At 47.6% G+C, this 223,086-nt stretch overlaps 7 protein-coding genes and 1 pseudogene across 23 annotated transcripts; 4 read left to right on the top strand and 4 right to left on the bottom strand.

Moving 5' to 3' along the window:
* Positions 1 to 12,437: 12,437 nt before the first annotated feature.
* On the bottom strand, positions 12,438 to 42,482 carry PTPA (protein phosphatase 2 phosphatase activator). 6 transcript variants are annotated; one of them, XM_004463118.5, is made up of 11 exons: positions 42,164 to 42,476; positions 37,095 to 37,192; positions 35,650 to 35,736; positions 32,614 to 32,667; positions 29,306 to 29,431; positions 27,187 to 27,304; positions 25,141 to 25,240; positions 24,043 to 24,167; positions 22,832 to 22,932; positions 18,160 to 18,267; positions 12,438 to 14,064 (listed from the first exon to the last, which is right to left on the bottom strand). In XM_004463118.5, the coding sequence occupies exons 1-11, from the start codon at positions 42,192 to 42,194 to the stop codon at positions 13,987 to 13,989; spliced, it is 1,026 nt and encodes a 341-aa protein (XP_004463175.1). In that variant the 5' UTR covers positions 42,195 to 42,476; the 3' UTR covers positions 12,438 to 13,986. The 6 variants fall into 6 exon arrangements, with proteins under 6 accessions (XP_004463175.1, XP_004463177.1, XP_071073019.1 ...); XM_004463120.5 differs by having other exon boundaries at positions 42,353 to 42,462; XM_071216918.1 differs by lacking the exons at positions 32,614 to 32,667; positions 42,164 to 42,476 and adding exons at positions 37,307 to 37,393; positions 41,016 to 42,074.
* Positions 42,483 to 42,679: 197 nt separating this feature from the next.
* CRAT (carnitine O-acetyltransferase) lies at positions 42,680 to 59,075 on the top strand. Of its 3 annotated transcripts, XM_012527021.4 has the most exons (15): positions 42,916 to 43,134; positions 44,684 to 44,815; positions 45,507 to 45,770; positions 48,652 to 48,770; positions 49,925 to 49,978; positions 50,596 to 50,761; positions 51,116 to 51,290; positions 51,970 to 52,148; positions 53,270 to 53,370; positions 53,585 to 53,704; positions 53,884 to 54,006; positions 54,108 to 54,243; positions 54,627 to 54,689; positions 55,281 to 55,418; positions 56,145 to 59,075. In XM_012527021.4, exons 2-15 carry the CDS (start codon positions 44,789 to 44,791, stop codon positions 56,358 to 56,360), a joined length of 1,881 nt encoding a protein of 626 aa, XP_012382475.1. In that variant the 5' UTR covers positions 42,916 to 43,134; positions 44,684 to 44,788; the 3' UTR covers positions 56,361 to 59,075. The 3 variants fall into 3 exon arrangements, with proteins under 3 accessions (XP_004463174.1, XP_012382476.1, XP_012382475.1); XM_004463117.5 differs by lacking the exon at positions 44,684 to 44,815 and having other exon boundaries at positions 42,680 to 43,134; XM_012527022.4 differs by lacking the exon at positions 44,684 to 44,815 and having other exon boundaries at positions 42,875 to 43,134; positions 57,761 to 58,605.
* Positions 59,076 to 62,184: 3,109 nt separating this feature from the next.
* Positions 62,185 to 71,493, bottom strand: DOLPP1 (dolichyldiphosphatase 1). Its single transcript, XM_004463109.4, has 8 exons — positions 71,374 to 71,493; positions 67,684 to 67,784; positions 67,322 to 67,406; positions 67,127 to 67,226; positions 66,821 to 66,919; positions 66,124 to 66,252; positions 65,501 to 65,590; positions 62,185 to 63,655 (listed from the first exon to the last, which is right to left on the bottom strand). The coding sequence occupies exons 1-8, from the start codon at positions 71,447 to 71,449 to the stop codon at positions 63,619 to 63,621; spliced, it is 717 nt and encodes a 238-aa protein (XP_004463166.1). The 5' UTR covers positions 71,450 to 71,493; the 3' UTR covers positions 62,185 to 63,618.
* Positions 71,494 to 79,937: 8,444 nt separating this feature from the next.
* Positions 79,938 to 85,922, top strand: LOC101413222 (proteasome subunit alpha type-1-like; annotated as a pseudogene).
* A 2,279-nt stretch (positions 85,923 to 88,201) lies between these two features.
* On the bottom strand, positions 88,202 to 122,832 carry MIGA2 (mitoguardin 2). Its single transcript, XM_058302269.2, has 16 exons — positions 122,654 to 122,832; positions 119,583 to 119,821; positions 118,296 to 118,506; positions 116,816 to 116,928; positions 115,899 to 116,016; positions 115,392 to 115,528; positions 105,120 to 105,237; positions 103,762 to 103,862; positions 103,005 to 103,120; positions 99,007 to 99,079; positions 98,690 to 98,776; positions 92,942 to 93,040; positions 92,427 to 92,561; positions 91,556 to 91,609; positions 90,636 to 90,752; positions 88,202 to 90,297 (listed from the first exon to the last, which is right to left on the bottom strand). Exons 2-16 carry the CDS (start codon positions 119,676 to 119,678, stop codon positions 90,091 to 90,093), a joined length of 1,782 nt encoding a protein of 593 aa, XP_058158252.1. The 5' UTR covers positions 119,679 to 119,821; positions 122,654 to 122,832; the 3' UTR covers positions 88,202 to 90,090.
* A 3,356-nt stretch (positions 122,833 to 126,188) lies between these two features.
* Positions 126,189 to 145,216, top strand: SH3GLB2 (SH3 domain containing GRB2 like, endophilin B2). Of its 10 annotated transcripts, XM_012527011.4 has the most exons (13): positions 126,189 to 126,329; positions 130,669 to 130,810; positions 131,546 to 131,674; positions 137,586 to 137,719; positions 137,988 to 138,080; positions 140,308 to 140,370; positions 141,526 to 141,672; positions 142,150 to 142,173; positions 142,762 to 142,851; positions 143,249 to 143,349; positions 143,710 to 143,724; positions 143,877 to 144,117; positions 144,401 to 145,216. In XM_012527011.4, the coding sequence occupies exons 1-13, from the start codon at positions 126,267 to 126,269 to the stop codon at positions 144,506 to 144,508; spliced, it is 1,350 nt and encodes a 449-aa protein (XP_012382465.2). In that variant the 5' UTR covers positions 126,189 to 126,266; the 3' UTR covers positions 144,509 to 145,216. The 10 variants fall into 10 exon arrangements, with proteins under 10 accessions (XP_012382465.2, XP_058158256.1, XP_058158257.1 ...); XM_058302273.2 differs by lacking the exon at positions 143,249 to 143,349; XM_058302271.2 differs by lacking the exon at positions 143,710 to 143,724 and having other exon boundaries at positions 126,191 to 126,329.
* Positions 145,217 to 146,107: 891 nt separating this feature from the next.
* Positions 146,108 to 220,135, bottom strand: NUP188 (nucleoporin 188). Its single transcript, XM_058302270.1, has 44 exons — positions 220,039 to 220,135; positions 208,552 to 208,606; positions 206,639 to 206,712; positions 199,105 to 199,189; positions 198,511 to 198,591; positions 198,016 to 198,060; positions 196,670 to 196,762; positions 196,426 to 196,545; positions 192,059 to 192,270; positions 191,267 to 191,381; positions 185,585 to 185,785; positions 183,957 to 184,046; positions 170,595 to 170,660; positions 169,495 to 169,614; positions 168,185 to 168,311; positions 165,528 to 165,680; positions 165,212 to 165,338; positions 164,849 to 164,936; positions 164,674 to 164,750; positions 163,654 to 163,768; positions 161,481 to 161,601; positions 161,288 to 161,354; positions 160,390 to 160,518; positions 159,957 to 160,096; positions 159,008 to 159,114; positions 157,829 to 158,035; positions 157,540 to 157,709; positions 156,363 to 156,432; positions 155,893 to 155,960; positions 155,285 to 155,480; positions 153,518 to 153,595; positions 153,106 to 153,191; positions 152,674 to 152,819; positions 152,192 to 152,373; positions 150,622 to 150,822; positions 150,339 to 150,431; positions 149,319 to 149,477; positions 148,842 to 148,979; positions 148,077 to 148,151; positions 147,729 to 147,989; positions 147,467 to 147,598; positions 147,139 to 147,212; positions 146,868 to 146,997; positions 146,108 to 146,713 (listed from the first exon to the last, which is right to left on the bottom strand). Exons 1-44 carry the CDS (start codon positions 220,068 to 220,070, stop codon positions 146,537 to 146,539), a joined length of 5,283 nt encoding a protein of 1,760 aa, XP_058158253.1. The 5' UTR covers positions 220,071 to 220,135; the 3' UTR covers positions 146,108 to 146,536.
* Positions 220,136 to 220,176: 41 nt separating this feature from the next.
* Positions 220,177 to 222,254, top strand: DOLK (dolichol kinase). The gene has a single exon (XM_004463094.4). The coding sequence runs from the start codon at positions 220,484 to 220,486 to the stop codon at positions 222,095 to 222,097; it is 1,614 nt and encodes a 537-aa protein (XP_004463151.1). The 5' UTR covers positions 220,177 to 220,483; the 3' UTR covers positions 222,098 to 222,254.
* Positions 222,255 to 223,086: the final 832 nt, after the last annotated feature.

Genomic DNA, 223,086 nt, shown 5'->3' on the forward strand with positions numbered 1-223,086 from the left:
TACTATATATTTATTTTTTCCTTTGTCTTTCTTCCTCACCAGAATGTAAACTCCACAAGAGAATTAATCAGTTCACCAATCTGTCCCCAGCACCTGCAGAGAACAGCGCTTGGTACATAGTCGGTGCTCAGTACAGTGTTTGTTGGCTAAATGGCGCTGCACTGGGAAGATGGCGTGGATGAGCCTGGCCCCATCAGTGAAGTTCCTCTGGCCAATGTTGCAGAGAAGATAGATGTGGGAGTCAGAAGACTGGAGTCCAATATGAAAAATGTCCCTGAAACAACAGGGTGCAGAGGCAGCTTCTCAGAAGAAGTGGACCTCAATGGATGAGAGGAGTGTGAGGTGGGACAGTGGGGAGCAAGGCTCCAGAGCCTCGAGTGTCATGATGAGTGAGCACTTGGACCTTTCCTGCAATGGCAGGTGGTATCTGAAGGTTATCAATAGCAAGCGTGGCGGGTGGCGGACTTGGCCCAGTGGTTAGGGCATCCATCTACCACACGGGAGGTCCGCGGTTCAAAACCCGGGCTTCCTTGACCTGTGTGGAGCTGGCCCATGCACAGTGCTGATGCGCACAAGGAATGCCCTGCCACGCAGGGGTGTCCCCCACATAGGGGAGCCCCATGTGCAAGGAGTGCGCCCCGTAAGGAGAGCCGCCCAGTGCAAAAGAAAGTGCAGCCTGCCCAGGATGGTGCCGCACACACGGAGAGCTGACACAGCAAGATGACGCAACAAAGAGAAACACAGATTCCCGTGCCGCTGACAACAACAGAAGCGGACAAAGAAGACGCAGCAAATAGACACAGAGAACAGACAACCGGGGTGGGGGGGAGAAGGGGAGAGAAATAAACAAACAAATAAATAAATAAATCTTTTTAAAAAAAGCAAGCGTGGGGGGCAAAAGAGACAGCAAAAAGTCAAGGTCAAGAGGAAGGGGCTCATTGATATAAAAAATAAAATAAACTTAAATAATAATAATAAATTGCTCAAGTGACAGATCAGGAAATAAAAAACAGGAAGGGGCTTTTGGAGGTCTTTATTATTACCTGTTTAGAATTTTCCCTGCCAACTTCCTTCTCAGATTCTCCTGCCTCCAAGGCAGGCCTTCTGGGGTGGCTAGGGAAGGTGGCCTGGAGGATAGGTGGTGGGAGCAGACACACCTCAGGTGGGATAAGGGAAGGTCCTCTCCTGCTTTCTCGGTCATAGAGACCAGAGCCCGGGCTGGGGGGCCTGAAGTGACACAGGCCAGCTGGACTGACCCCATACACTGTGGGAACTGGCCTGTCCTCAGACGCCACCTCAGCACACTGGCAGAGGAGAGGGGCCACTCCCCCCGAGCTCCCACTTGGTCTCGCTCTTTGCTGCTCTGCCTCTCCGTCCTCGGGAACACCCTTCAGACTCAACCTGCCCAAAGCCAAGTCCATGCAGTCTGCCTGTCTCCATCGAGGGTGCTGTCTAAGCTTGGGAGTGAACCACAACACCTTGGAGCTTCAGACACTGGGAAGTCATCCCTGCCAGGGGAACCCTCCATGTGGTGCCTGAGCTCCTGTATTGGGTGGGGAGGATCAACTAGGTGCTCCAGGCTCCAACCAGCACCTGTTATCCAGCCTATTCTAAGATAACTCCAGGGACAGTGAACTCATTCATTCATTTTCATTCATTCATTCATTCATTCATTCATTCATTCATTCATTCATTCATTCAACCTATCTACTCCCAGCCAGCCACTGTTTCATGCATGAGGGGCACAATGGTGACCACTACAGACCTGTTTCCTCACCTAACAGAGCTCACATGTTAGCGAGAGGGACAGATGATAACCAAGTAGACAAATCAATAGATAGTAAAATTTCAGGTCATAAGTGCCATGAAGGCAACTAGCAGAGAGGGTGGGATAGAGAATGGCTGGTATGGGGGAGTTTCTCAGCAACAACTCAGAGAACTCAAGCAGGGCCTCTTGGAGGAGGCAGCATCTGAACAACTTGAGCAACCACAGGAACCAGCTGCTTGGTCTGAGGCCCAAGCCACGTCAGTCAGCAGGAACAAAGGGTGCAAAGGCCCTGGGGTAGACATAAGCTTGACATCTTGGAGGATCATGGAGAGGGCAAAGTGACTGGAGTGCAGGGAGTGAGGGGAGAGTGGGAGGAGTTCTAGGGCCCAGATCACATTGTGGAGTTCTGTTTGCAGTGAGAAGCCACTTGATGGATATGATGGGACTCACCCTGGAGCAGATCAGGTATTGTCCCAGGTAGAGGTGGAAGACCAGAGAGAAGGCTGTCATAGTTGTCCAGTGAGCGCTGGCAGTGGCTGGGACTAGGGTGGCCACAGTACAGGTAGAGAGAAGTGGACAGGTTTGGTTCAGAATTCAGAGGGAGGATCAATAGGACCTGCTAACAGCTTGGCTTTGGGGGATAGGTGGAGAAAGAGAGGAATTAAGATTAATGCCTGGATTTGGGGCCATGTGACTGCTATTCACTGACATGGGCGGGGGACCAGGGAGTGAATCAGGAGCCCGTTTTGGCCATGATCAACTGGCAATACTGCAGAGAAGTCTTCCTCCTGCCCAGCAGAAGGTGCCTCACCCAATGACACACGCAGGACCTGGTGTCAGACAAGTCCAGTTCCAATCTTGATGCTGCCAGTATGAGCTGGAAACCTGGGCAATCACTAGAGTCCTCTGAGCCCCAGTCTCCTCATCCCTAAAATGAGAATGGTGATGCCCACTGTCTCAGCATGAGGAGATGTGTAAAGCCTTTCTTGCACACTGACACATAGTGACACAAGCTTTCAGCCAGGATTCTAACAACTGACATCACTGTCTCTTCTCAGCTTTGTGTGAATTGGCCCTGCCTCCCTGAAAGGGCAGTGGGAGAAGGTGCCCCTTAGGCAAAAACAGGGTCTGGGGCCAGTCCAGGGGAGATGAGGGGCTCTTGGGCCAGCAGGACCAGCACAGGGCAGCCGGGGTCCACACCCAGGCCTCAGGTCAAGCCCCAGAGAAGCTGCGTGAGTGTGTGAGCTTTGGGAGAAAGAGACCCAGTGCCTCCACTGGCTGGCCGTGATCTGACACAGCTGAACTTCATTTTCTTCCTCTGTGAAATGGAGACAATATCTGTGAGGGTGAGGGGTGCCATGCTTTCAAGCACTTAGCCCAGGGCCAGACATAGAGGCTGGGCTCAAGAGCCACCGGCTCAGAACATCTGGGGAAACCTCCAGGGGTCAGGGTGCGGGCAGCTTCTGTAGCCTGGAGCCGCAGTGGCACATGACTGTATGGAGGAGTCCAAGAATTGAATGGAGGGAGGCAGGAGCAGCTCCTAAAGGGGTTCGTTCAGCCAGGAGGACCCAAGAGGCCAGCATGGTTCAAGCTGGAACTGAGCCTGGGGTCAGCAGTCAGCAATGGGATGACTCCCCCACCAGCTCTAGATGCCCCTCTGTAAAGCAGAGCCTTCCTAAGGGAGTCCTTGCTGCTGGAGGCCCCTGTCCTAGCCATAGGGAAGCCGCCAACGCCCTATCCCATTTGCCCCTAGCCCCCTGCACCAGCCCCCATTCCTCACTTCCCAGCTCTGACTTGTTAGTCCCATGTCCTCTTAAAACCTACACAAGGGAAGGAGCTGCATTTACCTTCTCTCCACTGTCCTTAACACTCAGGGCCTGGTACAGAGTAAGTGCTCAGGAAGTATTCATTAGATGAGTGAATGGCCATTATTTAACTCAGTGGTTAGAAAGCCCACTTTTGGGGCCAACAGCATGGGTTTGAATACCACTTACCAATGAAGTCCTTACCCCTCTGTGCCTTGGACATTGTACACCCACCTCATGGGGTGGCTGATGAAAAGTGAATGAGATAGTACAGGCAAAGCTCTGCGCTAAGTTTTCCCACTTAATGCATAATACAACAACCCCCGTAAGGCAGTTTTCCCTATTTATTACATGATGAAACTGAGACACAGAAGGGTTAAGTAACTGGCTGAAAGTCACACAGCAGGTAGAAGAAGAGGGATTACCTCCTAAGTATTCTATGAGAACAGCATTGTCCTAATAGTAAAGCCAGATAAATATATTACAAGAAAATTATAGACCAATATTCCTTATGAATATTGATGCAAAAACTTTCAACAAAATGCTGGCAAATTGAATCCAACAGTATAGTAAAAGGATTATACACCATGACCAAGTGGTATTTATTGCAGGAATACAAGGATGGTTCAAAATGAGAAAATCAATCAATGTAATGAACATGGACCCCTACCTCTCATTGTATTCAAAAAATTAATTAAAAATGGATCATTGACTTAAGTATAAGAGCTATTACCGTAAACTTCTTACAAGAAAACATAGAGATTTATCTTTAGAATCTTCTAGTAGGCAGTGGATTTTTAGGTTTTATAACAAAAGCACCAAGCAGCAAAAGAAAAAAATAAATAAAATGGACTTCATCAAAATTATTTTTTAGGAGGTTCTGGGGATTGACCCTGGGACCTGATACATGTGAAGCAGGCACTCAACCACTGAGCTACGCCCACTCTACTAAATTTAAATTTTTTGTGCATCAAAGAGCATCATCAAGAAAGTAAAAAGGCAACCTACATTTTTGTGTAGGACATATTTGGAAACCATATATCTGGTAAGGATTTAATATCCAGAATATAAAAAGAGCTCCTACAACTCAACAACAAAAAGACAAACAACCCAATTAATATATGGGTCAAGGATTTGATAGACATTTCTCCAAAGAAGATTTTCAAGTGGCAAATAAGTATATGAGAGGATGCTCTACATGATTAGCTATTAGAGAAATGTAAATTAAAACTACAATGAGATTCCACTTCATACCCAGTAGGATAGCTTTTTTTTTTTTTTTAACTGAAAAGAAGCTTTGGAGATGATATAGAAAAGTAGGAGCCCTCATATATTTTTGGGAGAATGTAAAACTTCACAGCCACTGTGGCAACATTTTGGCAGTTTCTCAGAAAGTAAAACATGGAATTATCATATGACCCAGAATTTCCTCTCCTAGGTATACCCAAAAGCATTAAAGCATTAGATATTTGTACCTCAATGTTCATCACAGCATTAATCACAATAGCCAAAAGGTGGAAGCAACCCAAGTATCCATCAACAGATGAATGGATAAACAAAATGTAATGGAATATGGTATATCCATGCAATGGATTTTTATTCAGCCATAAAAATGAAAAAGTGAAGTGCTGGTACAGGCTACAATATGGATGAACCTTAAAGACAACATCTGAGTGAAATAAGGCAGACACAAAAGGACAGATATTGTGTAGTTTCTCTTCTATGAAATCCTTAGAATAAGCAAATTCATGGAGACAAAGCAGGACAGTTGTTACTGGCAGAAGAGAAGAAATGGGGAATTATCTCTAAATGAATGTGAGTTTGGGTTTGGGATGATGAAAAAAACAGTCTGGAAATGAATAGTGGCAAAGGTACACCATATTGTCAATATACTTAACATCAAAGAATTGTCTGCTTACAATAGTTAAAATGATTTTTTATTATGCATATTTTGCTAAAACTAAAATAAATAATTATTTTTTACGTCACACAGCAGGAAGTGCAGGAGCTGGCTCCAGAGCCAACACACATCTTGACCACGGCACTGACCATTCCTTGCAGAGGTCAGGGAGTCAGCTCTAGGAAGTTCTGTCGAGCCCAGAAGCCTAATTGACAGGAAACCAGAATCCTCCTCAAGCAGAGATCTGAGTAGTCTGTTCTCCTGGGACCACCCAACCAGCTCACCCCCCCCTGTGGTTGGACTCTGTGGTTAGCTAAGGATAAGGTGCCTGTGCTTTGTCTGCCTTTGCAGTGTCCCTTTTGAAAAGTTCCAATCTAGTCTTCAGCAAATAAGGAAGGAAAGGGAATGTGTCCACACCTAGACTAAGAGATCAATCTAGAGGTCATCAAAGGTCCAGCTGAAGACCCAGAGCAGTGGCAGCAGAGAGAGGAAAATCACCAACACCAGAAGCTGGCTTACTGCACTTCCGGAAGGGATGCCATCTCCCACTTCTTTCAGCAGGTGAGTTCCGACTTGAGCTAGGAACTGTGGACAGTGTTGCATCATTGCAAGTCTGGATTTTCACACTCATTCACAGATAAGTCAACTGAGGCTTAGCGAGTGAAGATGCCTGCCCAAGGACGCACAGGTCTGACTCCTGAGTCCTTTCCACTATCACATTCTGAAGACATCTGTAGCAGTTTGATATGGTTATGAATTCAAAAAATAGATACTGGATTATGTGTGTAATCTGCTCTGTACCTGGGCATGATTAGGGCTTTGATTGGGCTACATTGTTAGGGCGTAGATAAAAGGCATGGCAAAGGACAGAGTTGAGGGTTTCTGATGTTGGAGTTTTGATGTTGGAGTGTGATGCTGAAGTCTTAAGCTGGAGCCCCAGGAAGTCAGCACACAGAAGAAAGAGAAGCAAGACCCAGGAAGAGAGGACCTGAGCCAGGAGAAGAACACAGAGGACTAGAGGTAGCTCCTTACACATGGCAGAAACCAGGGAGAGAGACAGAGCTGTTCACCTGAGAGTCTACAGCTGACCTTGTGGAGAGAGGCAGAGTCTAGAGAGCCTCATAGTCTACAGCTGACCTTGTAGAGAAAGCAGAGGAGCTGAGCCCAGAGAACCCAGGAAACCTGAACCTTCACAGATGTCGGCAGCCATCTTGCTCCAACACGTGAAAATAGACTTTGGTGATGGAAGTAACTTACGCTTTATGGCTTGGTATCTGTAAGCTCCTACCCCAAATAAATACCCTTTATAAAAAACAACCAATTTCTGGTATTTTGCATCAGCACCCCTTTGGCTAATACAACATCTTTTGTTTTTCTGGGTGTCCCTGGTGCTGGGCACAGTACCCTCAACACATGTGCTCACGGGAGGATGATGGAAGAAACTGGACCAACCAGGGCTCTGCCCCTTTGCTAGGACTCAGGAAAATGCCTCTGACCACACCCAAAACAATGGGAAAATTTGGAACCGTTTGTTGACTGGCTTATAAACCCCACCAATCCTGGCCACAGTCAGGAGAAAGTGCTGCTCAATTCTAGGCTCAAATTCTGGACCTAAGCCATGTCTGTGGGATCCCAGGAGCAGAGCCTGGGTCCCAGAGATCACAGCCAGGCCAGGCAACTGCGGGCTCATCTCAGCTCTTCACAGTCTAAAGGCTCCATGAGGAATGCCTGCTGCCTTCCCTCACTGGGTCCAGCACGGCTGGACTCCTTATCACTGTCCTCCCAACAGCTGCTCTCCTGTCTGAAGCCCCCAGCCCCACTTGCCTGCATCCCATGTGGCAGTCTCGGGGAGAACCCAGCTCCCCACTCTTAACCTTGATACATCTGAGCTACTTCCCACTTATCCCTTTTTCCCCTCCTACCCAGAGGGACAAATCCACTCCCCTTGCCAGAGGGGAGCCATGCCCCAGTGTTGTTTGGGAGAGAAAAATTTAATCAGTTTCCTTTCAATTTTTTCTTATAACAAAAGTAATATATGGACATTGTAGAGAGAGTTAAAAATCAAATATGAAAAATGAGAAGCATCACTAAAACTTACCCACAATCACTTTTTCTTTCTTTTGTAGTTGAGTAATGTTTATAATTTTCATAATCGTCATATATCTTTTGGAAACAGGAAAAGCAATAAAGATTTTCCAAAAACACTCACATCCCCACCACCCAGAGGTAAGCATGTTAATACCTGAAGAAACAACCTTCCAGTCCTTGGATATGTAGATGGACAAACAGAAAGACGGGCAAGATCCATAATGAAGATTTTTGCGTTTTTACAAAAAGGGGCCATTGTAGCCTGCTTTCCTCACTTAACGACACATCATAAATATCATTCCATAAGAATAAGTGGGTAAAAAAAGTGTCTCATGGTTGCACAGTGCAGTCGATTGTGTAATAGCTCTATCCATTCTCTAAGAATCCCCATGTCTTAGACACTTAGGGTATTTCCAATGTTTTATTAGGATTAGCCATGCTAGAATCTGTTCCAGGATCTGTCTTGTTCACTGTGATATTCCAGTGCCTGGTAAAGGGCTGGGAGCAAAGAGGGCCCCACTTAATGTTTGCTGAATGAGTGAAGGCAGGCAAACCACAGTGTTGGCACCTCTGACCTATGACCCTATCTGTCCTCAGCCTGCAGTCACACTCAGGTTTTAGCCTGCCTTGGACTCTGCTTTTTCCTCTCTCCCTGCTTTTCTCTGCCTCCCTAACTTCACCCTCATTTCTCCCTAGTAGCCCTCAGAACTGCTCTCTCTGAGGTTCCCCCGCACATGCCATCTCCAGCCTGGTCCACATGGCCTCAGTTCCCTTCTCCATAGCCTCAGGGCAGCAGAGGACACACTGAGCAAATCCCCCACACACCCTCCCACTGCTCTTCCCCGCCCCCCCCCAGGCCCCTCCAGCCACTCCCGCTGTCTCCTAGCACCTCCAGTCATCCCTCCATGGGTAAGGCTCCTAACTATCACAGCCATTCAATAGGTATTTCCCCAGCACCTGGGGAGTGCAGGCACCCTCCTAGGGAGAGCAGGAAATAGGGGCAGCAATGGTGCGGAAAGGTGGCTGAGTGTGTGAGGAGCCGGCTTTATCCCTCTCACACACACAAATCTCCATCAGACCGCCCACCAAGAAACACCAACTAAAGAGAAGCTGTGTCAGCAAACAGTCCCCTTCCAACCAGGTGGCTGCCCCTCCACACGCCCCTCCCAGTAAAGATCCTGGAGATGGAGCAGCCGCTGTAAGCAGACAAATGCAGCCACCATTACAGGGGCACACTGTGTGCTCTGGTGGTGGCTCTGGGAGCACGTCCAGGACACCTCCCTGGTCTAGGGAGCCAGGTGAGAGTTCTCAGGAGGAAGTGAGGCCTTAGCTGAGCCCCGAAGAATGACCTGAGGGTCCCCAGTGGGGAAAAAGGTTCTGGGAAGAGGGCCAAACCATTCATGGGAGATTGAAGAACAGAGAGGAGGCTGGAACCCAGAGAACAAGAAGGACAAGGAACCTGAGGCTGGAGCACTAGCAGGGTCCAGGGGGAGGATACTGGGAGTCCCCTTGGTCGAGGCTCTCCCACCCCACCTGGGGTTGGGGCTCGGCAGCCCTGCCACCCTCCTAACCACTGCTGTGATCTGCTGTGTCCACCTGATGGAGCACTTCATGCTCAGCACCCCCAGTCAAGTTCAGCATCTTCCCCCATGGCCTGCTCCTCTTCCTGGGCTCCTCCCAGGCAGAAGGGGAGTCCCTAAAGTCATCAAGAACTCCTCCCTCTTTCTCAGCCCAAAATCCTACCTGCCTTCCCATCCCCCGACCTCTCTCTGCCCTGCCCCAGACCTTCAACATCTCTTACATGGGTGAGGCCCTAGCCCCATTCCCAGCATCCAGCTTCTAGTCTGGCACCCAGAGAGCTGCCCATGAGTTTTCAAAATCCCAATCTGGCTCCATCTTTCTCACACCCTCACTCACACAGAGACACCAGTTAAAGGTCTTCTCTGATCCTCATGGCTCCCCATGAAGAGTCCATCGGGCTCGCATTGCCATCTGCCTCCCTCCATGGCTGGCTCGCCATTCGTTTCCCCCATGAATTTGGACGTTTCTTTAAGACAAGATTCTCACCCTTTTTCATCTCTGTATCCCCCAAAATGCCTTGTACATGGTATGAGCTTATTTTATTTGTCAGATTCAAGATAACAAGTCACCCTACTTGAGCCCAGGTCTCGAGAACACCAAGCCCCCACCTTTGTTCTCCTTTCATCCCCAACTCCTGCACAGGATTTTCCTCCTAGGAAAGGCCACTTTCCTCTCACCAGTGACTCCTCCAAGCATGGCAGAGCCTCAACTCCTGAAAGCCAGGAAAGAACACAAGTTGCAGAGTTCAATTTGTTCCCTGGGATGTCTTCTGGCCCAAGATGATGAGAAGCTGACACCTCTACTGTCCAGCTCTGGGGCCAGCTCCCCATTCTCAGAGGGGCTCTATCAGACCCCACTGGCCCTCTGGAGAGGACAACAGTGAAGCCATCTTTCACCAAGCAGCAACAGTGGGCAGGAGATACAAACCCTTCCCATGGCCCATCTCCCAGGTACCAAGTGGGCTTACCAGCCTGCTGAGAAGCCCTCACCCATGTCCCAGAGAACTTCCCCACCCTGGACTATAACAACCTCCTTTTCTCTAATCTTCTCTTCCCCCTCCTTCCCTGCCTGGCAGCTGATGGCCTTGCCTCACAATTCCTTGTAAAAGTAAATCCAGTATAATCTGCCAAATTGGTATTCTGAGGGTCTGTCTTCCCTCCCGTAAGAATGGCCAAGCATCTCTCCGGAGCCGCATGCTGAGGGCCACCCTCTCTACCTTCTCCAGGACTCACTTCCTTCAGTTCTGCCCTCTTTTGCTGCATCATCCATCACCTTCTTTCTCCCCCTCAGCTGGCTCATTCCCAGCGTGCAGTAGGAAAGAAGCCCCCCACAAACCGCCTTAAAATCACCCACCTTAAAAAAGACTTCCTTGACCTCAAGTCCCATCCCCTGCCCCCCTCCCATGCCTTTGCTTCCCCATGAACCAGACTCCACAGCTCCACACACCTACTTGCAGGTTGGGTAGGCTGAGATACTTCTGTGCTTCAGTAATTGCCCCCGTCAGGGAGGTCTTTGGGAGGGCACATAACACCCTCATGATAGCATCCGGCAGAAGCAAGTGTTCAGGCCCAATAGCTCTTGCTCACCATGCCCTCCTCCTCTTTTCCCTCCCCACCTCAGCTGATCATTCCCAGGAAGCAGCTCTTAGGAAAGGCACTCAGACTGGGCCGGTTCAGCACTGCTCCCAGGCCTCTGACCACTTCCTAACCTATTTGACCAGCCCCACCCCACCCTGGCTGGAGGCTCTGGATCAGCATAGCCAACCGCCTACCAGACATCTCCCCTGAGAAGTTAACAGGCACCCCCTTCCCTTCCCCAATAGCAAATCCCCTCCCTCAGTCTTCCCCACCTCAGTAAATGGCATCAAGTCACACAAGCCAACAAGGTTGTTCTTGACTGCTCTTTTCCCTCATGCCTCCCTTCCTGTCAGAGATACCTCCAAATACAGCCTAAATCTGAACACTTCTCACCACCTGCACTCCGAATCCTAATCCAAGCCACCACCCTCTTGCCCAGCCACAGCACTCCTTCCCCCTACCCCAGGCATGGTAAACCCTCTAGCATGCCCCGCCCATGAATATTCTCCTGAGACTAAACTCAGGTAAGCCCTCCTACCCCACCCCCAGCTCCCAGCCTGTTCCATGCTGCTCCCCGTACCTGCAGCTCTATCCCCTGGCTGCTCCTCCTCATCAGGGCCCCAGCTCACATGTCCCTCTTCCAAGGTGGCTTTTCTGACCCTTCTAATTCAAGTAACACCCACTCCACACACATACCCCTTCTCTAATTGCTATTATGGTCTTTATGCTACACTGCACTACTAATATTACATTATTTATGGATTTACTGCTGTCACCCACACTAGAATGAGGAAAATGCACACACTATCCAAGCAATGAATGAATTCTCATGATCCATGATATAAGCATTATTATGCCCATTTTCCAGATCAGGGGGCTGAGGCTCAGAGAGATGAAATGAACTGTCAGGGTCTCCTAGCTAGGGAGTGGCAGGTCGGGGGTCTGCACTCAGCTCTGCCTGACTCCAGAGGCAGGGCTCTCGGCCATCAGGTTACCCCTGAGGAGGTGTGAGTTGCCCTGAAGTAGAAGCTCTCCTGTCCCTCTGCAGGGCCTCCAGGGCCAGGAGAAAGACCAAGCAAGGGTGCTTGTTCTCTGGGGAGGAGATGCATCCTGCAACAGAGGTCTAAAAACAGCAGCGTCTAAGTAAGTGAGGAAGTCCCAGGGCTCGGCAGCAGCCCCAAGTGGAGGTGGCAGGAGTGTGGAAGGGAGACCCCTTAAAAACTGCAGGGGTACATTTCACAGCTAAGAGCAGTCCAAAGGCTCCCCCAGGCTGCTCCACACCGACCTAAGAATCCAAAGGGGCTGCCTTTGCAAGAACAGCTATAGAGACCAGGGGGCATTTGCTTTGTACCAGTACCTGGGCTGAGGACTTCACATGCTTTCATCACTGCAGGTCCACAGGTACCATCCACTTTACAGATGAGGAAGCTGAGGTTGAGAGAGAGTCATTACCTTACCCAAGACCTTGCAATGGGGGTGGGGGTGGGGAGAGTTAGGATTCAAACGCAGGTCTCTGCTTCAGTGCCTGCTTGGGCAACCATCACGCACTGATTCTGGTGCCTTTCTGCTGCCCAGGAAAGGCTCAACCCAGACCCCGATTAGAACACCTCAAGCCCCAGGCCCTGTGGCCTGAGGGAAGGGGACCTGAAGGTGGACAAACAGTCATCCAGAGATAGAGCAAGCATGTGGCATGGACTGACAGACTCAACCAAGGTGACTGGTGTGAAACAGAGGCTTTAATCTGAACAGCAATGGAGGCGCAAGGGGCTGGGGGTGGGGACGGGAAAGAGGGGCGCTGACACAGGGAAGGGAGGAGCCAAGAAGACAGTGGTCTGGACCATGGGAAGAAGGCAACACCAAGCCTCTCCTGGGGAAACTTTTATTTCTCTGACTCCTGTGACTGTGCCCCAGCCTCTGCCCAAACCATTGGCCTGGATCTGAGGGCCAAACCCCTGTATTGTGCTTCTCAAATGCTCTCCCATCCCAAAGGGTATGTGGGCCCCAGATATGGGGAGGGAGTAGTAGAGAAGGGAAGGTCTGGGCTTTGGCAGGGGAGAACCAGGCCTGGGAACAGCCCCAGAAGAAAACTCAGGAACTGATGTGCTGCTGCCAGCACCTCTCACCCCCAGGAGTGGACCTGTCCAGTGCCAGTGCCTTGCCCAACCTCAGAACTAATGCCCAGGCTTGGAGATCCACCGCTTACCTCATCCCAGGGAGGTGGGAAGACAAGGCAGTGTGAGCTGCTGCTTTCTAAGCCTCCCACTGCCCAGTTACCACCAAGGGACCAGAGAAGCAGGGCCACAGGGTCCTGGGAGGAGAAGCAAGCAGCAGTGAGGAGGCAGCAGAAGATGGCTGAGAGGAATCCAGGTTCTCCACAAACACAAGGCCCTCCCTGAATCTGTGCCACCCCCTCCCAGCCAGGGAAAGCTTTACAAAGAGAGGCCTCACTCATTCAGCTGGTGAGGGCGGGTGGGCAAGCCCTGCCCAAGCCCTCCCAGGAGCCCAGTGCCTTCTCAAAGGGTAGCTTCCATAGCTAGGCTACCCCTTGGGGAGGAGGACAAGTGTGGATATGGCCAGGAAACCCAGCCAAAGAACAGAAAAGCCAGGATGAGGCTCTGGACACAGGTTCCCTCAGGTCTAGGAAGCAGGTGAGAAGAGAGGAGCTGAGGGTCACCAGCCAGAACAGCCACGGCTTCTCCCTGTCCCACCCCACCTCACTCTACCCCACCTCTGCCCTGGCTGACCATGGGCCTCAACCTCCAGCCCTCGGAGCATCCAGACACCCACCCAAACATTGGAAACCAGGGGCTCAGGAAACTGACTCATCCTGCAGGGAGCAACTGTTCCAACCCTCAGAAAGGCAACGGGATACAGGAGGGGAAAATCACAGCAAAATACGTCTCTACCCCACAGTGGCACAGAACAACCCCAGGTCTCAAAATGGGACTGGACAGGACAGAATGGAGGAGATGGAGGGACAAATTAGGAGGAGGCCCAGGGACCCTGTCCCAGCACCCCTCTTCTTGCCCCTCCACCACAGGGGATGTCAGGAAACTGGCCACACTTTGGTCACTTCTCCCGACTTGGCTCCTTCAGCTTTAGGTCTGAGCCTCCCTCAACCCCGTACTTACCACCCCACCCCAGTAAACAACTTCTCATCAAACAGAAAGAACAGAGGGGAGCAGGGTGGGGAGGGGGCCAAAGCTGGGGTGGGGGAGGGCAGGCACAGGAAGAGCAGCCCGGGTGGCTCTGGTTGCTCAGCCCCTCCTAGCACGATGTGACAGGCTGGATGGGCAGCAGGCTCCCGAACTTGAAGTGCTGGATCACAGGGAACTTCTCTAGGCACTGCGAGGAAGGAGGGGGGAAGAATAGAGAGGTGAGGGCTGTGCTGCAGGGAGGCCCCACCAGTAGCTTCCTTGAGCAACCCCACCAAGGCCTGAGCAACCCCACCATGGAGGCTGGGACTAGTGTGGCAGAGCAGTTCCCAGAAGGGTCCAACCAGGCCCAGGAAGCGGCCGCATCTCAGAGCAGACCCCAGGTCTTTTGGGAAGGCAAGGCTTCCTACTTACTATGTGCCTTTTCCTACTCCCAACATGCCCCTCCCATTCAAAGACCCCCCACTCCACAACAATCAGACCCACCAAATAATGGGAGAGAAAGAGAATCGGGGGGGGCGGGGGGGGAGAGAGAGAGAAGCCACTAAGGGAGACAGCCCAGTGACATTACTTGGCCCTGAAGGAGAACCTGAGGGCAGGCTTGAAAGAACCCTCCCAGATCCTATAGGGACTCCCAAGTCCAGGTCCCAGGTCCTAGACAAGCAGCTTAGGGATATTTATTCACAAGCCTGAGAAGGGGCCATTTTCTCAGATTCTCAGTTTTCTGGACTAAAAAAAAGCATCTTGGCACTTCAGAATAAGACAATAAAAACCAGCTGACATCCCCCCCACTCCCAGAGCAATTCCCAACAGCCCTGTGCATGGGACAGGAAAAAAAGAGTTGTGAGCAGAGGACTGAGCAGGGGGGTGGGGGCCCCAGGCTCTGACAGGGGGGAGTTGGAAAGATCAGGAGGGCCCACCACAGCAGCTGGCCGACTCCACAGCCAGCCTGACCTCCAGGCACGCACCCCTCCAGCCTGGGTGCTGCTTCAGCACAGCACAGGACAGGGAGTGACTGGGGTCCCAGCTCCTGGCCTGCCTACACCTGCCCCAGCTGTGCCTATCACTACACAGGCCCTGGGCCCTAGTTAGTGTCAAGTTCCAGGCATGTGGGAAGCTGCCAGCCTGGTCCAGGGCCTCCTCCCACACCTCTGGCCACAGAAACAATCAGGCACCTCCTGACAGGGACGGGGGCTGCGGGACACGACACACAAGACTTAAGAGCTCCAGAGGAAGTGAGGACTACATTATGCCAATGTGGTCTCCACCTCCAACTAACTTAGAAGGACAAAGGAGCACCACAGACTGGGCCCACATTCCTTCACCTCAATAATCAGCTGCAGAATTGAGGAGGGAGAGATACAAGGCTTGAGGAGGTCTCAGTCAGTTCTGTGTGTATCAGGGTGGGGGTTGGTCAACAAGGCCAAAATGGGGGTTGGGGAAAGTGGGCAAGGGAAATCTTTTTTTTGTGCAGTTAAAGAGCAGGGGGCTAAGTTACAGTGTGGGAGGAACAGGGCTCCTGACCACAGCCAGGCTTCTGGTCCTCGGGCAGAAAAAGTGGGGAGCAAGCTGGGGATGGACCCTGGGGGAAGGGGGAGCACAGCCAAGCTGGGCCAGCAGCAAATGCAGCTGCCATTGTGCTTATGTCATTGCTGAAGTGGTGGGAGTTTGGAAAAGGGGGCCCCCCTCTGGCCCTGGAATTCCAACAGGGGTCAAAGGTCAGCCTACTTCTAACTCTCATTCAAGAGAGGCTATAAAGGCAAGAAAGCCTTAGGGGGAGGGGGCAGAGACAGATGTCCTCCCCTGAGATGATGCCAAGGGGCCCCAGAACAAGCTTCCCCCAGGGCCAGAAGAGAGGCCAGGAGCTGGGCTAAAGTCAAGAGGCTGTTTGGGGCAAAGGAAGTCTAAGGCTCCAGGGCAAAGGCAGAAGGGAACCTCGGTTCAAGACTATATTCCAGCAAGGCCCAGCCCTGATAAACTGCCCTGAAGGGTCCACCCTGAATATCTGGGCAGCTTCAGCCCATCTACTTATGGATCTTCTAGCGAGAGGCCCAGACCAGAGGCTGGGACCAGAGGCCCTTTCAGGTGACTGAAGGGGGAGGGGTTTCTCCAGTCCCTGACAAGGCCCTTCTGAAGGTAGGAGTAGTAGAGGTGACCCTCAGGAAAGACAGGCCCCGCTGCCACGCAGGCCCCGGAAAGCATTTGGTTCTTCAATTCAAAAAGACCAGGCTATCTCGAAGGTACACACAATCCTGTATCTCTCAGTTGCCTGAGCAAAGATGCCTGATGCCAGGGCCTGATCAGAGGCCAATTCCTCTCCACCAGCCAACTGTGGCTGGTGGGTCCTGGCCTTGCTAATCCCTTCTAGACTTCAAGACTAGTGGGCCTCTCAGTCCCGCCATGAACTGAGAACTGATCTGAAAACACCAGGCCTTTCCTTGGCGCTTCTGAACAGGAAACATACAATTAATTCCACGGATTCTCATGGACCAAAGACTAAGGGCTATTTATTATAACTTATAAACAAGTATTGAACATTACAAAGATTCGGCGTTCATAAAATAGTTGGTGAGTTATAGCATTACCCTAAAGAGACGTCTGGCTGCCACACAATGTTTGGCAAGGCTGCAAGCTCCCACTGCACATGCATGCATCAGAGCTGGAATTTCCCCTATTTTCAGGAAGGATGCTTTGTTATGTACTAGAGCACCGCACCCCCCCCCTCACCCCGCTGTCCTGAGTGATGGCAGTGTACGATCACCATCCTGGTGTTCAACATCCATAAAAATACTGACTTTTATACTGTGGACTATTTTGTTCTTATATTCTTGCTGCACCATCACCATTTTGAATCATAATTTCCCTCTCCCTCCTCTATCAGCCTGGAGTTCTTCTGCCTCTAGAACGTGGGGGCAGCTAGGGGAAAGAGGAGGCCTGGGTCAAGATAGGTTCAGAGTCACTCAACTAAGAGACCTGTGGAAAGAAGAGCATCTAAGATCCCAAGCAAGCAAAGGCAGTCACAGGGTCCCACCTTTGAAGTTTCACGAGGTAAGGGGTGTAGTGTTCTGGACTGGGAGCCAGGTATCCCTCACATGCTGCAGGACAGCCCCCTAGCAGTGGGGAGGGCTAAGCAGGGTGATGTTGTCCCCATCCACACTCACTGTGGCAGGGGTGGGGATGTCAGGAACAAGAGGACACCGGGAGGGCAGTGACCCGGGTGCTACCCAGGCAAGGGAGAACTGGAGTGGAGGGCTAGGCCGGGTTGCCGGAAGGAGACTGTACAGCCTCAACACACAAGAAGCCACTCAGATTAGAGAGGTATGTGGTTGGAACCTAAACACAGGATGTGAAGTCCAGAGGAAAGGGAGGGGGAGGGGGAGGAGCGGATGGAAGGCCAGGCCAGGTCAGTTCCAGCACTGTTAACCCCTTCAGGACCATGCAGAGGGGGCCAGCCCAAACGGAAGTATTTGTGCAATCACCTCACCCAGCTCCTCTAATACCCCTTCCTCCCCTTTCTTCCTCTGTTGAAAAGCTCTAGGCCTAAAGAAGCACACCAGCAACTGCCTCCCAGTAAGGAGTGGGATGGCCAAAGGTCAAGAGATGGGCACCCTAGGAACACAAATGAGACATGAGGGTCAGCCTAAGTGGGAAGCAAGGGGACTTTGAGAGCCCATCTACCTGCCCAGCTCTAGGTGAGGGACTTCACACCCTGGCCCTTCCCCAGCCAAGGGCAAACAGTTCTAGAACTGCTCTGCCTAAGATGTGGGAGGAGCTAGTGGAAGAGAAAGGGTGAAACGAAAATGTCTCCTCCCTACTTGCAAGAGAAAAAGCCACCACCTCGCTGGGAAGAGGAGATTGCATGAAACACCCTCGGAGCCAAGAGGCAGCCGCCTCCCAGCAGGGGGAGCTCCAGGAAACCACAGCCTCTCCCTGCCCTCCTACATCTGGATTCAGATTTAAGGGTAGCATGGTGAAATGTTAAAATTGGGAGATCTGGGTATCTGCGGGGAAGTGGGGGTATGTTAAGAGTTCTCCACATGGGGTTTGTATTATTTTTGCAACTGTCCTGTAAATTTGAAATTATTTTTCAGAATAAATTTCCTAAAAAATCACCTGAAGAACTCATTACTAATACCAATTCCCATCCTCTGTCCAGATTGCCCCACCCAAAGTGCAACAGTTTGGGGTTGGGGGGTGGGGTGGCAGCATTCCCAGGACCCACATCTTCTGTTTTGTCCTCAGCGTAGCTGCAGGGGCAGCTAAAAGCCCACCAGCCCCCACTCACCTCAGCCTTATACATGCGGATGAGGCCCTGGTTCACTTTGGACCAGGAAGGGACAGCACTGATGTTCCACAGCTGGTTGGAGTGTTCTGCAAAGGGGCCCGTCTTCATCTGGAAATGACAAACCACAAGCTGGCGAAGTAGGGGCAGCCCGGAAACCCATCCCCACTCCCCTGAAGCACGGTCAAGCCCACACACACACGCTTGGGGACTAGGCTGCAGCACCCGCCTGTGTGCACACATTCCAACAGGCACACTTTGTGCCAGATACAAGGTTCCTCTTGGACTGTAAGGTCTCAATAGACCTTATCTCAGTAGAAAACCTAACCTTCCTTTCCCACCCGACCTCAGTCACCTCTGTTTCTCCCATGGCCAAAAGAAAAGGCCTAATTACCACCTCCCAGTAAATCCAGCAGCCATAGGAAAATAAAATCTCCATTCAAACTTCATTCAAGCTTCCACCAACTCCCCGGAGCCACAGAGGGTCTCTATGTCACTGTGGTTCAGATAAACAGCAGCAGTGGCATGGACCCCAGTCCTTTCTGGCCCAGCCCTTTCCCTGCCTTGCCCTCATACAAGGGACAGGCTGTGCCACCGGCACCTGGTTTGCACCTGCTGCCGACAGGGCTGGAAGAGCAGAGGGAGGTGACAGTTTGGGGGAGGACCAGAGTAAGTGAGATTCAAATGCAGGTATCTAACTGCCCTCCATGTGGCAGGTAGAGGGAGGACAAAAAACAGGGAGCCAGACTTGTGACAGGGGTGCCCACAGTAGGTTCTTGGGAGCAAGGTCTGCTTAGAAACCAGCCTGGCCAAGCCAGGAGGCGGGGAAGGGATGGCAACCACAGCAGCATACAGCAGGCAGGCACAGGGCAGCTCCCTTCCTGGTCCCTCCTCTTGCAGAAAGTCTGACCCTCCGGGAAGAGAAGGAAAAATTCTGCAGCAAGCCCAGCAAAGTTCCCATGACATCAGCAAACACAGCAATAAGACAGGGAGGCTGTGCACCCTTGGACACCATGAGGCCAGTATGTTTGTATTTATTATCCAAGCAATTCCTAATCCCCTCAAGCCACCCTCCTGCACTCAGGTCTTGTCAGCAACACTTATGTGGGAGGGACACCCTGAGGACACCCTAGGCTCCAGAGGACTGAAAACATAGGGACTGAGCCTGGCAAGGAAGCAGTGACTTGGACCCTGAGTGGCTGGAAGGTTCCAGAAGAGGCAGTGCAGGGAAATGCGGAGGTTGGAGGAGAGCTGTTTCAGGGAGAAAGAATAAGCCCAAGGCTCGATTTCCATGTTGGGAAATCATAATTGTAAGGGCCCTCAGTGGCACGTAACCCCAATACCTACTCTTCAGCTGTGGTTTGCTGTCTGGCTAACCCACTCCTGCAGGCCTCTCACCTTCTCCAATAAGACAAGTCTTGGGAAACTTTAAGATTTAAGCCCCCAAAGCCACCATTTTATCCCTATAGTCTCCCACCCCCTGGTCCAAGTGTCCAAAGAGCCTGTCTTGCCTCCTGTCCTCTGTGGCCAAGAACCTTCCCTCCTCCTCCAGGCTCCCCAGCAGCGAGGCCACTGCATAAGGCCTTAGACAGAAACCCAAAAGGTCCTGGTCCCACCAAGGCTTAATTCTTGGGCCAGTCCCTTCACCCAGAATGCTTTCTCTTCCTGTTTCTATCCAAGGTTCCCTCCTCCAGGAGGGCTGCCTAGCACCCCTAGATTACAAGGGCCTTGCCTTTGTGGAGTTTTGTTCAGAGCTTTGTTCCAACCATCCCACTCAATCAGTCTCCACCCCACCCTCCCCACCCCCTTCCTCACTAGCCCCTCCTTGCCCCGCCCCTTCCGTAGGCTCTGCTCCATGGGGAAGGCCAGGCTCCAGGCCTCGGCTGCACATTTCCAGGCTTAGGGATAATTTGAACTGTGTAATCAGCTTCACTCTTTGGGCAAGGCCCTGTGGGCAAGCCACCCGGGAGGCACCCTGCTGGCTTTGTCCAACTGCAGCAGCTACGGGGCCTGTTTATCAAAGGCTCAGAACGGCAGGCAGATGGACATTGCGAAACCAGAGGCTAAGCTTCCTGGACCAGCCTCACCAACAAGGACACAGGGAGGAGTCCCCAAAAAGGCTTCTCTAGGCTCCTGGAAGAGCTAGGGTGAGGCCTGTGCTTCAGCGCTCCATTGGCCCTGGAAAGTGGAAAGGCCAGAGATGCTGTTTCTCAAGAGGGCCTGCCCCTCTTGAGGACTTCTGTGTCCTAAAGTCTCCCTTAATCCATCACAGGAGACTGCAACTATGGGAAAGGAAAACAGATGAGGGGAATAAAAGGAATCGGGGGCGAGAAGACAGAAAAAAAAAAAAAATAGCTCATTCTAGCCACAAAGGGAGAGGAGAAAGGAGCGAGAACGAGCAAGCAAGCTGCAGTCCCGCAGTGACCCCAGGGGAATCGTGTGAGTCAGAGCAGCCATATTGAGCAGGAAATTACTCACAGACGCTGCGTTCCTGCCTCTCTACTCCCCAGAGAATCGGCCTTTTGTAAATGGTTCCTCTGTCAGTAACTAAGGGGGGGATGGGGCGGGGGATGGGGGGAGGCTCTGCACAGCGCCTTCCTGTCAGCTCCTTCCCTTCCAGCTGAAATCTGATCCCTCCCTTCCCAAAACTCCAAATTTAGAAGCCAGATTGAAACTGAAATTCTTTTCCTGCCTGCCCTGGACTCTTAAAGGCGCCAGGGCTGCAAATCCTAAAGCAGCAGAACCCCTGGAGTGGGGGGAGGCAGGGGGAGGGTTCCCCTCATCTGGGATGCCCAGGGCTATCAGGCCAGGCCCCTGGTGAAGCCCAGGAGGGAAATCTCAATTCTATTTTCAACTTTTATTCTGTTTATTGCTTCAGTTGCACTAGCCCTACTGATTTCCAGGTCTCCAGAGGCGAAACCACCTCCTTCCAGACCAAAATGCACAGACCCCTAATCAGGCTTTCAAGTCCTGCATCCCAGTGTCCAGCTTTGGGCCTTCTCTTTGCCAGGGTGAGCCAGGCCAGGTCACTCACTTGCTACAGACAAGGGGCTGCAAAAAGCTAGCCCCAAGCTCTGAAGAACCAACACATGGTGTGCTGCAACCAACACCAACACCAGCTTGGGTCAAGGGGTAAAAGGGGGCCTTTGTTACAGTCACCTCAGCTTATGGGGTACACCTCTCCTAACACCCAATTTTTAACACCATACCTAAGAGCCTAGACCCAGTGTGAAAATGTGGCCTTGCTGAGGGAATGCAGAACTGCCCAAAACTCTAAGGCCTACTCTCCCCTCCCTGTTCATACCTCTCCTCAATTAAATGTCCCTAAAACCTTCCCCAAGTTCAATGTGCCTTTAGCGCCACCTAGTGGCCACTTTAAGCTTTCCTATGGCAGAGAAACTGGGTCTCAAACCTTGGGAAAACTTTGTTGTTGCTATTGTTGTTGTTGTTTACCAGCATACCCAATCAACCAAACAAGAATACAAAATTTTAACATGAAATCAGTCTCGGTGTTCCCTGAGGTCCGGCCTGGCCTGCCCCCCAGTTAGTGTTACTGACAGGGACCCAGGGTTTGGCTAGCCACCAGGGGGAGCCAAAACAGCTTAGCTTTATCTCCCAAGTAAGTGATGTCCTCCAGCTCAGCATAGAAACTGCTTCTTCCCACCCTCCTCCTCCAGTTCATCCTGGGGTTTCCCAGGGCTCCGCAGACCCTAGTATTCTACTCCAGGGGCAAGCAGCACATGACTGGCTCTCAAGGCAGTGAGCCAGGCTGCCCCCAAGTCCTTCTGACCTTGGGCCTGCTACACTACTGAAGGCAGCAGATCTCTGAGAATGAAGCAGTGACCACCCAGCCACCAGTCCAGTTTTATTTGCTGACTTGAAAAAATGCTTCATTCCCCTCTGGCCTCTGAAGTTTGGCAGAGGCCTGAGCTGAATGCAGACCATGAGGCACTCTGGAGCCACGACTGCTTAACCAGGCCTCTTGTACTTCAAGGAGCTCAGATTGGGCAGCCAAGAGAACAGTTCTCGTGGGTAGGAGTCTGTGAGTGTAACAGAGGTGTCACTGGGACAAATGGGCATTTGTGGGGCACCAGAAAAGAGAACAGGGACAAGAACCCTCTCTAGACATCAGAGCCAAGATACCCTTTGGACATGTAGGGCAGGGGATAGGGGGCTACAAGGCAAGAAGAATGAAAAGCCCTGACCTCTCCCAGAAGAGAGACCCAGGAACAGTAGTTCCTCCAAGACTGGTTCAGAAACCTAGGGTGGCGCCCAAGAACATGCAATTTTAATAAGAGCTCCAGGTGATCTGGCACATACACACACACTTGGCACTACAGACCTTATGTGCTCCATTGGAAAGACAACGAACCCCTCCCAACAATATCGCCCAGCCTCGTCACACTTCAGACCAACTCTAGCTAGTAACAACCCCATGGAGTTCAGTACCCCAGGCCACTGATTTGGGGGAATAGATCCTGGTAGGTCAGAAGTTGGCTATACCTTTTAGGAGAGGCCTTGTGGGGCTTCCTTTTCAGCAACCTGCTCTCTGGTGCCAGCTCTGCCATCTTTGGGCAGCAGCTCTGGATCCTCTGTCCCACTCCCAAGCTACAAGCCTCATTTCCTTTAAGCCTGGAGGCTGCCATGGACCTCTCCCTTATCCCCTCCTCCTTACCTCAGTAATGAACAGGATACATTCCAGGAACATGTAGTCCTTGTGGTTCTCATTCACAGCCTTCTCATCTACAAAGTGCCTGGGCTCTAAATATGGGTGGTCTGGGAAGAGCAAAGAGGCCAGGGGTTAAGGAGCAGTCACTCACCTCACCTGTGTACTTCAGCCCAGCCACAGTCAATATCAAGGCCAGGGCCACAGGCCTGCCCACAGTGTGCTCAATGCTTGACCTCATAGGAGCAATAAATGGCCTTCTGTGTGTGTGTTCTAATATAATAGACTCTGGCTCTGCCTCTGACTAGCTGTGTGACCTTAGACGAGTGACTTCAGCTCTCTGAGGTTCAGTTTCCTCATCTGTGACGTGAGGATAAGAAGTGCACCTCCCTCATTGGGTTGTTGAGTATGACATGACAATAATTCCCACGTGTAAAGCACTTAGCACAGTGTCTGAGGGTAAGTGCTTTCAATGGTGGCTGGTCTTATGCTGACCAAGGCCCTTCTTCATGGTGTCATTGAGAAGATTCAGGGAAATAATCTATCTGAAGCACTCAGAGCAGTGTCTGGCACAGAGCAAGTATTCAACAAATGGCTGTTTATTAATATCACCTTGTAAGCAATTAATTCTATGTCAAAATCGACATTATTAACCCATCTCCCACTCACCAGTAGATCCTGATGATCTGATCAAGTCTGGAAAAACAGTTTTGAGTGGGGAAGAACCATGGGAGCAGGCCCATCTCTGAGCCCCACGGGAAGCGGGCACAGAGTCCAACCCTTGGCAGCAGCTTCCTGGTGGGCGCCCTCGTACCCAGCTCAACAATAACAGCAGATGACGTTGGTCACCAAGTCAAAAGAGCCCTCATTTTCAACATAAAACCCCGCAGCTGCTGCCAGGAGTTGGAGCGTATTTCACACCAGTCCATTATGCAGCAAGCTAGCAGCGCCCTTGCTCCAACCCACGTCACTTTCCATTATCTCTGTGGTGCTCTGCCTCCGCCTCCCCCAGCCCGCCAAGCCAGCTCGCAGCAGAAGGTCGACAGCAAACAGCCTCCGTCAATAGCCATTCTAATGCCCTGCTTTACAAGCTGTCACTGTCTGCCCTGGGTAGGAGAAGAAGGGAAGGAGAGAAGAGAAGAGGGGCAGAAGGAGGGACAGAGAATGCACTCTTGGGGCAGGGGGGTGGGACAGGCTGGAGGATAGGTACCCTTTAGTACCTATCAGTTGTGAACTGCCCCAAATGAAGGGCAAAAACTGGAAATCATCCAGGCCCCATACTCCCTGACTGCCAGCTGGCTCCATTCTGTACGTCTTCTGGAGTTTCCGCATAACCTCAAGGTATCTGTACAGGATGGTGGGGGAAGAAAGGTAAAGAAGCAAAAATAAAAAGACAGTTTCAATCCTTTTGCCATTGGGAGTACAAAGGGCCTGAGAACAACCACTTAAGAGTATAACTAGTCTCAATTTCAATTTAATACCTGCATAAAGTTTGTACATCAGTCAGTATTCTCAAAATAATGTACCTTTTTTTTTCCCTTTATATACTCAGCTTTCTTTGGGCCAGAAAAGGGGTAAAACACCAACTGGATTAAGTGCTGTAAGTGCTCTCAACTCCCTCTGGAGAATGTGTAAAACCTTGGGTAGGAACCTCAACTTCTCTTCCTCGGTTTATCTATCTTAAAGTAACTGGGAGTCAAATTAGATCTCCCAGGTCCTTTCTGTTCCAATCTTTAAGTTTATCAGCAGCTGTGCATCAGAGTCACCTGTGGAGCTTTGAAATACACTATTCCCTCGGCTCTACCACAGACCTATTGAATCAGGAACACCAGAGTGGGATGGGAGAATCATTATTTGTAAAGCTCTCTGGGTGACTCTGATACACACCTTTGCTGCCTGGCAGCTGGTTTGGGTGGCATAGGGCAGTAGGTCACAGCCTGACTGCCTGGGTTCAGGTCTGATGAATATGAACTCCATCAACAGAGAGTTGATTTCTCTGTGCCTCATTTTCCTCAACTGTAAAATAAAAATAATAGTTGCTAATTTATTGGGCTGTTGTGAGGCTTCAATTGAGTTTATATATGTAAAGCACTTAGAACAGTGCCTGTATATGATAAATGCCATGTATGCATTAGCAGTCATTATTTTACATTTCCTTCATTTCTTTTTACTCGGAAGTAAAATTTAACCTAATAGAAGGAAGAGTCTTGGACCCATCCACAAGCCAGAGCTTGATGAGGACAGCTGCTCAGGACACCTCTAAAGCACCCTGCTCCCCCCACCCCAGCAACCACCCCTCCTGCCCTTCTCTCCCTCACCGATTGAACACCTTGAAGACAATAGCTATTTGGTCATCCACCCGGAGCACCCCAATCTTGCAGAGACAGCAGAGGAAAGCAGCAAAAGCTGCTTCATGGCCTGCGGGGAGAAAAAACAGCCGAGGTTGACAATCTTCCAGAAGAATGAGTGGGATTGCTTCTTGGCTTCACCAGAATCCAAATTATTGATAACTGTCCCTCGGAGGAGGGAGGTCAATATGGAGATAATAGGGCCTTTTAGGAAAATTGAGGCTCTTTCAAAAACTACTGGTGCTCTAATTCTACATCCCTAAAAGCTCAGGCTGTTGACTTTTTAAAAAGGTATTTACACATTTTGTAGATTTAACTTCTCATCAATTCCATCCTATTTATGTGTGCAATCTGTCAATGCCACACTCTAAAGAAACAGTGGCAAAAGTGGCAAACAAGTCCCTGTCCTCAGAGAGTTTATGTTCTATTAGGCAGAACAGACATTAAATATATACTGTGATTCTGACTCTGAAGGAGAAGGGCAGGGTGATAATTGGAGGATATCACAGGGGAACATAACAGTTCAGGGAAGGTGTCCCTAAGGAAGGGACATTTATTCTGAAATCTGAAAAATGAATGGCAATTGGCAAGGTAGAAAGCATGGGGGAAGTAAGAATAGTGTTCTTGCTAGAATAGTACGTGCAAAGGCCCTGAGGCAAGAAAAAGCTCGATCTATTTGAAGAACCGTAAGAAGGCTAGTATGGCTAAAGCAGAGAGAGCAAGGAGAAAATGGAATAAGATGAGACAAGAAGGCAGATGGGCTTTAATAGCCATAGTGAGGAGTTCAAGTTCTATCCTACAGCAGTGGGGAGCCACTGAAGGCTTACTAAGCAGGGAATGCATGGTCCAATTACAAGGTCAAAAGACACCCCTCTTTCTTTCCCAGTCATATCAAATAGGAATGATCAGCCCTAAAGAAACTATTGACTGGACTTTGGGTTGAATCCCATGGTTCATGATGTCTAAATATGTTTGGAGGGAGGAGTGGGGAGACTATTTGATTGGCTTCCTGTCCTGTTTCTGCAGAATGAAGCCCCCTCCAGAGCCTGAAATGTTTACTTACTTTCACCTGTAATAGTTTCCAATTATGACCAGCCAGAGTCCTAGCAACCATCACAGTCTTAAGGAAAAAAACCCACTAATTCAGTTAGGCTTCCCTCTGGGATCTTTCCCTGAAGGTCTTGGTCAAAATTCCACCCCTTCAGATCTCAAAATCCTTGATAAATCTGTTTCCCCACAGCAGAGCAGCAGAAGACAAAACTTACCTAGGATTCAGGTCCAAGAGGGACCTTCTTCAGTGCCAACCTCTGTGGCCTGGGATTCCTCTTCGAGGCCCACAATCCCCAAGCAAAGTGACAGCCCTAAGAGAGCTCTTGCATTTGCCCACTTACAGGGCAGAAAGGAAAGGTAAGCTCTTACCAAAGCAGCAGTCCTCCTTGGTTGAGGCCACCCCCTAACTGAGAGAACACTTCTCCTTTAAGGTGCCCACACACACTCTCTCCTCAGCTTGGCTGACTGACTCGGACAATTGATCCAAAGAGTTCAACAGTGTAGAGAAGCTGGCTAAGAGACAAGGGCCTTGGGGAGAGTATGTTCCACCATGTTACCAGAGGCAAACCAAGCTCTTTAATTTCTCAAGGCTTCTGTAAACAGTTGCCTTGAGATAAAGTAAGCGCTCCACAGATTATTTTGGCAATGGTATGATGATGATAAACTCACAGAGAGACCATCTTTACCAAGAACTGAGAAATCAGCCGGGCACACACAGGCATCATGCATATGACAACTGCTCCCCCTAGTGGACCAGGCTGGAGCCACAGGAGCAACATCAGGCCACCCAGGGCCCAGCTACAGCACCCCAAGCTGGCTCCTAGAGGCTGCAGGTGCTTGGCAAACTCTTGCTTGCTCAGAGAGCCCAAGACAATCCAGAGCAAATAGGAAGCAGCCCAAGAAAAGAAAGAAGTGAAGCCAAATAAGAGCCAGAGCCCCCACTGGGCCCTGGGAGTGGGCAGGTACCTGTGCCATAGTCGATGCGTGTGGAGTTCCCCACTGACTCCTTTAGGTAAACAGCCACCTCAGGCACAGCAGCTGCCAGATGGGTGGGGACCACTGTGGCCACCAAGTTTTCTGCTTCCTGATAATACAAGAGACACAAAGTGGTGGCAGGAGATTAGGCAGCATCCTGGTGGGGAAGCATCTGGCTGGGGGCCCAGGCTGCCATGCCAGGCCATCCTGGCTCCCTGCTCTGACTGGCCCACAGAAGCAAGGGGCAAGGTCTCTGGGGCAGAAGGGGGATAGCATTTATGCATTTATTCTTACACAACAGAGAGACTACCATGGGGAGTTTTCATCCGCTGACCCCTCTTCCAGAGGGTAAGGGTCTGAAGGACAGACAGGAGGATTTGGAAAAGATGCCATTCATTTCTCCCATCCGGAAACTCATTGGATCCCCATGGAGACTCTGGGAGGTCAGTAATATTATCCCCAGACTATTTTCTTCATGCCCCCAGAGTAGCAAGAGTTTGCATCATACGTCCACCAAAAGACCTATCAAGAATTTTCATAGCAGCACTGTTCAAAATGGCCAAAAATGGAAACAACCAACAACTGAAATGTCTACCAGTAGTAAAATGGAAAATAAATTGTGGTATACTAATACAATGGAATACTATGCAGCAGTGAGAAGAGCTGCTACGCACAACATGGATGAATCTCACAGACATAATATTGAGCAAAAGAAGCCAAGCATCTATATAAAATACAAAAACAGGCAAAATGGATATCAACTGGGAGGGGGCACAAGGGCCTTCTGCAGTACTAGAATGTTCTACAGCTTCATAGGAGTGGTGGGTGCATAGGTAAAAGCATATGTAAAAAGTCATCAAGTTGTACAGCTATGATTTTTCTGCTTTCTTGTACATAAATTATAACTCAATAAAAATCTTTAAAAAGAAAGAGAAAAGGGAGGGAGGGCTATCTTAGAGTCTACAGGCAATCCCAGGCAGCTCTTAAACAGGGATAGCCCTTCCTTTGCTGGCTCCTTGGTACTCCCCTCTTCTCCATGTGAAGATGCTATACCAGAGGAAAATTAGGACCTAAGTTTCACTATGTTCAACCTATGGGCAACTGGCATCAGCATCTCCTGGAGCAGGTTAAAATCTGGATTCTTTAAGGATGAGGCTTGAGATTCTGCACTTTATTTTTTTGTTTTGAACAGCTAACATTTTCACATGATTCAAAAATAAAAACATTATAGAAGGTATGCATTGATATATCTCATTCCTATCTGTCTCCATCTACTCTATTCTCCCTTGTCCTCAAAAAGAAACCGCAGTTTCATTAGTCCCTTATATATCCTTCCAGTGATATTTCTTTATGAAATACGAGCAACACAAACATACATTTTTATTTTTCCTTTTTCTTACCAAAAGTTAGTTTACCATGTACATCATTAAGCCTGTTTTTTTTTAAATCATAACAATAAATCCTGGAGCCCTTCCTATCTGAGTTCCAAAGACAGCTTCCTTGTTCTTTTTCACAGCTGCACAGCACTCCATGGTATGGATGTACTAACATGAGTTTTTTATGTATTTTTTTTGGTCAACACATTTTTTTTTAATTAAAGAATTTGTAAGTTTATAGGAAAATTATGCATAAAATATAGAGTTCCCATATTCCACCCTATTATTACCACTTTGCATTAGTGTGATACATTTGTTACAACTGATGGAAGAACATTTTTATAATTGTACTATTGACTACACAAAATGAGTTTGAACCAGTCCCCCACTACTGGACACTCAGGATGCTTCCAATCTGTTGCTAATACAAACAATGAGTGACTCTACAGCCTGTGCCATGGACACTGTGTATATACTCAGAGAAGTATCTATAAAAGTAATTCCCAGAAGACAGCTGTGGTAAAGGGTAAATCCATTTATAATTTTAGTAAATAGAATTACTGTTCTAACAGATTCCCCAGTGATCTCAAAACCCCTGAAAGGCTGGAAATCCCTGTTCAAAACAATGCAGGTTCTTCCCATCCTACTCTTAACACAGCCTCACTGGTCTCCACCAGTTCCAGAACCACCCTCCTCCCAGCCAAGCCCCCAAGCCTGTCTGATGGCAGTCTCACCTCATCAAGTTTGGCATACCAAGTCCTGTAGGCCTTGTTCCCAAATCGAGAGGGCTGGTCCTCTGGAGGGGTCTCATCAATCCACCTGTCCAGTGTATTAAGAAGAGCAACCAATTTCTCAATGGCCTGTGAAGACAAAATAAAGGGTCCAAGCCACAGTGACTAGTGGCCCCAAGCTAGAGCCACAGAGGGAAGTCCCATTAGCTGCTGGACAGTGACCCTTAGGAAAGGCACTAACTGGTTGCTTTCCTTGCAGCCCCCCACTACCACCCTTTTCTTCCCAACCACCCTGAATGTGAAAGTAGGACAGGGGAGCACAGCAAGCTTTACAGAGTGGAAGCTGTCATAGGCTGGAGGAACAGGTGTGTGTGGCTTTAGCACCTGGTCTCTACAGCCAACCTACCATGGAGGAGCTGCTGGACAGTATGAACTCCAGTCCTGACTTTTCCAAAAATTATTTTACTGGGGTCTTGTGTTTAGTACACAATTAATACCTATTCACCACAAAAAGTAGAAACATAAAGGAAAGCAAACTAAAATCACCAGAAATCCTGCCACCCAGAAATAAACACAACTTTTTTTTTTTTTTTTTAAAGATTTATTTTTATTTATTTAATTCCCCTCCCCTCCCCTGGTTGTCTGTTTTCTGTGTCTTTTTGCTGCGTCTTGTTTCTTGTTTCTTTGTCCGCTTCTGTTGTCGTCAGCGGCACGGGAAGTGTGGGCGGCGCCATTCCTGGGCAGGCTGCTCCCTCCTTCGCGCTGGGCGGCTCTCCTTACAGGTGCACTCCTTGCGAGTGGGGCTCCCCTATGCGGGGGACACCCCTGCGTGGTGCGGCACTCCTTGCGCGCATCAGCACTGCGCATGGGCCAGCTCCACACGGGTCAAGGAGGCCCGGGGCTTGAACCGCGGACCTCCCATGTGGTAGACGGACGCCCTAACCACTGGGCCAAAGTCCGTTTCCCACAACTTATTTTTTAACATACTCTTCTATTTTGCTTTTTGTACAGTGTTTTCTATTGTTTTTTTTTAATATTTATTTATTATTTTTAATTACATTAAAAAAAATATATGAGGTCCCATTCAACCCCACCGCCCCCGCCCCCCACTCCCCCCACAGCAACACTCTCTCCCATCATCGTGATACATCCATTGCACCTGGTAAGTTCATCTCTGAGCATCACTGCACCCCATAGTCAATGGTCCACATCATAGCCCAGACTCTCTCACGTTCCATCCAGTGGGCCCTGGGGGGATCTACAGTGTCCCGTAATTGTCCGTGAAGCACTATCCAGGACAACTCCACGTCCCGAAAACGCCTCCACATCTCATCTCTTCCTCCCGTTCCCCACACCCAGCAGCCCCCATGGCTACCGTTCCCACACCCATTCCACATTTTCTCTGTGGACATTGGATTGGTTGTGTCCATTGCACACCTATGTCAAGTGAGGGCTTAGATTGCACATGGGTACTGGATGCACTCTTCCCGCTTCTAGTTGTAGACACTCTAGGCTCCATTCTATTGTTTATCACAGTAAAAATTTTGAATTCAGATAGTTCTGGATTCAAATCCCAGATAAAACATTGTTTACAGTTGTTATGAGACCTTGAACAAATGACCTTAACTCTCTGAGCTCTGGTTTCTTCATCTTGAAAATGAAAATAATAACCCTGCCTCATAAGGCTGTGCTGAGGACTACATAAGATTCCATGAAAAATACTTAGCACAGTGCTTAATTCAGGGTAACTGGATATATTTATACACATACAGACTCTAAAAAACGGATCACAGGGCACATAGTTTTGTAGCCTTCTCATTTTCCTCAATATATCAGAAACCTCATTTTGCATCAACATGTAAACATAATTTTATGATACTGTACATAATTTTATGTACAATAAATACCAATTCATCATACCAATTTACCATAATTTATTTAGCAAATCCCTCACTGTTAAATATTTGGGTCATTTCCAATTGTTCACTACTACAAACATGACTGTGATAAATAATCTTGCAACTGGGAAACGGACTTTGGCCCAGTGGTTAGGGCGTCCGTCTACCACATGGGAGGTCCGCGGTTCAAACTCCGGGCCTCCTTGACCCGTGTGGAGCTGGCCATGCGCAGTGCTGATGCGCGCAAGGGTGTCACGCAAGGGTGTCCCCCGCGTGGGGCAGCCCCACGCGCAAGGAGTGCGCCTGTGAGGAAAGCCGCCCAGCATGAAAAGAAAGAGCAGCCTGCCCAGGAATGGCGCCGCCCACACTTCCCGTGCCGCTGACGACAACAGGAGCGGACAAAGAAACAAGACGCAGCAAATAGACACCAAGAACAGACAACCAAGGGAGGGGGGGAAATTAAATAAATAAATCTTTTTAAAAAAATAAATAAATAATCTTGCAACTAAATATTCGTGGAAATGCTGGGCCAAGGTCTGACCATGCATAATGCTTTGGATGGCCAGCAGTGCTGGAGAACCCATCTCCTTGTACCTTTCCAACAGAAAAGGCTGGAAGGTTGAACTAAGGAGTGGAATCGGTGTCACAGGGCAGGGAAAAGTTCCAGTCTCTGCAAGCAGCATGAGTACATAAAGGATCTTTCACTTGATGTAGAAATCAGGTGGGGTGATCTATCGAAACCAAAGGTCGTTGAGGGTGGCTAGAAAGTGTGTCTTCCAGGTAAGGCTTATAGAAATGGACCAGAACAAATGGCAAAGGAACAGAAAATGCAGAGGATGTTTAGAGCCAGGCAGCCCTGGGAAGAGGGTTCCCTTCCAGGAAGCAGATCCTGCCTGGGTGAGAGCTAGCAGGGTGGATGCAACTATGAAAAGTTGTAACTGGGAGAGCAAGGCATACTCAGGGCTGCTGATGCAGAGACTTGGCAGAGGAGCAGAGACCCCTAAGAGCTGTGCATATATTTGGAGGGGTGGGGAGGGTATAGGGAAGAGGGAAGGCTTGAGTTAATGCAACACATGTCAGCCAATACACCCATCTGCATAGCTCAAGGAGGTACAAATCACATTGCAGCCCATGTAAACAGTGTCCCTGCTTGTGCAAAGCAACAGTGGTCCTGAGTGTTTCTCTCCCATACATCCCACTGACCAACGCTTGAGGAGAGGAGAGGATAAGTTAAGTGTCAGAGGAGGAATTTCCCTTTAACCTGGAAGAGGCAGAGGGCCAGGGTGACAGAGAGCTGCCTTGTTGGGATGTGTCAAAAGGTGCTACCAGGGCCTGGTTTTGTGAAGAACCAGATTACCAAGAATGGCTGATGAGGATAGATGAAACCTGGCCCCCTGCATCAACATGACTTACAAGGGATGGTGTAATAATCTTGGCTCCAGGATGCACCAGCAGGCTCTGGACTCCCTGGAGGCAGTGAAGGGGATAAAGGTCACTCCAGAGGCCAGCAGGAAACTGGCCCCAGCTGCTAGCTTAGCTGGGCCAATGAATAATTAAAAGGCCCCTAGTTCCCCTTTCTGGAGAAGACTTTTTTAATGCAGGGGGCTGTCTCTTTTGTTGGAAGGGTTAAAAAGGAAGGGAGCTAGGGAAATGGACTTGGCCCAGTGGTTAGGGCGTCCGTCTACCACATGCGAGGTCCATGGTTCAAACCCCGGGCCTCCTTGACCGGTGTGGAGCTGGCCCATGCGCAGTGCTGATGCGCGCAAGCAGTGCCCTGCCACGCAGGGGTGTCCCCCGCGTAGGGGAGCCCCACGCACAAGGAGTGCACCCCGTAAGGAGAGCCGCCCAGCGTGAAAGAAAGTGCAGCCTGCCCAGGAATGGCGCCGCCCACACTTCCCGTGCCGCTGACGACAACAGAAGCGGACAAAGAAACAAGACGCAGCAAATAGACACAGAGAACAGACAACTGGGAGAAGGGGGGGAATAAAATAAAATAAAAATAAAAAATCTTAAAAAAAAAAAAAAGAAGAACAAAAGTGAAATAAAGCAGATAACACAAACAAAACATGGAAACTATTAAAAAAAAATTTAAAAAATAAAGAAAAAAAAGGAAGGGAGCTGTGGGCTGGGACCCCCTTGAGGCTCAAGGAATAATTTGAGCCTTCTTACATCTCCCTAGACCAATGCCTCCCTTTTGGACTTCATGAGCCATTTCCCCAAAAATTTCACTTGTCAACTTTTTAATTTTGTCCCCTTAGTACATTAGAAAATAAAACAGAACAACAAAAATAAATCCCCTGTCTACTATCGCCTTCAGTTTGCAAAAAAATGAAAAATGTATACCCAAACAGTAGGACAGGCACAAAATCAAAATAAAAGGCAGCCCCCTAAACATCAGTCTATGACACATGTACTATATCACCCTTCCTGGCTCTCTTTGCTGTGAGTGATCTGGAGACCACTACCCTAGGCCACTCTGTCCTCTGCCAAGCAGCAGCTGCCATATCCGCAGTAGGAGACACAAGTGAGAGGAAGCAGAGTCTCCCCAAGCAGCTGTGCAGGCCTGAGGCAAACCCCCATCTGTGCCCCCCAGCCATGTGCTGCATGCTGCGCCTTCTGCTGTCCCTGACAGCTGTGGGCAGAAGCTCGGAGACCTTTGGAGACCAAGCTGGTCATCTTTGCCCACCAAGTGAGGCGCAACCCACTGCCCTGGCTATGGGATGAATTCTGTCTCAGGAAGAACCCAAATTAAACAACAATGCTACTGAAAATTAAATGGAATAATAATTATAGCGATAGCTAATAAGAACAATAATAATGGTACTTTGTATGTGCCAGACACTGTGCTAAAAACCTACTTGCGGGACTTTAATGAATCGTCCCCATGGGACTGTGAGTAGATCTGATTACTCTTCCCACTTTACCGAATAGGAAACAGAGGGTCAGAGGGAACAAGGCCACTCAGCCCTCAGGTGGCAGAGTACCAAAACCCAGCCAACCTGACTCCAGAACCCAAGCTCTTAATCACACTGCAATCCTGCCAAATGAACACCTCTTCCGCTAAGATAACACATGGTTGGTGTGGGTGTCTACCTCAAAAGCCTCACGGGTAATTAAGGAACCAGAAAGGGATCTGGCAGCTCAGAATTTGCCTTTAATTAAGGGCCCTTTAATTAGCCTTTCCCTCACCCACTGAGCCTACATCTGAGCACCCCTCACCACTGACCCAAGGAAGAGCCACCTCTCTTCCCTAGCATCCTGCACCCAGAACCACAGTTCTAGAGTTCTGGTTGGGCCCAAGAGGAACCCACGAAGCCATTGGTGGGCTGGCTCCCAAGGGAAGGCTGTCTATCCCCAGCCACTGGCCTGCTTCCCTCAGGTGGACCAGCAGCCAGTCTGGGCCCAGGAAGAGGCAATTTCACTAGGCACATGGCATGAGGGCAAAAAGGCAATGTTAGCCTTGGGATAGAGAGAGAAACTGGGCCAGGACAGGGCCTTACTCAACATGGTCCAAGGCTGTGGACAGAGTGATGGATAAGACAAGGCAGAGAGAGAGGTGCTCAGGGACAAGCCTCTCAGGGTGGCTCTAGGTCAACTGGTGCAAGAACCCAAGAGGCTGCTGCACACCTGGGACCCAGCCCTGGGAAAGAACACCCACCAACAGCAAACAACCTGTACAACCACACCTTATGATAGGAATCTGTCTCTACACAGCCTGTACCCTCGTTACACAAAAAAGCCTGTTATTGCAACAGTGTGAAATAAGCACCCACCTGGCAGTGTGAACCCAAAGTCAAAAACAGGCGTTCCCCAAGATCCAGCAAATCCTTCGGAAACAGTGCCCACAGATCTATGTTCAGAACAGGATGTTCAGAACAGTAATGTTTAGGGGATACAATCTAAAAGTCTAAAATTAGGAGGCTGTTTAATAAATGAGGGCAGAACTCAATGAGGCAGCCATTTATACTGTGGAAGAGGCATATTTCACAATATCCTACGATACGAACAGAAGAAGGTCTGGGCAATACATCCCAAACTGTTAGCAGGGGCTGCCCCCAGGAACTGGGTATGAAGGGGAAAGGAAGGATTAATACTATACACATTTCTACTAGTGATGTCGTCAGTGAGCACATTTACTTATTTTGTAATGTTTATAAATGTATAAAGCTATGTAAAACACTATAAATGTATAAAGCTAGGTAAAACACTATAAAGCTATGTAAGCAAAAATGCTGATTAGGAAACAACATATTAACTTCAGTCCCAATTTTATAAAAATACATCTATTCACAGATTTTAAAAAGAGGATCAGAATTTTAGACACCAAAATGCACGCACCTTTCGGGGATCTTATTTTTGCTTTGTTCCAGTTGTGGGCAATAAGTACGAGTGCCTTTTTTGAGCTATTTTTGGAAAGGCAGTGGCAGCAGGATCCCTGCCTATGCCTACCTCAGAGACTTTGTACTCGAAGGTCAGCTTCTTCCCCTTCACGCCTTCATTGAGGGTGAGGATGAATCCGATGTAATCTGCATATGCCTACCAAACAGAGTGGGGAGTGGGGGTGTGGAAAAGGGTGCATATCCCAACGAGCCCCCCAGCACCATCTGGAGTACCAGTTAGCATTTACTGAGTGCTCACTATTGCTGCCTTTATGCAAAAACCCCACAATGCAGACCCCATTTTATAGATGAGAAGTGACTTGTTCAAGGTGTCCTAAGGCCAAGATCTCTAGGAACCAGCCAATTAACTCCAAAGCTAAGCGAGTACTTGTCCATTATACCAAACTGCCAGGAGTTCAAAGACTATTAGCCCAGGATCCTTTGCCCCTTTCTTTCAGCCTGCTGACTCCCCCCAGTAATCTTCCAGGTGTTTCCCTCACCACAGACTGTCTGGCTGCAGGGCAGATGCCCTGGTCCCAGGAGAAGGCACCATTTTCTGCCCACAGGCATCCTTTGAGACCCAGCACACACATCCCCAGCTTCCAACTGGGCATTATTTTCCCTGATTGGGCTGCAGATTATACCTATCACACAGATAAGAAAGCACTGAGGTACAGGCCCCTGGTGAGGCAGTTTCTGGTAGCAGTGACTCCTGTTCAAGTCACAACTAGGTCAAGGCATGGAAGGTATAGGGTTTGCGCAGAATGGAAGCATAGCTGACTCCTTATAGAGAATCTGCCAGGCTTGTGAGGACTCTGTGCCTGCCCTTCTGTAAAAGCAATACTCCCCACCCGAGCAGGAGGACGTGCCTGAACAGAGCTGAGCCAGAAGTCTACCCTGAGAATTTGAAATTGGTTTTCTTTTTCTTTTACTCAGACCTTCCACATGCCTGTACCATAGCAAACTGTTATCTTCTGCCCACCATTTGAACTGAGCAGCAGAGAAATCCAGTTGGCTGAGAAGGGGACTTTTTACCACCCCATCCTACCCTCAGTGCTCTCAGTCCTCTTTCCTGTTTTTTGTTTGTTTTGTTCTGTTTGTTTTTTGAGGCTTAAACACATCCCCGGCTTAGGCCATGAGATAAACTCCTCTCCCTTTGAAAACCAGGCTCCCAGATTTGCTGTACTTGCAACCAATAATCAAGTGACCCACGCTGTCATTTAGGACACTCATGTTTGGCCAATCCAATAATACCCAAGGATCAATGGTTTATGAGACCTAGGAATGGAACTCTCCAGGGTTACCCTGTCCCAACCCCCAGAGACCTTCACGCAGATAGTCTCTATTACCTTTCTCTCTAGCTTCCAATAGCTCAGGCTTTAAGAGCAAGAAGGGCCAGGAGCTCACAGCCCTGGTTATAACTAGAAAACTATCACCTCTGAAAAAGCCTAAGTTTCTCAGAGAATTGTAGCCTCACCCAAGTTCTGACCCCACAGTGCAGACAACTATTGGTACCTGAGAACGCTTCCATTTGCCCATGTCTGGAACTGTGTGGATCTCCTTTTTTGGAATGATGAAGTTCTGTGTGGCTGGAGGAGTCTCCTCTGCAGAATCTTGACAAAGAAAATGAAAATACAAACAGGTAAATAGTATCCTCCCATCCAAAACATATATACTCACTCTTTGTTTGTTTTTATAAAGGGGATTTATTTAGGGTAAACGCTTACAATTCTGAGACTGCAAAAATGTCCAAATCAAGACATCATCAGAGATGCTTTCTCACCAAAGGTCAGCTGCTAGCAGATCCTGGGGTCCTGCCACATGGTGTACATGCACACTTTTAAAGCAAGACTCCAACACCCAAGCCCTAGAATAAACCAGATGCCTATGCCCAGGACAGAGTAATGACTTGTTAAGCCAAACCAGCTGGCCTCCTGCCTTTCCTTCTCTACAAGGAACAAGGCGATACTAGCAGTGCCCTCACGAACTGATATATTCTGTGGTTCTGCCATGCCCTCACCTCCTACTCCCCACCTGGGCAGAAATGGTAAGAAATAAAAATAAAACCAAGTTGGCTCTTTACACACAAACAGGAAATTTAAAGAAGAAGAAAATGCAAATGGCCAAGAAACATTTGGAAAAATGACCAGCCTCCTAAATAAGCAAAGATACGTACAGTAAATGATCTCTTTTCCTTGTCAGGTTCACAGAAACATCCAGCATTGATCTGGGTAAGGGGAAACAATAACTCTCCTTCACTGTTGGTGGGAGAGTTAGTTGGCTCAACCAGCACTATCTTTTGAAGTGAAAAAAGAAAAAACATAGGGAAGCAGATGTGGCTCAGGGGACTAAGCTCTCGCCTACCACACGGGAAGTCCAGGTTTGGTTCCCAGTGCCTCCTAAAGAAGACAGGCTGGCACAATGGGAGGGTATAGCAAGTTGACACAGCAAGATGACACAGTGAGATGACATGACCAAGAGACACAGCGAGGAAACACAATGAGAGATGCAACAAAGCAGGGAGGGGAGGTGGCTCAGGTGATTAGGTGTCTCCCTCGCACAGGGGAGGTCCCCAGGTTCAGCTCCTAGTGCTTCCTAAAAAGAGACTAACAGCACACAACAAACAGATACAGCACATGCAAACAACAAGGGGGTGGGAAGAAATAAATAAATAAAATAAATCTTTAAAAAAAAAAAAAGTTATACCAAACAGTTCTACTTATAGGCATCTACCCTACAGGTATACTCACAAAAGTACACAAGGATGTTCACAAGGGTACTTATTACAGGGGAAAAAATTAAAAACAACCCAAACAGCAACCAATAAGGTAGATAATAATACACCCATATAATATAAATCTCTGTAGTTTTTTAAACTAAAAAAATCTATATTACTGAAATGTAAAGACAGTCTAAATAGTAATAAGTGAGGAAAGCAATTAGACTATAGTACATATAGTAAAATCCCATTTTGTTAAAAAATAACTATCCATATTAATATAACATATATACATATTAGTATGTGCATTGGAAAATCTAAAGGATTAAACACAAAAGTTAATGGTTGTCTCTCAGAGGTGAGATTTAAAGGAGAATTTGATTTCTTAAAGTTATATATTACTTTTAAAAACAAGCATATAGGGAGTGGAGGTGGCTCAAGCCATTGGGTGCCTGCCTCCCACATGGGAGGTCCGGTTTCAGTTCCCAGTGCCTCCTGAAAAAAGAAGAAGACAAGCACACACAAGCTTACAGAGAGCAGACAGCAAGTACAAACAACAAGGAGGGGGTGGGGAGAAATTAATTAATTAAATATTTAAAAAAAAAACAAGCATACAGGAAGCAGATGTGGCTCAAGCGATTGTGCTCCCAATATATGGGAGGAATGTGGTTCAGTTCCTGCTGCCGCCTAAAGAAGAGAGCGAGCTGGCATGACAGGCAGGCACAGCAAGCTGACACAACAATATGGCACAAGAAAAAAAAACATAATGAGAGACACAATAAAACAGGGAATGGAGGTGGCTCAAGAGATTAAGTACCTCCCTCCCACATCAGAAGTCCCAGATTCAGTTCCAGATACCTCCTAAAGAAACAAGGAAGACAAACAGACACAGCAAGAACAAACAATGAGGGGGTGGGGAGAAATAAATAATAAATCTTTTTTTAAAAAGCGTACAGTACTTTGTAATCAGAAAAAAAAAACTATTTTAAATGGAGTTTCTATATTTTCAGATGTTGAGAGAAAGGAATACACAGGGCAGTTCAATATGCTGACCTAGAGGTAAACTTTACACCAAAGAAGACTGCTACTATGAGTATCCTCACTAGCCAAAATTATCTTCCCCATACTGGGAAATATAAATTCACCATCTCTAGCCCATAATTCCAAAATCCAAAAGGCTCTGAAAAAAACAAAGTTTACTCTTAAGTTAGGCAGCAAGAACCTGAATTAACATGAGGATATTTATAGGCTTTATGTAGCCCACTTACTGAGAGTATTTATATGCTCTGCTGCAGAAATATTTTTGCGTTTGATTATGATGCACTGCTTTCTAAAATCTGAAAATCTCTGAACTCCAGGACACACATGGCCCCAAGAGTTTTTGGTTATGGAGTTGTGGACCTAAATCACAGATTCCTTCGATTTGTCAGCATTTTCCTCTAAAAAGGAGAGGAAAGGACAGTCAGTCATTCATAAAGTAATACATATTTGTGCCATTGCCTTCCTCCTAAAACCTAGCAGGTATCAGCTGTGCAGAGAAACAGGGACCAGGACTTAGAAGGTTCTAAAACATGTGCCATTTGGGGGAACAGAGTCTACCCTGAGAGGCACTGAGGAAAAGGTACTAGGAGACCTAGAGACCTAAGGAAAAAGATAGAGAATCAGGCAAAAGAGCATCGCAAACCTCTGCCTAATTCAAAATTTAAACCAGGGCCCAAGAAAGAGACCAGAAACTCTCTTCCTCCTCCCACCTGTTCCTAGAACCCAGAATTGAGGACCCAGCTATTATCAAATTGCTGCTTTTAGCAAGATGCTAAATAAAAAGCTTCATAGGTCAGGCTGGTAACCTAACCACATTATTTTTACAGGAAAATGTATTCTACATCTCAAATAACAAACTTGTAAATGATCTTTGGAAACAAAGCTCTTTGCTAAGTTTAAGAATACATTTCCTGAAATTATTCGACAGGGAGAAAAACCTCCAGCCTGTTCCCAAGAGAAAGCTACCTTGTAAAAATCATTGCTACGAAGCACTGATGCAACACACACACGTTGCCAGAACACACAATCAAAGACACAAGTCTCAAACACAGGACCATAATAAATGAGGTCAGACCCACAGTCTCTCTGGCTCAAATTCTGTCTCTGCGAAAAGTACCAAAGAGTAAAATGTATCATCACCTACTATTTGGGTCTAAATGATCAATCTGTACCACCTTTGAAAAGGAAAACAGTAGCCAACATTTACTGAATGCTCAGCATATCCCTGGGCTTTGACCACATCATTTTATTGCACACATACTACTACTACTACGTGAAAGAGGTACAAGTTACCCTAATTTAAGGGAGCAGAAAACTGAGGCTTATGTCAGGCAGAGCCGATCTGTGTAACTCAAAAGCCCTTTCCACCACTACACTAAGTTAAGCAGGCTTTTCCCCACTTGTTCCAAAACGTTCTGTTTTCCATCTTCAAAGAAGGACAGGGCTCTGGACTTCCAGGGCTCTGGACCTTTCCAGCCATAGACAACTTCCCCGAGCGTTCATCTCTTTCAGTGCACAAGTTCCTTCCCTACCCTACTCTCCATCCATCATTAGAGGCTCACTAATCTCACTGATAATTCTGGTTGCCTTCTATTTCCTGATGTCGTTATCAGAATTTCTAAGTGCAGATGCACAGAAGTTTTGCACAAGAGGAAATAAATTCTGGTTTTGCTTACCCTAACAGACCACATCCAGCTCTTTATTCACCTTGTGCGGAATGCCTCTTTTTCTATTATTCAAAATTTCTTCCTCCTGAGACCCTCCCAGGGATCACAAAATGTGAGACAGGGTAGAAGGAATATCATAATGCTTTCAAAACACTGACTGTGCGATTTATTGCTTAATGAGTGCAGTTTCTGTTTGAAAAAGCTAAGGAAACGGATATTGGAGATGGTAGCACAGTATTGTGTATATAATTAATACTATTGAATTGTACAATTGAAAGTGGTTAAAATGGGGAGTTTTGAGCTGTGTATTTGTTACTAAAATTAAAAGTAAACAAAACAAAACAAACAAAAAACATTAGCTGTGTTTGGCCTAATCTATTTCCTCCTCCATCAGAAGTTTAAAAGTTATCAGCAATCAGTTTAAGGGGGTCAGCAAATAACCTTCCTCTTCTCTAGCACCCCCACCCTGGATTTCCAGTTATTTGAGATGAACTAAAAAGAGGCCACAGTGTAAATAAAAGTTACAATAATGCCAAAGAGAGACTCATCTCCTTGCACAACCAGTCTTTTAAAAATTAGTGATTTAGATACCAAGGGCAGTTTCTGTCAATAAACTCTCAGCCACTGAAATTCCAAAGCCGGCCCTCCAAGAGGGCGCGGAAGAGGCTGGTAGGTGGGTGGGCGCGGGACGCGGCGAGGCAGGCCCCCTGAGCACCACCCCCACCCCAGGAGCCGGCGTCTAATAAAGCAAGCAGCCCCCTGAACCACCTTCGCCGCCATCCCCGGCAGCCTCCCCACCAAGCCAAGGGCTAAGCACGCAGAGCCCAGATGTGGAAAAGGCCTCCTCTTCTGGCCATGGCGCTGCCCACCGAGCCCTCTGGCAGTCCGGGCTTCCCAAGTACCTTGTTGCGCCCCCAAACACCCCCTTCCTTCGCAGCCCTGTGCCCTCTCTCCCGTAGTCCTCCCGCCACCTCTTCCTCAGCGCGCCTCAACTCTCAAACCCTCCCTCCTAGGGGCCCATCCGCTTTTGCCCATCGAGCTCTCGCATCTCCTGACCCTCCCCATCCTGGGCCCCCCACACAACCACACCCCTTCCCCGCCCCCACGCCTGGCACCGCCTCCGCGCCCCCAGCCCACCGGAGTCCAGCCTCTCCTACCTGGCGGCGGCTGCCGCTCACCCTCAGCCATCTTCCTCCCGCCAAGAGCTAGTCCGGATGCCTCCAGTCTCCTCTCACCTTTCACCCTGCACCCACCCTTCCTCTCCCCGGCTCAAGCCCGGACCCAGAGTTTTCTGAAAAGAAATGGGTACCAGCCAGCTATAACCGAAAACCGAGAATTAAAGTCACCCCAGCGGAGACGGCCGCCATGTTCGTGCGGGGCACTCAGGGAGCATGCCCACCAACGGCCAGCTCGCGGCTAGCGCGCGGAGTCAGAGGCAGCAGCCATGTTAGTGAGGGGCACCTGCGGAGCATGCGCAGCAGTGGCTGGCTCGCCAGCCCACCCGCTAACAGGGCCCCGGCAATGAGAAATGGTGGCAGCCATGCTTTTGCGGGGCTGTCCAATTTCATTGGTGCGGTAGACATGTTTTTGCGCGGCAGGCGTCTCCTGTCATCTTTGTGCGTGGCACTGACCTATCCGGAGGAACATTAGAGGACAATTCCCTCAGCGGGGTTAGTGTTTTCCTGACACTGTGGGAGTAACGCTCAAGGACACCAAATGGACTGGGAGAAGTGCTCGCCACTGCTTCCAACAGCTTAGTCTAGAAGAGGGCAGCCTCTTCACCCCTCCTCCCGGGTTCCAAAGGGACTCCCAATCGGTAACTGCCCCCATTGTCCCCACCGCTGGGGCCGGGCTGGGCCCGGCGCTGTGGCCCCGCCCCCGGGCTCGCGGCTAGCCGCCCCGGGTCCGCAGCCGCCCGCAGGCCCCGCCCTGGAGTCCCTGCGCCTCCAGCCGGCCGGCTCGACCGGGTGGGTGGGCGCGGGGCTACCTGCCCTGGCCGGCGGCGGTGGCTCGGCGACCTTGTCCCTGAGGCTCTAGCGGGCGCGGACTGTGCCCAGCGCAGGGGCGGAGCGGCCTGTGTGTCCGCCGACGGGCAGCAAAGATGTTGGCCTTCGCGGCCAGAACCATGGTGAGTGCGGCCGGGAGCCCGGCCTGGCGGGCCCTGGAAGGGGCGGGCGGGCCACGCAGCTGCGCCCGAATGTGGAAATGGACCGGCGAGGCGACGCGGCCACTCTCCTGCCCAGCCTCCCACGGCGGAAGTGGGGTCGGCATGTGGGCTTCCCCAGTTGGCAGAGGAGGAGACTGAGGCGCAATGTCAGAGGCGGGATCGAACCCACATCCTCTAGCCCTAAATTCCAACGACCCGGACAAGACAGTGGGACACTGGCTTCCGATCGTACCCCCACCCTTAGACCCGAAGCCAAGTGGGAAGAGATATACCAAGACTGTCAAGCTGGGCACACACCATCTCAGTTACAGCACGCATCCACGTGCTCAGGCTGACCGTCCCTGCCCAGACCAGTACCACTTCTCCCACCTCATTCCAGCTGGTCAGCCTTTTTTGGGTTTATCAAGTAGTCCCTGGGGAGATGTGTGTGACCAGAGAAAAACTGACTGGAAGACATCAAACTATGCTGCTCAGAAAGCCTTCAGAACTGGCAGGAGGCAGCAGGAGGCAGCAGGTGGCGGTACCTTGCTTTCTCCCCCATTCCCCCTAACCATGCTGATTCCCCAGTTGTCCCCAGAGGGCAACCTGAAGTAAACACTCCCGCTTACCTGATTTGGAATCCTTTCCTCTCCAGTTCAGACATACCTGTTTGTATCTCCTCCTGCCTGTGCCAAGAACAGTGTTTAAACAGACACCACCAGCCCCAGAGGGCTGAGAGCACCTGTCTGTGGGCTGAGAGGCTCAGGCTTAGAGGCTTTGTGGGGTCTTCCAGGACCCTGAGCCTCCTCCTCACCCTTATCCTTGCCACCTAGACTGTACCCCTATTGCCCAGTGTTCTTGGTCATCCTCCAGGACCACCAAGCTGGCCTGAGGAAACTGAGGCAAAGAACGCCTTGGCCAGAGTTCCTTGGGTCTGATTACTCAAATCTAGCCCAACCCCCAAACCAGCATCTTTTTGGTTTATATTTAATGCCAAAAGTCCTCAGATCTTGGCCCACAGCTGCATGAGCTACAACTGAAGAAAAGCCAGGCTTTGGTAGAAGGGTGGCCCAAAGGACCCCAAGAGTCCTGGAGGGAAACAGGGCTTGGGCATGGTTCTTGGCAGCCATCATTCCTTCCCTGACCATCCAGTCTGCTCTCTTGCATCAACCCCAATTTCAAGGCCAATTTTAGGGCTGTGGTGCAACTTCAGCAGCCCGGTAGTTTCTGCCCTCTAGCCAAGTCTTCCCTCATCAAACAGACCGACTCAGATTTCAAAGGGTGAATTTTTGAATTGGCCTGCCTCCCTGGAGCTGAGCCCAACCAGAGAAGAAACAAGAACATCTTACAGGTTTCCTCCTACTCCATCTGCTCCCCATTCTTCCACTTCTGAAAGCTCAGGAGGGTGGAAAGCTCAGGAGGGTGGAACATCTGGAGTCCAGCAGCTTCCCCTGCCACCACCACAGCTACCTCCTCTGCCACCAATGCCTCCCCCACCCCCTGAATCTTGGCTCTTGTCTTTTCTTTCCAGCCCGGGCAGCCTCTTGCTAGGTTCTGCTCACCCACTCGGTAGCACAGTTAGGCTTAGCGATCCAGCCCAAGGCAGACAGACAGGGCTCAGAACCTCAGTCCTGCCATGGAGGACGGGCAGCAGGGAGAGAAGGTATGGAACATAGCCTCTGCTGCTTGCCTGCACACTGCTGCCAGCAGCCTCGGACCTTCTCCTCTCTCTTTCCACCCACTCCAGAGTCTCCTGGACTCACTTTCTCTCTCTCTGCCACCTCTTGCCCTCTGTGTCAGGCAGCTCAGCTCTTTCATGCCCTGGTATTGCCCTCATGCTTCCCTCCCCCTGCCCCCAGGTAGGGAAAGGCCTGAGGCCTTGCCCTCACCTAAGGGCGCTCTCATCCTCGGGCTCTCTCTAACTTTCTCTTCCCTCCTATTTTTCAACCTGGAAAGGGTGGGAACAAGAGGCTGGGGCCTCAGGGAGGGAGCAGTCACCTCACTGCTGCTGGCTCATCTCCCGAGGGTGAGAGGTGGGGCCCTGTGCATCAAGGCAGGTGGAAGGTCTCCCTTGCCACTGGTACCTCTGACTCAGTGCCCCAGAGCTCTGCCAAGATCAGCAGCCACACCCCACACTCCCCCATCCCTCCCTTCATCTCCAGGCCCCTGATACAGGGACACCCACAGCCTGAGGGCTGGGAGGGCTGGGAGGCCTGGGTGGCACAGCACCTCCCAAGAAGCTATCTCTGACCCAGAGTCGGGCACATAAGTGCCCAGAACTGTGGCTTTGGGGTTGTCAGGGCTTCCTTCCCAGCGCCAGAGAGAGAATGAGCAGGATATTCTGCTGCCGGCAGGTGAAGCCCCTGGGCCTCCTCAAGCCCACCTCCTTGACGAAGGTCTCCGGACGCTTCAAGGCTCACCAGGACGCGCTGCCCCGCCTTCCTGTGCCCCCACTCCAGCAGACCCTGGACCATTACCTCATGGCACTGCAGCCCATCGTGAGTGAGGAGGAGTGGGCCCAAACCAAACAGCTGGTGGATGAGTTTCGGACGGCGGGGGGCGTCGGGGACCGCCTACAGAAGGGGCTGGAGCGCAGGGCCAGGAAGACGGAGAACTGGGTGAGTGAGACGACAGGGGAGCACGTCATCCCACCCCATCTTTCATGGGGGTGGGAGGCCAAGGGCCCTTCCAAGACTTCAGATCCTTCTGAGCATCCCTCCCTGTGGCCTGTGGTTGGCTGCACACACAGAACTTTGACATAGCAGGCTGTTCCGGCGTATTCATCCACAGAGTTTCTTGAGCATTTACTGTGTGCCTGGCACAGGCGGGGTGCTGAGTGTACAAGAAGGACACAGTTGCTGGCCTCTTCTTGTCGCTTACATTCAAATAGCAGGGAGAAAGGAGTGATAAACAGATAAGACACAATGAACAAATGAGGTTATTGCAGCAAGCCAAGTTCTACAAAAATAAAAAAGGGTAAGAGGAAAGCATGGGCGGTCGGAGTGAGGAATGGCAGCTTCTTTATTTCGAGTGGACTGGGAGGGTGGGGAGGAGGTGGCGAGGAGACCTGAGAGTCCGAGACAGAGGGAACAGCGCGGGCCAGCAGAGAACAGCCCAGTATGTTCAGGGGCCAGAGAGAGAGGGCCAACAGCGCCGGGGTGAAGTGCAAGAGCTGGGGGAGGCCAAAGTATAAGCAGTGTGGACTTGTGCCTCAGCAGGATGGGGAGCCAGGGGTACTTTAAGCAAGGGTGCGTGCTGTTAGGTGAGCTCCCTGGTTCTGCCCCTTGATTTGGTTCCTCCGGTGTGGTCGACTTGTAAATACGTGTCTGCACTTATGCTGCATGTGCTTCTCTGTACATGTCGTATCCTGCAACCTGAAGTTCAAAAGCGATCACCCAGCTCCTGAGAGTGAAGCAAGAGTGAGAGCCCAAGGCCTGTGGAGAGACCGGCACCATACCCTGAGGGAGATGCCAGCAGTATGGGCCTAGGGTTTTGGCAGGGGAAGGATAGAAAGTCATTAGATCCAAGATGGGTGCTGGAGGCCATGCCAGTAGCACTTGCTGATGGGACAGGAAATCCTGACCTAGCACAACTGCGTGGAAATGGTAGGGGAGGACTTGCTGAGATGGAAAGGACTGAGGGAGAAGCAGAAGTGTGGGAGAAAATCAGAGTTGTGTTTTGGTCCTGTAAAGTGTGAGGTGAAGTGCCTATGGGACTTCCAAGTGGAGACATAGGGTGGGGAAGTGGATATCTGACCCCGGAGCTCAGTGGAAGTTTGGGGGCTGTACCTCGGTGTGGGGGGAGTCATTGGCTCATGTGCAGCATTTCTTCAGCTAGGGCAGGTTAGGGCCTTGGACTCCAGAATCAAGATGCTGGCCCTGGAAGGATCTTAAAGAGGCTGGAGCATGGCAGTTTTCCAACTTTGTCTAGCCTGGTACCACTTCTTTATACAGAAGCTTCTGGCTAAAGGGTGGGGGTACCCTCTCTCCACCCACAGGGCCCCTTAAGGGGCTCTTTGAATACCCAGTGCAGTGATTCTCACTGGGGGAATACCTGTCTCTCCGCATTGCTGCAGCCTCCGGGCTGGTGGCTCTGCAATCCCCTGGTGGAGTGGGGGACCCTGGCTGAAGGGCAGCCTGGCTCTGTCTCCAAGAGGAGGGAGCTCTTGTCTGGCCCACCCAGCTCCCAGCATGACCCCCAGGGTGTCACAGCATCCCTGAGCCAGAAGAAACCAAGAGAGCTATAGTGCAAACTCTCCCCTCCTTGATCAATAGATGAGGAAACTGAGGCCTAGAAAGATAAACCAAAAGCCCAGAGCCACAGAGGAGCTCTCAAGGGTGCCCTAAGCTACATGGAAGGGCCTGGCTAACTCAGGGGCCCAGTCCTCAGGTCTCAAATCAGCAGACAGCAGTCTTGCACTGATGTGCTGTCTAGTCGGAGGCAAGCCACCCACCCCCTTGCCCCTTGCCAAGGGCCATAGGCCAGTAGCCTGGTCCCATAGGCTAGCACTTCCCCAAAGGGAATCTGTGTGGTAAACAGGCACATCCCACAGCCCTGCTGTTTGAGATGGGGTGAAAAAGTGCAGTGGGGTCCTGGGTCTCCAAGCGTGAGGGACCTGCCCTAGAAAATGTATTGGGTGTATGCTCAGAGGTGGTATGTGGGATGTGGGGTGTGGGGTGTTGTGGTCATCACGTAAGGCTTGTTGTTGGCATTTACCTGGGAGTAGGGGTTACATGTACTCCAAGAGGGGAGCCTTTAACAACGTGCCATGGGTGGCCTGCAGAGAGGCACTATACTATACGCCCAGGTGGAAATAACCTAAGCCAGGGGACAGAATATCAGAGTGGAGACCCAGGCTGTGTCGCTGTCCATATTGTATCACCAGGGCAATGATTTCCCCTCACAGTGAGCTTCCCCACAAGAGCCCCGTGACAACGAGATCATGCTCCAGATCAAAGCGGGTGTCCACTGACCATCCAACACCAAGAAAGCCTAGGCCACCAAGAAGAACCAGGGTCCGGCAGGCTGCTCTGAAACCGGCTTCCTGTCCCATTCCCTCCAGGAATGGTCAAAATCCCACTTATTTGAGCTGCTTCTTATATATCTTTCCCTTTTTCCCTTTTCATCTATCTAGGCAAGCAGTTTTATTTATAAGAGTATAAACATTAACAGAAAATGTATAAGATAAAGAAAAAACATTCATATTCCTCCACACTTTCTTCCCCAAGTCTCTTTTCTCTCGTACCTTTTTATTGGCAGTGCTGATTTCTCTTGCTAATGCTGATTGGCCCAGGCTGAGGGAAAGATGACAGAAGCACTGCTGGTGGGTTTAAGATGGGAAGTGCATTAACCACGAGAATGTCCAATGAGGCACCCACCGTCTGTGGTTGGCAAAGGGAGCCAAGGGTGCTGGGACCCAGCCAGGTCCCCTGGCCCTGGGTGGGGGAGGGAAACCAGGTCCCTGCCTGCCCATCCTGACAGGCTCTGGTTCTTCCCCAGTTGTCCGAATGGTGGCTCAAGACGGCCTACCTCCAGTTCCGCCAGCCTGTGGTCATCTGCTCCAGCCCCGGCCTAGTGCTGCCCAAGCAGGACTTTGTTGATCTGCAGGGTCAACTCCGGTGAGTGGCTGACATAGAGGACAGGGTGTTGGGAAGGAGAGGCAGCTAGGAGGCAGGGCTCCAGGCATTTCCAGGGCTCTGAAGTCCACCTCCCCCAGGAGATAGAAGGGATCCCTGCCCTGTTCATTCTCTCTCATCCCCACAAACAGCCTTGGGAGGTAGGAGCATCATTCCTGTTTTACAGGTAGGACAACTGAGGCTCAGAGCCATGAAGGGACCTGCCCGAGTTCACAGCTCAGGACTGGCTATGCTGAGATAGGAGGAGAGATCTCTCCAGCTCCAAAGCTCCGGATTGTTAACCATCAAACCTGACTCCTTCCCACTGCCCCAGTCTTGGCCCTTCACCACTCCTTCCCTGTCTCCTGGGCTGGCCTCAGAAGTGACCTTTGTACACAGTCCGCTTTTCCACATCACTTGCCTGGACTCTGTTACAGTCCTACCAGAGATAAAAATACCAGCAACAGGGATCTCCTGCCCAATGACCAGCCCCTCACAGCTGCCACCTGCTTCTCTTAAAGGGACCAGGGCACCCTGGAGAAGGGCTGGTAGGTTCAGGCTCAGGAACTCTTTCTAGCGGCCCCTGTGTTGGGGGCCAGGGGTATCCCCAGGCATCAGGGTATGGTTGGTGTGGCCCAGAAAGCCTTCATAAGCCCAGATAATCTAGGGAGGAAGACCAGGTTGAGGAAGGGGGCCTGGGGAACACAGGCCCAGAGAAGCCATGGCCCAGCAGTGGGCATGTCTCAAGAATGCTGCCCTTTCACACACTCCACTGGCCCAGGTCCCTCCATGAGTGCTTCTCAGACCAGGGCCAGGGCCAGTGCCCACTGGACAGGTCTGCCATTCAGGGCCACAGGCCCTCTGTGGGTGATATGAAGTGGCACTGTGGCACTTATGTTGTGCTAGACTCTTGGTGAACACCATCTCCTTGAGCCTTAAAAGCCCTGCCTCAGAAAGGAGGACTGGAACTTGAACACAGGTCCATCATTTGAGCACTTCAGGCTTTCTGCAAGCAATAAACAGCCACCTGAAGCACTATTCTTGCTCTCATGTCACTTGACTAGGCCTCTCCCCTCACCCAGCAGGTGTCTTCAACCTGGGGGCCACCCTGCCAGTCTCCACACACTTTTGATCTCTTCTCTGATTGGTCCCTCCAGGTTTGCTGCCAAACTTATCGAGGGCGTGTTGGATTTCAAGGCCATGATTGACAAGTAAGCAGCCCCAGCACCATCCTGTCCTGCCCCCTTCCAGGGCTGAGGGGACCAGTGTGGGTATTCTTGGCCTCCCATCCCTGCCTCAGCTGCCTAAATACCACAGCGATTTGGCCTAGCCCAACTTGGCCCACTGCTACCCTTCGCCCAAGCCCCAGGTCCAGAACTCAGTCGGTTTCTCTTCCTGTTTGCCCAGCCAGCCTCTGTCAGGGTTGGGGTTGTCCAGGTCCTCTGCTCCTCCTGCTGTGACCTCTTCCTGGTGACTCCGTCCTAGAGTACCTGGAATTATGGCATCCCAGCCAAGAGTAACCCAGAGGTTATCCATTGCCTCATCTCCCCAGTGACAAACTGAAACCCAGAGATGAGGAGATAGTTCTAGAGTGACTCAGTAAGCAGGGCCCATCTAGAGTGGAATGCAATGCAGGCCTCCTGACCTCTGGTCCAGTGTTGTTGGGACCCCCTGCTTACCCTCAGGGGACACCAGGGGGCTGCACTGTGGGAGCCCCACTTGGCCCCATCCAGCCCTCCACTGTACTCAGCAGGTCCCTGTCAGTGTTGCCCTCCTCTCTCCCTTTAGTCAGCTAGTGGCCCCCTCCCTGAACCTTCTGTCCCCACAGTGAGACCCTGCCCGTGGAGCACCTGGGGGGAAAGCCGCTGTGCATGAACCAATATTATCAGATCCTGTCCTCCTGCCGCGTGCCAGGCCCCAAGCAGGACTCTGTCATCAACTTCAGCAAGACCAAGAAGCCGCCCATGCACATTACTGTGGTGCACAACTACCAGGTGTGTTGACCCACCACCCACGGCTGCAGACCCCCCACCTTATTTCAGGGGAGTAGGAGGGACAGGGCCAAAGGTCAGAGCCCTCCCCCAACACACAAGCCCATGTGCCCCTGGGAACAGGTGTACTCTGGGCCTCTCTACTGGATGCCCAGGTAGCCACAGGCCTGAGAGAGGGCTAGAGGAGGCCGCGGGCCTGCCCAGCCTGGCGAGGGCAATCTTCCTCCCTCTCTTTCCATTGACCTGACTCACCGTCCTCTCAGCTCGACCAGGGGCAGGAGGAGGCTGGTGTGAGGCAGCAGCTGCTGAGATCCCCCTACCAGCCCTCCTCTCTCTGTTCACCTGTGCTCTGGACAGTTTTTTGAGCTGGATGTGTACCACAGCGATGGGACACCCCTCACCTCGGATCAGATCTTCATTCAGCTGGAGAAGATTTGGAACTCATCATTGCAGACCAATAAGGAACCTGTGGGCATCCTCACCTCCAACCACCGCAACTCCTGGGCGAAGGCATACAACACACTTATTAAAGGTGCCTCCTGGGCCTGTGACTGGGGGCAGTCAGGGTTCCCCATGCTGAGACTCACACATCCAGGGCTCCTCCCACACCAGGGTGGTCCCAGGACCCAACCCTTGGCAGCCGTGTTTCTTCCTGAATTCCCTCCACTCTGCGTCCCTACCATGGTCCCCACTTTGCAGGTGAGCAAAAACCCAAGCTCAGTTTGGCCAAGGTAGTTTCCCTTTATTACGAAGCAAGCTGGGATTAGAGTCCAAGTCCTCTGGCTGAGAAGCCCACCTCAGCCTGCACACTCACCCTCTCCCCCAAACCTTCCAAACCTCCAAACCCTGTATTGATTAGGGCCTTGTCTCTGGAGTCTGGCCACCTGAGTTAAAGCCCCGACTGCCACACTGGCTCCCTGGGTGACCTTGGGCTTCTGTGTCCTTGTGTCTGAAGTGAGTTCAGCTGTGAATCCTACCTCCCAGGGAGCTGTAAGGAAACAGGGCCCTGGTGAGCATGATACTCATACCCCATGCCCAGTGCATGGTGGGTGCTGGAGATGTCAGCACCGTCAGGAGCCGAGGCCTCCACAGCAGTGCTTCCCACCCCCAGTCAGATGCAAACAGCCTGAAAAGGCCTGGGCAGGGAGGCCAGAGAGGGGCCAAACCACCTCCCCAGGCCCTGACACACACTCTCTTTGTGCTGTGTGCAGACAAGGTGAACCGGGAGTCAGTGCGCTCCATCCAGAAGAGCATCTTCACCGTGTGCCTGGATGCACCCATGCCACGCGTCTCTGAGGATGTATACCGCAGCCATGTGGCCAGCCAGATGCTGCACGGTGGTGGCAGCAAGCTCAACAGCGGTAACCGCTGGTTTGATAAGACATTGCAGGTGGGCCGCAGCCTGGGGCCCCGCCAGGGCTGGGTCTTCCACTCCAAAGACATACTCAGATTTGGTCCACCTTGGCCCTCGGGACTTCCTTTCCTTCCCCTGGGCCCCACGTCCCCAGCCTCCCAGCTTATAAAACAAACAGGTGGGAAGCCAGCATACTGGATGCCACTGTAATTACTGGGCAGTCAGCCTGTCATTGTAGGGCCTGGTACACTGGCCCAGAAGCTACTGTTACCCCTCCCAGCATCCCCAGCCTCCCAGCTTATAAAACAAGCAGGTGGGAAGCCAGCAGGCTGAACACCACTGTAATTACTGGGCAGTCAGCCTGTCATTGTATGGCCTGGTGCACTGGCCCAGAAGCTACTGTTACCCCCAGATCACCCCTTCAGTACATTGGTACCTAGCCTGGGGTCAGGCAGAGCTGTGCAGTCTTGGCTGTGCCTTTCCCTCTCTGTACCTGTAAGATGGGGTGGTAGTAGAACTCTCCAGTAGGGTCATTGCAAGGACTCAGTGAGATGTACTGAGCATGGGATATTCTTAATATGGGCCTGCCTGGGCATCCCAAGGCACTCAGGAATATTAGCTGTTATCAAGAACAGTAACAGGGAAACGGACTTTGGCCCAGTGGTTGGGGCATCTGTCTACCACATGGGAGGCCCGCGGTTCAAACCCCGGGCCTCCTTGACCCGTGTGCAGCTGGCCCATGCGCGGTGCTGATGCGCGCAAGGAGTGCTGTGCCACACAGGGGTGTCCCCCGTGAAGGGGAGCCCCACGCGCAAGGAGTGTACCCGTAAGGAGAGCCGCCCAGCGCGAAAGAAAGTGCAGCCTGCCCAGGAATGGCGCCGCCCACACTTCCCGTGCTGCTGACGGACAACAGAAGCGGACAAAGAAACAAGACGCAGCAAAGAGACACAGAGAACAGACAACCGGGGGAGGGGAGGGGAATTAAATAAAAATAAAAAAATAAATCTTTAAAAAAAAAAGAACAGTAACAGATCAACAGACCCCTTGGCATGGCTTCAGGGAAAGCCCTTCCATGAGACATGACAAGGCAGTGGCTATGCCAGGAGCTACCTTCCATGGACCTGGGGTTGATAAGGATCCCTCATTTCCCTCTGTAGTTCATTGTGGCAGAAGATGGCTCCTGTGGGCTTGTTTATGAGCATGCAACAGCAGAGGGGCCCCCCATCGTCGCTCTCCTGGACCACGTCATTGAGTACACGTGAGCAGTTATCCCTCACCCCGTCCCTTCCCCTCTCCAGGTCTCAGTTTGGCCACCTAAGGCAATTTTCAGAAGAGCAAACTCAAGACTCCCTGGACTGGATCCCCTCCCCACCCCCCAACCTCAGAGAAGACATCCTCCCCACCCTGATCGCAGGGATGGACCCAGGCTCCAGAGGCACCCAGCATGAGTCTGAGCCCCCTGTCCCGTGCAGGAAGAAGCCTGAGCTTGTGAGGTCTCCCATGGTGCCCCTGCCCATGCCCAAGAAGCTGCGGTTCAACATCACCCCCGAGATCAAGAATGACATCGAGAAGGCCAAGCAGAACCTCAGCATGTAAGCACCTACCCCCACTACTCTGGGTGCTCTGGGTGGGCATGACTGGATCCCCCAAGCATGAGAGGCTTCTGTTCCAGATCTACCTTTGTACCAGGTTCTGTTTCTGAAAATGTGGTCTCAGGCTTCCCTGGGGTTAGCAGCTGACTCTGGCCCTCACCCACCTTGACCCCTTGCAGCATGATCCAGGACCTGGATATCTCAGTGATAGTGTTCCACCACTTTGGAAAGGACTTCCCCAAGTCTGAGAAACTGAGCCCAGATGCCTTCATCCAGATGGCCCTACAGCTGGCCTACTACAGGTACGCTCTGCCCCACCCACCCACGAAGGAGGGATGAGAAGTGGGGGTGGGGAGCAGGGGGCAGCCTGGAAGGGGCGTGCTCAGCCCCTTCTCCCACTCAGGATCTATGGGCAGGCGTGTGCCACATACGAAAGTGCCTCCCTCCGCATGTTTCACCTTGGCCGCACAGACACCATCCGCTCAGCCTCCATGGACTCACTCACCTTCGTCAAGGCCATGGATGACTCCAAAGTGTCGGTGAGAGATCCAGGGCAAGGATGAGTGAGCTGGGTTTGAGCCATCCCTCTTCCTATTCATTCTGTCAATGCACACTGATTGAGCACCTACAGTATCCCGCCCCTGTGGTGGGGCATTGAAAATCTAACAAAAGATGGAGCCATGAATTTAGCTCTAAGCTTCCCAGCAGCCAAAAAGGAAAGGGAATTATTCATTCATTCACTCACTCACTCATCAGCTGTCAGGCACTGGCTAAGGACTGGAAAGATGACAATTCTAATTTCTGCTCTCAGAATGCTCAGAATCTAGTACTAATGCGGGAGGGAGAGGGGGATGCTATTAAGGTGGGTGGCAGGAATAGGGAAAGGACAGCACTTCAGCTCCCTTCACCCTCAAACCTCTAGGAGCTCCAGAAGGTGGAACTACTGCAGAAGGCTGTGCAGGCACATCGAGCCTACACTAACCGGGTGAGTCAATCCTACCTGTCCTTGTTTGCTTGTCCCTTGGCATCTCCCACCTGCCTGTCCATCCCTGCAGCAAATGGCTGCTAACCCTCCTCTGAACCTCAGAGCACCTGGAGCAGAGCTGTTCATCCCTCATTTTAAAGTTGGAGAAACTAAGGCTGCCTTCTGAGCCTGGCTCTGCCTCTGAGTGGCTACTGTGTGCAAGGCTCTAGCCAGCCTTATAACATGCAGGCATCCATTTTGGTCCACTGCCATTCTGCGGGGGAAACTCAGTGATTAGCTCCATTTCACAAGTGATGACACTGAGGCTCGATAGCAGTGATCTGCTCAAGGTCCCACAGCCAGAATGTGGCCAGGCACCCAGCTCCAGGGCTTGTGCTCTTAGGTCCTGTACTGTCCTGCTTCCCTGGGCAGGTCTCTGCCCCTCCCTGGGCCTCAATTTCCCTATCTGTCAAATGAGGGCTCCTCTGCCAGATGCTTAGGTCTCAGTTTCAAGAGGCCAGTGAGTAGCAGAGGCAGTGGCCAGGCTTGCGAGGAGGGCAGGAACACTCTGTGGGCCCACAGTCCCTGCTCCTGACAGCACCCCCTTCCCAGGCCATCCACGGGGAGGCCTTCGACCGACACCTGCTGGGCCTTAAGCTGCAGGCCATCGAGGACCTTGTGAGCATGCCTGACATCTTCATGGACACCTCCTATGCCATCGCCATGCACTTCAATCTCTCCACCAGCCAGGTGGGCCACTGCCCCAGGGCTCCTAGGGCTCCCTACTCTCCAGGCCCTTGTCACTGCCCTAAGTAACCTGGGGTGGGTTGAAAGAGAGTCCGCCTGCTGGGAGCTAGAGCTTAACAAAGGCTGCACTGAGCAGAGCCAAGGGCCAGAATATGGTTGGACAAGACTGGCTTGGGCTGTGGGAGTTGGGGGTGATGTGGCCCACGGAGGCCACCATACGTCCCCTGCAGAAGCAGCGGAGTTCTGGAGGGGAAGCTGTGGTTGGGGGCCTTCACTGCCAGCCCATGCAGGTTAGGGAGGAGCAATCACCCACACAACATGATTCTTTCACTTGTCAGACACAAACCAAGGCCTGACTTGTGCCAGCTTGTACTGGACATGGGATATAGCAGGGAATAGGCCACACTGTCCAGGTGGGGCACACACAGAATGTGAAGCGATGACGGTGCCTTGGGAAGTTCTAGGAGGTTAGGGAACCCCAAAAAGGGAGCGTTTAAAACCACCCTAGAGATTGTCAAGGAAGGCTCCATAGAGGAGATTACAACAGAAACCCAGCCTGAAGGATGAGAGGGAGTAAGCTATCTGCTGGAGAGGAGAAGAGGGTGTCTTGGGCAGAGTGCAGTGTGAAAAAAGGCCTGGAGATGGAAATGAAGGCTTGTGCTGCCACAGGGCTAGAGAAGAGCATGCAGGTATAGGGGATAAGAACTTCCATGCCATGCTGTTCTTTAGGTCCCTGCCAAGACAGACTGTGTCATGTTCTTTGGGCCCGTGGTCCCAGATGGCTATGGAGTCTGCTATAACCCTATGGAGGCCCACATCAACTTCTCTGTGACAGCCTACAACAGCTGCGCCGAGACCAACGCTGCCCGCCTGGTGCATTACCTGGAGAAGGCACTCCTAGACATGCGCGCCCTACTGCAGAACCACCCCCGGGCCAAGCTCTGAGCCCTTTGTGCTCAGGCCTGCCAACACCACGGCCAAGCTCACCTTGGTGTGGGGCCACCCACCAGGGCTGGACTCCTTTTCTCCCCTCTTCCCTTGGTTCTGCCAGATCTGACTGAGCCTGGAGCAGCATCCCTTAGTGGGGGCTGCAGACCCGAGTCAAGTGCCTTCCCTGGGTCACCTGCTGTAGCCCGCATCCTGTGGCTAAGCTAAGAGGCTGAGCAGGATGTGGGGCCCAGGCCCCTGGCATATCCCCCCATGTCCTCCTCCAGGGAAGGGAACCAGCCTAGCCCACTCCATGCCAGAGCAAGAGGCTGAGGAGACATCCCTTTCCTCACCTGCTCAGCTCTGGTCAGTCCCTGCCAGCTCAGTGGCCGGGCTGGGCTCTTACTCCGTTGCCCAAATTCCCAAAAATCGGGATAGGATTATATAGAGCCAAGGGGCTCTGGGCTTCCCTGAGGGTGTGAAATTACTGGTGAGGCTGCTGCCCGTGGCCTTGCCCTCCACCCCCACCCCTATCAAGGGTACCATTCTTATGTGGCTGCCACACACTTTTGAATAATGTGGCTCATGAGCCCCAGCCCACTTGCTTCCCCTCAGCTTGATTCCTGAACCATGTTCATGATTGTACAATATTAACATACAAGGCAATTAATAAAGGGAAAATCTGATGGTAAAATGTGCTTCAGCCAGGGAGGCAGGCAGGGTGGGCACAGACACCTGGCCTTGCCCTCTGCTTCTGGAAGTGGGCATCCAAGTCACCAGTGGGTCCACAGGCTCCTCAGAGGAGCCTGTCTTGGGTCAGGGAACTTTGGGCCAGCTCCTCCCTCAGGGTGTGAGCCAGGAATGGTTCCAGACCCAGGATGGTGTTCTTCCTCCTCTGACTTGGGCTTTCCCCAGGCCAGTGGGCTGCAGGTGGGGACAGCCTTCCAAGAGCCCCGCTGGGCCCTGTGGTCCTGAGGTAGGTAGGCAGACAAGGCAGGTCGAGTGTGGCTGATGGACTGGGTCCCAAGGCCTCGTCCTCCTGCCCCCCCACCTGAGCCTAGCAGGAATGGTGGCAGAGCAGGTACCCTCACTCCCAGCTCCAGCTGGCACCTGGGAAGACACCTGCTAGGAGTGGGCTACAGAAGGCCACCTAATGAGAACCCTACACACCCTGTCCCCACACACCTGGCAGAGGCAGCATGTCCTGCCCAAGTCAAGTGGGCTGTGCTTGTGGAGAAGGGTGCGCCTCCCCCTCTGAGGGACACTCTGGCTGTCATAGAAGATACCTGAAACCCCAAAGGCAGATGTTGACAGGGAAGGAGTGGGTTATTCAGCCTGCAGTGAAGTGCTTCATGGCCCGGTAGATTTTTTGTGGCAGTCACATGAGAGCAAGATCTGTTATTTTCTTCAATTTTCAGATGAGGAAACAGGCTCAGAGAGGATAAGGTCACTGGGCAACCAAATGGAAAGGCAGAGAACCGCAGAGGCCACCCTGTCTCCTCCGGGCCAGGGTCTGAGGGACCATCTAGCCAAGCCCCTGGGAGAGCATATGGACATGAAGCCATGGCCTGACCTCCTCCTATCACTCTGGAAGGATGGAGGCCCGGAGAGGTGCTGCCAGCCTGGCAGTTCTTCTGGACCCAGAAACACTGGCAGGGTGGGGTCACCAGCCAGAGAAAGAACACTGTTTAGGGGCCTAAAGCAGGCAGGCCTGGAAGAAGATTCCACCCGGGTGAGTGTACAGGCCCCTGCTAACCTCTGTTGCTGGAGAGCTTAGAGCTCTTCATCTTCCCCAGCTGGGTTTCCTCATCTGTTCAGAGGTGGCGATGCTGTTCCATTGGGGATTACTGAGAGTCTGGGGAAGCACAGGCCGCAGCAGGAGTCAAGTGCATGCTGTGTAAGTGGTGCCTGAATGAGGGCGCACCCAATGCAGCTTACGGCAACCACAAACAAGAGTGACCCGAGCATCAGGAACGGCAAGTACAGACACCCAGGGGCCCAAGATCACAGGCTTTGGGAACTGCAAGTCCTAAGAAACATATAGTTCTGAACAGAAGGCAGTACTGTTTCCCCCCACCTTAGCCCTCAGAAGTGAGGGCATTTGAGTTGTTACAGGTGTAACCTCATGGGGACCTGCTCAATTAGTTAAAGCCATAAAGAAGTACTGTTTGGGGAAGATGCATTCACATTGAAAACAACCCAATCTCTGTTAGGTGGAAGCTCAGAGGTCCCTTGGTAGAACTGGTGAAAAAAAAAAAAAAAAGAGGACAAAGAAACAAAATTCAGTGATGATTCTGGGGGTGCCACCTGTGACCTCACAATTTACAAATGGTGGATGCTGGGATAAGCAGTGAGGTAAGTAGTTGGCAGTGGAGCTCACACAGATAGTCCTCCAGGATAGATTTTTCAAAATCCAACTGTCAGAATGTTACATCCTTGGTGGCACTTGTGGCTTGGGATAAAACTTCCAGTGACAGCATCATGCATGGAATTCAGAAGCTACTGTTATATCTCAAATTGCTTAGCTGTAGTAAAGACAGTGGCTCTGGGAGAACTTGACTAGTTACCCAGAGGTGGCCTCAGGGGATACCAGACCCAAACTCCAAAGATGCAGGGGAAAAACATGATTTTTTTTTTTTTGAAAAATAAGTGGAAAAGAACTGTCCTAAATTATGTATTTTATGTAATTTATCATTTGAAATTTGAAACATAATAAAAATGAATTAAAGATAAGTAGACATTTGGCTTTCATCTAGATCCCCTAAAGTTTACAAATCCAAGTTAATGAGAACATTGTTTTGGACCGCCTCACTGGGAATATGCAGGGGCTGCAGCAAGCCTGAGATGGGAGCCAGATAGCCCAGGGCCTCATACAAAGGCCATGTTAAGGAGTTGGGCTTTACCCAAGTCACTGAATCTGAGAGAAGGGTGATATGGCTGGGTTTTAGGAAGATGCTGTGCCTGTTTTAGGGTGAGAATGGATTGAGAGGAGCTAGGCTGGGGGTGGGGATGAGGGGACCTTATGGGGAAGCTTTGTTTCCTCCAGGAAAAGACTAGTGGTGGCCAGGACCAACCCAATGGCCCTGGAGATACAGTAGCCTCGACAGATTTCAATGATGCTTACGAGTGGAGAAGACAGGACTGGGTAATCAACCGAACAGGTGGAGGAGGAGTTGGGCTTATCACCCAAAGCTGCACTTTAGATGCCCAAAGTGAGGGTGGGGTTGGTGTGTCAAATGGGGTGAAAGTGACAAGTTTAGCTTGGGACATGTGAGCCTGAGGTGACCACTGAACACACAAGGGCTCAGCTCAACGGACAGCCCTTTTCCTCTTCTATGCTGCATTTTAATTATGTCTTCAACTTTGCCTGCTGCAGTCTGACATTAAACCTATATATTGAGTTCTTATTTTTTAGCTATTCTATTTTTCAGTTTTGATTCATTTTTAATCTTCCACGGCCCACTTTCTAGTTTTCTGCTCTTTGCAGATCTTTTCAAATTTGTCTTTTATTTCTTTAAAATAGTAAAACATTTTCAGTCTGTACCTGAGAATTCTAATATCTGGAAGATCTGTGAGTCTATTTCTATTGTCTGTTTCTGAATCATGGTGTCTTGTTTCCTTTTATACTTGGATATCTTTGTCTATATGTTGGTCACTGTGATTTAAAAATCATTTTAAAATAATTTTGATGTCAGGATAAATAAGTGCTTTAAGATCCCTGGAGAGGGAAACGGACTTTGGCCCAGTGGTTAGGGCGTCCGTCTACCATATGGGAGGTCCGCGGTTCAAACCCCGGGCCTCCTTGACCCGTGTGGAGCTGGCCATGCGCAGTGCTGATGCGCGCAAGGAGTGCCGTGCCACGCAAGGGTGTCCCCCGCGTGAGGGAGTCCCGCGCGCAGGAATTGCGCCCGTGAGGAAAGCCGCCCAGCGTGAAGGGAGAGGGTAGCCTGCCCAGGAATGGCGCCACCCACACTTCCCATGCCGCTGACGACAACAGAAGCAGACAAAGAAACAAGACGCAGCGAATAGACACCAAGAACAGACAACCAGGGGAGGGGTGGGGGGGGAGGAATTAAATAAATAAATCTTTAAAAAAAAAAAAAAAAAAAAGATCCCTGGAGAAGCAGTAAGGTGAGGTAAATGATTGTCGGTAGAGCTCACAAAAACACTCCTCCAGGATAGATTTTTTTTTTTTTTTTTTTTTTTTTTTTTTTTTAAAGATTTATTTATTTATTTAATTCCCCCCCTCCCCTGGTTGTCTGTTCTTGGTGTCTATTTGCTGCGTCTTGTTTCTTTGTCCGCTTCTGTTGTCGTCAGCGGCACGGGAAGTGTGGGCGGCGCCATTCCTGGGCAGGCTGCTCTTTCTTTTCACGCTGGGCGGCTCTCCTCACTGGTGCACTCCTTGTGCGTGGGGCTCCCCCACGCGGGGGACACCCCTGTGTGGCACGGCACTCCTTGCGCGCATCAGCACTGCGCATGGGCCAGCTCCACACGGGTCAAGGAGGCCCGGGGTTTGAACCGCGGACCTCCCATATGGTAGACGGACGCCCTAACCACTGGGCCAAAGTCCGTTTCCCAGGATAGATTTTTCAAAATCCAATTCTCTGAATGGATGAAAGTTCCTTCCCCCAGAGACGATGTGTTTGCCTCTACCATGTCCCTAAGACCACTAACCAGTCTGGAGGCACCTTAACTGAATTTCTATGGACCGCTGGAAGGACTGAAACTCAATCTTCAAGGCCATGTGAGGATGGGATTTCTTCTGATTCACCCTCACATGATGGTGTAGCTTAAAAAGAAAAAAGATTTATTTATCCCCCACCCCCATCGTCTGCTCTGTGTCCATTTGCTGTGTGTTCTTCTGTGTCTGCTTGTCTTCTCTTTAGGCAGCACCAGAAACTGATCCTGGGACCTTCCAGAGTGGAAGAGAGGCATCCAATCTTTTGTGCCACCTCAGCTCCCTGGTCTGCAGCATCTCTCCTCTATCTCTTTTTGCTGTGTTATCTTGCTGCACCAGCTCTTCATGCAGAACAGCATTCCTCCATGGGCTGGCACTCCTGTGCCAACCAGCATTCCACATGGGCCAGCTCTCCGTTCAGGCCAGCTCACAGTGCGGGTCAGCTTGTCTTCATCGGGAGGCCCTGGGACTCGAACCGTGGACCTCCTATATGGTAGACAGGAGCCCAATTGCTTGAGCCACATCTGCTTCCCAGACTGTAGCCTTTTTGCATCTCAGATTGATGTACCCAAGGAAGGATAAGCCTCTCCACCTTGGGCCAACCGTTGGCTTTGACTTATATTTGTTCCCCTTTTGTTTACAAGGCCTCCAAAACTCCAGCTGGGTTGCATAAGTTATTTCTTCTAAAATGAGATATACTTACTCCTCCATGTACTCAACAAATACTGAATTAAGCAAAGAAAGTGGAGATTTTCCCCCAGAGGCAGTGTAGGAAGGGAAAGCAGGCTGTCCCCAGTCCCGAAGGGCTGTCAAATGGAAGACGAATTGGGTTTATTGAGGGCAGAGCCAGAGCTGGCAAGGACCACACAGAGAGGGAGACTGGGTCTGAAAAGAAGGGAAGACTTCCTAACACTGGTCACGGGATGATGGATCTCAATGTACTGAGGTCTCACTGGAGAGGGAGAATCAGAGACTGGACAAACCCTGGTGGAAATGTCACAAAGGCAATTCAAACTCCTCTTTTGGCACTAGGGGGGCCTAGATGTCTTGGAGATGCTTGAGATGCTATGGTCTTATTCATACCCTGGCCCTTCAGGGTCATGTGTCCCCATAGCTACCCCCAGCCTTATCCCACAAGCTCAAGTCAATATGTGCTCAAGCTGCCAGAGTTTAAGATTTTATTTTAAAACAATAGTAAACAATTTCATCGATTTTCTTAAATCAAACCACCTCACACTTGGCTTGTCTCAGGCAAAAGGTAAAAAATAAAAACAACAAGGGAAGGGGAAGGAAATGTGGGGACTGACCTACCTTCCCAAGAAATAAGCCCCTGGTCCTAGCATCTGGAATGGCTTTTGGACACTGTCTTTAATAAATGAGAGAAAAGAAAGCACCAAAATATTGTGCTTCAGCAGCAGATTAGGAATCTCCACAAAGAAAGGGGGGGGGGCAGGATTTGAACACAGGTCCTGAGCAGCCTGGTTCAGTTCTAGAAACTCCCAAGTCTGGAAGCATCTTCTCTTCACGACTCCATTTCAGAGTGACTTAGAGAGCAGTTCCCTTTAGGAGGAGCCGTCCTGAGCTGGGCCCACGGGGGCTCTGTGAGCCTAGACCCCCAGACCCAGGCACAAGGGTGAACTTGAGAGGGTTCCCAGATTATCGGAGGTGAGTCAGGACGGACAAGGACATATTCAGAGCACGAGAGGGAAGGGAGACATCAGGCACCCACTGCCGTACTCTTCCTACCAGTTCCTGGTTCTTCTGCATTTTGTTCGAGTGGAAACAAAGACTAACTGCTACTGAATGGCAGGACAAAAAAGAGCTGTAAACAGCTTGGGTTTGCTCACCCACAATGTGCAGGCTCTTTGTCAGAAAGGGACCACTGTCTTGGGGACAGGAGACCAGAGAAAGCCCTTGTGGTATAGGGTCAATACAGGGTAAAACACAATGATAGCAGCCACCGGACGTGTGCTCTCTCTGGGCCCTCACCCCCAGACAAGGAAACACTGAATGAGGTTCTGGAATGGCAATGGTGGCACAGAGGGGACAGGGGTGGCCCCCTTCCTCCCGGCCCCCCAGGCCATCCCTCAGGCCCAGGGAGGAACAATCTGACCCCTGGACTCAGAACAAAGGGCCTGGGAAGCTGACCTGGGCAACTCTGCAGCCACTGCAGAACAGGCTCTGCTGGCCCCATTTCCAAAATCCAATCTGCCTTTGACAAAAACCAAAAAATAAATAGTATGTATTTTTCACACCACCTGGATTTCCTGGCCCCGAGAACAGAGGCACAAGCCCTCCGCTACCCCACACCCAGGTGCCCATGCCAAGGACACTTTGCGCCCGACCAGGCAGCAGCACAGCGAGGGTCTCTGGCCATGTGGCCCCTTGGCAGCAGGCCCTCCAGGGTCCTGGTTGAGGGGCTGGTTCAACCCTTTGGTCCACCTTGTTCATCAAAATTAAAATAAGAAAAAAAAAGGCTCCACTTGGTGACTTGGGTCTGTAGAGGTCTCTGCTTCATCCCTCTATCCGTCATTCCATTCATTCAACAAGGCATTGTGTAGGCCAGACCTGGAGGCTGGACCTAGCCACACCCACCAGTCACTGCAGTTTCGTCCCCAGCTTGCGTTGTCTGTTCCTGCAAAAGGGGAATGAGGCAGGTTTGAGGATGCCTAGTGCCCAGTGACCTACCCCCTTAGCTGTCCCCTCCCCACCCACAGTCTCAACAAAATGGGCAACTGCCAATCCCTGATGGTCCCAATCAGACCTCCTGCCCTGGGAATTGGGACCTGAGACCTAGAGAAGGTTGAGCTCTTTGGCTGGGCTGGTATCAAGGATGCCTCAGCTCTGGAGCTCTGAAGCCCAGGAAATGAAGTCAGATCAGGGTGGGGGCATGGGGTGCCAGCATGAAAGAACAGAGGCAAGAGGGACCTGACTAATTATAGGAAGTTCCCTTTTACATAGAAGCCAGCACAGACTGTTACTACAATGAAAACAGAATTACAAAAGGTGATGAGTTCTCCCTTCAGGAAGCACGTAAACTAAGGTAGAACTACTGATGGAGATTATGGAGAGGAATTTGAGCACCTGGCTTGGGGGTGTAGCCCAGGAAATTTGAGAAAAGTAGGGATAATCACTAGTTTTCTGGAAGTGCTGAGCTGAGGCTCAGAAAGGAGAAGCAGGATTGTCTAGGGTCCCACAGTTTAAAACCCCTGCCTCCAGTGCCACCCCACACCTCTTCCCCCTTGCTTCTTGGGTTCCAGCCCCACCAGTCTCTGTCTGTCCAGCAGACTTACCAAACTTCGTCCTGCCTTGGGAGCTTTGCACATGTTCTTCCCTCTGTGGAGAACATTCTTCCTGCCAGCCCCTAACTTCAACAGGCCAGCTCCTCCTCAGTTAATTGCCCCCGCCCCACCCCACATTGGGCTCCTGTCACAGCTCTCCAAGCCTCTGGGCTTTAGCCCATGGCACTGATCACAGAGGTAAACACGGCTTTCCTGAGCCTCCATCTGGTCACATCTGCCTCCCCTGTCAGCTATGAGCATCTTGAGGGTGGGGCCATTACTGCGCTTATCCCCAGCCCAAAGCCTGGCACAGAGTGTGTGTATGCTGAGGTTGGATAACTGAAGACAGGCCGCGGCAAGATGGGCAGGGCAGGCTGGGCAGACAGGGGAGGCCACGCTGAAAACCAGGTGGAGAGCCCAGCCAGGGGCCAGCGGAGGCCTTTCAGCCACTACTAGGATTGCCTTGCCCTAATGCCGCAAATCCCCTTTCCTCCTCAAACTGGGGCTTTATCCTTAGGTTTGTTAGGATAATTTGGACCACGAAGCACTAAACACATTTCTGGCTGCTACACTGGCCCCCACCTCAACCCATGGCTCCTCTCACCAGTCCTCCAAAAACCTCCCGGGCTTCCTCTTCTATCGCTGAAGCCCGACCCTCCCACTGAACCACCCCACTCCTCACTTCCTCAGGTACCCCACCCATGATCTGGGGTGAAGGGAGGAAACCATAAGTCAGGAGACTGCAAAGCCCAGCTTTGCCCCAAATTGCTGGGCAGCCACAACCAGTCCCCTAGCTCACTGTACCTCGGTTTACCCATCAATAAAAGGAGGCATCTGGACTAAACAATCTCAAGGGATGTCCACACACAGGTGCCCCAAGAAACTCAGCTGCCCAGGTTTCTGGTTCTGGGCCATAGTGCTTAAAAGCATGGGCTCTGGGTCAGACAGCCCGGGTTCAAGACCCAGCACCCCCACTCACAAGCTGCAAGACCTTGGACAAGTGACTTCCCTTCTCCTGTCTGAGACTCAGTTTTCTTATCTATAAAATGGGAACCATAAGAGGATTCAATAGGCAGCGCAATAAAAGTACTTAAGCAAGTGCCTGGCTCTTGGGGAGCCCTCCAAAACAGGGGCAGTGGCTGCTCTCAGGCCAGGCCCCACTGAGCCAAAACCTAGTGCTTGCAGTCCCCGTGACTCACCTGGCTTCTGACCGGGTTACTGTGTACTCAAACCAGAGTACATTGGGAATGAGGCTCGTGTCTCGGATTAGGAAGAACTCAGAGATAGGCCTGGAAAGACAGACACCCAGAAAGCCAGGGCCACATCAAGGCATGAGCCTGTCACCAAGCCAGATGGTCCCACCAGTGCCTGGGGCTGGCATGGTACCCTCCTCCCATTGCCCAGAAAGTCTTTTTGCCTAGATTGAGATCCCAGAGCCATTGGAGACCCAAATGTGTCACCTGTGTTACCCCAGGCAGGGGCACCACCACCACTCCACGGTGCACACAGCCCTGCAGGACTCAGGCTGCTTTCTGAGTCCGAGAGCCCAGGGGAAGAGAGAGGACAACACCCGGGCTTCTGGGTCTAGGACATGCCCCATGTCCCTGCAGCAACGCCCCTGGTGCAGGTGGAAGCCAGGCAATGGGGCCTGCAGTCTTATGCCCCCAGAGGCCTGGGCAGTGGACCCTCCCAGGGAGAGAGGGCTGGCTCAGGATGCCGGGGACTCCTCCCACTGATGGTGTCACCCATAGAGGGAGGCAGGGGCCACAGTCCAGTCCCCAGGAAGGTAGGAGGGGCAGCAACAGAGGCAGGAGGCAGTTACCAGGCTGCTATTCTGGGGAACAGCGGGGTGAGGACCTCCTGGGTGAAGACGAACCAGGCAACGGCCATGAGGCTCCCAGCGATGCCCCCATAGAGCACCTGGCTCCAGGTGTGGTACAGCAGGTAGACCCTGGGCCAAGGCCAGAAGGGAAGCTCATGAGAGCCAGCCAGAGACAGGCCTGCACAATCCCCCACGCCCAAATGCCAGCTTCCCAGGGCCCTGTGCATGCACATGTGGCGGCACACACAGACAGACAGACAGGAGCAGACTGCCGTGAACACACAGCCTCAGATCAAATTGCCAAAGGAGGTAGGGGCTTGGACCGTAACAGCTGCTCCCGTCTCCAGAAGGGGTGGGGGAAGGGTCACTCAGCTGGGATCAGCCTCCTTCCATCCAGCCCTTGAGCTCTGAGTTCATCTGCAAGGGGATCCTCCAGGACATTGGAAACAATGGCTGATGTGACATGGAGGCCTCCCCAGACACCTGGGCTCAGCCAGGAAGAGAAGCAAGGCTGGGCTGGAAGAGGCAGCTGGAGCCCTATCCCTTTAAAACCAGAGGCCTGGAACCCCTCTCCCAATCCTGACCTATAAGCTGCAGGACCAGGGCCTACACTAGAGACTCTAACAGGGATCAAGATGCAAAATGACCCCAAGCAGGTGGGCGGGGGGCGGGGACAGTGATTTCCCTCTCTCTGTACCTGCTGTAGGAGACTAGAAAGGCCATGGTGAGGAGACCCAGGGAGAGCACGTGCCTCCACAGCAAGTCCAGGAACCTGGCATTATTCGTCTGGTGCATTCTGGGAAAACAGGGCTTCTCAGCAGACAGCCTAGAGCCCTGAACTCCCAAACAGCCCCATTCAAATGCTCCCTTGGCACCGCCCGCTTTGGCTCCAGCTCCTCCCACCCTTAGTGGAAGCCCCAAAGGCCATCCTAAGGGCTAACAGTGAGCCTCTGGCAAAGCCCAGCCTGGGCCACAACAACCACCCCAACTGACAGAAGCTCACCTTAAATACAGGAAAAGGAAGGAATAGACGGAGAAGAACCACATAAACTGGGAATGGCTGGAGGGCATCCCGTACTTGGTGCCCACAGCCATGTGGGGGCCTGAGAGAGAGAAGAACAGGGTGTCATGGAAAAAGACTGGTCTCCCAGTCATGCCCTGGCCCAGGGGTGCCAGGCCCCCACAATCCATGCCCTACCTCCGCAGGGCCGAGGCTCCCGGATGAGGTGTTTGATCAGCCAGTTGACCCCCTCGTTCAGTGCCAGGCCCCCGAGGAATGAGATCTGTCAGGTAAGATGTGTGATCAGGTGGGCCTCTGTGCACCTGCCAGCTACAACCCAGTCCCAAATGTGGCCTCTGACTGAACCTCCCAGCCCAACTCATGAATAAACCTGGAACTAGCCAGGAAGTTCCACACACCTCAAAAGAAGGTGGAAGCATGGAAAGGAGAAGAAAGCACCTGGGATGATGGGTAAACAGGGCTGCCTAGTGGTCACAGCCTCTCTCCCTGGGGTAGAAGTACTGGGGAGCAAGGAGAGCGGCAGATAGGGTTAGACTCACCGTGTGCAGCTCCCGCTTGAATATGACAAGGGTCACAAAACCGACAATGATGAACACAGGGCTGAGGCTCAGGTAGGCAAGGAGGTGGCCAGAGAGATCACCTGGGGAAGACACAGAGAATGGGATGAGGACAGAGCCCAGACATCTGAGACATAGGCCAGGAGAGGCCCAGCTCCCAGCAAGTCCTGAAGTTGTCCAAATAGGACCTGAGTCAGAAAGGAAGTCCCTGGCAGGTCTGGAGCATGGGGCCAGGCAGCTGTAGATGCCTCAGTCTATCTGCCGGCCATACCAACTCAAATCATAGGCATGACATGACAGTCTGTTTACTGAGCACTTAAGTTCAGACATCATGACTTCGAAGCAGGTGCCTTTACTGTTCCCACCATACAGATGAAGAACCTGAGTCCCAGAGAGGTTGACAAGTTTACATGACTTACACAAAGTAGAGCCAGAAAGAGGTAGGACCTGGAGTAGAAGACTTGATCCAGGGTTCTTTACCCATCACCCCCACCAAGCAGAAACTTGAACCCAGCTGGGTCTGACTCCAGAGGCTAGGCCCTATACCAGGCAGGCAGCCCAGAGGGCATGGAGCTGCCCTAGCCAAGTCCTGGACCTCTAGGGAAGCCTGGAATTCTCTGGACACTGCACAGACTTGGGTTCAACCTGAAGACCCAGACCGGGATCAAGGCCAGGGGAGGAGGCTGAGCTGCCCAATATGGTGGCCTGTCACCATAAAAGCTTCTTGCCCCCTCTCCACTAGCGAGAAATTGGTCTAGTTCATTGCTGTTTACCCTCCTAAAAGGCCTAGGATAGAGGCAGTATGAAAGCCACTGGCTCATTTTGAGAGATGTGGACACTGAGATAAGTGCCACTTTCCTCCTTGCTTATGGGCAGGGCAGAGCTTGAATCTAAAGGCCATCTTTATCATTTGAGACAGGGCAGCTATGTGGCTACTCTGGGGTCAGAAGGCATGGCTCAGTTTCTGTGCTAACACTTGCTGGCTACATGACCTCAGGCAAAGAGTTTACTTCCCTGAGCCTCAACTTTCTCTCTGTGAAATGGAGATATTAGTACCTACCTCCCACGGTTGTGTGAGCATTTATGAGATGGGACTTGTGAGATGCCAGCTCAGTGCCTGGCACATCCATGTTGGGAGGACCCAGCACAGGCAATGGCCCACACTGCCAGCCTGGCCTGAGGCAGGCATCAAAGAAGGTGCCCACATGGGGGCTAAGGCCAGAGCCCAGGTCTGAAGAGAAAGGTGGAACTGCCTGGCCTCAGCCCCACCTACCCAGGGTAGGGCTGGCTTGGAGTTGGCCTGGGAGAATTGAGCATCAACCTGCGTTCAAGTACCAGTGTTGCCATAGCCTTGCCAGTTGACACCTGACAAGGCCCTTCCCTTTTCTGGGCCTCTGTCTCCCCATGCACACAATGGCCTGGCCCATTCCAGCCCTGAGATTCTGGGTCTCTCACTCATCCAACTGACCCACAGGTCACTGGGCTGAGGACAGGGAGTGGCTCGTGCCCCCAAACCTATGGTCATTTGATGGCCTGTCTCATAGCCAGAGCTAACCCAGGATCTTTCTGCAGATGCCGTCAGCATCTCCAGCCTCACCAGTCTCTGATGCAAGCCCTCTGTGGCTCCCACTGCCCTTGGGATAAGCCCAACCTCAGGCCAGCTCATCGAGGCCTGCACAGTCCTGGCCTTGCCTCCCTCCCACCCTCTGCTCCAGTTCCAGGGAGCTGACTCTAGTTCCCAAGATGCACTGTGCTCTGTCCTACTTCTGGACCTGTGCACACACTGCTTCCCCCACTTGGGATGGTGTCTGGGTTAACTTAACCAGTGCCCACCACAGGGGAAAAAAAATAAACACACAGATATGGATCCCACCATTGTCGAGATCTAGCCTAGCAGGGGGATCTGTAATTGTTCATTATCCAGTAGTCCACTCACTAGTGTAGATACTGGACCCATGTCTGTCTCTTCTCCTATACTGTAGACTCTGTGAGAGCAAGACAGGGTCTTTTTACACTCCACCCTCTCCTCCGAGCCCAATATAGTGCCTGACACTTAACTGGGGCTCAAAAGATATATATGTTAAGTAAATGGATGGGTGCAGCAACTACCAATGTGATGAGGGGTACCAAGGAGGAGTGCAGGGGATCATAGAAGAGTTTACAGGGGACCGGACCTGGTTGCATGCACCCATCAACCAGGTTCTTCCTCTGGGCAACCACCGTTCCTGCAAAGGGTCCCTCATCACAGCCTGCATCATGCTGCTCACAACCGCCAGGTTCTTTCTTATCTCGCTTGTTGGATTGTGAGGGTTCTAAGACCAGGGAGGGAGGTCATGACAGTGTCAAGTCGCTCCCCCTTTCCAGGCCTTGGTTTCCCTCCTATAAAGTGGGGGTTTTTCATAGTCCAGAAGGGCAGGGATATATCAGGCCTGTTTACTATATTAAACCCAGTGCCAGCCTGGGCCCTGGCATGCAGAAGGCCCTCAGTGGATGCTGGCTGAGTGAATGAATGGGCGAATGGTGGGCCGGCAGACCAGGAGGGCTCAGCACCTGGCAGGGCAGCACCCCCAGTATAACCCAGAACACCCAGGGTGAAAGGCCCCTGGCTTCTAGCCCTGGGGCTCTCAAGAAGGTTCAGATTCTCACATCCCTGGCCAGGACAGCAACATGATTAGAACATTCCTGAGGGAACCAGGGCTCCACGGGGAGCCGCCAGCCTCACTCTGCACCCAACCATTCTACCCAGGAGAGAGGGGTGCAGTTTGGAAGATGGGATAATATTAATTGTAGAATTTATTAAATGCTTATTGTGTGCCAGACATTGAGCTCAGCACTCCTCAAGCCTAGTGTTATTTGTTTCTCACACCAAAGCGAGGAGGGAGGCACTGTCATTAGTCCCATTTTAGGGATGAAGTTACTTAGGGACAAAGAGATGAAGTCACTGCACACGGCCTCACCCTGAACTTGAACCCATATTCCACTGAACCCATGAGCCAAGCTAAGCACCACTCTACGAGACTACCTCCTGCACGGTTGCTAATGGACCTTTCAACTGGAAAACGAGCACTTCTAGAGATGTGTCTAATTGATTGCAAGCCCCAGAAGTCAAGATCCCTAAGGCTGCCTGCCCCCTCACCAGGTCCCCTGTGCTGTGGAGCCATGCCCTGGTCAGGGTGTGGCACCCAGACGCTACTCAAAGAGCTACCTGGTCCCGGCTGCACACTTACAGCAACGGGGAGCTCTTTCTTTTACAGGATGCCCCAAAGCACTGTTTGATGGAAAGAGACATTCCCCTGCACGCCGAGAAGGGAGTTCGGCCTCTTTGGCTCTGGGGAGGGCGGAGAAGAAGGGGCAAGGGCCACACCAGTGACCCTTTCCCACTCGCAGCAGCTCGCCACCCCATTACAGCCCACCAGCGCCCCAGAATCTCGGGGAGCGCCCGAACGCGCAAGCGCAGAGTGCGCGAGCGAGAGGCTCACAATTTCGCCCATCTCATCGCCACATCACTGCGCCTGCGCGGCGCGCGCCGGCGGAGCCCCTCCAAGGCTCACTATTTGACAGTTCCCACCCCAGTCCCGCGGTACCCCTTTCTCAGGCTCGCGCAGGTCGAAACGCCCGGAGCTGAGAGGGCGGCCCCGGGAACACGTACTCGGCCCTGGAGACGCCTTTTACCTGCAGGATATTCGACGTGGGTGAGGGTCACCGGCCGCCATGAAGCGGGGAGCGAGCACTGTCCGTCCGCTGCCATCTTACCCGGAGACCGGGCTTCGCCGAGCAACCAATGGGGAGTCAGGGGGGCGGTGGTTCTGACCTATCACGCCGGGGAGGCGCTGCGCACCCAATCGGAGGCTGATACAGGTAGCGGCGCAGCCATTCAGTGTGCAGGCCGTGAGGGTGGCCCGAGCAACGAATCAGAGAGCGGGCCCCCTAGGAGCCAGCGAGTCGACCAAGTTAACGCCCAATCCGAGGCCACCGCAGGTAGGTTTCTGGCCAATCAGGAAAGGGGAGGGCTATAGGGCCGCACAGAGAGCAGACCAGCCATTCAGAAGATGAGGTAGGACCGAGAGGGGGTAAGGCGGGCCAATCAGGCACTAGCTTGGGGGGCGTGTTGGACTTTGGTGGGAGCTTTGGTTTCGTTGGCACCTGCGCGGGGAGCGAAGGCTTCCTGTTACCCAGAGCCCGCACCGATGTGTGAGGGCTGGGGCAAACAGTCGGCGCCCTAAACGAGTTTACCGAATGGAAGCTTCTTTGAGGTGAAGGACTCTTTCCATCTTTCATCCTTTCAACAAAATTTTTTGTTTGGTCACATTTGTGCCACTTAATGAGCATCTTGGGAGCATTTTAAGCCAGAAGTTAGTTTCCCACCCACACCTCAGTTTCCCCCAAACATTCCTTTCAGTGGTCTATGAGGCCCTTTGTAAACAGCCCCACCTTCCCACCCACCTTTTCTACCCCCACCAGTTTGAATTACTCGCAGTTCAGGTAAAATGCCTGCCTCCCTCTTGTTTCCTAGCCTTCACACAGGTTGTTCCCCAGCCTGGAATGCACCACCTCTCCTGCCCCACTGCCCATGTCCTGCTCAAAGGTCTTTCTCACCTAGAGGTTTCCTCTGCCAGAGGAGGGGCCTCCACTAGGCTCCAGCACTTGCATCCCCTCCTTCCTCACCACTGACCACACTGGACTGTAATGGGGTTCCTGTCTGTCCTTCCTACTAAACAGTGGCGCATGCTCTGTCTTCATGCAGCACCTGGATCAGCTTGTAGAGAATGCAGATTCCTGGAACCCTCTGGGGCCCTGGCTTATCCAGTAAGTTAGGAGCCTGCATTCTTACGTGCTCTGAGTGTTCTGTTGCAAATGGTTCCAGCCACACCTGGAGAAGCCCGGGGCAGCAAGAGGACAGGGCTCATGCCAGGCCTAGAACAGGTGCCTGGTAAATGATATAAGTGTTTGTGATGTGAAGTGTAGAATAAACCAGGGACTCCTTCTGACCAGAGGCAAGACTGTGGGCTGGGCTGGGCTGGTGGGCTGGGGGTGGTAGTGGTGGTGATGGGGACTCAGAACCCACCATTGAGCCAGGCAGGGCCTCCTGGCCCCAGCTCAGCAGTGCTCAGCTCTCCACCCACCCCAGCCTGGGCCTGCCTGGGTCAGTCAGCCCCACTTCCCTGTCATCTGTCCTCAGCTACCTCAGACTCTGCCATTATTAGCCTTTGAGAGGCAGGAGGTGTGAGGAGCAGGCTGTGAGCTTCCCAGAATAGCTCCCTGGTTCAGGGCAGCCATTCCAGGTCGGGGCTATATTGCCCCACCCTAGTTAGTGGCCATTTTACTGATGAGCAAATGGGCCTCCGGGGGCAACATCCCTGAACCGCAGGCTTCTCTGACTCCACAGGCCTCTTGCCTCAGGGAGCACATTCCCCAGAAGAAATTACAAAATAAGAGGAAGTTATCCCAGCCGAGGGGATAGGGCGTTCCAGGCAGAGGGAAGAGCAGAGCCAAGTGTCTGGAGGCAGGGGAGTGACTGGATGAAATGGGCAGGAGGGAAAGAGGGGGATAAAGTGCTCTGTGAGGAGGCAAGCTTGACAACAGCCTGGCCTTGCAAAACTTTGTGGGCCACTGTTTGTGGTGAGGACAGAGTGGAGCTCTGAAGGATGGGTTGGTGGGTTGGTTTGGTTTTGCTTTTTTAAGAAAAAAAATTCAGATATAATTTACATTCATACAGTAAATTCCAGAAATCATATGTGTACAGCTTGATGAATTTTCACAAACTAAGCACACCCATATAAGCAACCTCTATATCAAGAAGCAGATCATCACCAGCACCCCAGGAGCCTCCTGATGCCCCTTCTAGTCCCCCCACCATCCCAGCTTGTAACACCATACATTGTTTGTTTGTTTTTGCGCTCTCTATAAATAGGCTCCTTCAATATGCCTTTTTTCCATGTGGACCCTTTCACTTTGAACTTTGTGAGATTTAGCCAAGCTGTGGCCTCTAGTTGTAGTTGGTTCATTCTCCTTGATATATGGTATTCCATGTTATAAACATAACTGCAGTTTATTTCTCATTCTGTTGATGGGCACCTGGTTGTTTCCAGGTTTGTGCTGCTGTAAACATTCTTGGGCACACCTGGAGGCATTTGTGATGGCTGTGTGCCTAGTAGCCATTGGAGGGTGTCACGAGGAGATGAAATTGATGACATGGTCAGACCCGCCGTGTAGGCGAGGGGCTGGATAGGGCAGCAAGGATGCTGCGAGGGATCCACGGGAGGCTTCAGAACCACCTGCCTCCTCCCTCCAAGCTCAGGGTTAGACCGGTGCCATTTGTGATGTCCCTTTGAGCGTCCGAGGAGGTGCTCCAGCCCTACTCCTTCATACTGTCTTCACAACAACCAGCAAGGCTTTTTAAGAACTGTACCAGTTTGTAGCTGAGGACAGTGAGGCTCAGAACATCAAACCACCTGACATGGTCACCTGGCTAGTATGTGGCAGAGCCAGTATTCAAAGCCAGGTGTGCCTGATGGGCAGGCCCAACTTCTGAACCATCCTGCATCCCATGAACCAAACTACTGGTTACTTCTCTCACTGCCCAAACAGGTCCTCAGACGAAGTCTGAGACCCAGGCTTTTCCACATCCTCTGTCCTAGGGCAGGGTCTGGCCTTTCACTTCTGGCCTCTCACCTGATAAGTTTATAGCCAGGGTAGGTAGCCCTGACATTAGAGGGGCAAAGTCTAACTCCACGCACTGTACCCCAGCCACACTGGTTTGGGCTTAAAGTTCTGGCAAGCCGTCAGGAAATGCTCTTCCCCTCTCTGGGCCTGTTTCTCAGACACGTAGTAGGGGCTTCCCTCTAGCTTAGAGTTCACTCAGTAACTTCAGGAAATAGTTGAGCTCCTAGGAAATGCCAGGCCATGCCTGGGCACCAGGGAAGACGAGAGAACAAGACCAGTAAGGAAGCTACCCTTACAAACTCTCATTCCAGTGGAGGGTGGAGAACTCCTGGGTCCTAAAGGTGCCAGTTAGAAAGACAAATGATCTTGAACTAGAAATTAAAGGTTTAGGGAAGCAGACTTGGCCCGATGGATAGGGCGTCCGCCTACCACTTGGGAGGTCTGCGGTTCAAACCCCCGGCCTCCTTGACCCGTGTGGAGCAGGCCCACGTGCGGTGCTGATGCGTGCAAGGAGTGCCCTGCCACGCAGGGGTGTCCCCTGCATAGGGGAGCCCCACGCGCAAGGAGTGCGCCCCGTAAGGAGAGCCGCCCAGCCCAAAAGAAGGTGCAGCCTGCCCAAGAATGATACCGCACACACGGAGAGCTGACGCAACAAAAAGAAACACAGATTCCCAGTGCCACTGATAAGGATCCAAACGCACAGCAAATGGACACAGAGAGCAGATAACGGGGGCGGGGGGGGAATAAAAAAATGAATCTTTAAAAAAAAAAAGAAATGAAAGGTTTGATTGCCAAAACCTCTGAGAGAAGAAAAGAACAAAAGGGTGGGGATTGTGGGAAGATAATGGAGTAGGGAGCTCCAGGATTCAATCCTCCCACCAGAACAACTATTAAACAGGCAGGAACTATCTGAAACAAATATTTTCAAACTCCAGATGCCAGAACACATACAGCATCCAGAGAAGAGTGGGAGAAAGAGGCTAGTAAAGACCAGTAAATTGCACCCTCCCCAGTGATTACCAGCACCCTTCCCCTACTCTAGTGGCAGGCCACTTTGGGGTCCAGCCCCTGGCTACCTTGCTGATGACAGAAAGGGACATAAAAAAACTTCCTCAGGTCCGCGGTTCAAACCCAGGCCTCCTTGACCCGTGTGGAGCTGGCCCATGCGCAGTGCTAATGCGCGCAAGGAGTGCCGCACCACGCAGGGGTGTCCCCCGCGTAGGGGAGCCCCACACGCAAGGAGTGCCCCCCGTAAGGAGAGCCGCCCAGCGCAAAAGAAAGTGCAGCCTGCCCAGGAATGGTGCCGCACACACGGAGAGCTGACACAGCAAGATGACGCAACAAAAAGAAAGACAGATTCCCATGCCTCTGACAACAACAGAAGCAGACAAAGAACACACAGCAAATAGACACACAGAATAGACAACTGGGGTGGGGGGGGAGGGGAGATAAATAAATAAATAAATCTTTAAAACAAAACAAAACAAAACAAAACCTCCTCCCAAGACTAGGGGTGGGGACAGCTGATCACTGATCACAGCTTTTTATTTTATTAAATTTATTGAAGTATATCACTCATACATAAACATTCATAAACAATAAATGTATAGTAATAGTTGTAAACTTACAAAACAAACATGTATAACATCATACAGAACTCTCATACCTCACCCTAGCACCAATACCTTGCATTGTTGCTAAACATTTTAAACTAATGAGAGAAGAGCATCATAAAATATTACTACTACCCAAAGTATTTTTCCCCCAACCCATCCTATTACTATTATTATCTTTGTATCATTTGTATATGAACATACACAATAAGTGCATAGTAAAAGTTGTGAACTTACAAAGCAAACATACGTAACATCATACGGAGCCCCATACATCAACCCTCCACCAACACCTTACATTGTGTTGAGACGTTTGTTACAAATTATGAAAGAATATTGTGAAAATCTTACTACTAATTATAGTCCTCATCTTACATTTGGTGTATTTTTCCCCCAACCCACCCTATTATTATTTTTTAAATATACTTTATGATAGTTGTAAATTTACAAAATAATCATGCTCATGTGCAGAATTCCCAAACAACACCCCTCCATCAACACACCACACTGTGGTGGAACATTGGCTACAGATTATAAAATAATATCATCTGATTGTTATCATGTCCATAGTGTACATTTGGAACACATTCTCCTACTCCTTCATTATCAACACAGTACATCTTGTGCACTGATGCAAGAATATTACGTTACTGCTAACCACAGCCCATAGGTCACTCCAGTTTATTTTTCCCATGCTTCTCCACATTCCCACCACCCCTGCAATAGTGATGTGCGTTTGCTCTAGCTCACAAAGGACACTCTTGCATCTGTATTATCAACCACAATTCTCATCCACCTCTGGGTTTACTGTGCTATTCAGTTCCTAGATTATTCTCTAGCATTCTGTCAATTGACATTTACATCCCTAGACTACCATTTTCAGCCACATCCCCATTTATAAACTAGCTGTTATTCACTGTGTGTTACTATCCACTCTATACATTTCCACACTTTCACAGTAAAGCTAATTAAAACTTCTGCGTACATTAAACATCAGTAGTCCATCTCAGTTTTCCTCTTATCTCCTTTAAGAATCTACCACCTACCACCAGGTCCTGAAGATATTTTCCTATACTTTCTTGTAGAAACTTTATGGTTCTTTTTTTTTATATTTAGGTTTTTGATCCATTTTGAGTTAATTTTTTGATAAGGTGTGAGATAGGGATCCTCTTTCCTTCTTTTGGCTATAGATATTCAGTTCTCTCAGCACCATTTGTTGAATGGACTGTTCTGCCCAAGCTGGGTGGATTTACAGGCTAGTCAAAAATCACTTGATCATACATGTAAGGGTCCATTTCTGAACCGTCAATTTGGTTCCAATGGTCTGTGTGTCTGTCTTTATGCCAGTACCATGCTGTTTTTACCACTGTAGCTAGGTAATATGATTAAAGTATGGTGATGAGAGTCCTCCAACTTCACTTTTCCTTTTTAAGATATTTCTGCTATTGCGTTGAATCTGTATATCAATTTGAGTAGAATTGACATCTTAATGATATTTAGTCTTCCAATCCATGAGCATGGAATGTTCTACCAGTTATTTAGGACTTTTTAAATTTCCTTTAACATTAAGTTGCAGTTTTCTGAATACAAGTGCCTTACGTCATTGGTTAAGTTTATTCCCGACTACTTGAGTTTTATCTGTCATATTTTATTTTCCCCACTCTTTTGAAATGTTTAGTTACTTTTATTGATATAATTTTCATTTCTAGATTCTCTTCCAAGCCTCTCTCTCCTGTCTTTTCTTTTCAGGCTCTAGCATACCCTTTAGTATTTCCTAAAAATCTGGTCTCTTGCTTAGAAATTCTCTCAGTTTCTGTTTATCTGTGAATATTCTAATCTTGCCCTCATTTTTGAAAGACAGTCTTGTTGGATATACAATTCTTGACTGGAAGTTTTTTCCTCATAGTATCTTAACTATATCAGGCCACTGTCTTTTTGCCTCCATGGTTTCTGGTGAGAAATCAGCACTTAATCTTATTGGGTATCTTTATATGTTATGCATTGCTTTTCTCTTGCTGTTCTCAGAATTCTCTCTTTGTCTTTGGCATTTGGTATTCTGATGAATATGTGTCTTGGGGTTGGTCTATTCAGATTTTTTCGGATGGGAGTACATTGTGCTTCTTGGACATGGATATCTATGTCCTTCAATAGGATTGGGAAATTTTCTACCATTATTTCTTCAAATATTCCTTCTGCCCCTTTTCCCTTCTCTTCTCCTTCTACGACACCCATGACACATATGTGTGCATCTCTGGCTGTCATTTGGTTTCCTGAGACCTTGTTCAATTTTTTTCATTCTTTTCTTCATCTGTTCTTTTGTATGTTCACTTTCAGAGGCCATTTTTTCAAGCTCACCAATCCTTTCTTCTGCCTCCTCAAATCTGCTGTTATATGATTCCAGTGTTTTTTAAATTTCATTTATTGCACCTTTCATTCCCATAAGATCTGCTATTTTTCTATACATGCTTTCAAATTCTTCTTTGTGCTTGTCCAGTGTCTTCTTAATAATCTTGGGAAGTGGATATGGCTCAACTGATAGAGTGTCTGTCTAACATATGGGAGGGCCAGGGTTGGATACCCAGGGCCTCCTGACCTGTGTGGTGTGCTGGCCCACATACAGTGCTGATGTGCGCAAGGAGTGCTGTGCCACGCAGGGGTGTCCTCCACATAGGGGAGCTCCACGTGCAAGGAATGCACCCCATAAGGAGAGCCGCCCGGCACGAGAAAAGCGCAGCCTGCCCAGGAGTGGTGCCACACACACACAGAGCTGACACAGCAAGATGACACAACCAAAAAAAAAAAAAAAAAAGACAGAGATTCCTGGTGCCGCCAAGAATACAACTGGACACAGAAGAGCACAAAACAATGGTGGGGGGAGGGTGCCAAGAGAAATAAAAATAAAATCTTTAAATATATATATGTACATCCTTAATCTCTTTAACCATCGCATTGAATTTATTAAGGAGATTTATTTGAACATCTATGATTAGTTGTCTCAACTCCTGTATGTCATCTGGAGGCATATCTTGTTCCTTTTACTGGGCCACAGCTTCCTGTTTCTTGGTGTGGATTGTAATTTTTGGTTGGTGTCTTGGCATCTGGATTACTAGAGTATTTATTCAGGTTGCAGTTTTTCCTCTTTAGTTTAGGGTTTTCTTGCCATTTCTTTCTTGCTGGTTGTGCAGTAGGAGCCAAGGATGTAATTCGTGCTATAAGTGTGGAGGCTCAAGCTGCCCTCATTGCCCCAGGGAGCAGTGAAGCTTCTCCCAACTTTCTCCTTTGCCAGGGGTAGGGACAGAGCCACAGCTGTGTGGAATAATTGAAGTTGTACAGGCCTATGCTGTAGTTGCCCAGAGAGACTGATGAAGCTTCACACCCCTTTCTCCCTGCCTGGGGTGGGGATGGAGCTGCAGGTGTTGGCAGCAATCTATGCAGTGCAGGTCCAAGATGACCACAGTTGCCCCAGTAGACTTCTGATTATTCAGTCTGTGTCAGCCAAATGTACCTGCAGTTACCTGGATAGGCTGGTGCAGGGCCCAACAGCCTCCTTCCTGCCAGAAGTGGGGCTGAAGCCTAGGCTAGGGCTGCAGGCCAAGCTGGGTGAAAGAAACCAGTCTCTGCCATCACTGTGATTTTCTGTCAGCCCGGCTTCCCCTCATGCTGGGGGTGGAGTAAAAATGGTGGCTACTGAGCTCTTTCCAACATGAACAGGTTGAAACTTTTGCTGCTTTTAGGGTTATACTTTAGTCAGCTGAATTTACTAATCAGTTGCTGAAATTAGTGGCCAACCATCTCTTCTCCCCTGTTTTTGGGAAATGGAGCTTCCAATTACAGCCACAGAATAGCTCCTGGGGTGGCTTGCGCTGCCAAAGTAGGATGATCACTGACCTCCGCGTGGCCTGTAATTTCCTGGGGAGGCTGGCGCAGGTCCTCTCAGCTTCCTCCTTGCTGGAAGTGGAGATGGGGCTTATGCTAGACCTGCAATCTGACCTGGATGAAAAGAAGCTGGTCCCTACCAGCACTGTGATTTTCAGTCAGCCCTGTTTCCCTTCGTTCCAGGTGTGGAGTTAAGATGGTGGCTACTGGCCTCTTTCTGACTTGGACAGATTATACTTTAGCCAGCCGAATTTACTCATGAGTAGCTGAAGTTGGTGCCCAACTGTCTCTTCCTCTCCCATTTTTGGGACGTGCCACAGAATAGCTCCTGAGGTGGCTTGTGCCTCAAGTGGAGGATGGGCATCAGCCTCTGTGGTGTCAAACGCTCTACTTAAGAATCTTCCCTGCAGATGGGCAGTCTCCTCCTTCCATTCCTTCAAGGATGTTGCAGGATGCTCTTTTGGTCTCCTGGAGCCCCCAGACGGGTGCTTCAGAGAGCTCTGGGTGATTAGTAACTGCCCTGTAGCAGGAATTGACTCCAGGAGCTCCTTACTCCGCCACCATCTTGCTGGTTGTCTGATCACAGCTTTTCGTTTTTAAGATTTATTTTTATTTATGTCTCTCCCCTCCCCTGCCCCACCGTGTCCATTTGCTGTGTGTTCTTCTGTGTCCGCTTGCATTCTCATCAGGCAGCACGGGAATCTGTGTCTCTTTTTTTTTTGTTGCGTCATCTTGCTGTGTTAGCTCTCCCTGTGTGCAGCACCACTCCTGGGCGGGCTGCGCTTTTTGTGCGGGGTGGCTCTCCTTGCAGGGCGCACTCCTTGCATGTGGGGCTCCCCTACACAGGGGACACCCCTACGTGGCATGGCACTTCTTGCATGGCAGCAGCCTGCATGTGGGCCAGCTCATCACACAGGCCAGAAGGCCCTGGGTTTGTACCTTGAACCTTTTTTATGGTAGGTGGACACTCTATCAGTTGAACTGCATCTGCTTCCCTGATCACAACTTTTGATTAGCAACTTTGGATCTCTGAGGGCGGCCATTGTTCCAAACTGTCCAGGGCAAAGTTGGCAGCAGCAGAGAATTATAGATGGTATACTTCCTTAGGGCTGTGGGGAACAAGTTCAAGGGCTGCATTTGTTGAGCAGGTCAAGAAAGCTCAACTCTGGCGGTAGACTTGTCCCAGTGGTTAGGGCATCCGTCTACCACATGGGAGGTCCACGGTTCACACCCTGGGCCTCCTTGACCAGTGTGCAGCTGGCCCATGCACAGTGCTGATGCGCGCAAGGAGTGCCCTGCCACGCAGGGGTGTCCCCCGCATAGGGGAGCACCACGTGCAAGGAATGTACCCCGAAAGGAGAGCCGCCCAGCGCGAAAGAAAGTGCAGCCTGCCCAGGAATGGCACCACACACATGGAGAGCTGATGCAACAAGATGACGCAACAAAAAGAAACACAGATTCCCGTGCCGCTGACAACAACAGGAGCGGACAAAGAAGAAGACACAGCAAATAGACACAGAGGACAGACACCTGGGGTGGGTGGGTGGGGAGGAAGGGGAGAGAAATAAATAAATAAATAAATCTAAATCTAAAAAAAAAAAAAGAAAGCTCAACTCTGAGTTACTGTGGAAGGGACTCCTGGTGTCCTTCCTGATCCCTTCCCCAGGGCACTCGGGAGCAGATCTGCGCCCCCTTGGCAAGTCCCTGCCCTGCCCTGTCTTGGTTGGGAAAGACTGTCTTGGAAAACTCCCTTCTGGTGTACCCTCCTTCCAGCATTTGTCCTCCAGGCAAAGGCAGCTTGAGACAAGGAAGGAAGCTATAGAGGCTAACAACTGGGGCAAAGGCTCAAATAACCTGGGAGTGGGAGGTCTAGCTCCTAGGAAATAGAGGGGGTATTCAAACTCCTGTAAAATGGGCAACTCCAAAATAACTAACAAGCACAAGTTCAGGGCTCAGAAAAGACAGTGCGGACCCTGCACGCTGCATTCACTCTGTGCAGACCTTCCCAGTCGGAGGGCTGAAACTCAAGAAAATCTCTGTCCTATCACCAGCTGGTCATAAAATCAAGAAACAGATATCTTAGGGAATAAATCCCAGAGTCAACATTGTAAAATATTAAAATATATATACAGTGTGTAACAAAAGATTACAAGTAAACAAAGGAACAGGAAATGATGGCCCATTCAAAGGAAGAGAGTACAAATCCAAAAAATACCAATGAAGAAGACCAGAATGTGGACATACCAAACAAAGACGTTTGAAAAAATGACCTTAAAAATGCTCTAAGAGACGAAGGAGAATACAGAGAAAGAACTAAAGGATATTAGGAAAACAGTGAATGAGCAATATGAGAATCTTAGTAAAGAGATAAAAGTTTTAATAAGGAATCAAGCGAAATGGATGTGGCTCAAGCAGTTGGGTACCCTCCTACCACATAGGAGGTCACAGTTTGGTTCCTGGTGCCTCCTAAAGAAGGCTAGCAAGTCAGGGAGCTGACACAATGAGATGACACAACGAGATGATGCAACAAAGATACACAACAAGGAAACACAATAAGAACAACAAGCAGGGAGCTGAGGTGGCTCAAGACATTGGGTGCCTCCCTCCCACATGGAAGGTCCCGGGTTCAGTTCCAGGTGCCTCCTAAAAAAGAAGACAAGCACACAATGAACAGACACAGAGAACAGAAAGTAATTGCAAATAACTGGACAGAGAATAAATAAAATAAATCTTTTTAAAAAAGGAAAAAAGAATCAAACACAATGGACGGTGGTGATGGTAGCACAACATTGTGAATGTAATTATATATTGAAGGTGATTAAAAGGGGGAATGTTAGATTTTGTGTATGGTAACAGAAAAAAAATTTTTTTAATCCATGGCAATACATTACATAAACAGTGAGCCCTAAGTTAAAACATGGACTATAGTTAATAGTATAATTATATGCTGTCATCAATTGTAACAAATGTTCCATACCAATGCAAGGTGTTGGTGCTGTGGTGGTATATAGGAATCCTGTATTTTATGCATAATTGTTCTGTAAACCCACAACTTCTCTAATTAAAAAATAAAAGTAAATTTCAAAGGAACGGGTGTAGCTCAGTGGTTGAAGCCATGATTCACATATATGCAGTCCCAGATTCAATCCCCAGTACCTTCTAAAAAATAAAAAAAAAATTTTTTAAACTTAGAGGAGCCATTGTCTCCTAGAATAGAAGCTTCTAGAGGGCAGGTCATGGGGTTCCACACAACATGGGACTGAGTCCCTGAGACAGAAATTGTCAGGCTCTTCACCTGGGCTGCAGGCTCATTGAGGGCAAAGATTGCGTTTTATTCATTCTTTACCAGTGGTATGCTGGTAAATCGGATGGTTTGGGGGAGCCCTTGTTTGTAGCATTTGCTCATTTCTGTGGTGTAAATACTTTCTTTTCGCTGTGGCTGATTTCAAGCTACCAGATAACATTACTCAACAGGTAGTTGTGAAGACTTGCATAGAGTCAGCTCCCACAAGCTGATGTAGTGTGAGCCAGCTCTAGCACACTCCACCACTGCCTGTGCCATGCCTAGAGTAGGATTCGGCATGCAGTAGGTACACAGTAAATGTTTGGTGAACAAGTGAATGATAATTCTTCAACTGTCCTGTCACATTTCTATGCACGTCCTAGAAACCATTTATATTGTCATTCAAACCACTGTTTACAGAGTGCTTGGTGGGAACCACATTGTGGGCCAAGACTCAGGGCTACCTGATCTTACCCACCATAACCCTCCTTACGACTACAGGAGTGGTCATTACTGCTGGGCTTGGCTGGGGTCCTTCATGCAACTGCAGCCATCTGATGACCCAATTGGGCTTATGTGGTCCAAAGGGCCTTCCTCAGGGTAGGCAGTCGACTGTTGACCCGATTTCTTATATGGCCACAGCTGCTTTCCAAGAGGGCAAGGTCCAGTGCACCCAGTGCTTATCCAGCTTCTGCTTGTATCACATCTGCTCTTGTCCCATTGGCCAAAGCAAGTCAATGCCAAGCCCAGAGTGGATATGGGAGAGGACTATACAAGGATATAGATTCTGAGAGGCATGATTCATTGGCAGCCATGATTGTAGAATAGCCTACCACAGAAATGGGCCAGAGGTCCCCTTAGGCCCTTCCCAGCTCTGGTCTCTGGGATTCTGAACTGCCTGGAACATCCTGTTGTGCCAGAAAGGAAGTGTTCAAAGACTGGGATGAGAGTGGGGGTATCTAAAGGACAGCAGAACCAGCTTGAAGGGTCTCCCACTGGCCAAATTTGTGACAATTTGAGCATCAAAAGAATAATTGTAACTGACTACAAAATACCGAATAAATAAAAACCATGAGTCCACAGTGATATTCAAGAAATAAGGGGAAAAACTCATTGCAGAATACTATTTAGTAATAAAACAAAATACTGATCCATGCTACAACATGGATGAACCTTCAAAACCTTATTCTAAGTGAAAGAAGCCAAGTGCATATTGTATGATTCCATTTGCAGAAAGTAGATGAGAGGCTGTCTGAGGCTGGAGGTTGGTGCAGGGATTGACATAAAGGGTCTTTTTGGGGTCATTGAGATGTTCTAAAATTGAATTGTGGAGATCATTATGCAACTCTGCAAATTTACTAAATATCATTGAATTGTACACTTAAAAGGAGTGCGCTTTATGTAATATAAATTATACCTTAATAAAATTGTTTCAAAGAAAAACCCTATTTGCCAGCCTTAGAGGTGACTATCTCATTTATAAAATGTCTGAAAACATCTCTCAATAGCACTTCTTTTTTTTAAAGATTTTATTTATTTATTTAATCCCCCCCCCCCCCCCCCCCCCGGTTGTCTGTTCTCTGTGTCTATTTGCTGCGTCTCGTTTCTTTGTTGTTGTCGTCAGCGGCACGGAAAGTGTGGGCGGCGCCATTCCTGGGCAGGCTGCTCTTTCTTTCACGCTGGGCGGCTCTCCTTACGGGGCGCACTCCTTGCACGTGGGGCTCCCCTACGCGGGGGTCACCCCTGCGTGGCAGGGCGCTCCTTGCGCACATCAGCACTGTACATGGGCCAGCTCCACACGGGTCAGGAGGCCTGGGGTTTGAACCGCGGGCCTCCCATGTGGTAGACGGACGCCCTAACCACGGGGCCAAGTCTGTTTCCCTCTCAATAGCACTTCGATCTGCAGCTTTGCAGGAGGCCACGGCCAGGCCCATGCCAGTATGACAATGATGTCGATGCTTGGAGCTCTCGGTGGGATTCATCAAACTAAATATGCAATGGAAACTGTTAAATAAGTTTCAGACACATTAGATCTGAAATTGAAAACCCATGCAGTGTTGGTTGCATTGAAGAAGGCACAGCCAGAGCTTGCAGACCATTGAAAAAAAAAGAAAAAAAAAATCTTGCTGATAACCATCTTGGTATCTCAGTTGTGGGCTTACTGCTGATGCCAGACTGTTAACATAATCTCATGCGGCAGGAGTGTTTGGATTAGATTTGTATTTGACAGACCTCTTGCTGTGTCTCGTGTTATATCTCTAATTGGAAGCAAGACCCAGATCCCAGCACAACTGGAGACCACATGGGGTGGGGCTGCTCGTTGCTGGTTATGATAATACAGGCACTCACATTCTCCAAGCCTGTCCATCTGCTAACTATTTTGACTGCAGAGCTATGTCCATTGGAGCCCATTCTCAATCAGCTCAGTCTTTTGGAGTGACATGGGTCTGAGTTCAGAGTGCAGTTTGAACAAACTGGGTTAAACGTGGTCTGCGTGCTTTAAGGGAGACACTTCCTGCAGAGCAAGACCTTGATGCAATGAATGTTTGCATTGTAATTGTTGATAAAATTTGGAGTTTATGCTCTATGATGGTGATGGCGGTGTGTCTCCATTCCCGGAAGTTCTTGAGAAAAGACCACAGAGAAAGGCACAGTGCTGAACCTTCTGATGGACCTGTAGAAAAGGCTGATGAATCAATGGAACATTAGTGATAAATTGCTGCTGTGTGTGTTATCAGATATGGAACATTGCAGGAACACATGAATGGCAATAATCTATACTCTGAAGCAAGAGATGCAGTGGTGGAACAGTATGTTTTAGGAAATCAGTCCAGATAGGAGTTTTTTTCCAAGGAACCTAACTGAAATCCTAATGGGGGTGCTTTTTTTCTTCGCAAGGGTCTACATAGTCATTTTCTAGAAAGTATTGGGTATCTGTACACTGTTTTTACATTAACATAGTGTCTCTGTAGTTTTAAAGACAACTGTGAGGAAAGCAGACCTATGGGTCAGGTGACTGAGCTCCCACCTACCATGTGGGAGGTCTGGGTTTGGTTCCTGGTGCCTCCTAAAGAAGACAGGCTCGCACAGCGAGCTGACACAGCAAGATGACACAACCAAGAGACACAGCGAGGAAACACAATGAGACGCAACAACGCTGGGAGTGGAGTGGCTCAGGCGATTAGGCGCCTCCCAGGTTTGGTTCCCGTGCTTCCTTAAAAAAAAAAAAAGACCAACAAACAAACACAGCACATGCAAAACAATGAGAGGGTGGGGAGAAATAAATAAATCTTTAAAAAAGATAAAGACAACTTTGCTGGTGGGAAGAGAAATCTCTTTAAAATATCTCTAAAAATTGGTAAAGGGAAAGATTAAAGCACTTTTTCTCCTTTTTATGGGGAATGACTCCACCCCCAATTGACAGGGAAAAGCTCTTCTCAGAATCCCAGTAAAAATATTAGTATTATTGATAATTTTTTAAGGTATGCTTATATTGGAGAACTACCTTATTTGTAAGATATGCATGTTATAGCATTTAGGGGTGAAGTACATGCCTGAAACTTACTATGAAAATGCTTTAGAAAAGATATACATAAATGAAATAAATACGGCCAAATATTAATTACTGAATCTAGGTGGCACTTTTATGGGTGTTCCTTGTTTTTTCAACTTTTGTGTATGTACGTGAAGACACTGCTGCTGCAAATTTTCATAATAAAAGGTTTTTATAAAGGTATCTTGCAAACAAACTTGCAATTTCCAACTACTGATGGAAAAAATCTGACGGTCTTGCAGGCTTGGATCTGTCCCATTCCCACACCTACCCCTCACCCTGGGTCCCATCCAGTTCAGGCATTTACAGGCGCTGAGCCAGTGAGCCTGAGTCTCTAGCCCCTGGCCTGCTCCAGCACCTGCCCCTTACAGATGTGGAAACTGAGGCGTGGGGAAGTGACTGCCTCAAGATGGTCACACCCAGACTGGCTGTTTTAGGGCTCTCCAGGCAAAGAGAACCAAAGTGTATGTGTATATGTAGGTATATGTAAGTATGATATATATTTACTGTAGTAATTGGCTCATGCAATCATGGGGATTGGCAAGTCTGATTTCCAAAGGGTAGGCCTAAGTTGTGAACTCTGATGAAGGGTTCCAGGAATGTCCCAGAAGTTGGCTGGCTGAAGTAGAGGCAGAAATTCTTCCTTCTGACTGCTAAAATCATTGGTTCTCCCTCTAAGGCCTTTAGCAGATTGGACGAGACTTCTCTCAATGCTGGGGCAATCTCCTTTGTTGACTGTAGAAGTCATTACCCGTTGACGCAGTCACCAGACTGATTTTTTTTTTTTTTAAAGATTTATTTATTTAATTTCCCCCCCTCCCCTGGTTGTCTGTTCTTGGTGTCTATTTGCTGCGTCTTGTTTCTTTGTCCGCTTCTGTTGTCGTCAGCGGCACGGGAAGTGTGGGCGGCGCCATTCCTGGGCAGGCTGCTCTTTCTTTTCACGCTGGGCGGCTCTCCTTATGGGCGCACTCCTTGCGCGTGGGGCTCCCCTACGCGGGGGACACCCTTGCGTGGCACGGCACTCCTTGCGCGCATCAGCGCTGCGCATGGCCAGCTCCACACAGGTCAAGGAGGCCCGGGGTTTGAACCGCGGACCTCCCATGTGGTAGACGGACGCCCTACCCACTGGGCCAAAGTCCGTTTCCCCAGACTGATTTTAATCCACTAAATAACCTCATGGGAACAATCAGGCCAGTACCTGCTTGACCATGCACCATAACTTAGCCAAGTTGACACATGAAATTAAGCATCGTACAGCCCACCCCCATGCCACGCCTATACCCTTAATCACTGCACTGGCCACGGGCCATCATCGCCAGTCCCCAACCCCACCCTGGGGGCTCTCCCTGTCAGAAGGACAGAAGGATCTTGTCAGGCTGCCAGGTAGCCTTGGGTGGCATCACAGCCCCCAACCTTTGTCCTCCTGAAACCCGCAAGAACACCCCAAAGAGTAGGGCCCAGGCTCTGGACCATGAAATGAACATCTACACGCATACCCAGCAGCACAGCAAAGTGGAAGGAAACTTTATTTGACTCACAGTGCACACGCTCTACCATACAAAAGTTGGAAGCTACAAGTTGAGTGCCAGAGGCAGTGTGTGGATGTGTAAACAAAGAAAATGAAAATGCCACTTCTTTGTGATTTGGGAACAAATCAGAGTGGGCCGGGTTTAGGCCCAAGATTACATTCACAGCGTGGGGGTAAGTGCAAATAAACGGAATGTTGGGAGCGGAGGGAGGGCCGCCCTGGTTCCTTCCTGCCCCGGCGCCTCCCTTCTGGACATCGGCCTCGGAGGTGGGTTTGGAGCTGGGGCCATGGCGAGGGCACTGCGGCCCTCCAATGGCGGGGGAGGGAAGCAGTCCCAGAGGTGACCTGCCACGACTAATGACGCCTCTCCCTGGCGCACCCTCCCACCTGTGGGCACGATCACCTGCTCTTGGGCCCCTTCTGCATTCAGGAGGGGCCCAGGTCAGAGAACCCAGCCCTAAAACTCCAGAGGATGGGAAACTAGGAGTCCATTTCTCTCGCTTGTCTCTCAAGCTGGAAAGGGGCAGATCCTCAAAATAAAGTGTTAAGGCAATAAATAAAACATCCACCTCAAGTGAAAATACTGTGAGAGAAATGAGCTTGCAAGGCTGACAGAAACCTCTGGCGTGGGGACACCACTGCTGGGACAAGTGCTGACAGAACTTCATCTGCAGGGCCGGCGGGACAGTGCCAACCCGAAGGGGGGCTCTTCGCGGGCTACTCGGCTTTGAGAGCACGTGTGCGTCAAACTGAGGGCAGGGCGAGCAATGCTGTCACAGTTTCTTTTCCTAGTGAGGGCGGGAAAGCTGCTCCAGCCATGTCCATTCTCTGACAAACACCCCCCAATCCCGTGGTCCCAGGCCTCATTCCTGGGGCCACCACCAATGGCAACACAGATGGCAGGGGCCTGAGAGTGACCCCTGGACTGAGCCCCCAGCTCAGAGCCTAGCACCACCCAGGGAGTTCTGGGCTCACAGAGGGAGGAGGGTGGGGCAGGAGTGCCCAGCCCCACCTCTCCCATCTTTGGAGGTGGGAGCAGAAATGACCCAACCTTTGGCAGGGTGAGGGAATGTTTGAACAAATAGTCCTGGGCTGGGGCTTGGGTTTGCCAAGGGCCAAGTCCCTGTCTGCATGTGAGCATGAAGAAAGAAAGCCTGCCGTTCCTGTCCCACCTCGGGATAGCCAGGCCTGCCGCCCAGCGAGGTGCCACCCGCCCTCACCTGGCGGCTCCCGCCCGCCCTCTCTGGGGTGGTGATAGAGGGGAGAGGGGCTGGCAGGGCAGGGCAGCCAGTTCCCGGGTTCTGAGACCATCCAGCCCCAGCTTCACTCTAGCTTAGGGCACCTGTGGCCTCCACCACAGCCCTGCCCTTCCCCATCTTTCACCTCCATCCTCCCAGCCCCACTCTCAAGGACTCTTGTCAGCAGCCACGGGGTGGGGAGATTTTGGAGTCCCACGCCCAGAGTGTCCCGGCACTGCCAATTATACTCCTCCACAAAAAACAACTTCTCTTTCTCCTTTCTCTCCCCCTCTCTTGCCACCTTCTTCTTCCTCAGGCCTTACCATCCACTGATCCCAGCCTCTGCTTCCCCCAGTGACAAGGGGCACCGCAGGTGTAACTCCATTCCAGGCCTCATCCCTGTCCAAGGACGTTTGTCCCCAGCCCTTAGGAGTTCTCAGATGATGGAGAGGGGCAAGTGCCCTTGGCCACCACGGCCTGGGCTCTGCTGCTGCTGGCCACGGACGCTCATGCGGGCAGCTCCTGGGAGACCAGGCCCTTTGATGCCAACCCCAAGGAGGAAAGCAGCCTTTTCCCTGCCATCACCCATGACAATGAGGCCCAGGCAGCCACCCCCCCCCATCCCGGGCCCGCCTCTACTGCAGCTCCTCCAGGGGCCCATTCTCCCGGGGCAGCGCCCCATTCAGGCCGATGCTGCTGGCCACTGGTGCCCCCAGGAAGCCGAGCAGGATCTCACTGCGGCGCCGAGACAGCTGCAGGATGTCGTCCGCCAGTGCCGGCACCGATGTGTAGCGCATGTTGTCCAGGTCAAACATGTCCCTCAGATACTGCACAATCTGGTGCTGGGGGCACAGGGCTGGTGTTAGGTCTGGGCTGAGGCCCCTGACGTACCCCAGCGTTCTCCAGGCAACCCAGACCCCATCCTCAAGAGCCCGACCCGGTCTCCCCTATCCTTGGGCCCCTCTTCTCCTGATGTTTGCCCTGCACCCACCTGGGCCAAGCTCCCAGTGGAAAGGGCAGCAGAGCTGCTCTCTAGGCCCCTCTGCACCTCCCCTCTTCTGGGAGCAGGCCAGGCCTTCACTCCACTCCACTTCACTCCTCTCAGGTTCCCTGTCCCTAGTGATCCAGGCAGGAAGCAACACAAACAGCCTTAGTTTACCTTGTCAAACCCTCAGTTTACCTTGAAGAAACCACAGACTTCAGAGAGCTGGGGCTTGGGTCCAAGGAAGCCAAAGGCTAGGACAGGGCTAACGTGCTCCGATACGGAGTAGAAATGAGAGATGAAGCCATCGGGCACCTGTGGTGGGTGGGCAAGGTGGGAAGGGTCAGGCTGAGGCCCAGGGAAGGTGAGGGTGGCTGGCCCTGGGGGTCATATAAAGAGCTGGGCCTCAGAGGCAGACTCGGCTCATCCGTGTCCTTGCGGGATGACCCTGGACAAGTGCCTTTCAGAGCCTCAGTTATCACCTCTACAGAGAGCTGCTGTGAGAACTGCATAAGGTGCGACCCAGAGTGAGCTCAGCACGGGAAGTGCCCCGAGCATGTGGCAACAACGGCAGCTAGTATCGTGGGGCAGCAGAGCTGGGCTGCAGGACAGAACAGTGACAGCCCAGACTGTACCTGCTTGTACAGAGAGCAGCAGCCCCAGGGCAGAAAGGACAACCAGTTCTGCTGGCCCTTGGGGCATCTTGCCCCACACCCAGATGCCTCTACCAGGCCAACTGCCCTTCTTCCCTTCTAGAAGGCCCTTTCCCCTGGTTCTAGTCCTTCAGGGTTTCCTTAAGGCCTACTCTATGCTGGGCCCTGGCGGTATGATGAATCATATCTACAGGTGCCTCTGGGGAGCTCCGGGTCAAGGGAGCGGTAATGACAAGATGGGGTAACCAGGCCCTGAGAGAAGGCGAACAGGTTCAGCAGCACCTGGGGGCTCAGCGAGACCTGCTGACACCAGCCCCATTCCTCCACCCACCTCACCACTCCCCAAGCCAGGGACCAGCACATGCCGAATGGAGTCAGCTGAGCTGGGTGCCAGGCAAAGGGCATCCTGGGCACCCAGGGCCCCCAGGGCGGTGCTCCCCCGGGGGGACTGACAGGGTCACTCACCATCAGGAGCCTCCTCTTGGCTTTCAGGACCGACCAGCAAGCAGTGGCCAAGGCCTAAATCAAAGATGGGCCCCCGACCTGGGTGTCAGAGACACCGGCCTGGCCGCGGCCCCTTCCCCAGCTGGAACCCTGCCCTTATTCCCACCCACCTTGCCCCAGGCAGAAAGATGGGGCTGGGTGTCTTGGCACAGACACTGCTCTCTGAGCTCTGCTGTTTCCCTCCCCCCAGCTTGGAGTCAGTGACAAGCGAACTCGAATCTTGACTCTAACCCACAGTACTGCTGGTCCCCACTCCAGCCACTGAACTTCTCTGAGCCTCAGTTTCCTCTTCTGTAAAAGGGCCACCACAAAGCACACCCACTTTGCTCAGTGGCCCTGGGTTACTGCCTGGAAACTGCCTGGCACCCAGTAAGAGCCCCTTCCTGTGCCACCCAGGCACAGCTGCCTGAGTCTCACCACCTGCCTGCCCAGGTGGCCCTGCACTAGGCTCTCTCCTGGTGTTCGTATTTGTTTTGTTTTTCCATATTTTAACTTGATTTAATAGGATGCATTGATAGAACCAAAACTGCCACAAATGAATGGATCTAACCAAGTGAAACCAAAACACAGAAAACACACACCTTGCTGGTTCTAAACTGGTGTGGAGGGCAAGCGACGACTCTCCAGGAAGCTTTTCCAGGGTACTGAGGCCTGGCCTGCGGGACCGTGGCAGCTCCAAATCCCAGAGGGAAGCAGGGGCCAGGCCCATGGGGTGACTATGGCCTGACCAGGTAGGGAGCCTCTCCAGGAATTGAGGGACGTGGGGGCCAGGCACACACATAGGTTCTGCGAGTGTAAGTGTGTGTGCTTGAAAGTGGGGGTGGTAACGTACCGTCTCCTTGAAGCTGTCAGACAGCCAGCGGTTCCTCAGGACGGCGAGGACCGAGGACGGGGGATTCTCCAGGTCCTCGAAGGCATCCATGAGGATGAAGTCAAGCACAATGTCAAAGAAGCTCAGGCGCACCACCTGCAAGAGGGCAGGATGCACGGAGTACTGGGTGCCCGAGCTGAAGACCTCTGTCCAGCTGGGAAGACTGAGGCCAGGGGGAGCAACCACCTGTCCAGGAGTGAGTGAGGAGCAGAGGGGGTCAGGGCACGTGGGGACCTGGGTACAAGCACATGTGTGAGGGGGCACATCTCTGTTCTGCCAGGTAATCAGGGACTGGGCAAGCTCCCACCCACCTCCCAGCTGGTGCTGTCTCCCCCACAGCCTGGGCCTGGGCCGGGGGCAGGGCAGGAAACAGAGGCTTGCAGCAGCTGTGGAGCCAAAGGCAAGCCCTCCCTGCTGAAAAGGATTTGGGGTGCAACGGATTGCAGGCGACAGGGGCCCAGCATGGGCCAACTCACCCCGCGGCCCTCCAGCTCCAGCCGTGTGGTGGCCCAGGTCTCAGGCCTCAGAGCATAGCTTAACATTTCCTCATAGCTCTCCAGGAAGCCTTTGGGACTCTAGGGAGAAGCAGAGGCTGTTCTGTTTCCAAGAGAGGCCCCAACACCTGGCTGAGCCCCAGGCAGTGGCCAGAGCAAACAAGGCAGGGAAGAGGCACCTGCTCACCATAAGTGGTTCTCCAGAGGCCCAGGGCATGTCTGGGGGAGCTGATACCACAGCACCCAGCGTTGTCCTGGGTTGCTCGTTTACTAAGCACCTACTGCCTTTTGGGAAAAGCACCTACTGCCTTTTGGGAAATGTGCACAAACATGATCTCACTTTGGAGGGACAGGTCAGCAAGTGAGGCTTAGTGCAGTCACAGCGTCAAATCTCGATGACCTTGGGCCTCACCAGTTTTCCTTACTGGTGAAATGGGAGAAGCTACAGCCCTTCACTCATCTAGGGGATGTGATGACCTCATGCATCAAATACAATCAGCCCAGTGCTTGGTACTAAAGCAATAAAAAAATAGTGCATAAAATTGTTGCTGCAAGTACTAAGAATATAAGCACATATTATGCATTCTCATTCTCTGGGACCTGAGGTTTAGCTAGGGTTTAAGACATAATCTGCAGATGCATATCTACATTTATGGACGTGGAAAGAAAATAATACGTGCCAGGATCTGTTCTAAGCAGGGATTAATTCACTTACTTCTTACAGTCCTAGGAGGTAGGTTCCATTATTATCTCCATTTTACAGATAGAAAAACTGAGGCTTCAGGAAATCAAGGTTGTGCCCAAGGTCCCATAGCTAAGCAGGGTGGGGCTGACACAGACCAGCACAGGTAGGTTGATGCCAATTATACAGCACCATGGGCAGAAGAGATGGTGGAAGGATGTTTATCAAAATGTGAAGGGGGCAGGTTTGGGGACAATTTTCCCTTCTTCCTTTTTGCTTTTTTGTATTGTCAAGTTTTTTCCTACAATGAACATGTATTATTTTTATGATCATTCAAGAAAAAAATAAAACCTTTCTCATTAAGTTTCAAAGAGAATTTGCTGGGATGACCTTGGGCCACCCCCTAAGTTCTCTGAGCCTCAGCTCCCTCCTCTGTAAAATGACCGGATGAAGACAAGAGTAGAGCCAACCCTACTGAGAACTTCTGAGGCCCAGGTGAGCATGCCTGAGGTCATCTCACGACACCCCGGGGCACATCCATTTTCACACGCTGGGAGAGGCTTGGCCTGGGCACGTGGGCACGGGGTGAGGACGTGGTCTTGTTCCCTAACCCCAGAGCCCAGGTGCATCCCCAGGACCAGCACCCGGTCCCAGCTGCACCTGCCTGGAAAGACCTGGAGGGGCACACTGGTCACTGCTCTAGTCCCAGGCTCTGGTGCTCGGGAGCTCCTTCTGTTTCATAACAACAACAAAACCTGCACTGGGGTGGAGGTCAGGGAGAGGAGAGCCAGGCCTCCAGGCCCCTCTGGGAGCAGCCACAGGGAGCAGCGCTTGCTTGTGAAGCTCTGGTGCCCATCTTAGCCCACAGAGGAGAGGCTAAGGGCACAGACCTGGGCTCAAATCCCAGCTCCACCTTTTCTTTTCTTTGCTCAGTGATCTGAGACAAGCCCCTTTACCTCTCCAGACTCAGTTTCCTCATCTGCCATGGGGGGACTATCATGAGGATCAAATGAGCTATCAAACATAGCTACTTGGTAAATGGCAGCTGCTGGGAGAATAATTTTCAAACAAATGTTTATGGAGTACCTGTCCGGGGTCAGGCCCTGGGCTGGGCACACAGGGTGGCTATGGTTTTTGGCCTCATGGAGCTCACCAAAAAATGGAGACAGGGACAGGGCAACCAATGAGCAAGGTGCAGGATGACGTGGCCTTGCCAGGGTGAGCCCAAGAGGCTCTGGGGCTTCAGGGAAGGCTTCCTGGGAAAGGAGAAGGCCAGCAGAGACTCAAAAACCAAGTGACCAAGGAAGAAGGGGAGAAATGCCACTGGGCAGGGGAAATGGGGAGGCTTCCAGATACTGGTATATGTTCCACCTCTTAATTGCTTGCTAGGTACACGGATGAAAATTTGTCTTTTCATACACTAAGCCCTTTAGATTCATTTTCACACTCATGTGTATTTTACAATAAAACTCCTAAAAAGAAAGAATTGTGGAACAGTGGGAGCAGCATAAGCAAAGGCCCAGATGAGAGAAAGTCTGGGGTACACTAGAAACCCTAAGCCTTTCAGTCAGGACGCAGCAAAGTGCGTGAAGCAGCAGGCTCCTGACAAAGCTTGGTCCTCTACACCAGGGGCAGTGGGAGCATGGGAGGGTTTTAAGCAGAAGGATCATGAGGTCAGATGTGTCTTTTAGACCCGCTATTCCAGTGTAGAAGCAGAATGATTTCAGAGGGGCAGGGCATGTTCAGAGGCTTTGCTCAAACTCTTCAAAAAGAAGAAACACAAGTAGCTAATAAACATGAAAAATTAAACACTTTCACTAACAAAGCTACATAAAACAATGGATAAAATAATATAGATTTTAAAAAGATTACTGGGGGAGCATATGTGGCTCAAGCAGTTGGGCACCTGCCTCCCACCCGAGAGGTCCCAGGTTCAGTTCCCAGTACCTCCTAAAGATGAGCTAATGCAATGAGATGATACAACGAGCAGACACAACAAACAGGGAGTGGATGTGGTTTAAATGGTTGGGCACCCACCTCCCACATGGGATGTACCAGGTTCAATTCCCAGTACCTCTTAAAGATGATGAGTGGACACAACAAGTGGACAACGAGCAGACAAGAGGAAACAATGAGAGAACAGACAAAGGAACTATCTCGGGGCGGGGGGGGGGAACCAAATAAAAATGTAAAACTTAAAAAAAAAAAGATTACTAATATCCAATATTGGCCAAGAGGTGAAGGAAAAGATACTTTCACACCGCTGGCAAGGACACATGTATACATAATTTGGAGTGCGAATTGGCACAATCTACTACCTTTCTAAATGTTTGTACTCTAGACCCTTTATTTTCAAATAGAAAACCTACATATACCTGAAGACAACAGTATGAGAATGACTATAGCAGTGGTGTTTATAATAATGAAAAATCAGAAATATCCCAAATCTCCATCTACAGGGGATCTGGGTAAATCACAGCCAACCCACATGATGGAACACCGATCAATCATTAAAAAGAACCACTCACTTGATAGGAAGGATGATACACTTACTATTACAGAACAAAATAAAGCTGCAGATGAGTCCAGAGGGAATATCCTGTCCCATTCCCCTCCACTTCCTGAACCCAGTTCCTCTCCTTGCCATCTGTACTAACACTTCTGTCATCCTCTGAGGCCTTCACAGGTACCACCTCCCCTGGGAAGCCAGGCCACTTGTGTCTGGCCTTCTTCTTCTCCAGGGTCCCCCTGCCTAAAGTCAGCCCAGCACAGCCCCTACCCAACTCAGAGCTGCTTGGATCCAGGACGGCACCTCACTGCCCTGTGGGTCTCCCCAGCACCTCCTCCACTACCCACCGGCTGGAGGTGCTGAGCCACGTGGCTCCATCTAGGAGCAAGCAGAGCTCCTTACCAGGCGCAGCGCCGACACGGTCCCGGGCCTGGGACTCCAGGAATGAGGCGCATCTAGGCCCTGGGACCTGTTGTTTTTCCTGCTGAGATGGGGTCCTGGTGGGGAGGCAGGGAGTCCATGAGGAGCCCAGGAAAACGGAAGGCAACAGACACGTTTCAAGCTTAAAACTCAGCTCCCTACCACACGCAGGCCATTTTTTGGGGAAAGAACTCCATAAACACACAGACAGACACATGTGTGGCATCACGGTTTGATGAGCAAAGCTCGGCTCGGTCCACGGGTGGGACCTTGAGGTTCTGCTCATCGTCACTGTCACTACAAGCTGACCTTTCCTGAGCCCTTAGTGAGGGCGAGGCCCTGTGCTAAAGATGTTCCAAGCATTATTTAATTTCTTCTTCGTAACTGTCTGAGGTAAGTGGTATTACAATATCCTTTCTTCAGTGCAGAAACTGCGGCTCAGAGAGGTGAATTTCACAGCGGGAAGACACGACGGAGTCACACCTAGATTCACACGGCCCCAGAGTGATCTGTGTCACAGCAATGCTAACTGCTACAAGCACATGTGAATGAATGAACAGGTTGTACTCATGTAAGAACCACCAATGGCAGCTATTATTTATCAAGTATTTTCTCTCACTTAATTCTCAGAATGGCCTATGAAGTAGGTGCAATTATTATTGTCCCCAGAATTCAAACTGGAAGAATCAGACTAGAGAGCTGCACCGTTCAACATAGGAGGCACAAGCCACACGCAGCCACAGGGCACGTGCAACATGCTCAGTGTGAAGTGAGATGCACTCAAGTGTAAGACATGTACCAGATTTCGAGACTTGGTACCCAAAAGAGAATATAAACTCTCTCTTGAATTTTTAAAATATTGGTTACATATTGGAATGATAATATTAATATTTGGGATATACTGGGTTAAATAAACTATATTATTACAATTAAATTTCACCTGTTTCTACCTTTTTTAAATGTAGCTATTTAAAAAAATTTTTTTATTAAAAAAATAAATGTGGCTACTAGAAAATTTAAAATTAACTATGTGGCTTACATTAAATTTCTAAAGGATATGCTTTCCCAGTACTATATTCTTTTTTCTTATAGTTTCTTTTTTTTTAATCTGTTTTGTTCCCCCCCCCGCCCCCCCTTGCTGTTTTGCTGTCTGTGTCCATTCGCTGTGTGATCTTCTTTTTGTATTCTCTCCTCATCTTTCTCCTTCAGGATTCACCAGGATTCGATCCAGGGGACCTCTCATGTGGAAAGGTTCCTTGTCAATTGCACCACCTCACTTTCTGGTCTCTGCTAGCTTCACCTTCACTCTCTCCCCTTCATCTCTTTTTTTTTGGTTGCGTCATCATCTTGCTGCATGACTCACTTGCGTGGGCACTGGCTCACCAAGGGGCACTCAGCTCTCTATGCGGGTACTCGCATGAGCACTTGGCTCGCTGCACGGGGACTCGCACAGGCACTCGGCTTGCCGTGCGGACTCTGGCTCACCACACAGGCACGCCTTCTCTTCTTTTTCATCAGGATGACCCAGGGATCGAACCCAGGTCCTCCCATATGGTAGGTGGAGACCCTAGCACTTGAGCCACATCTGCTTACCCAGAACTATGTTCTTAACCATCATGATAAGCTGCTTGTTTGTAGACTGGGGTGTGTGTGTGTGTGTGTGTGTGTGTGTGTTAAAAGAACTAAAGAAGGGAAGTGAACTTGGCCCAATGGATGGGGCGTCCGCCTGCCACATGGGAGGTCCGCGGTTCAGACCCCGGGCCTCCTTGACCCGTGTGGAGCTGGCCATGCAGTGCTGATGCGCACAGAGAGTGCCCTGCCATGCAGAGGGTGCGCCCTGTAGGGAGGGCCGCCCAGCGTGAAGTAAGGTGCAGCCTGCCCAGGAGTGGCGCTGCACACACGGAGAGCTGACGCAGCAGGATAACACAACAAGTAGGAAATGCAGACTACCGGTGCCACTGATAAGGATAGAAGCGGTCACAGAGCAGACAACTGGGCGGGGGGAAGGGGAGAGAAATAAATTAAAAAAAAAAAAAAAAAGAACTAAAGAAAAGTTAAAAAAGCAAAAGTTGAGTTAAAGGAAAATAATATGCTGGGAAAAACGCCCCCACCCCAATACCTTCTCAGCCTTGGTCATCAAGCCCGCCACCATCTGCCGGCCAACCTCCCCGAAGAAAAGCTGGTTACTCTTGTCTTCCAGAAGACCCTAAAGAAGGAGGCAGGGAGGGGAGTGAGCTGTCGGGCAAAGCAGTCCCCTAAGCCTATGGAGAGGGTGGTGCGATGGGCAGGGCAAGCAACCCCATCCGCCAGAGAAGCCAGGCGTGGGTGCAGGCCCCGCAGGAGCCAGGTGAGGCCTCGCAGTCATGGCTAAACCCGAATGCCCTCACCTCTGGCTCTGTTCACCCAAGGTACACCCTGCCCCAGGCCCACACCCACCTCAAAGGCTTGCCGAACACAATGCAGCTTGGCCAGGAAGTCCTGGTCACTGTAGCAGCCCAACAGCTCTGTCCTGAGGGGAAGAACAAACAGCCTCACACCACCTGGTCCTCACACAGCAATGCCTCATGGGGTCAGGGTGGAGCCCTAAGCGGGAAGGTGGGGGGTCTGGGGTCCCAAAAGAAAGAGGCTCACGGTTACTCCCTGAGAATGTGCCACCTTACTGACACTGGGTACCGAGGGCAGGCCTGGTCACTGGGGTGCTGGGCTGACCTCAGCCTCCTTTAGTGCACAACCAGCTCCAAACTCCCACTGGCAAAGGATCACAGTGGCTGAGCTGCTGGCAGGCGGCAGAACAACAAGTCAGGGAGCTACTGGCCACTGTGAACCAGGCCCCCGGGGCGGCCAGAGGTATCCTGCCTAGCTCCCAGCTTCCACCAGGGCTTTCCACCATTTCAGTCAGTCAACTTTTCAACTCACACCTTCGATCTGGGAGCCACGACTGAGACCATTTACTTTCAGTTTCCAAACAAAACTGTGCTTGGTCACAAGCCCATTGCTGTTGGGTGAACTAAGCAAGAGTACCACATGAGACAGCAAGAACAGAACTTTCTTGGTTCAACCAGAACAAAGGATAATTTTTACAGGTTACCTAGTCTCTCTTTTAAAAACTTGTACAAGCCAGGAGCTGAACACACCGAGGCAGGAGAACACATCCAAGACTGGAGAGCAGAGAAGGGGTCTGCCCAGCTTGTGCGCTCTGCCCTTCCCCTCCCCCAAGCCACGACCATTCCTGCCAACATTCCCACATGCCACCAGTGAGGTGAGCTGACCTCCAGTCCCCGTTCACCCCTCACAGCAGCAAAGACAAACCCTCAGCTACAGCAGTGTGGAACAGTGCACATTGCCGCAGGAGTGGAGGCTGTACAGTCGTTACCAGGGCCAGGCTGCCTATATCTGTTTTTTTTCCTTGATGTCTGCTAGTTTTGTTTTTTTTTGCTTGTTGTCTGTCTGTTGTTTGTTTGCCTTCTTTAGGAAGCACCAGAAACCACACTCGTGACCTCCCATGTGGAAGGGAGGCACTCAACTGCTTGAGCCACATCCACTCCCCAATGATAAATTTTAAATATGAATTTGACTCAGCAGTCTCACTTCTAGAACTCTACCTTACAGAAACTTGAGCAAAGATATATGAATAAAGATGTCTGTAATGGCAAAAAGTGAAGCCATCAAAATACCCATCCACAGGGGCCAGTTAGCTGCACGATGGTCCCTCCACAGTGGTGGGGCATGTGGCTGAGAACAACGAGGAGATGAGATGAGGCATGGACAGACACCGGGGTGTTAAGAGACAAGGGAGTGTTACATGACTTCAACGGTGTGAAAACAGAATTCCTGTTTTAAATCAGGAAAAATAGACAGTTATTAATACCAGATAGTCTTTTTGGGACTTGGATTATGAGGAAGTTCCATTTTCCAAATATTTGTATAATGTTTGAATTTACTTTTGTGATCAGAGGGAAAAAATTAAAGATTCACATTGGCAAATGTTCCACTGAACAATTAGAAAATGAAATTTTTAAAAAAATTTATAATAACATCAAAGTCATGAGAACTGTGTAAGTCCTCTACAATGAAAATTACAGAGCACAGTTGAGAGAAGTTAAAGACAACTTATATGGAGAGACAGACCATCTTCATGAGTTAGAAGACTCAATATTGTTAAAATGTTGCCACCAAGATTTCTTGGATTGTGTGTGTGTGTACAAATTTACAAGCTGCCTCTACAATTTACATGGAAATACAAAGGACCTAGAACAGCCAAAACAATCTTGAAGAAAGTGAAGCTGAAGAACCATTTCAAGACTTTCTATAAAGTATGGTCATCAAAATGTACAATATTGGCTCAATAACAGTCATCCAGAACAATGGAACAGAGCAGTGTACAAAGAGTCATTTAATTTTTGATGTAGACACCAATACAAAGTGACAGGGAAAGAAAAATCTTCTCAACAAATAGTGCTGGAATAACTGATAATCCCTATGGAAAAAAAATGAATCTTGACCTCTATCTTACACCATACAGAAAAATTGATTTAAGATGGTTAAGAGCCCTTGATACTGATGACTATGCTTAGGAGCCTGTGTGCCTGAAATATGACCTAGGCCTAGAGCTGTAGGGTGGCTAAGAGTTACCTCCTGAGAGCCTTCATGTTGCTCAAATGTGGCCACTCTCTAAGCCAAACTCAGTATATAAATGCATTACCTTCCCCCCAACATGGGACATGACTCCTGGGAATGAGCCTCCCTGTCGCTGAGGGATTACTACCAATCACTAACTGGAGAAGCAACTAGAAAGAGACCTCAAATAAAAGGGTCAACTCAGACAAGCAGACTATCTCAGTCTACATGTTGGATCAAGTATTAAAAACTGCTTTTTGACCTTGAATAAAAGGGGGAAATGGCAAAGACAAATGAGTTGATATGGCTAAGAGTCTTCCAAAAAGAGTTGGGAGGTCATCAGAGGGGTTGAGCTTATGCACACCTCAGCAGGACTTCAGGAAAAGCCAAAGTAGATACAACCCTAGGTACTGGTTCTCCTGAAGGCTACAGAGATCCACAGGGTATTATGGTCATGGCAGATGGATTTGGAGTTCTATGCCATGTTAGAGGGTCCTACTTTGGAATTTGTGCTCCTGAATGTGATGGAGCTGGACTCAGATGTGACTTTTCTACACATGCCTCTTTTGTCACTTTTACTGAACCTGTGGTTGGCATTAGGGATGGTCCATGCTTAGGAGACTTGAATCTCTGGACTGTCCATGTGCCAACTGGGCCCTGAGCCTCAGCAGAGTGGCGACTCCTACTCTCTGGTTTGTTGGTCTTACCCAGGTCAGCTAACAGGGAGGTGAAGATGGTCAACCACCACACCAGGGAATCAAGAGCTCCTACAACTGCAAGCAGAGGAACTGCATCGGTCATCCATGTGGAATCAAAGCCCCCTCTTGATCTAGAGGTGGAGAGGACATCACCATCCCAGGGTCCACAGAATGGAGTAAATAATTATGGACTAGAGTGGACTTACTGATATTCTACTATAAAACTACTGTAACAAGTAATAGAAAAAATTTTAGCATCAGGGTGGAGAAAGTGGCCACAGTAGTTGCTGAGGGCAGGGAGAGGGAAGAAGAGATGTGATGTGGGACATTTTTGGGATTCTGAGTTGTCCTAAATGATATGGCAGGGTCAGATGCTGGACTTTATACATCCTGCCATAACCCACTGAATGTACTGGGGGAGAGTACGAACTACAGGGTAAACTATTATCTATGTAGTGCAGCAGTGCCCCAAAATGTGTTCACCGAGTGCGACGAGTGTGCCACAATGCTGGGGGAGGTTGTTGGTGTGGGAGGAGTGGGGTGGAGGGGTGAGGGGTATACGGGAACCTATTATATTTTTTAATGTAACATTTTTTATGTGATGTATATATCATCAAAAATATATAATTTACAAAAATGATGTGGTGGAGGGGTGGGGAATGGGTTATATGGGAAAAAAGAAAGAAAGAACAAAAAAAAAAAAAGATGGCTAAGAAACCTAAATGTAACTATAAATGAGAAAACTGAGACTAATAGACCGAGGCCTACAAACTGGCAGAACTGAGAGAGAATCCAGGTCTTTCTGTCCCAAAGGCTGGGTTCTTACCCTCTGTTATAAAGCAGTCGGGCCAGGACACTAGGCTTGGGAACAATGCCCATTGTATTTCTGGGACCACACCACTTTGAGAATGTAAAGCAAGTATTAACAATGGTTATGCTATTAATCAATAATATTAGTCTACAATTGTTATGGCTAATTATTAAGCCAGCATTCGGATGGCAGGAGCTGTTGCCAGCCACCCTGGCCCTCAGCCAGCCCGGCCAGTGTCTGAGAAGGCCAAGAAGAGGGCTCAGTACACCTCCTCCCCCTGCTCCCTCCCTCCTTCCACACACACTCACCTGAGGGTGCGGCATGGCACCTTCCCCTCCTTCACCAGCTGCAGGGCCTCCTCATAGGCAGCAGCGGGCCTGGAGAGTGGCATCGGGTCATCTCTGATCTGCAAGGACTCAAAGAGCTAGGGTGGGAGGAGAGTGCAGAGGTAGAGGGAGGAGGGGCAGTCAAAGCCTTGTAAAGCTGCACTGCTCTGCCAGCAGGCGCTGCCCTAGGGGGCTTCCCCCTCTGCACTGCCTACGTCTCAGAATGTATCAGAAGGAACACTGGCCAGGCAGAGGCAGGAGACACAGGTTCAAGTCCTGTGCTGCCAGCATCTGAGTAACCTGGAGCAGGTCCCTTCCTGGCCCTCAACATCCCCTTCTCCAGGGGCCCTTCCTGAAAGAACCATCTACTGAACACAGCCACAGCCCCATCCCAGGCAGAAGAGAGATGTGCCTGACACACCCAGCAAATAAGCCTAGGAAGGAAGTCCGTGTGGGCTGGAGCAATTGGGGGCGGGTGGCCTCTGCCCTCATCCTCAGTACCTAAGACCCCTGGCTTCTGAGGCCTCCCCTTCCCCAGAAACTGTTTGGTCCCTGGAGAGCAGCATTTGGTGACCACCAAATCCTGCTCCCATCAGAGGAAGTGCCTTCACTTTCCCACAACCCAGTGCTCTCCCTGCTGACCTCCACAGGAGTCCCAGCCTGCACCCCTTCCCTGGCTAGGGGAGGCCTGAGGAGAGAACACCCCTACTTGGGTACCCACTGCCTTGCCCCACGTCACCTCGGTAGCAGAGAAAAAGGAATCCTCCGAGGTCAGGCTGTCCTCGTCGTCTGCCTGTAGACACAGCGAGCCCTCGGTCAGGGGCAGCATGAGGGTCCTCTCTGGAGGAATGCAGCAAGGGAAGGCCTTAGCCAAGATTTCCTGGTAGGAAGCCAGGTACACAAAGGCTACCAGCACCAGGGAGGGTGGACGTTCTGTCTGAGGCGGTATCGAGCACTGAGCTCACCGCCTCACATGAACTGTCTCCTTCAACCCTCGCAACACCCTTGGGGTGGACACAAGATTACCCCCACCTTCACAGGTGAGGAAATGGGGATAGCTTCCCCTGGTGGGGGGCCTGGTCCACATTCACACTGCTGGCCCTTGAGTCCTGGAGGCTCCTGAGCTCTGTGGGGAAGGCCTCGGCAAGGCACTTCCCCCGACAAGCAGAAACGCAGGCATGACACCAAAGGGCACAAAGGTGTCAGTGGGCCGCTCACTCAGAGTTCCCATCCCCTCCCGCTCCGGGGGCTGAGGGGGTATGAACTTGCACAGGTACTGGAATCATCTGCTGAGCACACAAGCAAATGCCGCAGACGCACGGTGGGCCACCCTGAATCCCCCACCAGTCCAGGGAAGAGCCTTCTCTGCCACGAGGGGAGGCCAGGGGGAGCAGGATTTCCCCGAGAGGCAAAGCCATGCTGAAGCCAGGTGGGCAAAAACCACGGAAGGACGTGTGCAGCCAACGAGCTCCCTCTCGGGTCCCTGTCCCCACCAGAGAAGCCAGGGAGGCCAAAAGGCAGGAGGCTAATCATCTCCTCTGTGGGGTGAGAGCCCCCGAGGTAGAGCCATGGGGGCCACTTTCACTGCACAGGGTCTGGCACACGTGGGCACTAGGAGAACGGAGGCTGTGTGGCTGAACGACCATTCTTTCTCCATGATGCTGCCCATTTTACTTCAATGGACCAACAATGGGGCCTGTTACTTGGCCCTGTGGCCTGCTTGGGGCTAATCTCCAAGTGAGCCATCCCCTCTGCGCACCCAGTGCCTGCTCAGAAACCAGCCGGTGAGCAGAAAAGAGCTCAAACCAAGGACTTGGAAACACTTGATAACACACAAGCCCTGAGGCCTGCTCCCAAGGGAATGGGACTCCCAAGGGGATGGTGGAGAAGCACTGTCCAGGGCCTCATCCTGCCTCTGCTCCTCCCTGCCACATGTAAGGACATGCCTCAGTTTCCCCCTCTGTGCAATAAAGCACTGGAGCAGATAAGGTTCAAGGGCCATGAGGATTCTGATTTGTCTGACCCATTGAGTCACACCCTGGCTCTCTCACCACCCCCACCCCCCGAGGCCCCAGCCTGTGCCTGGGCCCAGCTCACCAAGGTCCAGCAGCATGCTGTCCGATGGAAAGGTAGAACCAAACTCTTCCTGCAGATGGTAGGCGCGGTGCAGTAGGGACTCCAGCTTCTCTGCAAACTCCCTGCGCTGTGATTCTGGCTTTGGTAACAACAATGGCCGTCAACCCAGAACCTCCAAACTCCCCATGGTGACAGTCCCTCCCACGCCTCGGACATGGACCCCTGGGGAGAGGGGAGCAGGTGCAGAGGCCCTGCAGCCAAGAGCGCAAGCTTTAGACCTGCTTTAGCCAATAGGGGAGCTGCCAGCCACGGGTGGTGACTGAGCACTTGAACGTGGCAAGTCCGAATTGATACGTGCCATTAGTGTAAAATACACATCTGCTTTTGAAGACAGTATAAAAAAAACAATGTAAAGTATCTCATCAGTAACTTGGTTATTCATTACATGTTGAAGTAATAGTTTAGTTGTACTAGGTTATATAAAATATATTATTAACATTAATTTAATTAAGTCCCAACCCAATCAAGATGGCAGAGTGAGACTTTTCAGGGCTCCATCTGCCAACAGAAGCTTTGGAAAACCAGCAAGAGTTGGCAGAAACATCCTTCTCAGGGCTCCAGCCAATAGTTAAACGACTGCAGTAATAGGACAAGTGCTGAATCAAGAAAAAGGCTTCTTAAAAGCAGAGGATCTCCTGGCTCCCTAGAAGCCCTCCCCACCATACCTCACAGGCTAGCACCAGCCCATGCTCCCAGGGCAAATCCCTGGACTTGGTTGCAGAGGGAGCAGGGTGGCCCTCGTGCACATGCTGGGCGCATGTATGTCTGACCCAATCTGTCTGGTGGGGCCTGGGGGACTCCCCGTCCCAGAACTTGCCCTCTGCATAGAAGGACGCTCACAGGGCTCTCCTACGGAATACTGGGGAAGAAGTCAAGTTGTGCTGCCTGGGGAAAGGGATTGCTGGCTGCAGGACATACAGCGCAGAGCCCAGAACCCTGAGGAAATGATTTCCTAGGGCAGAGGGGACAGTTGTAACCATGTATATGGGGGAATTACTAGGGCTCTAAGTGCATCCCTAGATAAGATGCAAGCTCAGAAAAGCTCAGGGAGGCCCCTGGGCTTTGGCCTGGAGCAATTCCATACAATCCATTAGTGGATAAACCCTAAAGAAGAATACATGCACAGGTCAATCTGCAAACACTGGGAAAGGTGTTCTCTTTTTTTTTTTTCCCACTGCCTGGCATCCAAGGACAAGGTGGTTATAAATTTAGCTAGATTAAAGCTTAAGGAACAGGTGCTGAAGAGTCTAAATTTCTGTAACATCCCATTAAAATAGCAAAATGTCCAGGTTTCAATCGACTTCCAGGAAGACAGAGAATTAGAGAGACAAATGACGCACTTCTCTCCCAGAAAAATAGCTAGAAAGCAGGCAGGAATGGCTTGAAAAAAATTCTAGGGTTTAGGGCACCAGGGGAAGGCCAGACACTACCCAATCTCGACAGGAAAACTCTGAGTAAAAGCTGCAGTGGCAGCAGCTGGCACCCATGCCCCCCACCTTGGAGCAGAGAGCTCTAAATTCTCTGGCTCTGGGATACAGCTGGAGGGAGCCGCAGGGGCCCATGACCCCAGGAAAGGAGAGAGAGAGGAATGCATTCTTAGGCTGAGCCAGCTGTTGGTCGACAAATTTGGTCACCCGCGTCCTGGCCAGGTAGGGCTGCATGCACCGTTGTTTGCCCCGGGAGCAGGTAGGGGACTAACTCTCACCCTCCCTGCTGACAGTGACTGGTGGTCTAGGACAAGAGGGAAGTGGAATTATTTCCTCCTGGGAAAAGGGAGGAGGTCACCAGCAAGGGTTGGAAAACAGTCTCTGAGAAAGTTTGATTTGCGAGGCTCTGAACCGCGGTGAGGCAGGATCCTCCATCACACTGTTGCCTCAGGTGTTGCAGTGAACACATTCCCACCAGGCTTTGAACTTAAAGGCCACCCAAAGACCACCTTTGGCTAGCCAACCAAGGAAGTACATGTGAGGAAATTAAAAGTGACTAAGTAGGGTCACAACCAGCAAGATGGCAGCAGAGTAAGGAGCTCCCAGAGTCAGCTCCTGCTACAGGGCAGTTAATAAACACCCAGAGCTCTCTAAAGCACCTGTTTGGGAGCTCCAGGAGACCAGAAGAGCATCCTGCAACATCCTTGAAGAAATGGAAGGAGGATTCTGTTCATCTGCAGAAAAGATTTGTAAGTAGAGCACTCCACGCCACGGAGGACAGTGCCCATCCTCCACTGGAGGCATAAGCTGCAGCTGGAACTGGAAACTCCATTTCCCAAAAACAGGGGAGTAAGAGACAGTTGGCCACCGATTTCAGTTACTGATTAGTAAATTCACTGAATAAAGTATAACTGTAAGAACAGGTAAAATTTGAACCCATTCAAGTCAGAAAGAAGCCGGTAGCCGCCGTTGTTACTCTGCCACCAGCATGAAGGGAAGACGGGCTGACTGAAAATCACAGTGATGGTAGAGACCAGTTTCTTTCACCCAGATTGGTATGTAGCCCTAGCCTAGGCTTCAGCCCCACCTCTGGCAGGGAGGAAGCTATCCAAGTAACTGCAGGTACATCTGGCTGGCAAAGACTGAATAATCAGAAGTCTACTGGGGCAAATGCAATCATCTTGGACCTGCACTGCCTATGTTGCTGTCCTCACCTGCAGCTCCATCCCTGCCCTAAGGCAGGGAGAAAAGGGTGTGAAGCTTCATCAGTCTCTCCGGGCAACTACAGCCTAGGCCTGCAGGACTTCAATTATTCCACACAGCTGTGGCTCTGTCCCTACCCCTGGTAAAGGAGCAAGTTGGGAGAAGCATCATTGGTCCCTAGGGCAATGAGAGCAGCTTGAGCCTCCAAAGCTTATAGCTCCAAATACATCTTTGGCTCCTACTATACAACCAGCAAGGGAGAAATGGCAAGAAGCTATAAACTAAAAAGAAAAACTGCACCCAGAATAAATATTCTAGTTAAGCCAGATGGCAAGACACCAACAAAAAACTACAACCCACACCAAGAAACAGGAAGATATGGCCCTGTTAAAGAACAAGATAAGCTTCCAGATGACATAAAGGAGTTGGGACAATTAATCATAGATGTTCAAACAAAATCTCCTTAATAAATTCCATGAGATGGCTAAAAAGATTAAGGATATTAACAAGACATTGGAACACACAGCAAATGGACACAAAGAGCAGACAACAGGGGAGGGGGATGGGGAGAGAAATAAATAATAAATCTTTAAAAAAAGAAAAACAAAAAAACCCCAAGACATTGGGTGAACACAAAGAATTTGAAAGCATACAAAGAAAAGAGTGGATCTTATGGGAATAAAAGGCACAATAAATGAAATTAAAAATACAATGGAATCATATAAGAACAGATTTGAGGAGGCAGAAGAAAGGATTGGTGAGCTTGAAGAAATGGCCTCTGAGAAAATGAACATACAAAAAAATAGATGAAGAATGGAAAAAATTGAACAAGGTCTCAGAGAGCTAAACAACAGCAAGAGACATGCAAATATATGTGTCATGGGTGTCCCAGAAGGAGAAGAGAAGGGAAAAGGGACAGAAGGAATATCTGAAGAAATAATGGTAGAAAATTTCCCAACGCTATTGAAGGACACAGATAGCCATGTCCAAGAAGCACAATGTACTCCCATTCGAAAAAATCTGAATAGACCAACTCTGAGACACATAGTAATCAGACTGTCAAATGCCAAAGACAAAGAGAGAATTCTGAGAGCAAGCAGAGAAAAGCAATGCATAACATACAAGGGATACCCGAAAAGATTAAGTGCTGATTTCTCACCAGAAACCATGAAGGCAAGGAGACAGTGGTATGACATATTTAAGATACTGCAAGGGGAAGACTTCCAGCCCAGAATCTTATATCCGGCAAGATTGTCTTTCAAAAATGAGGGCAAATTTAGAATATTCACAGACAAACAGAAACTGAGAGAGTCTGTAACCAAGAGACCGGATTTCCAGGAAATACTAAAGGGTGTGCTGCAAGTTGAAAAGAAAAGACAGTAGAGCAAGGCCTGGAAGAGAGTCTAGAAATGAAGATTAAATCAATAAAAGTAACAAAAAGTGTCAAAAGAGTGGTGAAAATAAAATATGGCAGATAAAACCCAAAAAATATTCAGGAACAAACTTAACCAATGATGTAAAGCACTTGTATTCAGAAAACTACAACTCAGTGTTAAAAGAAATCAAAAAAAGGTCTAAATAATTGGAAGGACATTCCATGCTCATGGATTGGAAGATTAAATATCCAGATGTCAATTCTACTCAAATTGAGTAGAAACAGACTCTCACCATGTATGGACAAGTGATTTTTGACTAGCCTGTCAAACCCACCCAGCTATGGCAGAAAAGTCCATTCAACAAATGTAGAAATTTTAATTAGCTTTACTGTAAAAGTGTGGAAATGTATAGAGTTGATGGTAACACATTATAGTGAGTAACAACTCCTATATTAAAAAAGAAGAGCTAAAATCAAAGACCTAACTGGGTACCTGGAGGGATCAGAAAAAGAACAGCAAAAACTAATCCCAAAGCAAGCAGAAGGAATGAAATAATAAAGGATAGAGCAGAAATGAATGAAATTAAGAACAAAAAAACAATAGAGAAAAATCAACAAGACCAAAGCAGGTTCTTTGAGAAGCTCAATAAAACTGATAAGCCCCTAGCTAGACTAACAAATTTAAAAAAGAAAAAAAAAAAAGAAAGGGGAGCCAATGTAGCTCAATGGTTGAGTGCTGGCTTCTCACAAACAAGGTCCTAGATTCAATCTCTGGTCCTGGTACCTCAAAAAAAAGGGAGAAGATACAAATAGATAAAGTAAGAAATGGTGACATTTGACTGACCCCAGAGAAATAAAAAGGATCATTAAAAGGATATTATGAGAAACTGTACGCCAATAAATTCGACAACCTAGATGAAATGGACAAATTCCTAGAAGGGGACTGAAGAACTAAAGAAAAACAACGTATATTGACTCTACAAGAAATACAAGAACTCAAGAAACCAATCGCATTTAAAGAAATTTAATTAGTCATAAAAAAATCCCAACAAAGAAGTCTAGAGCCAGAAAGCTTCAAAGGTGAAATCTATCAATCATTTCAAGAAGAATTAACACCAATCCTGTTTAAACTCTATCAGAAAATTCAAGAGGAGGGAAAACTACCCAACACATTTTGTGAAGCCAGCATCACCTTAATACCAAAGCCAGATAAAGATACTATAAAAAAAGAAAGAGGGATTGAGAGGTGACTGCTAAGGGGAGTAGAGTTTTTCTTTCTGGAGTAATGAAATTGGTCTAATATTTTTTTGTGGTGATGAATGCACAACATTGTGATTATACTAAAAAAACCATTGATTATACAGTTCTGATGGATCATATGGTGTGTGAATACATCTCAAGAAAACCACTTAATACATAAGTAAATGTCACGAGTATAGCCAGAGACAAGAGCTATGGATAGCAGGGGAAACAGAGATTGAGAGGTGATGAATTTTCTTCTGTTTTTTTTTTATTATTATTGAAATAATGAAAATACTCTAATAATGACTGATGTGATGAATGCATAACTATGTGATTATGCCAAATACCGCTGACTGTATACTTTGGATGAATTGTTAATATGTACCAGTAAAATTGATCTGTTCAAGAAAATAAATTTAAAATTAAATTTAAAAAGAAAATGAGGGAGAGATAAAGACATTGCCAAATAAATAAAAAGTGAAGGACTTCATCACCACCAGATTGGCCAAACAAGAGATGCTAAAGAGATTTCTGCAGATTGAAAGGAAAGAGCAGACAATAAATTAAATCTGCATGAAGAAACAATGCTCTCAGGCGAGGGCAAGAACATGCGTAAATATAAATGCTGGTACTATTCAATTTTTGGCTTGTGACTCCACTTCTTACATTTTAGAGGCTCTAAAAGACAAATAGATAAAACGTAAGAATAAAACGGTGGTTTTGGACTCATAATGTATAAATGTCATCTGTGACAAGAACTACATAAAGGTGGGGAGGACAGAAAAGTAGAGGAATACAGTTTGTGGAAGTCACCTTTGAGCAGAAACTCGAGTGTGGCAGTTTGATATTATTGATGAATTCCAAAAAGAAATACTGACTGTGCTTTTAAACTGCTCTGTTCCTCTGGGCGGATTAGATTGTATTAAACTCATTTTTTGTTTTTTAAACTTACTTTTATGTTATTAGATCAAGATTAGGGCTTTTATTTGACCACATCACTAGGGTGATTTGGTTTGAGTTCCCACCTACACCTGTGGGCTATATAAATGGATATTCAGTCAAGGAGAGGGGGGAAGTGGACTTGGCCCAATGGAGAGGGCGTCTGCCTACCACATGGGAGGTCCACGGTTCAAACCCCGGGCCTCCTTGATCCGTGTGGAGCTGGCCCATCCACAGTACTGATGCGTGCAGGGAATGCCCTGCCACACAGGGGTGTCCCCCGAGTAGGGGAGCCCCACGCACAAGAAGGGCACCCCATAAGGACAGCCACCCAGCGTGAAAGAAAGTGCAGCCTGTCCAGGAGTGGTGCTGCACACATGGAAAGCTGACACAGCAATATGACGCAACAAAAAGAAACACAGATTCCTGGTCTCGCTGATAAGGATAAACGCGGTTACAGAAAAACACACAGTGAATGGACACAGACAGCAGACAACTAGGGGTGCGGGGAGTGGAGAGAAATAAATATAAAATAAATCTTAAAAAAAAAATCAAGGAGAGGAGAGTAAATACATGGAGAACACAGAAGCAGATACAAAGGAAGAGAGAGTGCTCCATAAACACAGCCCCTGGAAGAGAGAGGAGTCTGACAATCTACAACTGACCTTTTGGAGAGACCAGAGCCGCTGAGCCCAGAAAGAAACAAGTCCCAGGAGAGTGACGACGAGCCTTAGGCCTGCCTACAGCTGAGACAGGAAGAAGCTGGGACTACAGAGCCTTAAGAGGAAGAAGGAAAGCTGAACCGTCACAGACATTGCCTGCCATCTTGCATCAACATGTGGCAAGAGACCTCGGATGACAAAGCACCCCTTATGATACCTTGAGTTGAACTCTGTAGGGCCTGGTAACTATAATCTTCTACCCCAAACAAATACCCTTTATTAAAAGCCCACAGAATTCTGGTACTTTGCATCAAGACCCCTTTGGCTGGCTAATACAGTATTGAAGTTAAGTTGGTATCAAACCAAACAAGATTGTGATAGATTTAGGAGGCTAAATTTAAGCCCATGGTTAACTGCAAATATTAGTAAAAGAGAATGGGACAGTTAATGCACGATGGGTGGAGAGTTTCTGTTTGGGAAGATGTGAAAGTTTTAGCAATGGAAGGTGGTGAGGATACTGAAATACTGTGAATGTGATTAATCCCACTGAATATTATGCTTGGGAGAGGTTGAGACAGGAATAAATTATATTGTACAAATGTTCCCACAATTAAAAAAACGGGGGGGGGGCAACTGAAGAGACAATGACAATCAAATGTAATACATGATCCTGGATGGGCTCTGTCAAGGGAGGAGAAAAGGCTCAGAGGAACATTTCTGGGACACGAAAAAAAACTGAAATACAGACTATAATGCTTTATATTAGTGTAAAATTTCTTGAACTTGATAACTGAACTTATGATAGTTATATAAGTGATTATCTTTGTTCTTCAGAAATGTATACAACAGTATTAAGTATTCAAGGAGCATGACGTATACAACCTACACTCAAGCGTTCAGAGAACGGATTGAAGATAGATGGATAAATAGATAAAATACGTCCAATGTGGTAAAGTGTTAAAAATTGGTGGATCTGGGTATCGGGGGCCATAGGAATATGTTGCAGGGCTTGGGTGGCGGACTTGGCCCAGTGGTTAGGGCATCCATCTACCACATGGGTGGTCCACGGTTCACACCCTGGGCCTCCTTGGCCCATGCGCAGTGCTGATGCGAGCAAGAAGTGCCATGCCACGCAGGGGTGTACCCTGCATAGGGGAGCCCCACGCGCAAGGAGTGCACCCCATAAGGAGAGCCGCCCAGCGCGAAAGAAAGTGCAGCCTGCCCAGGAATGGTGCCGCACACACGGAAAGCTGACACAACAAGATGACGCAACAAAAAGAACATAGATTCCCGTGCTGCTGACAACAACAGAAGCGGACAAAGAAGAACACACAGCAAATAGACACAGAGAACAGACAACTGGGGGGGGGGGGGGGAGGAGAGAGAAATAAGAAAATAAGAAAATAAAAAAATAAATTACATTGAGGGGAGCAGATATAGCTCAAGTGGCTGAGCACCTGCTTCCTATGTACAAATTCAGGGTTTGATCCCTGGTACCTCCTAAAAAAAAAAAAAAAAAAACTACAATGAGATACCAATTCTTACCCAATAGGATGGCTATCATCAAAAGACAGATAACAAATGGCAAGCATGTGGAAAAATCAGAACCCTCATACACTGCTCGTGGGAATGTAAAAAAAATGCAATTCCTCAAAAAGTTAAACATAAACTTACCATCACATCACCCAGTAATCCCACTCCTAGTTAAATACCCAAGAGAACTGAAAACCTATGTTCACAGAAAAACTTGTACGTGTACAACAGCATTATTTTGTAACAACCCAAATGCCCATCAACTGGCAAATGGATAAATAAAAGGTTACATCAGTACAACAGGATATTATGCGGCAATATAAAGAAATAAGTAACGATACATACTATGACATGGATGAACCTTGAAAACACAATGCTAAGAGAAAGAAGTCAGTCACAAAAGGTCATGTGCTACATGATTCCATTTGTATGAAATGTCCAGAATCAGCAAATCCATAGAGACAGAAAGTAGAGTAGTGGATACCTAGGGCTGGGGACGATGAGAGAGTGGGGTGATGACTGCTAAAGGGTATAACGAAAATGCTCTAAAATTGATTGTGATGATGGAAGCACAACTGTATGACTATATTAAAAGCCACTGAATTGCACACTTCAAATGGGTGAGTTTTACGGTTGTGAATTATATTTCAATAAAAATTTCAGCACAGAAAAATGCCTGAAAGGATACGAAGTAGCTGTGGAAGGATACAAAGTAGCTGTCTGGACAAAGGGTTACAGGTATCAACAATACAGATGGCGAGGACCTTCTACTGAGCTCCTCCTATCGAGCCAGGCTATGCAGCTGGGGTTTCCACCGTGAGCCCCGCCACCCAGGAAGGCTGGGGCTTCTGCCCCCCGCCACACGACCATGATTCCTCTGATCTGAGCCTGAGCTTTTTGCTGTGTTCTCTTTTCTATTTCCATATTTTCACACTTCTATAAAGAAAGCTTAATATTTGTTTTCCCAATAAGAAAAACTATTGAAAGAGCTATTATTTTAAGATGTAGAATGAGCAATATAGGCAATTTTGTAAATAAAGCTATCTCCCTTCATCCCCCTGCCCTAACACATCCTGTAGGTGCCCCTCGTCTGCCCACAAATGGATACAACTTAGAGCAGCTACAACCAGTGTGCTAAAGAGTTTGCAGCGTGTGGGTTCCTCCACTTTGCCCTACGTGTTTTCCCAGCCCTACATGTCCCCACAACTACAGCTGTCACATCTGCAAGACAGACCTGTGAGCTACTGCCCCGAGCTGGGGTATAGAGCACGTACATTTTCAACTTGCCACCAACCGTGCCAGACACACCCCCATCCTTCTCAGGAAACTGTGATCTTCTCTGCTCCCCTGCCAACTGGCCCCCGGCCCACAGGAGGCACGGGTGGAAGAAGGAAGACACAAGTGGGGGAAGCAGGCAGAGAAATTCGCCCCTCCTCATTCTGCCTTAGGCTGCACACATCCCCGCTCCATAGTGGGGACATCCCCTGCTGGATATCCTCCACTGAGGTTCTAGCTCCCCAAGAGATGGCCCTGGCTTCTGGGCTTTGGGCACACCAACCCCTGTCCATGCCCTTCCGGCACTGGCAAGGGTGCTGTGGGGTGTCAGGGGAGGTGAGGAGATGGGCTCATCTTCCTATTAAATTTGGGCAACATCCTTGTTAAGGGGAAACCTACAGTCTCAAGAGCTGTAAGTCACAAGTCCCAGCTCCAATGACTTGACCACGTTACGCAGCTGATAAAAGGCAAGGCTGCTAGCCTGGCTCCCAAGGTTTGGCTGCCCCCTCGCCCATGCCGCCAACCTTCTGCCGTGGCCAGGGTGGGGTAGGAGGGGGTGCAGGGGAAGAACACCTACCTCAGACTGCACCTCCGGAGCAGCCCCTGGATTCCGAAGGCTGTCCCCTGGTGTGGGGGTGCTGCCCCCATCCCCCCTCTGCCCCACACTCAGCGCCTGCTCCCACTTCTGCAGAGCCTCCTCGAACAGCTCCATGCCTGAGCACCGGGGGGAAGAGAAGGGAGGGTCAGGCCCCCAGCGGAGAGGGAACAGCTCAGTCCCACACAGCCCCCTCAAGAGGGGGCTGGGATCAGCGATGGCAGGAGAGCCCCACAGGACAAGACTCTGGCAGGACGGAGTGGGCGGGTCCGGATCACTTTTTCAGGGTTTGTTGGTTTACTGGCCCTCATTCAGATTTGCTCCTAGGGACTGTCCAGAAATGGCTGGAAACCACTGGCCGGGGGTCTGGGGCAGGGGGACCAGTGGCACTGGAAAAGTGTCCTGAACCGGGCCAGGGCACCTGGAAGGAGGCCGTTCCTCCCACACGCCCAGCCCCAGGAAAGCCCAGGCCCCCCTCCCGGCCTGTACCTTGCATGTAGAGGCTCTCAGCGTTGCCGTCGCTGGCCGGCACAGACTCCTCCACCCCTCTGGCATCCCATGGCCCTGAGCACGTGGCCGTGGGGCTGGATGAGTTCACTGCCACCATCTGGGTGCCAAGGAGCACAAGGTCTCAAGGGCACGGAGGGAGGCCTTCCCAGACCCTTTGCAGGGCCCCTCTGAGACTGCCCCTACTGCGTGGCCTTACAGCACACGCCCTCTCCAACACCGTCCCTGAACCTAGCCCCCGGCCCTAGTGCCCATGCCCTCAGCATGACCTGAGGAGTTCGGACTCCAAGGGCCTGATGATGCCTCAAGACACTGCCAGGGTGGGAGGAAACATGGCAGCTAACACCTAGCCCAGGAGCCAGGAGCCTCCTATGAAACCTGCCCTGAGCCCAGCTCCTGTTCAGAGAGAGCACCATTACAGGCGGGGGCTGGGTGGGGTACAAGGGCCACGGCTATCACCATTTGCCTCTTTGCAACGTGAGTGGCCCCTTTCCCTACCAGGCAGTGGGCTCCTCTAGGACAGAACCATCTCTCGCTCACCCATGCGTCCCCAAGGCAGTGCTTGGCTCAGAGCTGGAGATGTACTAGCTGAATTAATTAGTAACTGGACAGATAAGTGAATTAAAAGCCACTCCCCAAGAGAAAATAAATTTCTGTCTTATTTATCTCCATATCCCCAGTGCCTGGCAGAGTCCCTGGCATAAAGCAGGTGCTTGCTCACTGTCTGCTGAATGAATGAATGAGAGAATGAATGACGAAAGCTCTCCTCTCCTCTCACTTCTGGTCAACAAGATTCCTGCAGGCTGAGACTGACGTCTACTTGGTACCCAGGACTGAGCTCCAAGGTCATGGCAGGCACCCTGGCTGCCCCGCCCGGCCCTGCACACCCAGGAGCTCACCGAGGCCAAGCTGTGGGAGGAGCCCGAGTGCTTGCTGGGCTCGAGGGAGGAAATGCCGCTGAGAGTGTCGTTGCTCTTGCTGCTGGGGCTCTGTACCCTCCGGCTGGAGTAGCCTGTGAGGAACAGGAGGGAGGGGTCACAGCAGGCTTCCCACTCGGCCTCTGCACACACCATTCCCACACCCAGACCACCCTCCCCTTCTTCCTTATCTGGGAACCGTCCTGACCTTATAAGTCAGGGTAAGATCAGAGCACTCCAACTGCACGCGCTTAGCAGAAGACGGCTGGGCCTGCGTGTTGTCCTGCTCACCACTGTATCAATGTCACCCAGCTCAGGGCCTGGTCCAGAGGAAGGGCCCACATCTGCCAGGATAAGCCTGAGAGTGAGAGTCGGCTACTTCCCAGGCCCCTCCTTACTCAGCTCCCCTGAGCTGACTGTGTGACATTTAGATTCTTCCTCATTCCAAAAGGGATTTGAGGCAACAACTTTCTAAAACACACAAAAGATTTTTTTTTAAAGTAAGTGAGAAAAGTAGGGAAGGAAAAATAAGGTGAAACTAGTGATAGTGGTGGTGGTACAGTGTACATGAGCCAGAGATTCAGGCAGATACAGCTCCAGTGCAAAAAAGGAAACCCAGTCAGCTCTGTGAGCACTTCTGAGTTCCATCTCATACTTCCAATCTAGTCTAAAAACTTAGTTTTTCAATTGTAAAGATAAAGCTTCCCTTTCGCAATGATAGTTTACAATTAAAATTCATTTTCATAGGAGCCTTTTGCTTCTTGAAACAGAGTTCGACCCAAGACAAGGACTATGAAAACTCCTTGCTTTGGAAAGGGATCTATAACTGCATTCAGGTAGGACAAACATTGGGTTTCTGGGATATAAGATTAACAAAACCCATGAGAGTTTTTAAAAAATCACACCAGCAGACACGAAGATCAGGGCTACCAGGGACTGGAAGTGGATGAGAGACACTGACTACAAAGGGACATGGGTGATGGCATCAGCTCTTGGTATAGCGGTGACTACATAATTACACGTGTTTGTCAAAACGCTTAGAACTGTATATTTTAATGAAGCCTTTTTTTTTTTTTAAAAAAAAAGGAAGTGGTAGAGGGAATACATGGCAGAAGCTCAGAACTGCAGGATTGCCCTTCCTGCTCCTGAGCCTGACGGGACATCCCTCCCTGGACCGAGAAGTCATGCTCCCTCTGAGCCTAGGTGCTCCGAAAGAGGGCTAAAATAACGAGAGCAACCAGAACAACCTCCTCTGATGGGGCACGTGCATCCAACCGCATCACCCAGAAAATCCTCGCAAGGAGGACCAACTCAGGGAGGGAGGTGCCACTGTCATCCCCGCTTCACGGGCAAGGCAAGCTCAGCTTAAAGACGACCGTCGCTTGTCCAAGACCCCCCATTAAGAGTGGCCAAGCCAGGGCTTGAAACCAGGTCAGGCTGGGTCCCACCACCTCATACCCACCTTTCTTCACCGATGGAACCTTCCTGGCCATGAGGATGGGGAGGGGCACTGTGCCCAGCTGCTCGCCTCCCATCTCGGGGCCGACCTGCTTCTTCCTCCGCCGTCGCCTCTTCAGCTGGTGAGCAGCCAGAGCCAAGGCCACGGTCCCCAGGGCCGTGGCAAAGAGGACCTTCCGCAGGCCTGGTGTCAATCGTAGCTGAGAGAATGCAGACTATGAGAAAAGAGGGTGGCAGCCGGTTACATTCTCCCTAGGAAAGCCCTAAGGCAGGCAGAGCTGCCCTTGAGAGCACCTAAGGTTTAGGAAAACACACAATGCGCTCAGTGTATACAGTTGGCCAAGGTGAATGAACGAGAGTCAGCTGCGGGACTTGAAATGGAGACCATAGTGGTATAAGGAGGGAGGACCAGACAGCAAAACGACAATGCCAAGGGATCATGTCTGGGGCTCAACGGGCGTCCCTAACACATCTGTCAAGATTTTAACAGTGGCATGGGATGAGTATGCTGGGCACCATGCTAGGGCTTTATCTGCATTACCTGTTCAACTTCCCCCTTTTGCCAAATGAGGAAGCTAAGGCTTACACAGGTGAACACACATGCCCAAGGTGAGAGTGAGAGACAGAAGCCAAATCCAGGTCTGCCAGATTATGTTTCTCAACGATTCTGCCATGATGACGACATCCATTCCATCCTGCAACCCGGCTGTACACTTGCCACTGCTCCATCCTCGCCCTCTGCCTGCTGCACTGGGAGCACCTCAGGCAGGGCTGTGCCTGATTCCTCTTGCCCTAGTGCCTAGCACAGAGCACAGTCTTGGGAAGGGCTGGGAGCCTGGTCAGCCACAGAATTGATCCAGGGGGCATTACTGTTATCCCCCACCTCCTTTTAGGAGGTACTGGGGATTGAACCCAGGACCTCAATCATGGGAAACAGGTGCTCAACCACTGAGTGACATCTGCTCCCCAATGAGTTGTTTTTATCGTTTGTTTTTGTTTTTAGGAGTTACCAGGGATCGAACCTTGGACCTCATACATGGCAAACAGGCACTCAACCACTTGAGCGACATCTGTTCCCCATGACCCCTTTGAAAGAAGAGGAAAACTGAGACTCCTACCCCTGACTCCTAACCCAGACCTTCTTACCCTGCTCAAAGAGGAGACACCAGATGCCGGGGCAGCATAACAAAGGCTCAGCTTTCCTGGGTGCTGAGCGGCCCAGGCTGAGTGGCTCAGTGTTTCATGGACCAGACAGGAAAAGGGCAGGCCCACAACCCACCCCAATCCTTACCTGCCCAAACGTTGTGTACAGGAACACAGGGATCTCAGCCACCGTCATGGCCAGGGCCTGGATCATAGACATGCCCTCGGCCCTCCGGAACGCCATGGCAGGGCCAGCACTCCAGCAAGAGCCCTCGGGCCAGTGGCTTCCAAAAAGGACAGTCTTCAACTGGCTGCTGGCTGGGTCCTGAGCACTGTCCACGCCCCAGAAGGACAAGGATACACAGACCACAGGGTCCCTCCACAGAGCTAGGGGACAGATGGCCAAGTCAGACACGAGGACATGCACACATGGGCACACACAAATAAACACAAGAGTGCTGGGGGGGCAGGCAGGAGTGGGGCCTCCATGTGGCAAGTCAGGCCTGGAGTCAAGCCGCAGCCCTGTTGTCACCGCCAGCAGGAAGGTAGTCAAACACCCCACAGACCCTCTGCCCACCAAGAGCGCTGGGAGAAGACAGCACCTCTGGGGTGCTGACCCAAGGGAGAACCCAGGCCCTGGGAGATGGTAAGTTACTCTCAAACTTGTTTTACTCCCTGTGGACAGCATTATGAAAACAGCAGGGTATTTCCCCCAAATATAAATAACTACTACACTTTACATTATATATTGAGTTCTTTAGACACATTATTTCACTGAATCATTATAATTCTGTGAAACAGATGCTATTCACTCCTCCCTCTTTTTGCCATGAGAAAACTGAGGCTCAAAAGGGACAGGTACAGAGCGCAAGGTCACAGAGCTGGCATGTGGTGGGGACAGAATTTGAACTCATGTCTATCAGACTCCAGACTCTGTGCTTTGCTAAACTTGACATTGATCAGGAATGGGCAAGTCCCAGCAGAACCACAGACCACAAGGGCAATTTCCCCTGGGGCCTTCTGAGACCTCCCAGGACACCCCATTGTTGTCCATCTCAAGGCCAGGGACTAGGTGCCTTGGTCACATATAGCCCAGTCCCCAAGACCCTGCAGGGTACTCCCAACACCACCACCTAGCCCCACGATATCGTCAAGGGCTCCTGGGACCTCAGGCAGAAACGATGTACAGGCCAAGCCAGACCCTGTCTACCTAGGATGTCAGCCAAAGTCACAGGGCCAGCACAAGAAATGGCTCACCCCAGCGAATGGAAGGAAGGACGATTTTTTTTTTTTAAGATTTATTTATTTATTTCTCTCCCCTACACCCTCAGCCAGGTTGTCTGTTCTCTATGTCTATTTGCTGCGTCTTCTTTGTCCACTTCTGTTGTTGTCAGTGGCACGGGAATCTGTGTTTCTTTTTGTTGCGTTATATTGTTGTGTCAGTTCTCCGTGTGTGCGGCACCATTCCTGGGCAGGCTGTACTTTCTTTCGCACTGGGCGGCTCTCCTTACAGAGTGCACTCCTTGCGCGTGGGGCTCCCCTACGCCGGGACAACCCTGCGTGGCAGGGCACTCCTTGCGAACATCAGTCCTGCGCATGGGCCAGCTGCACACGGGTCAAGGAGGCCGGGGGTTTGAACTGCGGACCTCCCATGTGGTAGACGGGCGCCCTAACCACTGGGCCAAGTCCACCGCCGGAAGGACGATTTTATCAGTCTAGCTCTAGAGCTGGGGAGTGGATGGGACAATGTTTTAGGGCTCAGGAAAATGCCATGTTGTCAAGGGTAGGAGACCGTCTGCCAAGCAGGAGGCTGTGGGTTGAGTTATGTGACCTCCAGTGGTCACGGCCTGCTAACACTGGCAGCCACCCCACCCCCTACCCCACCAACTGGTCCAGGCCTCACAATGGAGGGAAGGACTTCCGAGGGTCAGCAGCTATTATTTCTCAAGCACTTACTACAGGCCAGGCTTGGAACAGCTTCTCTACATGAGCTTTTAATAGTCACTCACAGAAGCCACAGGTAACTACTGTTCGTCTCGATAATGGGGAACCTGAGGCCCTGGGAGGAGAGTATCCTGACTGAGGTCACTGGGGTGTAACCCAAGCTCAGAGGATTCCAAGGCTGCAATGGTGTTTCCCCTGACCTTTCCTCAACCAAACAATGTAAGAGGGAGCTACAAAGACGAGCCTGAGTACATGCTCCAGGTCTGGGAGGCTGGGTGTTTGTCTGCAGGAAAAGCCAAGAGCAGAAGACTGCTAGGTAACAACACTGGCTCCCCAAGCCTGCTTCAGTCCTGGGATAGATCCAGCCTATCTGAGCCCTGTCTGTCCCTCTGAAAGGGCCACAGGCCAAAGAGGAGACTCCACCACCTCCTCTCTGTGATCATCAGTCCAGGGCAATGTCCCCCACCACGTGGACGCTTGTAACCCTGTGCAGAGCCTGGCCCCATCTGGGCAGCCACCTGTCCCGCCAGAGAACCTCGGGCAGGCACCACCTCATTCCACCCCCACGATGGCACATACAACACCCTCAGCCTGGACACCGTATTTTCTATCCGTGACACCTCTTCCCCTGCCCTGGATCACAGGAATGCCTCCTCAATCCACCTTGGTCCCAGCAATGGCCCCAGCCCAGGCACTCCCTCGAGCCAACCTCTTCCCAGTCTCCTGTTCGTTCTACCTTGAACACCTCGCCAGTTCATCGGGCAGAACACTGGACGCCTCCAATCCTTGCCCCAGCCCTAGACCTCAGCAATAACCCCGTCTTCAAAACCTGCTCACCCGGTCCTGGACATCTTCTTGCGAACCCCCCGCCAGGCCTCCTCCCTTGCCCAGGCCTCCGGAATATCGCTGAGGGTTGTCCAGGCACCCTCTGGCGCCGAACTCGGTCGGGACACCTGCTCCTCCCACCCCACGTACTTTCTCAACCCAGGGCCGGGTACCTGAGCCCCTGCTCCGACACTCTCTCAGCGTTCCAGGTCTGGGCATCTCACTGACCCAGGTGCCTTCTCGTTCCACCCCCAACTAGGGCACCCTCTCGCGCCGTCCTCGTCCCGGGTACCTGCTCATTCCAACGCAGGCACCTTCCCCGTTCGGCCGGGCCCGGACACCAACGCCCCCGCCTCGTCTCCCGCGAAGGCCTGGCCCTCGCCTGCCGCAGTCCCGCCCCTGCCCCGCGCCACTCGCCAGCCCGAAGGGCAGAACCGGGGCCACACTCACCCAGGCTCCCATCGCTGCGGAAGGGCAGCGTCTCCTTCCCCGGCGGCTGCGCAACCTACCCCGCGGCCGCCGGGGGGCGTGGCCTCGCGCCCGACCGCCTCTTCTCTGGCCAATGAGCCTCGCGGAGCCCCTCCGCGCCGCTCCGGCCTGGTGGGGGGGGGCCCCCACAGGGCTAGACCACGTGTCCAGATTGGTCGCGCCTTCGCTCGTCCTCCGTCCCGCCCCCTAAGTGCGGTTGAGGCGCGGAAGTGCTCTCTTTTCTCCTACGATTGGTCATCAGGATTAGATTGACACGGGTGGCTGAGGAGGGCGGGCCACCCTTAAAGGGGTTGAGGCGGAGCTCTTAGTACTCTCAAGGGGAGACTTACGGGTTTTCTGGGAGGATACCGCGACGGTGTGTGCCCTTGGCTTTGGCTCCTCTACCCCTGCCTGCCCCCACACGGACAAATCCTTTCTACCTTTCAAGCTCCCATTTTTAAATGCCACCACCTCTGACCTCCCACAGCATCCTCTTAAACACTTGCCACTTTCCACCTTGTTCTGGAGTTGTTAGCAGAAGTGCCAGGTTTCTCCTCCAAGACAGTGTCTCCCTGAGAATCGGTGTCAAGTGTGATTTAATTAGAACCACCAACTGTGTTTTGCTTCAAACACTGCGTCTGGAGTCAGGCAGACCTGAGTTGCAATCAAGTTCTGCCATTTCGATTCTCTGAGGTTTAGTTTCTGCTGCTGTAAAATGGGGATGTAAGTATTTGCCTGGGTCCGAGGGCTTTTCCCTCTGCAAAGAGAATGGTGTAGCAGTCCTTTCCTAACTGAAGAGTCTGGTCACTTCTAAGTTTTTAAATTATAGTTATCAGTAAAGTCATTCACATTCCTTCGTTCATTTAATAATATTTTGGCCGCAACAGCCCCTCCTCAGCTGGACATGGGGAAATAGCAGTGGACAAGTTATGTGGTGGCTCTGAGGAGCTCATAGTCTGTCAAGGGATGCAGACACTTAATTCCAATCTAGTGACAGGTGCTCTACTGGGTGGGATCCCAAGAGTCTGGTGGTACTGAGGAGACCCCTGGGTGGGATGGGGAGATGTGAGGTCAGGGAAGGCTCTTGAAAGGAAGAGACGTCTAAACAGAGAACTGAAGGACGAGTAGGAATTAGCTGGGCAGAGAGGAGAGAAATAAATATTTCAGGAACAGCATGGGCTGTGACGCAGAGGCAAGAGAGAAATTAGCATCTTTGACTCAGGGTGGCAAGAACCTGAGAGTGGAGAATGGCAGCCCAGAAGACCAAGGAAGAAGGAGACTGATGTGGAGGGCTGTGTCCACAGCTGAGCTGCTTGGATGGGCTAGATCTTCCTTCCTCCCCTGTGACCTTGGGCAAGTCCTTAACTTCTCTAAACCTCAGCTTCCTCACCCCTAAAATGCCCAGTGCTTAGCCTGGAATGGGCTCGGGATACTTTGGCTGTTGCTATTAGAAAAACTGCAATAGCCAAATAGAGAGCTAGATAAACAGATAAAAGATATAGACAGGTACAACTATCAACCAGTGATAACTAGTCCCTACTATCACTCTCTCCTTTACTTTTTTAGTTTTCTTTTCAAGACTCATCACCTGACATTTTTTATAATTGTTTGCTCATGAGGGTAGGGACCTTGTTTTGTTCACTGCTGTATCTCCAACATCTAAAACAGTGCCTGACTCAAAGTAGGTTCTCAGTATGAGTTATTGAATGAAAGAACATCTAGCTCTGTTGATATGTGGCTGTTGCAAGATGATATGGCTGGCTGTTGGCTAAATGAAAGATAAGGACAGATACTGATAGGTAAATCGATCAATACAGACGAACAGAAACACACACACAGATGATGGATTGCAGGTGTGTGGGTCACATGAGCATCAACGATGGCTCCATTAGCTAAAATGTAGAGGTAAGTGGTTCTGAACCTGGGATGCATATTAACTCATCTGGAAGCTTTTCGAAACTCCATCTTATCGTGGCCGATTAGCTCAGTTGGTTAGAGCATGGTGCTAAAAATCCATCTACCTGGGCTCCACTGCACTGGGTCCCATCCCCAGGTCACTCAAGGCACACTCAGGCTGGTAGGTGTTGGGAAGCTGAGGTACGTATAGGAAGATGCCTAAAGGTGGGCATCCAGGGGACAGATCCAGGGAGGAGAAGTACCAGTTGAGGTACTGAGCTCTCCAGGCGATTAACTAATGAAGCCCAGAAGCTGAGGGCCCGGGGAGGTGGTGAGAGTGGAATATCTGCCGACCATGCCCCTGCCAGTCTGCGGCTGTGAGGAACTGGTTCAAGGTCAATACGTGTCCATTCCTCTAAGGTAGCTCAGTTGTTCCGCTTCTGCAGAGACCGGACCTTTGACCACCCAACCGAAGCCTCCCCTGCTCTCCTCTCTTGCACGGTTCCTGCCCCAGGATCCCCTCCCCGAAGTAACTCTTCTGCACACACACCTCCACTTCTGGGGACAGAGGGCCTCCAGGGAACAAAGAGCAGTCCCAGAGGTGAAGGACGGGCCTCCCGCTGGCCTGCCCCCGGCTCAGTTGTCCGCTGGGTCACCAAGGTCAGGCGAAGAAGAGGAGAGGCAGCTGGAGAGGGCGAGGAGTGGGAGCAGAGAGACACCCAAGGCAGAAGAGGCGGAGAAATGGGGGTCGGGGGGAGAGGGCATCACAGGCGGGAGGGGGGGTGTGAACAGACAAAGGGAGAGGAAGGGGAAGAAGCACCGAGGAGAGAGACCGAGGGAAAAGATGGACGAATGAGGAGCAACCAAGCGAGGCGGGCCCAGGCGGCGAGCAGGCGGGCAGGCAAGCAGGGGAAGGCCGGGAGGCGGCTGCGGCAGCGGCCCGCGGGCGGGCGCACGCAGGGGGCAGCAGCGAGCGCCCGGGCCGCCCCCGGGCCGCCCTCCGCGCGGCTCCTCCCCCGGGCCGCCCTGCGCGCGGCTCCTCCCCCGGGCCGCCCTGCGCGCGGCTCCTCCCCCGGGCCGCCCTGCGCGCGGCTCCTCCCCCGGGCCGCCCTGCGCGCGGCTCCTCCCCCGGCGGCCGCCCTCCGCGCGGCTCCTCCCCCGGCGGCCGCCCTCCGCGCGGCTCCTCCCCCGGGCCGCCCTCCGCGCGGCTCCTCCCCCGGGCCGCCCTCCGCGCGGCTCCTCCCCCGGGCCGCCCTGCGCGCGGCTCCTCCCCCGGGCCGCCCTCCGCGCGGCTCCTCCCCCGGCGGCCGCCCTGCGCGCGGCTCCTCCCCCGGGCCGCCCTGCGCGCGGCTCCTCCCCCGGGCCGCCCTGCGCGCGGCTCCTCCCCCGGCGGCCGCCCTCCGCGCGGCTCCTCCCCCGGCGGCCGCCCTCCGCGCGGCTCCTCCCCCGGGCCGCCCTCCGCGCGGCTCCTCCCCCGGGCCGCCCTCCGCGCGGCTCCTCCCCCGGGCCGCCCTCCGCGCGGCTCCTCCCCCGGCGGCCGCCGCGCCCCGCCCTGCGCGCTCGGGCTCGTCGGCGGCTGCGGGGCGCGCTGAGGGCGGCCCCACCGGCAGCAGGTGGGCGGGGGTGCGCGGCGGGCGGCGGCGGCGGGGGGCTGCCAGGCCGTGCTCGGGCCGGGCGTGGCCGGCCGTGCGGACGCGCCATGGACTTCAACATGAAGAAGCTGGCGTCCGACGCGGGCATCTTCTTCACCCGGGCGGTGCAGGTGAGGCCCTGCGCCCTGGGCCCTGCGCGGCCGGGGCCCGGATGTGGGGCGGGCGCGGCGCGGAAGCCCCTCCTCTGCTGAGGCTACCTTTCTGGCTGCGGGGACATCCTGACTCCCCGCCGGGGTCCCCCCCTACCCCCGCTTCTTCTGTGCTGCCTAGAAGAGAGCGCGAGCCCGAGGCCTCTGGCCACCCCGGCCGCACCCTCAGCGTGTCACTGGCCGGGGACTGAGCGCGGCCTCTATTTTGCTGCCTGCGGGAGAGGTGGCAGTGTCCACCCACCATTTGGACCATCTGGATTACCACGCTGCGCTGGTGCCTGGGTAGCCTGGATAAGGAGAGGAGAGGACAGCCGGCGCCTCCTTCCTTCCTTCCAGTTCTTCCTTGCCCAGCCTTGACTGTGGCCCACGGCGGGGGCCTTTGGAAGCCTGGGGCTTGGGCCCAGCGATGCATGGACCTGTAACAGCCCTTTCTCTGATCCTGAGTCTCCACACCTGTGATCCCTCAGGGCCCTTTTACAGGCTTAGAGAATCAGGCCAGAAGCCAGAAGGGGGTCTTTGCTTTCTGCTCCCTGGGAGGCCTGTTTCCTCCTATTCCCCAGGCCTAGCGAAGGGGAGAAGGCCGAGGGCTGGGGGCTTCCTGGGCCCCTTCTTTGGGAAGCCGTCCAGACCCGTGTTCTGGGATGGGAACAAGTTCTATCCACATTACTGCCTGGGCGAATAACGGAGGAAGCTTAATGTCATGGCGAAGACCTGGAGTCAGATACGGTGCGAATGGGTCCTCCTGTGACCTTGGGGAAGTGACTTCACCTCTCTGAGAAATGGGGTTACTAGTGCCTACCTGCAGGAGGGATGGGATGATTCTGCGAGACTGGGCCTGTACTTGTCCAGTAAAGCCAGCTCGTGATTGGTATGAATCTGGTTAACAGTGCACCTGTGCACCATGCGCAAGTTGCTTCCCCTCTCTGAGCCTCAAGTCTCCCCACCTGCAAATCAGGTGTCACACCGTGTCTGCCTCCAGGGGTGGTTGTGGGGATCGATTGAGATCCTGCAGACGTGGAGGCTTGGCCCGTCACAGTGCATTGTGAACAAATCTTGTTGTCTTGTCCTTATTGATGTTTTCAGCACTATGGAGTTCAACCCTCACTCTGTAGAGGAGCCCAGTCCCAGCCAGGCCTCCCTCTCTGAAGCCCATGTGACGATGTTTACTAGAAAGCATAGTGTCCCGGTGAGGATTTGTGTCCCAGTGAGGATTTGCTGCTCTGTGCTCCAAGCCTGGTGGGGATCCAGGACCTCGGATCCCCTCAGACAGCCCCAGTCTATCTGGGAGGTGGGGAAGCCTCCCCAAGGTTGGCATGGCAACTGCACTATCTCCCGCATCAGGGGAAGAACCTGATCTGCAGGTTTCCTTCTGCTGCCGAGGCCCTGGCACCTGACCTGGCTCTCGGGAGTGAGGAGCCTGGGTCTGTGGCCTTGACTCCTAGGTAGGGGCAGGCCCACAGGACCACCGTAGTGGAGTGGGAGCCAACAGCGCCCAGGCCCCAGCCTCCCGGGGTAGAGGCGGGAGCTGGCAGCTTTATAAATAGAGGCTTTCTCTGGCTCTGCACACCCACCCCCTGCTGCTGCCATCTTGCAGGGAGCAGCCTCAGACTCTGCAGGCATCGGCCTCTGAGGCACTGAGCCCCCTTTCCTTGGCAGGGACAAGACAGGTGGCAGGCCAGGGGAGAGAGGGGCCTGAAATGTGCCTCAGGCAGGAGAGGCTGCACAGGGGACCTGGGGATAGAGGTCAGGCCAGGAGGGGGCAGCTCCTCTGTTACCATGCCACCTTGACAGCACTAGGGCTTCCCGGGTGAGTGCTCAGCACCCCCACACCCCCAGGGACAACTTTAAGAGCCTTACCCCCACCCTCATCCTGCGGGAAAAAGGCCTTGGCTCCGGGACAGGAACCCAGAGGACAAGATCGTGTTTGCATGGGTAATTCTGGGATGGCTTCCTGGATGGAGGACCCCTGAGCTGTGTCTTGAAAGTAGGGAGGGTTTTATGAAGTTGGCATAGGGAGGGCATTGCAGGTGGGCAGACACAACCCAGATAAGGGCACTGAGGCAGGAAAACCTTAGACGTATTAGGGAATGGGTAGGATGCCATGGAGGGATAGGGGAGCAGCAGAAGTGATAGCACCAATACTCTTAGTAGTAATCGCAGTAACAGTAGCAGTAGAGTAGAAGAGTAGTAAAGCCAGGAAGGCGGCAGCGCAGGCCTCCTCTAAGGCAGGCAGCAGGGTGCATGTGGAGGGACGCCCACAAGATAGGGAAAGCCTGTCTTGGCACTAGGGTGGACATGGGGCGTGGGCAGGCGGCCAGGTGGGCGGGGAGTGCTCCATAAGGAGGGGCGGTGCTCGGGTGTGCATTGAGGGCAGACATGGACTGGGTTTGGACATGTTACCTGTGAAGAACTACTGGTCACATCAGGTCAGGGAGGGCCCAGGTGGCTTTATTAACCATAAATAATAATAACATTTATCAGACCTATACTGCCTTCCAGCCACAGAGCGAAGCACCTTCCAGATATTGTGTGAAATAAATTCTGCTCTCCCCATTCTCCAAGGGGGAAACTGAGGCCCAGAGAGGTGACTTTGGTTTCCTGGTCTGGAAAATGGGGCTGATGCCACCCTTCTGCCCCCTCATTCCCTGCCTCTGAGGAGGACTGGACATGGTGAGGCCTGCTCGGCACCTGGTTCCCCGCAAGTGCTGGAGCCACAGGGGATGTAGTACTGGGGAAAGGGCAGGCCCAGGGCTCACTCCATGGAGGCCACAGTGGGGGACGGTGAAGAGGAAGAAGAGGCAGAGCCGGCAAGGGCGGGGGAAGCTAGGAGGAGCAGAGCTGGAGGCCCGCCTGCTCAGTCCTGTAGGGAGAAACCCAAGCCCTGCTACATAATTGATGGCTGCCCAGCAACCTGACTCTGTCGTGGAGTCTGCCCCCGCTCCCTGTAGCTGGAGTGGCCCTGCAGCTTCTGGATTATCACTGCCATATAGCTCCAGGCAGGGCCTCCGGACCCCCAGACCGTGATGACCCTTGACTCCAACACAGTCCAGCCCCTTCCTCAGCTTCACTGGCATCATCATGTGATGCTTAACCTGTCAGAGGAGTCAGTGAGGTCATCAGTGTCAGGCACTTAGCCTGGGCCAGGCTGCAGTTAAGGTCACCGTTATTCCTACAGATTAACCTTTTGCTCTTCGGCTGTGATCTTGGGCAGGCCTCTTGCTCTGCCTGCAGAGGACCTTGGCATCTCTGTTTGGAAAATGGAGATATTGTTCCAGGGGCCCTTTTAAATCTGAGGGGCCAGGATTTTGGGCCAGGTTTTTTCTAAGTGGCCCACATGGCTTCTGCCAGTTCTGAGTGGGGACCTGTGTGGCATCCTGTTCCCTGCCTGGCCTTGGGGTGGGGCTGCTATGCCTTCTGGGTTCTGGGTATACCTAGACGTTGGCTCCAGTGGGCTGGTGGTGATCTGATCCCCGTCCACCACACCAGGTGGCAGAGGGCCAGCCATTTGGCCATCCTTGTCCCCACGCACTCCCCTTCCTTCCCAGACTTCTCTCCGCCCATCATCTCTTAGCAGCAGCACCCCCTTACGTTGAACACTGACTTACTGTCTTACCCACCCTTTTCTTATTTTATCCTCACAACCATCCTGTAAGGGAGACTCTATTACTTATTCCCATTTTCCAGCTCAGGAAACTGATGCTCAGAGAGGTGAAGCCTCTTGCTCGGTGTCACACTACTCGTCAGTGGTTGAACTGAGACTCGAAGCCTCCTCTCTGATTACAGAACCTCGGTTCTTCCTGCTCCCTTTCCTGGCTGCCTCTGCACCAGCAGCTTCCTTGCTCTCTGCAGAGCCTCCGATAATCCCAGGCCTCATTTTGTACCCCATTTGTTCCATGAGCACTTTCTACCGTGTCTTCTACAGAATGAGGCTAGAAGGACGTCCAAAGATGGGCTCCCAAGACTTCCTTACTCCTGTAAATTGTATGCTAGATATTGTGTCAATGTTCATTTTTGTGGGGAGAGAATCTATAGCTTTTGTCAAATATCCAAAAGAAGCCCCACCTCTAGTCCAGTCACCTCATTTCACAGAGGTACAAATCGAGGTCCAGAGCAGGCCTGTGACTTGATTGAGGAGCAGAGCAATCTTTTGACCTTGAGGCCTGGGTTCCAGCAGGGGGCAGGGGGTAGGTAGGTGGGGGTAAGGTGAGCCCTCAGCCAGCCTGTGTCCACCGCCCCTCCCTCTCCCCTACTCCCCACCTCCTTTCTGAGCTCTCCCTGCCCCTTGGCCCTCCCCTGACAGTTCACAGAGGAGAAATTTGGCCAGGCCGAGAAAACCGAGCTCGATGCCCACTTTGAAAATCTCCTGGTCCGGGCGGACAGCACGAAGAACTGGACAGAGAAGATCCTGAGGCAGACAGAGGTGCTGCTGCAGCCCAACCCTAGTGAGTGGACGTGGGGCTGCCCTCGGGGGTGAGGGGCAGGGACGCAGCCCGCAGGTGCTGGCTCTTGGGATTTAAGGCTGTTGTGGGGAGTTCCAGGGAAAAGAAAACCAGGACTCAGTGTTGGGCTCCAAGATGCTCCGTGTGGGTCAGCAGAAGTGCTAAGCTTTGCATCAAAGGAGTTGAAGAAATGCCCGGAGGCTAAAACACACTTGGAAGAAGAGGCAGGAAAAGCACAGGGTCAGTGCTCCAGCCCCGTCATTTTAGAGAGGCCAGCAAGGCCCAGGGGCAGAAAAGGGCTTGCCCTCAGTTACACTGCGAGCAAGAAGCAAGCAGACCCAAACTGCAGGAGCACCAGCGGGGACAGGATGATTGGTGTCCTGGCACTTGTCTGTCTGTGATTCTGACAGGTGGCTAATTGAGTGACCAGAGATCTTTTGGGGGCCATGGTGAGGAATCGTTTATGTTCTGAAAATCCATGTTGTGATAAGGGCGGCAGTGGACAGGCTTTGATTTTAGCCCTGTCACTTATGTTCCCGAGCCTTTGCTGCCTCTTCTGTCAAGTAAGGGGTTAATGGTGCCAGTCTCCCAGGGGCGTAAGAAAGAGAGCATTCTGGAGGTCGCCAGGCTGGGCATTCCCGTGGGCAGTGCCTGGTCTGGGTCTGTTTCCTTCCACATGGCTTTCATCCTTGGGCTTAGACCAATGAGCCCTGTGGCTTTGGCGCTATTTCCCCGCAGGTGCCCGAGTAGAGGAGTTCCTGTATGAGAAGCTGGACAGGAAGGTCCCGTCACGGGTCACCAATGGAGAGCTGCTGGCTCAGTACATGGCAGAGGCAGCCAGCGAGCTGGGGCCCACCACTCCATATGGTGAGCTAGGCCCCACACCGGGGTTGGGGTTGTGTTCTATCATCCTGCCTCTTCCTCCTCTTTCCTTCCTTTGTTTTTTCATTATCAGCTAATACCTAATTCATTTTAACTGTAAAGACCTCATTCAATGCAGGAAAAAAAAGAGTAAACAAAACGGAAGTCTCCCTTAACTGGTCCTGGTCTGTATATTTTTAACAGGGTCATACTATGTGGCCTTTTCTGCAACTTGATTTTATAACTTGGCATTGCATTACATGTACCTGTTTTCAGCTGCACTTATTTGATATACCTCAATCTTTTTTCTTTTTTTTTTCATTTTAAGTCTTATTGAGGTATACTTTCATGCCGTAAAATATGCCTGATGTAAGTGTATAATTCAGTGAATTTTAGTAAATTTGCAGGATTCGTGAAACATCCCCACACTAATTTAAAGATTTCCATTACCCCCAAAAGAATCTACTCATTTATTTACAGTGAATTCCACTCCCACCCTCAGCCCCATACAGCCATTAACATGCCTACTGACTCTATCAGTTCCTCTTTTCTGAACATTTCATTTAATGGAATCACACCATATGTATGTAGTCTTTTGCATTTCGCTTCTTTCACTTAGCATAATTGAGGTTCATCCCTGTTATAGCAGGTTATCAGAATTTTTGTTCCTTTTTATCCTGAATAGCCATTCATTGAATGGATATATCACATTTTCTTTATCCACTTACCAACTGATGGACATTTGGGTTGTTTCCAGTTTTGGACCATTATAAACAATACTGCTATGAACATTTGCGTACAATATTTGCATTTTGGGGACATATGTTTTCATTTCTCTTGGGTATATACCTGAATAGAATTGCTGGGTCATATGATGAGTTTAACTTTTTAAGAAACTACCAAATTGGATTATAAAGTGACTGTGCGATTTTTACATTCCCCCCAGTGGTGTGTGGTTTAATTCCCAGGTATTTGTGGATTTTCCAAGTTTTCTTCCATTGTCGATTTCTAATTTAATTTCACTTTTGTTAGAGGACATACTTTGTATAACTTCAATCTTTTTAAGTTTATTGAGCTCATTTTATGGCCTAGTATATGGTCTGTCCTGGAGAATGTTCCATATGTGCTTGAAAAAAATGTATATTCTGTGATAATAGAGTGGAGTGTTCTATAGATGTCTGTTAGGTCAAGTTAGTTCATAGTGTTGTTCAGGTCCTCTGTCTCCTTACTGATTTTCTGTCTTGTTATCCATTATTCAGAGTAGGATATTGAAGTCTCCAACTATTACTGCTGAATTGTCTATTCCTCTTTTCAATTCTCTCAGTGTTGCTTCATGTAATTTGGAGCTTTGTTGTTAGATATGTATCCTTATAGTTTTATATCTTCCTGATGAATTGATCCTTTTATAAGATGTTCTCTTTGTCTCTAATAACATTTTTTGTCTGATAGTTGTACATCCAGTCCAGCTCTATGATTTGTGTTTGCATGCTATATCTATTTCCATCCCTTTCTTTTTATCTTATTTATGCCTTTGAATCTAAAGTGTATCTCTTATAGACAGCATATATTTGAGTCTTTTTAAAAATGCAGTCTGACAACCTGTGCCTTTTGATTAGAATAGTTAATATATTTACATTACTACATTTACTTTTTTTTTTTTTTTTTTTAGGAGGTACTGGGAATTGAACCTGGGACCTCATGCATGGGATGCAACCACTGAGCTACATCTGCTTCCCCTACATTTAAATTTAATGTAATAATTGATATGATGGAATTATTTATGCTATTTTGCTATTTGTTTTCTTAATTCTTTTTGTTGTTCTTTTCCTCCTTTATTGCCTGTTCTTGTGTTAAATAGATACTTTCTGGTTACCATTTTCATTCCTTTGTTTTTATTTTAAATTTTTTAGTTGTTTTCTTACCGGTTGTTTTAGGGATTATAATATGTGTCTTAATTTTATTGCAGTCTACTTCAAAGTAATACTAATTTAATTCTGATAAAATACAGACACTTTGCTGCAATGGAGCAATGGACAATATGTTAATATTGTCATATGTATTGTATCTTATGTTATAAGCCCAATAATACAGCTTTATAAGTATTGTTGTGTGCAATTGTTTTTTAAATCAATCTTTATCTATGTAATCACCTTTACTGGTGCTGCTTATTTCATGGATTTGAGTTACTATCTGGTGGCATTTCCTTTCAACTTGAAATGTTCTTGTGGGCAGGTCTGTTAGCAAAAAAATTCTCTCAGTCTTTGTTTATATGAGAATGTTTATATTTTACCTTCATTTTTTTTTAATTCCTTTTTTCCCCCGAGTTTGCTCCCTCATCTCCTTGCTTGTATTTTTTTTTGCTCGATGTCTGCTCGTTGTTTTTCTCTTGTTGTCTGCTTGTTTTTGCTTGTTTGCTAGGTTTTTTTCTTGTTGTTTTGCTACTTGTTTTTGCTCATTGTTTGTTTGTCTCCTTTAGGAGACACTGGGAACCAAACCCAGGACCTCCCTGGAAGCAGGTTCTCAACTGCTTGAGTCACATCCACTCCCTCACCTTCACTTTTTTTTAAAGATTTATTTATTTACTTATCCCCCCCCCTTCCCCTCCTCCTGCCCTGCTGCTTTTGCTGTCTGTGTTGTCTTCTCATTTTCTCTCCTCTAGGATTCACCAGGATTCGATCCTGGAGACCTCTGATGGAGAGAGAGGTTCCCTGTCAATTGCACCACCTCAGTTCCTGGTCTCTGCTGCGCTTCACCTCTCCTCTCCCCTTATCTCTCTCTCTCTTTTTTTCTTTTCAATTCTCTAACCCCACCCCCTGCCCCGAGTTGTCTGCTCTCTGTGTCCATTCGCTTTCTGTTCTTCAGTGTCCACCTGTATTCTTGTCAGTGGCACTGGGAATGTCTCTTTTTGTTGCGTCAGCCTTCTGCATCTGCTCTCTGTGTGTGTGGCCCCACTCCTAGGCAGGCTGCACTTTTTTTTGCACTGGGCAGCTCTCCTTACAGGGCGCACTCCTTGCGCATGGGGCTCCCCTATGCAGGGGACACCCCTGTATGGCACAGCACTCCTTGCGAGCATCAGCACTGAGCATGGGCCCACTCACCACACAGGTCAGGAGTCCCTGGGTTTGAACCTTGGACTTCCCATGTGGTAGGCGGATGCTCTATCTATCGAGCCAAATCCGCTTCCCTTGTCTCTCTTTTGATGCATCATCGTCTTGCTGCATGACTCACTTGCTTGGGGCACTGGCTAACCACGCAGGCACTCACGTAGGCACTGGATCACCACATGGGCACTTGTGCAGGCACTGGTTTGCCACACGGGCATGCTTTTCTCTTCTTCTTTTTCACCAGCAGGCCCCAGGGATCTAACCCAGTTCCTCCTGTATGGTAGGTGGAAGCCCTGTCTCTTGAGCCACATCTGCTTCCCCCTCACCTTTACTTTTGAAGGTTGCTTTGCTGGATATAGAATTCTTGGCTGAGTTTTTTTTCTTTTAGCACTTTGAATATATCATCCTATCGTCATCTGGTCTCCATTGTTTCTGATGAGAAGTCAGCTAATCTTATTGTGACTCCCTTGTGCATGATGAGTTTTTTTTCTCTCACTACTTTAAAGACTTTTTTTTGTCTTTGTCATTCTACAGTTTGACCATGTTGTGCTAGGTGTTGATCCTTTTGTATTTATCCTACTGGAGTTTGTTGAGCTTCTTGGGTATATAAATTTGTTTTTATTCAATTTAGGAAGTTTTCAGCCATTATTTCTTCAAACTTTTTTTTTTTTTTTTTTGCCTCTTTCTCTCTCTTCTCTTCTTCTGGGACTCCCATTACATAAATGTTGCTTTGTCTGAGGTGGTTCCCCAGGTCTCTGAGGTTATGTTTATTTTTCTTCACTCTTTTTACATTATTTTCTTCAGATTGGATAATCTCCGTTGATCTAATCTTCAGAAGTTCCTGATTATTTCTTCTTTTAGCTCATATGTGCTGTTGAGCCTCTCTAGTGAATTTTTCATTTCAGTTATTATGTTTTCAATTCCAAATTTTCTACTCTTTTATAATTTTTCTCCCTTTACTGATACTTTCTATTTGTTGAATCCTTGTAATTAATACTTTCTTTTCATTCTTTATAGTTTCTGTTTTTTAAAAAGCATATTTGTAATAGCTGCTTACAAGTTTCTATCTGCCAAATCCAACATCTAGATCCACTTGGAGATATTTTCTATTGAGTGCTTTTTTCCCTGTGTATTGACCATACTTTCCTGTTTCTTTGTATTTCTCCTAATTTTTGTTGAAATCTGGACGTTTTAGGTAATATTTTATAGTAGCTCTTTGGGGACGTTTGTTTTTTTGGTTAGCTTGTTTGGCTGAACACATTCTGTAGAGTCTGTCTCCCCTACAGTGTGCAGCTACTGATTTCTCTGATTTTTTTTAATTTTCGAGGCTGGCTTCCTAGGAATTGGTTTTGGGTCAGCATATCTTAGTGGTCAGTCAAAAATTGATCAGCAGTTGGACTGAAACATCTTGCACAATTAAGGTTTCCACCCTTCATTGATTTATAAGTGGGTTGGGGAACATGTTCAAAGTTAACATGTCTGCTCCAGCTTTTACTTTGTGAGTACGCAAGGCTGCCTGCTCAGTGAGATGAGTAGAGAACTTGGGTTCTCTCCAGTCTCTTCTGAGCGTTCTATACACTTGCACAGCTTTGCAGACCACAGGAGATATTTGGGAGCATGTCAAGGCCCACTATGACTGTCTCATTTCCCAGAGCTCTCTGTTAAATTCCTGGCAGGTCTGTTCCTTGTCCCAACCAGTATTGCAAATTCAGATTGGCTGGGATGTTGGTCTTTCCTGATTATTTGCCACTGAGATTGCTATTGTTTTTATAGCATCTCATGGGTTTTTCCATGCTCCAGCTCCAAGTCAAACCAGCCCTCCTGCATCAGAGTTGCCAGCCTCACGGCTTGCCTTGCCCTGGTAGAGCTGGGAGATGGGAGCAGCCCCAGGCTAAAATGCCACAGACTCCTGCTGTTCTTACCAAGTTCCAGTAGTCTCTCTGAATAAATGCTTCTCAATTTGTATTTTGCACCCAGCAATCCCACTTCTAGATACATGCCCAAAAGAATTTAAAGCAGGGAATTAGACAGATACCTGTACAGCAACTTTCATAGCAGCATTATTCACAATAGCGACAAGACCAAAGCAACCCAATGTGTTGTACACATACAATGAATATTATTCAGCCATGAATAGGAGTGAACCTCAAAGACATCATGTTGAGTTAAATAAGGCAGACACAATAAGACAATAACAAATATATGCAAATTCATAAAGACAGAAGATTATGGGGTACTAGGAGTTGAAGTGGGGTCAGGGAATTGGGAATTAATGTTTAATTGGTACAGAGTTTCTGGTTAGGGTGATGGAAAAGTTTTGGTAAGGGATAGGGTAACAGCAAATGTTGATGTGACTAATACCACGGAATTGTACACTTGAAAGTGGTTAAAGTAAGAATTATTATATATATGCTACCATATTTAAAAATTTTTTAAAATTGTAGTTTGCCTTTGGTCAGTTTACAGAGTCTTGAAATGGTTTTCTTTTTGACAGTTTTGTCCAGTTTTATTATTGCTTTTTGGAAAGAGGATTTGTCGAGCTCCTTTCTCTGACATTCTGGAAGTCCTACCCCCAACTTCAATCTTTTTAATGGCTCTATGGTATTCCATTTTTCCTTTGCCCCTATTTATTTGTCAGTCCCCAGTTGATGGATATGCAGATTGCTTCCACTTTTTGCCAGCAGACCGCTCTGTGTTTCATATCCTTGCTCATGCCTCTTCAGCATGTCTCCTTCTAAGTTCTCCCTTACTTACTGGGGGGTCAGAGCAGCCTGAGCCTGACCCTTTTCCTCACTTTTCACCCTGTTTCTCAGGGAAGACGCTGATCAAGGTGGCAGAAGCTGAAAAGCGCCTGGGAGCTGCAGAGAGGGACTTTATCCATACGGCCTCCATCAACTTCCTCACACCCTTGCGTAACTTCCTGGAAGGGGACTGGAAGACGATTTCGGTGAGGGATCTGGGACCGTTCTACTTTCTGGTAACCATGGCAACCTCCTCCTTAGAGCCTCTGAGCACAGGCTGTCCTCCCCTTGCTGGGAATCCAGAACTCCTGGGGCCTCCCTAAACTTGGCTCCTGTGGATTTAGTGTCCTGGAGTGGATGCCACCCACCCCCTCAAACCTCTCTGGGCCTCAGTTTTCCTGTCTTGACCAAGTGGCCAGTCTTGCTAGCCAGGGTTCTCCCAAGGCTCACCCTTCCCCATTTTCCACTGTGTAGAAGGAAAGACGACTCCTCCAAAACCGGCGTCTGGACTTGGATGCCTCCAAAGCACGACTGAAGAAGGCCAAGGCAGCAGAAGCCAAAGCCACGGTAGGTGTCCCTGCTGGCCTCCTGGCCCCTCCAGGCTCTGGCTGCAGCCACAGGGAGTGTGAAGGGACCTGGTATCTGGCATGACCTCTCTCCCCCTCCCTGCCTTGAGTGGCCTGGCTTGAGGGCACTGGGCTGGCCACTTCAGGTCATGCCTCTCTGCCTCCCACCCCAAGGGAATCCTGGCTGCCCCAGAGTTCTGGGACCCAGGGCAGTAATTTATGGGGTGGGCAGACTATCTGGGCCCAGGGCATCCAACATCCTCCCCAGACAGCCAGTTGGAGTTTCTTGCATGCCCCTTCCCTGCCTTCCCTGGATGCTCTGCTCTTTGTCCCCGGCTCTGCCCGGACATGGCTCTCCTTACTAACTTCCCCACCTGCTGCAAGAATGCTAGGCCCAGGGTGCCCTGTGCTCAGGCTCCCCTGCAGTGTGGTATGGAGACCCTCAGAGTTGGACTTACATTGGTCAGGGTGTGTCTAAAGCACCCTTTCAAGCAGCCCTGTGAAACTGGGGAGCAGCTGGGCCATCTCATTTCTCCATTTCCCCCCTCACTCCCAGCTCTTTGAGGCCTTTTCAGCCTGACTGGGCCAATGGGACACAGAACACAGGTGATTCACCAGGGTTAGAGCCAGGGTTGGAAAGAGCTGAACCTGAGGATGTGGAATCTGTGGGTTCAGGGCATGCTAGGGAAACTGCCACCTGTGCCTGCCCAACCTCTTGACCAAGAAAGGTCTACCCCAGCCCAGGCCCACAGCAGCCCATGAGAGTCCCAGTCCCAGACCTTCCATGTATTCCCCTTCCACGGGGTAGTCATGGGGCCCTGGGCCTTTCCTGGGTCTGCATTTTCCTCTGACAAGAGCCATGGCAGGGTCTTGGCATATCTAGGTACGTTAAGTCCAGATTGGAGGCAGGGGCTTAGCTAGTGGAGTCTTGTTGGAGTTGGCCAGGGTGATCCTATGGCTGTTGCAATGACCTCTTCTAAGTCATCTGGATAGGACAAGCTCCCTGTCACATAGTCATCTATAGTCACCTGGACTGGACAGCCTCTCTCCAATAACTTGGCTAGAACAAACCTTTTCTCCATCAGTCAGGGTAGACAGCCTTTGCTTAGTTACTGGAGTGGCACAACCTCTTCTCTAGTTGGTCGGCTTAGGTAGTCTAACACCTTTTGGTTAGACCAGGACAACCTCTCCAGAGCTAGTACTTAGGCAGCCCCAGGTCCAGTGTCTCAGAGGATGCAAGCCCAGCAGTTCTATCCTTTGTACCTACCCTTCTAAACATACAAGCGTGCGTGCACACACACACACATCAGGACTCCTTCCAGAGGGTGAAATTGTGTGCGTCCGTCTGTCCATCTGCCTAGTGTCCCCTTCTGCTGGGTCCTGGGGCCTGCTCCCGCCTGCACTGTGGGCTCACTAACTCTTTGTTTTTGTTCTTTTCTGTTCTGCTTTGGGTAACTTGGCTCAGTGTGAGGGAGATGTGAGTATACCTGTCCCACGTGCTGTGCTGCTTCTTGGTTTGCCCATCTTGCCCTCTGGCCCACAGTGCCAGCCCAGGGGATGTCCTTGGGGCATTTTGCAAGTAGCTGGTCTCCCCACCAGAGCCTCTATGCCTAGCCTCTGGTTTGGGGGTATATGCTTGGCATTGGAGCCTGTGGGTCAGCTTTTTGCAAATGTTGGAAGCCTGTCACTCTGTCCATCCATGCATCCGTCTGTCTACTCTCGTTGTGGGGGAGGGGCCTGGGCCTTGATGGAGGAGTGAGAGATGCAGTGTGTGGTGATTCTGGGTTGGAGAAAGCTGGGAGGGGGGAGTGGGATTTGGTTTGGGAATTTGGGGTTTAACTGGGGTATTTGAGTGAGATGGGCCTGGGGAGGGGGCATGACCCATGGGCCAGCCGGCGGGGCTCAGCCTGTGGTTTTCCCAGAGGCAAGGGAGCTGACGGCAGCCACAAGCTGTCTCTTTGCTACATGTGCTATCATTGGCTCTCGGTCAATGGCCACCCACCCACTTGGCCTTTATTTCTGGACTCTGAGTCTCTAAGCCTGCCTCATCCCCAGGCAGTCGGAATGGGAAGGGTTTCTGTGTTGTATTTGTCTGTAGCCTCCTGTCCCTGGGGCCAGAGGCTCCTGGTATCTCCTCGTGGGAGACTCTAGGGTGGCCTCCTGGCCTTGGCCCTGGCCCAGTGTGACCATCCCCCCCTCCCCCACCATTGAACTCTGTTCTCCGCCAGACGGTGCCTGACTTTCAGGAGACTAGACCTCGTAATTACATTCTCTCGGCCAGCGCCTCCGCGGTAAGCGCCCCTCACCCCACCCTTGGCCTCCTCTCCCCCTACATCCTGCTCCCACGCCACTGGCCCTGATTGCACAGGAAACAGGAGCCAGAGGGTAAGGCAGGGGGCACTAATTGGGCAAGTCCCAAGAGGCTGGAAAGGCACTAAGGGCGAAGGGAAAAGCAGCCGCCCCCACTCTGCCTGCCTGCCCGCCCCATGTACTCATTGTTGCTGGATTTTTTTTCCCTGCAAAATGTAGAAGATGGAGGCTCAGCCAGCTGAACTGAACAGTGTGATGAGCTTAGGGCAGCAGCTGTCCCACCTCCAGGGGACCTGAGGTCTCCGCGCCCCCATCCACAACCCTGACCACCTCCCACCAGCAAGCACCATTCCCTACCCCTAACTTCCCACCTACTGTGCAGGCCCTGGGCTAAGAATGATGGGGATGGCTGCAAGGCTCTCCAGCTGCCTTTGCAGGGCATGTGCTAGTTGTCACAGGGACCCTGAGAAGGCCTTGAGAATGAGCATTGGAGGTCGAAGGAACATCTTGTGCAAAGGCCCATAGGTTTGAGAACAGGGTGTGTCCTGAGAATGATGGGAGCTGAGAGTTTATTTGGGGGGAAAGGGTGAGTGGGGCAGATGCAGTGGTGGGAGTTTTGGATACAGGAAGTGGATCATAAAGGGCTTTGAATGTCTTGTTTTTTTTTTTTTCTTTACAGCTTTGTTGAGGTATTTGGTATTTATTTATAGAGTTTGGGAGATAGACAAATCTCGCCTATTACAACCACTGCTGTGCTTTTCCTTTTTTTCTGTTCTTCCATTTCCCCCATGGTTGAGATCCTCACGTCCATGCCCTTTGGCTTTTCTTCACGGTGTCCTAAGCATGTGTTATCCGTGCAATCATCCAGTGACTGGGAATTGGCCCCCAGGGAATGTTCACTGTCGTTTACTCTGCCAGGTTCCAGTTGCTGGCCATTACAGTGCTGCACATGTGGAGGCTGCATCCCATGTTTTGATTTTATAAACAGCACTGTGAGGACATCTCTGTCCATGTAGGCTGGTCTTATTTTGCTTTCTGTATTTCAGGTTATTGTTTTAGGACAGATATCCAGAAGTGGGCAGGAGAAATGGGTCTCCTAAGTCATGGGGTGGGGAGGGGGGATTTTTCTTCTTTAGACTCTGGATGACACTTCCTGCCCTCCTTCCTGGTCCGAGTGGGAGAAATACCCTGGAGGGTGGAGACTGCCCTGTTTTTTTCTTTTGCCATTGAACCCCAGTGTGACTCAGGCACGAGGCTGCCTTTCTCTGCTGAAGAACAGAAAGGTTCAGTGACTGGCCCAGGGTCACACGGTCCTGCCTCCCAGCCCACCAGACTTAGCTAAGTGTCAGGGTGGGGCGGGAGGGACACTTGGTCTCAAGGGAGACCAGTCAGAGACTGGGGGCTTGTACTGTAGGAGACACTCAGGAAAAACACAAACAGAACTTCCCAGCTGGCTGTCCCCCTTCCCTGCATGCAGCATGTTAAGACTGGACTGTGATAGTCGGTCCTGCCCTCACACCAAGCCTCAAACCAGCCTCAGCTCCTGGTTGGGAGGGGGATGATGTAGGGGGTAGGCAGAGATGGGAGGAGGGTCAGAAGAGGTTGGGGTCTCCGGGAGCTGGGGCAGAGCACAAAGCTCTGGGGTTGAGCTGTCCCTCCTCCCCTCCCCTCCCTTGCTGACCAGTGCCTACCTCCCCTTCCTTGCTGACCGGTACCCACCTCCCCTTCCCTGCTAACTGGTCCTGTTGTGGTCTCCGCAGCTTTGGAGTGATGAGGTGGACAAGGTGAGTGGGTACTTGGGGGAGGTTGGGGGAAGAGGGCTAGAAGGGGCTGGGGAATGAGAGTCCTGCTGCTATCGGAGTTGGGTTCTAGGCCCTGCTCCACATCCACTTGAGCCACTCTGTCTCTGGGCCTCATTTTCCACTGTGGGGCAAGTTTCACTCCACAGTGCCCCACAGCAGAGTAGACCATCAGGAGGCATTTGCTAATTGGGTTTTCCCCTGATAGGTGGTGGTACTGGATGAGCAGATGGACAGATATGAAAGTCAGTGGCACAGCACAAGAGAGTCTGTCACTCTGGCTAATAGTCACAGGAACCCTCTGACCCAAGAGAGGGTGCAGTTACCAGGTGGGGCTGTAGCTTTTCCAGAGGACAGGGATCCTAAGCTTCTGATCTGGGCTCCAGGTATGAGGTTAGGAGTGGAAAGCACATCTGACTGCAACCTTAGGGGGAAGTGCCATCTCTGCACATGGATGGGAAGAGGAAGCTGCTCCTGGGGTGGGCCTTAGGGGCACTGGAGAAGGATGAAGGGAGGGAAGCAAGGGGAGGCAATAAACAGACATACTCTCCTCCTCTGCCCTTTCCTTCCCAGGCTGAACAGGAGCTCCGAGTGGCCCAGACAGAGTTTGACCGGCAGGCTGAAGTGACCCGTCTCCTGCTGGAGGGAATCAGTAGCACTCATGTGAGTCCTACCCTCAATTTCTCTTTCACTCCCCACTGTCTTGTCATGCCCCCACTAATGCCCGCCCAGAGTTTATGAAGTAGTGGAATGAAATTGAATCTTAAGAGAAGGTGGAAAAGAAAAAAAAAAGTAGAAAAAGGCAGTGCTTGACCCCACGGTCTCTTAAGGGTGGGATGCTTAACCCCGAGATACCTTTTGGGCTGGGAGTGCCTGCCTTCAGCAGAGCAAGTCCCAAAGGGTAGGAATCTCGGTCCTCCTCTAAGGGAACAGGAGGCTTGGGACAGAAGAGATTTGAATGCAGGACCCAGGTCTGGCAGAGGATGGGGGCGGGGAATGGAATTTTTGCCCCTAAGACGCGTTCCATCCCGTAAGCAGCAACCAGACCTCTTCCCCACAGGTGAACCACCTTCGCTGCCTCCATGAGTTCGTCGAGTCTCAGACAACTTACTATGCGCAATGCTACCGTCACATGCTGGACTTACAGAAACAGCTGGGCAGGTGTGGGACCCAGGGCCAGGCCAGGGCACCACTGAAACCACTGGGGGACCCTCAGTTTCCAGACCCAGTGAGCAATCCAACCCTTTTTAGGCTTTCTGCCAGCGGAGCTCAGAAAGCCCATCACACACAGAGCCAGATTATAGGGCTCTGCCTGGGACATGGCTGGGAGCCATCACCCTCTGGGCCTGGGCACCTCATGAATATGTGGGGCAGTGAGGTGGTAGACTTGGTGACTTCTGAGTACCTTGGGGCTCTGAAAGAAGTTTCAGGAGAAGACTTGGGCTGGGTAGGATGGCAGAGACAAGGGGTCAGGACCATCTCACTTTTCCCCTTACTTTGCTTTTCCCTGCATGCTGCCAGCTCCCAGGGAGCCATGTAAGTAGCAGCGGGGAATCTGCTGGGACTGGGAGGGACCCTTGCCTCTGGGCAGTAGGCCCAGCTGGTATTTGGTAGGGCAGGAGGGACACCTAGATGGCCTCACAGGGATGCATCTCCTAACTGCTAAGACACATCCCTCTTCTCTCCAGATTTCCAGGCACCTTCGTCGGCACTACAGAGCCTGCCTCCCCACCCCTGAGCAGTACCTCACCCACCACCACTGCAGCCACTATGCCTGTGATGCCCTCTGTGGCTGGCCTGGTCCCTCCAGGAGAGGCTGCCCTCTGCCTGGAGGAGGTGGCCCCACCCGCCAGCGGAACCCGAAAGGCTCGTGTGCTGTATGATTATGAGGCAGCAGATAGCAGTGAGCTGGCCCTGCTGGCTGATGAGGTGGGCCTGGGTGCCACAAGGGGATGATTAGCAACTACCATGGTACTGCAATTGAAGACCCACATCACTGTCTCTGAGGGACCAGGGGGGTTAAGGAGAAGCTCCAGCTTTGTGAGGAAGCACTTTCCAATCTGCCCGTGTCTCAGTGGAGTGGGTGGGCCTATCACTACAGGTGTAGATGCCCATGTATCATGGGGGTATCTCCCCTATCCCCACTTGGCCTGGGGCCATTTTCTGTTCTTGGCCAGAGCTTTAACCTTCCCTCTCTGCCCTCATTCTTCAGCTCATCACTGTCTACAGCCTGCCCGGCATGGACCCTGACTGGCTCATTGGAGAGCGAGGCAACAAGAAGGGCAAGGTCCCTGTCACCTACTTGGAACTGCTCAGCTAAGGAGGCCCCCTGCCCATTCTAGCCTGGGCAGGAGAGGATGGGTGCAGTCCTGCCACTTAGCTTGTCTGTTGGTGACCCAGCTTCTCAGGGTGGGGAGACTAATTTCATCCTGTCTTTGCCCCTGGTCATCCAGCTGTGAGGGAGCCCAAGAGGCTGAATGATCCCTGTTCCCCTGTCCCTTGCCCCCAGCCCTGCTTCTGACCTGTGGTTTGGAGCCTCCAACCCTGCCTGCATTCCCTGAGTACCCCAGGCCTCCCTCTCCTGCTGTGGAGGGAGAGGACTGGCTGCAGCAGCTGTACTCAGAGGCCCAAGGCCATGGTGAGTCAAGTCAGCCCAGAGGGGCCTGAGGAAGCCCTGGGGCGCATGGTAGGCAAGAAGAGAACACCTGCCTTTTAGTTGCCAAAAGTAGTAAAGGGGGAGAGCAGCAAGGCACACAGGTTTCTGGCTGCCCTTGGGAACTGGGTATTGTGTCCTCTCAGGAGCCACTTGGAGGGGAGGGGGCAAGATTTGGCAGGAAAAGCAGGGTTGGCCCTGGCACAGCATCTTCCCGGTGCTACTCTTTCTGCTTCCCCAGCCCCTTACAGCTCAAGCCAAGTTCCGTGGCTGCAGCCTTCATCTCTCCACACTCACTTTTTAACTGATATTTTTACTTCTGCCTGTCTTGCTTGCTCTCTAGCCAATGACAAATAAACCATCCTTTGTGTGCAAGTTGCCTGGACTCCTGTTAGGGGTTGCTGACCTCATGGGGCTACCCCTGAAAGAGGAGTGGGAAGAATCCTTATATTATTCCTCTTTGGGAGAGGGATGATACAGAGAATGAACCGTGCACCCTGCTGTTGGCCCCCCTCCCAGAAGCACTAGGGCAGAGGGAAAGGAAAGTTCCTTTAAAGTAGGAAGTCCACCCTTCCCAGCCCTCCCTTTCTCTCACATAGGGCCTAGAGACTGTGCTTCTCAGATAGGAGTTCTATTTCCATACATGAAGTACTATTTCTGTACATTTATTCTAAGAAAAACCTTCCTAAATTTGGGCAGAGATTATGGAGTAGACTAGAATTTACCTGACAGTGTTTACCTCTTCAGGGTACCACAAATGTCATGTGGTCAAACAGGGACTCAAGCTCAGGTCATTCTGATTCTAGAATTTCAAATGGTGGCTTTGGGCTGTAAGTTATGTTTTAGAGTGTCCTTAGCTGAGGCCAGCCCCCAGTAACTTAGGTTCTGAGGAGGCCAAAGGCTGGCAGACCCCACCCCAGGGCTTCTGAAGATGGAGAAGGGGAGGCAGAGGCACAGAGCTATAAATGGGGAGGATCAAAAGCTTAAAAAAAGGCCACATCCAATGATAAACTCAGCCAGGTGGTCAAATGGAGGCTGAGGGAGACAGGACAGAATCTGGGCAGGACATGGAAGGGAAAATCTGATAGCATCTACCTAGTACTCCCTTCCTGAGAAGCATTAATAGAAGCATGTTTGTGAGTCAACCATTAATAGATGTCCTCCTTTCCCCAAATCCCCTTGGACCCCCCGCCCAGGGAGATTGATGGTCAGTGGTCTAGGAGCTGACTAGTGGCTCCTGGGCTTTGAAGGCACATACCACACAGCTGTCTATAAACAGTATTTTAATATTTGTATAAATAGACCACAGTATTACCAAAAAACTGCAAGAAGAGAGCATGGAAAACAGATTTTCAAACCTGTGCATACAGCCTCTCTCCTGAACAACACATGGCCTGGGCTGGGGGTCAAGTGCTGTGGGGAATGCTCAAAATAAAAGAATACACCTCTTTGGGACATTTTTCATGTGAGGGCCTGAGCACAGGGGACCCTTAGCTCCCTACCTCTGCTGCTGACCTCTTGTTCTACTATAAAAATAATGCCAGTGGGTGGGTGGCTGGAGTCTTGGCTACTCTGCAAAGAGGGTGATGGGCACTGCTTTCAGTCACAGACTGGGCCCACATCAGGCCAGCAGCACCCCACTGCAGTGGCAGGCTGGTCAAGATTAATTACTAAGGTGGGCAGCATGCCTCAGCCCTATCTTTGCACGTGCCGGACAAAGGCATGCACTAGCTGAATCAGAGGCTCCTGACTCTCAGGGCTGGCTTTGGAAAAAGAGGTGGGCTTGCCCTGAGGTGAGGGGAGGATACCAGCAGCAGGAGAGCTTGGGGTTCCCCGGCGGAAATAGCGTGAGAGGCTGGACAGCAGCGTACTCTGTAAAGAAAAAGAGCAGCTGGGCCTAGTATCTCTGGCCCAGCATCCCCCTATACTCAGGGACTGCAAAGCCAGAGGCCAGGTGGAGCACCAAGGGGCTCTTTCCCAATTGGTCCACCCTCCTCCAATAAGGGCCCTCTCTACCTATCCATACCAACTCTGAGCTGAGCTCCTGCTTCATGCGCTGTTTGTCCCGAGGGTGCACAGCCGGGTCCCTTAGGTAACGCACTGCCTGGGAGATAAGCAGGTAGAAGCAGTTTTCCATGGTAAACATCAAGAGGGACCTGAGGGGAAAAAACAGGTTTTTGGTACTGTTGCAGAAGGCCAGGCTGGCAGACACAAAGTGGGCCATTTAGATGAGATGATAGCTAGCCAGGCTGCCTCACGATTGCCCCAACTCCAGATCAAATTCCGCAAAGTCTTACTTTAATGTTCTAGTCCCTTCCGCCTGTGTGCTGAGCCCCACAGCCTGGGTGAGGGGTTCCTTTTTCTTGTCCAGCTGGAGGAAGAGAAGCAAGGGGTCAGGGCCATAAGATAAAAACAGAAATAGCACCTATTTACTGATAGCTTCCTACTTGCCCAGTCCTGCATTAAGCAATTTTATCAGTTACCTCATTTAATTTTTACAATGACAAGTAGGTTCCATCAAATTTGTTTTATGAAGAGGAGCAGGCTCAGGAGTTAAATAATGTGCCCATGGTCATTGTTATGAAGTAGCAGGAAGAAGCTGAGTAGAGGGGGTACCCTACTTACCTCTCCAAGCATGTTTAGGGCCACATTCACTGTGGCCAGAAGGGTCCCAAAGGAGGGAGCCACCTCAGAGTCGAAGGTAGGAGTGGTAAAGCTCAGAGCAAATAGGAAGTTGTACTCAGCAAGATCCAGGGACTGTGAGGCAAAGAAAAAAGAGATGTAGGACTTAGCTAAGCCCCAAGAGAGCTCTTGAGTACAGAGCAGGGCACAGCAAAACTTCAAGGCTCATGGCTGGGAGACCAGTGATGTCACACGGGGGGTCTACCTGATCCAGCAGGATTTGGCAGACATCTGGGGTGAAGTGGCGCAGGGCCGCCAGGGTCCTGCTGAGGATCTTGAGAAGGCCATACTGAACAATGCGCAAAGCTCGCTGCTCCGAGGCCTCTGTGTCAACAGTGGGCTGCTTGGAGGAAGAGGAGGTGGAGGAGGAAGAAGAGGAGGAAGAGCAGGAGGGGGTAATGACAGCCGTGGGTGGTCGCTGGACTCGAGGGGTGACAGCTGAGGGGATGGCATCCCCGTTTTTGTTCTGGGGGAGAGACAAGAAATGAAGATGGAGAACAGGGAAGCCAGAGGTAGGGCAGTCAAGGCACCATGGGGGTTGGGGCTCAGTTACCTGTAAGTAGTGCTGCAGCATCTTGCGGCTGTGCAGGAGGGAGGTACAGGCCTGGCACAAGTAACCCAGGTTTACCTGGAACATTCCACAGGGGAGGGATATGGAGGCTTCTCTTGGTAGCAGTCCTGGCCAAGTGACTAGACCAACTAAACAGATCCCCAAGCTCACCTCTCACTGAGAAACTACTAATGGGGCCTTCTACATTCTCTAGTTTAAAATCTTCACAACCACTAAATATGCTAAATTGTACATTCTGGGTCAGCAGGAATCACCCCTAGATTGTTTCCATGGGACCTTGCTAAATGCCTCACACATTATAAGGTCCTAAGTAAACAAATAAGAATACTTATTTGGGAATTACTATTCTCGGTTTACAAAAGAAGAGAAAGGCTTAGAGAAGTGAAGTGATGTGGCCAAGGACATACAACCAGCAAATGATTGCCTGATCCCAGAGCCTGGTTCTTAACTCCTTCCTCTTTCCAGCTGTGTCCTAGCTTCAGACCTGTTCCTAAAGGATCTGAACTGAGATCTGTTAGAGCCCAAGTTCTTAACCTACAAAGCTGCCCTTGGCTGTGGAGGAAAAATTTTACCTCTAAGACAAAGCAACCTGAAATCAAACCCCTGTGCTCCCTAAGGCCACATTTTAGAAATGGGCCTCAGATTCACAAGAGATGCCTTAGAGAGTGCTACCCACACTATCCATCACCCCTCCTGTTGCCCAGCATCTTCCCAGACCCCTCCAAGAAATTGTGTCTGAGGCCCCACCTGGACATCACGCATGAGCTGAGGCAGGTGGAAGTGCCATTCCTTCATGAAGTTCGAGAGCTGCAGGATGAAACCCACGGTGTGGTCTGCCTCCTCTAAGCAGGCCAGACTCTGCACTGTCCTCACTGCGTTTAGGCACTGGAGAGGAGAGGGGACAGCAGGGAAAGAGTGGGTTGGATCAAGAACCTGACATACCTGTTCCTGCTGTCTTGTGGGGAGGATAGGTCATGAGTCCACAAATACTGAGGTGGCAGCACTAGTAGGTGGCTTGGCATTACAACTAAGAGTTCTTGTCTGTGCTGATCCTAGGTCCATCCCCACATTCAGCATTTCAGTTACACTGGCTGACCAGTCAGGCAACAGTCCTTAAAGAACCTCAGAAATGAAAGCATCGACAGCCTGCCACTGCCAAGCCCCATGCTCCAAACACCTGGATCCTGACTGACCCAGACCCCCTTTAACCTTAAGCCCCCTTACCTGTAGGGTTCGTTCCTGGTGAACACCCATGAAGTCCAGAGCCTCAGTCAGGAAGTTGTAGCGTAAGGTTTTGAGCAGCCTCTCCATCAAGGACATGGACAGGCGGTAGACCCCTGGCCAAGAGGGGGCATCCAAGGACTTCCGAGAGGTGCTAGGTGTCTAAGACACAAATAGCAGGCAAGAACAGGACATGGCGCCACAGGAACCCAAATTGACAGGTGTAGCGGGGCCTCCTTGAAGCACAGAAGCTGAGGCATCCCAGTACTTGGAGAAAACCTCCTGGAATGAGCAACTGGCAGTGCCAGAGATGGTCAGAAGCCAGAGGTTGCAAAGAAAGAGCACTAGGCAGAGGTACAAGAATCCTGGTAATTCTAGGCTTCGGTTGGCCATTAACTAGCTCTATGAACTTAGACATGTCACTGCCCTGCTCTGGTCCTCACATTATAACTCTAATGGATCTAGATGATCAAATACTTGATGATTCTAACAAAATGAGATGTTAGGGTAGAGACTAGTCTTTTGAGAGTAGGAGATATCTATTAAACTAGAAGTAACCAAGGTACACAGAGGGCTGGGTGCTGAATTCCCCTCAAGTACTCTCACCATGCACTTCCCTCTTCCTGTTCCTGGTCTGGTGAAGCAAGGGTGGAGCAAAGGACTCAATAATACCACTGCCTTTGGGAGGGAGAGAGGAGAGGACAGCTGCCCTAGCTGGAGAGCAAGGGTACCCCGGACCTGTTCTCAATCTAGTTTTGCACAACTTATGCCTGTAACAGAAAGAAATCACCCCCATCTCCCACATGTGAATATAAACTAGGAGAAATATTTTACTGAACAAGTTTCTCTTGCTAGAGATCAGTATTGGGTGGGCAGGGGTATTCTTCACCTTTAGTGCAGTAGATATGCCACTGAAGATGAGAGAAACTTCAGAGGCAAGCAAAAGCATTAAAGTAGAGAGATTTTCCAACTAGAACTGCAGGTTGGCCAGTGCAGGCCTCCTGGCAAGCCCCTGGCACTCACCTGTACCGTTCCATTGGTGCTGAGCTGGTATACACTCAGGAGGGGCAAACAAATGCTCTGGGTGATGCCAGCTCCAGCCACTGCTGTGGCTCCCTGGGAGGGGAAAGACATGGAGATGGAACCTGTCATTATTCCACCACTGAGGGAGCCTGAGCCCACAGCTGCTCTACCCTGGGGGCAAGGAAGAGCTCCCAGGCTAGCCCACAACTTACAGATTTTGGGAAGTGTCAGAACCCAAGTACCAGCACAGAGGGCCCCTCCTGCCCTCACACTTGCCTCCTACCTGTTGGGTACGAGCCAGGGTGAGTAGCAGGTGCAACGAAGCCTCAGTGAAATGCAGATTTTGCTTCATGCGAAGGCTCACCTCCAGGGTGGTGAAGAGGGTTGGCAGGATGGGGAGCCTACGGGTCACCTGCAGCCATGAGTCACCATCTTCATCCACCTCACACAGCTCCTTGGCCAGGTGTAGGCCCAGGACACATACCTGCTGGGGCCCAAGGGCAAGGATGTGTAAAAAGAGAGGGAAGCAGTCTACGGGAGAAAAAGAAAAAGGCAGGAGCAGGAGGGCAGATAGCCGTTTCGCCTGATTCCCCAAAACCCAGCTGATCATACATATCTCCAACTAAGCTTGACTAAAACAGAACTCTCAATTCCTCCCAATTTTGCTCCTCTTGTGTCTACCTCTCAGGGAGTGGCAACTCCATACACCCTAACAACCAAACCCCCAAACTGACTACTTTTGACCACTTACTCCCCTATCGCACCAACCAGCATCATCCCTGTCAGTGTTAACTCCCATCTCACACCCAGCCATTCCACTTAGCTCTGCCAATGGCATGAAGCTTAAGTGACCATTACCTCTTACTGTACTATTTCAAGAGCCTCTTAAATGTTCTCCCTTCCTCCATTCTTGATCCTCTCTAATCTATTCTTTATACTGGTGGCTTTCAAATTTATTTTTTAAAATGACACAACAAAAAATACTTTTGACATTGCTCCTCAGTATATACATATTTCCATATTTCCACTGAACAGTACCACAACAAAAAATACTTTTGACATTGCTCCTCAGTATATACATATTTCCATATTTCCACTGAACAGTACCTACCTACCCATACATCATGTAAAGTACTTTCTTTTACATTTTATTCTACTTTATTACAAAAAAAAAATGCTGGTTGTAACCAACTGAACTGAATTGAAGACCCAATAATAGATCAGGACACACAGTTTAAACACTGCTATACTGTATCCTGAGTGATTTTTCTAGAGTACAAATCTGATCATTTCATCTACTTAAAATCCTTAAATTATTACTACTTCATTCAGGATACAGATCGAAAACCTTGACAAGGCTGCACATCATCTAGCCCCCATCTCCCCAGCCTCATCTCGCCCCACAATCCCCGGCCCTCGCTTTAGTCTTCATTCACACAAAGCCTTCCTTCCTTCAGGTCACCAGATGCTTCTTACTCCCATGGCCTAACATATGCTATTCTCTCTGGCCAGATATTCTTCCCCACACCTTCTATCTGCCTGACTCTACCAATCCTCTAGGTCATCACTGAAAAGGTACTTTCCCCCGGAAGCCTTCCCTGACTCCCCAGATTAGATTAGAACTCCAGGTTCTTTGTTCTCACTGTATTTCCTCCTGCAATATTTGTCACAGTTGAATTCCTAGGCATCTCTGCTTAGTTTTATTACCTTTTCATACTAGCCTGTGAACTCCATAAATGCAATGACTCTCTTGCTCACTAATCACAGGAGAAGCATGCCTTGCACAGGACAGGCATTCATATTTGTTGGATGCATGTGTGTAGGGCAGAATGCTTCCTAGGATGTGCCCTTACCCCATCACGCTGGTCCTTGTGCCGAGGACGAGTGCAATCGTCAGTCTCCATGCTGTCCTTGTCGTCTGTGGTACTGCCTGATGCCAGACTGTGACGAGTCTGATCGAAGAGTGCAATCACCTCTTCCTGCAGGGTCTCACAGACATTCAGCACCAGTTGGGAGTATTGAGGGATCTCACTTACTGCAGAATAGACAGACAATGCCATGTTCATCACTGTACACCACACTCTCCTTCCCAGACTGATGGCTGGGAATGTAGTATGGAGCTAAAAGGGAATGCATCAGTCTCATGAAAGGGAAAGATAAACATAGATGGGGGGGAAAATGCTTTCTAGAAGGCAAGAGTTCTAAGACTGAAAACTAAAAAATCACAGGAGAGATGTCTGGCTCTAATGGAGGAAGCCCCGCCTGCCCTAGGGTGGATGCCAGCAGGGGTGGGGAGACTGGTATAGCAACTACTACATCCCAGTCTGCCCCTCACCTCTCATCTCCTTCATCTGTAACACTGTGATGAATGCTGAAAACACCTTGGCCTTGGTCTTTTCCATGAGTTGCTGGTCTGCCTGCAGCACTCCCTCCAAGATCTCTGTCAAGGGACCAAGGATATCATCCACGGAACCTAACTCCCTAGAAATAATAAGGTAGTAGAGAGGAAGGGGAGAGCACATCTTATATAAAAGCCACAAACTGTCCTTGCTCCATTTCAGAATGCCCACCTGGTAGTCTTTGCCTCATATCCTGTTTGTTTGCTATATTAGTTCAAGTCCCATTGATGGAAAGCTCAAAGAACACATGTACACTTTAGAACCAATTTCTCCCCTTTTGTGAGGTGAAGGGTCAGTGAAAAGGAATAAGCAGGCAATGACATGGAGGTCCCTGCCCTTGGGTCCACCTCTCCTGGCACAGCCCTTACCTCTTCCACTGCCGGAGAAGAATAAGCAGCAGAGTGCACATCATGGAGCCGAGACGGAGGCAGTTCACTGAGGCTGGAACTAGGAGCTATGGGGAGACATCAGACCAGTTAGAGGTCCAGCTTCCAGTGAGCTGACAGAGCGGGAAGATTCAAGCTCCATCCATAGCACCCCTTTTGGCCTGATGCCTTTCTTCCCCAACAATAAACTCACAGGGGTGGAAAAGAGACAGGAAGGCCAGGACATGGCACAACAGCAGCAGACCTCTGCTTCCCCACTGCAGCCTCAGGCCTCACAGCCAACTTGAGACCTTTGACCTGAGCATTTGTGCGGCTGGCAGATCCATGAGTTCTGCTATTTAACTTTGGATACCTTCTTCCTTGAAGTTATGTGAAATCTCCTAGACACACTTACTAACGCTTTGGTCCCATCAAGTACTTCTAGAAAGAGCTGGCGACGTACTGCAGAGTCAGTCAGGTGCATTATATCTGCCTGCAAAGGATTAGAAAAAGGTTGCAGTTGGGAAAAATTTCCCAGACTTTAGAAGCCAAGAAATGTCTTCTTTCAAGTACTGTTTTCCTGATTAAAAAGGGGCTTGACAGCCCCGCTGTTTCTTTGTTCACCCTTAGATATGGTCAGAATCAAGTCCAGGTTTACCGCCTCTTCATGACTATATCCTTCCCCTGCTTAGAACTCTTCAAAGGCTTCCTAGTGCCATGGTCATAGAAGGTACTCTATATGGTCCAAGAGTCCCCATATGATCTGATCCAAATGATTCTGGCAACACTTATACTTATGTTCACTATGTTCAGGCCCTAGTTGCCTCCTTCCTCTTTCTTGAACACACCAAGTTCAAGAAAGAGCCACTTCTCCATCTTTGCACTTCGGATTTCTTTGTCTAGACTACTCTCTTCCACAGGCTCTTCACCTAGAAGGTCTTCTTTGTATTGCTTAGGTCTGTTTAGAGATACTCAGAGAGGACTTCCCTAACCACTCCTATCTAATGTGAATCTGTACCATAGCAACCTGTTTTATTTCCTTCATAGCTAATTATCACAGTCTGAAACTACATTTATTTGTGAAATCTGTTTATAATATGCTTCCCTTATGGACCTTTCTCTCTCCATGAGACCAAGGACCTTATCTGCTTTATTCATTGATGTATCCCCAGTGCCAGGCACATGGTCAGGATTCAATTGATATAAATTAAAGGAATGAACAACTGAATGATTTATATCCTGGATATAACCAGGGGGAAAGGATGGTGGGGTTTTCAGAGCTACAACCCACAAAATGCTAGCTGGCTAGGGCCTAAAAGGTAGGTGATACCTACCTTTCATTTGGGGAAGCATTCCCCAAAGAAGGCTAAGCCTTCTGGTGTGTCTGGAGTTTCAGAGATCCACAAACATTGTTCCACAGCAAGAATACTCACACATGCACTCTTTCTAGGATCAAAACTCCAAGGACATGGGAGCTCTGGCACTGGGAAATAAGTCTCACTGAAGATGTAAGAATATTCTTGGAACAAAGAAACACCTATCAAGCTGAAGTTATTAATAAGGTCAAAACATTAATCTGGATTTCCCAGGGAAGAATAGTTCAACACAGCATGATGGTGTCAAACCACAAAAAAAGGCTGAGAAAAAAATGCAAACTCTTCCCACATTTTAACTCTTTCTAAATACCAACTCTATGTGGATACACACGACAGAGCCAATGGCCTGTTCTTTTTCTAAGAAGAACAGGAAACCGTTTCCAGAGCCAATGAAAACAAACTGCTCTCTAGAGAAGTGCTGCTGTAGTTGCTACAGCTACCTGCAGGCTAATCAACAAATATTTATCTAGTGTCTCCAGGGCACATAGCACAAGGCAACTATAAATTTGTCTAAGAGGTAGACTAAGGAAAGGAGCCCCAAGACCACATAGGAAGCTAAAGGAGACTTTTATGAATGTCTGAAGGGATTTCAAATTACTCCTCTGCGTTTTAAGCTTCTTTTATTGGGCCCAACACCTTCAAACCCCCCTTACTAGCCCCAATCTCTTGGCACAGAACTTGTTACTTTAGCTCTCAAGGACAAACCATGATTCATTCTTCATCCCACGGGACTTTATCTGCTGAGCATCTCAACACGTTGCTAGGATACCTCGCACTAGGCAAAATTGGCTCAAGAAGGTTCTTACATGACTTGTGGCAATGATGAGAAGCATCCTCCAAGCAGAGATCAGCATCTGATATTCTATAAAAGAGGTGCAGCTGCTACCTTCTGTTTCAGCCATGTGAACTGCCAAGGACTTGACATACCCTGACCAGTAGGCAAAGCGTTTCTCGCTGGAAAATTTCTTGAGTGTATCTTTTAATGACTGGTCTAATGATCCCCTATAGTGTCAAGAAAAAACAATACCCACAGTTAGGTTTCCAAAGTAGATAGGCATGGGATAGGCACAGACCCTCACTGAGGCAGAGAAAGCAACCTCACGTGGGCTTAGTGGCAGATGGCTCCATGATCACCTCCAATGTGTGAGGCTCATACTTCTTGCTCAACATAATGAGTTAGACCGAGGCCTTTTCCAGGAGTCCTCCTCCATAAAATCATGATCACATGGAATTTGCATCAATACCTCTTTCTGACAATAATAAATGCCGTCAATGGATTGGCCAAGGGCACAGCTCACTGGCCCTCCATAAATCGTTCTTTCCTCTGCCTTGGCACATATAGCCATGCACCCCAATGATCATGATCTCCCCACCCCTACCTTTAATTAAAATTTCAAAAGGGGAAAGGACTCACTTAACCACATAGTATATCTCCAAGCATATTATCTTCATGATTAGGGCACAGGTTTCCAAGATGCTGGGCTGTGGAGGGGGAGACATAGCAGAAATCAATCATGGGGAGAAATCTCTTTTCTAATGTTTTCTGACAATGTAGCAGAGTAGGGACCCAATACTTAGAAAATAAGAAAGCCCATTCCCTACACATATTTTCTTTGAATGGCCATCTGACTTGCAAAAGCAGAAATGTCAGACTTAACAATGTCTCCAAATAAGTGGAGAAGGCCGCAGAGTCATCAACACAAAACAGGACATGCCACTCTCCTTCCCAAAACAAGACACCAAAGTGAAAGAAAACAGGCACTTCTCTGAGAAATTTCTAATAAAGAAAAAATTCTGGTTGTTTAATTAGGGGAGTTATGATTTTCTACTCCTCTGCCTCACAGCCCAGCCTTTACTCTGGGGACTTTCCATCTTCCAACTTACCTCAGATGTTTCTGAGGGAGGAGAAAGGGTTCCAAAGAGGGGGCTTGTTAAATTCTCCCAAAACTTGGGTCTAAAATGGAAATACACATTGTTGAAAATCAGTTTCCTCTCACAAAGACCTTTTCTCCTGTATCCAACTCCCTTCAGTGGATACTTTTTCATTTTTACCCATTCTAATCCTAACACGTGTCATAGGTCAATCATTCCTACATAAATGTAGAGGGTCCCATACATTATTTTTTTCTTAAGAAATCTAACTACTTTATAGCATTGATAAGTAAAAATCTAATGATTCTACTGTACTTTTCTAAAAGCCCCACAAAGAAGAGAGTGGGAAGGGAAACAGCCTTTTTAATCTTCCTTCCCTTTTACCAGAGTCCCTGCGAATAGGGGTATTTTGGTCTAGTGGCTTCAGTGAGCCACTCTCATCTGAATCTACTGTTTCTTAAAAAATAATGGTTTTGGGAAACAGATGTGGCTCAACCAATTGGGCTCCTGTCTACCATATAAGATGTTCAGGGTTCAATGCCCACGGCCTCCTGGTGAGGGCAAACTGGCTCAGGAGGAGTGCCAGCCCACACAGGAATGCAGCCCTGCGCAGGAGTGCCATCCTGTGCAGGAGTGCCGCCCTGCGTGGGAATGCCGCCCTGTGTGGGAAAAGCCACCCCACCAGGAGTGCTGGCTGATGCAACAAGAGACACAGAGGAGAGAAAATAAGATGTAACAGAATAGGGACCTGAGGCGGCACAAGAGAGTAATTGCCTCTCTCCCACTCCAGATGGTCTCAGGATCGGTTCCTGGAGCTGCCTAATGAGAATACAAGCAGACACAAAAGAACACACAGCAAATGGACACAGGGAACAGACAATGGGGGGAATGGGGGGAAGACATAAATCTTTAGGAAAAAAACAAAACAAAAAATGGGTTTTGATGGGGGTGAGAAGAAAGCAGGGGTGCAACAGTAGTTTAACCTTAGAGTAATGATGACACATGCTGGTAGCAGTATTAAGACAGTAACTAAAACTCCTTGTATTGAATTCTAGCCACCAAAACTTTTTATGCATATTCTCAGTAAACTGTAACAACAAACCTCAGCGATAAAGGCTATTGTTACTCTCATTTTATAGACAAGAACCCTGAGACTCAGAAGTTAAAGAATTCCCACAATCAGACTCACTTGGTTCTGAGAACCAGCATGGCACTGTCCCGACGGTCCTGCCACAGGGCATGCAGAAAGGCAATGGCTGCACGATGCAGTAGGGGTGGGCACCAGTATCTATCCTGCTGTTGGGAATCAATCAGCTCTAGCACTGCATGTAGACAGCTCCATACCCCAAGGCTGAATTCCTGCAAGAGGGGACAAGTGAAAACTCTATTGCACAACCACTGCCAACAGCTGCACCCACAGAGCCTAGCACCTACATTCCAGGGAGCCGTCTCCCAGCTTAATCCATGTAGAGACTTACCTTGGAGCCATCACTGCTATCTTTCACTTCTAGGTTCAGAAACAATTCAATGAGGCCCGGCTGGGTCTCTACTGCAACTGTGAGGAATTCCAGAATCATGACTTTGATGCGCATGTCCTCAATCTTGCTCTGCAGCCGAGTCAGAAAGGCATCGCGAATGGCAGCCGCATCATTGCCCAAGCAAGCATACACTGACATAGGGGCCACCTGGTGGGGACCAGGACACAGGCTTAGAGCTCTACCTCCAGGAAACCTCAACAGGCTTCTTAAGGAGGGTACTGGAGAATTCCCAGAAAAGGGGCAAAAAGGAACCATCTAGCTACACAGTTCTGGGTCAGAAGGGACATCACCCCAAAAGAAGTACAGAAGCACAAGATGCCCAACAATTCACAGAAGCAATAATCAAAATAAAAAGATACTCAATGCTCAACCTTGCTCATAAATAAATGCGAAAAAAAATGAGAACTTTTTTTTTTGCCTGTTATACTGATAAAGATTGAAAAACTGATGATGCTCATTGTGGCAAGGATTCAAGAACAGCCTTGGTGATAGGAGCATAAACTGAGAGAATATTTTTTGGAGGAAATTTTTGAAAGGTCTAATAAAAATTAAAATTTTTACCAAGTTCTATGGATAATAATATTCATTGAAACACTTTACAACAGTGAAAGGTAGTAAAAGGCCCAAATAAATTAGGATGTACTCATGCAAAGGCATCCCATGCAAGCAATAAAAATGTCAAGTAGTTCCAAATGTACTGACATGGTAAGATTGCAAGATACGGTGCTAAGTGACTAGTTAGCAAAAAAGTATGTATAGTGGAATTCCACTTTTATAAAGAACAAAAGCACAGATGCAAACACCCTTTAATATATAATCACAGATTTAAAAAAATAGAAACCTGAAACAATGCATACCAACCTACTTATCATAAGAACCTTAACCTTCTTTCTATGTTGCATTTATCAGTAATGTTTAAAATTTTTATAATGAGTACATAGGTATTTTCTAATTGGGAGGAAAACTCTCATAAACATACATTTATATTTGTCTCTAAGTGACTGTGTTACTTGGAAAGTCAGAGAAGTCCAAGTTAGCTGTTTCTACTAGAAGAAAAGCATGGTCTCAAGCAGAAAGAATCAGTTTTCTGGGACTTTAGTTGGTTAAGAGGGATCCTACCGTAGCCAGACGTTTCAGCAGCTGGATGGCAAGACGTGGCAAAGCAGGGTCATGTTTGTGATAGATGTATTTGGCTAGAACAGCAATGAGGTTGTTCCCATGGGCTCCTGAAGAAGCATGGGAAACAGTTGAGATACCAAGTATGACTAATTCAAGCTCAAAGACTGGCTGTTGTTCAAAAAGGCTCATACAAGCAAACTTGGGAAGCCAGAGCAAACCTAGAGCAATCCCATATTACTCTGTCTCTTTTCAGCAGTAAAGAGGATAGTCAGGACAGAATTTAAGTAAACAGTTTAATCCAATTATTAAGAACAGAAAAACATATATTTTAGGAAAATAAGAATCTTTCTAAAACACAGGTTAGGAAAAAAGGCGTTACACTGAAGCATTGCACTGAAAGCAAAACTGTTAAAAATTCAAAAATGACAGAGGTAAGAAAGCCCCTAGATACTATGCAATACCTACAGAAAATGAGGAAACAACATCCAAAAGAGATTAAGAGACAAGTTTAAGGTCACAGAGTAGTAACTACCAATATTTACTAAAAACCAGCAACTCCCTACATTTTATAAGCAGTAAATATTCTATTCTTCATCATAATCTTATATGGTAGATATTATTATCCTCATTTTATAAATGAGGAATTTGAGGTAGACTTGTTTAGTAACGTGTCCAAAGTCACAAAGCTGGTTGGAGCCAAAATTTGAACTACAGTAGTCTGACTTCAAACCTCTGTTCTTAACTATTTCTCCATCAACAAGAGCAGGCAGAAATAAAGTATGATCCAGTCCTTTTGTTTCCAAGTCCAGAATGGGAGCTGGTGATGATGGTGATCATTTCCAAATTTCCTCAAGGATTTATTCAGAAGATACTGTCAATCCCCTAGAAATACAGCCTGAGTCATATACTTATGAACAAAAATGTTGATGATTGGAAGGGAAATACATACCATGTTGTGTGAGAGCCTGTTCCAAGGGAGACACCACATTAGAAGGAGGTTTCAGTCTAATAACATTGTTGGTGACAGAGAATGCCAGTTTCACTGTCTTGATCAGCAGCTGGCCCTGACCCTGGCCCTCTGCCCCATCACTAGGATGCCAAATGGAAAACAAAATTGATTCAAACAATATGATTTCATTCAAAACCTATGTGCTCTCATGAACTAGATTCCAAAAATAACCCCAGAATTCAATAGCTTCTCTTAAGAGATCCCAGTCCAAGCTAGGAGAGATGAGGAGCAATCAACTCCTTCTGCATGCTTTCTTGTTCTAGGAAGAACAAGGTTTTCTTTAAAAAGTTACTTTAAGTTATCTTAAACTAGAGTTCTTATTCTCTCAGGGACAATAAAGACAAACAGGGGAAAGGTAGAGAGGGAAGCCTACCTTCGTGGCTGAGCTGCCATCACCATATCAATGGTGTCCACGCCAATGCCCATGATATTGATAACTGTCTGTCCTGCTTCTGTGTAAGCCAGACTGCAGATGCAGAGAGACTGAAGGCTGGGAGTGTGACTGGAAGACAGAGGTGTTCTTGAGTCACTAGGAAGCCACCAAGTCTATCCTCAGAAAGAAAGGGCATTGTCTAGCAGGGCTAGGGTGGCAAATCTAACCAATTGGACATCAGTCATACAGATCAGTCCTCTGTGCCAGATGAAGGCACTGATAACTTTCTTAGCACAGACTTGGTCCTAGAAACCATTGAGAAAAATTCTAAATATCCATTAATTAATACAAGTATTTATTGAAATATACCAAGAGTAATTCGTACAATAAATGCCATGCAACCATTGAAACAAGAGAGATCTCTATGTATGGTACAGAAGGAAAGTTATAGGGTAGATGTACAAAGAGAGGAGAAAACCTGGAAGAACAGGCACTAATTGTTAATGACACCTATCCCTCGGAAGTAAGTTTATGAAGACATTTTGCACAGGATGAGTATTTTCCAATAAACATATAATTTTTGTAAACGGAAAAAATTATGAATATTTATTAAAGTGTTTATCTATACATATCTATACATACCAAATACACACATATATACATACACACACAAATAAACACACAATCTCGTTCTCACTGCGTTTGCTCTTCTCTCTACAAAGGGAGACAGTACAAATAGTCCAGTGGAAAGCCAATCACAACCTCAAGAAAACTGAGCTCTGGATTCAACCAAGGAGAGTACTCTGAAAGAACTGAGACAGCTCTAAACAGCAAAAGTCCATGTCTTCCCTTGGTGAGTGGGAGCACCAAGAGCACCAAGCAATCACCTCATTCATACCTGTTGTACAAGTCTGTCTCATGGCATAGGTTCAGTATTGCATGGATCAGCTCCAGGATCAGGCAACCTGGACTCCAGAAAAGAGAGAGGAATGATGTAGCCTTACATGATGACCCTTATCCCAAGAAAAGGAGAGCAAGATCTCTTAGGAGCCAGAAATTCTCCAGACCTTCCATGCCCAAGATATCCTTACCAATCTGCTCTCTCACACCATGAGAGTTGTAGCGCCACTTGTGGTAGCTGGGAAGCATCTCCTTCAGCACAAACATTACACAGGGCACCAGCCCTTGGCTCTGGGTACTACCAAGCTGTCCCTATAAGAAACCACGCTGTGAGGGTTTCAGATATTTAAATGCAATAAAAGTCATTTAGTTATTAGGAATTTAACTCCAAAACCACAGATTTCCAAAGGAAATCTAGGCAAGCCTTGGATATCAGTGAAAAAAAGACACACCAGAACACCCTAGTTCAACCAAGCCCAAGTTGTGAGTTTCTCTATTCTCACAGAGAAAAGAGAAGGGGACTAAGAAGATCAATGTCATTATGTCACAAAAGGCACCTATGTGAGAGAGGGTTGAAGGCTAAATTTGGATAGAAGGGAGGAACCATAAGCATAAAGAATACAGATTGTTGATAAAAGAGAATGCCAGTTTCAATGTCATGATCATCAGTCATCTTTTTTCAAAAATTTCTTTGTCTTTTTTTTTTAATGTTACATTAAAAAATATATGAGGTCCCCAGATACCCCCCCATTCCCCTCACCCCACTCCTCCCATAACAACAACCTCCTCCAACATCACGTGACATTCATTGCACTTGGTGAATACATCTCTGAGCACTGCTGCACCACATGGTCAATGGTCCACATTATAATTTACACTCTCCCCCAGTCTACCTAGTGGGCCATGGGAGGACATACAATGTCCAGTAACTATCCCTGCAGTACCACCCAGGACAACTCCAAGTTCTGAAAATGCCCCCACATCACATCTCTTCTTCCCACTCCCCACTCTCAGCAGCTACCATGGCCACTTTCTCCATCTCAATGCTACATTTACTTCCATTACTAATCACAATAGTTTCAGAATAGAGTATCAGTATGATCATCAGTCATCTTAACTTTCACCCACTACCCCATCACTGGAAAACCAGACCTGAGAACTGATACCCCAAAATTTTTCATCCTGATATAACATCAGTTTTCTTATCTTAAAAACAGGGATTCTTTGTTTATATATAAATTAACATCTATATATATTATTGTTTCAACTTTTTTTAAGCATTCACTGAATGCTTACCATGTGGGTAGGAAATATGCTCAGTGGTTTTTTTTTTTGTTAAAAGATTTATTTATTTCTCTCCTCTTCCTGCCCCCATTGTCTGCTCTCTGTGTCCATCTGCTGTGTGTTCTTCTGTGTCCACTTGTATTATCAGGCGGCATAGGGAAACTATGTCTCTTTTTTGTTGTGTCATCTTGCTGCATCAGCTCTCCATGTGCGTGGTGCCACTCCTGGGCAGGCAGCACTTTATTCACACAGGGCAGCTCTCCTTGCAGGGCACACTTGTGGCGCATGGGGCTCCCCTATGAGGGGGCACCCCAGCATGGCCCTGCACTCCTTGCATGCAGCAGCACTGCATGTGGGCCAGCTCACCACACGGGTCAAGGGATCCTGGGTATAGAACCCTGGACCTTCCATATGGTAGGCGGATGCTCTATCAGTTGAGCCATGTCTGCTTCCTATGTGCTGTGTTTTTCACATGTGACCTCCTCAATAACTCCATGAGGTAGAGACCGTAATTATTATTCCTATTTCACAGAGATTCTGAGAAAAATTCCACACATGCCCCAAACCATGAAGGCAGTAGTTAAGTGATCAAGTTGAAGATTAAATCTAACTCTAACTTGAAAACCCCTGCTCTTAACTGCAACACCAGTAGTTTTCAATCAGAGTTGTCAACCATTAGTAGACCGTGAAACCAGTTTATGGTGAAAAATAGCTTAAAAAAAAGAAAAAAAGCAGAAAATATGAGAGTGCACCTTATATAAGAATATATGTGGTAAAAGCTGCTTCAGGAGTAAAGTCATGTACTGAGATATGGTATAAAGTATACTTATTACCCTGGACTGCAGCCAAACAGCTTGGTAGTCACTGCATTACACCATCAGCCTCTTTAATTCTACCTCTGAGAGTTACTAAATAAATTCACATAGATAAAGTACCTAATATACACTCTGGCACATAACAGGTACTTGATACATAAAAACTGTTGTCACCATAACTTCAGGATGACTTCTGCCTCCTCATAAGATGTCTACAATAGCAGGTGGAAGGGAAACTATTTCAGAATCATCAATCAAATATTACCTTGACAAGAGTGGTGATCAAGCGCAGAAAGGCAATGGTGACTGCATACTCGCCCTGGGGCTGCTCACTGTTCATCAGGAGGTTTCCATAACCTCCAGCATTCATCCCCTCCGCGCTGGGAAACGACAGAGAGGCAGAGGGAAAAAATTTCAAGGATTCAAGAAACTGTACATGCTGCATTCTTGTTATTATCTAGAAGGCTTTGACATAAAATAGGGAATCTCTGCAAGGTACTTAATCATATCTTATACCCAAGTAAATTAAGAACACGTACTATTTATGTACAATTTTAAGAGGTTTAAAGTAAAAAATCAAACATCTTTGTTTTACAAGTAAGAGAGGAAGGTTAAGAATGCTCAAGATGGAGGCTGTCTATTGGCAAGTCGTCTACTGGGCAAGCCTGAGTACTCATGAAACAAGGAAAAATACTTAAGAAAGGAAAGCCAATTTTCTGGATCGAGAGACCTCTGGATTCTCTAGGCTGTTAAGTATAATTCCCACAGACCTAACGTGGCTGCTACTGGATGAGAAATACCTCTTTCTCTCTCAGGAGTCAAAGACTCTGGACCATCAGTGGTGCCCTAAGAGGAGAACAGCCTCTATGCCCATGTCCCATCAATCTCTTTTACCTGGTCCTCACTCATCCCTTCTATTTCTAGTCAGGGGGCTAAAAAGACGAGGAGCAGAATAAACAGGTAAAGAGAAACATCTTAAAGTCTGTTAAGTATAATTCCCACAGACCTAACGTGGCTGCTACTGGATGAGAAATACCTCTCTTTCTCTCTCAGGAGTCAAAGACTCTGGACCATCAGTGGTGCCCTAAGAGGAGAACAGCCTCTGTGCCCATGTCCCATCAATCTCTTTTACCTGGTCCTCACTCATCCCTTCTATTTCTGGTCAGGGGGCTAAAAAGATGAGAAGCAGAGTAAACAGGTAAAGAGAAACATCTAAAGAACTAGTAAAGCTAGTACATGGTTCTCCCTAGGGAATATACTCTACCCACCCTAAGACTTGGCTCACCTAATCATCTGGCTCATGTTGGAGACGGGGTGAGCCACAAATGGTAAAAAGCCCGTGTGACGAAGATCAGTCCACACCTAAGAATGGAAAAGAAGAAATCAAATGGCCATGTATCTCCAGGTATACACGAATTGCTTCCCTTTTTTTCTGATGTCAGGAAGACTTGCGATCTCACCTTTGCTGGATTCCGGGCAGCCAAAACAGTCAAGCAATTGACACAAGAGGCAATGACATCCACAGGGGGGGAGATCACTGTTGTTAACCTGGTTGGAGAACAATACAGTGTATTCAGTAAGATGAATAATATAACTTGTTCCATCAAAAATATTTTCCAGTTCTCTCTTCCAAGTCCCTCCTCTCAGCAGGAATACAAAAAAACAGGAAAGCCCTGAGCTGGGAATAGATATCACACCAGAGCTTCCCATAGAGGAATGTGTGTGAGCTTTAACCCAGTATATGTGGTCAGGTTCCTAGAAGCAGAGAGAATAATTGCTGAGAGCTCTGCCATGAAGGTGAGGGTTACTCATTCAACACTCACCGCTGCAGCAGCATGTAGATGCGGGAAGTGATCGGCAAGAGACAATCTGCTATTGACAGATCTGTACTGATGACCTTATGGACAAGATCAATGATGGGTTTGACCCGTTGGCAATGCTGAATCACATCTGCAGGGAAAGAAAGCCTATGATTTCATGGAAAATAACTCCTCTAAGATAGCTGAATAGTCTGAGTCCCAGAAAACAAATCAAACAAATCACAATCTTGATAGTTCTGAATTTTATCTTGAAATTATCTACCTTCTACGCATGTCCATTTTTCCTCCCCAGAGTGATGTCTCCCAAAGCTGACCTTACCTGCAGTTGAAACAACATGAAGCAGCATTTCAATCTCACAGGTAAAAAGGGTCCAGCTGCTATAGGAATATTCCCAGCGTACCAGGTAAGCCCTATCATCCAGCATTACTTGGCCCACAGTGCCTTGAGGTATGCGAAGGTTGGTCTGACCTCCTTAGAAAGAAAAGAAGAGAAACTCTTCTAAAATCTATACAATAAAAAGAGCTGACTCCTCTACCAAACGACAATATTTAGTCATACAGGGATATACAGTGTCTTAGTATCTAACATTCCTACACCTTTTCCATTCAAAACAAAACAAAACAAAATACCTTGTGTCATGTAGGGAATTGACTCTTTGTTGTGTCTGATGCACAGCTGAGCACATAGTGGCTTTCCACTTAAATGATGACTACAGGAAGATAGTCTTATGAGACTATAAGGGACTAGATCGCTGTGTAAATCAGGATTAGAGCAATGAAGCCATTCCTTCTATATGCTGCTCCATCAGTACTGGGATCACAAATGAACTTAAAAGGAATAACTGGTCTCTCTTATCCATAGTCAGGAGGAAAATAAATTGCTACAACCTTTTTCTACAACTTAATTTGGCATTAATTATTAAAAATGTTTAATGCTTACCCAACGATCCCACTTTGGGGATTCTATCTACTGGAAATAAAAGCATCACTATATAAGGGTATATGTCCCTAATCAGCATTGTTGTAATGGCAAAATATTGACACTGCCTAAACATTCATTAGAAGGGGAAAGATAAAAAATTACGGGACAAAGACAGTAATGATATAGTTACTATAAAAATTAGTCTGGGAGCAAATGTAGCTCAAGTGATTGAGTGCCTGCTTCCCATGTATGAGGTACCAGGTTCGAACCCCAGTACCTCCTAAAACCAAACAGACAAATGAAAAAAAACAACTCTCACTGTTTCATTGGGGAGCAGATATAACTCAGAGACTGAGCACCGGTTTCCCATATATGAGGTCCTGGATTCAATCCCTGGCCCCAGTACCTTACATATAGATCTTCTTTTGTGTGTATGTGGAGGTATCAGCTTGCAGAATGAGGTTTTTCTAAAATTTGCTTTGGGTTTTTTTGGGTACCAGGGCCAGGGATTGAACCCAAGACCTTATATACAGGAAGCTGGTGCTCAACTACTGAGCCACAATGGCTCCTGAGTTGGGTTTTTTCGTTTGTTTTGCTTGTTGTTTGTTGTTTTAGGAGGCACTAGGGACCAAACCCAGGACCTCCCATATGGGAAGCAGGCACTCAACCATTTCAGCCACACTTGCTGCCCTGCAGAATAAGTCCCCCCACCAGATGGCTTCCTCATCTGTTTGCTCATTGTTTGAGCTCGTTGTCTCAAACAATTTTTACTTATTTTTACTTGAGGAGGCACTGGGAACTGAACTAAGACCTCCTACTGCTTAAGCCACATCTGTTCCCCATAGAATGAGTTTTGAGATTATAAAGGAATACGTGAGAGGAAACAATAAAGGATTGAAGAGTTTAACTTTTAAAAATATACATCTAGGTGGCGGACTTCGCCCAGTGGTGAGGGCATCCGTCTACCACATGGGAGGTCTGCGGTTCAAACCCCAGGCCTCCTTGACCCGTGTGGAACTGGCCCATGCACAGTGCTGATGCACGCAAGGAGTGCCACGCAGGGGTGTCCCCCGTGTAGAGGAGTCCCACGCACAAGGTGTGCGCCCCGTAAGGAGAGCCGCCCAGCACGAAAGAAAGTGCAGCCTGCCCAGGAATAGTACCGCACACATGAAGAACTGACACAACAAGATGACGCAACAACAAAAAAAAGAAACACAGATTCCCATGCCGCTGACAACAACAGAAGCAGACAAAGACAACGCAGGAAATAGACACAGAGAACAGACAACTGGGGTGGGGGGGGAAGGGGAGAGAAATAAATAAAAAAATAAAAATCTTAAAAAAAATATATACATCTATACTGTTAATCTTGTTAAAATGAACATATATTATTTTTTTATCTGAACATTTTCATCTCACATATATATATATAGTTATTTTTTAAAGATTTATTTTTATTTATTTCTCCCCCCCGCCCAGTTGTCTGCTCTCTGTGTCCATTCACTGTGTGTTCTTCTGTGACTGCTTCTATCCTTATCAGCGGCACCGATTGCGTCTTCTTGCTGTGTCAGCTCTCCATGTCTGCGGCGCCATTCTTGGGCAGGCTGCACTTACTTTCGTGCTGGGCAGCTCTCCTTACAGGGCACACTCCTTGTGCATGGGGCTCCCCTATGTGGGGGACACCCCTGCGTGGCAGGGCACTCCTTGCGCACATCAGCACTGCACATGTGCCAGCTCCACATGGGTCAAGGAGACCCGGAGTTTGAACCATGGACCTCCCATGTGGTAGGCAGACGCCCTATCCTTTTGGCCAAGTCCGCTTCCCATATATTATTTTTGAAATAAAAACAATCTAGTGGAATTTTTTAAAAAGTTAATTAAAAAAAGAGAAACTAACTATAATTATTTATCACAAAATCAACCACCATAGTGGAAATGAAAAGGAACTACTTTAAAGGCAACATGCTTAAGCAAATAATTAAAATAGCAACAATAAGGTCTAAATAGAGGCGGTCATAAAAATGGAAACTGAACCAAGGATTTCTTTATCTTACCAAGAGGGTAAAGGAGCTTAGGTGTTTGCCTCCGCCAAAGAGTTCCATCTTCATGGGAGATCACATCATGGGGCTTGTGCTTATAAAGTTCATTGTAGAAAGACATCTTATCTAAGAAACTATACACCTGTCAATGAGCAGAAAAAAATCCAGTCATGTATTCACCTAGGAGTCATACAAAGGAGTCCCACATCTGCTTTTCTTCCTTTTCAGCCAGATTTTATATGTGCTACTCTTAAACTTTTTATAAGCCCACTACTGTATCTTCTTGGAATTGCCTTCTACTCTTCTCTCCAAATCTTTCCCATTCTTTTTTTTTTTAAAGATTTATTTATTTATTTTTGTCCCCTCCCCCCCACCCCGGTTGTCTGTTCTGTGTCATTTGCTGCGTCTTCTTTGTCCCCATCTGTTGTTGTCAGCAGCACAAGAATCTGTGTTTCTTTTTGTTGTGTCATCTTGTTGTGTCAGTTCTCCGTGTGTGCGGCACCATTTCTGGGCAGGCTGCACTTTCTTTCGTGCTGGGCAGCTCTTACGGGGTGCACTCCTTGCGCGTGGGGCTCCCCTACGAGGCGGACACCCTTGCTTGGCACAGCACTCCTTGCGCGCATCAATACTGCGCATGGGCCAGCTCCACACGTGTTCAAACCGCGGACCTCCCATGTGGTAGACGGACGCCCTAACCACTGGGCCAAGTCCACCGCCTCCCATTCTCTGATAACCAACACAACTCCCACCTTCACTCCAGAGATGGTTCCCTCACCTGGTGGTCTTTACCACATACATGACATTGTTTTTTTCATTATTTATTTCTTGTATTTATCACTTTCTTCCAACTAGATTTTTTTTTTTTAAGATTTATTTTATTTATTTTCTATGCCCCTCATTCACGGTGTGTTCTCTGTCTGCTTGTATTCTCATAAGGCAGCTCCGGAAACCGATCCCGGGACCTTCCAGAGTGGGAGAGAGGCGTTTACTCTCCTGTGCCACCTCAACTCCCTGTTAAGCTTATTTTCTCTTCTGTGTCTCGTTGCATCATCTTGCTGCGCCAGTTCTCCACGTCAGCCAGCACTCTTGCGCGGGGCAGCATTCCCAAGTGGGACAGTTTGCCCTCACCAGGAGGCCCTGGGCATCAAACCCTGGACCTCCTATTTGGTAGACAGAAGCCCACTTGGTTGAGCCACACCCATTTCCCCTAATAGGTATTTAAAAACTCTATTTCATCTCCAAAAATATCTACAATAGGTACTAAATTAATGAAAGCTCCAAAAAATATCTCCCACTCTCTCTGGGCATCTGAATGAACAACTTACCTTTTTGGCAGTGGATTTTCCTGATACAAGGGCTCGTAGCAACTGCAGGAGTGGGGAGAGTAGATGGGGAAACATTCCACATACACTGTCCAGAATGATCCCAAGACCAGAGGTTGGCTCCTATGGTGAAAGATGAGAAGTCACTTACCATCACATTACCCACAAATCAATGCCATCTCCAAAGTGCCCAGCAAACATAAAGAAAATCTAAAATAACCCTTTTCTTTAGGTAGGCTTCACTTTTCCCTAATCATTTCAGATTTCCAGATTTCTACTAAAAAGGGCTATTGACAAGTGATTTAGTGAGGACTGAAAAAAAGACTGCTACTCCTTCCAGGAAACTCCTCCTGCCATCCTTTCTCGAAAATACCACATTATCTACCTTTGCATTACATGTTTCCACTAAAGTGAAAAACCACCCAACATGTCAGCATTTAGCCACCACAAACAACAAAGCATCACTATAAATACTGCTTCATACTAGCTTCTCCTAGGAATACTGTGATCCTGTCAGATTGGATAGCATCTCAAAAAGAGAGGGCATGATATACAAGCCGATCAGTCAGGTCACAGCACAAAAGAAAATGGATGTATTCATTAGCTGGACCTTGATATTTGAGGCTGTTGTCATGCTAAGACCAAGTACTGGTGAGAAAATGTTCTCTCAAAAGTCAAATTCTCATTCTAAACAGTTCTAATACTCTGACAACTCATAAAAGTTACCATCCTCCTATGGTACTTTCAAGAGTTACAGGAATACTGTTGCCTAAGAGACTCCCAAACAAGTCTCCAGTGGAAAGGAGAGACAACACAGTGGTTAATGATTTTGGCTCTAGACTCAAGTCAGACAAACCTGGACTCCAATCCTGGTGATATCACTTTCTAGCTGAGTGAACTTGGGCAAGTCACATCACATTTCTGAGCATCATCTTTGCTCATACTTCAAATTAGTGATGATAACAGTATCTAGACTTTATGGATTTTCACAAAGAATAAATGAGAAAATGCACATGCTTAGTATAGGACCTATTACAAAGTAAGTGCTTGATAAGTTCTTTTACCCCAGGAATACCATGCCTGACTTCCTCTGACATACTTACTGTTCCCCAGAATAGCTCCGGAAGAGAAGGATCTGCCAGGACTTCACATGCTGTGTCAATAACATCCTGTTAGGGGAGGGGAAAGAAAATGGTTTCCTTGGTTGAACCAGTATATCTTTTAAAATTGTATTCAGATGAAATAAAACACTAATAAACACCTCCATATATGATGTCAGGAGAAACTTTGGATTTAAAAAGTGAGAAAATTATATGCTGTAAAGTAACAGGCAATTAAACTTTCTGAAATTCAAATTCCTTATCTGTACAATGAGGACAATAATACATGTTTTACAGGATTGTAGTAAAGAATAAATGATACATTGGGAAGCGGATGTGTCTCAAGTGACTGGGCTCCTGTGTACAATATGGAGAGTCCTGGGTTCAATTCCCAGGGCCTCCTTGTGAAAAAGCAAGCTGGCCCATGTGGCACAGAGAGCCGGTGCAATAAGAGGATGCAACAAAAAGAGACAGAGAGGAGAGACAGTGAGAAACACAACAAACCAGGGGAGCTGAGGTGGCTCTAGCGATTGTGTGCCTCTCTCCCACATCAGAGGGTCCCGGGATCAATTCCCGGTGCCTCCTAAAGAGAAGACAAAAAGACAAGCAGACACTGAAGAACATGCAATGAATCGAGAGAGAAAGCAGACATCGAGTGCAAGTGGCGGGGTCAGAGGGGAATAAATAAATCTTTTTTAAAAAAAAGAATAAATGATATAATGTACAGTGAAGTGAATGGGCTATTTTAAAATATTGTTTGAACATAAGATATTATTAGGCCTAACTACAAGAGGAAAGCCTTAATTTTTTTTATTTTTTATTTTATTTAACCTTGGCACCTAGCACGGTGCTCAGCACACACTGGGAGATCTAACAAATGCTTACTGAATGATTTTTTTTTTTTAATCCAAGTACCAGGAGGCCCCAGTCAACCAGCAAGAATTTACAAACATTTTTCTCAAAGTTCCAGAAAATAGTTAAAGGGCTGTAGTAATAGGTGAAGCACCAATTAAGAAAAACGCAGGGACACAGATGTGGCTCAAGCAGTTGGGCCCCCCTCTACCACATGGGAGGTCCCAAGTTTGGTTTCCGTGCCTCCTAAAGAAGCAAGCAAGACAGCAAGCGAGCTGATGGAACTGGTTGGAGCAGCCAGCTGAGAGACAAGATGATGCAACAAAGTGACAGAATGAGGAAACAATGAGAGACACAACAAGCGGGAAGTGTAGATGGTTCAAGCCAATAGGTGCCTTCCTGCCAGGAGAGGTCCTGGGTTCAGTTACTGGTGCCTCCTAAAAAAAGAAGACGAGCACACAACAAACAGACACAGAGACCAGAGAGAGCACAAACAATGATGAAGGGTGAGAAATAAATAAAAATAAAATCTAAAAAGAAACCCAAATATGCAGGTTTTGACAAAACATACAAAGAAACATGAAGGGAGAGCCCAAGTGAAGAAGATTAAAGCAGGAGACAACAGATAAACACAAAGAATATCAACAGAGAGGTGGAAATTATTAAAAGAAACCTAACAATTGATGACCATAGTAACAAATTTAAAATTCCCTATAGGAGGTCCCATGTATCAAGTTTTTATTGTGTTGCTTTTGCTTTGGGTGTCAAGTTGATTTCAAAGACGTTGCCCTACATTTTCTTCTAGGAGTTTTATGGTCCTAGTTTTCTGTTTGTTTTTGTTTTTAATTTTATTTACCTTTCTTTTTTAAAGAGGTACCAGGAATTGGACCCAGGACCTAGTACATGGGAAGCAGGCGCTCAACCACTGAGATACAACAGCTCCCCAATGAGAGCTGTTGTTTTCGTTTGTTTTTAGAAGGTACTAGGGGATGGAGCCCAGGGCCTTGTATGTGGGAAGCAGGCACTCAACCACTGAGCTACATCTACTCTCCTGTCCTGGTTCTTATATTTAGGCCTTTGATCCACCTTGAGTTGATTTTGTATAGGGTGTAAGATAAGGGTCCTCTCTCATTCTTTCAGATATGGATATCCAGTTCTCCCAGTACCAATGGTTGAAAAGACTTTTCTGTCCCAGTTGAGTGGACTTGGCAGCTTTGTCAAATATCAGTTGGCTGTAGATGTGTGGGTCTATTTCTGAACTCTCAATTCAATTCCATTGGTCAATATGTCTATCTTTGTGCCAGTACCATGCTGTTTTGACCACAGTAGCTTTATAATATGCTTTAAAGTCAGGGATAGTGTGACTCCTCCAAATTCTTTTCTTTTTTTTTTTTCTCAAGATGTTTTTGGCTATTTGGGGCCCCTTATGCTTCCAAATAAATTTGAAAATCAGCTTTTCCAAATTTCAAATTTATTTGATAAATCAATTTAAGACAGTTTGGCAAATCAACTATCTTAACTATGTTCAATGAGCTAAAGGAATTCATTTATAAAGAATTAAAGGAAATTAGGAAAATACTGTCAGAACTAAAATAGAAACCATAAAAAAGAACTAAACAGGGGAGCAGGTGTAGCTCTGTGGTTGAGCACCTGCTTCCCATGTACGAGGTCCCAGGTTCAATACCTGGTACCTCCTTAAAAAAAAAAAAAAACAGAAATTTTGGAGCCAAAAAGTACAATAGAAAAGAAAAACTCATTAGACAGATTCATAGCTGCTTTGAACTAAGAGAAGAAAAGATCAGAAAATTTGAAGACGAGACAAGTGAAGAAAAGAAAAAAAAATAATGAAGAAAAATGAACAGAGCCTGAGGGACTTGTGTGACACCATTAGGCATAACAACTTATGTATCATTGGAGTCCCAGAAGGTCAAGAGAGAGTTGAAAGGGAAGAAAAAGTATTTGAAAAAATAATGGTTGAAAACTTCCCCAAACTAATAAAAGACATGACTAAATATGCAAGAAGCTCAACAAACTCCAATAAAGATAGATTCCAAGAAATCTACACCAACACATTATAATGAAACTGTCAAAAATCCAGGGACAAAGAGAAAATTTTGAAAGAAGGAAGAGAGAAGTGACCTGTCACATACAAGAGATTCCCAATGAGATTAAAAGCAGATTTTTCATCAGAAACCATGGAAACCAGAAGGCAGTGAGATGTCATATTTAAAGTCCTTTAAATAAAAAACTGTTAACCAAGAATTCTATATCCAGAAAAATTACATTTCCAAAATGAATGAGAAGACATTTAAAAATAAACAAAAGCCAAAAGAGTTCATTACCAGAAGACCTACCCTATGAGAAATGAAAAGGCTATTATTAATTTAAGATATTCATTGTAGTTACAAAGGTAACCACCAAGAAAATAGCTAAAAATATGTATGGAAAAGGAATAAATAGATATACAAAATTCTACTACAAAAAAGCAACAAAGGGAAACGGACTTTGGCCCAGTGGTTAGGGCGTCCGTCTACCATATGGGAGGCCCGCGGTTCAAACCCCGGGCCTCCTTGACCCGTGTGGAGCTGGCCATGTGCAGCGCTGATGCGCGCAAGGAGTGCCGTGCCACGCAAGGGTGTCCCCCGCGTGGGGGAGCCCCACGCGCAAGGAGTGCGCCCATGAGGAAAGCCGCCCAGCGTGAAAAGAAAGAGCAGCCTGCCCAGGAATGGCGCCGCCCACACTTCCCGTGCCGCTGACGACAACAGAAGCGGACAAAGAAACAAGACACAACAAATAGACACCAAGAACAGACAACCAGGGGAGGGGGGGAAATTAAATAAATAAATAAATCTTAAAAAAAAAAAAAAAAAAAGCAACAAAATACAAAAAAGGCAGTAATGGAGTAATCAAGGAATAAAAACAAACAAGAAAGTAAGTCCCAACCAAAGAGTGAATAAACAGAATATGATATTTATATACAATGAAATAGTCGTGATACATGCAACAATCTGGATGAACCTTGAAACTATCAAGTTGAGTGAAATAAGCCAGATGCAAAAGGACAAATATTGTATGATCTCACTAATATGAAATAACTAGAATAAGCAAATTCAAAGAGTCAGAAACAAGACTAGAGATTACTGGGGACTGGAATGGGAGTAGGGAATGGGGAGTTAATGCTCAAATTGTACAGTTTCTATTTGGGGTGACAGAAATTACTAAACATCCATTTGGTAATGGATGATGGTAATGGTAGCACAACATTATGAATATAAATTAACAGCACTAAATTACATATTTGAATGTTATTAAAAGGAGAAATTTTAGATTGTATGATACTAGAATAAAATTTTTTTAAAAATTAAAAAAAACAACAACATAGGACTATATAACAAAAATAGTAAACCCTAATATAAACCATGGACTAAAGAGTACAATTATAATAATAACATTCTTTCATCAATTATAACAAATGTACCAAACTAATGCAAGGTTTTAATAATGGAGGGTAATATAGGAACTTTATATTTTCTACATGATTTTTCTGTAAACTTATAACCTTATCTAATGAAAAAAAAATGAAACAAAAACAAAAACAAACAAAAAAGCAACTAAATACAAAAAAAAAAGGCAGTAATGGAGTAACTGAGGAACAAAAAAATATACAAGACATACTGAAAACAAATAGCTGAAAAATGGAAGTAAATCCTTCCTTCTCAGTTAAAATCCCCTATTAAAAGGCAGAGATTGGCAAACTGGATGAAAATGCAGATTTACCTTGTAGACAATGGTCTAAAAGAGACTCACTTTAGGTACAGAGACACACAAAGGCTGAAAGTAAAAGGGTAGAAAAAGATATTGCATGCCAATAGTAATCGAAAGAGAGCTAGAGGACATTATATTATATACCAATAAAAGGTTCAATCCAGCAAGAAGATATAACTATTATATATACAAACGTACCTCACCAACAAAGCATCAAAATACATGAAGCAAAAGTTGACAGAACTAAAGGGAGAAACAGAGTTCTACAACGATAGTTGGAAACTTAATACACTATTTTCAATAACTAATAGAACATCTAAACAGAACATCAATAAGGAAACAGAAAATTTAAACAAAAAATATTAACCTATTGGATATGTAGAGAACACTCCACCCAACAATAAAATATATATTCTTCTCAAGTGCACTTATACCATTTTCTAGGGTAGACCATACATTATGCACAAATATTAATAAATTTAAAGTATTAAAATTGGGAAGTGGGTGTGGCTCAGGCGACTGAGCTCCCGCCTACCACATGGGAAGTTGCTGGTTCAGATCCCGGTGTCTCTTAAAGAAGAGAGTGAGCTGGTGCAACTCAAGTGGGGCAAGTGGGGCAAGCTGACACAGTAGGAAACAGAAGAGGAAAAAACATAATGAGAGGAGGGAGCTCAGGTTCCCAATGACTCCTAAAGAAGGCAGCAAGCTGACACAACAAGATGATGCAACAAAAGACGTGGGGAAGAAAAATAGAATGAGAGACACGACAAAGCAGGCAGCAGAGGTGGCTCAGATGAGGTACCTCCCTCCCACATCAGAGGTCCTGGGATCGGCTCCTGGTGCCTCCTAAAAAGAAAACAGGGAAGATGAACAGACATAGCAAGTGAAAAACAAGGTGGTGGGGAGAAATAAATAAATAAAATAAATCTTTAAAAAAATAAAAATAGGGAGCAGATTTGGCCCAAAGGATAGGGTGTCTACCTACCACATGGGAGGTCCAAGGTTCAAATCCAGGGCCTCCTGACCCATGTGATAAGCTGGCCCACACGCAGTGCTAATGCGCACAAGGAGTGCTGTGCCACGCAGGGGTGTCCCCCATGTAGAGGAGCCCCATGCACAAGGAGTACACCCCGTAAGGAGAACCGCCTAGTGCGAAAAAAAGTGCAGCCTGCCCAGGAATGGCACTGCACACACAGAAAGCTGACACAGCAAGATGACGCAACAAAACAAGACACAGATTCCAGGCGCCTCTGACAAGAATACAAGCGGGCACAGAAGAACACAGAGCGAATGGACACAGAGAGCAGACAAGTGCGGGGGGGGGGGTAGATAGATGGATGGATAGATAGATAGATAGATAGATAGAGTCTTTAAAAAATAATAAAAATATTGAAATCATAAAAAATATCTTTGAGACCACAATGGAATAAAGCTAAAAACCAATTACAGAAGGAAAACTGCAAAATTTACAAATATATGCAAATTAAACAATACTCTGCTAAACAACCAATGGGTCGAAGAAGAAATCACAAGGGAAAGAAAGACATATCTTCAGATGAATGTAAATAAAAACACAATATATTTCAAAACATATCAAACTGAAGGAAAGGCAGTACTCAGAGGGAAATTTAAAGCTCTAAATGCCTACACTGAAAAATAAGAAATATAAAAAATAAGTAACATAACTTCATACCTAAAGAAGCTAGAACAAGAGGAGCAAACAACCCAAACATAGAAGGAAGGAAATAGTAAAGATTAGAACAGAGATATATAAAATAGAGAATTGAGAAAGACAGAGTTCATTTCTTGAAAAGAATAAAATTGAAACATTTTTAGCCAGACTAACAAAGAAAAGAGAGGACATAACTAAAATCAGAAATGTGAGGACATTACTACCAACCTTAGAGAAATAAAAAGGATGATAAGAGGGTGCTATGAACAATTACATGTCCAAAATTAGAAAACCAGGATGAAATGGTCAAATCATAATGCAGTAAAAAAATAGAAAACCTCAAGAGATCTATAACAAATAGATTGAATCAGTTATGAAAAATCTCCAAAAGAAGGTAAGTCCAGGACCAGATAGTTTCACTGCTAAATTCTACCAAACATTTAAAAAAGATTTAACACCAATTCTTCTCAAACTCTTCCAAAACATAGAAAAGGAGGGATTAATTCCTAACTCATTCTATGAGGCCACACTACCCTGACACCAAAGCCAAATAAAGAAAGCACAAGAGAAGGAAATTTCAGACCAACATTTCTTATGAATATAAAAATCAAAACCCTAAAAAAAAATGGCAAACTGAATCCAATGGTATATTAAAAGGATTATATACACCATGACCAAGTGGGATTTATTCCAGGAATGCAAGGACAATTCAACATAAGAAAATCAATGTAAAAGACATTAATAGAATAAAGGGAAAAACCACATGATCATCTCAACTGAAGCAGAAAAGGCATTTGATACAACTGAATATCCTTTCACGATAAAAACACTCAGCAAACTAGGAATAGAAGGGAGCTTTCTCAACATGATAAAGGGCATTTATGAAAAACCCACAGCAAACAACATACTCAATGATAAAAAACTGAAAGCTTTCCTCCTAAGATCAAGACAAGAATGTCTGCTGCCACCACAGTTACTCAATATTACACTGAAGTTCTAGCTAGAGCAAAAAGAAAAGAGGAATAAAAGGCATCCAAATTGGAAAGAGTTCAAATTATTCCTATCACAGATAACAAGATCTTGTATAAGAAATTCCCAAAGAATTCACAAGAAAGGTACTAGAAATGATACACTAATTTAGCAAAGTTACACGCAGTATTCATTTGGACTTCTATACTAGTAATGAACAATCTGAAACAATTTCATTTACAGTAGCATCTAAAAGAATAAATAACTAGGAATAAATTTAACCAAAGAGATGAAAAACTTGTACACTGAAAATTATAAAACATTGCTGAGGGAAGCAGACTTGGCCCAGTGGTTAGGGCATCCGTCTACCACTGGTTCAAACCCCGGGCCTCCTTGACCCATGTGGGGCTGGCCCACGCGCAGTGCTGATGTGCGCAAGGAGTGCCTGCCACGCAGGGGTGTCCCCCACGTAGGGGAGCCCCAGACGCAAGGAGTGTGCCCCGTAAGGAGGGCCGCCCAGCGCGAAACAAAGTGCAGCCTGCCCAAGAATGGCGCCTCACACACGGGGAGTTGACACAACAAAAAGAAACACAGATTCCCATACCACTGACAACAACAGAAGTGGACAAAGAAGACGTGGCAAATAGACACAGAGAACAGACAACGGCGGCGGGGGGGAGGGGGGGAGAGGAGAGAAATAAATCTTTAAAAAAAATAAAATAAAACATTGCTGAAAGACATTAAAGACAACCTAAATAGAAATACACCCCCATCAGTGGACTGGACACTTAATATTGCTAAGATGTCAATACTGTCTACCAATCTACAAATTCAATGCAATTTCTACCAAAATTCCAACAACATTTTTTGCAGAAATGGGAAAGATAATCCTCAAATTCATATGGAATTTCAAGAGGCACCGAAAAGCCAAAACAAACTTGAAATGGAAGGATAAAGTAGGAGGAGTCCAACTTCCTAATTTCAACTCTGAACTACAAGCCTATAGTAATTAAAGTACTATGGTACTGGCATAAGGACAGACATATAGACCAAAGGATTCAAAATGAGTGTCCAGAGATAAATCCACATATCTATGGCCAGTTGATTTTCAACAAAAGTGTCAAGTCCACTCAATGGGGAAAAAAAAATCTCTTAAATGGGGCTGGGACAACTGGCTATCCACATGTAAAAGAAGGAATATGGACCCTTACCTTACACTATATACAAACATTAATTTAAAATGGACTAATGACTTAAATGTATGAACTAATACTATAAAAGTCTTAACAGGAAAACACAGGGAAATCTTTTCAGAGCCTTGTATAGGCAACAGATTTTTAGAATTTATACCAAAACCACAAAAACAGATAGCATGGACTCATACAAAAGCAAAAAATACTAAAATGAATTTCATCAAAATAAAAAACTTCTGTGTACCAAAAAACACTGGCAAGGAAGAGATAAAACAACCTAGAGAATGGCAGAAAATATCTGGAATCCATGTATCTGGTTTAATATGCAGAATGTATAAAGAATTCCTACAACTAAATAACAAATAGGCAAACAACCCAATTTAAAAATGGGTCAAGTATTTGAAAAGACATTTCTCCAAAGAAGATATTCAAATGGACAATAAGTAAATGAAATGATGCTCAACTTCATCAGCCATTAGAGAAATGCAATTTAAAACTATAATGAAATACCACTTCATACACAACAGGATCGCAATTATTAAAAAAAAAAAAAAAAAGGTGAAATAACAAGTGTGGAGAAATAAGAACTCTCATACGTTTTTGGTGGAAATGTAAAATGTGTGTAGCCACTATGGAAAGCAGTTTGGCATGGGAGTGGATGTGGCTCAAGCAGTTGAACACCTGCTTCCCACATAGGAGGTCCTGGGTTCATCCCCGGTGCCTCCTAAAAAATTAAAAACAAACAACAAGCAAAAAAAACCACACAGAAAACAAACCAACTCAGGGGAGCTGAAGTGGCTCAGTGGTTGAGAGCTGCCTTCCCACAAATGAAGTCCCAGGTTCAATCCCCGGACCCAGTACCTCAAAAACAAAAACAAAAAACTAAAAAAAAAAACAACAGGTTGGCACTTCCTCAGAAAGTTAAACATAGTTACCATATAATCCAGTAATTAAACTCCTACGTATATACCCAAAGGAAATGAAAGCACAGATATGTGTATACCCAGGTTCACTGCAACATTATTCACAACAGCCAAAAGGTGGAAGCAACCCAAGTGCTCTTTTTATCTCTTCATAGAGACAGAAAACAGAATAGTGCTTACCAGGGCAGGGAGGTGGGGAGAAATGGAATGTTACTGCTAAAAGAGTATGAGTTTTGATTTGGGATAACGAACTTAGTCCGGAAATAGATACAGGTGAAAGTTATTGTCAATGTACTTAATGTAAAAGAATTGTCCACTTAAAATATCTTTGTTATATATATTTTACCACAACTAAAAATCAATAAATTATTATTTTTTTAATGATGGAGGAATTGAGACATTTCCACTAGACCAATCCTACAGGAAATGCTAAAGGGAGTTCTGTTAGTTGAAAAGAAAAGGATACTAGACAATTGACTGAAGCCACAGGAACAAATAAAGATCTCCAGTAAAGATAATGGCATGGGTAGACATACCATACTATAGTTGATTTGTTAAATGCACTTTTTACTTCCTACAAACAGTAAAAGACAAATGCATAAAACATAATGATAAAACAATGCATATGGACTCAATGTACAAATATGCAATTTGTGACAAGTACACAAATGAGGGCAAAAAGAGGAATACAGAAACACAGTTTATGTATGCTTAAAGGTAAGCTGGTATCAAATGAAATGAGACTGTTACAGATTTAGATGTTAAATTTAGGCCCCATAGTAACCACAAAGAAAATAATAGAGAATACACAAGTTCACAGAGACGGAAAGTGGAATATAAGCCACCAGAGGTAGGAAGAGGGAATGGGCAGTTAATATAAAATGAGCACAGGGTTTCTCGTTGGTATGAAGGGAAAACTCAAGTAATGGATGGTGGTGAGAGTCCTGCAACACTGTGAATGTGATTAATCCACTGAATAGTATCCTAGGGAGGGATTGGGATGGGAATATTTATGTTCTATATATGATTCCATAATTTTTTAAAAAAGAAAGTACGATAAGTTAAAGAGATAATGGCTTAATTGCACTTAATTATGCAATATATGATAATGGATAGGATCTAAGAATGGAAGAGTGAAGACTCAAAAGAACATTATGGGGATATAAGAAAAAAATTGAATATAGGATGTAAACTTTATATCAATGTTAAATTCCAGAACTTCATAACTGCACTTAAGGTGATTTAATGAGCAAATATCCTTACTCACAGGAAATGTAATGGAAGTATTACGTGTTCAAGGATTATGATGGGTGTAACCTTTTTACAAATGTTCAGAAAATATATATATAGAGAGAGAGGAAGATGGCAAAATGTTAAAATTGGTGGATCTGGGTATCTGGTAGAGTGGGGATATGTTAGAGTCCTCTGTATGAGGTCTGTATTATTTTTACAACTGTAATGTAAGTGTGAAATTTTATTTCAAAATAAAAAGTTAAAAAAAAATCCAAGTACCAGGACTTCTGTAACCCTAATATGTTAATACCAATCCTTCAAGTAAACGGTATGGTCTAAACATGATCAATATTTTGGCTAGGTATGCAGCTTTGGAAACTGAGTTCTTCAATAAGTACCAATTTCATTTCTCTCCAGTGACCAGGAATTTTCATTTTATCAACTAAATGCCATAAATCATTCCAAAACAAGTTACCAATCATTAAAAATGAACACAGTCTCTTATTTAAGAGGACACTAATAAATACCATTCTCTACTATAAAGAACCAGGGCTCATTCAGAAATGGCAGATTCCAGACCTGGGGCAAGAATTTTACAAGATAATCCTGCAACATCTCCTCACCCCAGACCTCAGAAAGCTATAGAGTTATTACAATACATAAAAGTAACATCAAAAAGATTTAGACACCAATCTGAGAAAAGCTCTCTAGGGCTAAAGTTAGGGCAAACTGAGCATAAGAATAATACCTGCAATAGATTAAAACACAGCTAGCTAATATGTTTAAAATCCATGAGTTCAAAATGATATAGGGGGAGGGGGGACATGCTCACCAGCCACCTTTGGAGGATATTAGGAAAAACTGGTAAATTAAGGAAAAGAATCAAGCACATATAGTACTCTATCTCAAAATACCAAATAGTTGATGACAGCAAATTTCATTTGTATAGAACTATTCCAACTAATAATTGAAGCAGAAGAGATAGAATTAGAATAGTGCTATTTTGTAATCCCTAATGAATTAAAGGATTAGACAATTGGTCATTAGTGGCTGCTAACATTGCAAAAAAAAAGGCAACCATGAAAGTGTATAGCACACCTATGAAGTAGTATTGCTTAATAAAATAAATAAAATAAAATAAAATCTGAATTATCTAATCAAGGTTCTAGATCTAATTTCCAATTTGCAAGAAGTACAGGAGATGAAGGAATATATCAACAGCACCACAGGGATGCAATCAGCAAAATCTCAGAACATAGGATATTCTCTATGAAAAATGACTTAAATTTCTCAACAGTCAAAAAAAATTATTAAAAAAATTACTGATCAGCACTGTCCAACAGAGTTTTCTGTGGTGACAGCATTATTCTATGTATGTGTTGTCCAATATGGCAGCCACTAAACAGACGTGGCTATTAAAGCACTGAAATGTGGCTACTGTGACTGAGAACTGAGGTTTTTTGTTTTTAGGAGGTACCAGGGATTGAACCTGGAACCTCATATCTGTAAAGCTCATGCTCAACCACTGAGCTACACCCACTCTGTGAGAACTGAGTTTTTATATAAATAGCCACATGTGGTTCATGGCTACCATAGTGGACAAAGCAGTTACAGATAAATAGAAACTCATAAGACATATGAACTGGGAAACGGACTTTGGCCCAGTGGTTAGGGCGTCCGTCTACCATATGGGAGGTCCGCGGTTCAAGCCCCGGGCCTCCTTGACCCGTGTGGAGCTGGCCATGTGCAGCGCTGATGAGCGCAAGGAGTGCCGTGCCACGCAAGGGTGTCCCCTGCGTGGGGGAGCCCCACACGCAAGGAGTGCGCCCGTGAGGAAAGCCGCCCAGAGTGAAAAGAAAGAGCAGCCTGCCCAGGAATGGCGCCGCCCACACTTCCCAAGCCGCTGATGACAACAGAAGCGGACAAAGAAACAAGACGCAGCAAATAGACACCAAGAACAGACAAACGGGGGGGGGGGGGGGGGGGGGATTAAATAAATAAATAAATCTTAAAAAAAAAAAAAAAAAGACATATGAACTAATTACAATATGTGGACCTATTTGGATTCCAACTCAAACTCAGGACAAATCTACATCATTTATGAGACAATTGAAAATTTGAACCCTGACTTGATATTTGAAAATAATGTTGTTTTATTTATGTGATAATGGTTACCAAGTAAAGTTTACTTAAGTATTCATAGATGAAATTAAATGATGTCAGACTTGCTTCAAAATAATTAGAGTAGGGAAGGGCAAACACAAAAAATTGGTTGAGTTGTTAAGTGTTGGAAAATGGTGATGAGGGTTCATTATTCTATTACATCAACTATGGCATAAGTTTAAAATGTTTCATTTTTTAAAATTTTGCAGCATATTTACTAGCATCCCCAGATGTCTGGGGCAGATATACTACAGAGTAAAAAAAAGGAGGTACAAAACAATAGAAAAATTGTGAATCCATTTCAAAAATAATCATTATTTATATGTATGTACGTGCAGAAAATGTTTGGAACGGAATACATGAAAATGCTAACATAAGTTATCCTAAGTTTTATATTTTCTTGTTTTCATCATTTTCAGATTTTTCCTACAATGAATATGTAACACTTATATGAGATAATAAATGAAAATGACTATCAATAAACAAATTAACACCTAACAGAGGTAATTAATATTACCATCAAGGGAGTAGTTTAAGGAGATGATTGTAAAGCTGGGCAGGGCAGCTTCATGAAAAATGAAAACCCGACACTGACCTGCTGATTACCCAGTGTGTGCAGTTCCAATGAGGTCAGAACGAAAGAAAGGAGTCCATAGACACACATGCAGGCAGTGCTGGTGGTACACTGTAATGGCAAAAGAGTACATGAATCATTCTGATTAACAAAAATTCCCCAGATACAGCATAATCCTATTACCATTAATATGGTTCTTATAAACAAATGGGAAGAGAATCGAAAAGCCTCACAATTTTCCTAATTTCCTTCCAAGATCAGTAGGACAAAGGAAAAAAAGAGAAGGCATGAATCACAAGTATTACAATTCAGTCAAGGATAAAACCAAAAGTGAATTTCTTTCAAAATGTTTAAAGTTTGTATGGAGAAGGAAAAGCCTACATTCAGCTAGAGAAAGGATAGTCTGTGTGCTGATGAGAATGATGCAGCTGCCTGAATGCCAACAAGAAATATCAATCAGTACCAGCAAGCAAGTCTGTAAGCTAAGGTTTCACTTTAGCACATTAAATCAGGCTAACTAAATCATGCCAATCAAATTAAGCTCCAACACGAGACTGAAAACATTTAACGCATCCTCGTGCAGTTTAATAAATAATCCCCTGCAAAAGACTTCCCCAATCAATATAGTGAAAGATTTCTTCTAGGATTATGCATACTGTGTAAAAGTCAGACAAATGGGCTCAAACTGTTTCTACAACTTACAGGTTGTTTGGAGGGGGGGGGGGGGTGTGTTTTTTCCCCCTGAGGGCAAATTACATCTGTGTGAGTCTCAATGTCCTAATCTATAAAATAAGTATGGTAGACCAAATACAAAGAAAGTGCTATAAAGATTAAGTAAAATAATGTATAAAGAGTTGAACAGGGAAGAAGATGTGGCCAAGCAATTGGGCTCCTGTCTACTATATGGGAGGTCCAGGGTTCAATTCCCAGGGCCTCCTGGTAAAGGTAAGTTGGCCCAAGCAGAGAACTGGCCCACGCAGGAGTGCTGGCCCATGCAGAGAGCTGGTGCAGGAAGATGATGCAATAAAAAGAGACACAGAGGAGAGACAATAAGAGATGCAGCAGACCAGAAGCTGATGTGGCACAAGAGACTGAGTGCCTCTCTCCCACTCCAGAAGGTCCCAGGATCAGTTCCCAGTGCTGTGTACAGAGAAGACAAGCATATGCAGAAGAACACATAGCAAATGGACACAGAGAGCAGACAGTAAGCACAAAACAATGAGGCAGGAGGGGAGAAATAAATCTTTAAAAAAAAAAAAAAGCTGAGCAGTGTCTAGTCATAGAAAATGCTCTGTAAGGGCTGGTGACTTAATTATCACAAAACACATCACTATTACAATTATCATCACTATTAACATAGCTTATCAATGAACCCTCTCTTTGCCCATTCTAATGCTCAAACACCAAGAGCCACAGGAACAGATGTAGCTCAAGTGGTTGAACACCCACTTCCCATATATGAAGCCCCAGGTTCAATCCCTGTTACCTCCTAAAAACAAACAAGCAAACAAACAAATGAAAAAATCAACTCTCATTGGGGAGCAGATGTAGCTCAGGGGTTGAGTACTAGCTTTCCATGTACAAGGTCCTGGGTTCAATCCCTGGTACCTCCTTGAAAAGAAAAAAAGGACCAATAGTCTTCAACTCACATCATTTCCCCCACTGGCAAGGGACCGGAGCAGCCGGGTCAAGTACTGAAATACGTTGAGCTGGATGGCTGTGCCACCTATCTTCCGGACAACACTGCTTGTCTCTTCTGGGTTCAGGGTATGACGGAGGAGAGCCCATGCCAAAAGCACAGGGGCATGATGTGGAATGTCCCCAAAGGTCAACATCAAATGGTCCATATCCTATAGAGAGAGAGAACACCAACTGTGTCACTGAATAGAAAGAGTCAAGACTTCTCAGCAAGATTCTTCATTATATTTAATAAGGCTTTCATTCATCCCTAGTGGCATCTCTCCCATTCTGATACTTTACTCTTCTAAAGTCCCCAGCCACTTCACAGATAAATCCCTTGATTACGCTTCCCTTTATCCACACTTTTAAAAATTGTGGACTGGTCGTCTTAACATGCCCACAAGGCTCTACAAGATGCAAACCCTCCCATAATATATCCTCCACCTCTCTTTCCAGCCACCTGTTCTTTTCACTTCCCCCAAAGAACTGCTTTATAAGCAAATCCTATGACCCGGCTTGGTCTATACAGAACAGAAATGTGTACATATATTCCCCAAAAGATGTGTTCAAGAGTATTCATAGCAACATGATTCTTCATAGGCCATCAAAAAGAGAATGTATAAAGAATGGGATACAATTCATCAATGAGAATGAAAGAACAACATGGATGAGCCTCACAGCCATAATGGGGAGCAAAAGAAGCCAGACACAAACAAGTGCACACTGTAGGATGCCACTGATAAGTTAAAAAACCCACAGAACCAATCTGTGGTGACAGAAGTAAGGAGACTAGAGGGATGTGGTGCCTGGGAAGGGGCATAAAGGGGTTTCTGGGGTGCCGGTCATATTTTGTCTCTTAAATGGGTTTAGTTACACAGGTGTGTTTATTCTCTATATGAGATCACCAATGTGTACATTTTTCTGGGTATGTGTTCAATAAAGAGTTAAAAAATTTTTTTAAATTTCTTAAATTAAAAAATTTTAAGTAGTTTTAAGATTATAAAACACATATTCAAATGGAGACTGCAGAAATTTTACTCTGATCCTTCTTGAGCTTTCCATGATATTCCTCATTTTCTATTTTCCTAACCATCCCATATTAATGTTCTTCCCCTTTACTCTTCTTTCACAAGCCTCACAAATGCAGACAATACACAAGGTTTTGTCCTTGGGCACCTTTTGTCCTTGCACCATCTCTATGACTGACTCCACCAGCTCTCACAGATTCAACAATCACCTCTGTGCAGATGATTGACAAATCAGAAATTTTTTCCCAGATCCAATTAACTGCTTTAACAATTTAGACCCTCAAATTCCACAAGGGGAGTAGATGTAGCTCAAGTGGTTAAGCGTCTGCTTCCTATATATGAGGTCCTGGATTTGATCTCCAATACCTCCCTAAAAACAAAAAACAAAAAACTCCACAACACTAAAATCTGCATGAGGGGGAGCAGATGTGGCTCAAGCAACTGGGTGCCCACCTCCCACATGGGAGGTCCCAGGTTCAGTTCCTGTGCCTCTGGGATGAGCAGATGCGGCAACAAGCAGACACCGCAGACACAGCAATGAGCAGACGTTGCAACCAGCAGACACTACAACCGCCACAATCAGCAGATGCTGCAGGCGCCACAAACACCAGAATGACCAGACACCTCAATGAGCAGATGCTGTAACCAGTAGACGATGCAACCAGCAGGGAGCAGAAGTGGCTCAAGTGGTTGGGCACTCACCTCCCACATGGGAGGTCCTGGGTTCAGTTCCCAGTGCCTAAAGAAGACAAGCAGACAATGAGCAGATTGACTAGGGAGCCGTCTCAGGGGTTGGGGGTAGGGAATAAATAAACAAATAAACAAACTTCATGTGGCAGTACAGTTGTGGGGTTAAAAACATACTATTATTTAAAATGAAAGGGGGGACGTTACTACTGACCTCATAGTAAAAAGAATTATAAAAGAATGCTATGAATATTTGCATGCCAACAAATTAGATAATCCAGATGGACAAATTACTGAAAGCATGCAAATTACCTAAACTAACTCAAGAAGAAATAGAAGCCCTCAACACACCAATAATAAATAAAGGGAGCAGAGGTGGCTCAAGCAACTGGGTGCCTCCCTCCCACATGGGAGGCCCTGGGTTCAGTTCCCAGTAACTTCTAAAAAGAAGACAAGCACAGAACACACACACACACAGAGCAGACAGTGAGTGCAATCAACAAGGGAGGGGGAAATAAAGAATAAATTTCTAAAAATATATTAATAATAAAGAAGTCAAATCAGTAATCAAAACCTCCCAACAAAGAAAAGCCCAGGACCAGAAAGAATCAATGGTAAATTTCACCAAAGATTCAAAGAAGAATTAACACCAATCCTGTTCAAACTCTTCCAGAAACACTGAAGCAAAGGGAAGACTTTAGAACTCAATTCTATGAGGCCAGCATCACCCTAATTCTACAGCCAGAAAAGATATCACAAGAAAAAAAAATTAGGGAAGCAGATGCGGCTCAAGCAGATTTAGTTCAAGTGGTTGAGCGCTTGCTTCCCATGTACAATGTCCCGGGTTCTATCCCTGGTACCTCCTAAAAACAAACAAATAAACAACAACAAAACAACTCTCATTGAGGAGCAGTATAGCTCAGTAGTTGAGCACCTGCTTCCCATGTATAAGGTCCTGGGTCTGATACCTAGTACCTGCTAAAAAAAAAAAGCAAATACATTGCTTTAGTTGATTAAACAAACTGATGATTAATACCATTTTATCTGGGAGGAAGAAAGGAAGAAAACTATAATACTCCTAGAAGAAAACTGTATTTAGCAATGGAGTCTTAAGATTTTATACCAAAAGCATATGCAACAAAAGCAAAAATAGATAAAATGGACTTCATCAAAATTAAGAATATTTGTGCATCAAAGGACCTTATCAAGGAGGTGAAAAGGAAACCTACAGAATGAGAGACAATATTTGGAAACCATATATCTGAAATGGTGTAAAATAGTACAGCTGGTGTGGAAAATAGTTGCACGGTTCTTCAGAAAATTAAACACAGAATTACCACTGGAATACTATTCAGCCATAAAACTGAATGTTCTGATACATGTGACTTCATGGATGAACCTTGAAGACCTCATGTTGAGTGAAATAAGCCAGACACAAAAAGATAAAAATTAAGTGATATCTCTTACATGAAATAACTAGAATATGCAAATTCAGAGGCAGAAAGTAGGTTACAGTTACCAGTGGCAGAGATGGAAGAGGGGAAATGGGAGGGGAAACTACATATAATGGGTATAGAGTTTCTTTTTTGGGCGATGGAAAAGTTTTGACAATGAGTGATGGTGATGGTAGCACAACACTGTGAGCGTAATTAACACCAATGAATTGCATATTTGAAAGTAGTATTTTCAGGAAGTTTTGGATCACAGAATGGTTCAAAAATGGCAGCGGAGGAATACTGGTAAAGGATACTATCGACAGGTGATATATGGCTGACAGGGAGCTGTACAGGGCATACGTCCAGGGTGCATGGTAATGTTTGGATATACTCATAGTGGCAACAATTAAAAACTACAGCTGGGTGGGTACTGAGTTCCTGGCCGGAGGTGCTCTGTCGTGGTCCCTAGGGGAACAGCGGCAATCCCCCAGGTGCAACAGTAAGGACCAGGAAGGAATGAGGGTCCAACAGGGAGAGCATGATACTAATGACTATGCTTGTGAGCCTATATGCCTGAAATAAGAACAAGGCCTAGAGCAGCACTGTGCCTGGGAATTTCCTCCTGACAGCCTTCATGTTACTCAAATGTGGCCAGTCTTGAAGCCAAACTCAGCATGTAGATGCAGCGCATTCCCCCCAGCGTGGGACATGACACCCGGGGATGAGCCTCCCTGGCACTGAGGGATCACTACCAAATACCAGCTGATGATGGAACTAGAAAATGACCTTGAATTAAAGGTTCAATGCGGATCAGCAGAATATCCCTGTCTACATATAATAACATGACTTTAAAATGCTGTTTGACCTAATGTAAGGGGGAAATGGAAAGCAGAAATGAGTTTATATGGCTACGAGTCTCTAAAAAAGAGTCTGGAGGTTGTCAGAAGGATTGCCCCTGTGCACAGCTGAGCAGAGTCTGGGAGACAGATGGAGTGGATGCAATTCCCAGGTGTTGGTTCCTTTGAGGGCTAAAGAGACCCACGGGTTCTATGGTCATGGCAGACGGGGTTCACTGCCATGTCAGATGGCCCTTCTTTGGAGCTGGTGTTTCTGCGTGATGGAACTGGACTCAGATGGGATCTCTTTTCATAAGACTTTCATCCTACTTTACTGGAATTGTAGTTGGTGTTGGGGTTTAAGATATATTTAGGGGATTTGAATCTCTGGACTGACAATAGGATAGCCAGGCCCTGAGCGTCAATAGACTCCAGCTCCTACAATCTGATTTATTGGACTCACCTCACTCAGCTAAAATGGAGTTGAAGAAGGACAACCACCACACCATGGAGCCTAGAGTGCCTACAACTGAAAGCAGGAGGATTGCATCCAGTATCCATGTGGAATCTGAGCCTCCTCCTGACATAGAGGTGCAACAGACACAACCAATCCAAGGCCCACAGAGAAAAGGTGGCATTGGAATGGGAAAAGTGGACATGGTGGCTCATGGATATGGGGAATGGCAAGAAGAGATGAGATGTGGAGGCGCCTTTGGGACTTGGAGTTGCCCTGGATGGTGCTTCAGGGCAATCACCGGACATTGTAAATCCTCCCAGGGCCCACTGGATGGAATGTGGGAGAGTATGGGCCATGATGTGGACCATTGACCATGAGGTGCAGAGATGCCCAGAGATGTACTTACCAAATGCAATGGATGTGTCATGATGAAGGGAGTGAGTGTTGCTGGGGTGGGGGTGGTGGGGTTGAATGGGACCTCATATAATTTTTTTTTTAATGTAATATTTTTACAAAATCAATAAAAATTTAAAAAAAGAAAAAAAAAATTGCAAAGAACTAAGCACACACACTCAAATGTGTGTACATAAAACTGGCTTCGGATAAGATCAGTGGATTGTATCACTGTCAACTTCCTGGTTGTGATAATGTACCATAGGTACAGAAAAGTTACCACTGGGGGAAATTGCTGAAGGGGATGTAGGATCTCTGCATACTGTTTCTATAATTTTGTGTAAATCTGCGATTATCTTGGAATAAAAAGTCTCAAAATAACAAAGTGAAAACATATATATACTAGCCATGTGGGAACTAAAAGCAATGTGATTTAGAGTTTTAGCTTTTCCAGTCTACCTACTTCATTGTGTTTAATAAACAGAAAATGTGGAATGGCTTTTAATTTGATGAGCAGGGTCCTAGTCCAAAAATGCTCGTCTCTATCAGAGATGAACCTGTACTAAAGTTATACATATTTGTATGTGAGAAAAGAACAATATACAGAGAAATGTAAGTTTCCCAAAAAGGAGATATGCAAAAATACATTCTTTCTCATTAAAATAAATAAATAAATGATTGTATATGGTAAAAAAAAAATGAAAGTAGTTAAAATCAGAAATGTGTCTGTTACAATGAAAATTTTTTAAAATGAAAAATAAAACATACTAATTACAAACTATCCCAAAAGTCAAAGAGGCTCTTCCAAGTTCACCTGACAAATAAGCCCATCCTGAGCAAACTGGTGCAGTTCTCTTCTGTCTTCCAAAGCACATTTATGTAAGGACTCAATATCCATACCTTCCACCAGGATAAGGGCACTGAAGTAGCTGGGAAGCAAAACAGTATGACAGAATCACCAAATCATATATGCTACTCTGAACCTCACTGAGAATAAAGTAAAATATTAAGACACTTCAGTATCAAAACAATTATTGATATATTTTATTTTATTTTCTCATACTGAGTTTTCAAAATCCAGTATGTATTTTATAATTCCAGCACATCACAAGTCAGACCAGGTATATTACAAGTGCCTAATAGTTATATGTGGCTAGTCCTAGCATATCAGATGGTACAAATCTACTACGGAAGTTTTCTACAGCTATCAATTACAACTGTCCCACATAAACTGTCTCATCTCTCAAGTGTGTATTTTTTCTTACACAGGGAACAGGTCCCAAAAGGTGGATATTATAAATTGCCATTAATTAAAGAAAAAAAATAAGAAATTCAAAGTCCACACTATGATCTCAAAGAGGGGAGGAAATACGTGTGCTCTGCTCATTCATCAAGGTGTCCTTAGCACTTCCATAGTGCCTGACCTGTAACAGCTATTCAACAAACCCCTATCCTCCCCTCTAGATGGCTCCCTCGTCTTGTTTGCTCATTGTTTTTGCTCCTTGTCTGCTAGTTGTTTTTTTGCTCACTGACTCACAGGACCACTATAGTGTAAATGCTGTAAACATTCTACAAGTTCTATGATCTTCGCTTCATTTAGACTTACCCAATCCGATCCACAAAAGGATCCATGGTCTCATCCACCAAGTGTCTGTTTGTCTGTCTGCTACCAAATCCTTGTTCTTTAAATATCTTGGTTAATACAAGTAGGTCACTAGGTGACATCTCAAAGTAGGCATAATAAAGGAAAATAATTTCTAGCAGCATGGACTGTTCCCGAAGGCACTGAACAAACCAGCGAGATACCTGGCGCTCAGTCTGCACAACCAATAAAGAAAAAATGGGAGAGAAATAAAATGAGATAAAAAAACACATTAAGATTTTAAAATTTATCTTTATTAGGCAATACACGCACATGATAGAAAATTCAAAAGTATAAGAATAGGGATGTATCTCCCTCCTTACAATTCCCATACCCCAGTCATTTAAACCTCTTCACAGAGGCAGGCACTATTTTTGTCTCTACTTCCAGCAAAAATTCACATATATCTTCTTTCCTTCCCTTTTTCCTCCCTACTCTCCCTTTTCTATTTCTAAACCAAATATATTGCATAAACTATTTTACGTCTTGCTTTTTTCACTTAACAATGTATTTTTATTATTTCCTTAATACTGTATTAAAAAATGCCTTATTTTTCATTCATTTTAATAGCTGCATAGTAATCTACTGCGTGGATATGACATAGATTATTCAATCAGTCCTCTCATTTTTAATGTATCCCACTGCATGACAATGCCATAACTTATTTTAAACAGCCCTCAAGGATAGGCATTTAGAGTAACACCTATCTTTTCCTATTAAAATCAATGCTAAAACAAAAGAGAAAAAAAATCAATTCTATACGATTAATAGAACTCTACCAAAAAACCAGCAAAGACACAGAATATCTGTCAGCTTACTGCGCCTGCCCGTCATGCCAGCTCGCTGTCTCTTTAGGAGGCACCAGGAATCAAACCAGAGACCTCCCATGTGGTAAGAGCCACATCCACTTTCCCAACCTAATTTATGAGGCCAATACTACCCTTATACCAAAATCAGATAAAGGCATCGCTGGAAAACTAAGACCAATATCACTCACGAACATAGCGACAAATAGCCTTAACAAAATCTTAGTAAGTCAAGTTCAAAAATATATAAAAAGTGTACTATATCATTACTAAGTGAAGTTTATCCCAGGAATGCAGGCTTGATAAGATCATGTACATAGAAAATCCTAAGGAAATGTAGAAAAAACCCTAATAGAATAAGTGAATTTAGCTGGGTCACAAGTGCAAGATCAAAGTACAAAAATCAATTTAGGGGGAAGCAGATGTGGCTCAAGCAATTGGGCTTCTGCCTACCACACGAGAGGTTCCAGGTTCGGTTCCCGATGCCTCCTCAAGAAAGCAAGTTGGCACGATGGGCAGGCATGGCAAGATGATGCAACAAGATGATGCAACAAAGAGACACAGAGAGAAAAGATATAAGAGACACAACAAACCAGGAAGCTGAGGTGGCTCAAGCGATTGAGTGCCTCTCTCCTACATGGGAGGTCCCAGGTTCGGTTCTAGTGCCTCTTGAAAAAAGAAGACGAGCAGACAGAGAGAGCACATGTGAAACAAACAGAGAGCAGACAGCAATCTCAAATGACAATGGGATGAGAATAAAAAAATGAAATAAATCTTTTTAAAAAAATCAATTTAAGGGAGCAGATGTAGCTCAAGCGGCTGAGTGCCTGCTTCCCATGTACAAGGTCCTAGGCTCAAAACCCGGTACCCCCTAAAATAGAAAAAAATCAATTGTATTTCTAAATACTAAAAATAATAATTGGAAAATAAGTATTTTTTTAAAAACGGACTTCAAAGAGCATCAAAAAAAGGTAAAATATATTTTTAAGAATAAATTTAACAGAAGATATATAGTATTTGAATATGGAAAACTACAAAATACTGAGGTGAATTACAGAAGACTTACAGAAATGAAGGATTTCAAGACTTCATATTAAGTCACAGTAATCAAGACAGTGAGATATTGGTGTAAAAAAGTTGCGTTCAATGGACCAAAAACAGACCCACATTTATATAACCAATTGATATTTCCCAAAGGTGCCAAAATAATTCAATGGGAAAAGACAGCCTTTCAATAGATGGTGCTGGAACAAGAGAGTATTTAAATGGGGGGAAAAAGGCGCAGACTTGGCTGAGTGGTTAGGGCATCCGTCTACCACACGGGAGGTCAGCGGTTCCAACCCTAGGCCTCCTTGACCCGTGTGGACCTGGCCCATGAGCAGTGCTGATGCGCGCAAGGAGTGCCGTGCCACGCAGGGGTGTCCCCCGTGTAGGGAAGCCCCACGCGCAAGGAGTGTGCTCCGTAAGGAGAGCTGCCCAGCGTGAAAGAAAGTGCAGCCTGCCCAGGAATGGCGCCACACACACGGAGAGCTGACACAACAAGATCACTCAACAAAAAGAAACTCCCATGCCGCTGACAACAACAGAAGCAGACAAAGAAAACACAGCAAATAGACACAGAGAACAGACAACCGGAGTGGGGGTGGGGAGAGAAATAAATAAAGTAAATTTTTAAAAAATAAAAAATAAAAAATAAATGGGGGAAAAAATGAATCTTGCCCCTTACCTCTTACCAGTCACAAAAATTAACTCAAAATTAATCACAGACCTAAATGTAAGATAAAACTATAAAATTTCTAGAAGAAAACAAAGAAGAAAATCTTTATGACATTAAGAAAGAGTTCTTAAACAAGACCCAAAGGCAAGTACCATAATAATTTTAAAAAAAGGATAAATTGGACTTTATCAAAATTAAAAATATTTGCTCTTGGAAAGACACAGTTAAAATAAGGAAAGTTGTAACAGAGCGGGGGAAGCAGATGTGGCTCAAGCAACTGAGCTCCCACCTACCACATGGGAGGTCCACGGTTTGGCTGCCAGTACCTCCTAAAGAAGACAGCGAGCTGGTGTGACGGGCAGGCATGATAAGCTGACACAAGATGACGCAGTAAGAGACACAAGAAGAAAAACATAATGAGACACACAACAAAGCAGGGAGCAGAGGTTCCTGGTGCCTCCCAAAGAAGACAAGCAAGACAGTGAGGTGACTCAACTGGCAGGTGCAGCAAGCTGACATAAGATGACGCAACAAGAGACACAAGAAGAAAAACATGAGAGACAAAAAGAAGCAGGGAACAGAGGTAGCTCAAGTGATTAGGCACCTCCTTCCCACTTCAGAGGTCCTGGGTTCAGTTCCTGGTGCTTCCTAAACAAGGAAGACAACAGACAAAGCAAGTGTAAAACAACAAGGGGGTGGAGAGAAATAAATAAAATAAATAGATATTTTTTAAAAAGTAACAGTGTGGAAGAAAATAATGGAAAAATACTTATATAGTAAATGGCTTGTATCCAGAATATGGAAAGAACTCTTTCAATTTGAAAGAAGATGAACAACCCAATAAAAACAATGAATAAAAAAAAAAATGAACACTTTCTCCAAAAAAGATATATGGATGGCAAATGAGCTCAACATCACTAGTAATCAGGGAAATGTAAATTAAAACCACAAATAAGATACCACTATACATTTATTAGAATGTGTAAAATTTAAAAGAGTGACCAGACCAAGTATTGGCAAAGTATGTAGAGCAAAATGATTTCTCAGCACATATGGTAGGAATGGAAAATAGTGCAGCTTCTTTGGGAAACGATTTATGAGTGCACTATGAAGTAAATATAAAATTACGATATGACCCAACATTTCCACTCCTAGATATTTACCCAAGATAAAAGAAAACACATAATCCACACAAAGACCTGTATATTAATATCCACAATACATTATTTTTAATATTTAGAAAATTGAAAAAAGCAATGTTACATGCTATAAAATGAGTGAATCTCATAAAACATTACACTAAGTGAAAGAGGCCAAACAGAAAAGACTATATACTTTATAGTTCTATTTATATGAAATTCTAGAGAAGCAAAACTATAATGAAAGAAAGCAGATTAGTGATGGCTTGGGGCCAGAGGTCAGGCATTGACTGCAAAGGGACAGGAGGGAACTTCCTGATGTGACAGAAATGCAGGATGATTTAGGATTTAGAATAAAAATCAGACTAATGTCACACACTTGATAAGGATAATAAAGAAGATGAAACCTTGGGTTTAGAGCTTCATTAACCACTAAAAGAATATTTTACCTAAGAAGAGAAAGAAAAGTAACTGGACAGAGAAAGTCAAAGGAAGAGGTCCAGAATTAAGTATCAAATGATTAATGTTTGCTCTATATGGCACATCTGAATTTTTCTGAAGAATTAAAATATATAAATGTTTTAAGAGAATTTAAAAATTTAACTTGAAGTTCTATGAAAAAAGAGTATATAATTCTAAGAGTTACAAGAGGACAAAATAGCCACATACCATGAGGTTTCCATGTGTCTCCCATGTTGGTGCTTCAGTTTTATAAAGTTCTTCAAATTGCTGTCTATATTTTGTAACTAGCTCCTTCTCCAATTTATCAACACATTCTGCATATTCAACCTTAAAAAATCAAAACAGAGTAACATACTGACAGGAAAATATTCAAATGTATATGAATATGAGTAATATAAACTTATTTTAAAAGGGCTGAATCACACAAGGCAAAGACAACAAGAGGGCTTACCCTATAGGGGTGTCTTTCATCTTGGAAATAAGTGAGAAGATGTAAGACACAACGAAGAATACAGGTTCTTTCTTCGTAGTAATAATCTGCAATCTGGGAAGAAGCAAAAGATTCAAAAAGAATTACTTACCTTTGAACAGAAGATACTCAATTTTAAGTTTACTGATAAAGAGATCACAAAGATACAAATGGAAAAGTTAGATTTACATAAGCAATCACAGAAATGGATACATACTGAGTTGGGTCAAAAGAAAGACAAACATCTTTATAAACAAGGATACCAAATTAAGTAATTCAAAATGAAAAGAATTATTGTTTAGTAACATGAAACAGTTTCCTAAGGTTTCCAGCATCATTTCTCAGTCACAGCATTCACGTTAACACACAATGGTATAAAATGACAGGCCAAATACATGAAAACAAATATAAATATAGCACTGATACACATTCGCTTGTTAGTAATATACTTAATCCTCACTAGGTAACAGAGGAAACTACTTCAGAAGTCATGGTGAAATTCCATTTTAAAAGGAGATTCTAGGTCAAAGGGTTACTGGGGGGAATAGAGAAATAAAGAAATACAAAATAATCCTGTTAAATTTAGATCTATGGAAAAAACATCCATGACCCAGTTCTCGCCACCAATGACTAAAGAATCTCCTTTGCAGAACTTCTCAACTTGGTCCAATGAATAAAAGCTTTTTACTTCACAAACGAGTTAATAAGTTTCACCATTAAGACTCAATACTTAACCAACATAAAAAGTCAAAAGGTCAGCAACTCTCAGAGAGAACAAGGGTTGAGAAGTTGTCACCCAATCTGACATTAAAGAAGGAAAATGGGTGGCGAACTTGGCCCGGTGGTTAGGGCGCCCGTCTACCACATGGGAGGTCCGCGGTTCAAGTCCCGGGCATCCTTGACCCCTTTGCAGCTGGCCCATGCGCAGTGCTGATGCATGCAAGGAGTGCCCTGCCACGCAGGGGTGTCTCCCGTGTAGGGGAGCCCCATGCGCAAGGAGTGTGCCCTGTAAGGAGAGCCGCCCAGCGCGAAAGAAAATGCAGCCTACCCAGGAATGGTGCTGCACGCACAGAGAGCTGACACAACAAGATGACGCAACCAAAAGAAACACAGATTCCTGTGCCACTGACAACAACAGAAGTGGACAAAGAAGATGCAGCAAATAGACATAGAGAACAGACAACTGGGGTGGGGTGGAGGGGGAGAAATAAATAAATAAATGAACCTTTAAAAATAAAATAAAATAAAAAAGCAAAAGAATGGGGAAAAAATTCTCCTTTAAAAAAAAATAAAAAAAAAAAAGAAGGAAAATGGTGGTTATTACTGACCTTCAGGATTAAGGCCTGGCTCTGTCTCTCATCTTGCAGTACTGTCTGAAGGAAAAGAGATCAAGAAGCCACATTATAAACAAAACTCAGTTAACAAAACAGGTGCACATCTTCCCTCACCCCTCAAGATTATAACTGTCCATTTGCTTCTGGAAACATTTTTTACCTATGTGTATCTAAACCTATGCTCAAATCCCTCTCCCCTCTCAGGCCTCAGTTTATTCACATGTAAAATAAGGGGTTGGGCAGGCTAGATGTTCTCCCAAGTCCTTTTCGGTTCTGATATCCTAAAATAATCTATCTTTATTAACATGTCAATCTTGACCTCTCTACTCCTCCAAGTCTGAGGACTGATGTCAGCTTGAAGTATATGTTTTTTAAACCCATTCTGATCACCTACCACTATTGCAAAACTGGTACCAAAACCCGAAATTAAGCAAAACCAACAAGGAAAAGAATAGAGGCAGTAGGAGGGAGGTGGGCATCATCACAAACCTTTAGTGAGTCCCGAGTACCCCTGTAATCTTCCTGAAGGTAACACTGTAGTAACTGCACACTCTGTTCTTCATCAAGACCCTGAAATACAGAACTTCGTGAGAACAGCCACCTCAACTCAGAAACAACATATAAAATGCAAAGCATTCTAAAGATTTGTCCTCTAGAATGAACACAGGACTTAAACAAAAATCTTTGAAAAGATTTCCTATAGCAAAACAGTTTTAAACTAAATATCAGAAAAAAGTTGTCAATAACTGACAGGTAATTTATATGGTAATGCTAGAAACAACTGTTCTTATTCGCCAAGCACTGAATATAGCAGCAAGCACTATCTGGGCTTTCAAAATAAAAGGAAACAGCTACATATTTAAAAACAAACCAGTCAGCTTAAAGATAACCATATGTATGTTGAAGAAAATGCTACAGTAGTAAATGTATAGTAAAACAACTCTGATTTATGATTTTTAGGAAGAGGAGTAACAGTCTGAGTATTTGTGAAATACAACATGCTCAATTTAATCCTCCAAACTTAATTCGCTAACAATGAAACCATGAGCATTCACACTGCAGACAATACTAATTTTTACTCACCAAAAATTTGCTGATTCTTAAACCCAGTTCCTTCAGTGGTGAAGCTACATCTTTATTAGCTTTTACTTTTTCAGCTGAACTTGGACTATAAAAAGAACAGTGAATCATTTCCTCTTCTCAATGACCTTCTAAGGGTTTACAATAAAAATACTCAAAGATATTTTTTGATTTTTATTTCAAAGATATTTTTACAATAGATCTTTTTCTGCCCTTTAAGTACCTATGAAATACACACACACACCCAAGTTCATCTCTATAGACTTTATAAAAGAGAACTGGTTATGTCTAAGAAGTAAATTTAGCATGTCTGTTGCAAACCATTATTACAACAATATCTACTATTTGTAGATACATCACCTTACATGTACTATATCTGATCCTTAAAACTACCCAAAGGGTAAATATCATTATCCCCATTGTGCAAATGGAATTACCAATACTTAAAAAGATTAAATAACTTACCAAAAATCTAGAGCTAACAAAAAGTTGAGGTGAAATTTGCAACCAGATATGTTAGTATATATACATATATTATCTAGCTCTGTCCATGGAGAGGGCCTAGAAGTTATGATAACCGAAGCAGTAAGCATACCCAGCACCCAGATCTTGGTTTCTAAATACTACTGTTCAGTAAAAAATATCAGGAATCTTGGAGTAATGGCTGATTTTAGAGCTGGTACAGGGAAAATACAAGATGAGCCTGGAGCATCTTGTAGTAACAGGAAGGAAGTGCTCAAAAACAAAAAAGTGTTCTGGTTGACCAAGACGGTGGCCACAGCAAGATGACACAACAATAAGAAACACAGATTCCTTATCAGCGGTCACAGAAGAACACACAGTTAATGGATACAGAGAAGACAACTGGGCGGGGGAGGGGGGAAAATAAATAAAAAATAAATCTTAAAAAAAAAACACAGATAAAGGGTTGCAGTAACTGGGAAAGCAACAAATCAAGGAAACATAACTTAAAAATGATAAGAGAGAGAAGCAGCTGTGGCTCAGTCTTTTGGGCTCCCGTCTACCATACGGAAGGCCCTGGGTTTATGTCCAGGGGCCTCTTTGTGAAGGCAGGCTCACCTGCACGCCATCGAGAGCCACCAGACCACAAGCACTGCAGAGATTAGATTCAGCAAGATGACGAAACAAAAAAGGGAGACAACATAGAAGAACACGCAGCAAATGGACACAGAGAGCTTGTGAGAGCAAAAAACAAGCAAGCTGCAAGGGGGGTAAATAAATAAAAATAAATACACACAGAAGAACGCACAGCAAATGGACACAGAGAGCAGATAGCAAGCAAGAAGCAAGGGGGGGGGGAGAAAAAAAAATGATAGGAAACTAAAAGAAATCAAGGAAGACCTAAATAAATGGACGGACATTCTGCAGTCATGGACTACAGACTACATATACCTAAAACGGCAATTCTACCCAAAGCAATTTATAGACTCACTGCCATTGCAATCAAAAATCCAAAAGACTCCTTTGCAGAAATGGAAAAAACAATCATCAAATTCAAATGGAGGGAGCAGATGTAGCTCAAGCAGGTGAGTGCCTGCCTCCTTCATGGGAGGTCCGGGATTCAGTTCCTGGTGCCTCCTAAATTAAAAAACAAACAATGAGCAAAACAAGACAACGGAGCCAACTCAGGGGAGCCAATGTGGCACAGTGGTTGAGTGTCGGCCTCCTGCATATGAGGTCAATCTCCGGTCCTCATACCTCAGAAAAAAAAATTCATATGGAAGGGTATGGAACCCCATCTAGCCAAAACCATCTAGCCAAAACCATCTTAAAAAGGAAACACAGTTGGAGAACTCACATTTCCCAATTTTAAAATTTATTACAAAGCTAAGTGATTAAAACAGCATGGCAATGGCACAAGAGCAGACATATAAAACAATGGAAACAAATTGAGAGTTCAAAAATAGACCCTCCCATCTATGGCCAATTGATTTTTTTTGTTGTTAGAGAAGTTGTAGGCTTACAGAAAAATCATACAAAAAATAGTTCCCATATTCCACCTTATTAGTGTGGTAAATTTGTTACAATTTATGAAAGAACATTTTATAACTATTATTAACTATAATACTATAGTACATCATTTACAATAGGGTTCACTCCTTGTGTTGTGCAACAGATGATTTTTTAAAAGGGTGCCAAGTATACTCAATTGGGAAAGAATAGTGTCAACAAGTGGTGCTGGAAAAACTGGATATCCATATGCAAAAGAATGAAGGGGACCCCTAAAAATTGACTCAAGGAAAGCAGATGTGGCTCAAGTGACTGAACTCCTGCCTACCACATGGATGGGGAGGTCCCAGGTTGGTTCCCAGTGCCTCCTGGAGGAGCTGAGCTGGCAAAATGGGCAGGTGTGGCAAGCTGATGCAACAAGGATGATGCAACAAAGAGACACAAAGAGGAAGGACAATGAGAGACAGAAAAACCAGTGAGCTGAGGTAGCTCAAGCAACTGAGCACTTCTCTCCCACATGGGAGGTCACAGGTTCGGTTCCCAGTGCCTCCTAAAGAGATGAGCAGACAGCAAGTGCAAACAACAAGGGAGGGGGAAACAAATAAAATTTTAAAAATAAAATAAAAAACCATTTATTAAAAAAAATTAACTCAAAATGGATCAAAGGCCTAAATATAAGAATTAGGATTATAAAACTCCTAGAAGAAAATGTAGGGAAATATTTTCAGAACCTCATGTTAGGCAATGATTTCTTAGACTTTACACCAAAAGCACAAGCAACAGAAGAAAAAACAGCCCAACAGTGGGCTCTTGATACTAATGGCTACACTTTTGAGCCTATGCACCTGCAATAAGAACAAGGCCTAGAGTAGCATTGTGCCTGGGGGTTTCCTCCTGACAGCCTTCATGTTACTCAAATGTGGCCACTCTCACAGCCAAACTCAGCATGTAGATGTGATGCATTCCCCCCAGCGTGGGACATGACACCCGGGGATGAGCCTCCCTGGCACCGAGGGATCACTACCACATACCAGCTGAAGAAGCAACTAGAAAATGACCTTGAATCAAAGATTCAATGCGGAACAGCAGAATATACCTCTCTACATATAATAACATGACTTCGGGAAGCGGTTTGACCTAATGTAAGGGGGAAATGGAAAGGAGAAATGAGATTATAAGGCTGTGAGTCTCTAAAAAAGAGTCTGGAGGTTGTCAGAAGGAATACCCCTATGTACAACTGAACAGAGTCTAAGAGACAGATAAGGTAGATACAACCCCAGGTATTGGTTCTTTTGAGGGATAAAGAGACCCACGGGTTCTATGGTCATGGCAGAAGGGGTTCACTGCCATGACAGATGGCCCTTCTTTGGAGCTGGTGTTTCTGCGTGATGGAAATGGACTCAGAGGGGATCTCTTTTCACAAGACTTGCATGCTACTTTATTGGAATTGTAGTTGGTGCTGGGTTTAAGATATATGTAGGGGATTTGAATCTCTGGACTGATAATATGACACCCAGGCCCAGAGCCTCAACAGACTTCAGCTCCTACACTTTGACTTATTGGACTTACTCCACTCAGCTAACATGGAGTTGAAGAAGGTCAACCACCACAACATGGAGCCTAGAGTGTCTACAACTAGAAGCGGGAAGAGTGCATCCAGTACCCATGTGCAATCTAAGCCCTCACTTGACATAGGTGTGCAATGGACACAACCAATCCAATGTCCACAGAGAAAATGTGGAATGGGTGTGGGAACAGTAGCCATGGGGGCTGCTGGGTGTGGGGAACGGGAGGAAGAGATGAGATGTGGAGGCGTTTTCGGGACGTGGAGTTGTCCTGGATAGTGCTTCACGGACAATTACGGGACACTGTAGATCCCCCCAGGGCCCACTGGATGGAACGTGAGAGAGTCTGGGCTATGATGTGGACCATTGACTATGGGGTGCAGTGATGCTCAGAGATGAACTTACCAGGTGCAATGGATGTATCACGATGATGGGAGAGAGTGTTGCTGTGGGGGGAGTGGGGGGCGGGGGCGGTGGGGTTGAATGGGACCTCATATATATATTTTTAATGTAATTAAAAATAATAATAATAATAATAATCAATAAATATTAAAAAAAAAAAAAAAAAAGAAGAAAAAACAAAGAAATGGGACCTGATAAAAATTAAAAACTTTTGTGCATCAAAGTACTTCATTGTGAAAGTAAAGAAAAAATCTACAGAATGGGAGAAAATATTTAGATATCACATATCTGGCTAGGGATTTAATTTATAAAGAAATTAATAAAGAAATTCCTTGAGAGCAGATGTGGCTCAAGGGGCTGGGCACTCGCCTCCCACATGGAAGGTCCTAGGTTAGGTTCTAGTGCCTCCTGAGGAAGACAAGAAGACAAGCAGATGGACAAGGGCACCATCTCGGGGGCATACAGGGGGTGGGATTTAAATAAATAAACTTGGGTGGCGGACTTGGCCCAGTGGTTAGGGCGTCCATCTATCACATGCGAGGTCCGCGGTTCAAACCCCGGGCCTCCTTGACCTGTGTGGAACTGGCCCATGTGCAGTGCTGATGCGCGCAAGGAGTGCCCTGCCATGCAGGGGTGTCCCCTGCGTAGGGGAGCCCCACAAGCAAGGAGTGTGCCCTGTGAGGAGAGCCGCCCAGTGTGAAAGAAAGTGCAGCCTGCCCAGGAATGGTGCTGTACACACGGAGAGCTCACACAACAAAAAGAAACACAGATTCCCGTGCCGCTGACAACAGAAGCAGACAAAGAAGACGACGAAGCAAATAGACACAGAGAACAGACAACCGGGGGGTTGGGGAGGGGAGAGAAATAAATAAACCTTAAAATAAATTAAACAAACAAACAAACAAACTTATTTGTAGGGAAGTGGATGTGGCTCAAGCAACTGAGCTCCTGCCTACCACATGGGAGGTCCATGGTTTGTTTCCCAGTGCCTACTAAAAAAGACAGTGAGCTGGCATGATGGGCAGGTGCAACAAGCTGATGCAACAAGAAATACAAGAAGAAAAACATAAATGAGAGACACAACAAAGCAGGGAATGGACGTGACTCAAATGACTAGGTGTCTCCTTCCATATCAGAGGTCCCAGGTTCGGTTCCCAGTGCAAAAAGACAACAGCAAGTGCAAAACAACAAAGGGGTGGGGAGAAAATAAATAAATGAAATAAATCTTTTTTTTTTTAAAACTTATTTGTAAAAAAAAAAAAAATTCCTACAACTTGACAACAAAATGATAAACAAAAAAGGAACCAAAGACTCAAATGGACATCTCTTCAAAGAGGTTTTACAAATGGCCAAAAAAGGGAAACGGACTTTGGCCCAGTGGTTAGGGCGTCCATCTACCACATGGGAGGTCCGCGGTTCAAGCCCCGGGTCAAGACCCGTGTGGAGCTGGCCCATGCGCAGTGCTGATGCGCGCAAGGAGTGCTGTGCTACACAGGGGTCTCCCCCGCGTAGGGGAGCCCCACGCGCAAGGAGTGCACCCATAAGGAGAGCCGCCCAGCGCGAAGGAGGGAGCAGCCTGCCGAGGAATGGCGCCGCCCACACTTCCTGTGCCACTGACGACAACAGAAACGGACAGAGAAACAAGACGCAGCAAAAAGACACAGAAAACAGACAACCGGGGGAGGGGAGGGAAATTAAATAAATAAAAATAAATCTTTAAAAAAAAACACAAAAAACAAATGGCCAAAAAGCACATCATTAGCCACTAAGCATAAAAAACCAAAACAACAATGAGATACCATTTTATACTCACTGGAATAACTACAGTTAAAAAAAAAAAAAAGATAACAAGTGTTGGAGAACATGTAGAGAAATAGGAAGACTTGTTCATTGTTGGTGGAAATGTAAAATGGTGCAGCTGATGTGGAAAACAGTTTGGCAGTTCTTAGGAAGTTAAGTATAGAATTACCATATGACCCAGTAATCCTCCTTCTAGGTATATACTTAGTAAAAAAAATTGAAAGCAAGGATTCAGACAGTATTTGCACATCAACTTCCCTAGACACATAATTCACAATTGCCAAAAGATGGAAGCAACCCAAGTGTCCATCAGGAGATAGATGGATTAGCAAAATGTGATAAATACATACAATGGAATATTATGCAGACATGAAAAGGATTGTAGTTCTGATACATGCAACAACATGGATGAACTTGGAAGACATCATGTTGAGTGAAATAAACCAGACCCAAAAGGACAAAAGAAAAGTTCTTCACCAAGCCGAGAGAGTAAAAATGGAAGGCAAAGATGCAATAAATTCAACAGCTATTCTGAAGTAGAAGGGAAATGATATAAGGGGTGGCTTGCAAACTGTGATGTATAACAGAATGAGATCTGGACTTGGAATTAAAATCAATGAGTCCAGTCCTGTAAGCTGTGTTCTCTTCTTTTTTAACTATTTTATATTTTATTGATTGTTTTTCACTGCCTAAACTAAAAATCCACATATTCACTCAAAGAATACAAATAGTACCTATCTCAAAGGGTTGTTGTGAGAATTAAGTGACTTTTAAGTTAAAAGCTTAGGATAATTAAGGGGAGAGGATTTGGTCCAATGGATAGGGCATCCACCTACCACATGGGAGGTCTGCAGTTCAAACTCCAGGCCTCCTTGATCCATGTGGAGCTGGCCCATGCGCAGTGCTGATTCATGCAAGGAGTGCCCTGCCACACAGGGGTGTCCCTCGCATAGGGGAGCCTCACGCGCAAGGAGTGCGCCCAGTAAGGAGAGCCACCCAGCGCAAAAGAATGTTCAGCCTGCCCAGGAGTGGCAGCCGCACACACAGAAAGCTGACGCAGCAACATGACACAACAAGAATAGATTCCTGGTGCCCCTGACAACAATACAACAATGGAAGCGGACACGGAAGAGCACGCAGCAAAGGACACAAAGAGCAAACAACTGGGCCAGGGGTGGTGGTGGGGAGAAATAAAAATAAATAAATACATCTTTAAAAAAAAAAAAAAAAGCTTAGGATAATTGTACGTAGTGAACATTATATAAATACCTATAGCCCAGAAATTAATACTCACAGTACCTCACACAAAGAGGTGGACAATAGATAAATATTAGAAAATTTTAAATATCTAATAAATTGGGGAACAGATGTGGCTCAAGCAGTTTGGTGCCCATCTCCCACATTGGAGGTCCCAGGTGCCTCCTAAAGATGACAAGCAGACAACAAACAGACACAATGACGAGAGACAATGAGCGGACACAACCAGCAAAGACAATGAGCAGACACAGCAAGAAGATAGACAAAGGAGTCATTTCAGGCAGGGGGAAATATTTAATAAGTCCTTATTCCCAAATACTAAGATTACATAATTGGATACTATATTACTATACTATTCTAGAAAGAATTTCCCTTTATTTCAATAGACAGAAAAATGTGCCAGATTTTTTTCCACTGGTAACCAAATTGTATTCTCTCTGATCTACATAACAGCAATCTCAAAAATCTCTAAACAAAGATGGTTTCATTTATGCCAGCTTTCTTAGAGGAATTACTATAACCAACACTTAGAATATTCATACCTGGGAGGTTTGTAGTAAGAAAGCCCCTCCAATAGCCGCTGCCAGTGTTTATTCAGTTCTGCTTCAATCTGATTCTGGAAGACAACAAGACAATTATACAAATGCAATTTTAATCAGTCTCCAGGATCATGCTGAGGATTACATACTCCTTTGAGTCTTTTTAATATTCATTTTTTTCCCCACAGCTGAATCTACAATTCTGTAGTCTGCTTTTCTTTGCTTAACATTGTAACATAATGATTTATCTTTGTTATTATGAAAATCTTGATAAACGAACTTTCTAGTGGTTGTATATTTTATCAAGCAGCTAGCTCATAATTAACTATTTCTCTTAATGTGAGACACACTTAAGTTGATTGTCATTCTTCGTTTTTATTTTTTTTTAAAGATATATTTTTTATTTATTTCTCTCCCCCCACCCCCACCCTGGTCGTCTGTTCTCTGTGTCTATTTGCTGCGTTGTCTTCTTTGTCCGCTTCTGTCATTGTCAGCGGCACGGGAATCTGTGTTTCTTTTTGTTGTGTCATCTTGTTGTGTCAGCTCTCTGTGTGGGGGGAACCATTCTTAGGCAGGCTACACTTTGTCGCGCTGGGCGGCTCTCCTTACAGGGCGCACTTCTTGTGCGTGGGGCTCCCCTACGCTGCAGACACCTCTATGAGGCACGGCACTCCTTGCGCGCATCAGCACTGAGCATGGGCCAGCTCCACATGGGTCAAGGAGGTCCGGGGCTTGAACCACGGACCTCCCATGTGGAAGGCAGACGCCCTATCCATTGGGCCAAGTCCACTTCCCTGATTGTCATTCTTTTTTTTTTTTTTTTTTTTTTTTTTAAAGATTTATTTATTTTATTTAATTTCCCCCCCTCCCCCGGTTGTCTGTTCTTGGTGTCGATTTGCTGCATCTTGTTTCTTTGTCGGCTTCTGTTGTCCGCTTCTGTTGTCGTCAGCGGCACGGGAAGTGTGGGCGGCGCCATTCCTGGGCAGGCTGCTCTTTCTTTTCACGCTGGGCGGCTTTCCTCACGGGCGCACTCCTTGCGCGTGGGGCTCCCCAACGCGGGGGACACCCTTGCGTGGCACGGCACTCCTTGCGCGCATCAGCACTGCGCATGGGCCAGCTCCACACGGGTCAAGGAGGCCCGGGGTTTGAACCGCGGACCTCCCATATGGTAGACGGACGCCCTAACCACTGGGCCAAAGTCCGTTTCCCTGATTGTCATTCTTAATCAACACAAATGATGCTGAGGTAAAAAACTGTGTGCCCAAAACTTTTTTTTAGGATTTCTTTAAGACACATTCCTAGAAGTAGAATGATCAGATCAAGGCATATCAAAAAGCATTAAGGCTCTAAAAGAGGTGTCATATTCATTATTTTAATTATTATAATAACAATAGTAATAACTAACATCATCATAGCACTTCACTCTCACAGAGGTGGAACACCAGAGAATCAGCATGAAGAACTGTTCTTTATTGATTACATACTTGGAAATGTCTTAGAAACCACAGCCTCTATGACCTAAAGGAGATAGCTGGCCAGTAGGCCAAAATGGAAATGGAAGAACAGGTAAGTAGAGTATGAAATGGAGAAAAGGTCTCAGAATCTTTCTTAGCCTGAGGTAAAAGAATGGTATTTATACCCCTACCCTCAGTAGTCAATTAAGCAGCAATGGTTATCTTTTCAGAAAAATGAATCAATGGGTACAAACAAAGGAAAATATTTCAAAAACTTCAGCAGCTAAACTATAAAACACATCCAACTTCAGCAGACAGAAGAAAGGCATAATATTTATCTAGCTTTGGAAATACACATATTTTTAAAAAGTGTACTTCCCATGTCAAAGAGAAGGCAGGTTTTTTAAAAACATAAACTACACAGGGAATCATATGAATCCACTCAAGAATACCACCACTTACCAGTTCTCTCAGAGCTGACCTTCCAAGTAGAATTGTCCATAGTTCTCTACTGCTCCTGAAAAAAGAGAAAGCAAAGACATAATTTTGCTTTTTTACATTATTAAATTTCATTAAGTTGCCTCATAGCTATTTTGTCTGCTATCTACTGAGCAAAAAATTCAATATACAAAGCAATTTGTTAAATTTTACAGTAACCCTGTTAAGTTGTTCTTAGAAATCGGATGTTCAAAATAAAAATAAAGTAGCCTAAGATTTTAACCTAAATCAAGTAAGTACTATGTTAAAAATGAGGATGGCCACTATATCTCATCACATCTGTAGCAGTTTGATATGGTTATGAATTCCAAAAATATATATTGGATTATGTGTGTAATCTGATCTGTACTTAGGCATGACTGACTTATGATTAGGGCGTTGACTCACAGATAAAAGGCATGGCAAAGGACAGAGTTGAGGGCTTCTGATGTTGGAGTTTTGAGGTTGGAGTTTAATGCTGAAGACTTAAGCTAGAGCCCCGGGAGGTAAGCTCACAGAGGAAAGAGAAGTCAGCCCCAGGAAAGGAACCTTGAACCCAGAGAGAAGCAAGACCCTGGAAGGGAGGAATCCAGGAGCCTGAACCCTCACAGCCATCAGCAGCCATCTTGCTCCAACAAGTGAAAATAGACTTTGGTGAGGGAAGTAACTTAGGTTTTATGGCCTGGTATCTGTAGGCTCCTACCCCAAATATATACCCTTTATAAAAACCAACCAATCTCTGGTATTTTGCATCAGCACCCCTTTGGCTAATACAACATCTAAAAAGGTATTAATTACAAGACACATTATTGTGTTTTTGGGTTTTTTTTTGGTTTTTAAGGGGGCACCAGGGATTGAACCCAGGTCTCCATACATGGGAAGCAGATACTAAACCACTGAGCTACATCTGCTCCCCATTGAGAGTTGGTTTTCTCATTTGTTTGTTTGTTTTTAGTAGGTACTAGGGATCAAATCCAGGACCTTATATATAGGAAACAGGCACTCAACCACTTGAGCTACACTGACTCCTTAGACACATCATAGTTTATGTGCTACTACCAAAAAAAAATTGCTCCCATTAAACTAAGACAAGTGATCAATTATAAAACACATTCCTGATTTCAGAGGTATTATAAGTATGAAAAATTGTGTTTCTTAAAACTAATGGATTACAGTAAGTCTTCAATACTAAGATGCTGCCTCAATATAATATATTTCTTTCCTCCCTTCTCATTACAATGTAGTGACTAACGAAAAGGAATCCAGAAAAGGACTATATATATATTTCAGGACCCCCATTACCCCAAGAAAATTATTTATATGTATGAAATAATTCACTATCTCAATTCACTCCAGCAGTCATCCTGAACAGCACTAGTGCTCATTCATTTATTAATAATGAACTTCTCCTTAAAGGTATTACACGCAGTGCTAGATACGTGAACTAAAACAACACAGAGGATATACAGTCCCTTTCCCCACTGAGCTCGTCAAATATAACCTCCACCACACGCTTACCTCATTCCTTCCCTCACCCATGGTTTTGAAATTTTAGGAAACTTTCTTTTTTTTTTTTTTTTGAGTCCAGAATTAAATTTTTTAATGTAAGCACTGAAAAATTCTTTCAAGAATTATATTTTGTGAGATTCTAAATCAGCACCTAGAATAGTAACCTGAAATAATTAATATCACTTAGAGGAAAGCAGATTTGGCCCAAGGGATAGGGCGTCTGCCTACCATATGGGAGGACCAAGTTTCAAACCAGGACCTCCTGACCCGTGTGATGAGCTGGCCCATGCGCAGGGCTGATGCATGCAAGGAGTGCCCTGCCACGCGCAGGGGAGCCCCACACGCAAGGAGTGCACCGTGTAAGGAGAGCCGCCCAGTGCTAAAAAAGTGCAGCCTGCCAGGAATGGTGCCGCACACATGGAGAGCTGACGCAGTAAGAAGACGCAACAAAAACAGACACAGATTTCTACAAGAATACAAGCGGACACCAAACACACAGTGAATGGACACAGAGAGCAGACAACTGGGAGGGTGGGTGGGGAAGGGGAAAGAAATAAATAAAAAATACATCTTAAAAAAAAAAAATTACCACTTAGAAAGCCTACCTAAAAAAGAGAAAATGAAAAGATCCTAGTAAATATACTAAACATTTATATGAAAGAATGTAAGTGGTGTAACTGTGAGGATAAATTGAAAAATTATTTCCCCATTAAAAATGTAATATAATGCAATAGCTTTATCTACTTAAAAATTATCTTTCAGGATTTTCCTATCAAAGGAAGTTTAAACACACCTAAAAATTTTATTTTATTTTTTTTAATAAACATCTTTCATTTATTTATTTATTTTTATTTATCCCCCGCCCCTCAGTTGTCTGCTCACTGTGTCCATGCACTCTGTGTACTTCTATGTCCATCTGTATTCTTGCCAGCGGCTCTGGGAATCTGTGTTTCTTTTTGGTGCTTCATCTTGTTGTGTCAGCTTTCTGTGCATGCGGCGCCACTCCTGGGCAGGCTGCACTTTTTTCGTACCAGGCAGCTCTCCGAGCTGTATTCCTTGCACATGGGGCTCCCCTATACGGGGGACACCCCATGTAGCACGGCATTCCTAGCACTCATCAGCACTATGCATGGGCCAGCTCACCACATGGGTCAAGGAGGCCCTGGGTTTAAACTTTGGACCACCCATGTGGTAGGTGGACGCTCTAGCCATTGAGCCAAATCTGCTTCCTTAAAAATTCTAAACATCTTTCTTATAGGTTAAAGGTTTTAAGAAAACCACTTCAATTGCACTGAATCAATAGCCACCAACTTTCAAAACTGCACCCTGGAATTACTAATCATTACTCTGATAACAATATAGCATTCACTATTCAAAAATAATTATATCCAGGTAATGAAACAAATGCCCCTTTATTCTGATAATGTATACATAAAAAGATATAAGCAAATTAAATCCTAAATAATTAGCAACACAGAGACAAGCTCACTATTTAAAGAAATTTACAGTAAAAATGTGAAAGAATGCCTTTTGTAGTGAGAATAATTATCACCTATTTATTTAATAAATCTGAATTAACAAAAAGTAAAGGGGGAGAGGGGCTTTATTTAAAAAGAAAAAGGAGGGGGAAGTTGATGTGACTCAAGTGACTGAGATCCCACCTACTACATGGGAAGTCCCTGGTTTGGTGCCCAGTGCCTCCTAAAGAAAAGAGCGAGCTGGCACAACAGGCAGCCATGGCAAGATGCAACAAGATGACATACCAAGAGACAGAAGAAGAAAAACATAATGAGAGACACAACAAAGCAGGGAGCAGTGGTTCCCAGTGCCTCCTAGAGAGGACGAGCAAAACAGCGAGCTGACGCAACAGGCAGGCACAGTGAACTGATGCAACAAGAGACACAAGAAGAAAAACCATAATGAGGGGAATTGGACTTGGCTCAGCAGATAGAGCGTCTGCCTACCAGTCCGTGGTTCAAACCCAGGACCTCCTTGACCCATGTGGAGCTGGCCCACGCACAGTGCTGACACGTGCAGGGAGTGCCGTGCCACGCAGAGGTGTCCCCCACATGGGGGAGCCCCACGTGCAAGGAGTGCACCCCGTAAGGAGAGTCGCCCAGCACGAAAGAAAGTCCAGCCTGCCCAGGAGGGGCCCTGCACACATGGAGGGCTGATGCAGCAAGATGACACAACAAAAAGAGACAAAGATTCCCAGGCCACTGACAAGGATGGGAGCGGACACAAAGGAACACATGGCGAGTGGACGCAGAGAAGAGACAACTGGGGTGGGGGGGGAATAAATAAATAAATCTTTTTAAAAAAACCACCATAATGAGAGACACAACAAAGCAGGGAACGGTGGTGGCTCAAGAGATTAGGTGCCTTCTCTCTAACATTGGAGGTCCCAGGTTCAGTTCCAGGTGCCTCCTAAAAGAACAAGGAAGATGAACAGACATAGCAAAATGAAAAAAATGGGGAGGGGGAGGGAGAAGTAAATAAAATCTTAAAAAAAAAAAAAAGGAAAGAGGAGGGAGCAGATGTGGCTCAGGCAGATGAGTGACTGCCTCACACATGGGAGTCCCAGTTCAGTTCCCAGTACCTCCTAAAAAAACAAAAACAAACAACAAGCAAAACAAACAGAAAACCAACTCAGGGAAGCCAATGTGGCTCAGTGGTTGAATGCCAGCTTCCCACACAAGGTCCTGGGTTCAATCCCTGGCCCCACGTACCTAAAAAAGATTTTTTTAATTAAAAAAATTCAATAAAATGAAAGGGGACTAGATTTGGCTCAAGCAGTTGAACACCTGCTTCCCACATGGGAGGTCCTAGGTTTAGTTCCCAGTGCCTCCTAAAGACAAATCAGGGGAGCCGATGTGGCTCAGTGTTGAGTGCTGGCTTCCCACATAGGAGGTCCCACCCAGGCTCAATCCCTGGCCCTAGTACCTCAAAAAAAAAAAAAAAAAAAAAAAAAAAATACATTTTTACCTACCAAGGATAGCTTCAAACTAATCAGACATCTATTATGTGACCATCATACCTAATAATGTAGTTAATAGTATATCAAAATTAGAGGAAAGAAATTCATAGGACAAAATATGCAATTCATAGAAACAAAGTAGATTAAAAGATACCAGGAGTGGGATAGGGGGTAGAGAGTCAATACTTAATTGGTACAGAGTTTCTGTTTGAGGTGATGTGGAAAAGTTTTCATAATAGATGGTGCATCAGTCAGCCAAAGAGGTTCTGATGCAAAATACCAGAAACTGGTTGGCTTTTATTTATTTTATATATATATTTTTTAATTAACATTAATAGATCACAAGGAACATTACATTAAAAAAACAGGAACATAAGAGGTTCCCATGTAACCCACCCCTCACCACATCATTTTTCTAAATTGTATTTTTTTGAAGATACATACATCACACAAAAAAATGTTACATTAAAAAATATAAGAGGTTCCCATTTACCCCCACCCCCCCCACCCCACTCCTCCCACACCAACAACCTCCCCAATCATTATGACACATATGAACACATTTTGGGGCACTGCTGCACTACATAGATAAAGGTTTACCCTGTAGTTTGCACTCTCCCCCAGTACATTCACAGTGGGTTTTGGCCGGATATATAAAGTCCAGCATCTCACCCTGCCATATCATTTAGGACAACTCAAAATCCCAAAAACACCCCCACATCACATCTCTTCTTCCCTCACCCTGCCCTCAGCAACTACTGTGGCCACTTTCTCCACCCTGATGCTAAAATTTCTTCTATTACTCATCACAATAGTTTTATAGTAGAATATCAGTAAGTCCATTCTAGTCCATATTTTATTCCTCCATTCTATGGGCCCTGGTATGATGTCCTCTCCACCTCTAGATCAAGAGGGGGCTTAGATTCTACATGTATGATGGATGCAATTCCTCTGCGTGCAGTTGTAGGCACTCTTGATTTCCTAGTGTGGTGGTTGACCATCTTCACCTCCCTGTTAGCTGACCTGGATAAGACCAACAAACCAGAGAGTAGGAGTCGCCACTCTGCTGAGGCTCAGGGCCCAGCTGGCATATGGACAGCCCAGAGACTCAAGTCTCCTGAATATGGACCATCCCTAGCGCCAACCACAGGTTCAGTAAAAGTGACAGAAGAGGCATGTGTAGAAAAGTCACATCTGAGTCCAGCTCCATCACACTCAGGAGCACAAATTTCAAAGTAGGGCCCTCTGACATGTCAGGTTGGCTTTTATAAAGGGTATTTATTTGGGGTAGAAGCTTACAGTTACCAGGCCATAAAGCATTAAGTTACTTCCCTCACCAGAGTCTTCTGCCATGTGTTGGAGCAAGATGGCTGCAGACGTCTGCCAGGGTTCAGGCTTCCTGGGTTCCTCTCTTCCTGGGGTTCACGCCTTTCTGGGCTCAGCTCCTGTTTTCTCCACAAGGTCAGCTGTAGACTATGAGACTCTCTAAACTTTGCCTCGCTCCACAAGGCCAGCTGTAGACTATTAGGCAAAAAGCTTGTTTCTCTTCCAGGGTCTTTTCTCTTTCCTCATGACCAAGCTCCTCTATGTTTACTTCCCGGGGGTTCCAGCTCAAAAAAACTCCAACATCAAAACTCCAACCCCTCTGCTCTGCTGTGTAGTTTTATCTGAGTCCCCGCCCCCAGTGACATTGCCCAATCAAAGCCCTAATCATAATTTAAACACGCACAAGTACAGACCAATTTACAAACATAACCCAGTATCTATTTTTGGAATTCGTAAACCATATCAAACCACTACACTCCACCCTGTGAATTCCAAAAAGACATTACAATATAATCACAAATCCTTAAACAAGTAACATTGCAAGTACAAAATCATATCACAAACAATTTTAAGAAATATAATTTGTCTTGGAGCAAAATCCTGTCTGCTATAGACCTCTGAAACAAACAAAACAATTTATCTGCTTCCAATACACAAATGGACAAAGGATAAAACATTTTCATTACAATACAGAGAAATTGGAAGGGAAATATGAATTATGGGTCCAGAACAGTTCAGCAAACTGCAAGGCATCCTCCATTTGATTTCAAAGTCTGAGAGTCATTCTTAAGACAATGGTTTCTTCTTCCTGCGGCGTTATGAGAACTCACCCTTTCCAAAGGTTTGCCCAACAGCCATTTTCTTGGTTCCATCCTCATCAAGTATCTAGGCGGAGACCAAGCTCCAGACCTCACCCTAAAAGAGCATTGGGGTGATTGCTACACCTTACCCAATCTTTGGGTTAGAGACTTAACCCCCCCTAGTATAGTGAGGTGAAGGCAATATTCTCCCTAACCTTTGGCACACAGGCTCAACCCTCTCAGAACAATGAGTCGACTACCTGGCCTTCCCTAATCCATGGGGACAGGTCCACCCCTCTCAGACCTATGGGGTGCTGACATTAACCACCCTAATCCTTCAGGAATGTGCTCCACCCTCTCTGTACCCTGGGGCAGAAAAACTCTCCCTGAACTTGGGGGTTGAGGGGGAACATCCACCCTCTTCAACTGCTGGGGCAAACTCATCCCTCTATACACATGGGTGGGGTTCCTCTCTTGGCCCAAGGTGATGTCTTAATTCTAGATCTCAGCTTCCATGGTTTTCTTCTTAAAGCTGTTGCTCCTTCAATCTTTCCTTTCCATGTCCCTTTAGACCAAGTTTGCAATGGTTTTGTTCATACAGCTCTTTCAAAAAGCTTGTTGATTTAGCATGCAAGAAGCAGGGGTCCAAGCCACCAGACAGTAAGACTTTCCACAAGTCTTTCTGTGATAACTGCATCTTCAACCCTGATTTACAAGTTCCAAGTTTAGGTAAATTCTCAAATGGAGCACTATCACCTGGGGACTTGATTTCCAGAGGCTTGGAATTTCCAGAATCAGTTTCTGGTTTCTTTGTGCCCAACAGTTCAGTCTTCAGCATATTTCTCTCATCTAGCATTTTGCTATAAGCTGCAAGGAGAAGCCAAGCCGCATTCTCCAAGTTTACTGTGGAAAGTTCTTCAGGTAAATGCCCATGCTCACCATTTTCAAATTCTGCCTTCCATAAAACATCAGGAGTCAATCTTCCTAAGTTCTCTGCAACTTTAAAACATGGATCGCCTTTCCTCCAGTTTCAACAAGTGTCATCATTTACTTCTAAGGCATCATAAAAAGTCTCTATAGCATCCACACTGCTATCAACAGTCTCTTCAAAGCATTGTCTTTTCTTCCAAGCATCTCACAATTCCTCCAAAAAATACGTTACCCATTTATAAAACCGTTTCCAACATTTTGGTAATAGCAAAAGCACACCCCCACTCCTGGTACCAAATTCTGTATTAGTCAGCCAAAGGGGTGCTGATGCAAAATACCGGAAATTGGTTGGCTTTTATAAAGGATATTTATTTGGGGTAGAAGCTTACGGTTACCAGGCCATAAAGCATAAGTTACTTCCCTCACCAAGGTCTTCTGCCACATGCTGAAGCAAGATGGCTGCCAACATCTGCCAGGGTTCAGGCTTCCTGGGGTTCACTCCTCTCTGGGCTCAGCTCCTTTGTTTTCTCCACAAGGTCAGCTATAAACTATGAGGCTCTCAAGGCTTTGCCCCTCCACAAGGCCAGCTGTAGGATATTAGGCGAACACCTTATTTCTCTTCCTGGGGCCTTTTCGCTTTCCTCACAACCAAGCTCCCCTGTATGCTTACTTCCCAGTGCTCTGACTCAAAAACTCCCACATCAAATCTCCAACTAACTCCTCTGCTCTGCCGTGTAGTTTTATCTGAGTCCCTGCCCACTAAGGGGGCAGAGATTCAACATCCTACTGATGTGGCCCAATCAAAGCCCTAATCATAATTTAATCCTGCCCAGGTATAGACCAGTTTACAAACATAATCCAATATCTGTTTTTGGAATTCATAAACCATATCAAACTGCTACAAATGGAGATACAAATAATCTAAGACCTTTATGATGCTCACACACTTAGTGTTGGGTATGACAAAGAATATTAAACATACATTACACAATCACCAAAAAGGAAGATGGTACTAAAGAGGATGATATTAACAATTAGAGCCTACAAAGGAATATAACCATATGGAACCAAAAAGAACAGAAGAGAGAGATCACTGGGAACTGATCCAATGATCAACAAAAGGCTTCACCTTGAATTGGAACGTGAAGGTTTGAGCAAGTGATTCTCAAAAGACATACACATGGCTGGAACTTAGAACTATGATGTCTACTCTAAAGCTTCAGGAACTTCAATCTATATTTTTCAAGAAACTAAATATGCTACACGTCTCTCATTTTTTTTGCATAATAGTCACTAAGCATTTGGAGGAGAAACTAAGGCACGGAAATTAAATAACTTGCCTCACATTCAAAGGTAAGTTTAAAAATGTTTACTTCCACAAGAAGCGGATGTGGCTCAACTGAGAGAGCGTCCATCTACCATATGGGAGGTCCAGGGTTCAAACCCAGGGCCTCCTCATGTGTGTGGTGAGTTGGCCCACATGCAGTGCTGATGCGCGCAAGGAGAGCTGTGCCACACAGGGGTATCCCCTGCGTAGGGAAGCCCCACGTGCAAGGAGTGCGCCCTGCAAGGAGAGCTGTCCAGCGCGAAAAAAAGTGCAGCCTGCCCAGGAGTGGCGCTGCACACGAGGAGAGCTGACACAGCATGACACAACAAAAGGAGACGCAGATTCCCAGTGCTGCTGACAAGAATGCAAGCAGACAAAGAAGAACACACAACGAATGGACACAGAGCAGACAATGGTGGGGGAAAGGGGAGGAGAGAAATAAATAATAAAATTTTTGAAAAAATTTACTTCCAGTCCAACATTTTAACAGACAACATGGAATTCCATTCCTGCAAGAGCTGGAGTTAAGTTAAAGACTGGAAATTATCTTCCTTAGAGAGATCCATCTGGCTGAAAAGCTTTGGGTGAAAGCTACCAGGAGGTTAGGAAAAGTAGTTTCTACAATTCAGTCCTTTTGGTTCAAAGCTGAGATGCAACCAAACTACTCTGATAAGATTTTTTGAGGAACAGTTATAGTCCACCTAAAGATAATAAAAGCTGCAGCAGCCACTGCCCGTGGATGCTCTGACTCCACATATGATGTACAACTTTCTTGTGTAAACTGAGATTTAAGCTTAGAAGCAAACGCTTTTCCAACTGCAGTTCAATTTTTCTTTAGCACAGCTATACCACTCAGACTTCTACAAAACTCATTAACTGAAAAGCACAAGAGATACAAGGAAAACAGCAATATATTCAAACTGACATTTTGCCAATCCCAAAAAAACTCATTTAAAAGTATCATTCCATTTTGCCTAGTACCATCCTGTATTAACATACACAACTTTCCTACAACATGCTTCTTAGATACCTCAATAATTCCCTGGCACATTTGGAGATCTGGGGTCACCTGCAAATCACCAGACACCAGGATTATAGAATTTAAATTGTCTCTTAGTCCAGACCTCTAGACATTTCAAACAGGGGAGAGCTGCTCAGTGTAATCCCAACTGCTACTAAACATAACTTCTGACACAAAAACAAAGATCATTCTCCATGAGCAAAGCAGTGCCTAGAAATACAACTGTCATTTCTTCATCTTTGGATATGAACTTGGCAGGTTCCCCAGCATGACCAAAGGATCTTTCAGATAAACCAATGTTTTCCTTGTCTCTGTTCGCTCTCTTTAAAGAACATGCCTTCCCTTGCAGGAGCTAAACTTTTACTCAAGCTCCTCAATGACTATGAAACAGACCTAAGAAAAGGAGGGCACAGTGGTCACAATGCTGCCTGATATAATGGCTGACATGAAAAGGCAGGGTAAAAAAAGCAAACTGGTCCTCACAAGGTGCATAGTCCAATGGAAATCGCAAAGAACAAAATCTCACTTCCAACTGAGAGAAGGAAGTGGTATCAGAGAAGAAAAGCAATATTTATATAAATATTTACTGAGAACCTATTAAATGCTGTTCTAAGTGCTGGGGATACAGTAGTGAACAAGACAAAAAAGGTGGGAAAACACCACTGGTACTTAAGTGATAGGGGCGGAAGGCACTTCAAGCTGTAATGTGGAAGACAGGGTGTGATGGTTTGGTTTACGGCCTTAGAGTCGTCACACTTGGGTCTGAATCCTCAATTTACCATATAGTTAACTCTGAGTTAGACTTCAGAGTCATCTGTCAAACAGAAGGTGCCTCACTCACTGAGTTGTGAGAATTCAATGAGATAATGCAAACAAAATGTTTTGTCCGTGTCTGGGGCAGGTAAGTACTCTATCGGTGAGAAATTTATCACTCTTTTTAACATTTTATCTTCTTGTCCCCAAAGCCTAGTACCGTGCCTGGGATCCAGGCATACCGGCTGTCTGAATCAATGCATGGAAAAATGAGGAGATGGGCGAAATCAAAGTCCGCGCGGACAAGAGGGCAAGAACTGCGGGGAGGTGGCTCCGCGCAAGACGTGACATACTTCCAAAAGAGAGCACAGGGGGAGAATGTGGGGGCGGGAAAGCCCATCCACCAACCAGGCAGGCGACAGAGACTCAGCCGCGGAAGTGGGGGTGGGGGAGTTCCCCACTGGCGAACACGAAGCCTCCCGTCGAGTCTCGAGGGAGCTTCACCGCCGGACGAGGAAGCGCAGGTGGTGCGCCAAGGGACATTTCGGCGAGGAGAGGGGAGAAACGGCCAGCGACTTGGGTAAGAAGACCGAAGGCCAAGCACTGAGAGAAGGAGTGAGGAACCGGCCCTCCTCTTGGAGACGTCCCCTCAGATCCCCGCGCGCGGGGACCGTTTGGACGTAACCGCCTCTCGCCTCGGTTCTCCTCCACCCAACTGAGCTTCATTCCACCACTGCCACCACATTCAGCACCGAACTCCCGCCCCGCTTCTGCTCGGCTTGAACCCCGCGCCTCACAGCCACCCCCGCTGGCTCTGCCCGCTCCGCACCTCACACACGGCCCGCCGGCGGCCGCCGCCATCTTCGCGCGCGCGCGCCCCAGCCCCGCCTCCAGACGCCGCGCCCACGTGACGGCTCGTCTCGAGGCTGGGTGCGTGAGGCGGGACTTTCTGTCACGTAAAGGCGGCCCGGGGCGGAGCTAAGATGGCGGGGCCCAGGGGGAAGAAGGGGGCACGGCGAGCTTGGCCGAGGCTGTGAGGAAAGCGGCCGAGTGGCTACGTCTACGCCTCAGGTTGGAGGGTGACTGGGTGCCAGCTCCCAGGCGGCAGAGAGTGACCTGCAGTGGAGCGTCCTTCCTCGCGGCTGGTGAAAGGAGGAAGAAGGTTGCTTGCTGGGTGAAGCTGCCGCCCCCAGAGTGGGGGATCGGGCAGAAGGGTCCAGAGTACAAGGCGTCCCTAGTCACCTCGGCTTCCCTGGAACTCCAGGTCAAGAGACATGACCCGAGATTGCGCTCCCCCGGCCCCGGCGCCCGGGGCTCCGCTGAGCGGGTCGGTGCTGGCAGAGGCGGTGGTGGTGTTCGTCATGGTGCTGAGCATCCACGCGGCCGTGTGGGATCGCTACTCGTGGTGCGCCGTGGCCCTCGCAGTGCAGGCCTTCTACGTCCAATACAAGTGGGACCGGCTGCTACAGCAGGGAAGCGCTGTCTTTCAGTTTCGAATGTCTGCCAACAGCGGCCTACTGCCCGCCTCCATGGTCATGCCTTTGCTTGGACTGGTCATGAAGGAGCGCTGCCAGGCTGCCGGGAATCCCTACTTCGAGCGCTTTGGCATTGTGGTGGCAACCACTGGCATGGCCGTGGCCCTCTTCTCATCGGTGTTGGCGCTGGGCATTACTCGCCCTGTGCCCACCAACACTTGTGTCATCTCAGGCTTGGCTGGAGGCATCATCATTTACATCATGAAGCACTCACTTAGCGTCGGCGAGGTGATTGAGGTCCTGGAGGTCCTACTGATCTTTGTCTACCTCAACATGATCCTGCTGTACCTGCTACCCCGCTGCTTCACCCCTGGGGAGGCACTGCTGGTATTGGGTGGCATCAGCTTTGTGCTCAACCAGCTCATCAAGCGTTCTCTCACTGTGGTAGAGAGCCAGGGGGATCCCGTGGACTTCTTCCTGCTGGTGGTGGTGGTAGGGATGGTGCTGATGGGCATCTTCTTCAGCACTCTCTTTGTCTTCATGGACTCAGGCACCTGGGCCTCTTCCATCTTCTTTCACCTAATGACTTGCGTCCTGGGCCTCGGGGTGGTCCTGCCTTGGCTGCACCGGCTCATCCGCAGGAACCCCCTGCACTGGCTCCTTCAATTCATCTTCCAGACAGACACCCGCATCTATCTCTTGGTCTACTGGTCTCTGCTGGCCACCTTGGCCTGCCTGGTGGTGCTGTACCAGAATGCCAAGCGGTCATCTGAGTCCAAGAAGCACCAGGCTCCCACCATCACACGGAAGTATTTCCACTTCATTGTGGTTGCCACCTATATCCCAGGTATCATCTTTGACCGGCCACTGCTCTACGTGGCTGCCACCGTATGCCTGGCAGTCTTCGTTTTCCTGGAGTATGTGCGCTACTTCCGCATCAAACCTCTGGGCCACACTCTGCGGAGCCTCCTTTCTCTCTTCCTAGATGAACGAGACAGTGGACCGCTCATCCTGACACACATCTACCTGCTCCTGGGCATGTCTCTTCCCATTTGGCTGGTCCCCAGACCTTGTACCCAGAAGGGTAGCCTGGGGGGAGCACGGGCCCTAGTCCCCTATGCTGGTGTCTTGGCTGTGGGTGTGGGCGACACTGTGGCCTCTGTCTTTGGCAGCACAATGGGAGAAATCCGCTGGCCCGGAACCAAAAAGACTTTCGAGGGAACCATGACTTCTATATTTGCCCAGATCATTTCTGTAGCTCTCATCTTAATCTTTGACAGTGGAGTGGACCTAAACTATAGTTATGCTTGGATTTTGGGGTCCATAAGCACTGTGTCCCTTCTAGAAGCATACACTACACAGATAGACAATCTCCTTTTGCCTCTCTACCTCCTGATATTGCTGATGGCTTAGCTGCTGTGCAGCAGCAGTAAAAGAGGAAACAGGGACGTGGGGAGGATGAATGGCCCCTGCATAACCAGCCACTTAGGCATGAAGAGCCGAAGGGTAAAAAGCATATTTGATATTTCACCTGATTACGATTTGAAATAAAATTCAAAGTTCTCCTGGTTTTAGTTTTACTGATGTTTAAAAAAAAAAAAAAAAAGGCTTAAAGGATACTGCAACAGCATAAAGAATTTGAATGTGCTGTCGATCCCCTCTTTCACCTTGCAGTTCTCAGGGAGGAACAGAATGAATACTGGAGTCAGTGGAGCATAATGATTGACACTTCTGGATCTGGTGTCAGACTATTCTGGTTAGAATCCTGGCCTGCACCACTTATTGAATGTGTGGCCTTGGATGAGCTACTTAGTTCCTCTGAGCCTCAATTCCATCTGCAAGTGAAAATAATTATTTTCAGGGATATTGTGAGGATCCAGTGAGATGTGTGTGAAGGGTCCAGCCCATGCCTGGGTAATGAGCAATAAGTAAGGGAAAGTGTCATTATTGCCCAAACCCAGTCCTAATCCTAGCAAAAAAACCATGCCAGCCAAGGGGTTTTATGTGTTGCACTTGGAGACCACAGTGACTTTTACTTCCCTGGTTTCATTTAGAGGAGAATGCATGCGGAAGAGCTGCAGGGAAGGGGGATAAGCTTGTTTGTGTGGAAGGGGTAGAGAAAAAAGGATCAGGTCCTGGGCTGATGTCCTGTTTAACCCCTCCCCTTCTACCTCGTGCTTCCAAAGCCTCTGCTAACTGGCTGGTTGTGCTGATGGAGAAGGATGGGCTGGACAGTACAGGGTCCATGTCAGTAGGTCCCTCCTGAGACCTTTTGATACACCAGTCAAGGACAGACAAACCTGTTTTTCTCTTCTCTGGCAACAAATTAGAGCCCATGACAGGTCCAGACAGGCTGGAGGAAGTTCCTGGGCATTCAGATAGCTCTGTTCTGAACCTCTGTG

Source organism: Dasypus novemcinctus, chromosome 8 (assembly GCF_030445035.2).
Source record: "Dasypus novemcinctus isolate mDasNov1 chromosome 8, mDasNov1.1.hap2, whole genome shotgun sequence".
Taxonomy (NCBI): Eukaryota; Metazoa; Chordata; class Mammalia; order Cingulata; family Dasypodidae; genus Dasypus; species Dasypus novemcinctus.

Bases quoted from the DNA above. Each gene is read 5' to 3' on its own strand.
- MIGA2 (XM_058302269.2), bottom strand. From the start codon at position 119,678: ATGGCGTTCCGGAGGGCCGAGGGCATGTCTATGATCCAGGCCCTGGCC. The intron at 103,121-103,761 runs GTGACGTGGGGC...CTCCCACCCTAG, and splicing joins CCTTTTTCTCTGCTACCGAG to CTCTTTGAGTCCTTGCAGAT. The intron at 99,080-103,004 runs GTGAGTGTGTGT...TCTTCCCCTCAG, and splicing joins GTGCCATGCCGCACCCTCAG to GACAGAGCTGTTGGGCTGCT.
- DOLPP1 (XM_004463109.4), bottom strand. From the start codon at position 71,449: ATGGCAGCGGACGGACAGTGCTCGCTCCCCGCTTCATGGCGGCCGGTG. The intron at 67,785-71,373 runs GTAAAAGGCGTC...TGTCTTCCCCAG, and splicing joins CCACGTCGAATATCCTGCAG to GTGATCTCTCTGGCCACCTC. The intron at 63,656-65,500 runs GTGAGTCACGGG...CCCCTTTTGCAG, and splicing joins GTAACCCGGTCAGAAGCCAG to GAACAGACAACGCAAGCTGG.
- SH3GLB2 (XM_012527011.4), top strand. From the start codon at position 126,267: ATGGACTTCAACATGAAGAAGCTGGCGTCCGACGCGGGCATCTTCTTC. The intron at 142,174-142,761 runs GTGAGTGGGTAC...TTTCCTTCCCAG, and splicing joins GGAGTGATGAGGTGGACAAG to GCTGAACAGGAGCTCCGAGT. The intron at 142,852-143,248 runs GTGAGTCCTACC...TCTTCCCCACAG, and splicing joins AGGGAATCAGTAGCACTCAT to GTGAACCACCTTCGCTGCCT.
- NUP188 (XM_058302270.1), bottom strand. From the start codon at position 220,070: ATGGCGGCGGCCGCCGGCGGGCCGTGTGTGAG. The intron at 165,339-165,527 runs GTAAGGTCAGCT...CTTTCCCTGCAG, and splicing joins TCATGTTGTTTCAACTGCAG to ATGTGATTCAGCATTGCCAA. The intron at 149,478-150,338 runs GTGAGTGCCAGG...TTTGTGTCTTAG, and splicing joins GCACCAATGGAACGGTACAG to ACACCTAGCACCTCTCGGAA.
- CRAT (XM_004463117.5), top strand. From the start codon at position 43,108: ATGTTGGCCTTCGCGGCCAGAACCATG. The intron at 53,371-53,584 runs GTGAGCAGTTAT...TGTCCCGTGCAG, and splicing joins GACCACGTCATTGAGTACAC to GAAGAAGCCTGAGCTTGTGA. The intron at 54,244-54,626 runs GTGAGAGATCCA...TCAAACCTCTAG, and splicing joins TGGATGACTCCAAAGTGTCG to GAGCTCCAGAAGGTGGAACT.
- DOLK (XM_004463094.4), top strand. From the start codon at position 220,484: ATGACCCGAGATTGCGCTCCCCCGGCCCCGGCGCCCGGGGCTCCGCTG.
- PTPA (XM_004463118.5), bottom strand. From the start codon at position 42,194: ATGGCTGAGGGTGAGCGGCAGCCGCCGCCAG. The intron at 27,305-29,305 runs GTGAGACTGCCA...TTGTATTATCAG, and splicing joins GGTATGCCAAACTTGATGAG to GAAGCAGAAAACTTGGTGGC. The intron at 18,268-22,831 runs GTAAGGAGGAGG...TGTCATTTCCAG, and splicing joins GTATCCTGTTCATTACTGAG to ATGAAGACGGGCCCCTTTGC.